Genomic DNA, 212,820 nt, shown 5'->3' with positions numbered 1-212,820 from the left:
TTTGGGAGTACTAAGTCAAAATATGTAAAGAACGTCACACAAAATTATGTTCTTTGCTTTAGGGAAAGCAAATTTTGTGAGATTCTTTGCTTTAGGGAAAAAGGCTACCTGTGAGGTGTCAGGGAGCCATGAAATGCTCTGCTTTAGGATGTGCCCTTTGCCTGTGAAGTCTTGGCAGTTTGTGACTCTGGATCTATCATACATTGTAGAGGAGAGACAGTAGGACAGTGGAGGATTTTTTTTTTCCTTACTACAAAGCCAGAGTCTGTCTTGAGATTGTCTTGAGCCAAAGGAATTGTAGACAACATGAATGATTAACTGTCTTGTTTTCAGAATACTATTCTGTCTTTTTCTTCCTTCCTTTTCTTCTTTTGTCACCCACAATGTTATTGGGTATTTCAGGGAGTTTTGAAAAGCCATGAAAAGGTAAACCTTAAACAATTTTTATAAAATCTTTTTCTTGAAGGAATGCAATTCATCAGTTGCATTTCTCTCTGTAGAACAGTCTCTCATTAGACGTACACAGATGATGCAGAACTTCAGAAGCCCCTCATTTGACATACACAGATGATACAGAACTTCAGAAGCCCCTCACTTGTGCATGTGGTTTGATGAGCCTCTCTGTGATCTACTCCTTAATATGGGCACTTTGAAATCTCTATACCTTGTACTGAAATTTGCTCAAAGGATAGGCGAAAATGCACTATGTAATGGAGTACCCAGTCCTCGTTCTGAGATACGCCCCAGTCAATCTTTTGTTAGTATTTGGCAGTCTGGTGGTCAGTTCCTCAAGGGTCTCTGTCTCTGATTGAGGACGTTCTTCAAGTCCAAGAGGCTGTCTCTGCAGGTAGGCAGAGAATTGATTTTTCCTCACTGCAGAAAAGCATACAGCACGCATTGCTATGAACTTCTTGATCATAGGAGTGAAAATAGCATTCTTTTCTCTGGGATATCAGATTTAACCCAGGTGGGTGAGACACAGTAGAAATGCACATTCCCATTGTGTTTAAGGAAGCCAGACACTATTCCAAATGCCAAGAAGTCTCGGCATAAAACCGTATCAGAAAGAGGATGTGTGAACAGGGCAAGCTGCTTGCTTTGGATGCCTCATCCACTGCTACTACTTTTGTTAAACTAATCAGAGAAAACCAGTGTAAAATGAAAGAAAATTAAAGCAGTGCTTGGGCACTGGACAGGTGGAAACTTTCCTGGCCTGTAGATCTGTTTCTGATACTCACTGCAAATACACACAGATATTCTTCAAATACAATATGCATCATCTGTATGGATGTTCAGGACCCTGACTGACAGCCATTAATGAGAGGTGAAGACTTAATGTGATTTTTCTCTGGCAGAAATCAGATGCATCCCTTTAAAATGTCTGGAAACTGCTTGTCCTGACTGATACGCAATCACCAACATGAGACACTCAGTGGGATTATAATCTTTCTTAAAGATGATCAGCATTACCTCCTAAAGAGCTACTGAAAGTGCTCTTTGTCTAGGGAGCTGGCAGATGAACTACTCTTGGACTAGAAGAGTTTTGGGGAATGCTAATTCAGAGAGAATCTGCAGGCATATGTGGTTGTGATGAATTGGGAAAGGATCCATCTAAATTGAGGGGATGCTTTTGATATGATTGGCGATCTGCAGCATTCCCAATGTTGTCCAAAGGTTTTCTAGAGCAGCATCCAAGAACTTTGTCCCATGGCTGCCTTTGGGAAGAGAATGTGCTTGGGCAGCCCTAAATTTGGTGCAGTGCTTTGAACTTGAGATCAGAAAACAATTTTGATTACAAGTTGTTCATAATTGAAAAATTATGTGGAAGTGGTATTCTAATGCTAGAATTCTCTTTGTAGGCTGTATAGAGGTTCACAGCTTAAGAGTTTAGTTCTGTTCATGGTAGTGTAGAAGTTCCAGATACATGGATTTCTCCAACATGAATACAACAGTGTCAGCTGCAGGATTCACCTGAGAGAGTGTCGGTCAGGGGCTGCCTGCTGGACCATCTGGATTATGTGACATGAAATGCAAAAACTCTGAAATAACTTGATAGTTAAAGCTGTTGAGCAACAAAAATGTTCTTGAAATGAGATTTTAGTATTATTCTGAGGTATGTTTTAATTTTCATGTTTTGTGCCCTTATATAAAATGTAATATTACTGCATAACATAGAGGCCTATTCATTTCTCACAGAACTGTTTACCATTGAAGAAGGTGTTTATCCAATAATTGTTCCTCATTTTTAGATATTTTCAACAGGTTTGTTAGTGAAGTTGCACATATCCATCTTTCACCACTTTTTATGCACAGAGATCTTGGAAATGAACTTAACAAAAGGAAGAACAGTGCTTTGAAAAGAGAATATTGTGCATAAGCAGGTTATTTCTAGAAAACAGAACTATGGCTTCTGAAGAAAATATGAAACCATAAATATTTATACAAAAGTGCATGAAGTAAAGAAATTAATGTAAGACAATATAAGCAAGACATGTTCTTTGATCACAGCTGTAATGTTTATTTTTCATTGCCAAACAATGTGTGACACTTACTTTTGATTGCATGTGCTGTTGGAATAATGCCTAGCATAAATCATGTGTAATGTTTTGGGGGCTCAAAAAGAGACCAAAGAGGCCATGCACATTTCTTTTGATACTAAAAGCAAGGACATGAGCCCAGGACTGCTGTGACTGGAGGGAGCCTGCTATGTGCTACATTAGCAAATTGAATTGCAGGATCATCACCTTTGTAAAAAGCCTGAAATACTAAACTGTGGGTTGGCTTTGAAGGCAAGAACTGACAAATGCAAAGTATGCATTGATGACAAGAAGCACCTCTTCCTAGCTTAAAGAATTCTGTACAGTGTTCCTTTAAGCTGTGCTGAATTTGCTTTAAAAACAGTAATAAATCTTATTGCTTAGGTCAAATGTTACATCTGTTGTGCATTTATATGGGAAGAATAATATTTCTTAAAAACTGTAACATGCCACCTACCAAGAAGCCAAATCTCATTTTATAGCTGCTTTTCATACAGCCATAAAACTTCTTTGCAAAAACACGTGATAATTAATTTTAAACAAATGTGTGTGTTATCCAGAGTTAATATGTGCATTTGTGTAGCAGTGTGTTTGTTAATCTCTGACTCGTGAAGGCAGCTGTTCACTTCCACTCATTGGCTGTGAAAGAACATAACTGATGGTTGACACAGACCACCTGAGCACAATTCTCAAAATATCAAACTAGTGAAGATATTCATCTGCACCAGAGCTTCGGCCAGTCTGCTGTGCATGGAATTCATAAAGAAGGCACTGTTACCAGCCTTCTGGAGGACAAGAAATGAATTTTCCAGGCTGCAACTGCAAGCCTGGTATTCATACCAGTGGAGTATTTCTCTGGTGGTGAGTTGCTGAAATAGCCTGTTTGTTAAATTGCATTGGTTGGTAATGCTTGCCTTTTACTGTATGGGCCACTTCTGTATGTCCTCCACAGTCTGTCTCTCTGAAAGCTGTGCTTTTAGTGGTCTGTGTTTTTGAACTAGGGAGGCTGAATTAGTGTAGTTTGCCCAAAGCCATAGCAACGTGTTGCAGCTGGCATGAGAAATTAAAATTCTGGCTCTGTAGAAGTGCCTGGGAGTTTTGCTATTGGCTCTAACGGAGCTAGGATTTTACCCATGCAATTTGCTAGGTCCTGGTATTTGGATTACTGCTGATACCTTCCACAGAAGATCTGCCAGAACGTACTTAATTTATGAAATTGCTCAGCAACAGCGAGTTCCACTACTGAACTGCAATTTTAATCTGTCTAGCAGTGACACTGTTTAATTGTATTTTGTGTGGGTTGCTTGGTATGACATGGTCTCCTGGAGAAAAAATGGTTCTCAGCAAGGTGATGAATGATATCCCAGTTGCTAATTCCCCTTGAGGCTTTGAGGTGAACGTGATGGATTGGAAGCAGAACTCCAGATGACTGGCGGTATCATCTGTGCCATGTGTGAGGGTGCAGGTTGGGAAGCCCTGTGCAGGTATTAACAAACATCCTGGATTGGTTGTGAGGTTGTAGGTTGTGATTGCCACTTCTAACAGGCTTTAAATAGTGTATGTGTTACCCAAGTAAATATTTGGCTCCTGTGCTGCCTCCTGCCCTCTGACACTGGACTAGAATCTTTGGACTAGAATCACATTCTTAACCTGAATTCTAACTCCCAGTCTCTTAAAATGGTAACTTGTTTCATTTGGTCCCCAGCAAAGGTGAAATAGGATCAGTGTTTGCTTTCTCTTGTTGCCAGGTATGTTAAATGAACAATTTAAATAATTTAATTACCCGTTTGATTAAATTACTTGGACTTTATCCAATGTCATGCAGTTTCCTGCTGATTTTTTTTTTTTTTTTCTGGCAGAGCTCAAACTACATGGTATTGTGTCCACATCAGGAAAACTCTCCATAGTCACATAAATAAGATTCTGAGCAAAATACAGAGTATGGAAAGGACATATCAGTATATGAATAATGGATTTCTCCTTTTTTATTAAATGCATTGGCCTTCTATCTCTCAGCACCTTTTAGAGCAGAATGTGCAACTACAACAACTAAGGGTGCCTTAAGCAGTTTCTATTTAATAGAAATACTACATACTATCCTTTTTACACAACATACCTTGCCTGCCCTGAGAGGTTCTTGTGCAAAGTGTGGTAATGGGGCCAAATGTCTGCACCTTTGTGTAGGGATTTGAGCACAGCCATGGGGCTGGCACTGGGCTCTCAGCAGCAGTTATGGCTGTGCTCTGCAAAAGTTGTGTCCTCATGGGGAGAGCACACCCTGTATCTCATGTTCCTCCTGCCATGAGGATCTTCCTTGGAGGATGCAGGGGGTTAAACAAAATTGCAAGGAGAATAATCGGAGAACACCACAGTGCATCTGACTGTACACTGAGCTGAACTGGTTATCACCATCCTTTTGCTATGTATAGACCACTCAGAAATGTGTCAGCATGAGGTGAGATTAAACAAAGACATGGAGTCTAGTGTGGCAAGGATCATAATTCTGCCAAAAAAGAATCAACTCAGGGTAAACAGCATTATTAGCTCAATTTCTATTAGTGTTTTGAAGAAAAACTGACAAGGATCTGTCTGCACCATTGTGATGGAAGGAAAAGAAAAAGCCAGCCTGGCCAAGAGAGAATCCATGCACAAGAAATACCCTAAACATTGATTTCACTGGAACAGCAAGCGTGGAAATTACTGCGAAGAAGACTGACTGTTCCAGATGTTCAGTTACAGAATATTTATCCCAATGCATTGTTAATCAAAAGGTTTACTGATTACATGAAGGTAGATCTAAGGTAAAGAGTTGCAGGTACATTCCTATTGTGCTCCTCTGATCTGTAAGTACTTTGGAACCTGGAGCTGTCTGAGCCACCAGGCTGGAGGCTCTAAAGGAATTTTCCTGGCTGCCAAGGGTTGTTCTGTCGGTGAGAGAAAATTCTGCATAGTCTCAGATTGTCTTCATTATTGTGATTCCTTCTTCCTAAGTCTGGTGAAGGCTGAAGGCTCATTTGATCTTTTGTTTAATGGGATTTTCTATTGGTGATTGATATTCTTCTAATAAAATACACAAACCACTGTCACTGTGTGGCTGAAGTCGCAGCTGGTTTTGGTTGCAAATCATTCCTGGTTTCCTGTCTGAGAAGGAGTGCTTGTGTTAGTCTCTGCTCTGATGAAGCTTTGTTACCCTCTAGTTTGTTTGTTCTGTAGCTTCACAATGCGGTGATCTTCCAGAGCATCAGGATGTTGTCTTAGATCTTCAGCTTCTGCTTTTTGTAAACACAGAAGTTTGCTCACTTCATTGTGATTCTGGATTCTGCTGTCCTCTTCTCACATGTGCCCCTCTTTGGGGTTTGTGACTGTGATCTGCTGAATTAGGAAGAACTGTGGTGTGGTGCTAGATTTTTCTTTCAATAGATGTTCCCATAAAGCATGGATAATGAGATTCTCTTACTGTTCCCTTTCTTTAGATACAGTTTCACGTAAAATGTTTTCAAATAGATTTTGTGCAATTTTTTTTTCACTGTTTCAGGACCAAAGTGCTGAATCAAGGCCCAAATCCTTAAATGATGAAATTCTGTAACTGTATTGCAGGTTGAAGAAGATACAGAAAACATGAGGCAAACACATCCAAGATTAACTATGACAAGAAAAAGAGAGTATTGCTTTCCTTATAAACTGTACATACTTAGTATTTATCTTAGTATTTATATTTTGAATATCTCCATTTTTTTGCTTTGTTCCAGTTTTGGGCAGGGGAAGATTTAATCTGCTTCTGCTTTTTATTTGTCTATGGAGCTGTAGTTGACTTTTAATTCTGGATTTTACTTTATGACAGTATTGCTGCAGGAAAATATAGCACCAGCTACTTAATGTCAAAGGATGTGTGCTAGTTTATTTTGTTGCCATTTTTGTGGCTTTCATCCAAGGTCACTTGTGTCATGAGACACCTGAGTCCAAGATTTATTCTGCTGCAGGAGATTGCCTAGCAGTACGCTAACAGTTCATAATCGAAAGAATTTTTGAAGCTATATTAAAGCACAGGGAAGTATTTTATTCTTCTCTGAATGGTTCCTGTTTCACAACAAAACTTTGTGCAATAACATTTTCTTACTTTTTTAAAAATATCCCCCTTTTGGTTGAGGAAAAAATAGAGGGCAAAAATCAGCAACTGTGGACCTTTGAAGATCTACAGATGAGCAGGATATGGCATGCTAATAGGTAGATAAGGAAAAAAATAAGCACGCTACCTAATTTTAGGCACCTAATTTAGATTAGGAGGCTTATCTTGTTAGGTTTTTGTTAGGAGGGTGAGAGATAGCCAGAGTTCTCCTCCTAAGGCATCAGATGCTCAAAGTCATCATCTGGCAAAGCCTGCTTCCTTCTCATAAAGCAAGCTCAGGGAGATGTGCCATCCATGTTGGGTGGGGGATTCTGCTAATGTGAGTGCACCCCCGGTGGGTTTATTTTGAAGGGAAAGATGTGAGCTTGCGGACCCCAAGTTGGGCAACTCCCGAGAGACTCCCCTGGCAGGGGAGACCCTCCTGGAGCAGTTCTGTGTCAGGAACGAGAGACACATTGGACTTTTTCAGTCTTCAGTTTCTCTTTATTGTTATCTTATTAAAACTTCAGCACACTGTCTACACCAGACTCTGCATGCAAGAAAAACAGCACAAAAATAGCTAACAATCTTTTGTTACAAAGCTTTTTAAGTTTAATTAAACCCTAAGCTACTTAATTAAGAAGTGGCACTTAAATTATTTTCTTTTTTAATTTAATAACTGACCTCTAAAAACTTATAATGTAGATTTTTCTTCTCAATTATAACACTACCTAAACTTAAAAAGAAGAAGAAAAAAAAAAAAAAGAAGAAAAAAACTCAAAACAACACTTTATATCTTCTATTTTAAACTCATTTATAACATATTAAAAATCTTAAAACTTAAGTTTCTCACTCATATGATATACTACACTACTTTTTATAATTTTTATAAACTATTTCACACTTTTTTAGTTTTTAGTTTACTTTGGAACTTTAGAAGTTTTTTCTATAAATGAAGGTCAAAGTTAGAGTTCCCCTGGGGGTCAAAACACCCCAAGGCAGACAGAGAAATATTCTCAGTGCCCTAAGTTTCTACAGAAAGAGAAACACTCATGAGGTTTATAACCTATAGTAATTAGAGAAGAAAAGTCTCCACATTTTGTTTGCTGGTTATGTGCAAGTGAATAGTCAGTTTTGCTGATGTTTGTGCATAAGAGAGATTCTGAAACATGACTAATTTGATGCATATGCTTTGTCTTGCCATGATAAATTAGAACCTTTCCATACCCAGGAGCTGAGCTGTAGCTCTTCTTGATTTAAAGTATGTTATGCTGCCTTAATTGCACCATTTATCACAACTTTCTGGTGCTTTTTAATTTTGCTTTTTACTGTGGATTCTCTAACCCAAGTAAATGATGCTACAGCATTCAGGAAACTTGGAGGGCATTCAAGGCAGCACGTCATCAGCTCTCTGAAAGATATTCTATGAACACCAAAGTTGTAGGACCTTGAAAAAAGGCCATTGGCTTGAAGAGCTTGGAAATCTGTGGGACAGAAGCACCTAAAGGTATGTAGGGTTCTGATTCTGAGTTACTGAAGGTGTTGTGCCCCTGGGCCAATGGTGTCCAGATCTGTCTTTTAGAATTAGGGGAAAACCCTAAAGAAAGGAAACAGAGCCCTTGAAGGAGTATGTTACAGAGCTGCATTTTCTACTGATTTCTATTACTCTCCTTCCTTGAAGACTTAGAACCAGAACTTAGTTCAGGTTAGAAGGGAGCTTAGGAGATTCCTAGTCAACCTGCTGCCCAAAGCACAGCCAGCTCAGAGATCAGAGAAGATGGCTCAGAATTTTATCCAGCCTGTCTTTCTGTAGGATGGGCAGGGGAAATTCGAGGGTAACAGAATAGCTTGGTTGGCCTGTGTGGGCAGAGATAATTAGGAGGGCAGGTGCTTGACTTGTTCAAATGTGATAATGGCAATAATCTTCAATGAAGTGGCTCTGCTTCCAGCAGAGCATAATTAGCCTTTGCATTTGAAAGGAAATGATCAGGAAAAGCAATAAGCATTAGGCAGGAGTCCCACTACCATGTAGTTTCTAACTCTGGAAACCACAGCTTGCTTCAAGGAGTGTTGGCTTCAATTGCAAGGGTATGTCACTTCCTCAGAGCAGGCCAAAAGCTGAAGCATGAACTGCAGAGTTCTGTGGCATCACAAACTATAGAGCTGTGGGGGAAGGGAAGGTGTAAAGGGAGAACCCACATGAGAAACCAGTGGCTGTTTGGACTGCCAAGTGTCAGCAGGTGTCTGGTACGTTCTACTTGCTGAGGAAAGTAGGAGGCTTATTGTTCACAGGAGAAAAGAAGTATCTCTCTGACAAAAGATCTAAGCATGGGAGAACCAGATGGATGGAGGGACCTCCGAGGTTTCAAGGAGATGGGTTGTGACCCCCATGTTCTTTCCTAAGAAGACAGAGCATATTGGTGAAGGAGAAAAGGCAAGACAGGGAAATACTGGCTTTTGAGGGTTGTGAAAGGCACTTAGTGGCATTTACTTTGTGCTACTGTCAGGGAAAGCATAGGCACATTCCTGACCCTGAAACTGCTCAAAATGTAGCATAAAGATGCACAGGCAACACAACTGTGGTCTCCAGTTTCGCTATCAGACTTCACTTCTTCGCAATGATCCCTCTGTGAGAGGTGCAGGTACATACTGAATATACTTTTATAATTGGTGTAAAGTTTATTTGTACAATGTATTGCCTCTCTGTGGATGTACTGAAAAGCTAGATAGGAGACACCGGGCGGTGGGAGGGTCTAGATAACAATGTGGCATTGAGGAAGAGGGGATGCATAGATATGGGCAAGTTTAGGGAGGGACGGAGGGAGAGGGAAGGTGAGTGCGGGCAGCGCGAGAGCGGCTGTGCCGCTGTCCGCGGTGCTGAGCGCTCCCCACCGGGGCTGCCTCTGCTGTCTTCTTCCATCGTCTAAAAAAGATGGGCTGCTCTATAATCTTCCTGCCTATAACATCTCTGTGTCATTTTGCAAATGGTGTGGCCCGCTGGAAACCAGGGATTTTCACCGTGGCAGGTAACTCTGAATATCTCCACCACGTTTCCTCTTTCCTCACAGAAAGCTGCTATTATGGAAATAACTGTCTGCTAAGCTGAGCACAGTGGGGAGTTCTCAGGAAGATGATTCTTCTGAACATGCCTGTGAAATGCTGCTGAAAATGGCTACACCAAAGCAAGGAGCAACTCCTCTCATACCATCCCAGCACATCAACTGACAGAGTTGCAAAACCTGAATCCTTAAAATCCTGACTGAATTGATGTAGCTTAGCTTTTGTATGCTCTTGATTACAATACTTGATTGCCTAGAACTGCTCACAGTACCTAAAAATATCTGATATATTCAAACTATCAGCAACACATCCAGCATATAGTACTGAGTGCCACCCACTGGCTTGAAATATTTTTTTCACCATGTGCCTGACTTGCTGCAGGAGCCAAAAAGCAGGAGACAGACAGTTAGGAATGACATTGAAAGGAAGAGTCTCCCTCATTATTTAACATGCTGAATTTGTTTAGAGTTCAAAATTTTGTAGTACTAAAAGCTCTTTGTGAGGTGTGATTGTTTAAATGGGTTCTCTGATGGTGTTGAAGTGCTGCTTTGAGTCCAGCAGTTCTATAGGTTTTATTACGTATTTCTGTCATGATGCTCCATGTTGGGCTCAGCTGTACCATTCTATAGGTGAGTAGCATTTAGAGATTTAAACTTTTTAGAATATGATAGATTTGTTTTTCACTTGAATGTGTCCTTGGATTTCTTCTGACAGAGTATGTATGGCTGTCAGGCTTACAATCTCAACACCCAGCATCACCTTGGTTTCCTAGGCCAACTGAGCATCCAAGGAAGGAGTATGTGAAAGCAGAAGATCCTAGATCTCTAAACACATGCTTTTTGATGCTGTAACTTCTATCAGTCATCCCTTTTGGCACCTTTCTGAAAAGCCACTGTTAGTAGTCTAGGACACTTTTCCCTTCTGTTCTTACGTTTATCTTGCATTGGGTCCTGTTTCAGTTTAATTCAGGGAATGACAGAATGCCTTTATTCAGAACAGCAAAGCCTTGGCTGTAAGAGTCACAATGTTGATTTGCAGCTTTATATAATAGCTTTATTTCTGTGTGTGTTGTTCCTTGCACTTGCAGGAAGGACATGATGTTTCATCTACAACAATATTACTTTCAACATAAGGACTGTCCTCAGGAGTATTGTTAGCATGGGATGTTTTTGTGTTATATATTAGATTTCATGTGATTCTAGAAATCTCTGCTTCATTTTTCCCACGTGTTCAAGTAATGGCTGTACAAGGGAGGCTACTCATCTTGCCTGTGTCAAGCAAGAACTCATTTCAGCAATTGATGTGCCATCACCCAGTCTTTGCCTGCAGGACTCTGTTCTGCATAGAGAGAGTCAACCGTAGAGGAAAAGCTGCAAGAGTGGAGTACAACCATTTATAAACCTGTGACAAAATGAAAAACATGTTTCCCATTAAAAGCTGAGCCTGAGGATGACTAATGTATAATTTTTTCATCCTGTGATCTTCAAGAATGATGTACATGTGATTTTTTGGGTTTTTAATAGTGATCCTGTTAGGAAGATCAGGTTAGGCAGATCTCAGCTAGATATCAAGATGTCAATTTTTCAGTCCCAAATGGCTAAATTTCTTATTAGGTTTGATTGCATGAGATGATAGGCACATATTTATTTTCTCTTTTCTTTGCAGTATTCAAAGCCTTGTTGATGGTGGTTGCAGGAAGATACCTGATACCTTCAGACACCACAATGTTTAAATGAAGTAAGATATGATTGTCTGGCAAGCATATTCTGTCGAGTGGAAGAGAGCTTTGTTAAAGCAGAGCAATATCTGTTATGTCTCGGTTATGAAATACCAGTTTTCTGACCTGATTATTCATATGGAGATTTTAGAGAGACACGATGGTCTCAACGTATCACTCCTTTTCCAGAGCTATTCACCACCTAATTTCACTGGTCTCTGTTGTGCCTAGACTGCAGGGAAACATTTTATGTGCTTTTTCTTCCTTGCAAAGCAGGAAATTGCCAATTGTGCATTATCAAAGGAATGAGAGTTTAATAGAGAGCTCTCTCTGTGCTTCACTGTGGTACAGTTATGCAGTAAATTTGCCAATCGCTTCTGCTGCCCAACAGAATCCACACCCTAAGGCTGTGTACAAAATGTTCTATTTTTAGAGAACATGTCTAGGTGATATCTCTGTGATCTTCAGAGCCAACAGATTAGCTGTGGCAATGTGTTCATCCTAACGCACAAGGGCAAGACCTTCCTAATGTAGTTGGCCCTGCCTGGAGCAGAACATTGGCCTAGATGACCTGCAGACCTCCTTTTCAGCCTCAAATTATTCCAGGATTCCAATAAAGTTCCCTGAGTATGTAGCCAGAATCAAAGGTGCTTTGTAGAAGCAGTGCTGGAGCCATTGCTGCTGCAGCTGCCCTTGGGCAGAAGTTTGTCTCCAAGTTCTGTGGTATTCACATACCCTCTGAACAGAGAAAGACTTAGGATTTCTCAGGATTTCTCCTGAGAGAAGCTGTGAGAGAAGCAGGGAAAAGAGAATCAAAACCATTCTTATATCAATTGCTGCTCCTGTGTTTGTGTTCATGTGTTATGGGGATTGTTTACCCAAGGTGATTAATTGGACACTGGTGATGATGTTTTGGATTGATTGACCAATTAGGTCACAGCTGTGTTGGGACGCTTGGGGAGAGAGTCACAGGTTTTTCTAGTTTTCCTAGTTAGTGATAGTTCTTGATAGTGTAATATAGGGTAATATAGTTATAGTATAATAAAGTAATTGATTAGCCTTCTGAAATCATTGGAGTTCTGTGCCTCATTCTTCCCATGTCGGAGACCCCAGCACCAATACAATTGCTGCCTTCCTTTCTTCTGAGGAGCATGGAGGCACTCAAGAGAGACAGTTTTTGGGGACTGTGGTGTGGTGTACAGGGATTGTGCAGTCTGAGCACTCCAGCACACTGCAGTCCTGACATGCCTCTGCCTCCCTGCATCCCATGCTTGGTTCACTGCTTGCTCCCATGGATGTGGCTGGATGGCTGCTTTTCTGCAGGACTTACTCTGAAGAAGAATCCATGCAGCGCAACAGAGCCCCGTTGGGCACCCCTGGTGTTTTGTGAAAGGCTCAGGTATCTCCAGGTATGAAAAGCTAATGCCACCTGTCCCCCCACCCCGTGTTCCGTTGCTCTTCTCCATGAGTGGGTTTTCCCTGGGTTCCTCACAGGGTTGCTGGTTGCACAAGCCAGCACCAATTAATTCAGGGGCCAGCCCTGCATCTTTACTGGGATGCAGGTTTCACATGCCCCCTTCAACTGCTTTCAAACAAGATAAATCACACAAGACTTTAACCTTTATTTCCTACAAATTGTCTTTTTCAGTGCTGTATGCCATGAACCATCCCTATAAACAGGCAGGAGCTGAAAGAACCAGAGTTGCTTTGAGTTATACGAAAGCCCATTTTGAGCCCAAATAGTGACATTTATAGAGGCAGGTGGCTTGTTGAATAGTATGCCCAACTGCAAGCCATGATTCTAAATGTCAGTCTGGGAATGCCATAAATCCTATCCAAAATGTGCTCAGGTTGTTTTACATTTCAGCATGTTAGCCCAAAACTCCTCAGACAAGAAAAGAATAAGCAGCATGGGTGGCATAATTGTTACTTTTTTAGATCCCAAACATATGCTTTTAGCAATCAGGACCTCATAAATTTTCCCTCAATGCTTGTCAGTGTTGCTTAGGTTTCCAGCTAGGGGCTTTGAACTCTGCTGGCCCTTCTCCAGAGCTATCATCTTGCTTGCACTAATGTCTGCAGTTTTGGGGGTCTAGTGAAAAGCTCTTGAGGAAAAAACCCACAGCTTTTACTGGTGAAAGACAGAACTTGACAGGTAGGACTGAGACTTGTTCCCATTTTAAATGGGCCTTCCTTTATTTATCATCCTCTCCGTTCTACTCCCACCCCTGCCTCAAGCTGGGGCTGCCCTACAGTTTGGTCCTTTTATGTTCAGTCTTTGGCAGCCTGTGCTGCTCCTGTACTCCTTTCCTCTACAAGTTTCCAACCAAGCTGGGATTTGGGAATCCTGCTCAGCCCCCCAGGAGGATCTGTGTGAGCAGTGTCACCAGATTTCAAGGTTGTTTGCTTCAGTGGCCCATTCTGACCTGCAGATAAGCCTCTGTGAAGCCTGCTGGAAGCAGGTTGCTGCAGGGCTTGTAGGAATTCTTCTCAGGGAAAAAGGTTTGAATTTGTTTTGATTTCTATGAATTCTTTGTGGTTTTTGCAACATTTTAAATTTTGGGGGGTGGGCTCGGTGTTGTGTTTTTTGGGGGGGTTTATTTTTTTAACCTCCCATGTATTGCCCACTATTCAAAGCCTTTTAACTGGTGTCTCCTGTGAGCTGGGCTCTGATGTGCTCTCAGCAGTGCCTTTAGAGGTATCTTTTACTTATTTGGGGTGTGTCTGATGACAGAGGAGAGGGGGCATGAGTGGGACATGGGGTTGTTTGCAGAACCCTAAACGCGTTCCTTCTGAAATCTTTCTTCCTCCTTCTGCTGAAATCAGATTTCAGCTTGATAAGTCCAACACTGTAGCAGACCCACCACAGGGATTTATGTCATCTTTGCAGAGGAAGAAAAATTGCAGGAAGAATGATTTGGTGCTGCAGCTTTCTGTGTGGTAAATTTAAGGTACTCAATTTACACTATTATAACTCTTCAAAATGATCAAAGAAAAACACCTCTGAGGCTCAAACTCTGCTTACTTCTTGAGCGCTAAGATTAACCTTTTGTGAAATCTTCATGTTAAACCTACCTGCAGTTTGGCAGAAGTTTAGGGAGGAGAGAATGAAATGGTCTGGAAAGATGATCATGATGTAAGATAATGTTCTCAAACAAAATGGCCTCATTCTTTTATTTCTATTTTTCTATCCTGTCTTCCACAGAGCACTTTTTGGCTATCAAATAATATTTATTTAGATCTTTCTTTTGTGTGACCAAGACATTATCAGACAGTTCCTGGCTTTTTACTGCTTGATTCTGCAACCTTAATATTTTTTTAACATTGATTTGTGTATAAATTCATACACTTTGTTTTAGGAGCAAATTGAAAAAAAACCAGCTTTCCCAGCATATGGAACCATATGTACCCTCACAGGGGCCAGCAAAATGGCTGAGCTATTTTGACCATCTAGCAGAGACCTCCACTTGAGATAAGAATGTGCAGCCAGAGCACTGAAAAGTTGTTTTCTCTGGCAGGGTGGTCTGCAGCCCATGTCTGTCAGTGGCTATAGTGAGTGGTCAGCAGCTCACCTGAAAGAGAAGTGTTAAACACCAAATTAAATGTGTGTTAAAGACGGAGTATCCTCTTTGAAGAAGAGAGGGTGTGCTGTGGGTTTGCTGTGAACCACTGGGCTGCAAGGTTTAGGAACTGCTGGTTTTTGTGGTCAACTGATAGAAGGTGGGTCACCTTCTTCGCTAGGGATTTCTTCTGATCAATTCTCCAGAGCTCTTCTGGAGAGCAAGAGCTTTGATTTGATTCCAGTTGCTGTGGAAGAGTGGATCCACAGACATCCCTCCTGTCTCAGCTCCTGTCCATGACTCTGTTTCTGGTGAAGGTAGTCACCTCCCTCTACCTGCACTGTCTAGGTGCTGTCACCAAGAGAGAGGCCCCACCTGTGCATGCTGCTGGTTTATCTTATGCCACCGTGACCCCCAGAAGCAAAGAATTAAAAAAAATCCTTGCTTGGTCCTCGGTTCTGCTTTAAATTGGTGCTGGGCTGTTAGATCTTGTAACTCCAGAGGCCTGATCCAGCCTAAATTTTACTATTTCTTTGTTGTCTAAAGATTGCTCATGTACCAAGTATGTGAGTTCTGCAGGATTTTCTGAATTTCCTTAGAGATGAACAGCTGAAACTAATGTAGCTCTGCCTAAGCAAAGACAATAGAAGGGATTTTTGGGCAGTGCTAACCAGGGCATTGCTGGTAGTTATTTATTTTAAAAAAACAGAACAACAAAACCCAACAAACAAACAAAACCAACCAAACAAAAAATCCCACCAAACCAAATCCACAGGCAAACAAAAAAAACCACACAACCACACAACCTTAACTTAGGGCAGTTTTCTCACTCCCCTCTTCTGTCCGCCTCCAAAGTCTGCTGGTTGTCCATATTGCCCAGCTGCCAGCTCTGGCCTCCTGAGCTCAGCAGCCTCTGTTCACTGCAGCCTGCAGACCAAACACGAGTGCTTGTGTCCCAGAAGGCTTTCAGCACTGATCACTCCTTGTAAACGGTGCTAAAAACACCCTCTGGGGGTTTGCTCTGCGATGATGCCTTGTGTGAACACAGATCTCCTCTCCACACGTGGGTAACTGAGGGCCTGGTGTACAGAAACAGCTGAGTGTGAACTGCTGGGTTTGGGCACATCTCTTTTGGATTGTGGACAGATTTCCAAGGCAGCAGCACATCCACTCCTGGGATACAGCTCAGTGCTTCCTTTCAGTGTTTGAAAGCCTTGCTTTGGAGTTTCAGAACTTCTAAATAAGGCAGGCAGAGCTTTTCTTAATATTATTGAAACACTGTGGTTTTCCCTAAATTCATCCTTCAAATGGCTGGGCTAATTTTGCTGGAACTCTCTGAAAAATATTTAGCCTTAGGCGAGCATATTACAGGGAATATTTCTGCCTGAACACTGAATGTTTGACAGTTGCAAGCAACTGAAATCAGGGTCTTGTGAAAGGGAGTAGGAGGCAGATTTAACTGTTTCATCTGTGCCAGGTGTCTGCCTATACTAACATTTCTGGTTGGATGCATAAGTAATATGTGCAAGTCCATAATATATCCTTTCATTTTAGGAACCAGATTTATTCTGGTAAAACACATCTAAGTCTGTGGAATTACCAGATCATAAACCTTGCATAACATTGGAAAATCAGGCTCTATGGATGTGCTCTGTGTGTGGTATGAATCCATTTGCAATGTATATATAAATAAGATTTGTGGTGAAATGAAAAAAACAAGATGCTTGTATATCATCTAGGAATGAGCCCTATGTTATGCTTAATATTTTCCAGAGACAGATGTGGTGACAGACTTATCAGAAACACTGGCTGAAATGAAGCTGTTGGTCCAAACATCCTCATCATCCTTTATCCTAAAGCCAAAGCAAAAATGAGATGTCCCAGTGGGTGTGGGCCATGGTAACATTACTTTTTATCATTACTATTATTATTATATTCAGATGTTGGTTGTGTTTACAATTACAGTGCTGGCAGATGGACTCTATTAGAACTGCCAAATCTGATCATCTAGCCCCAAATCTGATCATATTACTGAGAACACAGTCTGGGATTTTACAGGGGCCACAGACAAATTGGCTCCTTCTTCCTCACCAGCTCATCTTGCCATGTCTATTTCAGAGTGAGGCACATCTATTTTATTGAGCCTCTGCCACTTGCTCTGGATCCTTCTGGGTGGCTCTGGGGCAGAGACCAAGCAAAGTCAGTGGGTTTGCAATCTGGAGAGAGCAACACATGGGTGTCCTTATGGATTTGGCAGGTAAGCGAGCTCAGGTTCACTGTGCACAAAAGATGAACAAGGGCTTGCTTTCCCATTTTGGCATTCTCTTTTTTTTGGTTTTTTTAACAAAAGGAGATGTGGAGCTGAGAAGAAGAAATGCCTGACAAGCCAAAGTAGGTAATTTCTCTGTGGTCAGGCTGATTATTTTTCTGTCTCAGGAACAACAAGCCAACAGCACTTGCACGGTGTACTTTTCATTCAAAGAGTAAAGCAGCTAAACTGTGACCAAAAAAATCCTTCAGGCAGGCCTAGCTGCCAGCACTTCAGTGAGTTTCCACTACACAGACTCTGTTCCCTGGGTTTGATGGCCCACTGAGTGAAAATGGAGAAATGAGAAGGTTAGCTTGCCCTCTGGAGGGAAAGAAATGCTCTTTGGAAAGCAAGGTAGATGCTGTGATTATATGCAAACAAGGAAGAGCCAAGGAAGCAGGAACCCCAAGGAAAATGGGTGCTAAAGGATTATTCTGATGAAACACTGTAGGGTAAATAGTGGAGCAAAACTACTCAATCCTGACTCCAGCAGAAGGCCTATTTTCTACTGAAGGAATGACTTCCTACAACTGAATATTAAAGACTCCCAAAAGTCAGCAGAAACCTTCTAGTCCTGCTCATTAAATCTCAGGACAGGAGCTCATGGGGCTTTGTGACATCAGCCATTCTCCTGTCCCACAAAATAGAGATTCCAAAACCTCCCCATTTACCTGACAGGGTACTGCAAGGGCATTGGAGTCAGTCAGCCCAGCCCTAATTTAGGGAAGGGGATTTCTCATATCCCACCTGACTGCCAAAAACTTGGTCACTGAAGTGGTCTGTGGCAGCATCTCTTTTCTTTAGGCTGGCAAAGGCTGTTGCAAATGGAGGTCCTCTAAAGGAGAAGGTTCATTTTGATGAAGATGAAACTTACGGTCATGGTTTTCCTTGGAGAAAACTCCTTGCACACAACCTGGGATTTCAAGGAAATTGAAATTGCTTTTTTATTAGCAAAATTATTCATTGCATCCTACCCTGCATTGCACAGTGCTTCTGGCATGAGGAGCCTTGGAGAGGGCTGCAGACTCAGCAGGGAACACTCTCAGGAGCAGGCAGCCAAAAGCAGCTTCTCCTCACAGCAGAGAGATGCCATGGGAGACAGGAATCTGCTGAATCCTGAAATTGGTGGGAGACAGATGTCAGGAGCCTGTTTCTTGCAGAGATGAGATCTACCTTGGGTGGGTGCAAAGGGTTTCTGACACACAGTTTGCAGGGTATCCCAGATTCCTGAACACCACAACTGGTTGTCCCTGCCATTTGTAGAGGCCAGGTACCCAGTGGAGCTGATGCAGTGCTGCCAGTTCTCTCACAGCAGCAAAACCCTGGATCCAAGGAGCCTACTCTATTCTGAGCTCAGGAAAAACTGTGAACTTGCTTTGAAAGTGGTGGGATTTTCCTGATCTATTCAGCTCAACAGCTGTGAGAGTGAGAAGGCCGGGCAGGTGGACTGAGGAGGGTGATCCAAGCTGCTGCCCATCAAGGTGATTTCTGTCTGCTCAATAAAGCTGTCAACCTTCAGGTGCGTGGGTCCTTGCAGTTGCTCTTCCTGCCTTCCGGGCCTCAACACTGGAAGCTGCATGTTTTCTCTTAGAGCTGGTAAGATTCTTCTAATTTTCTTTGGATTTTTCTAAGCCTATGCTCAACTCTTTCCAATGGATTTAATAATTGATTTGTATTGATTTCCTGCATGGTGTTTCAACATAATGTGAGAGACAATCCAAATGGGCTGAATCGAAACAACTGCTGTGTGTGCAAGGGAAAGGTGTAGATAGAGCTGAGAGCTCTCTTGTGGAGAGAAGCCACTTTCTCCTTTGCCCTAAGCAATAGGTATTCAGGTTTTGCGTAACTAAGAATGCAGCATTATCTTCTCCTTAATTCTTGCTTGTTGTTACTTAGCTGTTGTCTTTTTATTTGCATGAATAAGCAGCCCTGAAGAGGAAATATAACTGTTTAGTGTTTTCCTTTTTTTTACCCATGGACAAATGCAGGAGAGCTCTGCTTAGATGTTATTTTAAGCAACTCATTTTTGCTGCCTGACCTATGTGACTTAGTTAAGGTCACAGGAAAGTGCATCTTTTTTCCCCAGACTGCATGATGTGCTTCACGCTTTGGGCTATGCTAATAATTTTGACTTCTGGGAGAGAATGTAGAGATAAAAAGGCACCTTAATTCTACTAGTCCTTGCTAAAGCTTCTCAGAGGAATTCTCTAAGCTTCCTCTGTAAACTGCATCATCCTTTGGTTTCATCTTGAAAAGTAAGGGCATCAACTACCCTGTGAAGGACAGCAGCACAGGCTGTTTTCCAGCAGAAGGATGACTATAACAGAGCTGTCAGTCCTGCTCTTTCTGAGTTTATACAGTACTATTAAGCTGGCTATCATCTCTCCCATGACGTTGCTTCCAGTTATTTTGTATGTTGGGAGTACTCTACGCTGGAGGGCAAGGTTGCTGTCATTCAGGGGGACATGAACAAACTGGAGAAATTGGATGACAGAGGCATGAAATTTAAGAAGGCAAAGTCCTGGAGCTGTGAAATAATAACCTCATGCAACAGTGCAAGCTGGGGACTGGTTGGCTGGCAATCAGCTTAAACTAAAAGCACTTGGAAGTCTTGATGGACATGAAGCTGAACATGAGTCAAAAATGGGCCATTTCAACAAGGAGAGCCAACCACACCAGACACGAGGTGCAACAATGCCAGCACAGCTGACAGGTCAGGGCAGGAACTGTTAAGAACTGAGATGTGAGACCACACCTGGTGTAATGCATCTGGTTCTGGCTCCTAAAAAGTATTGATAAAAGCATTGATAAACTGGAGTAATGTTAGTGAGTGGCCTCTAACATGGTCAGTAGGCAGGAGTTCCAAGGTTCAAGGAAGGCTGAGAGAGATGGGTTTGTTCAGCTTTAAGAAGAGAAGAATGAGGTGGGACCTTATGGTTACCTTGAGCTACATAATGGGGGCTGCAGAGACACCAGAGCTGCTGAGAGGTGCCTGGAGAGAAAGGACAAAAGGCACCAGGCAAAACTTGTAGCAGGGGAAATTCCTATTGTGCCTGAGGAAAAAGTTTTTCACCTGGAGATGCAGAGGTGCCCAGAGAGGCTGGAGGCCCTGAATATTATCAAAAATTGACTCTGCAAGACCCTGAGAAAATGTTGAAGGTAATCCTGCTTTTAATGGAATGGTTGGACTGTTTTCCCTATTATTCTATGTTGCCCTTTTTTTTTTTTTTGTGTCCCTGTATTCTTCTCCTAGTGTATGAGATTTCTATATCAGACTATTTAGTTATTCAAGATACAGCTGTTCATGGTCTCTCTTACAAAAGAAATACGTGTGCCCTACAACTTTTGCAGCATAGATATAGACCTAAGCCTGTGAACACCTGGGTATGTCTTGGGGCTGTGCATTGTGTCTCACCCTGCCCTCACTGAATGCAAGTGCTGTGTTCAGAGAGGTTGGCTCTATCGCTTTTAATATTTATATTTAATTAATGTCATTAGGGATTTCTTACAGATTAAAAAGTTATTTCTTCACAGAAATGAGTGATTTCAAACATGACCTCTTGCTTTATATTGAATGGCTGCTTCTTAGATATACATTTCATAGGTGGTGTGCTAATTTTGCCTTGTAACCATACTTACCATTTGATTCCCAAAATTTATTTTGGGGGAAAAAATACCCTTGTATAGCTCCAGTTCCCTCACTAGTGGTTCCCACTCTTTTACTTGTCTCCCAGTCCCTGGAATAGTAGACAGGACTGTGGTACATGTCTACTGAGAAGATCAGAAGCAGCTGGAAAGGAGTGGGGCTGTGGAACTTCTCTGGCCGGTTCCCTGTGAACCCCTGTGCCCCACCATGTGCCCCTGCCCTGCTGCAGAACCCTCTCATCACCTCACCCACCCCAAACATCAGATCATTCACTTGTCTGGCCCTGGTACAAGCAAAAGAGCAAAGCCCTGTGGTGAGGGTTGGTGTAGATGGCTGGAGGAGAGGTGGGAGCGCCTTCAAACTACCAGGAAAGGAGAAGCCGATGGATTCTTTCCCAGCTGGGCATCAGCAGGCAGGTTACTGTTTCACAGCTCTCCTCGGTATCAGACAATCTGTCATTTGCAAAGGCAATTAAAAAGAGCACCACAAGAGCCTGCTCAGCTGAGCAGAGGGAGGAGAGCGCAGGCTCTGTGAGATGGTTGTGACCAGGAGCTGTCACAGGTGCTGGCATCAGTCCCGAGTGATATCAGTGGAAGAGCTGCACAGAGGTGCCTATGGAACAACAGGCTGCTTATCTCATTTGCACCCCATCCTTGCTGAGCTGTGAGAAAGGTCACACTCCTCACTGCTGCATTAGGCTTCCTTCAGACCCTGCCCAGTGACTGCCAGTGGATATGGAAGGAAAAAAAAGAAATGAAACCTAAAGCGGGCCTTGGAAAGAAGGGGAATGCAGGCACAGCATGTTACTGCACAGAGAATGCAATGTTTGCCAAATACATCCTGTTCCTTTTCCACTAGCAGATAAACCACAGGGGAAACAAGCCTTTGCTGTTGCTGTCAGCTGATGAGGTTGTTCCTTTAGTTCCCTCTGAGAAGTCTGGGGCTGGAGTTCCTGGAGTCCCTTCTTGCTTGTATTGCCTTGTGTTGCCAGGGGTGTTACAGTGGCTGTAAGCTTCCTTCATTTGCATTTCCCCCTAAAAACAACAAGGCTAGTGACAAGGAGATGAAGGAGAGAGGGAAAAAGATTTCAGCTTGGTCACTTCTGCTTCCTTAGTAGTGGTGGGAAAATTTTTTAGGAGGAAGTCAAGCAACTTGGGGTTCTTGAGGGCAAAGCTTCATGAAGTCCTTCAGACTGATGGTACGCTCTGCTACTCTTTTGCGGAGCAAGAACATTTGAACACAAACGCCGGCCCTTTTCCCTGTGAGACAAAACTCGCCACCCCAGGTTCCCGATGTCAGTTTGCAGGGTGTGCTTGGGACTGTCATGGCAGCACAAGTTTGAGGTGGGTGCAGGTTGGGTCTGGGACACATCCTTCGCCGTTCGGATTTTTTGGAGGTGGCCGCCCACTCAGGGCCACAGGTCCCTGTTTTCACCCTAGCAACTCTATACTATCTCACTCCACTGCTTGGTGTATCTTGAATATGCCTCTTCTAATAAATGGGAAAAAAAGAAATTAATTTTCTCTCAGAATCTAGATGATACATTGGCCAGTGCCTCCTTCAGCAAAGCCACTGTTATGTGCAAATACTGAGATTTTTATTTCTCTGTAGTCTGATATAATACATTTTTACTTCACAATAATGCAGCACAGCAGTTGAATTTTCATTTCCAGTGTAAATAGTTCCTGCCTTATATTACCAGATTACGTGAAACTCTGACACATCTCCAAAGCTCACCTCCTCTTTTGAGTATTTTGATGTTCCCTAACAAAGCCTGAGGAAGATCTCATTCTAATGGAAATTCATTCAAGGCAAAAGTGTTTTAGACATGTATTTGTTTCTTTGGGCTGCATTCGAGCACCAAGGGTAGAGTAAAGCTGGGAGCAGGATTGAGCCCCCACATCCTCAAGTCTCTGAAATGTTTGCAACCAAATTGCAGTACTGATCTGTGTATTTTAACTGGGTCACTGAGTGAGAGCTGTTTGAATGCTTCATGCTCTGCATCTTCCAAGTAATTGCAGTTTAAGGATTCATTTTAATGTTAATTTTCCCACTTAGACATTTGAAGCTGAGCTTGGAGTTATGCAAAAAAGAGGCACATCTCGATCTGTTTTGAATCTGAAATTAACTGAGTGTCAGTATAAAACCAACCCCACATTATAACTTTACACATTAAAACTCTTTACATTGTGCTTTTGAGGTGGCAAATGACAAAGTTTTCACTTTTAAAAATTATTCTGTCTTATAAAAAGAAATGGATAAGTTCTTTTAAGAACGATAGGACAAGATGTTCCCTCACACAGTCATGTCTCAAGATCTGGTTGTTTCAAAGCAAGGACTGAATGTTTACACTGCTTCATCTGACCCACATCCCATCCAGCTTGTCTGTTCTTTTTTTTTTCTTCTTTGTAATTATTTTTGCATCTTTTTCCAAAACATGGCTGAGTCCTGTCACCCCCAGACATTAGAATTGACAGAACCTTTAGGAAAAGGAAAACCAAGAGAAGCTTTGTGATGATTGATTGAGATTTAAAGCTGAGGGATGGGGGCTTCTGGCTACTTCTCCAGACTGCACCCTAAAGCCAAAAGGAGTGTGATTATGTGGCTCAGGGCATCCTCCCCATGTTCTGGCTGTGTAAAAGGGGAATTACAGCTACGAGGAACTTCAGCAAACCAAACCTCTTCACTTCCTTCTCACAGCAATCAGCACAGATGTATCAGGGCCTCTGGTTCCCCTCTCTATGCATCTCTGAGGGCAATGCAGCTCCAGAATGCACTTCCTTGTAGGGTCTGGCAAAGCTCTTTCACTTAGATGGGGGTGGTGATTACTCTGCTGGCTTCGCTGTAAGGCTGAGCTGATCGTGTGTAAACTCTTGAAGGGAGAACAGCCACTTCCCCAAAAGAAGGGGTTTGTTATGTAAGGAAGAGCTTTTGCCAGCTGGGCACTGGGAAAGAAGCAGCTTCAGATGCACTTGGCATGCTGGTGGAATGGCTCTTGAGGCAGTGGAACAGCCTTAGTGAGCACAACTATCAGGAGTGAGTTTCAGTGGTCACTGATGGCAAAAAGTGGCTGGAGGCACAAGTGGGATTGTTGGGATGGACAGAATGAGGAGAAGCTCTGAAGATAAAGAAAAAGCAGCTGAATTAGATTAGGGCTTCAAAGCAAATGGCACTCTTTGAATGACCAGAAAAAGAAAAGCAGCTTCAGAAGCAAGACAAAATGATAGCTGGACAGTAAAGAAGGCCAGTAAGTGAATGATACAGATTTTATTGCAGAAATATGCAGCAAAAGAATGTAATTATAGTCATGATTTATTAAAATGAGCTGGGAAGCGTCCCAGTTTAAAGAAGCTTTTTATAGAGGAGTCAGCCCACATATTGCCTATCCAATTAACAAGAGAGATTTGTGGACATAGGATGTGGGAACTGGCAGCCAGAGGGTGAATGGAAGTGTGTCTATAAATCACATTTTGACAAGCGAGGGAGAAGGACTGGCTCATCACAAGCACTCTGCTCTCTCTGTCTCTTTTTTTTTTACCAATCCAGAACTGAAGTGTTTGTCCCTTCAAACAGCTGTCCTGCCTTTGCTTCTTTTGATGCTGTGAAGTTCATCAATATTCATCAGAGCTGGGGAGAGAGAGAGATAGAGGGAGACTAATTTTCAGCAAAAGCAGCTGAATGACACACTGGCAACAAAGCCAGATCCTTTGCCTTTTGGGGTCTCCCACCCTGGACACTTACTGTGCCACTACAGTGCTGCTGGCAGGAGGAGGTCTGCCAAGGATTCAGATGTGATGCCCACACTAATCCTACCAGCTCCCAGTGAGAGCACAGGAAAATCTAAGCAATCTTGCTAGGTGATGGGCAGAAGCTTCAAAGGATGTGCTGTTGTGTCTAGCCTGTTGGCCAAAGAAAGCCTTCACAATTCTTTAGAGAACTTGTCAACTACTTAGGTTGTGTTTTTTTTTTTTTTTTAATCAATTATTATGGTTATTTTGTTTTTAAGTAGAAATTAAGTTTTTAAACGTGTGAACTTATCCGAAGTTCTGGTCTGAGCAGGCCAATTCATGTTTATCTTGCTCTATGAAGTGGCTTCCTGGCCATCAAAGATGACAAAGCATCTGCACTTGTTTCAGGATTTGCCAATGTTGTTTACATGTTATGTGCACAGCTCTGTATTGGGATGAGAGTGTAAAAGGAGCTCAGAGCCTGTTTCAAAAGCATCACTGTCACTCAGGGCAATGGCAGTTGTTACAGATCTGCAGAGATTCGTCACCCTGGGAAGAGAAGCCATGGGAAGTGTTGGGCAGACGCCTTGCAAGACAAGCAGCAGAGACCAAGCCAGCTCTGAAACTGGGGCTGCACCATTCAGTGCCTTCACTAAGCAGCCATGGTGAGTTCAGGGGCAGCAGGAGATGTGTTTAGCAATGTCAACCCAAGCCCACAAGACTCCTGCTCCTCATGATGGCTTTACTTGCAGTGGTTCCCTTCAGATTTGGGGCTTGGGACCCTGCCTAGACTCTGCTGGTGTCTATGGGTGCTACAGGTGGATGTCTTCTTATTATTCCTTGGGCAATGACAAATAACTTGGCTTTTGCCAGGTCTGGCTGATTTGTGCTGGTTGTGGCAGATCAGAAGTGATTCCAGACTTAGCACATCTGTTCCTTCATGGGTTAACTACTGCTCCCTGCTGAGGAGAGTAAAATCTCACAGCTGAGTTTGAGAGCAAGGGAAACAATTTATTATTTCTTTACTACAAGTAACTTTTTTGTTTGTTTGCTTTCAGGAGGCCCTCTATACCAACCAAATTAAGACATTTCTTCTATACAGTCATTGGCAGTCCAAAAACTGATTTGCTCTTGGAGTTCACAGTGAAATTGCTCTGCCCTCAGGCTGTAGCTAAGTGAGCTCAGGTAGCTGCTATGGGTACTCCAGACTCTGAAGTTTTACATTAGCAACATCTTAAAGGACTATTCATGGAACAACAATATTCTTCTCCACTTGAAAATCTTTTTCAGATGGAGATTTCCATAATTCTGTGTCCATAAATACAGAGAAAGACAGAAACAAAGCCTCAGATGGTTAAGTCCTGTCTGTAACTGTCTGATATTTAGGAATCTCATTTTGTGAAGGACATGCAAAGCTTCTGCTTTTTTTTTTTTTTTTTTTTTTTTTTTTTTTTTTTTTTTTTTTCCTCTGGTCAGATCCATTTGCCACCAATCCAGATTTGCTATGGGTTTGGGATGTAAATATGAAACTGACCCAGCATCATTGAGATTTGCCTGGTTTCATGTCTGAGTTGGATGTGCCTTTGGCAGATGGGCACTTGCAGCTGATCCAAACCCATTCAGAAGCTCAGCAGATGCTTCTCTGAGCCTCTTCTGGTTTTTTAAAATGAAAACTAAGCATAAAATCAGGTACTTTCTGTGCTGTCCTGAATTATGGATTTAATTCTTGTTAAAACACATCTGACACATCTTCTAGTTTATCATTTTCAAACGTGACAGAGTGTAAAACACCAAGTCCTACCTGACAAATGGTGTTGGGACTCCAGGAACTGCTCTTTTTTTCTGAGGCTCTGGTCCAGTTGTCTTGAATTCAATAGCAATTGAATTCAGCTGAAGGGGACTGAATTCAATCAGCAGGGAGTGAGGGCTGTGTGTGCTGCAACACTGCAAATAAAACTGAAATTAGTCATGGACTTTGCAGAAACCTCCTTGCATTATGCAGGAGTTCTAATAAGAAGATCTTAAAAGTTGCTTTTAACATAATTCTTGAGGGAAAAAGAGCCTACATTTTTGAGATTAACTATCAGAGGATGTTTTTGTGAAAAGTTTTTGGAGGAGGCAGACTCCTCCTTTAATTATCTGGTTTGAAAATATCAGCAGGGTTTTTTTTTTTTCTTGTTTTGTTCCCTTTAAAAAAGAAACAAAGAAAAGGCACCTCGAAAATGGTAAAACCATTGCCACCATGCCTGCAGGTGTGCAAAAATTAAGGGAAAATGAGCTGCCACATCCCAGATATTCCACAGGGCGTTTGGACATAATAATGTAGTGATAGGTTTTGCATTTATCAAGACTGATCAACTTAATAGTGAGCTGAAATGCTAAGTGGAGAAAAACCTATTGTTGTCCCAGCTGGCCTGAATCTGGCAGGATTCTTTGTTGTTTGTGGTTTTTATAGTAGAAATTGTTTTCCAGCTTCTACAACTATGGATTCTCTGCAAGCTGAGCTCAGACAAGGAAGGTCGATAGCAGGAAAGGAAACCCATCTGAAGGCAAAAGGTTGGAACCTCTGGCTCACAGCAACTTACAGGAAAGCCACCATTGTTTTGTTTGCAGTGATTTAAGGTGAGCATCTTAGCCCTGTGTGGGATTTCTTGCCTTTGAAATGCATTTTGTTAATTATTGCATCCTAATTTATTTTCTACTGTGGAATAAACCTTGCTGTGGGCAGCAGAGCATGGAAGCACAAGATGGTGCTTTTCAGTGGCAAGACTTTAACTCTGGCACCATTTTATTTTTTTTTTTTTTTTGCAGTGTTAAACCACAGAATCCACAAGGGAGGTGCCATAATAGCAAAATGCTGTTAAAAGTGATGATGTATTTTATAAGGGCTTCAAGTGCCTCTCATAATATTTGCAGATAATCTCAGTTTGCCAATTTGTCAAGTCATTATTCTCCATGATACCCCATGATAACCAAAGAAATTTTAAATCCATTTTTATCAACATTAGTGAGTTCATCACAAATATGTCAAAAAAACAAAACGCAAGCATTAAAATCAGTGTGAAGACAATATATTGTTATTCTAGCATGGCTCGAACCTGCACAACTGCAAATTAAAACGTTCAGGTCTTCACTTTAGAAGCAAAGGGAAATGATCTGCCATTGGACACTACTGTCTACACATATTTTGGTATTTTCTTTCTATGGTTAGTGATCATGAGCATATTTTGTCTGGCATGAGACAATTTCACGTAATCAGGTGCATAAGTGAAAAGTCAGGGTTTGCAATTAGGTGTTCACTCATACCAAACAGGCTGCCTCAAACCAGTATGAGCACATGACTTCAGACCCACAAATGGCAAGCACTGTGCTATCCCTGGAGAGGAGCAAACTAGAAGTTTAAACCTTTTTTCCATGGCCTGGATGCAGACAGACTTCTACAGGCATCTTTCCCCCACATACTGAGCAGGACCCACTTCAGCAGTGCAACAGAAGTTCCTTTAAGGAACCGGTGGAGAAAGATAGGTGGGAATGAAGGAGACCTCTGTGCTGTGCCTTAGAACTTCTGGGTACTGTATTGGTTTGGACAACAGTGATGTTAAGTAGAATTTTTTTGCCTTGCACATTAGCACCGGGGACCTAAAAGAGACCCAGGCCTTCTGCTGGCACATATGTTGGATCAGGTTGTGTGCTCACAGCTTCCTCTTCCCGAGCTGCACTATTACAGCTGGACACTAGAGAGCTCCTTGTACCAAAAACAGCTCAGCAATGCGAGGGGAGGCTCCCTGAGAGGCGCCTTCCAAGCAGTCCCTCCCTTTCTAGAGGAATTTTACTTCGGTTTTACTATTGTGTTAAAAATTAATATTCTCAAGGGAAAGCTGTCTTTGCCAGAGCGATGGCTGCAGCTGTAACTCCACACCTCCTACCCCCACCAAGCCAGATTTTGCAGTTGCAACTTGGAAACTAATTACACAGATAGCAAAAAGTAAATCAAATGCTGCCAGCTTGGAAATTATAATTAAGTTTTCCTTGCAATAACAAACACACTCAATATGTGATTTATTATGTCTATTGCTGTATTAATGATAGTAATAGTCTATGTCATGCACCTATGCAGAGTACATGTTTTCATTTAAATTGCCAGATTACAGTCCCAGATGCAGGATGAATTCTAAGTAGCTCTCTGCAGTCAGTCTGTTGATAACCTTAAGCCTTACAACACACAAGCTATTGCCAAACACTACTCTATTAGCGAGCAATAAAACAGGATGAAGACTGGGTCTACTTTTTTTCATTAGCTGTGTTTGACCTGTCCCCTATGGTTGCCTTTACCCTATCAATCTCTTATTAAAAACCAAAGCAAAATCCCCTATGCTGTCACTGTGAGGGCATATGCATTCCTGCTTTGCAGACTCTGACACAAGCACAGGCTTGCTGCAAGATGCTAGAGAGAAGTAGCAGCCCTATTCTACTCCCATAGGGATTTTGCTCAGGGGTTGATTTGCAGTTAATCTTGTCCTGAGGTCAGCAGCAGGAGGGCACAGGATTTTAGTGGGAACGGCTCAGGATTTTCCCTCCCAAGCAAGACCTGTCTCACTTCCATCTCAAAATCCTGGAACACTAAGACTGGAAAAGTCTGTATGAAAACTACAGAAAGGCTGGGGAAAGCCTTGTTCCAGCCTCTGCTGTGCACTGTGGTTGTGCTTGGCCAGGGCAGAGAAATAGCTGGCACAGCTGGGACCTGTGACAACAGTCCTGTTGAGAGGTTGGTGTCTGTGCTGCTGCTGGCACAGCTGGGAGATCAGGCTGGCACAGCTGGCAGGGTGGTGCCCGAAGTCGAAGGCTTGCTGTTGCAGTTGCTTAGTGACACTTTCAGCTAGATGGACCAATTCATTATGAGTGATAGTGTTCCAGATCCGATTAGGTTACTTGCAGGCAGCCTGACAGGGCAAAAATAGTTATTGCTGCCTTTGCCTGGATGTTGAGGAGGACATTCCGCAGGAATGAGTCAGATCTGATTGGGTTTTTGTAGAAAGCCAAGGAATCAGTTTTGAGTTCTGAGGAAGCTTCTCTTCCAGAACAACTTGACCACGTTAGTGACAGTGAACTGAATTGTGTCGTGATCATCTTGTCACTTGGTTTTCAAAACCAGCATGTGACAATGACTGCTGAAAGATGAAATCTACTGTTTGTTTCTTTCTTCTTTTTAACCACGGTCCTCTGAAAATTTATACATAACTGAAAAAAAAAAAAAAAAAAAAAAAAAAAAAGAGAATTTTCAGAGTAAGGCAGCTCCAAGGAAGGTCAGTGTGGGAGGTGAGAGGTTGCCTTTTGATTCCTCTGAAATGCTCTCTTAGGAACTGGGCTGTGTGAGCCTTGGCCATGCCATTCCACACCCAAAGCCTGACTCCCATACCTGCAAGGCAAGTCCCTAGCACGGCACTTAACAGCTATCTTCCTAAATGACCTTGAGCTACCTGGAGGATTCTCTTCTACTTTTGTGAACCAGAGGGCTCATAATGATAGAAAATGTAACAAAATCCAGCAGCAACACGATGAACTGGAGCTAACAAAATGAAAGGGTGTGGTGAAGTCAGAGCCAGCAGTCTCTTGCAAAACCCCGGTTCAGAAAATTCTGTTTTATTGTTTCCATCCCTGGGAGCTCACATTACACCCCAGCTAAACCTAGCAGGGCCCTGTCATTCATCAGGCGGTTTTATGGCATGGCAGGAGTCTGGAAAATTAGAAGCCAGTTAAACAAATTAAAAAATTTAATGGAATCCTCTGTCTGCATCTTGAAAAAGAAAAAAGGAAATGCCTTGGGATATCTTTTTCTCATAGGGAGGATCATACTGGCCTCCAAAAGGCAACAACATCAAGGTGGCCACTGGAGAGAGAGAAAATCTTGCAAAATTTTATGAAGGAAATGAAAATATGATTCCTGTCAAGTCACCCCTTTTCTCATCAACATCTCATACCATGTGATATTCAGAAAAAGTGAAAACACTAGCTGTGGCTGTGAACTACTTTTCCCCTCTAATTTTATTTTGCTTCAACTGTCCAGAGAGCAAATCTTTTGGGAGGTATCCAAGACCTCAACATCTAAGGAACCCTTTCTAAAATCTAAATATAATAACTCTGCCAATTTAGCTGACACATATGGTTATTTCAGTGACAAAGAACTCTGGGACCATCTAATCCCTCTCTCTCTCAAAAAAAAAAAAAAAAAAAAAACAAACCCAAAAACCAAAAAACAAACAAACAAACAAAAACAAAACAAAAAAAAAAACCACAAAAAAACCCCCCACCCCAGTATAGCTTTATTTATCTCCCCAAAATATTTTGATATGTGGTCTTTGGGAAAATGGCTCATTTTAAATTATTCTTATAAACTGTTAGTGACTGGATGGATGGTGATGATCCATAGGCTATTCCTTTCATCAAGATGTCACCCACTGTCACGTCTGACTAATAAGAGTTTATAAACCAGACGTGAGTATAAGTGGTCTCAGTGACACAAATTCAAACTCAGCAGCTCAGCTTACTGCAGCTTAGCATGGATTAATTTCCCATGGTAGATGCCAGCCACATGCCAAAAAAAGACTAACCCCCATCTTTATGATTTTTGTCTTCTTCACAATTGTCAATCTAAGTACAGAGATAACAAGAAATAGGCCCAAATTACAAAGCACTGGATCTCTGCAGCATTTCTTTGAAGTTTGGCTGTGCCTGAGTTTTCCTTTAGGCTCCTCTCCAGTCCTTTCCCTTATAAAAGTATTCATTTTCTTGTGGTTTTACCCTTTTTACCAATAGGTCTGTTTAAGCAGCAGTGATACAAATGAAATTGGCTCTCAGGTAATTAATTTCTTTCTCTCTGTCTTTTCCCAAGGAAAGACTAAGAGTAAAGAGGTGTAGTGTGGCTTGGCAGAATGGTTTGTTTGCTATTATTATCTTTTTTGTTTATACTTTTTTGTTTATAATGGTTTGTTTGCTATTATCAATTTTTTGTTTATACTTTTTTGTTTATAATGGTTTGTTTGCTATTATCAATTTTTTGCTTATACTTTTTGTTTATAATGGTTTGTTTGCTATTATTATCTTTTTTTTTAATATATACTTTCTCTGCTCTGAGAAGGTGATATTGACGAGAGTCACAAAAATCCTTAGGTCTTGCAGAGAATCACTCATTATTCCTGAAGCAGCTTCCAGAGAAGCTCTGTCTCAGTGTACATGACTTCTAATCTACAAAAGAAAAGGTTGCCTTGTGCCTGAGGAACAGAGCTGTGGCATGCACTTGGCAGTAGTTAAGACATGCTGGGCCATAGAGCATCTCTGGAAGCCTCTGGATAGCACACAGGAAAAACTAAGAAAGACCTAGGATGTGTTAGGGAGGTCAGACAAGCCTGAGATGGGCCCCTGAATTTGATGTGATGTCCCAAGGAAGGGGCAGATGTAATGTTCTAGGAGTGGTCTGCTAGAGGTGACAGAAAATCCTGCAGAGAGGTGTTGCCAAGCAGGTTTAGTAACACTGAGCTTGCTAGATGTGCTCCCAAACTGTGACTTGTTTTTGTTTCTGCGCCTTCCAGGCTCCAAATGCTGTCCTGAAAGCTTCCAGACTCCTATTGAGGGATCCTAGGAGTGTTTCAGCTGAACTGCAGATGGCTTTGGGCTGAAGCCATGGGAAATTTTGTAAGCTCTAAACTAGGCAAAGCTCAGTACCTTGTTTTTTAAAATGTTGAGCAATAGAAACGCAAAGGTTAGAAGTTCTACTGACTGAGAAGAAAACTGGAGTGGAATCAGGCAGAAGAAATTATCTGAAACATTGAAGGGAGTGTGAGTGGGCAGAAGAAAGCAAGTGAGACTCATCTCCTTGGAGAGACTGAAAGGAGGGAGTTCTTCAGTCCCCATCAGCAGGAGGAGCTGGAAACCCTGAGCTCTTAAGTGTGCACTTGTCATAGGGAAAACTGGGGAAAGTCATACACATGTCTCGCTAGAGCATTTCAGGAGAGCCAAGAGTTTGCATTCACTTGGATAAAAGGTGTGTAAGTATTGTTAAAGCATATGGCTCATAATTATTTTCAGTGCCATATTTCTAGCCTCAGAACTGTGCAGTAACTATGTAACAAATCTCAATGTGAGCCAATGGAAGAGGGAAAGGTGATTTTAGCCAAAACAAAACAGGATTTGCACATGCTCTCACACCCTCATCCTGTTCCATCCTGCTCTTCGTCCAGTTCCATCTATGGATTATGATTTATTTTTCTCTCCTTGTCTGAGTGTTTGATGGCTCTAAGCCTGCTTTTTTTCTGCGTCTCATCACTTCTTTAGGGCTTTGGTCTCTAGTCTGTCCTCTGTTTCACTCTGTTTGCAGTTTAGGGAGGTCCTGATAGATGTGCTGGCATCTTGATGCCCCTGGTTTCATCTGCACCTTCCATTCTCACAGCACTTTTACTGATCCTTCTGTTGCTTCCACATCTAAATAATCACTTCCATTCAGAATGGGCTTCATATTTTTATTAAAAATTCCTTGAGTATTACAATATATTTTACCTGTCTGCAGCAGACTCACAAGAGTGCAGATGAGTGCTGAACAGCAGGGATCACTGGGGAGTGATTCTTTTATCCTACTACAAATTTGAGGGTCACTTAGATGCATGGTCTGTGGAAACAATGGAGAAGGAAAAGGGAACACAGAAAAGCTACTCCAATCATTCCCAGCTGCCTCCTTCTCCATCCTGCTTCCTCCTGATGCTGCCCCCCTCAATCACGCTTTCAAATTGTTTCCTCTGAGAAGCTGTATGGGGTTTTACTGCTTTGATTTTTAACTGATTTATTGGTTGGCTGATAATTTCTCAAATGCCTTGGGAACACAGCAGGGACAGAACCAGTCAAAAGCTAACTGGTGGGATAGCTCCCCAGCCAGCAGAGCTGGCTTAGGTTGCTGTGACGGTGCTTGAGGACCTACCTTTGCTTTAACACAGCCAGAGCTGCTCCCTACACCTCAGTGTAAGAGAACCTGCAAGCAGAAGCAGAGCCCAGAGTGAATGCTTGGATTAATTGTTTTATCTGGAGTGTTTGTTCAACATAAACACTAGAAAGTTAAGCTTATTTGAAGTTAATTTATTGCAAAATAAGATTGTAGCTGCTTGTGAAAATAAAATCCAAAGAAGTCACCTGAAAAAAGATGTCATATTCCTTTCGCAGTAGCTTTTATAGAAGCTTTCTCCTTCCTCAAATTACAGTGACTCCATGTGGCTTATTCTACAATATAGATTTTAATATTTGTGCTAAAATTTATTCCAGCTGCTGCTAATAATAGAGATATGAATAATAATATTGCAGAGAGTCTTGACTGGACTTGGTGCAGATTTATTAATTTGTATTTTTTTCCATCCTAAACCCAAATAATAAAAAATGTATGAAAAGAAAGAAAGGTAATTGCAACCACTGGCTTCTACTTCACCATGATGAAATTGAGCTTGCCTGGTAATCAGAGAATAAATGTAGAGATTTCCTGATTTTATCCAACAGTCTGATTTTATCAGACCTTTTGCAGTGAATGCAATTCAATTGAATGTAGGGATGCCAGAAGATCTTTCGTATAAATCATTTACTTTTAGGAGAGAACTGCTGCTGCATTCCAGCTCAGAGATTTACAGAAAACAAAACCAACTGAATCTGAATAGGGAACAGACTCAGGGTCTTTAACCTTTGTTTTTATTTTCACATATGAACTTTCAAGAGACAATTGCACTGGGAACTCTGAAGACTGAGTATAGGGTCAAATTAACTGTTTCAGTACAGTCCAAAATGCCTCCTTTAAAATCAAGTTTATCTTCCAAATCCAATGTCTCCCTACAGGACAGGAGCAATATGAATCCCAACCACCAAATATTGATCAGAGTTTCTTATCCTGCACTTGACCTTAGCAGCTCAGCATCCAACACTACAATCATATGACAATACACATGTGTCCTTGCACACAGCCTTGTGGGAAGCATATGGTGTCTGAGTTACTAATGTCCATTTCTTGGGAAAGCTATCCTTTTAAAACTGCTTCTCTCTAGCAGGATTTTCTTTAAACAGCCTCACACACATTCTGCTTGTATTTGGAAACAATGTTCCAGGAGGAGTGAAAATGTCATCCAGTGCTATGCAATGTAAGTGAAAAAACTGTTGGGTCATATAAGAATCCCTCATTTGCTTATGCAGAGGGTGGCCTATCTTGGGTTTTCCCTTTTTAATTTTTGTGGTTCTGAGTCATTAACTGATTTCCATGAAGTGCATAAAATTCTTGTAATTCTGTCTTGTAGTTAATCAGCAATAAATAGATGACTGTTACAAGTGATAACTCTTATGACTCAAAACCTGTTGCCTGTACTTTTCCCTTACTCTGCTGCAATAAAAAAGATCTGTCAGGCAAGGGCAAGGCTGAGGACTTTCTTTGGCTTTGGGAAACTTCTTCAATGCTTCCAGCAGAGGAAAAGTGCAGATCCATTCTCAGTAAGGAAAGAAAAATGCTTTTGCTCCTCCATCCCCTGTTTCATGGGATTCTTAACACCCAAGTCATGCACACAGAAATGGAAAGTACTGATCTCCTCAGCTTATGGGGGAAGCTGCTGGAGTGGGGAATCTCGTCTGCCTATGCCATAGTCTGCCTCCTCTCAGTAGATGAAGAACCCAATTATTCTCATTATTGGGGCTTGTCCTACCTCCCTATTGTCCCTGATGTTTAAACTGATAGTACATAACCCAAGTCACTCTACCATTTGCTGGTAGAATGTCAAATCATGGATGTTCCCTCTACTGTGGGCGTTCAAAGATTCTGAACAATCCTGCCCATAGACTGAGGCTTAACTCATGTCTCTTCAAAGGCAGAAAATGCATTTGTTGTATGAGCTGAAAAAGAGATTCCCTCTAATCCAGTAACAACTATGGCAAGCTTTTTTTGAGCTTGAAATCTCTCATTTTGCACGAGCATATGAAACAGGTGACAAATGGATGTGAAAATTGGTCACAGAGGATTCTCTGTTACTTGCCATCTGTGTCGGGGGGGGGGGGGGGTGGGGGTGGACGAAATGAGCGTTTATGAGGATCCACCAAGCAGTGCTTACCATGTGATATCTTTTTGTTGATACCCCTTGGTAAATACTGAGGGGCTGGAATTTTCAGGGCTAATATTTAGCACAGTCTGTGACTGCCATAGTGAGAAGGTTTACTAGGGGGTTGTGGGCTGAACTTGAAATACTATATCCTCTTTGAAAAGGATAGGTCATCCTGAGGATATTTGATTTCTTTTTCTCCTAAGGATGACAGGACCAAAGTACTAAGCTCTCATCTCTCGCTTGCTCTGGCTCTTGGCCACAGCTGAAAGTGAAAGCAAAAACATTGGAACTTTCACTGGGCTTTAGGAAGAATTCACCAAAGAGAAACTTTCTGTTGCCTGAATAGACTTAAAAGCAAGTTGGTAACAAGGAAAAAAGGATCGTAATTAGGGTTTTCCCAGCAAATCTCAGTTCAGCCCATCACTGTTGCAGTGCTCCTGGTAACTCCAAAATGCAAATCCTACTTGACTAAACAGAATTATGCCTGCATTGAACTCCTTGGAGGGGTTCAGGCCCACATAGATTGCTCTCTGTCTCTCCAAACTTTTCGAGCTTAAATCCAGCACACTAGATTTAAGATGCCAAACTTGGTTTGTTTTTAACAATATTAACACAATCTGTATCCACTGACGGTTCTACGCATGGCAGATCCAGAGTTTCATCCTGGGGCAACTGAAATGAATTGCAGTAACTGACTACAAGCAGAAATCAATTGGACCAGTTACCAAATGACTTCATTTAAATGTAAAATTATTTGCTCAGACAGCAAGAAACTATTTACATGTGCTACTTTTGAAATTTACCTCTAGCTATGACCATATGGTAATTTAACTTTTAAATTGTATTTACTGCATTCTTATACTTTAATCAGTCAATGCAAAGCTTAACTCTTCAGAACTCTGTGTTTAAGCTTGAAACTCAAAACATTTGCAGTTTCTCTCTGCCTTTGAGCAGTTGCAATTGTCAGATAATAGCAGATCAATCAGTGCTCAACCCTTTGAAGTGTATCTGCTTAAATGTGTCTCCTGTCTTGCATTGGCTGCCGTATGTTTTACTCCAAGTGGAGGCAAAATTTGCCCGTTTTGGAAGTAACGAGCGCTGCTCAATTACCAGAGCAAGGAGTTTTTGAGCATCACACATAAGTAGTTTCAAGGTCTCTAGTTTTAACAGCCATTTGTTAATCTTTTTTATATAGCTAGCACAAAATTTGTGATTCAAATACAAGAAAGCAGGAAAATAGCTGGACTACTTCAACTACACACAATTCCAGAACACAGCTCAGCTTTTCTGAGGAGCTATTTGGCTTCAGATTTCAGAAGCCATGACATGGCTACTTTAGGTAGAGAAAGAACCAAGGCTTGCAGAAGAAGGAAATACTTCTTATTAGATAACATATTTTTGGAAGTGACAAAGCAACTTTGGAGCAAATCATCCCATCTCTGTATTTTCTTTTTTTTCTCTCTCTCTCGTCTCCCTTCGTGTCTATGACTGCATGTATCTGTACAGATCTGACATCCAGAATACAGCACTGTTCAGTATTTCTGCTCTCCGAATTATTTTTGCTGTTACTTTCTTTATAAGTGGACAGGACTTCTAGGAACAGACAACATCTTGAATTCAATCTGTGCTGGTGACTGCTGCACGAAGAGGTAATGTTTCCCTTTGTGGAGAAAGTAGGATATGATGTGTTAGTATTTCAGTGGGTCTTGGTATGAAGAACAGGAGATCTTCCTCACTGGCTGGCTGGAGCATTGCTTTGTCTCTTTCAGATGTTTGCTTGAGGGAAGAAAGGAAAGAACTGGTCTGTCTTGGAAAAGTAAGAATAGATTTTCTTGTCATATAAGGATTTGGCAAATCAGTGTTAACTACATGTTATGCATAACATTTCAATAAGCACATAAGAAACAGTTTAAAAATAAATTGGGGTTTTCTCCATTGCAAAGTCTAGGTCTCAGTGCCAGATAAAAGCCAATGGTCTGTGTAGGTGCCCTCCTAAAGAGTGTGAGGGGAAGGAGTCCTGAGTTGGTCAGGACTGCCATCTCTCTCTTTTCAGTGTTAATGAAGCATGGTGCGTTATGGAAGAGGGCAGAATATTGTAGCTCTGCATGAGAAGCAACGTTATTTATTCCATGTGTGCCTGTTGTACTGTGTGATGTTAGATGGTTGTGTATGATACTGTCAGAATATATTGTCAGGAAATTCCTTGATAGGAAAATTATTTTCTGTCACCTCTTCATCATTTACTGGTTTAGAACGCTGGATTTTTTGTGAGCTTTTCGTAAAGAACTAATTAAGCTGCAGGAGTGGACAGCAGGACTTGTGACACAGCAGGGACATGTCCCACAGCCCTGGATAACAAATGGAGACACCTGTCCCTGCCCCCATGCCAAGCTGTTTGATGTCAGCCCTGGGCCCTGTTTTGTGGCAGGAGCAGGCTGACAGTGGGCTGCCCCCAACCTGTGGTGATGGAGGACAGAAGGCTGCAAGACATTGATGAGAAAGGCTGTGAGGACTCTGATCCCTGGAGGTGAAGGACCAGACATATGGGGGTCTTGTTGGGAGGGTCAACCTGCTAAGGCCCAGCTGGGCTAGAGGATTGCATATTTTGTTCAGCTGAGTAACTTAGAATTTCAAATATGACCTGCAGTCTACTGTAAGGCAATTTCAACCTTTAAATCTTATACATTGTTTTTGCTTTCATCAACATTACAGTCCACTCCTCTCTACACCCCCCAACCACTATTTTATATCAACAAAAAGTCCTGATCCCACCTCCTAGGCACGTGTGCAATAGTGAGGTTTCCAGAGCTGCTGGGTCCTTGTTGGCTTTGGTACTTGAGTGCCTCTGGATACCAGGCTGTTTCTCTTCCTGTGCCCATGCATTGACTTTGGAGTCTAACTTTACGTGCCTAGGCTTTGAAACTTTGATGAAAAGGAAGACCAATACACTATCACAAGTGGTCTCCCATTGCTGATGAAAACTCCATGCGGTCAACTGCCTAAATCTCATCAGCTGCTTAAAGAGAAAGTTTGAATTAATGGCTCTGAATGTGGTGGAGTTTCCTTCTGTCCCGGATATAAACACACTGTCCTAGGCAGAGTTAACTGTTATTTTTAGCTATAACAAAAGTGCATCTGAAAAGCCTGTTCTGTTGCACTTGGAAAATACCAGATGACTCCAAGTGCCAAATTCGCTGGGGGGAAAAAGCATTCCTGGAGTGAGCTTGCCCTGGACAGGCTGCGTGAACTTTCCAAGGCTTCCACTCCCCTCTTTTTCCCACACACTCACAGGCATGCTCACACGCACACACAGGGAGCAGTGTGGAACTGCACAGGCTGCTGCTGAGCCCTGCTCAGTGTATTTTTTTCTCAAGGACAAATTCAAAGTGTGTCCAGTTTGTTCATTCACCTAATTGAATTGAGCTTCTTTGCTAAGCAGTGTTATTGCTTTGTTTGGTTATAAGCAGGTTTCCTTTAAAGGGTAAAACCCCACTACTAGAATCCTTGTTTTTCTGTTTTTTGAAAAATCTATGACCATGTAGTTTTCATAAATGGGTGAATAGATTATCTGACCATGGCCTTTCCTTAAGTTATTGAGGCTTATCACTAACACAAGAAAGATCATCCGTGGGAGGGTATGGACACATTGCAGCTCTCAAATGATTTTGGAATAAAGACAGTTAATGGACCAGAGCAGAGAAAACAAGTTCTGTGGCACCAAAAAGCCTTTTCCTCCAGCAGGACACAGCGGGGGACTGTTTGGCACAGCCGACGCCGCAGCGTAGAGGACATGGCCCAGCACTGATGCCGTGGAGCAGCGTGGATGCGGTGCAGCAGCATCGATACCGGATCAGCATGCACGCTGTGGATGCTGTGGAGCAGCGTGGGTGCCGTGGAGCCGGGATGTCGCCGCTGGCCAGATGAGCACGGTCCACAGAGGAGCTGCGGAGGGGGCCGCCCGCGGGGGTCGGAGGAGGCCCTGGCCCCAGGTGGCAGGACAGCCCTGCACCCGTCTCCTGAGAGAGCAGGGACAGCGGCGACTCGAGCGCCGCAGCGGGACTCCGCTCCCCGCCCCGCAGCGCTCTCCGCCCGCGGGCGGCACGGCTTCGCGTGGCTGCCGCCGTGCCGGGTCCCCTCCGCGCTGTGCGGCGGGGCCACGGCGGGCAGAGCCCACCGCGCCGACGGGCTGAGGAGGTGGCGGCGGTGTGACAGCGCGGCAAGGAGCATGCGTGCAGAAGGGGGCGCGGGGGGGGAGGAGGAGGAGGAAGAGGAGGAGAAGGGATGGCGCGGGGAGGCGGCCGCTGTTTATTTGCAGCCGGGCGGGCTGCGCCTCGGCAGAGCGCGAGTGGCCGGCGGCGGTCCCGCTGCCCGCCCCGCACCATGCGGGCGCCGCTGCCTCCCCGCGCCGCGGCGGCGGCGGAGCCGGGGCAGCCAGCGCGGCGCCCCGCGCCATGGTGACGGGCTCGGCGCGGGGCTCCCGCAGCCGGGACCGAGCCGCGCCGGCCCCCTGCCCGTCGGCGGGCGGGCGGCGCGGCGGGGCGGCGGCGGCGGCGGTGCTGGCGGGGCTGTGCGCCCTCTGCTACGGCAACTCCCTGCGGGGCGAGTTCGTGCACGACGACGTCTGGGCCATCGTGAACAACCCCGACGTGCGGGCGGCCGCCCCCGTGTCCGCCGCCTTCGCCAACGACTTCTGGGGCAAGCGCATGGCCGAGAACACCAGCCACAAGTCCTACCGGCCCCTCTGCGTCCTCACCTTCAAGTGAGTGTCGGCGCCGCGGCGGGGCGGGCGGGGGCTCTCCCTCCGCACGGACCCTCTCCCGGCTCCGTGTCCGGGCGGACGGGGGCGGTCGGCCCCGGGTGGGGGTCAGGGGGAGCCCCCCGGTCCCGCGCCCTCGGCTTCGTGATTCAGCATTTCTGCCCGGAATCTGCGGGACGGGGGGCCGGCGGGGGCTCAGCCGCCGGCGCGGTCCTGCGGCCCGGCCCGGGACAAGTTTGCTGGACGAGGGAAGCGATGAGGCGACGCTCCGGAGGAGTCCGCCGCTCTCCCGGCAAGTGCCTCTCTTTCCCGGCCGTTTGGGAGCAGGTGGCGCCTCTTCCCCGGGCTGCAGGAGGGATGAAAGGGAAAACGGAGCGTTTCAGGAAGCGCTTTTGGCTGGGGAAGGTGCTCACATGAATTCCTCGTGAGTTCTTCCTGTGCTTTATCTCGAGTACCTTTTCTCCGCAATTGAGTGATCGTGCCAGAAACTTCCCGCGTTGTGTTTTGAAACAGACCCGTAGTTACCGCTCCCTTTGTTCTTAGCGCTAAGCGGAGGGGTCAGCCCCGCGGGTACCGCGCCGTTCCGTGCATCCCTCCTGCCAGCCTCCCTTGTCAGTCACAGAGTTGCAGCCTCCCTGCTTCAGATGTTCCTTCCCTGTGTACCGGGCAAAGTTGTTGAGGAGGAGTTTCCGTTTTACAGGAATAAAGGGAAGTTGAGCGGCAGTAAAGTGACAGCTACCTTTGCTAATCCTAGAAAGAAAACTTTCGCTGGCCTCTCTCCCCCAGGAGAAGAATTTGTGGCAAATCAGCTCAGTTACAATCCTTACAGTTTGTCATTCTCTCCATTAGCTTATTCTCTGTTTAATTTATTCTGATGGAACATTAACGATGATGAATACTTAGCTCATTTTAGCATTTAGAAATGATACATGTGTTTGCAGAGAGCTGTGCTGAAGAGCTGATGGCTGAAAGATGCCTAGTGCTCGGTGATCGGTAGATGCTCATTACAAACTGCGGCAGGTGTTGGGAATAAAGGGTATGGGCATTGGCAAGTCTGACAGGGGGATGTGTTACCGGTTCCTGGTTCACTCTGCTGATGGAGTAACTCATTAGCACACAGGATATATAAATAGAATTTCATGAATACGTGGAAATTGAGTGTTTCTGTGAAGTAGGAGCAGTTTTGGGAAATGGAACATCCCTTTGGCATTCCCACAGAGCATTTGCTGCTCTTTAGTTGTAAAGGTGGACTTGGAGCTAAGAGGCATCAGTATTGGCTGTCTGGGCACAGGCTGGCGTGCTCCTCATAAAGGAAAGCTGAGTAGCACAGACCCTTGTAAACTGGATTTTTTAGAACAGGTTTGGTACCTTCTCCTTGAAGGGCGTTTCAGCACATTTCTGTAAAGAGCGAGGTGGGAGTAGGTAGTTGCAGGCAGAGCTGGCTTTGCGCACACAGAGTGCCTTCTCCATCGTGTGTCCAACTAAATTCTTGTAGTTTGGGGATCCATGTAATTATTCCATTCCTCCATCAATACAGCTGGGGGTAATTGGAGGGAAGAGTGAATGTGTGTGTATCACCACTGACCTCATTGCATGCAATATTAGCGCTGGAGTGCTGGAATTGGCCCCCTAGATCAGGTTGCAGGATTGAGGTTGTGATGCTAATGAGCAAAAGGAACTTAAACTTTAATAACAAAATTAAAACGAAATCTTCTAGTTCCCATTTGTATGTATTTGAACTGGTTTTGCCTTTGCTATTTAAAGGGGTGTGTGTCAAAAAAGGATGAAGTGCTGTCTCTGCCTAGTCTTTTCTGGAAGGGAAGTGACACTAATTTTGTGAACAAGATTTAATCCTCTATGCTTATAATAAGCATACAGCCAAGACATTGGGTCAAAGGCAGAGAGTCATTTGTTCACCACTTGGCATTGCATTTGGAATAGGGAAGGAATCGTTTATCTTCCCTGGTTGCGGAGGGAGATTATATCCACTGTGTCCCAATTATCCTTCCAGCCTTCCAGTTTCCACATTCTTCCCATTTCATTTCTACCAGTAGGATGTCAGAGGAAGATGTTGAGAACTGGGTGGAGTGAATCCTTAGTGAAACCCAGTGCTTCCCAGGAAGCCTTGAGCAGCTTTTGCCAAGCAGTGCTGAACCTCTGAACCTATGGCTGAGCTGTGCTCTGCCTGCCTGAGGCATCCGCCCCTGCCTTGCCCAGCAGGAGGTTGCTGCTTGCTCTCTTGTCTTCCTGCAGAAGGCAAAAAGGATTTACCCTGATTCTTGTAAAAAGCTCAGCAGAAACTGATAGGTAACAGAATGGAAATGAATGTTGCTAATACTTTTCTTAGAATTTACTCCACCCACTTAAGATACTCGAGAAAATTGTGTGATGTGTGCAGGAAGGAGGGAAGAGAGGACCAAAGTATTCTGGTATCTTTATTCTTTATAGATTTGCTTGTTTTATTTATCTTGTTGTTGTGCTAATTTGGTCAAATCCAAGGCATTTCAATATCAGCATGAATCTTTGTATCAGCCTAGTGGCTCTACTTCTCTTGCATGAAACTTTCATCTGTAAAGGCTTGTTTTGCATCTTGCTGTATTAAGATTAAAGAATCTGGGAGAGCTCCAAACTGCCTGTACAGAACAGATGTGAAGGGTGGGCTGAAATTTACATCTACAGATTCATCAATCTACTGAAACTTTGTCTCAGTCTCTTTTCTGCCTTTTGTGGCTGTGAAAGTAAGAGGCAGGACTCAAAATGCCCTGTGGACTTCTCATTAGGCTGAACATATCCTACATATAAGCTACATATTCCTGAAATGATCTCAATTAAAAAAATTTATCACCCATCTGTCAGAAAAATCTAAAGCAGACATTGCTGAAATTGTGTAACAGTAGTTCAGTGTCTCTGATGAATTGGAAATCGTAAGTGACAGTCCTCATTCCCATAGACTAATGCTCTGGAGCCAAACAGTGAAAAGAGCTCAAGTATTTGACATTATTCACACTGGATCTGACAGTATGAATGATCAGAGGAAAAAAACAGTGGCCCACTGGAACCATTAAGCAAAGCTTAAAATAGTCACAGAATTGCTGCACTGTTTTCTGTGGGTTAACATCAGAAGGGAAAAAAAAAGCCTTCATATGGACTGTTGAATTAAATAATGTTTGCTTTGTATCTTTGACCTTCTCTTACCTTTTCTCTTGACTTCTGTAAAATGTTGAATGAGTTGGTTCAGAAGCATTCCTATTACATACGGATAGCTGTTAGGTGACAGGTCTAGCAAAACTCCTCATCTACACAGGAGCTGAGATGGTAGGCAGTGTTTTTTTCTTAGTCCTTCAGAAAAACTTACTTCATGCTCTCTTCTCCAGTTGCTGTCACTTAGAGGTATTTACCTGCAGGTGTTTTCTTCTCTAAGAAGTGATTCAATATACTTATTTCTAAAGAAGGTAACTTTTTGGACTCAGAAGATACTATTTTTCAGTGTCTTCCCTATAAAATGTTAAAATGAAAGGTAGAAAAAAAGAGAACTGCCAGTTCTGTAATTCAATCAGGATTTTATATTTAAACTGAGTGCTGTCTTACACCTTGCCTCCACTAACAGAAGTTCACTGAATCATTTATTCCCTCAGTAGCACTTCAGTTTCTCCTTGTTTCCAGTGGTTTTGCAGAAATGTTTCTGAGCTGCTGAAGCAGAAGGTGCAATCCTCAATGCTGTCTCCCTTCCTCTTTCTGTCTGCCAAATCCCCATTTAGATAGATTCTCCAACCCAGAAACAAAGAGGTGATGAAGATTAGGTGTAGTCAGCAGCACAGTGAAGGTACACAGTGATAGAAAATGGTGAGAACGAAGCCTTTCAACTCCCCTGTATGCCAAGATTTAAAGACATTTAATCAGATATGAGCCTTCTGGTTTGCAGGTGGCTGAGAAGTGAAGGCCCTTTGTGCTCAGCCTCATTGGTGGTGCCAAGGCAGGTGTTGGTGAGGGATGTCTCAAGGAACAGCTCACCAGGGACAGAAGAAAAAGGTGGTGACAAGTCTAGGGCACATGGCTGTGACAAAGACTTGGGAGGATGGCATGGCAGGGAAGCACAGCAGATACCTGGTCTTCCTCAAAGGAAGTGGGAGTGACTGTTCACTGGGAATGTGCTTGGCTCTATGAGAAGGGTGTCAGAGTGTCCACTCCAGCTGCTGCTTGTGGCCTAGGAGAAGAGGAGCTGGAGGGGGGAATAAGATGCAAAAGGGAATTTGAAAAGACAAGAAATGACACAATTTGTGCAGAGAGCCATCCTACTGGTACTCTAGCTGGACAAAAAAATAGGGAAAAAGATAAATTGAAAAGTCTGGGCTGTGTTCAGTGCTGACTGCAGAATGGTTAACCTTCCAGGTCTGCCCACCAAGGCTGCTAGCCAGCGATGGCTTGGGTATGTACCTGCCTAGGAAGTAAATAGGGCCCTTCAGCAGCGGCTCAGTATTCTGGGTTGGCATCGAGAGCCTCATGTGAGGCTCCAGTGGCTTTGGATCAAAGTCTTAAGTGAATATGAGCTTGTGTTTGATGTAAATACATAGCCAAAGAGAGAACTGATTCTATAACTCATTGTCAGCCTTCTGATATATCAGGTTGTTTACAGCTGATCCTTCTGTTTTTTCAGCTGTATCAGTGGCATAAGTTTCAAGGACAGGGAGCTTAAGAGAACCAAAACAACCTAGGGAAGGAAAAAAGACCTTACATTTTCTTTGTTATTGATTTAATGCTATATTACAGCTTGACAGCGCAGGGTAATATAGTGGAGCTATAATGTGTCAGGTTAAATACACAATGCACAAGTATTTTCTTCACTCTGAGCATCACAATGTTTAAGATTGTGTCAGAATTTCTCTTGTACAGCTTAGTCTACTATTTCTACTCATGCTGTGGCAGTCACTCTCCACACTGCTACTGATACCTGCCGTGAAATTGATGTAGTTCTGGTGGAGCCACACTGGATGAGGTGGACTTGGTGAAGAAAAGCAGATGCTTTTGTAAAGACTGGTTTTGTTGTAGCTGGAATATACAGACATGTCTCTAAGCACATAATATTTTCTTTTGACCCAGAGCAGAATGCCTTGCTGTGATTTTAGGTGTCTTTCAAAGCTTGGTGCCTCAAAGCTTAGGTTTTTTTCCCCCAGTTGCAGGTGCACAAGAAGTCTCCCTCACAAATGTAATTTCTGTAGCAGGTGTCTGATGTTTATGGTCATAAGTTTGGGCTGTGTTTCTCTGGGGTTGGTTGCACTCCCTGGAAAGGGGACAGGACTCCTGTAGAAGGTGAGGGGAAGCTACCTGCCCAGGGATAGGGAGTACAGACCTGCCTGGGGTCCATGCTTTCATGCTGCTTGCAGCCAAGTCCAGAGGTGAAGTTTTGTCCAGTAGGAAAAGTGTGTACAAAGCATGTAGGAGTCTACCTTCACATTTTCTAAACCCTGAATAAAATTTGCCTGTCTCTTGAATTTTCAGCCCTTTATGAGAGAAAGAGTTCTCTAATTCTCCTGAACGACTTGGATGAGGTGAATGCAGTCCCACTTATCTTTGCTGCTTGCTTCGGTGATGTCGTGTCTCTATTTAACACCTACCAATTCCTGGAGATTTTCTCTCATCAGGCATTCTGTTCCTCTTGCACCAGTGTCACCATTAATTTTCTTTGGCCTCTTTTACCTAAAAGTCTCAGCTTTCGACCAGCCTTCTTACCCACAGGAGCATCCTTGTCAATACTCTTTAGAGTCCATGAAAATAAAGTACTCTGGCTGCTGCTGGTTAGCTAAAGGCATTTTTCTGCATTTTCTCACTCTGTTTCTGACTGCTTTCCTGGGCTTTCTCTTTGTCTCACAGACTTAAAGAAAGAAAGGGAAAAGAGAAAAAGCTGTTCTCTTTTGACTCACTGTATCTTTTTTTGCCTTTTTTCCTTGCTTCTTTGTAAGTTAGAATGGCATTTCCTTCATGGTCTTCAGCTTATTTCAAACTTACTTCATATTTGGTGAAGAACTGTTACATTCAGTTTGAAATACTGTGTTTAGGACTAATAACTTTATACAAGATTTTGGTTACTATTGCTTTCTCTTCTTGATGAGTGACTGTCCTAGCTTGGTTTTTGATCGCATCTCATCTCTTTCTCTCTCCCCACACTGATGGATGGCTGCTGAAGAGTTTCATGAGATGTTCATTTCCTCAGTTCTTGCTGGGGTGCTACGTAAGAATATTTTTTAAGACAAACTGCATTTTGTTCACTATCTAGATAAAATGACACCTGGTTTGTAATTTTGTTTCTTGCCGTCATCTGGATTTTTTTCTTCTCTAGTTTTCCAAGGCCACTAGTGGAGGCAAACCTAATGTTATGTGAATGGTGCTCTTGTTATTTGTAACACAGGAATGGTCATCAAACCACACTTGCTGTGGTTTTACCAGAAAATTCTGCCCTGGCACTTTTGCCACCTTCAAGGTGCTGTGCTGCTTTTTCCCAGTCTAATTGTGATTGGTTTTTTCTTTCCCTGCCCCTGCTGGAAAGCAATAACCTGCTCTGAATGCCTGCACTTAACTAGTGCTCTTGTAAGTGATGACTTCTGTGTTCTGAGGCAATTGCTGTAGCTTGGGAATTGATACGCCTCTGTCTTGTCACCCATCGCAGTTATAGCAAATCAAGGACCAAACCATTTAAGCCCTGTTGTCCATTTAATTCTTAGGTGTTGTACTGTACGGTGGAAAGATTAGCAGCACAAATCAGCACGAAGTGCTCTTGCACTTTGTGGTGGAAACTGGCCATTGCAGGAACACCACTGCAAAGGGGCTTGTTTTCTATTTACTGCTACAGGTTTTTCATTAATCTTTGAGCTGTTTCCACATACAGCCTTAACCATTATCGCCACTGATGCAGCTGCGCCTCTTTTGGAGTGCAAATGCTCATTTTCCTGGCACGAAGTACATGCATCTGTGGAGTTTATAAGGAGATTCCACCATGCACTGAAAGTGGGTATTACTTTGCATAAAGTTTGCCATATTTAACACACAATTTGAACGGGAAAAGATCATCACAGGAAACTTAATCCATCCTCATGTATTAAATTAATTTATATAAATCTGCATGTGAGCCTTCCTTATAAAAACTGTGGGGGTTTTATGTGGTATGGGATGCTCTGAGACTTTCCATTAAGTGTTACTTGCTATAACAAATTACCATTATTATCCTGTGCATTTCTATTTCATAACGTGTTGTGTTTCATTGTTAGTCTTTCGAAAATAATAAAACAGGTTAAACTAAACAAGAGCTGCCCAGGGATAATAACAAAGTCTATAAAAAGAGAAACTCTCCAATTATGGTTTACAATATTATTAAATCATAAGAGGTCTTAAAAAAGCTTGAATGAGTCTTCATGTGTGAAAGTAGATGAAAAGCACTGTAATAGAGCTGGGGTGGGGGTGCTGGTGATTATATACCCTAAGTGGGTATATATGGAATTTGTCTGTGAGCCTGTGCTCCTGAAACATAAACCCCTCTGATTCTGAGTCTGTGAGGATGAAGCCACAGGGTCCCACTCCATTTCCAGGCCCTCTCTGTGGGGAATTGCTTACCCAGAATTGATGTGTCCTTGATAACTTCTCTGGAGAACGTCTGAGGGTACTGATGGAGGTTACTTTTAAGAGATAGAATGATTTGCTTTCTTCTGGAGGGCTGTTGTACAGCCTCTACTCAGTGAACCTTCAGCAGAAGGTTGCTGCCTGTGGAAGTCTCTCTTTCTGGGAGTGAAGCTGTGTAATTCCTTTTCCAAGAGTGGACGGTGGAAGAATGGTAGAAAAACTGCTGCATGTGGCAAAGCAAGCTATACTATTCCGCTGTTCCTGGAAAACATCCATCAGCCTTAACAAAATCAATCTTATTTTGGTGTACCTTCTGCATGGGTGTGTATTTTGGGCAGTGCTCTGCCTTGGGTGTGACAGGCTGAGCCACACCTGGGCACAAAACCAGTGTTGAGTCTTGGCTTGAATACCTGTTTCAGTGCAGCCTGTCTGCCCTGGTGGGACATGTGATCAATGCTGAGATTTCTGTAATCAGTTTTTTGTTTTGGTGGTGGTTGAGATGCTGCTGGTCAGCTCTATTAGACCTGTCAATGTCACCTAGTATTGAGAGACTGCACTTTGGTGTATGTGCTCTTCTCCTCCTTTCCCTGGGTCCTCTGAGTGCCTTTGCATTTGAACTGCCATTTGCCATTTTTGTAGGAGCTTTAGCAGAATCTTTGCTTCCAGGGACTCTTCCAGCAGAGATGTTAAAACACTAAAAACTCTTCTCCAAGTGTTTTGTGGGTGGCTCCTGTGAGGATTGACCTCCATGTCTGAGATGGCTGTATCTCCTCTTTCAAGGGTCTCTACATGATACAGTTTTCCCCATTTGTGGGGCAGGGTAAGTATGGAAACACAAGGAGAGCACCACCCTCACCTCCCTTCAGTGTAGTACAGTTTTTGCTTGCCAGAACTTCTGTTTATGAACATTATGTTGGGGAAAGACCACTTCTTCCTTAATTTTGAGATTCATATCTCTGTTTTACTTCCTTTGTTTACTGAACGGTCTACTGTGTATAATTGATGCATGCTGCTGGCAGTAAACAAGACTGACTCTCTCTGTTAGGGTATTAAAGATTAAGAGGAGAGAAGTAATTTTTTATTTACCCATCCCCTTCTTGGCTCCCTTGGCCAGAAGTTCCTGCACAGTTCCCCTGCAGTGGAGCAAATTTGGCATTCCATAGTAGGCTGCCTTTTTTCCCCCATGGCTGTGTGAGCTGGGCAGCTTTGCAGAGTTCTTGTGACTTGGATTAGAGCTGTTTGAAGACCCAGATTTGCTCACCCGTTTGGCATACAATAAATTTAACCACTGTTAATGTTTCAACATTGTTCTGCTGGAATTGTTTCAGGATGAAAGAATGTTTCCTTCATTGCCTTGTGGCCTAATTTCTTATGACAAAGAGCTTTAGCAGCAAAAAGCACTGGTGTGAATGTAGCACCTGCACATGCTCACGTTTAGTGTTCATGGACCACCAAAGATGGTATTTAAAACATACTTGCAGTCTGATTTTGCTGTTTATACCTCAATAGCGTGGTATTATGTTTGTATTTTGTTTTGCTGTTTTTTTTTTTTTATATATATAAAGAACACACGGGGGAACAGCCAAGCTGTGAGGCTGATGCTTTTACAGAGCTGTTCTCAATAATTTACATCGGGTAACTCACAGCTTACAAGCCTCATTGACTTGATGTTCACCCTAAGAAGGGGTGTGAAGGACTCACCCCACCTTTGGGATAGGGGACCTGATGGGGATAGGAGGATCCATTACCTATAAAGTTCTGCCTCTGCTGCCAGCAGACCTGTTTTTGCAGGAAAGTGATCAGGCATGATCCGTGGAGGCTGATGATAGATTTTTCCAGAGTATTGTCAGATGTCACGGGTTTAGTGCTTGGTTCTCACAACTTGGCCAACTAAATGAGAATTTCTCCCCTTTTGGTGCATGAGTTCATATCACCTGATATCCTGAGCACTTGTTCTCACCTGCCTGCATCTGCTTTCTCCAGAAATCGGGTTCCCAGATCGCACTTTGGCATTTGAGGGGGAGCGATGGACTATGCTCCAGCTGATTTACGGCCAGAAATGATTCATTTGTTACAAGAATATCTCCTGCAGAGGGTCCCTGTCATTGTGCACATCTGCAGGTGTCTTGGAGTGGACTGTGGCTCCATTAGGGGCAGGGTGGCCCCGTGGTGCCCCTTGCTCCCTTCAGCCCTGTGCTGAAAACAAGATTCTGGCCTGGGGGTTCTCTCTGCTGCAGTGTATTTGCAGCTGAAGCTCTGGCTGGGTGTCTGTTACTGCCATTTGTTGTGGTTTGTCATTCAGTGCTGTTAGAAATAAGGGAAAGTGATGGCTGTTGCTGCCCTGAAGTGGCTCGCAGGAGGAATGAGATAAAAAAATAAAAAACCTCCAAACTCTTCGTGTATTCTTGAATTACACAGACTGATGTCTTGTCAAAATGTAACTGCATCAGCCCATACTTCAAAGGGAAAGGTCAAGTCATGCCAAAATCTCACTTTTTCACAAACTCTCTGGGTTTCATCTGTTGCCTCCACAAACACTCCTGTAGGAGTACAGCAGGAATGCACAAGTAAGACTCTTGGTCTGGTAAAATTGGATTGGCCTGGAAAATTCAACCCAGGACAGCTAGCACTTCATTGCTTATGAATAAGAAATGTAGAGAGTTATTTATTAAAAAAAAAAAAAAAAAAAGTTGTCTGGCTCTCACAGACCCCTTCACACCTCCTCTGTTTCACAAAAACACCTAAGGTGTTTTTTTATAGTAGCAACAGCTCAGTGGCCTTGCTGTTGCGTCATGCTTGTTATGGGAGACCTGGAGTCTCTTAGTAACAACAGGAAAGATTATTGACCCTATAGCATATTTATAACTGCATGGATAATATTTAGATTGAGTCTTCTTTTCACTGGTTAGCTTGTAGTTCGTTTAAAAAAAATATCCTTCAACATTAATTAGATGTTTTTCCAGATTCCTTGTTCATATATGGAGTCTTGCCTAGATAGGCACCATGTGTATGTGTGTATATTTGTGCAGATACATATATAAATTTGTCCAAATGTACAGATGCTGTTAATACTTAAGAGAATTATCTTCAACTGTAGGTGAGGCAAGGCTTGTCAGTGCTGTTAAGCAAGCTGGCTGTAAAAAACAGTGACCAGAAGAATGTGTTAATATATGCTGTCAAACAAATGTCATAACAGCTTGTTACACTTTATTTTTTTTATGATCGACACAAATAATGAACCCTAATTGTCTCACTCAGTCTAGGGTGATGTTAGCTGACTTAGCTTTGCCATCAATGTCCTTGTAAAAATGATGCAAGCTACTAGACAAGCTTCTTTATGCCAGTAAAGCATTTAAATAAAGGCTTAACCTTCAGTGTGTGACACTGTTTTGAAAGTTAAATGGGAATAAATGCCTCTGTTATGCTAAGCAGATGCTCCAGCACCTTACCAAGTCCTTGTCTTGGCTGTTCCTGGGCAAAAGAATCTATTCTAGAGCAGAAAATAACTACCCATATTGTAAAGCTGCCACGTGGCCAACAGAACCACAGAAGGTGCCAATAGGGAAATAGGACAAGGGCCATGATGTTGGCTGGGGTGATTTGCTGCTTAGGAAGCACAGGCGTGGTCTCACTGCAGTGAACTCTGCTGGGAGGGCGCAGGACTCTCTGTCAAAAAGGTTGCCAAACACAGCTACGTAATATAAATATTGGGGAAATGGTTTCTCTTTAATCAAATAAACCAGAAGTTTAGAGTGATTTGCAGTAATTAGTTTAATAGCACTAACATTAGATGACTGCAAATGGGACAAAAGGCATAATTTAGAGTATTTGAAAGATGTCTTGCTATTAGAAGATCTCTCAAATCTAGCAATTGTTTTGTTTTGTTTCCTTACAGGTTAAACATATTGCTGGCTGGCATGAACCCCTTCTATTTCCATGCAGTGAATGTAATTTTACACTGTCTGGTGACTCTTGTGCTGATGTACACTTGTGACAAAGCTGTGTTCAAGGACTGTCGACTTGCTTTTGTCACGGCGCTCTTCTTTGCTGTGCATCCCATTCACACTGAGGCTGTAAGTATGTGCCACCAAACCTAAAAATAAATAAATTCTTCAAAATTTTAATATTTTTAAAGGAAACCTCTGAGTCACACAGAATGTTGTACTTGTGAGTTTTTTTGCTGTGGGGGAGCAAAGGTGAGAACGTGCTCTATTTAAAATAATTTGTCGGAGTCATTAAGAAAAAAGTGTATTGATACCTCCAGTCTTTGTGCTCTGGAACTGAATTCTAAATGATAGTCCTAATCAGCCATGCTGGGAATAAATGGACAGTCAGGAGTTTTCTGAAACTAAAGACCTCAGCGAGGCTGTACTCTCCTGCTGGGATATTGTTGCATGCCTTCAGTCATCTCCTATAGCCATCAATTTTAGGGAGGAAAAGTGAAGGTAGCATTACTGTGTATTCAGGAGGAGCTCTCTCAGAGGTGATGTGACCCATGGATTAATTTATATTTATTTCAATTAAAAGCTAGGAGAATCACCTTCAGAAAAAAGTTGTTTACAAACACCAGCATAAGTTTACAGAATAACAGCTCATATTGGAAATCTTTCTGTTTGTTATAAGGAAACTTTTAAAGATATAATCATTCCAAAACTGCAGTCGGTTAGCACTAGGAGACACTTCTATAGCTAAAAGGAGTCTTGCTGTCTTGGAGAGGGAAAGGTAATGTGCAGCTCTCCACACTGTAAAAAAGAAATGCTCTCATTAGCTGAGATACCACTGACATCACACTGCTTTCATTCCAAGCCTTTGTAAATGGGGGAGGGAAACAGCTCCTGTGGCTGAGAACTTTTGTGGAGAGATTACCTTAATAACAAAAAGCCATAAGCTTTGGAGTTACTCCCTGTGCTGTGTTGTGTGAACTAATCAGCTAGGCTCCTTTTGATAATACAGCTTTATATTTTAAGGGAGGTTTTAGATGAGGCACTCTTGGAATTTATTTTTTGTCTGGATCAGAACTTTAAAAGGTTAAAATAAATGCCAGAGCTCTGAATATAACTTAATTATGTAATCTCAAAAGGGACAAAATTTCAAAGGGCCTTTTATTTGCTTTATGGGTGATTTTTAGATCATTATGAAATAGGATATTGAAATAACTGTAACAATGAGTGTTTATCTGTTCTTCTTCAGTATTCCCTTTTTTACAAAAAAATTTTGTTCATTAATCTGTAGGAAAAAAACTCTTGCAAACTCAGATTGTTCAGGAGGAATAAATTCTTTAAGTTCTATTCTATCCCTTTTTGGTGATAAAGTTCATTCAAATGTTACTTACATAGTAAGTAATTTTCTTTAACAAATTTCAGTACTGGGAGTTGGATGCATTTCTTATCTAAGCCTTATGCAAAATTAAAACAAATCCTTAAAATTGGCATATTCTATATAACTTAATTAATATTTTATTAATTAAGGAATGACTTTACTGTTGGCTTCCTCATTTGTTTTGCTAAGCTAGAAATGCAGCAGACAAAACTGTGCATACCGTACACTGTCCAAGTAACATTTTGGTATGCCGAGGGAGGATAACACTGAAAGATCAAAAGTTTAAAATAGTAGCAGTGAGCATGGATTGTTGAGGCAGTCGTGGAGTGTTTTTTACATTTTTAGATGTGTTTTTACACCTGTGTGTCTCCTTTCCTTTCAGGTAACAGGTATAGTAGGCAGAGCAGATGTCCTCGCCTGTCTACTCTTTCTGTTGGCTTTTCTCTCCTATAATAGGTATGTGGTAACATCATGAGATTCTTTAGTCTGAGGAGGGGACCAGGGGCAGCTGTCAGTGTTTAATGGTTGTTGGCAGAGGTGCTTCCCGCAGCTCTGCTGTATGGAAGTGTCCTGGCCCCTGCTTGCAGCTATGGTGATGCTTATGAGAAAAAAACCTGTTAAACCAGGAGTCAACATTGACAATCCCTCTTCCTCTGGCATTACAGCTGACCACACAGCAGAGGAGGGCTCGTAAAAATTGTAAAGAAATGTTTTCAATGGAAGGCAAATTGTCTATATATAGAGTGAAGAGCAGACAGACACATGCTTGCCTTCAAATGCATGCTGTGACTGTGGGACTCTGGAACACCTGGTCTGAGAGAGTTAAGGAGTGTGTCTAGACCATTAGTCATCCTTTTCAGGTGAAAACTTGGCACTGCTTGCTGCTCTGTGTTCTAAAACCGCAACTGAACAAGTATAGATACAGAAATAGCTTACTTAGATGGGGTTTCTGCACCTTTTGCATTAGTTGCAGTTTGAAATAACATTGTTTGCATTCAGAAATAGCACCATGTCATCACAGCCACAGGGAAAAACTGCTGATACCCCTCCGGGGCTGTCTGCTACAAACCCACAATGCTGTTTTCTTCAGAAGGTTTCAAAGGTGTGAAACACAGTGACCCCACAGGAATCTGCCTGTTTGATTTCAGTTCTTTCCTGCCTTCTCCCCTGTGACAGGGGCTTGCTGCCCAGTCTGTTAATGATTAGGACACATCTCTGACTCAGGGGAGTGTGGGTGGGATGGAGGAATTTTTGCTTGCCTAATGCTTTTGGTCCCAGAAGGAGAATTAAGCATGTGTGTTCCACATGACAGAAAGCAGGTGTTTTCCTGCCTTCTCTGTACTTACTCTGCCTTCCTCTGACTGTTTCAAGTCTATTTTATTTTTCTGCTTGTCTTTGTTTCACCTCTTGTGCACCAAGACCTTGAGCAGCTCCCCAATTTGCGTGTTCCCTTCCTGTCCCGTGGCTCAGCCTTTTCTCATTTTAGATTGTTCATGTCTTGACATGTTCGTGTCAGCCATCTTAAGGCATTAAGGAAAAGTGTCTCAGTGTTTGTGTGTCTGTAGTAAACATGAAAATAACAGAGATGTTAAGATACTTTATGTCAATTCTGTTTTTCAGGAGTGTGGATCAGCTTTATGTTGGGGAACATTTCCCTCCCACTGCCTCCCCATTCTTTTTGCTGCTTAGTTTATTCCTTGGGACGTGTGCAATGCTGGTGAAGGAAACTGGAGTCACTGTGTTTGGTGTGTGCTTGGTTTATGACTTCTTTTCCCTCTCCTACAATGGACTCAAATTGTAAGTAACTTGTTATGCTCATGGTTTTCAGATGTTTTCACCTGTTAGTCTAAAATATGTATTATTATGGTGTACAGCACTGGGGGGAAATGGACTTGCCCTGCTGATTTAGATGGATGGCACACATCGACAAATTTGGAGGGACCCACAATTGCATTCTTTGTTTTGTGGTGGTGTGTTTTTTTTTTTTTTTTTTTTTTTTTAATTTTTTGTTACGCTCTTGCTACCTGGGTAAATCGACCAGATGTGAAGAACTGATTCCTAAAATGCTGAATTCACCCTGGCAAGACTAACATTTATTTTTTGTGTGGGAGTTCTGACTGAAGCATCAACATCTTAAAGTTTCTCTGGCTTAACTCCTTCCATTCACAATATCTGCTTGATTATTCCATCACATTGCCATGGGTTTAGAAATACTGTATGAAGTTTAGTAGTAAAACCAGGTTTGATGTTTTTTCTGTCCTTTCAGAATGGAAAAAGAGGGAAAATACCAATCCAATTCTGGTTGGAATAACTAGCAGCTCTCAGAAGTCACTGGAGAAAAATTAAATACTTTGAAGTTTGTACCCCTCACCCACTTAGTGTCACAAATAACTGTGCTCTTTTCCATCTCCATTCAAAGTCAGAAGTCTTGTTTTATTAGAATACTTTTATGTTAACCATTATATATGGTTTTTATCAGTTTCTCTCCCAAAACATCCCTGGTGCAGACCTGTGAGTGAGTGTAAGAGCTCACTGCTCCTGAGAATCGGAGTTCTCACTCCTCATATCATTTCTTGTGTTTCCACTGGTGCTGCCCCACCAGCTCTGTAACCTGTCACACCCTACATGAGCTTGTGTGTATCTGGGTTATAAAAAGGACACTGAATTTGTGTTTCTGCAGTGAATTAAATGAACAGAGCTGGCACAAGGCAAGAGCAGCAACTGCAGGGAGGAGAAGGGGGACTCTCAGGAGCATCCTGGCTTCCCTTCCTTTGTGTCCCTTGCCCTAATGGGGACAGGCCACGTTTCAGGCCTGCCCTCTGGCAGCACTAGCAATCGGCAGGCAGGTACAATGGATCGGCAGGGGATTCCTCCTCTTTTCACTGGATAAGTAGTTCTTAATGGTGTGACTGGTGGGCAAGTAGCCAGGGAGATTTCTGGGGGCTGACAGCCAACTTGCTTGTTAACACTTGCATTTACACCCTGACAGGCGTGCTTCAGGAGCTGCCTAGCTAAAGGGAACACGACTGTTAATTAACTGGAGGAAAATCTGTGCCTTCCTCCTCCCTCCTTTCCTCAGTCTCTCTCTTCCCATAGGCCCACATTCCAGGGGGCCTGTTCAAGATATTTCTCTTGTTTCAGTGGCGGCCAGTTGCCCAGATGTGGCACTATTTAGCTTGTAGGAATTAAGCTCTTTAGTCCAGATGCGCTGTATTTTTGAATCTCCTTTGGCTGCATTTATTGTGCATTTATTGTGTGTTTATCTCTTTGTGATGCTCAAGATTTTATGACTGCATTTGACTTTAAGGGGCAGCAGAAAACAAACAGCCTTCTATGTGCTGCTGAAAACTCATCTGCTCCTTCTTCCAACCTGTCCAGATTGGTTTTCTGTTTAAAAGTGGTGGAATGTCATTTGTTTTCTGGAGCAAAAAATTAGGAGTGACACCACAGTGCTTCCCATCTTAACAGAGGTCCAGAGAACAGCTTGGTACAGGAATGCTCATCTTCTGTTGCTGTCAAGTCTCTAGGTCTAGTTAGGAAGTAATAAATACTGTCCTCTCAGCACACAAAGGCTTTTTTTGTCTGTTGTAGTTTGATACCATGTTGTGCCGATTTCATAGCATTCAACCTTTTGATAAGTAAAAGTGCAAAGAACACAAGTCCTGACATCCTTTTCTTTCCCCTTTCCCTACTTTTCCTCCCTTTTCTCAGGAGAAATGGGGGCATTCACCAGAGGACCGCCCGGCCGCCTGTGTCCTCTCCGTGCAGCGCGCCGCAGGTGCCGCTGTCCGGCCGGGAGAACGGGAAGCAACGCTTTGGCCACCGCGGCGCCTGGAGCTCCTGCCACCCGCCAGCACCCGAGGAGCAGCCCAGCGGGGGCCTGCGCGTGCCTAGCAGGGCCATCTGGGCCATTTGCAGGTGCTGCTGCCCGCTCCTGCTCCGTTTGTTTTTATCCTGAAATTGCTGTAGTTTTCCTTGTGCTGTTGGAGAGGGAAGGCAGGAGAAGGTGGAAGGAGGGAGAAAGGAGGAGAGTATCTGAGGACACGTTAGTGTTTTTGTTTTCTTTAATCCTTGTATTTGTCTCTATTTTCCCTGATGGATAGTATCATAGAATTGTTCAAGTTGGAAAAGACCTTTAAGATTATCAAGTCCAACCATTACCTCAGCACTGCCAAGCCGGCTACTAAACCATGTCCCACATCTACACATATTTTAAATAACTTCAGTGATGGTGACTCCACTGCTTCCCTGGGCAGTCTGTTGGCGACCCTTTCAGTGAAGAAAATGTTCCTAATATCCAATTTAAAACTTTCTTGGCACATCTTGAGGCCATTTTCTCTTGTCCTGTTGCTTGCTGCTAGGGAGAGACTGATGCCCACAACAGGGGCCAGGAGGTTATCAATATAAAAAACATCTTCTGTCTTGTTCCATCATCTTGTTCCTTGTTTCTTTTACTCCTGTTGCTTCTTTCTTCCTACTGCTCCTTTCTCCCCTCCTTTGCTTTGTACTTTTTCCAGACACCCTCCCTCTGCCCCTGCTTTTGGGAACATCCCTTTCTTACACAATGGGAAAGCCTCTCGTTTCCCAGCCTCTTCAAGAGAGGCTGCAGAAGCTGTATTGGAGAGCCCATGCACGTGGGATGGCTTCAGAGTGAGCTCCTCCACGCTGCCAATTGGCATTTGCTTTTTGGCGGCTGCCTCTTCAAGTGTTGTGAAGGATTTCTGCTCATGGCAAATCAAGCCCTGCATGTACATAGCTGCTTTCTGTTTGAAAAGGGGCTCTCATGCTGGTGTAAGCTGCTCAGCTGCTCTCTTCTCAAGTGACTGACTGTGTACGACACACTTGCAACGACTTGCTGTGTGAGAGTTAGCTGTGGGATGCCCAAAGTGGAGCTGGCTTGGTCCCAGTGGCTGAGAGGGAAGCGTGCCTGTGAGAGTTGTGCTGTTGACATATTATATGATATGAAGCAGGAAGAACTCAAGACAATTTCTCTATTAAAATATATTCTGTAGTAAAAAAAAAAAGGAAATCCTTGCTGTAGAAGAAAAAAGAAAGAAAAGATGAAGTTGCTGTTGAATCTGTAAGATTAATTATGCAATTTTTCCTTGTAATTCACATTTGTCTGACTTGTGTAGGTCTTTTTGTATGGCAAAAGGATGGGGTGAAAAAACTTCAAATATTTCAGAAGCTCCAAAATTGGTGGACAGATTTGGCACAGTGAGATAGCTTCAGTTATCTTATTTAGTCTACCAGATTACTAATTGTAAGGTTTTAATTAGAATGAAGTAGTAGTGCACTGATCTGTACTTTTAAGTACTTGTAATGTGATCAAGTAGGTTTCTATTTAATAATAATTTATTATACCTCTTCTTACTAGAGCTAACTGAAAAATGCAGGAAGATGTAATGGAGGAATTAAGGGAATTGGTCTAATTAGCAGTAACTGGTGCTAGTTATGTAAATTCTTGGTGCAGAGATATTTTTATTCATTATTGTCACTTGCTCTTATATTCAGCTATCCAGTGAATATGTGGGTTGCAGTCCCAGTTGCCTTTAGGAGTTAGGAATGAGTTAGTCTGGAGGAAGTTGTAGGTTTTATCACCACAATTTATTGCAATTTTAGGGAATGCTGGCATATGCTACTGAGATGAGGTAACTAGAATCTCTTGTGGGTTTGATCCATCTCCCTGAGTTTTAAAACCTGAAAGAGGCATGTGAGTGTCTGTGCCTTTCCATGTGATATAAATGGGGAAGGACAGACAGGAACTTTCATGTCAGGCTTGTACTTGTGTTTGGGGTAAGGCCTCAGTGCTTTCACTCTGGTGTGGTATGTGTCCTGTTGAAAATCACTATCAGTGGCAATCATCACTTATTCTCTTTTTTTGTGGTTTGTTGAAGCCACTGAAAACTGGAATGTATTTTTTTACCTTTTTTTCTTTTTTTAAATGGTTTTGGTTATGCCATGTCCTATGTGCCTCACACTCTGTGTTGCTAGATGTGGTCCAGCCCATGAACACCTCCAAGCCACCTAATCACTCTGAAGGTTTTGAGCTGTATAAATAGCTGGGGCCTGCAGTCTAAGCTTCTTGAAAAATAAGACTCCGCAATAGCTTGCATACTTTTGAAACTGAAATTTCTGTTTCTCTTTGGTGTCCTAGAAGCTCATTTTTATTGTCTGCTGGTGGTGAGACTCCTTCCTTGGAGGAGACCATAGACTGTAATTAATGCTGCTATTTTCCATGTATATGAATGGCTTAATGAGGTTTTGTTGTGGGTTATTTTTATTTATGTATTTTATTTTAATTTTTTTGTCAGGTTGCAGAAGAAGCAGGTGTACCTGGAACTGTGCCCAACAGCATCACTCTATCTCTGTGTTGTGTGTGTAAAAGAGAGTGTGGGAGCTCACTACTCATTAGCATTGTGGGAACCAGGCCCAAAACCTCATTGATCCAAAATCCAATGAAATCCTAAAGGTTGTAGCAGGGATAAATGTGATCTGATGACTAAACTGGCAGCGCTGTTGTTTCCTCTTATAGTGGCAAGAGAAAGAAGGTGGAAATGCTCTGCAGAATGTGGTGCATTCCAGGGATGTCTGCGCTGGCCCTAACTTCGACAGACTGTGAGGAAAAATATGTTGAGGTCGTAACATTTCTTCCCTGAGTCCCTGTGCAGCGTGCGTGGTCAGCGGTTGAGCTGAAACAGATGCTGTCCTTCAGCATGAAGGAAGAGCACAGGGAGAGGTGGAGGGAAGGTGCTGGCACACACAGTGTGGGACTATGAAGCAATTGCTTGGATTTTCCTCACTGGCTGCTTCTATTTCCAATCCTTGTGTATGTAGCAATGATTTTTAATTTTTTTTTTCTTTTTTGACTAATATGATAGTATAGCACATTTCTGCTTAAACATGGAATTACTATTCAAAAAGCAGAAGTCAACTGAATTTCTGTTCCTTCCCCATGCCACACAGTGCAATGCTACATTCTAGATTTGTAACTGATATAGACAGAACAGTGTGACCACTTTCCCAGATGTGGGCTTTCATGTGTGCAAACTTCACATTTTCTTGAATTTGTTAGAGAGTGTTTGATAAGAAAGTGTGGGTATGAAACTGCCTGGGTTATAAAATTGCGAGGAAAACACTTTCTGTTAGATGGGGTACAACTTTCTTAAATTTTGGTAAGTTGTTCCTAGTTGCACTTATGCACCCTGGAGGTCAGTGGTGGTCGCTTTCATATGCAAAGCACAGCAGCAAAAAGCAAAGTGTGTCTCTGAGAAAAGCAGCAGGGAGGTAACTACTCTTTGTTTTATGTTTGACTAAAATAAGGCAGGAAACCTGGATACTTGTCTCTGGCCTGAAAGTTCCTTACTGTACAACAGCAAAATAGCAAGGAAGTGTTAAAGGGCATTGCAAACACCAGTGCAAAAGCTGATGGAGAAATTCCAGGGCAGCTTGGGATTGTCTGGGTATGGGAATAAATCACACAGACTCCATTTCCTTCATGGTGGAAAAAAGCCCCCTGTTTATTCACATAACTCCTTTTTATATAGTTTTACAGACCTCGTGTGTGACTCCAGTTGGTTAGTAATTTTCTTGCCAATTACTTATTGGTTAGTAACAAGTTGTCACCCTGTATTAATTAGTCACTCAAACCCTCCGTGTGTACGTGCAGAAAAAGTTGTTTGTGAGAGATAGTTTTCATTTTTCTATCTAACGGTGTAAAAACAGTTTATACAGGTGCAAGTTGTTTTTCACCCAGGAATAGATCGTTATGCTAACGAACTGCTCAGATCAGGATTGCTTTCGCAGGGGAACTTGCAAAATGCTAGCCTTGACAAGGTCAGCCATTGATTTTAGGAGAGCAGGCTTACTTTTATGAAGCCTTTCTTTATGATTTTTCTACCTTACTGCAACATCTGTGAGCCTAGCAGTCAAAATGCTTTTCTTCTTTAGGAAAAGCAAATTGAGTAATCTGGTACATTAAGCAATAGAGACAGCCTAGGCTTTTTCCTTCCTCTCTCACTGGTCATGTCCTCAGGGTTGCAAGATTTTACAAATAAAGGATAAAGCTCCAAGTCTGTGATGCTCTGAGCAAAGGTTGGTATGAATTGCCTCTGTGTGAAAGCAGAGAAGAAGTGTTGCACTGTCACTGGCTATAGGCTGATTTTTTTTTTTCCTTAATTGATATTTAAAATTTAATTGAGAATAGGACAACAAAAGTTTGCTCCAAAAGGCAAGTAGGGTCCTGAGTCCCAAGGCCTGGGGAAGAACAGTGTGTGGTAGATTAGGTAAGTGTCATTGCTATCCTGGGATCCGTGGGATGCTGCTTCTATGGTGTTGCAAGTTTTTTTAATTCTAACAAGTTTGCTAAGGCTCTGCTAATTTTGCTATTTAGTAAGCTGAAGTTATGAATGAAGTTTGGCTGCCTCTGGGGAGGTGGATTGCAGAGGTGGATTTGGCCTGTGGTTTATTCTTCTCTGAACTCAGTTCTTAAGATGGTTTTTCCATTGTCAGTCTGAGCAATAGCTCTCTCTACTGCTGTGTCTGTACAGTCTGTGTAGGAAATATTGAGTGACTCTTTCTGAAGGCCATGAATTCCCCTGCAGTCAGTGACAATATTTATTGTCATGCACAGATGATACCTGAGGCCACCAGAAAGCTCTGCTAGAGAGAGTCTAGAAACATGTGAGATGTGGCTGCCCCCATGCTTACAGCCTTGGATGCAGCCAAGGATTTACATGCTCTGGCCTGCAACTGGATTCCAGAGAACCCTTGTGTAATCTTGGGAAAATAATTACATCTCTCTATTCCCATGGCATGTGCTGGAAGATGAGGCACATTACTATGCATGCTGCTTTTCTACTTCCATTTGTGTGATGTACTGGTTGTCTTCCATCCCCCTCCCAAAAGAGACAAAGCCAAGGATTCTCTCTTAGGCATACTTCTGCCGTTATGTGTCTTAATTTTTGAAATCTTCGAGTGCTGTTTCAGTAAAGTAACTGAACTCATTGCTTGCAGAGTGATGTTTAGTTAAGAACAGCACTGCTTTGCTATGGTGATGACTAAGGTTGCACGCATGCAGAAAAAGACTTGTTTAGACCTCATTGTGCTGCAAAAATATGCACTAGCCAGATAAGAAAGATCTGCTTTAATTTTGGCCTCCTTGTGTGTTTTTATTGTGACAGTCTTTAATTACACTATCACATAGCTTTTTCTTTTTTTCACAATCCTTGCTCAATTCATTGTCCAGAATGGATGGTGCTCACATAATTCGATATTTTGTTTCTTCCTGGTCCAGAACATTGCCCCATGCCCTATTTACTTCATATTATTCAAGTCCTGCTCTGAGACAGATTTACACTTCTCAGTAATTCCTCTGTGTACAGACTCCCAAGTGCTGGTATTTCCTTGCAGTTTGTTACTTAGGTCTGTAATCTTCCAAAGTACTTTTGGCATAGTTTCTGGATGTGTAACTTCCTTACTATTCAGAACAAGTAAAGTGAATAGCCAGAAATTTTGTAGTGGGGAACCACATGGATGTTAAGAGTTGGATTCACCTTTGTATTTACTTCATGGATATCTGCTGGCGGAGCAAGCAGACTGGTGGCAGCAGTAGACTGTGCTCTATAGGAGTCAGTCTTGAGAGATGGGGGACCTTTTCCCTTAGCTATTTTGCAGACAGAGGAGGCATAATGGTATGATGTTCCCTTCCAGACTTGGAGAGGAATGAACCCAGCCCAGCATGTGCAGCTTCTTCTGGCAGCCCTTTTCTTCCTCTCTCCCTGGTTAGTTGCCCTGCCTCACCTGCTGCAGCCTGCTCATCTCTTCTCATTTGCTTTTCTTTAGTCATTTAATTGCTTCCAGTCTTTGGTCCTCAGGCTTTGCCTTTTGGGTCTTGTTGCTGTCCTCAAGAGCTACTGTGTTAGTCTCACTCCCAGGGTCCCTCCTGTACTCCTGTCCCCTAAGTCCTTGCCAAGCCAATTCAAGGGCCCCAGTATGTGTCCTTTTACTGCCTGTTGCATCCTCCATGTGCTCCCCACTCCTCCCATCTTTCCAGTTCAATCTTCTGCCATGGTAGCTCTGCCCAGCATGGGGGCAAGGTCCCTCTGGATTCTTTCAGCTTTCAGCACTCACTGTCTTCTCTTTCTCTTCGCTTTCTCTTCGCTTTCTCTTCGCTTCCTCTCCTCTCCTCTCCTCTCCTCTCCTCTCCTCTCCTCTCCTCTCCTCTCCTCTCCTCTCCTCTCCTCTCCTCTCCTCTCCTCTCCTCTCCTCTCCTCTCCTCTCCTCTCCTCTCCTCTCCTCTCCTCTCCTCTCCTCTCCTCTCCTCTCCTCTCCTCTCCTCTCCTCTCCTCTCCTCTCCTCTCCTCTCCTCTCCTCTCCTCTCCTCTCCTCTCCTCTCCTCTCCTCTCCTCTCCTCTCCATGGGTTTCTGCTCTATGGGCTGCAAACCCCAGTTTCTTTTTGACCTCATCTCTCCAGCTTTGGGGGTCCAGCTCTCCTCTGCCCTATAGCTATCTTGGGAGTTTTCCCTGTGCTGCCTTTGAGGAGAAGGGAGCATAGAGAGCCAGGTAGAAGCCAGGAGCCTGCTCTGCTCTGGCCTTGGGGTGGCATGGAGCCACAGTTGATCTCACTCTTGGCTTCCCTGTGGCTGGAAAAGTAGGCACTTGTGCATACAGTTATTTGACTAGAAGAGGGTTGGTTTTAAATTCGACAGCCTTTGTTGGATCCTGTTTCAGCCACTGTTCTGGATAGCACTTTTCTTGCAGTACAGAAAAACACCTCTTGCCCTCTTTTTAAGGACTTCCTAGAAGGAAGAGGAAAGTAAATAATTTCTCCTGGACTATTTATATGTGGCAGTACCAAGAGGCCCTGTTTATTTCAGTAAGCAGCAAATAAATGCTTTGCCTTCATGTACATTGAATGTCAGAAAAAAGGGACAAGACTGAGTCTGATGTTACTTTTCTTAGCTGATGATGACTTAACAAGTTCTAGCTTGTTCTTTTTTTTTTTTTTTTTCTTCTCTAGATAAGATTATTTATTCTTCTAAAGATTCTTTAGACTTTGATTTAGTTCATGAAAATCCATTTTTGTGGAAACTGTGCCTGGGACAAAGACTGGTGCTGCGCAAAACAGAATCAGGAGGAAAAGTTAATGACTGGTTTTGGGTTTCTTTTTTCCCCATATTCTGAAAGATGCTAATATTTTATTCATTCGTGTGCAGAGGGAGAAGGTTTTTCTCTCTCATTAATGGGAATTGCATTTAAGCCCTGCAGTTGCAGTCACTTCATTGTACGTCAGCCTCTTCTGTTCTCTGTGTTGCTAATTGGAAATCCCCAATTTGTAGGTGCAGTCTGTGTGTCCCAGAGCTGACTCACAGGAGTCTCTGTTCATTCCCTTTGCTTCACAGGACTGCCTTTCTATTCACAGTTCATGGCAGTCTCATTAAACCAGTGTTTGAAGTAGCAGTGTGCCCATGTCCATTGGCTTTCTCTGAAAGCCCTGTAAACCACTGTCAAAGAATTAACAGTGGCTGAGAAATAGGAACAAACCCTAATGGCTTGCAAGGTCATTTTCCTTGCAGTAAATCTGGGTTAGTTTGGCACAGAACAGTATTTCAGTCACCCAGGGAAAAAAAAAAAAAAAAACCCAACCACAACACCTGAAGATGGATGATATCGAGATTATTGCAGGTATTTCCCTGGTTAGCAAATCTAATTGAGCAATTTCTCTCTTACACGTGGACTTCCAGGCACTTTTTTTGTTGTCTTTTTGGAAACTTTTAGGCTGTTCTCAGGAGTAAACGACTCAGCTGTAACTACCTACCTCATTAATGACTGATGCTTTCCAAGCTAGTCCATGTTTCCTCTGAACCTGGTAATCACAGCATATATTAAGGGAGGGACAGCAGATTCTCAGAACTAAGTTACTTGGCTTTAAGTATTCACGGGCTGATACAAGCAATCATTTGCTCAAAACCACAAGGACACCAATCTCATCAAGTGCAACTTCAGGTGGATGATTTTGATTGTGTGATAAGGGTTACTTTGATTTTTTTTTTAATATGAAGTAGCTGTTGAGATTTAATATTTGGTTTAGGAAGTCTAAGAAAAAAAATCTGCTAGCATGTGTAAAGCTTCTCCCATCCTTCCTGTTTGCTTTCCAAGATGAACAGATTCTTCCCTGACTAGAAACTTAATCTTCAATTTAATCTAGAGTATTAAATCCTCTTTCACATTTCTAATGCAGTTATCCCAATATTCTTTTCCATCAAGTGCATTAGAAACCTTGATCTTCTACTTGGCTTGGAAATGCTGGAACACACTTTTCTCTCTTGATCTTTGAAATGCAGATTTTCTGTTTCTATTCTTTTAAGCAATTTCCAGAATGTGAATATCCAGGAAACTGCAGTGCAGAAGGGACTCTTGTAAAATGCATTCCACGTTCCAAACATCCGTGTTAAAATTCAGATATTGGCCAAAGTAAGCCGTGAAAGGCGAGGTTTGTGCTTGGGCTGTTGGAATGCTGCTGTTGAGTGTGTGCTTTCCAGGTCTGATGGGTCTCACAGCATCTGGAGACACCCTGTTTTGCCTTAGGAGTTCTCATTGCCTGCCACAACTGATCATGGAGTGGTTTAAATGATAATCTTCTACTGGAATATGCTGTGGTGGTTGTTTTGATTTCTTTTTTTTTTCCACCTCCTTTCTAAAAGTTAGGTTCTGTTGTCTTAAGAAAGTATTATTCTTTTGCTATGTGGGTAATGCAGCTGTTCCCTGTGTTTAAAGCTTTGGTTGGCAGCATGTTTGCTGTAGATCCTCTGCTGGGGGCTGAAGTCTGCTCAAATCTCTCCTTTTGTGACCTGTGAAATCCCTCGGTTTTGCAAATCAGCTCTGGTGTAAGGAGATATTAAACATAAAGTTATTACTTTGAAACTAACTATGGTTGCACTTTGGTTGTGCTAGTATAAAAAGTATGGGATAAAGTACTGTTCCATTTAATCTGTGAAAGATGTCAGTAAACCCTCTGGGTGTTCTTCCAAAGAGGAAAATTAGCAGGAAAATCTTGACAAGAAACTTTTCCACTGATTGTTCACAGTAAAATTCAGGGAAAGAGTAATTATCAGTTAGATGTGGAAGGGAGATGGAACATTACCTTTATATCCTTCCCATAAAACACAGCTTTATCCCCTCATACACCACTGTGACACATACAGTTCCTTCAAGACCATGCTAGGAATTTCTGCAGAGACCAAGCTGGTGTAAAATGATGGCCTTGGGTTCTCTTGGGAATATTTTGGTATTAGCTGATTTAATTGCATTTACCATAATCTCTGCCTAATCTCATGACAGCAGCTTCTATCACTGCAGCTGTGAATTATCTGTAAAAGTTGAAAGCAGAGATATATATTTTTTTTTGTTTTCTGGTAGCAAACTCAATTAATTTGTTGTTGTTCTCCCTCTTGTCTCCTGTTTTCTCCACTGTTAATTATGTCAAACATTCATTTCAGCAGATGAGTTGCTTACAATACAAATGTTTTTGGTAAAAGCATCGGGAATTTTCATTTTAGAAAGCTGTCACCTGGTCTGTGGTCTAAATGGCTGCTAATGCTGGTCTTTCCAATCAGTCTGTTATGATCAGCATTCATTTGCTGATCTTGGCTGGCACACTGTGGATTCACTGTCATGATCCTGCCTGTGGTCCTGAATGGTATCTCCATCCTGGAATTACTCACTATGGAAAATGAAATTCCTTCATTCATTATCCATAGGAGCTTTTAGAGATGATGGACAGCTTTCCAGCCAGAAGGCATTTGTTCATGCATTTGGTCTAGTGCTTTGCATTAATATAAATAGAGGAATTTTTGCATGAGATTTCTTCAAGGGAAAAAAAAACCCAACAAAGAATTCCTTTTATTTTAAGTTAGGATTTTTCTGTTGAACTCCTATTAGTATATTGAACATAATAGAAGAACACACCATATCAAACCAGGGATCCATCTAGCTCTGTGTTCTGACCGTGGTCATTACTGGAGGCTTACAGAGAAGAGAAGAATGGGAATGGGGCCAGGGCAGGGTTATCTTTCCTTACTGTGGCTGCTGAACATGTGCCAGGCATTGATTTAGAGTCCATGGATCTGGATGCTGTATCTAGAGTACTGTGTTTAAGACTCTCCATGGACCTGTCCTCTGTGGAGTTGCCTAATTTCCTTTTTAGAGCCCTTCTCTCCTCCGAGTTTGAGTCTTGTCATGGTGAGTTCTGTGATTTTAATTACACGCCATATAAAGGAATCTTTTTGTTTGCTTGAAACCTGATAATTTCATTGGGAGCCCTTTGACTTTGTGCGATAAGAAGTAGAAAGAATTTTGTTGGTTCCCTTCCTCAGGCCCTTCATAATTTTGTAGTATCTCTGTGTGTACTCCCTTCCCAGGGTGGAGAGCCCTGTTCTGTTGACTCTCTCCTCACGCAGACACCATTCCATGTGTCTGATGAGCCTTATTACCCTTTCCTGTACCTCTTTGATCTCTATTAGACCCTTTGGGAAATGGGCAGAGGAAGGGAAGGTCTCAGAATATCATGCAGTACTCCAGATGCTGGGACTTGGATTTTTATTCATTGTATTATTACTTCTGTTTTTCACAAGCTGCATTTTTTTTTTTTTTTGGTGCTGATTTATGGCATCACTTCTTTCTTTATTGTTTATTCTTTTGTTTTGATTGGAGTCTGTTTAGGTAATATGTACAGTAAAAATCAGAATGGAAAAATCTGCGTATATTTTATTACTATGTTTTCTATTGTGTGTACTGGCTTTGGCTGCATCTGCCTGGCCTGTTCCCCATTACAAGGGAAAGGCTGGAGTGAGATGCTGAACTAAGCTGAGATGAGCCAGGCTGATTTTGGGGCCAGAGATTACACCATCGAAGTTTGCAGTTGCTGTATCTGGGTCTCAGTTACCTAGATGTGGGTTTACAGTATATCCTTCTCTTCTTAACTGCTCTTTGGGGATCAGTAATATCTCAAAGAAACCTTGGGCAAGGCTTGTGGGCTGAGCAGAAGGGCAGAATCCCCTCGTGTCCATGCTCTATCACTCAGGGAGAAGCATTACCTCTCTAAACCAAAGGGCAGAAAGTTTGAGCATTTGCCCAAATTCACAAACATAAAATCTGACATAAAGCAGAGACTTAATCCAGGATTTCCAAAATCTTAAGCAGATCTACCTCAACGGAAGTCTTCCTCCCAGTAAATTGACAATTTCTTTCTTAAAATTTGCTGAAAATATGTACAGAGCCCCCTATCATCCTCTGCTTTCCTCGAAGCTGAAAGCTTCAGCATTTGTTGCTTTTGAGTACTAAGATCTAGACAGTGCAAGCAATGAGAGCTGCTGTCCCATGGCTTTCATGTCACTATTTGTTGTATTATTTACTTTGATCTGATTTAGCCTCTTGACTCCATCAAAAGCGCCTTTCAATGTGAATTAATTAAGAGAACTGTATTTTCTTCTTTCAATTGCCTTTAAAAGAGAAATGCTCCTAGGTGGCATTAAGGTAGGAGAGAAGTGGGTTTTTTGTCTTCACAAGCTGTGCTTTTGTCATGAACCAAAGGCTTTCTCTGCCTTCCCTTACACTTTGGGAGTCTGGTGTTTTTATGGATTGAAGGTGCTTTTTTCTGGAAGTTTGGAAATGCCAGAACCAAATGAGACTGCCTCAGTGGCCTACCAGCCCAAATGAGCAGCTTTCTCATAGGAAGATGACTTTAATATTGCAGCAGAACACTCAGTTAATTATGAGGTGTGAATAAGAAATATGTTTCACAGTGCCTTGGCAATTTTCTGAGTTCACTGATCCGTAAACAAGATTATTCCCTAATAGTCCTTCATCTCTGCCATTATTGCACAAGGATATTCAACTTGAAATTAAATTAAAAATGATCATCGTTAAAGTTAGTTGAGCCATGGCTAATCTTTTGAGAATGTTTCCAGGATTAACTATTTTAAATTTGCTCAGTTACTTGGGAAAGAGAAAAATTTTTTGTTGTTCTTCCTGTGCCGTTTTTATAAAGACCACACTGTAGCAACCCTCTGCTGAGAAATATGTGAATTAGACCAGTTTTTCTTTCTATATTTCTTTTCAAAGTCCTTGTCAGCTGATGTTTTAGGGAGGAAGTGCTTCTTCAAGGTACATGGTGTTTTTTTTGCAGTTCTTTCAGCTTTTGCTAACCCAAGAGCAAGGGACTGAATTTGATTCCTGACTGCCAGCTGTCCAGCCCAGTTCTGTCTGTGGCCCTCAGCCTGTTTGTATGGGATGGAAATGACACAGGCTATTGTTGTAGAAATATCACACAGTTTGTGATCTCTCTGGGTTATGCAGAGCTGTGACTCCTTGAAGTAATTTTTACCATTACTTGAGCATCATTGTAGATTTTTAAGGTCAAGAGGGACCATTTATGATCATCTAATCTGAAATAGAGCATGGTGCAAGAGACAGAGCTCCATGTAAGAATTACTGCAGGAAGCCTGCATTTCTCTGTGAGCTGTGTCACACATCTGTCAACAGCCCTGACTTTAAAGACTTGATGTGAGGGAGTACTTGAAGTAATCCTTAGGTGAATGGTTGCAGCAGTATGCTGTTCTCACTGTTAAAAAAGTCCCTATTTCTGGTTTGATCCATCTAATTTCAGCTGCCAAGCACTGCATCTCATTATGTCTTTTTCCAGTAGATCAAACAGGGCTCTCCTTGCTGACAGTTTTGCAGTCTGTGATTGTTGTTTTATTACTCTTCCAGATAGAAGGCTGGGTTTCCTCTGGGTACATCTATTCAGCAGTTGCTGTTGTGATGCAGTTTATGTATTTGGGTTGGAACAAGTCTCACATTAGATAGTTTGGTCCTGCTAATAATATGTCTGCACTGGCATGGAGATCAGAGTGGGTGAAGCAAGCTTTCTAAGCATTTGCCAATCTTTGTTTTGTTTGTTTTTAAATTTATTTTCACTTTGGATGTCATGCTAAACTCTTGGAAAGCAGTAAAACACAGTTATGTTTTGCAGTGCAAAACTGACATATTGTAAAAGCTTTGCTGAGAAAAACCAACTAGATTAGAGTAAAATGAGCGTATCTTTGATAATAAATCCCTGTGGAGCAAGAACAAGCTCTTCCCGTGTGCTTGTTGTGTTTTTAGCACAAAAGTGCTTCAATCTTAATTGGAAAATTAGTCATATGAGGAGGTGCACTTAACTTGCATCTGCACACACAGATGACATTTGGATGGTGTGCTGCTCCTGATCTTAGCGCTGCCGCGCATCAGCAATTGCAAGTGCTCCAAGTTTGGAGCTGACATTTTGTCTGGAAGGGCTGTGAGCCAACACATGGTCTTTGAAATGCTACACTGAGCCCCTGCTCACAGTGGTAAAGTTGGAGAAAATGGAGTGGAGAAAATTTGGAATGATCATCCCTTTTAACACAAGATTATCCCTCACAATGTGGTTCCTAGCAGGTTTTACATTGAATTTACTTTTAGGAACCAGAAAATAGATAAATTTTATTTATATATTTCATACCCAACATGTTTTACAATCAGGAAGCATAATTTCAGAGGGGAAAAATGCCTTCTGCTGAGTTGCTGGCAGCCTTACCTAGAGTGTGTAGGAACCTGTCAAGAAAGCAGGGCTGTCAGGTGTTGACCTACACAGATGATGCCTCATTTGTGAGATTCAGTTAGATTAAAGTGCAAAGTAATATGAATAATTTGGCTTCAGGTTCAGTGTTTAAGAATGCATAAGACCAGAATATTTGCATTGTGCCTTTATACCTGCTGAGACTGTGACCCAGCTGTCAGACTACTCTGTGGTTATGATTATCTTTTACATAACAACTTTTCATATTCTCGTATTTGATTTTTTTTAAGCATCTGTCATTACCTCTCCAGAAACCCCTTACAAATTAGAGGTGCACCTTGCATAACTGAAGAGCAATTACTGTTCCATTACCAAATAATGAAGTGCACACTTGTATGAAAAGAAAGATGACTCAAGATTTGATAAAGTTCAGTAAGATTCTTAAGATAATTTCTGGAAGTGTTTTCTGCCTTCAAAGCTTATGTTTTAGTAGGTGGCAGATCTTATATCTAGTATCTTACTTAAAAAAGTATTAAGCAAGAAAAAACATATGTGAGAGCTTGAAAAGGGAAGCTGTTTTCATATCAAACTCAAGGCAGATGTTTTGACAAAAGATGCCTCCTTCTCATGGGAAGACATGAGAGTTTGTGATTCTGCTACTGACTTAGTGTGGTGATTCAGTGTGTTCTTGTCCCCCTGGTAATCCTGTCAGGACATGAAGGAAGCTTCGGGGAAGGCAGGAGTCCTGGGAACACAGTATGGTGTGGTCATCCCCCAGGTTATGTTTGAAGACAACTTTAGCTTTCCTAGAATCATTAAGGTTGAAAAGGACCTTAATGATTCTAGGAAAGCTAAAGGACCTCAAGGTCATGGAGTCCAGCCATTAATCCAGTACCACCATGTTCACCACTAAACTATAGCCCCAAAGTGTTTCTGAACGCTTCCTGGGTAGCCTGTTCCAATGCCTGACCACACTTTCAGTGAAGAAATTTTTCCTAATATTCAATCTAAACCTTCTGTGGCACAACTTGAGGGCATTTCCTGTTGTCTTATCACTTGTTGCCTGGGAGAAGAGACTGACCCCCAGCTCAATACAACCTGCTTTCAGCACTGCAGGGCTTCTTGTGACCCAAGAGCAGGACCCAGCACTTGGATTTGTTTAATCTCACACAGTTGGCCTCAGCCCATTGATCCATCCTGTTCTGATCCTTCCTCCATCGTGGTTCAACACTCCCTCCTAGCTTGGTATTGTCTGTAAACTGATGGAGGGAGCACTCAATCCCCTTGTCCAGATCATTGATAAAGATATTAAACAGAGCTGGCCCCAGTGCTGAGCCCTGGGAACACCACCAGTGACCAGTCCCCAGCTGGATGTAACTCCATTCACCACCACTCTCTGGGCCTGGCCATCAGCCACATTTTTACCCACAAACACTGCACCTGTCCAGACCATATAGGCTGCCAGTATCTCCAGAGAAATGCTCTGGGGAGACAGTGTCAAAGGATTTAGCAAAGCTTTTTCAACTGGATAATGTTGCAGGGCTCTTGAGGGAGTCCAGATGGTGCCCCCAGGGCCAGCTTTTGAGATGTGGGATTCCCTGTGTAATCACTTGCAGGGTAATGCTCTCTGCCAGTTATGAATTTTCTTCTCTTGGACACCCCAAACGTTGAGGTACTTAAGCAGGAAATTATTCTGAACGTTTAGGTCCTTACATTTAATGCTTTTTTGAGTAGAGCTTAGTGTGATGATCACAATCTGCTAATCCCTCTAGCAGAGTCCCCCAGTAAGTGGGACACATAATCATGATGATTACTGGGTCAGTGCTAGCAGAACAGCTGGTGTAGATTGCTGGAGTGCTGTTCGTGTTCAGCACAGATGAGGTTTCCACATCTCCAGTATCCTCATGATAAGGCTTGCAGGCTTAGGGAACGGGATGGTTGGCTGTGCAGATCTCACCACCTCGCTGAACCTCCCTCTGGAGATTCTTCTCACTTTCTTAAACTAGGCTTGGTGAATTTTAGATGATTGGTTTTTAAGGCCTTTCCCAATCGGTTAATGCTAGTTTTCTTGGACCGCTTCTCTGATGGGACTTGCTGTGGCTTTAGCAAGAAGGGAGATATACTCTCTGATTCAGTAAAAGAAAAAAAGCCCCAAACCTATGGATACCAATACAGTCCAGAAGATAATCTGCAAATGGTCGCTGTTGTCAAAGGAACATCAGGTGGTAAGGGACTATTTGGCTTATCAGACATAGAACCTCTTATCATGCACAGCCAGTTATGTAATTCCTTTAACAGACTAGCTCAGTGCTGTGTGTGTCCAGTTGGATTGTCTCCAAGGCTCCCCTTGGAAGGCTATTTGTCTGACAAGCTTGCCTGGAAAGCTTTCCTTTCCTTGCCTAAAAGTCTCAATAGCCAATTTTTGCCCACTTAATCCTTATGTTTGTGCATCTCTTTTATCCTCCTTCCTTTTCCTGCCTGCATGTTAATGTGTGGGCGCACAGAACTAGAGAGACGGTCGAGGTACAAAACTGGGGTTAAAATCTGAGAATCCAGCAACAACTCTTTATTTTGTAAGTGTTTCTGGAGAGGGGACACAGGATTGCCATTTCTTGTTACTAAATAACATACTAACCTTCTCACTGGCTTTGTCTAGGCAGGTTTTGTGCAGTGATGGTGGCTGATACTCTCCAGAGAACTTGCCTTTGCTTTTGCCAAAGAGAAGTGTATGTTTGGAGTACATATTTTCATTTTTATTTATGTCCTTTGGTCAAGTGCCATGAGAATCTCAGCAGTTTCAGAAACTTAAGCTTTTCATTCAGACTTGCAACCGTTTTGAGAAAGCACAGAACAAAAAACATCAACTGCAAATATGAGGAATGAAAAAAATGCCATCAGGATTCCCACCAGATATGTTTAAGGTAATTTTATAGGTGAGTGAAGCACTAGAGAGAGCCTCCTGCTTCATCTTTGTAACTGGCATGCAGGAAAAGTAAAGTTGAACTATTTTTGTATAGTGGCTCGTGCTTATGCCTTGTTGTACACTAGTGTACAACACTAATGAGATGAGAACTGAAACTTAAAACTGGACCAAAATGTAAATATCAACACTTTCCCCACATGTTAGTGAAGGAACTTGCTGCTTCTTATTTTTTTCTGGACTCCCAGAGGCTTTAGTTCTCATTGTGTCAGGCCTTTTGGAGACCCCAGTTTCCTTTCCATGAGTGTGTTGGATAGGTTTCCTTTGCTATGCCAATGGGGTGCTGCTTGTTATGTCTGAAAAATTGTTAAAATTATTTAGCCTGTAAGTCAATAACATAATCATGGTTTAGGAAAGGGATCACCATCTTTCCCTGCCTGGTAGTGTGCTTCTGAGTCCCAGAGGGTTGTCTTCCCAGGGAGAGACATCTGCCTATTCTTCTGTCTTTCTATCCACAAAGTCCCATAGAATGATTGCCTGTTACTGGACAAGAGTGATTTGCTCCTTTTTGGCTGGACAGTGAAGGGGATGCTAAATCTCCAGGGGAAGATTTAGGTGGAAGCAAGGTGTGCTTCTTTCATCTCTGTCCCCCTTGGAAGATGTGTAGACACAGTCATGCTCAGGCTTGGCCCAGCCCCAAGGCTGACTGCCTTTTCTTCAGCCATGAGGTGAAGCTCATGGGGTCTTTCCTTGGCTGCAGCTGGCCTCCATGGACACGTGAGACAATGCAGCAGCTGCTGTTGGATGGGCTGGAGTTCAGGTTGCTGCAGGGTGGGAAGTCCTCTGTGGGCTGGGTTGTTCTGTCCCTCAGCTGCTGAGCATCAGCTTCAGGCTCTCCAGCTCTGACTAGGAGGCACCCATCACTCAGCAATGGTACCAGCTCCTTTCAAGCTAAAGGAAAAAAAGCCAGAGAGGAAATAACTTGGAGCTGCATATATTAGTGGTCTGAAGTGTTTCTGGATCAGAGGAGACAAAATAAACTTTCTGCATGAGCTTGGATGTGTGGTGCTCAGCTCCCTCCCCATGCTCTGACAGCAGAGTGATATGAAGGCATTTGACACCTTCCAGTATTGGCATCAGGAAGAGACTCCGTCGTCTTGACACCTCCCAGCAGTTGGGTAAGTAATTTCCTGAGAGCAGAGGAAGGAATGTTGTCCTTCCCTCTCTCTGGCAGGCTTTGGGAGGTGAATTCCTTTGTTTTGGAAACAAATTTGATCTGAAAGCATTCTTTAACAAAAATAGACTTTGTGGTACAGTCTCTTGACTGATGTGAAGACTGAACACTTCTGTTGCAATGAGGAGCCTTTGGTGTCAGGCAGTAGATGACTTCATGCATGGATGCCACACTATCTGCTCTAACAGCCATGGTGTCAGATATGTACTGAGGTCCAAAGAGCTGAAAATGCACAAGTGTGAGGGGTTACAGATTTCTTCTTTACTCTTCTGGTGTTCTAGTTCAGTAAAATGTATTATATGGAGCTATTTATGTTAAACAGAACCCAAACAGCTCTGCTCCCCAGTTTCACCTGCTTTATTGCTCCTTCCTGCCCACATGCTGTTCTTGCTCTGGGTGGCTGAAATGGATAGAACCTTTGCTTAGGATGTGTGCCAGCCTCCTAGATAATCACAGTGTTTCCTGACCTGCTGCTTTCAGGAAAGCATTTGTGTTCTGCTGAACTCACAGCTTTGCAGATTGTCTTTTCTGCCTGCAGCAGTATTGAGCAGTCACCAAGAACCTGCTTTTTGGGGTTTTCTTTAAGGGAAATAAGAACTACAAAAGCAGCAAGTTATGTGAATGAGCCCCTTTATTTTCCTTTCTATCTCTGCCATGGTGGTAAGGACGTATTAAGGGCTTTCCTAACCTTAGTTTGCTTTGATGGAATGGTGCTGGTGAATTATGAAGTAATGAATGTGTAAAATTCGGTAGAAATGGAATTGTCCCTTTAGTTCTACTTTTCTTTTGTCCACAAATTTGTTAAGCAAGTGGTTGTGTATTTATGGATTAGGTACCATCTTCCCAGAAGACACAAAGAAATTAATACATACAGACCACGTTGCAAATTGCATTTAAATAGCTATTGCCTTATTTTGCCACACTTGAGTGGGAAATCATGCTGCAGAGAGGAATAATGGCTGCGTGATAAATCTCAAAAGAAGTGCAGATGAGACATCCTTGTAATGAGAGATGATAATTAGCAACTGCTTTGTTTGGCATGGTGTGGATGCTGTATTTGGATGCAGCAATTGTGTAGGTGTGGTGAGAAAGAAGAGGAGGGCCAGGAGAAAGGAAACTGACTCTTGAATCACTATTTTCAATCTCAGCCAACTTAATGTTGTGTAATAGGAGCACAGTCTAGCAAAAGCACTGCCAAGAGATAAACTGCTGGGTTTTACTCTTCTTCCTGCACTTCTCTGGCCTCCCAGCATCCCCTCTGCTGTTCTCTGCAGCACAACTTTCTCTCTGAGGCAGTTGGTATGTTGTCAAATCTTTTTGTCTCTTTTTTTTGGTGGTGAAGTTTTCCTTGCTGTGAAATAAAAGATCATGCCTTACTCCCTTCTTCTTGCTGTGTGAGTTTTAATTAATGTTTTTGCAAAGTGTGTTAAGATCCTTGAATAGCAGTGTGGTTTTGGCAGTGCTTCAGTCTCCTGGAGAAAAGTGTGTGCCTTGGAGTCTAGGGAAAAAAAAAATCTAACAGGTTTTTAGGTTTAGAAAAAGAGAGGTAAAAAGCCCAAACTTGGTGGAATAAAACCCCCTGTTTTTCTTTAACTCACATAATCTTAAACTGTAGTCTGATAAAAGCATATTTTTTTTTTTTTTTTAGTAAGTGGAGTTGGGTGTCTTTCTTCCTGAAGGTGGGAATCATCCCTATTGAAATCTTGGGAACAATGTTCATTTTGCACTAGTTTATTTCCAGAACACTGTTTCCTTACACAGCCTTCCCATTCTCTATTCTCATGATAGAAATTAAAAGGAAACTTTGAAATGTGTCAGCTGTTCTCTTAAACGATAGAGCACATCCCTTTTTTAAGCAGTTGAAGGAATGGAAACCACAAAACCTTCTGGATTGCTTTCAGTCCAGAGTAGGGTAAAGATGCTGAGTGTGTCCTATATAAACCATGCCAGATAAGGCTGACTGGGAAAACCCTTTTTCCCCAGTCTCCATTAGGAATGCTTTGAAGCAGGTCTCTGTTTCAGGTTGTTACCACAGTGCTGAGATGTAAACTGGCAGCAGGACAAAACTGGTGAAGAGGTCACCCACTTCTCAGTGTTGACCCAAATGTAAGAAAGGTGTTTGGAGTGTTTGGGGATTTTTTTGGCATGGTTAACTTGCTTACAAAATACTCTTGGGGATTCCAGTGTTAGGAATGTTAGGAGTCACATCTGTGGTTCCTCTAAAATGGTTAGCTTCATCATGGGAACAGTTCTGCATTTTCCACATGCTTGCTTTTAAATGTGTCCATGAAGCAGCTTGAGGACATCTGGGAGGATGGATAAACTGGTGCTTCTGGAAATTGCAGGGAAGCCATTTGGGATGAAAAGCTGCTTGTTACAAAATGTTTACTTGCTGGTGAAGGTGTGTTGTAGCAAGCACACACACTAGCTCCTTCTTTAGAGAGTGCAAGGAATTTTGTGTCCTGTATCCTCCCATTTAATTTCCAGTGATGGTGATGTTGCCATTTTTTTGTGCCAGGCAGTGCTATGGATTGTTTGATTTAATCCACTCCGCCATTCTGGAGGTGAAATCCTTGAAATTTCTGATGGGAAGTGTGACCATGGTCTATATGTTCCTGGAGAACCCTTGGATAGGTAGTGTGGTAGACTGTGGGCTGGACAGTTTGCCTACATACACAGAGACAGAGGTGACACTTACCAAAATTTGTGTCTGAGGAAAAGCCCAGCAGTGCAGCTCATGCTGAACTTGGCAGTGATTGAGGGGAAGATGCTCCTTAGGGATTCAGCAGCTGTGGGGCAGCCAGGTGCTCCTCCTCAGACCTGAGGTGTGTGGTCCCCAATAGCCTGCCTGAGTGCTGCATCTCGGGAACTGTTTGGTCCCTGGGTTTTGGCTGAAGCAGATGGCTGAGGTGGGATTGACACAGGCAAGCTGCAGGCCATAAATCAAGTATCTCCACCTTGTTTTTCCAGAGCTGCCAAAGTGCTGTAAGACAGGCTGGCACTTTGGATTCTGGATAAACTCTCCTCTGGCCTTCTCATTATTGATTTTAAACATGTGTTGCCATATCAACGTTATTTGTAGTCATCTTTTTTTTTTCCCTGTCTGTCTATGTGCTGGTATTGTGAGACGATAGAAGCTTTTTCCTTTTATGAATCTCTGTCTTTGACTGACCCACAGAGCCGCAAAGGGAAAGCTAACCCTGTGCTTTTTGAGGCTCAGCAAGATATTTTTCCATCAAAGCTGGCATCAGTTGCTGTGAACTCAAAGGCAGGTGTGCCAAAAAGGTGAAAGTATCTTGGACTCTTGTGCACAAGAAATACCAGATCCAAAAGGTATTTTCTCCAGTAGTTACTCTAATTATTTTTGTGAAGCCTGAGCTGCATCTGGACAGTGTGGGTTTGGGAGAACTGTGTCCACAGGAGATGAGCTCTCTGTTGCTGATGGGGAGAAAGAGGGTCTCCAGAGTATGACTCAGAGGGGAGGATGGCTCTGCATCCTCCCCATGCACTGATTGAAAAGGGTGCATGGAGTGCCCGTTTCCCTTGACTGAAGTCAGCCTTTCTGAATACCCCCTGTGCTGCCACTTTTCTTGCCGGGGTTTCAAACAGCTTTCACCAGGATTTTAGTGTGTGGCTTGGGGTGCTTTGTTTTGTGAGAGTAGATTGATCTGTCAGATTCCCACTGAGCGCTGTCTGAGGCAGAGCAGAGAGGGCAGGAGAGGGAACATCCCCTCCTGGGTGGGGTTGATGATCCTGAGCAGTGATGTGCTCACACGAGTGCTGTAAATCCTGAATGCTGGGTTGGTCAGCGCCAGGAATGCTGGCAGGACACGGATGGATAGCAGCTGGTGGGATTGTCTCATTCTTCATCAAGTGCTGGCTCTCTACCAAGTTGTTCTGAAAAATAATCATAAAGAAGGGGAAAGAAGTTATGGTTCCTGCTGTGAAGTCAACAAGAGCTAGCTGTTGACAGAAGTGAGAATGGAATGGGGTCTGTAGGGTTTTGACTTCCTTTACCATAACTTGCTGGATGCTGATATTATTTTTATCAGATCTGGCCTTGCAGAGTCAGGAAGACAAATCAGCAAGAGAGAAAGAGAAGTTGAAATAAATGAGGTGTCTGGCAGGTTTGATTTTTAAAGTGAGCTTGTGTGCAACTGGGAGATGGTTGGTGGAGGTGAGGGGTGTGATACGGCACAGCACAGTTCCTGTCCTGCAGATGTTACTGAGGGGCAGACACAGGATCCTGATCACGTTTGCATCAGGTCCAACCCCACAGTTGGCCATCAGCGTCACCCTCTGCCCAGGGACAGGCACAGGTACAGAGGGCAAGGAACCAAAGCAGAGGGTAGCCTGCTTACCCTGGAGGAGGGAGGGAACATGAGCTAGCTCCTGCTGACTCCCAGCAGGGTGAAAAGTAATTTATTAGATTCATCCCAATGAAAAAAAACCAACCTGGGCATCCTAGAAGTCTTTGCTTAAATGACAAGGGTTTTTAGCCCTAACCATCTGCAACATGCCGCCACCACCACCCCCTCCCCAAAATGGAAAGGGAAAAGAAAAAGAAATAATTTCTTAGTGAACAACATGTTTTGTTTCTATTTTGGACGTTGTCTAATTAAGCGATATGGAAAAAGAGCTAGATTCAGTAACAGTCACACTTCTCCCAGGGGTGGAATAGAAAAAAGAAACTGTTAAGATGTTCCTTCTTGTTCCCACCAGCCTGGCTTGCTGAAGGCTGGTCAATGCAACTCCATGTATTTTTCTTGTGGAGCTTACAGAAGTGCAGTTTGGGCTGGCAAAAGTATTGCAAATCTGGCTTGAAATTAAAAAAAAGTTTCAACTGAAGCAAACACTTCTTTCCTCTCCAGACATTTTAGATATATTACTGCTACCATGCAAAGCTATCAGTATGGCACATATAATAGCTAAGCTTGTGTAATAAAACAGGAAAACGAAGTGAAGGAGGCAAAGAATCAGCTCCTGTTCTCTTTGGGAATTTATGGGAATTGCTGGTATTTCCCTCAGCAGCAAAAGTTACTTTTTGAGCCGGGGCAGAGTGGGGTCAGTTCAGCACTCTCCTGGAGAAATACAAATTTATACCTGAGCATTTGCCTGCTGTGGTCAGTGGAGCTCAGAGTGGTCAGGGAGCTGTGCTGCTCTCTGGTCCCTCTCTTTATTTTGCTAATTTGTGTAAGGTATTCCTTAATCCATATTTGCAAATGGATGCAGTAGCCTCCTTTCTCCCTCTGTATTCTTCCTTCCTCCCCTTCCCTACCATCTCTACATTAAATGCTTGAGAATAAACTGGTAACTCTGCTTCATGGGGTACCTACAGCACTCATGGCTGACCTTCAGTTTTCCTTTTTTTTTCCCCTTTCAATACGTTTGTAAGGAATCCAAATAATTTAAACCAGCTGGAAGATCCCTGAACTGCTACAGTTCTATAATGTTCTATAATCATTTCCCTCCCAGCTTATAAAACTGGCTCTCTGTAGTTTACTGCCAAGCCCTTTCATTGCAGAGTGAAATAATAAAGGTCTCTGAGGACTGTGTGCTTCTCAACTCTCTGAGAGATCGATGGGATCAATTTGCCTCTGTGTGTTTCAATGTCTCTGTCCTAATTCTGGAGACAGCTGCTCTGCTGTGCTGTCAGGTGGCTGTTTGCAAAGGGAGGGGCTCCTGGATCTGCTCAGGGCTCTAAAACAAGATCATTAGAGTTTAAAAACCTCAATAACCAAAAAAAGGGAGTAGGGCTTTATTGCTCTGTAAGAGGTACTGCTGAGTTGGGCAGAGCTGTTCCTTGTCCCTGAGGTGAGCAGCCCATGGGCTAATGCAGCACGTATGGTTTGGGCAAGAGTTTAAACTCACGCAGACGATTTATAGTGATTTTTGTAATGTGAGTTTTATTAAATTGCCTGAAGCACAGTATGTTCATCAAGGCTTTGCCTTGTTTCACTCCATCCATCTTGTAAAACCCGTTTCTTTCTGGCCCTTGTGAGAAGTGCCCTTTTGTGTCTTCTCCATCGTAGCCCTGAGCTATCAATTGGAGGAAGCGAAACCGAAGCAGGCAAAATAGCTCTGCTCAAGCAGAGTGCACTTGGGTGAGCTGGTGCTTTCTGGAGTAAGTTTTGACAGGCAGCAGCCACTTAGGTAAACTCCACTCCACTGCTTCTCTGTTCCTCAGAAAACACTGCAGCAACCTCCTGCCCTGAGACATGTTTTGTAAAAGTGCCCTTTTGCCTGAGCATAAATAATACATACATGTGTAACCTGAAAGTTTTTTCAATGACATACAAACAACAGTCTGTATTGACACTTCCCAAATTTTAATGATGTTTAAAAAACCTTACCTTTGTTTTTACTCCCCAGTTCAGCTTCCCATGATTTGTTTTTGTCTGGCTTGTAGGTATATTGGATCCTTTACTTGTTTAATTGCATTTTAACCACAGGAGTGTATGTGATTGGCGCTTGGAATAAGTCTTTATTTCTCTAGGAATGTGTGTGGAATAGCAACTCTGATGGCTGCGTTATGGGTGTTACATTTAATCAATAACTCAAAACCAGAAATAACAGCAGCTCTCTGTCTTTCTTGGTTGGCAATTTTATCCATGCTGGCTGGTACTTTTCACTTAGTTATTCAGAAAGGGCTACTTTCTGTGTTTAATGATAGGATCAAACACATGCAGTGCAAATATTAAAGGAGAACAAGAAGAGAAAAAGAATCTCTTAGTTTCATGCAAATTCCTGTTTCCTGTGAGTAAATCAAACAAGAGTCTCTGGAGTGGTTTCGTTTCAGCATTGGAAGGTAACAAGCCTTGAACAGAGTTCCCAATGTGTTTTCCCTCTAGCCAGGTGGGTGATGTGCTTCTAGCAAGGGGGTGCCTGGAGCAGAGGCTCTCAGCCAGGTGGGAAGATGTTCTTACTCACTGTCAGCTCCAGCCCATCCTGCAAAATGTTGAGGGTGTGTTACAGGCTGTGACCAAATCCCCAAGGCAGAAGCTGCTTGGATTTTTGGCTGAGTGCAATATTCCATAAACTTTCGTGAGAAACTGTGCAGGAACTTTCAGGCTTGCCAGGCTTTTAAATCTCAGAATTTAAGCCCACTTCTGTGGAAATGGAGACTACAAAATCATGTTGTTTTCTTGCTACTGCTTTTTTTTTGGAACTTGCCAATGCAGTTCAAAGTGAATATATCTTAGTGACTTAAAGAAGACTGGAACGTTTGTGGTTTTATTTTTCTGGCAATAGATGAGACTGAATCGTGGTCAAAATAGGATAAAATGTAATTATTTTTTATAATTCTGCCAAGTTTCAGAATTATTTTTTTATACATGTGCTTTTTGGCTTTGACCATTTATTATCTGTTTAGATGAGATATAAAGAATAGCTTTGCAGAGGAGATCCATTTAAAGTAAGTGACTAATCTTTACTGGCTATTGCAGATTTTAATTTTTATTTTTCACAGATGAACCCTATCATAACTGAACCACAAATGTAAGTGATGAAAGAACCAGTCCATTTTTAATTTGAAGAATTTAAGGATTTGTAGATGTTTGTATGGAAAAGCAACAGAGATAAAAGTCGTTGGAAGTACAGTGTTTGGTATTTCATGCCAACAGTAATAGCACAGGCACCATTTGCTTACAGGGCTGCTGACAAAAGAAGTAATTGGCTGCCAATGTTTGAATTGTTTTCTTTCAGATTCTCTCTGTGTTGCAGAATAACTTTGGCATTGAGTTGCATTTGATTGCAAACATCAAAAAGTTTCTCTGAAGGGATATCAACTCTGAAGAATGTTATTTGGATTCTTCACTATATTGCTAACAGACTCGTGTCATTTGTGTTTAAAAAGAACAAGCTATTTTTGAGGATGTTAAAAATACCAGACTTTTTCCTAAGAGAAAAGAGTGAGGAAGGTTGGAGTTTTTTACCATGTATTTTGTATTTAGAGATGGCTTTGGCATATTTACAGATTGCTTTATTTAATCTGACAGAAGCAAAGGGACAGGGTAGAGAAAATGTCAGATTAGGAGTTTTCTGGAAAGGAAATACCTTCCTCCTGAAGTATTTAGGACTGACATGCAGTAAGCTGTGTTTAAAGTAGCTGAAGGATTGGAAAAGTTTTTGGAAAAGGGACCAATTTCCCCATACACATTTGTTTTACTGTCCTGAAGGTCCTCTTCCCCCATCAAAGCAGTTTGATGACTGCTCCTCTTTTCATCCTGATATCTCAAAGTCACGGATTCAAATTGTGAATGCTTGATTTTTTCCCCCCTCCTCAATTAAGTGCAAAATATGGATTTAAATTGCATTTTATATGTAGTTTCAGATTACAAGTAAAATATGTAGGAATTTAAAAAAAATCCAAACAAGTAGGTTTTGAAATAAAGCAATACTCTTCAGGCTGCATTTCCCAGTGGTTCAGGTGATCTTCTCCCTGCATTTCTTTGCAAATTGTGCCCATATTCCCTTCTGAAACCAGACTTTCACTTACCCCTTCTACTTGATTTACCAGAAATGCTCACAGCTAAAATATGATGTGCCTCTCCAAGCATGTCCAAAAGGTTTCCTTGGGGGATGACCCGACCCTAAATGATGACTTATAAAATATAATTCAGTTGAGCAAAGATATTTAAGAAAAAAACCCGACAACCCACAACTGAGCATTTGCCTTGATTGAGAGCAGCTTTGCCTGTAAAAGTTTTCTTTCTTCCCTTCCTTCCTCAGGTCAAGCTCTGTACCAATAAAATGTTTTAAATTCCTTAAAAAGTTGTTTCAGGTTTGGGATTGGGACCAGCTGACTCTTACCTACCCCTATGCTTCTCATCAGTGCCTATCCCATTTTTAGGGATGATGCATGGAGTAGAAAGGAGATCATCAAAACCAGTGACAGTCTCACAGGCATTGATTTCTGTGCCCTTTCTCTGCGTTTTTTTGTTTGTTTGTTAGTTGTTTTTCTTTTTAAAGTTTGCTTATTGGCATCCTTGTCAAAGACAATAGCAAAAAGTTAGCTCCTTAATTCCCTAACTGGACATATTTAATGTTAAAGCTACCATGGCTCCTGCTGTAAATTGACAGCTAGCTGGACCAGTGTGTGTTTAGTGACATGAAACCCTTTACAGAGAGCATCAAAGCAAGGCAGCAGGCTTCCACATCTTTTATGGCTTGTTTGTAAATTTTTACTGGGACACTTGATACCCAGGGGCACCTCAATAATTTACACTCAGGATAACTGAGCCTTGTGCATGAGAGGAGGATAACCTCCTCCTTTCTTCCCATAAAAGCTGTCAGGTGAGATAGTTTTTTGTGATTAGGGAGTGTTTTAGATACCGTGCAGACCTTGTGCTCCCTGCCTGTGTCAGCAGCCCCTTTCCCAAGCCTGGCCATGCAGAATGAGTGTGGTGCATGGATGTGGTGCTGTAGTTTGGGAGTGGCTGTATTCCAGTGCTGCCAGACCTTCCCTGTGCAGCCACAAAGGCAGCAGTCAGTCTCTTGGAGTCCTCCATGGTTTTGGGTTCATCTGCTCCTGCTAGGCTGGTTCAGGGAAAGCGCAGCTGCTTTTGCAAGTGGAGCTGCTCTGGGGAAAGTAGGGGTTTTCCTGCTTCCTGTGCTTCAGTGCAGTTCCTGAGTGCTCACTGGGGACAGCAGTGAATGGAGCTCCAGTGGTAGCAGATTTTTTTGGATACTGCCACTGGATCTCTGACAGCAGCAAAGGTCTGAATATTGCCATATATATTTTCCTGACTCATCTTTTTTCCCCTCCATTTCCTCTTTGTGCCTCCCTTCCTTTCTTGTCCTTTTATCCCCTCTCTTCCTTATAACACATACTCACATAGCCTCTTCTCCAGACACGTGTTTTCAGCCCTCTGCAGTCCAAGCAAATGGTCTCCAGGCCAGATACAGCCATTGCAGGAGAGAGTCTCCTACCTCAATGGCTCTGCAGGAGCAATGCAAGGAGAGTCTGCTGCTGCTCCTTCTAGAAGGTGTTTGGTAGGGCTGGAGAGCCTGGGGAATTGCTACAGGTCTCTAGTGAGCATCGCAAATAGAGATCTTTTCCCATGGCTTGTCACATGCCCAGAAACAGTCAGTTGTGACTGAAATCAAAACCAGCAGCATCTCTGCAGTCCCTCTACAACAAATCCTTGCTCCAAACTGGAACCACTGAGTTTTCCCAATAAAGTGGTTTCAGAACTTTGTCAACATGGGCAAATCTCTCCAGTTGTTTTTTTCAGGAAAAGCCAAACTGTTTTACTTCATACTTTCAAGGAAGAAAACAGTTTCAGCTTAACATAAACTCCTGGAAGAGAAAATTTTCAGCCTGAATGAATAAAGCTTGTCAGAAGCACAAGCAGCTGTAAATAGGGATTTGTAGCTCAGTGTGGGGAGCAGCCAAGGCTGCTATCAGTGCTGCTTATAGTGCAGTTACTTGAAATATGTCTATAGGAGCCCTTCACTGGGCTAGGACAGGGAAAAATGAACCTATGCCTTAGGTGTGTGTAATGCAGAGGAAATAAAATGGCTGAAAATAAAAGCTTGAAATTGCAGGCTTGGTGCTTTGGTTTCCTGAGATCTGGTGGCCATACTTTGATGAGGTTTTATTTTTCCTGCTAGCCCTCCTTCACTGTGTCTCCTCCTCACATGGATGGAATGTCTGGTATGAGGAGAAACCCTTTTTCATGTTCTTGGTCATATCTTTGATCTGTTAAGTGCATTTTGCTACTTTCCTTTTTTCTCTTTCTATTCCTGATCCCTTACTATGCCTCTCTCTCCTCCTCTCCTTGTTCCTTCCAGTTTTCTTCCTCTACTTTCATCCCACACAGAATGATGTACTGCCCAAGAGAATAAGGAAAAGCTTTGAGTAGGATCAACTTCTCTGCTGTGTGTGCCCTGGCCTTGCTTTCCCCAAAAAGCCAATAAACAGTGAGAATTCCAAATACCGTCACAATTGAAAATGTACACAAAGAATACATTACTTTATCAGTGAAAATGAATTAAAACACTTGTGACTTTCATAAAACCCCTCCATAGCTCCCAAAAGAGCCTGTAAAACTGCTCCTGTTTGTGTGTGTTTATGCATCTAGGTCTGCGTGGGTAGTGGTAGCTGGGGTTTAAGGCTCTCCAGGGAGATAAGGAGCAAGGATGCCACACACATGCTGTGGGCAAGGTCAAGACTACTCATAAAGAAGGAAGCAGGAGGGCTTTTCTTCTCCCTTGCAAAACCTGCAGCTATAGCTGGTATTTTATTTCCCTGAATTGACAAGTACTTTAAGCAGGTTAAATATCCAGACGTGGTAGAATAAATTGATTTTTTTTTCATTCAATTCTTTTAACTCCATGATGGATTTTTTATTCTTGTTTTCTCCCTTGGATATTGCATACACACGCTTTCTCTTCAAGGGCTGTCCTCAAGGAGGACTATAGGCTGAGCTAGGTGGAAAAGATACTTCTCCAATAAAAGATGCAGCTATCTGAACAGATGATAAGGATGTCCTGTTTAAGTAGGAAAGGTAAGGTGGTCTCTATAGACAAGAATGTAGCTCCTGTAAAACTTGCTTATTCTCAGCAGGGAAGTCTGTCAAACTGATTTAGGATTAAGTGTGCATCTATCAATGACCTAAAGCTTTGACATGCACTTAAAATAGCCCCTTCTAAGGGCTATTTAAAAATGTTCTTGATTAGAGGTGTCTTACTGTTATCAATAATTAGGAATAAGAAAACAGCCTTGCTTTTTTATTCATCCTTCCAATATCTTCCTGTAGTATTAGGGGTTTGAAAGTGCTAGTTCAAAACTCTGGCAGTTGCTGGGAGCTGGATCTGTTTCCTAAGAAGAATATAAATAAGAGCAATGATCCTCTCAGAGTGACCTGGCCAAAACAATCTCTTGATATACCAACACTTGTTCTGCTGCATACTTACATTGGTCATTTAGACATTACTGATGGAGAGTCCATCACAGATCTTAATTGTTTATTTGCTTCCCTTGAGAAAGCCTTCAAAGAGAGCACAGAGCAAGCTCACGTTTTATGCCAAAGCTGAGTCAGCTGCAGTGTGGGATAAACCTGTTTCCAATAGTGGGTCTGCAATAGCTCACAGAGCCATGGCAATGAACAGCAGCTGAGGAGCTGCCTCACACTGTTGTGTAAGCTCGAGGTGCCTCCAATGGCACAGGCAAATTAAAAAAGCTGCCTGCTTCTTAGAGAAGTTTGTTTTGATTAACCCAGAGTCCATCTGGTACCAGCAAAGTGTATGTTCCTATAAACTGCACCATATTGAATTTTACTGGGCCACCTACCCTGCTGTCTTCAATTATAAAACCTTGGAGTGCCCTGATGATGTAACTGATTCCAGGATGAGCTGCGCTTTTCAGGAAGCTGGGGCTGCCAAATATCTGTCTTGGCCTCTGCTCGAACTGCACAAGAGAAGTCCCTGCATTATTAAGCTTTTCTTGGATTTATTGTTTGTTGTGATTCTGGTTACTTTGGGAAGTATTCCTGAAAGGCTTTTAAAAGAGAGCAAGCAGGCAATTACATGCTGGGTTGTTTTGTGGGAAAGCTGGCACGAAGTGGAACCTCTGCCCAAATGGGCTTTTTTTGCACTTGTTTAGGGAACCTGATGATCTGCGTTTTCTCCTCTAATTTTGTAATTTTTTTAGGAAGATCTGGAAGACCCACGCCTTGAAATGTTCACATACTTAGGAGGTAGCATATTGCTGTGTGGTGCTGCCATCAGCATGCTTTCCCTATATCCCACACCCGCTCTCATGTGGGAATGAATGCGTGTGTGTGTTTTGGCATGGTTTTTGCACACAATTGTGCTGGTTGGGGTGGAGCCAGGTGATAGGGAGTAGTTCCCATGAACAGAGGGATGTTTGGCAACCTGAAGTGGTTGGCAAATGTGTGGAAATGTGACCTGTAAATGACTTTTTACAAGACAGCTGTTAAAAAGGGGTATAAAGCAGTTTAACTGTTAGAATAGTAATTTCTTTGCTTCTCCTAGCTAAAGACAAAATTAAGAGCTTTGCCTGGTCTTAAGGTTGCCTGAGTGTGAAGTTCAGTGTAACCTTAGATATGTTTGCAAGCTGAGATTTTACATTGAAAAAGCGGCTGCAATTTTACATGTAGAAAGCTACTGCATTTTCCATGCTGTGTGTCACTGACATTTAGCAAACTTCCTCATCCAGGTCCCATTTGCAGTTCATTTGGTTTTAATACACAAACTGTATGGTGTTCTTCCACCTGCACCAGATGTGAGATGTTTTACTAGCTACCTTCCCTGACACAATTAGTAGCCCAGTAAGGTCCTCTGGAAAGCCACATGGTTCTTCTAAAGCTTTGAGGCATTGAGTGTGACCTGTCCATTTGACCTGCCACTCCCACAGGTCAATCTAGTGGGTGGAGAGGAGGCTTGCTGAACACTGAACCATGTTACCTTTTGTGGTTTCCAGACAGACTTCAGGACAGCAGCTTTCTCAAAATGGAAAAGTTTCACTTTTTAATTGAACTGTTTACCTGACCACAGGTGGCTTCTCTGGAGGAGAGCATTACATAGCCTGGAGATGATGGCCACATCACAAGTTTTGGGTCACTGGTGCAAGGTGATGCTGCTTCTCAAGGATGAAGTTGGCAGACTTCTTGGCACTGATAAAAGTGCTCCTCTGTCTATAGCTGAAGCCTTGGAGAAAGAGCTGAACTGTTCTAGTTGATCTTTTCCCAGAATAATTTTACCTAAATAAAATGTTTGTAATGGAAAATTCTTGCCTAACGTGTTGCAGAGAGTTAAGAGTGAGTGAAAACAGGTTCTTGAAAAGAGTCAGTGTGATGAATAGAGGGCTCTCCTCTCTCCACACATAAAAATGTAAACAAAGTGCAACCAAACACTTCCTGCTGCAAAACACAAGGGGGTTGAGTTTCATAAAAGGTTCCAGTAGGGGACAAAAGCCTGGGGTTTGGTCCAAATGCTGTTAAAGTCATTGAGAGGCTTCCCCTTTGGTTCCGGTGGGCTTTGGAGCCGGGCCATGGTGAGCACTTGAAGGCCAATCTGACCTTTCATGGGGAGACAAAGCTGAAGGCTTAGTTTCATCTCCCTTGTACTTGCTGCAGCCTGATTAAAATCAGTGGGAACTCCAGAAACTTTGCACTTCGAGGCGTTCAGCCCGTGTAGACTAGCCTGACATTTAAGTCAGGTTTGGTGCTTAAATGTCAACATTTCACAGTAAGTAGACTCCAAGGACTGAAAGTTGTCTGGTTTGCTTTATGCTGTGTGGTTTAGTTCCTTAGTTTTAGGCATGGCACTTAGGGAAAGTTTTCCGAAGTGCAGATCTTTTGTACAGAGCATCCAGATGTACTTCTTTCATCTTGGTAAATGCTGCCTCTATTTCTTGCTGGCTTTGCCCTGGTGCTTTTTTTTCTGCAGTATAATCTTTTCTTCATCTTGTCATGGTGACCAGGCTTGCAAACTTCTTACTATAGAAAATTTGAGCAAAACCCCAGGTATTAAAGACTCTTGGCTGCATTAGGGAGTGCTTCAGTCTTGTTTTTTCAAAGACTTGAAGGGTGGAAGCCATCAGGTGATAGACTGCCTTAAGGAATTTGGAGAGGAAATAAGACATGTTTTATGGGCTCCATGTTTACAGGAAAAACATATGAGGATTTCATGCTTGGAAAGGTAGCTTGCTTGAAGGTGTTGCAATTCAAACTGCAGTTTTTGTAAATCATTTAAGTAGAGTATCCTGATACTGACTGTGGGTTATACAGAAGAATGTGCAAAGGTTTTCCTTCTGAATTTATTTTGTTGCTTGATTTATAACTTCTTAAAATAAGTTGACATTTTTTTCAATAGTTTTTTACTACTACATGCTTAAAATATTCCTGTTGTCTCTTCTGTATTTCTTTTTGTCATTGCTTTATTACAGTGATGGAGCATCTGTAAGGTTCAATAGAAACAGATTTATCATGAAATTAATGCCATGGATATGGCACTATTTGTTATATTAAGAAAGTTCCTTATACTTTGGCAAGTGCTTCTACTTTATATTAAAATAAATGCATAGTTTTGGCTCCAAATACAGTTTCATTTTACTCATTGAGAAACAGGAATGTTATGAACATTCCTACAACAGTATGCCACATGTATGTTTTTCTCTGTGCAATTAATTATCATAGCACTTTGTCAGCAGACTTGTAATGAAACTTAAGCGTGCAGAATATGCTCCCAAAAAATGCTTAGAATCAGTTCTGCTAGATAGTTATTCTCCTCTCTAGAGACTGAGCAGAGAGCTGAGAACAAGCAGTTTTTGCATTTTAATAATGGTCTAAAATTGAATCGCTCTGTTTGGGTGACCTTTAAAAAATATGTCTCCGTGTAGTCTTCTGGGAGTCTGAAGACAGCAATTTCACTGAGACACACCTGGGATTTTTCTGAGGATTAAGGGGTTAATTGAAGATGTATAAAAACAAACAAACAAAAAACAAACCAACAAACACACCAAAACCAGATTTTGGTGGCAAAAATGTGATGTATTATAGTGTGTATTACTTGAACTAACCTCAGTATTTTACTTATGTGGAAAGACCATTGAAGAGTAGGAGTGATGTCATTATTATTGCATGTAGGGTGGTTAAATCAATGTACACATTTTTCTCCACTTGAAAAATGAGTTAGTGCTCCAAAGTACTTCAACAAACTTTTTTTTCTTTGTATTTCAGCTACCTGACTGCAAATAACAACCAGAATTTCTTGTATACTGCAAGGCCTTTTTTGAAGAGAGCTGCTTTGGTGATAAGCTACGTAAGTATGAATGGACTTGACCATGTATTTTTGTGTATTTGATGAGAATAACAATGCATAGTAGTATCCCAAAAGACTCAGAAAGCTCAGGTGGTAGATCTTAATACAAAGTTAGGCTTGGGAATTAGTCTAGAAAACTTCAACTGTGCAGAAACAAGGATATTACTGTGTTTCCACTTTAAGCCTTTTGATTGATAGTGGTTGCCCTTGCAACCATATAATCATCTGCAGGTATTTCCTGCCCTAAATACATGGGACTCTGTGGCACTGGGCTGCCTTATCAGTGACATGCTGTTAATGCCAGTGCAGGTAAGAGTCATAAGAAAAACTGCTGTTCGATGTGCTCCACATGGGACTCAAGATGTTGCAGAGGAGAAAACAAGCACTTCCATTGGAATGTTCTGGGTGTGCAGCTCCCTGTGCTGCTCCAGGAGCCAGATCCCCTTGCTTGTCCTTTGACAAGTGGTTACCAGAAAGGTGAAGGAGTGGCAGCTTGCAGAATTCCTTCCAGGAATTAGGATTATGCAGCATGAGAAGCACAGATGGAGCTTGTCCTTACACCTACGCCAGCGTGGATAAATGATAAGGACTTCTAAGACATCACCCATGATTTTCTTCTCTGCATTTAGGTAGAGGTCAGTAGCAAAATCCTGCAGTCTACACTGCAGTAGAGTGACAGATTTGTCCTTGAGAATGCTGCCCTTGTGGTGGGTACTGAGATGTGTCAGTAATGCAGACACGGAAGAGGGACACACAGTCACAGTGTGCTCTGTGCTGAGGGTTGGCAGGTTTGTCACCCTGTGTAAGGTGGCAAACTTGAATTTTGCCTAAACTGCTGAGCTGACTTGCTTTGCACAGCATGGAGAGCTATCCCAGCACAACATTTGCTGGAGGCCTTATCTCTTCTTAATAGTGCATTGCTAACTGAGGTGTTCTTCTTTGAAGGTGATCCTCGTGTTGTATTTCCGCCTCTGGATAATGGGAGGTTCCATGCCAATGTTTTCAGAGCAGGACAATCCAGCCTCATTCTCACCATATTTACTGACGAGGTATGATGACAGCAGTCAAGCAAAAGTTTTCAAAAGTGTGGTCTTGATGTTACATTTTCCTATACTAAAATTGTTTGCAGATGACAATGAAAAAAACTTGTTGTGTTGCCTTAACTTAATTCTTGGTATTACTCTGTCTGGAATAGAAAGCAACCCGAACTGTTTGAACCCCAAAGCACATTGCAGGTCCTGTAGGGTTCTATTACAGGTGCTTTCTTACTGAAAAATGTGTGCTTATTTTTATTCAAAGCCCAAAGAATATAGTTTAGTTGCCTGAGCACAGGACTGGAAAGCCCAGTAACTAAGGCATGATCCTACATCTTAAAACTGGCTGCTCCTGAGATGTAGGATGGAAGCATACAGAGTTTTGGCTTCAGCTGAAGTTTGTATAAAAAGGGGGTGACCATGCTTCTTGGTGTAATATCAATGACTGAACAGTGAATGTGGATGGGCCACGAGTCTTTGCTCTGTTTAGCTACTGAAAGACACTTTGGAGCCTTCTAGAGGAATTTCCTGATGTCTCAAATGAAAATGGGAGTAGTCTTCCTATGTGTCAGTTCTGGCCTTCCTGGCTCCTCGTTCCACCAGTGAAATTGCAGCTGAGACACAGCTTAAGATCAAGCAATCCTTATTCAACATCTGCTGCAGAATTAGACTGGATCTCATTTGGGGAACCTTTATGATAACGTGGCAACAGCTCCTATTACCATCAAGGCTAAAAGTGCTTCCAGGAAGCACATTGTCTTGTTTGGAAAGCTCTGACGTTTGTTTCTAGTGGAGTTATTAATACCAGACTCAGTGCAGCACAGCAGAAGGATTTGCTGCTGTCCCTTTTTGATATGTTTATGCTGAGATGGGGGTCACCAGGTCACAAATGATCCTGGCCTAATTTCAGTTACCTCTTCTGTGCTGCATGTGTTCTTTTGCGTGTTTGTCTCTTTGCCTCTTTTAAAGACAGAGGAGGGTTTTCTAAACCCAAAAGCCAAGTCATTCTCGGGGTATGAAACAGTGACTATTTTTACCACTGGCACTGCGGATTTTATTAACAGCCTTAGGAAAAACAAGTCAGAGTGCTGCTGGCTGAGGTCCTCCCTTGGCCCCAGCAGCAGACCCGGCTTCACCTGCAGTCCAGCAACACCTACCTACTCCAAAGCTAATTAAGGAAATCCATTCCAGTAAAAAGCAGTATTACTGTTCTGAAGGGATTCTAAAACCCTTTAATTATCCCTGTTCTTCCATTTCTACTGAGCTTGGTCTTAATCCTCATTTTAGCCAATTTACTCAGAAGGCTTTATCCTCCATTCAGGAAACCCATGCCTTCAACAGGTCTCAGTGTCAGTCCTGAGGTGCACTGAGACCCAGTGATCATCTCTGAACTGACAGCCCACGATGCACCCTCTGACCCTTGTATTAGCAACAAACCTTTCCTTCCTCCTCTGTCAGACTCAAACTGTAACTCTCATCTGAGACTTTATCTTGCTGTGGTCAAAGCTGAAGCTATTGCTGCCCAACTGGCATTGTGCCAGTCATCCCAAGTGCAGGACTGGGATGTCAGGTGGAGCTGGCAAGGTTCAAGTGGCATAAGGTGTGGTTTCCAGGAAGGTCAAGGAAATGGTTCTGCCCTTCTACTCTGCTCTTGCGAGGCCCCTCCTGGCACTCTGCATCCAGCTCTGGGGTACTTAGCACAGGAAATACATGGACCTGTTGGAATGAGTCCAGAGGAGGGCTGCAGTTTTTGTTGATGGTCCAACTTCAGAGAAGCTCCTAAGCAGGGTGTGTTCCTCAGCTGTGGACAGCTACAGTACCAGCAGCATGTGAAGAGCTGGTGTGGGAAGCTTTTAACAAGGTTTTGAAGGAAGTAATTAGGAAACGGCACTGAAGCCAAGATGTTAACTGCAAGTTGGGTTGAGTTGGGGAGAAGGCAGTGGAAGAGCTAAGTTTGGTGTCGAGACCAGAAACTAAAAGAAAGATCAGTTTTGGGTAGTGCTCTCGAAGTGATTAGTAACATTGTTACTGTAGTTGAAGCAAGGGTTAGTCTCAGGCAGTGGGCAAGTTGTTTTGTAACTCTGAAGATTATTTAGGTCACAAATGGGAGTTTTCTGTTCGCAGAGAGCTGTCTTTATTTGAGCTGGAAATGTGGTTTTTGTGCATGTCTCGCCAGGGTAAATGTTATGATTTTCAACAGAGTTGAAAATTATTCTAAGACTTGACCAGCTCTGTGGGACTAGAAGGAAGGCTGATAACAGTGGAATAAAAAAAAGAAAAACAGTAGTTTGGAAATGGCGTGGCAGCCTTTGTGAAATTCATGAAGTTAGATGTGGAGCTGGGGTCTGGGCTGACACAGGATGAACCCAATGGAGCACTGTAACTTTGGCAGGGTTTATTGGGGCCACCATTGGGGGTAGGTGTCAGAGGGTTGAAAAAGCAGTGACTTGTGAGGTCAGAATCTGTGATCCCTTAGAGGTGGTACAGGATAGAGCGCAGGACTGGGGGTGTGAGGGGTCTGTGCATCCATGACTGTGGGGAGGAGGGGGGCATGTAGAACTTTGGGTGTATCAAAGGGATCTAAGAGGAGGCAGGTTCCAAGCAAGCCAAGGAAGTGACATGCAACAGGTAGCTGAGCTGGGAGCTCTTCCTGCAGGACACCAGGAGTGTCCTGCAGGAAGAGTGTTTATGCAGGCTCAAAGAGAGATTTGCCAAGTTGAAATAAGAAATCCAGGCTACTAAATATGCAGAGACCACATCCAACTCACAAACTCCAACTCATCCAACAAGTCATTATCATCTTATATGCTTTACTTGGCATGGATTTCTGGTCACTGCTGGATGGACCTTTGATGTGGCTCAGTTTGACCCTAGAAAATACCCATGTGTTCTGCGTAACTTGTCTCCAATCTCGGACAACACAAATGTATAAATTGAAGTAGACAGATAATTATTTATTTCACAATTGAAGGGCATAATATGCTGGAATAATGACAGTTTTTCAATCTTTAAAAAGACTGGAAAGTGCAGCATGCTCACTAAATTACTATTGTTAAAATTACAAGAGATATTCCCAAATACCTCAAAGCTTAGTGGCATAAATGAGAGCCACATTTCCATGGCCTTCAATGTGTTGCTTGGCAAAGGTGATCTGAGAAGATGAGATGTGTGTGTCATTGCCTTTCTGAGTGGAGGCAGAAATGAAGGTGTTGGGAATCCTGCTATTCCTAAGCCCTGCCATGAAAACCTGTCCATCCAGGCTGTTGTGCACTGCAGGATGTACTGTCTCCAGTGGCCTTACCTTAAAGAACACTTTGATCTCAAAATCTGCTATGAGTAGGCAATATTTGAGATAGAAGAACTGATCCCAAACCTCTGTTTGAACATTCTTGCTTGTATCAGACAGAATTTGAGGGAGAATGCAGCTAGAAAGGTTTTGAGGCCTACCCAGCTTTATATAAACAATGTACCAGAAGTGCAGCTTCAAAGTTAGGAGGGTGTTGAGTGGAGGACTGACATGCTTGAGACGTTTTGCACAATGTTCTTTTCTTCTACCCTTCTTGAGGGGAAAGAAGCAGGAGGCCTCTGTATAAACAGATTTTATTACCAGTACTGTGGCAAGTACTGTGCACAAATTCATTGTGCAGCACGTCTCAAGCTGTGTGAAACAGATTAAATCTTACCTGTAATTTCTAATTAAAAGTCTGTTTTTTAAAAAACTATGTCTTTGGGAGTCAAGTTATATTAATTTCTGTTGGCATTTGCCTTGTGATCTCTGGTGGCTGATCACCCTGGGCGTGAAGCAGGTTATTTGTGGTGCTTCCTTAAATAGTTAATGCATTTCTACTTGGACTGCCTTGAGATAACATTGTCCTGTGGTTGAACTTCTCTCTCTGTAAGCTGGCTTTCTGTGTTGCTTTGCTGTTTCAATCAGGTAAATGAGAATTCAGTGCTGCAGAAAGCTGAAGAAGTGCTTATACATAAAAACTGGCACATAATCCTTTTCACAGGGATTTATGACTGTTTTCTGAGCAATGCATTTAATCATCCCAGTTGTAACTTCAAAGGGAATGAACTACTGAGAGGGAAACCATGGACCTGTACTGGGAAAATGGGTCCCTGTGCCAGCCAGTTCTGCCAAGGAAATAGAAGTCAAGTATAGCAACTACTTTGACATGGTGTTTTCATGGACCTTAGGCTAGAAAATAGCATTAAAATAGACCCCTGTGACATATCAGCTCTTAGTCAGCCAGGCTTGCACACGCTGCCTGGGTGGTGAGGTTCTGCCTGGTTTGTCAGTGCTTTCTGTCATGTGCTCAAAGGTGTTTAAGTTCAGCCCTACGTGTAATATCTGCAGGCATCCAGCAGTCAGGCGTCACTTCTAACAAAAGGGAGAACAGCAATGTTGGTAAAAAATTGCTCTCATGCCTACCCAGGGGCCATACAGCCCATACATTAAGTGTAAACTGTTGTTTTTACTCCAGTGGGTGTTGGGAGTTGGGGGAAGGCCTGGCTGGAAGATGGTGTTCCAAAGGAAAGGCCACCCTGCAGAGAAGGTGGTGCTCCCAGAGCCACAGGAAGGATTTCAGCATCTCTCTTATCCAAGTATTCTTGGTGTGATGAGCAGACCCTGGTAGTGCTGCTCTGGGATTTGGTAGGCATTTCAATGGGCCGTGGTGCTCGCTGCAAGTGCTGGTTACACAGCAAGCCTTCCCTGCCAGAGTCTGCATCTGGAGTAGAGAGTCTGCAGCCTAAGCAGACTCCATTGACTCCTACAGGCCATGTATTTTGCTTTCCAAAATACTTCCACACAGAAGGGGTAGAGAGTGGCCAGTCTCCTGAGACAAAGCAGTGTGCCCAGAACATCCCTTTGGCTCCCACCAGCATTGGGTGGGTAATGCTCTGGGATACAATGAGCCATTTTCAGGAACATTGTCTCAGCAGGTTTATGAGGTCTGGTTTTTAATTTCTTGAGGATCTCAGTGGCTGTCCACAGAACCCTCCATCTGCTGCTGCCTCAGTGATCCTCTTCATAAGCAGTTGCCCACTGCTGGGCACTGCTGGTGAATTTGGGCTGCGCGACTCTGGAACGTGCTGCTGTCAGTGAGGAGCTGAGGGTCAGGTGTGATCACAAGGGATGTCCTCACCCGCAGCACACGGGGGTTTGCAGGGGGAAAACGCTGCGAGGTCAATCCCAGGTTTTCCAGCACTGAGATTCTGACAGGAGGCTTGGGTTTCACTGGAAACTCACGGACTCTTTGAAAGTCTTCTAGATAATTCGGTATTTTTCAGATTCTTAGCCACAGAGTTGAAACAACTGAGAGAGAGCCATTAACCAGAGTAAAGCTCTTCAGGCTGTGTAGCTATAGAAGACAACATGTCTGCTTTTCCCCATGTCCCTGGTGCACACAAGCCCACCTTCCAGAGGAGTTACCTCGCTATTCATCAAGTTTCAGCTCTCTGTTTATCCCTATCTGTCTTTCCTACTCCTGTCCTCTACTGATTGGCAGCTCTTTTCCCTAAATGCAAAAGGTTTGACAAAAGGGAATACACAGATACTTTTCTAGTTACAAGTATTTGCTGTCTAATACTCGCATTTGGACGTTAAATGGAATTTGTCTGTCTGCTGCTTATTTGTGTAGTTTACTCCACTATCTCTGAACGAGCTGGACAGACAGAGTGGGATTTTTTTTCTTCTAAGGCTCTGAAAAGAAAATGTTTAGGCTGACAATATACAGAGCAGAAAAATAAACTTGTGTGGGAAGGTATGACTGGACTGAGAGTTCCCTAGGGGGAGTGTAAATATTACAGTTTGAAGACAATATCCGAAATACCACCACCTGGTTATAATTGCAGCCACATGTGTCCTAGGAGGGCATTATTGTGAACTGACTTGTCAAACACACTTGGGTTTAGGGCTTTGCAAGAGGATGAAGAGAGCCTTGAGCTGAAATCAGTTCAGCTGTTAATACAAATGAGAAGCTCTTTTCCCTAATAAAAAAGCTCTTCTTACCTTTATAGTGAACTGAAACCTCCCTGAGTGCCTGGCAGTGTGCAGGTAGTGTCAGAAGAGCATAACCACAGGTTCTGTGACTTCTGAAAGGGCAAAAATGGTATTCCTGCTTCTGTTTAAGATCCCCACTTTTTCCCCCCCAAAAAAAGAAAGATCCTCCCCTTCTTTTTTCCCCAAGTACTAATTAAGTGCACTTACTACCTGCCTTCTAGACAGGTCCATTTTTCCCCAATCAGGAGAATGGTTTGCCTTTGCTTTGCTAAAATCCCCAGTGCTGGAAGATGTTTCACTTGCAGGTGGGTACCCTGCTGGGTCTTTGTGGGTAGGGTTGTCTGCCAGGAATGGGATGGGTTGGCCCAGAACTGGGTGGCTGGTAGGTTGCAGCACAGTATGCTGAAAAAACAGAAAAATTAGGATCACTGCCCCCACTTTTCCATGCAACTTTGGTGGGATAGAGCTTTGTGGTCAGAGCTTTGTGATCACTCTTGTAGCACAGTTTTAGAAAGAAATCTATTATCTCAGTCCCTGGGTAATGTGGGGAGAAAGCTTAAACTGCTCCAAAATCAGAAAAGACTGGAAATGCCTCATAAATTTCTATACATCTTGTATTTTTTTTTTACCTAGTCTCTCATTCCTTGTGCTCTGATTGCCTGGGTTTGGCACAGCTGAGATGAGGGCTTTTCCAAGCTCGTTGGTCTCTATTACAGCAATGAGTAACGCACAACACAAAATCCTCAAGTATTTTCCTGTCATATTGTTATGGCTTTGAGTGGTACCCTTTGCATTCATTTTTGCAACAGAAACAATCAGTTTAGATAGTTGTTTTCTGCAACAAGTTCTAGATATTAGTCATCTTGTATTTATCTCAAAGCATGCAACAGAACATTGAAACTAAAAAAAATTAAAACTAAACAAACTGGATTGCCATGACAACGCTGGCTACCTACAGGAGGAACTGTGTTTTTCTGAGCATGTGAGAAATGATCAGAATTGAAAAGAACACTTGATACCCACTGAAATGTGGATTTCCATGTTCAATTTGCAAATAAAAAATTTGCTGCGATGCAAATGCTGTTACCTGGCCCGGGGGAAAACTGTTTGCCAGTTAAGAGGCAGAATCATCCAGTCACCTCACCAGTCTGATTTTCATAGAATTAACTGACAGAGTGGGAGATGCTACAGGCAGGAATTTTTCTCCCTTGGAATTCCAGCAGACACCAGAAGCAATATCAAGAAGATCATTAATTTAAAATGTAATTCACTCAGTCAACTAATTATAAGAAAATAGTCTTGTTGCCATTTGCGGGTAGGCTGCTGAAATGTAATTAGCTCCTGGAGTGATTTCAGAATCTTCAAGTCTTTTCAAAATTTGCAAGTTAGTTCCTTGAGGTGCTAGCTTTGGTAAGAGGTTTCTTCCAAACTTTCTTCTGTGTTCAGCTTTCTGCTTAGGCTTGTGCTACGAGAGCCACATAGATGTGAAGGAATATCATATGCTTTTGAGAGCCATAAATAAAAAGCAGCACTGGATTGTCAGTAACTATTATTAGCATCTTGTTATTTTTCTGTTCCTAGTACAAGAATAGCGATAGTTTATAAGTACTTTATTTTATGCAGCCATCCATCATGTTCAAGGACAGGTTACCAATGCTGAAGGCATATCCAAACTTTTGCTTGACTCAGAGCCCGCTGAAGGCTTTGTTGCTGCTTACAAATGCCTCCAAAAGTCAGGCAGTGCCTCCGTGGATCTCGGGTACCGTGACTGCTAATGTCACATGCACGTTCAGAGAGGGAGCTTGGGCTCAGCCGGGAGATGTGGCCAAGGGTTCTCCAGGAGGGTGTCTGCAGAGGCCAGCCAACTGACTGTACACAGGTGGTGATGGTTGTCACATGATTTAAAATGTTTCACTGCTGTTGGAAGAGAGTATTTAAAGACTAATTATTGCCATAGTGGAATGGAGTAATTGTTTTCCTTTGGGAGCAGCAAGCTGTGAACGTGGCTCCCAAGAAGACTGAAACCTCACAAGCACTTGGAAATAGACACTTGTTTACAAACCTGTCCTGATCAGTCAGTGGCCTGCAATTGTCTTCCCGTCTTCAACAGCAGCTTGTCCTACCTTTCCAGCAGAAATGCATTAACTCACAGTGATCTGGCTACTCTGAATACCTCTGAAATTAGGTGGACTTAATTTGTTATGGCAGCAAACCGTTTATTTATTCTGTGCTGTGTAAGGATCTATCAGCTCCTGCCTTATCAGTGAAGATGCAGAAAAGCAGCTAGTCTGTCCTTAACTGCAGTGCTGCAGTTTGCAAAGATCCCAAATGTCATCTTGTTCCTTCCTACCCAGCAGCCCATGGTTTGCATACTAACGTCTATGAATATTGTGATGCTTATTGAAAATGTTAATATGCCAGGGGATAAAAGGACACTCCCTCCAAAAACTGGACTCTCCTTAAAGCATCAAGTGCAAAACCAACTCAGTGCTTCTGGAAATCCTGTCAAATATACATACTTGTAGTAACAATATCATATGCCATGACATTATTCAGATTCATCTAAATAGGCATTCTTTTGTTTTAACAACAAAGCCAGAAATGGATCTCAGTTTGGCTGTGAAGTAAGTAGCTGTAAATAAATACTGGCAGCCGTCTCTGAGCTGATGTGTTGAGGGTGATGGAGAAGTTTGTTTTATTGTGGCTGAGCAGAGGTGGGTCAGGCCACACATAATGGCACAAGTGAGTGTCTTGGTCTGATTAAGTCTCACAAGATTTTGTGTTGCTGTGTTTCTCTGTAATGTGCACCAGAAGGGTTGGTGACTAGAAAGCACATTTGTTTCTTTAGAAAGAACGAACAATCAACATTTTAAGAATTGTTTGAGCAAAATTAGGTTATATTTTTGAGGGATCCTCTCTTAAATAGGGACTGGCTTTTAAATCGCTGCCTCTGTTCAGAGAAGATGGATTTTCTTTCTTTCCCTCTTCTTTAGTACCTCAGGGTGGGGAAGGTAAGGAAAGTGCAGGGGATGGGAAGAGAAGTGTATCAAATGGCTGAAAATCTTAAAAATGTGGGAATATTCCGCTTCTCAGAATTGAGAGTTTAGAAAGATGTGTGGGAAAATGAGGATGTGCCTCTGTGACTGTTTACAGTGAAACATTCCAGCTCAGTAAGCCTCCTTGCTTTTGGGTCACTGTGCTGCTGGAGATGTTTGTTTTTTGGATGAGAAGAGAAACTGATATCCTCACTTTGTAGTTATTTAAATATATTTTCACAGAAATTTAGGGCCCAACACCCATCTGGGAACTTCCTCCCCAGAGTCACGCTTAGCTTCAGTGTCTTATCATTCTACCACAAATCTAATGTTGTCAGTGCTGTTTTAAGGGGCTGCATTTTGACCACAAAGGGCCATGTTTGTAAGTGGCAAGTGAGACAATGCTCTGTCTACATGCCTTGACATTTCTGCTGTCCTTTGTTACCATTCTAATAAACCTGCAAGGTACCATGGCAACTGGGTGTGATAACAGCTGCTGAAGCAGCTCAGATGGAAGAAATCCTATGCAGGATAGAATGCAATTTTTTCCTTTTTTTATTTGCCATTTTCGGTGTTGTGTACAATGTGGACTGTTCCATTTGCAAGCAAAGGATGGGTTTGTCTCTTTGAAGGCTGTCACAATTTGACTTGGTTGACTTCACGATTACTGGAATAATCAATCTGCAGTCTCTTGTACTTAGAACTGTTTAACTTTAGATGCACTTTTTGGTGAGTCGATGCCAAGAAGGAAAAGCCTGGGGCAGAGAGGGATTTTAGTTTGATTTGGTTTTTTTCTTGTTTTCTTTAACCCAGTGGCACACATACTGTTCTTTTTCAGTCATTTGAAAGGCCTGCATACTTTCTCAGAGGACAGCACACTCCCTATTTCCATTCCCCATTAATTTCCTCTCTGTTGAGAATAACAATTATTGAGGATTATAACAATTTGAAATCCCTACTTCCCCATCACTTCTCTGGCACATCTCATGCAATCTGGCCCCAACCCTAAGAAACTGCAATAGGTTCAGCTAAGAATCACTCTGCCCCTCCTTTCTTCAGTATTTCTCCCTGTTCCTTAATTTACAAAGAGAAAAGAGAGAAGGGTCTGACTTTAATTTCTCCATGTTGTGCAGATAGAAGAAATCCTAAATTGTAAGTTAAACCCAGCTAAAGGGATATTTTGTATTGCAGCAGTGATGCAGTGAAGTGTGTAAAAGTTCAATATATATGTATGTACGTGTGTAGTTATTAATTTATTGTTTAAACTGGCAGAAAGTCACTTCAAAAATCTAACATTCAAATGGGATTTGAAGTTCTGTTAGTTTTCCAAAGGCTGGTGCATAGAAACCATGTAAATATTACTGATTTTATGTTATTTCTTCAAATGACCTGTGAAGTGCCCCTCACCTATGGTAGCATCTCTGTTGACAGAGAGGTGTGATGCTGCCTGTTGGTGCAGTGTTGTTGATTAGTTGTTTTTTTGTTGCTTCCTCCTCCCGTGTGGTATGTGGTAAATGCCAAAGGAAGATGTTTCCTGTGCTGGCAGTCATTCCATGTATTGCATTACTTGTTTTCATTGCAGGTTTTTAACTTATTCCTACCTTCTGGCCTTCAATGCGTGGCTGCTGCTGGCACCGATCACGCTGTGCTACGACTGGCAGGTCGGCAGCATCCCTTTGGTCGAGTCCATCTGGGATGTGAGGAACTTAGCCACGGTGTTCTTGGTGCTGGTGATGACATTACTCAGCCTACACTGCATTGCTTCATTCAAGGTAACATCAAGAGCCGTGCAACACAACATAAAAAGAAAATAAATTTTAAAAAATCTTTTGTTTCGTAGTCTTCAGATGAAACGGTTGGTAAGCGCATATTTTCCTCTGGAATGCATTGGAGTGAGGTGAAAAATCATTTCAGTAATAACTAATGCAGGCAAGCTCAACTGATGAAAATGTCTCTCTAGTTGAATGTCTCAGTCTTTAATTGGTCTGATTTGAGGGCAGAACTTGGCCTGGACTCCTGCATTCAATTATTGTTAATGATCCAAACCCCACTGAAGTTGTTAAGCATCTCTGCCTCTCCCATAGTCATTAAGCTTTTTGTCACTTACTTCAAACAGGACTGGGAACTGTCATCTGCTGAGCCTTTTGAAAATAAAATCAATTCCTCTATTTGCACTTTTGCTATGCTTCTAAAACCTAAACACTGGATATATCTCGATGAGATTTTTTTTTCAGCAGAGTAATGGAATGTGGGAAATTGGAAATGGCCTGGAAATTGTTCTTTAGTGTAAATGATACAGTTGGTAAGCCATACTTTCCAATTCAGCATTTCAGAGGTACCATTAATCATATTGCAGAAATGAAAGTGAGGTTGTATAAGCCTTGTCAGAAGTCAGATACTCACTTCCATGGAAGGTTTTTTTTTTTGTGGATCATAGGGAGTTACAAGCTGTTTCTCTTTCAGTTGAGTTGTGGAAGGACAGGTGTCAGTAGTCACTTTGGAAATAGTACAGAAGTTTCTCTTCCTTAAATGTATGTATGGCTGAAAAGCATAGTTGAAGGGTGTCAGGTTTTCAATACCTGTGTTATGCTAAAATGTGCAGGTCATGTACATTTTCAGTCTACCCTGGCAGTCTTCCCTGTGCTCCTGATAAGAGACAGAAAATGAACCAAAACAGTTTGAGACTGCAGGGTTACTAATTTGGATAATGCATTCACAGATGCGGTATAGGAAATATGGGAAAACACCCTATTAGACATTCACTAGTTCTACCTGCAGGTTGTACATCATCTCATATTCATCTTGCCTTCATTACTCACTGCTAGAGATATTCAGAACTGTTTGTATTAGACATAATCCTCTTCTCAGGAAGGTTAATGATAAAATTCTCATTAGCCCAGTACTGAAGACTTCTGAAAAATCTTATTCCATATTCATTGAAGTTTTGTTTGCTTTTTATTTCTTCTCCTGCTGTCAGAACTATATATAGGATTAATATTGTTGGTTTTCTTTGAAAAGATTTTATCATATTTTTATTACTTTTAAAAAAAAACAATTCAGTCTGGATTTATGAATACCACCGTTTGATTTGAAACTTCAAGTTGTAATTTTTTGGTAAGAAATTCAGTTTTGCTCTTGACCACTGTTAATGTTAAACAAGATGAATTTTGCTCTTTGGGCACTTACTTACTAGATGCTTTGAAATTCATCATAAAGATTCCTTTGTGTTTATCCTTGAAAACCTCAAACACTGAATGAGTTGGATCTGTAGTGATCTGCTTTTGTATCCAATCCAGTACAACTAGAAACATCTTGACAAAGTGCTCTCCTGAGCACTTGCAGCCTCCAACAAACCTACTGTGAGCATGGGACTGGTGATGGTTCCTGTGGATCAACATGGACATGTTTCCCTCAGCCCTTGGTATAGAATCACAAAAGGGTTTGGATGGAAGGGACCTTAAAGACCATCCAGTTCCAACCTCCCTGCCATGGCCAGGGCCACCTTGCACTAGACCAGGTGGCTCAGAACCCCATCCAACCTGGCCTTGAACACTTTGAGGGATGGCGCATATGTATGTATATAATTAGAAGTATAATTGGAAATATTTTGCTTTTCAAGAAATTCTACATTTCTGAAGCTATTTTCTGCTTTATTTTTAACAACTCCTGCAGTCTCTGAATTGTGATACTGCCATTCAGTAGTATGAAGATGGTTGTATTGGGCTGAGTAGTACGAATTATCGAGGAAAGCAAACAGGAAGCAGCACTTTTCCTGGAAATAAATGATGCCATTTGACTTCAAACAATCCCTTTTATAACAGGAAGAGGGAAGTTCAGGGCACAAGAACTGCAGGCACAATTCATTGTATTAGGGTCTTAGGAAAACATCTTCCCAAATGCAGCAGCAGTGGCCTTTTATTGGGCATTGCCTCCCCCAGGAAGGACCATACTTCAGTCGAAGCCCAGACAAGCTATTACTCAGTGTTTTACAGCTTAGAGGCAGCACAAGATATATCAGTTGATTTCTCACATTTTGTAAAGTGTAAGATGTTCTACTTTCTTTTTGAAGCAAACAGAATAGTCTTAGCAGCCATTTTTCTCTCCTTTTTCATTGCAAGGTCTAACCTGGAAGAGGTAGCTTGCAATTTCCTAAGGAATGATTGTAGAGTGCAGTCTGTGTGCCTCTCTCTTTTAGAGTGTAGGTGTGCAGGGGTAAGAGAGAATGAAACCTCATATTCATTCTCAGTGGCACCATCGTGTTCCTTTCTGCAGCATGAAGAATGGAAAAGCTAGAAATTGTTTTGACAGCAGTGAAGACATTGGTCCAGTGAACACTGAACTGATTTTCAGTGGCAAGAGGTGATGTGTGTGTATCCACAACACAAACTCACAGGAGACTCACAGAATGTTTTGTGTGGACTGTAATTGGAGAATGCATGGGTTGGATTTCTGCCTTTGTTGTAGTTGAATTTTAAACAGGGATAATTTGTTGACGTTTGTGATTAGGGTAATAACTCTGTTGGGCATGTATGTGTGGTGCTGATAAAGGACATCTAAGGCACAAAGCTTTCTTGTTTCATTTTGTGAACATTGTTATACCTCAGAAAGGGAAGAAACAGTGGAAGATTTCTACCCGTGGGTGCTTTCCTTGGAATTGTCTGTTACTAGATGGGGATTTAGTGATGAAAACTGCAGAAACAAGAGAAAGCAGCTCTCCAGTTTATTTGGAGAGAGAAGCCTCCCTTCTCATCCTGCTTGTACATCTTCACTGTTGTCCGCCTCTTTACTTAATGAGGAGGTCACTTTAAAAATGGCTTTGTTAACTGTGTATAATGTCCATTCTCTGGGTTGCTTCTCCTGTGTAATGTGAATCCCTCTCACTTACCAGCTGGAGAGCTCCCTGTGAGCAGCTCCCCAAGTAGGACTTGTTCTGCTCAACTCTGTGCAGTGCACGTCCTCGCACAGGCTTCAAGCACTGTGCTGGGGACGTGACAAAGGCTGGGGGTTCTATTGAAAATGCCTGCATCCTGGAGGAATTTTAATAGTTGGGAAAAGAGGATGACATTTATTTATTGTTCATTGTTAAAGATAGCCTTGGCTGTGAGGAATGGATGTGGTGTGACTTCTGGATGGATTACAAAGTTACGAGGAAATGGATGAGGCATTCTCTCAGTGGATGTCAAGCATGCCAGTCACAAGGTCAGAAAAATAATCTGGTGCTTCAGAAGGCCACTGGGGTACCCAAGGGCCCATGGCACTGCCTTTCTTTGCTGGAAGATACAGGGAGCACCTGGTGAACTGGAGGGAGGACAGTTCTTGGCATTATCATCAGGACGACAGTTATTTCTTTGACATGTCATAATAATTCAGTGAGCATGAAAGGAAGACCCTTCAGATGTTGGAAGCGCCACTCTGCATGGCATTTTTAGGTCGCTGCCTAATTAGCAGCTTGCCCCATAGTTTTAGCTGTGAGCGTATGTGTACAGAGCACATGATGGATAGGATTCCATTTTCTCTGTGGTACCTGACATATGGAGGGCTGATAGTGGGAAAACTCATGTGTGTAATGGGCTAATTCAGCGGGGTGATCTGGAAAACTAACTTGAAGCAGTGGCTTTTGCACCTAGGCAGTCTGGGGGAGTGTATTGCACCTCATACTGACAGCCCTCACGCATTTGTACTCGTGACCAGCATTGTAAAGGGATCTTCTGGTGGTTCACTGCACCTTCTGCTCGTTCAGCTGGAGCACATAATGATGTGCAGCTGTTTGCTCATGTCCGAGGAGGGAATGCTACTAACATATCACATCAATTAAAAAAAGAATACATCTAGTGTGCTGTATAAGTTTTTTAAAGAACGTGCTTGGCTGTTCTGTGTGAGGTGGCTACATATGGTACAGGAAATTGTGATGCTTTTCAGATTATATTCATGGCATGTGACTGACATATGTATTATCCTGATCTTTCATATGCTACAGTTGGTTTTTTTTCTTATTTCAGATCTAATTTTAAAGGTGATGTTGCCTCTTTGAATTTCCCTGCATGGTGCTTCTTAGCCACGACAGGGCATTTTATACCATATTGTGATTACTTTATTTCGTGCTGTAATTGGCATCATATTGCCGTTTATCTGGTGGATTATATGTATGGATAGCATCTGAGCATATTCTTCAGTGACTTTCAGACTGAATTTCTTGGCTGACAACGTTCAGTACCATCCAGGAGAGGAATGCATTTGCATCTTCTCTTTGTGTGCATGTTTCTGTTGTTTTTGCTAGCACTCATTATGTGTATTTTGTCATGCTATTTACTTTACCCTGCACTCATGAGACCTTTGCCTCGTTTCCCAGGTTTGGCATTTCATTAATAAATCACAGCTTATGGACCTTTCTGGGGAGCAATTGCCTTTTATAATATTCTACAGCAATACTAGCATAGTTAGAAAGTATGCCTAGCAAAATTTATATGCCACAACACTTCCAGAACAATACCTGCTTCAAAGGCACAGCAAGGTGAATAAGACTATTTATTGATGGAGTCTATCTGATGAGCTGGAAACCATAGTCATTTCCATAAAAGGTCCATTTAAAATAAATCCTGCTTTCATTTTCCTGAGGGCCACTTGAATTCCTTCCACATAGAGAGAAGGTCAGGACTGATGTTCTTAATCCTTTGCAGTGATTTTTTTCTGTGCTGCTTCTGTTGTTAATATTTGCTGCAGGGAGAGAGCAATAAGCCAGAAAGACTCTGTTCAGTGAAATCTGGAGGAAGAGGGGAGCCCCTTGCAGGCACCCCGAGCTCGCCGGCCGCATTTCTGCTCTGTCAAGTGCTGCAACCGCATCAGCTGCGAGTGGTTCCTGGTGGGGCTGGGAGGAGCAGGGAAGCCTTCCCAGGGAGCTCGCTGTGCCAGCTGACAGACCTAAGCTAAAGGGAAAAGCTGCCTTAGTCTGTGACTGCTGCTTTGGATTAAAAAGCAACCACAAGAACTGTCAAAATACCTTGTGCATCAGATTTTCTTTTGCTCAGTAGATGTTTGAAAATAACAGGTTTGGAGCGTGGTACTGTGAGTAAATATAACCACAGCTTGAAGTAGTTCTGATTTGGCTCACTATATGAATATATTCAGCATCTCACCAAATGGGCTCTTACTGCCTGCAGCGTGGTGTAGGTAATTATCACGGGGGCAGGTAGGTCTGCCATTTTCAACATACTGAGGCTGAATTACTCCTTTTATTCTGCCATTTTCTTCTTCTGATTTGAGTTAGTATCTCAAGGCCTACTCAGAGATGAAAGATTTTGAAATGGCACAGTAGTAGGGGTGAGCAGGAGAGTGCAGGTGAAATGAGGAGCAAGAAATTTACAGCTGGGAGAGGTAATAATTGTTCATTGTGGCTACTTGGCCTTCGTTAAACATTGAGGTGCTAAGCTATTGTGTGGGGTTTTTTTGTGTTAGGCTCTTCTTGTTCCATGTTACCCTCTCAAGAGCAAATTTACCATGAACCGAGTTGCTTTTCCAAAGATTGTGCTTTTATGTACTGCAAATTTGTGCATTGAATTTTAGCTGTTTTGTTTTTTTTTGTTTTCCCCACCTAGTCAGGCAGCCTGCAGTCACAAAATGAAAGGGAAGAGGGAAAAGCAACCACAAGGTGAAAAGGATTATTCTAATTCCTGGAGCAATTTGTTGATTTTCCTATTTCCTTTTGGAATGTTCCACTTCCCTTTCAAAGATTTGTGTGCTTCTTCATCCTGCTCAAATTGGCTTGTCAAGTGGAATTAGAGGTTGCAGAGATTAAGGATTGGGAAAATGAGCTTATATCTTAAGGGAATTTCAGAAACCTGTGTGAGAAAGACCATAAACACACAGCTGAATGGATGGGTAGCTGACTTCTACAGGGAAAAAGAAAATAGCAGATATTAAAATTTTACTCTTAAGATGCTAATATAAAATATGAAATATTATGGGATATATTTCTGTGGCCTGTTACGGGAATGGGAAAGGACTGCTTTCTGCTTTAATTCCATAACTGAAAGTCAGATTTCCAGAGGTGTTGGGCACCCGCAATTCTCATGCAGGTAAAGTTTTTAGGCATTTTCAGCATTTCTGAAAACCGTGCTGTTTTGCCTAGTACAGACCAGCACTTCCTTCCTTCTGGAAACAGAGAGGGAATGATCTTGTTAGGGTGGTCTGAGACATGTGCTGAGGAATTCTCTTCAGATAATCCTGGGTGAGGAAGCCAGTGCTCCTTTCCAGGGTTTTGGTTTCAGATTCTGACTGTATGTTTCAGTTTCTGGTGTATGTTTGCCTGTGCACTAGCACCTGAAGAGGTGCTGCTGCTGGTGAACTGGAAAGTAGTTTCTGTTGTTGCCAAATACTTGAAATAGTGTCAGTGTGTCAGGTAGTTAATAAACAGTCAGCAGTGATTATCAAAATAGCATTAGAAATCCATGGCTATTTCTATCAAAACTAGATGATCACCAAGAAAAATTTAGTTATTTTAGGAAATGAGTGAGTTACTAAGCCTGGCATTCAACTAGCTGATGCTACTGAAGATGCTGATTTTTAATTTTTTTTTTTTTAATGAGATGAGAAAATAAAACTCCTATAAAGTGTAGTGATTACAGAATTTGTGGCTCTTTTTCTAGGAGCAAGTGATTAAGACAGGTGTCTGAGCCAGTTTTGAAGGTGGTAAGTTACCTTTTGCTTACCAAATGCTTGAGTTTTTCGGACCATCTGTTGACACCGGACTGTTGGCATCATTCACTTGGAAGCAGTGGCACAAGCAGCAGAGTGAAATAACCACAGCTCCACAGTGCCCTCCTGTTTGGTCATAGTAGATAAAGATGTGTGTGTCCCTTCCAGATTTCTGCTGGTGACCTGAAGGAGAGCATGCTGATAGTGCATGGAGCATGGTACAGCTCTGCCATGGCACATCTGTGTGTGCACCAGGTGGGACTTGGAAACACCCAGAGTTCCTGTGAGCTTTAGAACCAGAGAGATTTTTTTTTTTTTTTTCCTTTGAAGGAATCAATCCCTAGGGTTAATTCCTGATTAGCTTAATGCTTTCTTTTTATCACCTTATGCTTGAATGGAGAGTGAAATTGACATGCTTCTACACCAACCCTTTTATTGTGGAAAGTGCAAGAGTGGGTGTTTGCAGATGCTGACCTCTTGCCAGGTGAGGTGCTGCCAGTGGCTTGATGGAGGCTGGTGAGGAGTCACATTGCTGAGCCACTTGTACCTTCATGAGAGAGTGCTACAGCAGGAATAGATGAAGCAGTGTTGTGTGCAAATGGATGTTAGGAATAAGCTGAAGGGTTTAATCAAGGGTTTGTACAAGTGGATGTTAGGAATAAACTGAAGAAATGTCATCCTCTGTCTGTGGTCTGCAGAGAGTCATGCAGCTTCTCTGAGTCTCTGTGTCTCTTTTGATGGATAATGCACTTACCTCCTAGGCCTGGAAGCATTTGAAAATGTGAATAGCAATCATTGCTTTTATGCAGCTGTGCACTACCAACCTTCCTGGATGCAGCTTTTCTGCACATGCAGTCAGGTGTTCCAAGCAGAACATCTCACTGCCTGCAATGGGCCATCCAGAGCTCCCTGTCACAGGGATTGAAGCCTTTGGTAGGATGGAGGTCTTTACTCCATGGAGCTGTTGAATCTAAAGGGTGGAGAGGTGACACTTGTCTCAGTCTCAAAAAATACTGTTAGAGGAAGGAACGAAACCCATTTGATTGCCTTTCCATCAAACAGGCAAGCACGTATAAACACTTTCAGAAACATTCCGAGGTAGAACAGAATGGAATTTGCTTGGATTTGTTTGCCCAGCTGCTGTCTTCCCTGAGGTGCAGCTTAGTCCAGCCAGGAGAAATGCTGTCCTCACAGCTCTGCTTTTCAGTGCCTCAGCCCTTGGAGGTGCCAGGTGATGTGAATATCAGTCCTGTCAGCACAGTGCAGACTTCATGGATCTGGCACCTCAGACCATGCTTCCCCCAGGGGAAAAGTAAGGAATTGGTGGTGGGCTTATGCAAGCCCATAGTTATGGCAGTTATGTTGAAGTGACCTGTGCACCTCCTGCACTCACACTTAGAGGGCTCTGCCTTGTAGAAGACTTGTGCTTTAGTGGTAGGCAGCAAATACTTATTTATGGCTCAGGAATATGTGTTACATGTAAAATGGAAAGACCTCTTCAGTTGTAAATTCTAGAGTTTCTTCTTTTTCCCCCAAATTGCTAAGGAAGTAATTTTTGAGATTTATTGCTGTATTGATCATGTTTGACCTTGGAGTGATTCTTTGATATTCTGTTTGAGACAGTGGGACACTTTTTTTTTGCATTGCCCTTGGGAGAAATAGTTTTCTTTAGTTCTTTGATAAGTCAGTGAAAAGAAAGTTAGAAAGCTCTTTTTTTAAATCAGTTTTTGGTTTGGTTTGTTGTTTTATTGGTGGGTTTTTTTTGTTACAGTATAATGAAGGCCTAATTGTAATGAGTTAGATGTGAATTTCAGAACTCCTCCCTCCCACCAAGCTATTTACTATAAAAATGCTATTTTGATTTGAAATTGGTTTGTCTTTGACAAGAGAAATCGTTCTAAAGTTAATTCAAATGTGTTTGTTGATTCCCCCCCCCACCAGAGACTACAGTGACAGAAAGACAAGCTTTGTATTTCCAAAAGAAAGAACTGTCTTTAAGAGAAAAGGAATTGTCTCTCTGAATGCAGTGATCTATAATTTCTAATCCTAGCTATTTTATTTTAAGGAGAAAGGAAGACAAACAAAATTGCCTATTACTCTTTAAAAGCTTTTACTACTGCTCTGGGCACCTGGAAGATTCTGATTCTGACACCTTTACCTCAGCTATCTCAAGTGGGATCATATGACCCAAGTAGCTAAACCAAATAAATGGTCCTAATATTTCTTTTTTTTTTTCTTTGCCAGGAAAATGTAACAGCTTATGTATAGGTTGGATTTATTTTATTTAGAAAAACACGTGGAGGGAATTTCCTATGGCTTGTGTTGCATGGGAGATGCTGCTGCCCTCTGTTCCTGCAGCCCCACAAGTGGCTCACAGGCACGACCACACGTAGCACAAAACCAGCTGAAGCCTGGCCTTCAAGGACCAGCTCTTTCCAAAAGCCTTTGCCTTAATGGAATGCTTAAAAAAGGGGACTGTCAGGTAATTTTTTTTTCAGAAATAAGGAGCACCATGGAGGGTTCTGCTGCTCCATGAGGCTGGTTTGTGTGTGCTGGGTTCCAATCTCTGAGCCCTGCCCAAGGGACTGAGTTGGCAGCTCTCAGTGGCATTAGCACAGAGTTATGACTTGTTATGGGGAGAAAAAGGGCATGCAGAACCATTTGATCATTTAGCTGAGCAAATTCCCACATTTTCCTCTTTGCCAGTTGATGTACAAGTTTTATTTGTCTTTCTCTAGCATTCAGTTTCCTTTGCTTATCTGCAATGCTGCAGCCTTAAATAACACCATGTCCTTCCTAGAGATGTTTAACTAGAGATTGTTTTCCCAATTATTGATTTAATGATCAACAGCTGGAGAAATATTTGATAGCTGGTTTGTTTGAAAGCAAGTGTGTATATTGGGGACGGAGAATGTTGTATTTGCTACCAGTACACTCCCTTAGGCCCAACATACCTTGTTGTGCCTCATGGACCTTAGGGTCGAACCCCTGGGGTACAGTGGTAGCAGAAGATGGGCACCATAATCAGGTCAGACAAAGTGGGAAGGGAGAGTCAAATGGCAGGAGAAAAATGGAGTATATTTCCAGATCTGGGTGGGGAGGGAAGTTGAAGTTGAGCTAGAACTGGTAGTTTTGATTCAGAGTTGAGAAGAAATTTTTAATCCTTTTTTTTTCCTATTCAGTTTTCTGTCATAATTACCAGGCACCTCTGCTCATCATCTTTATGGATTGATGTCTCCTTCAGCTCTGAGAATAATGTGCTTTAGATGCTGTTGTGACTGCATGTAGGCACTAGTAACTGTGAATCCAAGATACTGAAAAAGTGGATAATAGGAGTACTATAGATAACTGTGGTGCTATTTAAAACACATATTGATAAAGAAGTTCGGAGATGTGAATTCTACTCCTCTCTCTGCCTCATGATTCCTCTTTCAGCCAGGAGAAATCCTTGCACTTTCTTGTGATCCTGTGGTTCAGCTCCTCTAAAGTGACATCAGAACCTCCTGACTTGTACCCTTGCTTTTGGTACCCACAGAAAAGACCCATTGTCTTTCCCATAGAATAGGATGAATATATTTCAGTAGTAGAACTCCAGAATTTCAGCCACTGTCTAGACCAGTGCTAACTGCTGTTTCAGTCTGTGCAAAAGCAAGGCAGTTTGTACTGCTTGGCCCCTCATCATTGATTGGGCTCCATTTCTCTACTCAAAAATCTTATTCAACATTTCTAAATGTAGCTCCCTCTGGCAAAGAGAAGTCAATTTGCTCTCCAAAACTGAGAAATTGTCCACAACAATTAGAAAGTTCTGCAACCATTAAGTGATTCTGGTTGCATTTGTTTCTGAGCATGACAAAGCTTCTCAGGATGACTGCAGACAGTGAGAAGCAGTATCCGAGCCAGGAGAGCACAGGTGTCTGCCTGGGTGATTGAACAGGCCTAAAGCTACACTTCTATCCTGGTGTCATTCTTTGAGAAGCAAGAGCTGATTTACCCTCTTGGGGTGGAGCTAAACCTGAAACTCAGCTTGCTCAGGAAACTTGGGTCTCTCCATGGCAGGATGAGTGGCCACTGCATCCCCGACACTTGTGTTGGCCCCACGAATCACAGTTGGTTTGAATTGCATGTGGTAATTCCATTCCTCCTCAAAGAGTCGGCTAACATTAAAGTGAGTACAAGTGGAGGGCATTAACTGAGCTCAAGTGAAAAACATTAATTTTAGCATACAGCACGTCTCAGATTTCTGACTCTGTATGAGTATGGAGACCTTGTGTGCGAAAGTATAATTTCAAGTGCAGATATTTTCCTTGAAAGAGATAAAATGACTGCATTAATGTGTCACTTGGGGCTAGTTTTCATTACACAAAATGTGACTGATTGAACAGCTTTTTCTCTGTTATAAACATTTAGGATTGAACGCAGCAGTCTGTGTGTATGTGATATACATTTGTGTATTTACATACAGTCACACTGTCATAGACATGCTAATGTATACATTCACACTACTCTATACTTACATATTACCAATATGGGTTATATCTTAGAGGTGATAGCTGTGCCTTGCATGTGGTAGAGCTGACCTTGGAAAAGATACCAAGGGTAATAATACACACAGTGGGTAGTGTTTGTACACTTTCTGGGCATATTAGATGCACCAGGAGTGCATAAATATCTAAGATTAGCGTCTTGTAAAATTTTCTTTTAAATGCAGAAACATGCCAAATGTTAATAAGTTGCTTTTTTTATGACCCTCAAAAAAGTTAGAGGTGAAACAAGTTGATTTTTTTAGTTGATATTGTTTAATTTTGTATTATTGCAGAAACTGGAACACAAAGAAGTTTTGGTTGGCTTGTTGTTCCTGGTTTTCCCATTCATCCCAGCCAGCAACCTCTTCTTCAGGGTGGGATTTGTGGTTGCAGAGCGAGTCCTTTACATGCCGAGGTAACTATTGCAATTGAATTTTTTTTTTGCTAATGAGACCACCATCTCATTTTCTGAAAGCAGGCATGATTGCTTCTTCCCTTTTAAGTACTTCAAACGTTATATTGCGAGTCAGTGTGTTCTCTGCCTGGGAGTTTTGGCGTTACAGCGTGAGAGATTTTATAGTCAGCTGAGAGCAGATTGCTTGGCAGGAGCAAAGCTACTCAAAATCCTTGCTTTTCTTTTTAAACACAGGGTTTTTTTGTGTGCTTGACACAGCTTAATACAGAGATGAGGTGTTGTTTCTTGAGGATTGTCCTCCAAGGCTCTTTTTCTTGGTAGCATTATCAAATCAAATTCCTCAATGATTTTATCTTAAAGACAGCAGCTGGAAAGTTAGCCTGTCATGTTTTTATTAGATTCTTGTTCAGCTTTCCCACTCCATTAGGTGGTCAGTAAATAAAAAGGAGACTTTTCTGTCTTAAAAAGGCTCCTGGATTCAGTTGTGGGATATGCACATGGGCTCCTGCCTGTGAGCTATTGATTGCATACACGCATAAGAGTGGAGATTTGCACTTATTGAACAGGAGGAGGAAAATCCAACCACTTCTCTATCCCTCAGCCAGTGCTGTGGAATTCCCCTCAGCTTGCAGCCTCTAACAATTGTCACTTCAGTTGTCTAGGTGCTTCCAATTGCATTTATGCAGGGACAGCTTTGAGGTGTTACTTGTGACATGTCCATAGTGTCTACACCAGAGGCTGCAGTGGCAGTCAGCGGCCATTCATCCAGGATGCACCAGACCATTGCCCATTTGACAGAAACACAGGGTGGTTGAGGCTGGAAAGGACCTAGGGAGGTTGTCTGGTCCTAATCCCCTGGGCAAGCAGAGCCAGTTGCCTGAGACCAGGTACAAACACCTTTTGAATATGTCCAAAGAGGGAGATTCCACAACATCTCTGGGAAACTTGTGCCAGTATAGTTTGTTCCATGCATGAGCATAAGTGAATGCTGTGTCTTGGATGCTGCAAGTTAGAAATCCCAATTCTTCCCTTGGTGCAGGGGGCCAGCCACTGTTACATCTCATGGGAACTTCCATTGCAGAGCTGATGACAAAAGAGAAGTCCTCAGTTTCACCCTGGGTTACTTTGTGACAACTGAAACAGAAGCTTTATTCCACAAAACATTTAAATTCTATTCCTCAGGAATTGTGCATCCAAACATCCTAAGAAAAATACTTACAGATATATATTCTGATTGTTACTGGTGTAGGCACTGTGACAGAAAGGCTGCTCATCATTGTAAACCTCAGGCTGTGGAGGAGCTATTGCATGTGTTATGAGGCCCTTATGCAGTTGGGCTCTGTATTCCTGTGCCTCTGTACACAGACATGCATTTTAGGTCAAATTCTGCTGACTTTGTTCACATCACTAGCCCTGCCTTTGTTAGCTGAGGGTACACCTGAAAGTGGAGTGAGTGAAAGATGTCTCTCCGAGTTATTTTGCAAATGATACCCTCAACTAATGGATCCTGCATCATTTCAAATTAACTTGGAAATCAGATTGCTTTAAATTCATGTAACAGAAAATGAGGAAACACATGAAAGAGCAAAGCTATTAAGGAAACAGTCAGCTGAACACAGGGCTGTGTTGAGTGGTTGCATTTCTGAATCTCAAAAGAACAACTGCAGAAAATACTTCAGCTGTCAGCAGTTCCTCGTCCTCCTCCAGATGAGGCTGCTGATATAATGAGAGGAGGGGCAATGAAGAAGAAAAAGGGGTATGTTTGCACAGGGAAAATTAATCAGCGTTAACATGTGTGCATATAGTTTGTATAATGCTTTTCATCTCCCTGAGGGCTTATGACCTACAAAGTAGGTGATTGATAGTTGCTACCTTTTTTTTTTTTTTTTTTTTTTTTTTTTCAATTAGAGAGACTTGAGGTAGAGGGATTAAATGGTTACTCTGGAGTAAGTCTGTGTCAGAGTGCCTGGATCTCATATTTGGCTCAGATCACTCGTGTCCAGCTTTGCAAAATTTGGTTTTTGCTCTTAGCCCAGGCTGGCAGGTAGCTGGCATGAAAAGGGAAGGCAAACCGTGGCAGTGCATGGTAAAGGTGGGGACTTCCTTGCCAGATGATCTGGAGAGAGCTGAGCATCTCTTGCATCCTCCAGGTCCAAAATTGCAGGGGTGGTGAGGGGGACTGCTGCTAACATTCATGACTATGGCAACACAAAAACAATGTGAATTTGTTTTGTTTTGCTTTTTCCCTTGGGAGAATGGCAATTTAGTAAGGATGGCTTTAGGAAGTACTCGTGTTCTTTATTTAGAGCAGCCTGTAGCAGTTTTCTCAAGTTGCATCTTGAAAAGGGGTTTTCCTATCCTTTGCCCTTCGGTCTCTAAAACTCAGTTAGCAGTCAGAGGTTGCCATGCAGTTTTATTTAGACAAAAGTCCTCAAAGAGATTCAGAGGATTTGGTGATCTATGTTTTTGGGCTTATGCTGGAAGGCACTTTTCTCTCTCTGTTTCAAGGAATAGCCTTTTATTGATACTTATGGATGTGGCACTTGCATATTTATGGATGGGACAGTGGTGTATGTGTGTCACAGCCTGAAGTCCTAGTTCAGTGGTGCTCAGTAGGTACCTGGGGAAGATGTCAAGCATTTTCTTTTCAATAAAAGTTAAATAAGGACCCAAGGATTTGTGTAAAAGTTATTATAAATAGAAAGAAGAAAGAAATAAGCCTTTTGTTCAATGTCTAATTATATGGCTGGGCCTTGCTTTTTGGGGATTGATGGGTATTTGGAACAATTCCTCTTCTGTCTGCAGCCCTGCCTCAGGGGAGAAGCACACAAACGATGTCAAAATGGTTGAATGTTTTCTTTAATTGTGTTCAGCTAAACAGAAATATTTGGAGAAAATATTTCTTGTATTTATTTTTCATTTGAAGGTTACAAGCACTTACTTGTTTAAATTAGGATTTTCTAATAATAGTATTACTTTGGCTTGAAAAATTTCATTGGAAAACAATTTATTGTCTTTTAACTTTTAATTTTGCTTGTTTGTTTGTTTTTTTCTTGTGTGTAAGATGGGAGAACTTGTTTTCAGAAGGGTGTGAAATATCTAGGCAGTGATGAACAGGATACAACTCTCTAGACCAGTTTTCCAAAGTGACAATCAGTGAAAGAATTAAATGGCTTTTCCCCTCTTCAAAATATCAATGCAAACGCTGCTCAGAACCCTACAGACAGTATAATTGTTTGGAAATGCAGAACAACTGAGTGCAGGCAATTGTTCTGAGTCCTGAGCAATTTGTAGTCCCGAAGGAGCAGCAGCTCTTCCTCTGTGTAACCCTTTAGTGTGCAGAAACAGGAGCAGCAATGCAAACTCTTGGGCTATCCAGGAGCTACCTGCTCTACTGACATTCCCACAGAGCTGGGCTTGCCCTCACCTCATGGGATCAGACCTCTCCTACCAGAGCAATTTCTGTGCTTTCCTCATCTTTCGCTGCTACCCTGATAACTGTGGCTCCTGGCTGAGCTGTTGTTTTGTAGCTGGACAACTTCAGCTGTTTTCACACCCTCATATAAACCAGCAAATCAACCAAAACATCGCTCCGTGGGTTATTTCCAATTTGCTGAAAGCAATAGGCAATCCAGTGGTAGCTGCCCCATTTTTATGGCCGCTCGTTTGTGCTGGATATTGCAGTGAGTGGGTTGCAGGGTGCACTGCACAGCCAATTACAGGTTGCTGTCAGGTTTTTTTGCCAGCTCCTCACTATATCAGGAGTTGATGTTGCAACCCTAATTGACAATACTAGGAGAGGAGATCACTGCTGTATACAGGATGGCATATGCTTCACCATCTATCTTAAAATATGCAAGAAAGCCAGCATCCAGGAAAAAGCACACTTGTATTTTTCAAGAAATTAACACAGCATGGTAAAGTTTTCCTCATGCCGTAGCAAAGCAGGGACTGTATGAATTTTTGCCTTTGCATAGAGCATGTTTTTAATCCTTTGTGCTAATGCATTTTTTCCAGTTAGTGTAAACCCAAACATTATTAACTTATGCAATTAGAGGGGGGGAAAAGGAACATGGTACATGGTGGAATCATCTGTAACTTTTATGAACCTGATAATTTCTGAGCAGAAGTGCCCAGTGCTTACAAGGCAGCCACTTGGGGATGGGACTTACTGGTGCTTCTCTTCTGGGAGCATGTTATGTACTCCACATTATCTTCATTTTCCTAAAGACCAGTTGTGCAATGGGGTTCCAGTTTCTGTGCCACTCCTTTCCTTATTGTAATTTGAATCTACAAGTTCACCGGGAGCTGAATTTTTGTTTGCCTTTCCAAATTTTTTCAGTATTAGATCAGATTCTGTAAAGGATCTTCTGATTTACGGAAGAAGCTTCTCTTTTCATTGGGAGTCAAACACTGGCCCAGCGAAGCCAGCAGTGAAAGTCTCATTGGCTCTGTGGAGCCAGTTTATCTTCTCCCTGATCTCAATTCAGTGACACAATTAAGCATTTTGCCAGTTTTCAAGTTAAGTCCACAAGTCATTTGGGATTTGTATATGGTATCCAAATTACACCTGTTCCATTTACTTGAAGCAGACATGATTTCATTGCCTGCTCTGTTGCTGCTGTTCTTGCCGGGGCTGTGGGGCAGCCAAAGTTCAAAAGAAGTGAACTGGATTATATTCCCTGTAATTCAGGTGCAGACCTGAGGGCACTGGGAGTGAAATGGGAGACCATTATGTGATGGTAATAGGCCAGAGTGCAGCCCCAGCTGAGTCCCTTTTTTCTGTGAGGGGTGCCTGTCCCCGCTGCAGGGTGTCAGTTTGAGCAGCACTCTGTAAAAATGGCTCGTGGCTGGAGGCGAGGTGGTTGGGACTTCAGCTGAGGCAAGTGACCCCAGTGCTGCTTCCCTATCTGTGAAACAGGGATAATAACTCCACTCTACCCTTCAGAAGGGGGCAGAGAGAGTTCTCATTAATAAATGAGAAATAACTCCTTGGAGGAAGGCTAAATGCTATGAGCAGCTACCTTTCAGATGCATGTCTGAACTTCAGCTCCTACCTTTGGAGGCTTGCCCCGTCCCTATCAAATACTTCAAGGAGAAATCGAAGCAGCCAACCTCTGTTAATGCAGGCCAGAAATGCTGAGATGCCAGTGCTATATATTTTGGCAAAAGGCAGTAAAGATGTAGAAATAAAAACTGAAATGATTCTGCAAAGCTGAAAAAGATGAGCTCATGGCATGTTTGGTCTAGGCTGCTGTATTGTGTTATTTTAACTAAATTTAAAACACGCTTTTGAGAAATGTGTTGTGTTTTGGGCATGTACAGGAAAAAGCTATATTTTTGTGGAGTTATGGGCATTAATGGCTATAGTGGACAGATTTCTGGTTTTGTAGTGATAAAGTAACGTAAAAGAAAACCTTCAGATGCATATATTCTGCTCTTGAAAATAATAGAGATAGCTAAAGACATTGGCTTTAAAAATAATAAGTTAATGTCATCTTGTGAAAGTAATCTACTTGGCCATGTTGATTAGAAGTGGAATTCTTATTTACAAGGTAATACACTGGCTTTGAGATGATGCCTTGTGAAATTTAATTGACAATGTTTTTACATGGAGTTTTTGGAGACTTGTGATGGAACTGTATGGGAAATTATTTCCTATTATGGTATTTCAGAAGTTACGACAGTATTTAAATTAAAACTGTAGCATACAGACCCATCTCCACTGAAGTATATAAGATCTAGGGAAATTTCTGTGGAATCCTCATGGAATTATATCAGATTTTTCATTTATAAAATGTTTTCTTTCCAAAATTCATATAGTAATTAGAAACCTGAAAAGTTTCTGTATTACCTGTAAATATTTCAGATAGAAATCTGTTGGATGTGAAATCTTGGACTCAAACACTCTAATGAAGGGGGTTTGTTTATCACATGACTTTTTGGAAGGAAGGGGAACTGTGTCCAAATGTTAAACAGCTATTCAAGGGTTAGTGAAATCATTAATTTCTAGTCCATATTTTTCTCTAATAAGAAAAAGTTCTGCATTTTCTCTAATTGCATCACATTCTGCCTACAGGATCACATTGCTAGTGGAGGTAAATAATTTTGATTACTTAGCTGATCATGTCTAAGTATCTTTAACACAGGCCTACATAGTTTTTAATTTAGAGCCAGTGACAGTCTTAGCACTAACTCATAAGGTACCTTTCCAAGTTAGATATATTCTTCCAGTGTTTATAGTTTGCTATGTCTTTGTATTATGACCTGCAGACTTTATTCCAGGAAAACCCTGCTTAATTCCAGTGAAAATTTGGTATTTTATTCTGCAGGCTCAATATAAGTTAAGTATATTGCTGGTTCTTGGTTGCCACACTGATACTTCTAGTGACCAAGAAAATGTATATCAATTCCATGTCAGCCTTACTTAGAGACAGGCAATTTAAACAATGCTTTTCCCATTGTTCCCAAAACTCAGTGAATGCTGCTGGCTTATTCTGTGGCACAGGGACACACCCCACATCCTCCTTGTCTTTGGACATTTAGTCCAAAACATGACTGTTAAACAGATTTTCCCCTTCTAGTACCATATGGTTGAGCAAGTTTTGATACTCATATCATCCTGTGAAAAATACCTTGTTGTAGTTCACCCAAAACTTTTTGCCAAGGTGTGCTGACTGTAGTGAAACCTTAGACAAAAATATTAGAAACAAAAGACTTCTCCAACCCAAGATGAAGTTTATAGTCAGAGGAGATGGACAACAAAAAGGCTGGAGAGAGCAGCCCAGAACTGCCCCTTTAGTCTCTGGATCTTTTGGGTGACCCAGAAAATGTGGTTGTTTTTTTTTTTTTTTATCTAAGACTGGGCTTGAAGGTCTTTTCCAACCTTAATGTTTCTATGATTTTATGACCCAAGCACAACCTAGCATGCACATACAAGTACACTCTATTTCCAGATGGAAACATTCTTTTTCAAAGGTCAGTTTTCATTCTGGCCCAAACAGCTCCAACCTTGGAAAACTTGACATTTTTCATAAAGCAACATCTTTGCTACTCTGCCAGCATAGCTCATCACTAGAGCTGTGTGCCTGAGAGTGCATTTTGGGGCAGAAAGAACCACCACTAGGCTTATTTTTGCCAGTGCTCCTTTCCACATGTGACTGCTGTAGTGAGGCAGGAGCAGCCCCCAGGGCGTGCCAATCGTGCTTTTTGCAATCAATTACTCTCCATTAGGGAAGTGTGAGCAGAGCCGATGAGTTTAGGGATGAACTGTCTTTTCCCCTGCAGCAACAGCCCTGCCTGCAAGCTGCATTTCAGCTGGCTTGGCCTCTTCCTCTCAGTGTCTTTCCTCTGCTCACGCTGCAGAGCTGGAGTAGCTAGGACTAGGAGCATGTAAAGTGTGTTGTGCCAGGTAATATATGTGTGGTGCTGAGGCTCAGAAGCTTGTGGGGAGCTATAAAAGTGAGAGAATCCGAATGTTTGCTTTCAGTATTTGGACCTGGCAGCAGTGCTCGCTTCTCTCTGAAGGGCAGCAGCGGAGCATCATACATTTAGTCATGAACACAAGGGTTAAACTTGCCTCAGAGCAGCTTGGAAGAGAGGGTTGATTTTTATGGAGGGTAAGGGAGTCATCTTAAATAAGTGCTGGAAATCAAGAAGGAGTTTTGCAGCCCAGAAAGAGCCTCCTGGGTGAAATGTGGAAGCCAAGTGCATTTTCTGGTCTCAGTATACTTTTGATATAATCCCTTTTGTTGCATTAGCAGCCCCTGAATATGGCAGTGGTTCTTCCATGCTTCCACAGACTGCTTATAGGCAACTCTTTCCCAAACTGATATGTATGCATGGATGCATCTGGATTCTTATCTAGGCTGAGCTCTGACATCTGGAGTAACTGCTTTGATGAAATTGGTAGATTTACTCCAAGTTTACATTCGTGTAGTTGAGATTAAATCAGTTTTAAAAAAAACCCAAACAACTAGTTCACAAAATTACCATTAAAAAGTGTGAGGAAAGCATCTTTTCTGCATAGTTTCTCCCACCCTTTTTAAGCTCCTTTTTACAGCCCTACCTGGGTGAGTTAGAAGAGGCTGGAACTGCAGCTGCTGGTGTCCAGGCTGGTTCTCTCAGAACTTAGGTTCTCAGCCTGCTCTGACCATGCACTGTGCAAAGCCACAACTTGGAAAATGCAGTAGAAAGCATGACTAGAACATGCCTTGCTCTTCAGGAGTTTTCCACAGCATCAGGTCTTCAAGCAATTTCTGAAGGAGGTAAAATGGTTTCTGATGCAGGCAGATTCCTATAGCAGAGCATCCTCATCATCCAGGGCATGCGGCTTTGATTAAATGCCATCACCACAAGAGCCAAATGCAGTGAAACTGTTCCTGACTTTTACTAAAAAGGGACAAACGTGATCCACAGAGAGCGGAGCTGTGTGCAAGCATCATCAGTAACAGCCTCACCTAATGGCCAAAGGAAAGGTTGAATTTGCAATCTAATTACCCAAGATGTGTTTGCAAATATTAAATATATGGTGTTTTGGCTCTAGCTTTAATAGGGCAATACATATAGAGCACAGTGGGAAATAAGATCTATATGCCACCGCATTCCCATCTGCTTGTGCCTCCTATCACTTTGCTTCCTTACAGGTGGAACAATATTAACAAGCCACGGAAATGATAGACAAAAATGTGTCATTACCCAGCTCTCTGTGTGCAGTCTGCCAGAATCACATGGCAGTAGCACAGACGGTTTCCCTGCCGGGCTGCCTGGCCCTCGGCCCTCGCTGTGATTCAGGGCATGCCTAAAGTGCCACTTTAATACTGCAGGAGTCTGAAACTGTGAGGAATCATGAAACCATTGGCTTGTTGGGCCATTTGCCCAACTTTTCTGCTGCATCATGGAATTCCTGAAGTTACAGGTTCTCCTGTAATGCATTCTCATTGTGAGCCCACATGAAATCTACTACCATGTGGACTTGGTGGGCTGTTTCTCAGGACCCCAGGGACCAAGGTGGCATGGACTTCTCACTGCTGTAGTAGGCTGTTGCTTATCCTACAAAAGCCAAAAAAAAAAAAAAAAAAAAAAAAAAAAAAAAAAAAAAAGAAAAGAAAAGAAATAAAGCCTAGCAGTTTTACAATAATCCAGTGGAAAAGTGGAAAATGGTCTTAGCAAAGTGGTTTGGGGATTGTGCTTGTTTCCCACTGTTTTGGTTTTGCTACAAAGTATTTCAGAAAAGTGCTTGTGTGGCAATCCTTCAGGAGAAATGGTTCCCTCCCTAGGAAATGTTAGAGTTAACTAAGAAAGCAAATAATCCCCAAACCTGAAACCCTGCAGCCTCAATGCATATGCAGTTACTACTGAGTTGTCTGGAATGTAGTACTTAAGGGTAAGTTTTTCAAGGGGCAAACAAATCTTTGATGAAAGGTCATTTTGAGACATGTTCTTTTTTTTTTTTTTTCCTTTGTGTGTGAGTAAAACCTGATTTCCTGTTTGAGCCAGTGGTAAGATTTGATATGGAGTCAAGTCCCCCATCACTCTGAGAAGAAAAGCAAATCTATTTGAAATGTTCTCTGTGTTTGTAGGCAGTGGCAGGGTCACAGCAGAATTAACCACATAGGAGGCATTACCTGGCAAGTTACCTTCATCATCCAAATGCAGCCTCACTTGCACAGGCTCTTTCCACCAGGGTACAACTGCTTGGGCTGCTGCTGACTTGATAAAAGAGCAGCTTCAAAGGGCTCCTCTGAAGCCTGGTGAGGTCGGGATCAAGGGAAGAGGGATGAACTTGCATCTGGGGATGAATCTGTGGTGGGGTGAAGGGGGCTCTCCAGGTCCAGTGACTGTCAGGGCAGGTTGCTGCTGCAGCAGCTCCATCTTTGTGAATTTGGTACTTCACTGGTTCAAAATGTCATGGTCACCGTAATAAAGTTAATTTATGTACTGGGACTGTTGAGTCTAGCGTGAAACAAATGAAGTAAGGTATGACAGATTATGTGGTTTTGGAGCTGGGAAACAATGGTAATATAATTATGTGTTTTTGCTTTAATACATTGGTGTGGATGCTCTGTTTTGTTTAGATCAGATCACGGGATCTGGAGGAGGTGTAGTGTGATACTGGCTGTGCCTCAGACTCAGTACTGCTGCTAAGGCAGAAATTCCCAACAGCCGGGACAGGATTTGACATAAATACCAAGACATTGACGTTTGCATTTTTTGTTTTCTGGATGCATTCACGATTCTGTAGGAAGGGTCTGTTCTTGAATACGTGAAGGTATAGGGAAATTACTTTGAAAATGACCTTGTGCTAAAGCAATTAAATAATATTTATTTCAGATAATTAATTCCAAGGGAAGGATAAAATTGAGGAAAGGCAAAATAACAGTGAAAACAGTCTGCAGACTTTGGAGGCATTTCTTGTTGGAAAGGGAGGGATTATTACTGAGATTAGCTTTTCAGAAGTTTTAAAATAGGGTTCAATAACTGTAAAGGCTGGATTGTTTGGTATCAATATCTCTATAGTTCTAAATGTTTGCATGCAGTTAATGTAGGTGCAATAAATATATATCTGCAAAAGAGTTAATGAAAAAACAGCACAACAAGAAATGGGTTATAGCAAAGTGCAAGCATAATTGAGAGACATAAATATATAGGTAACCATAAATATATATGTAACCACTTCTGAAGAATGGGAGAACTCAAAAACAGCAGTGAAAGAGTTCTGAATGCTCAGCAGATCTGATGCTGTCTCTGGATTTTCCCCATATGTCTATGCTTCTCTCAGTGTTCTACAGGGCACCTGTATTGTGCCAGAGACAATGCAGTGGTGCTAATCAGTATGTGCAACAAAGGCAGGGTGATTCCTCAGTGACAGGAAGAATTCTTGTCCTTCTCCATCCTTGGGAAGCCTAAGCAATAGCAATGTTTCCAGCTCTCCAGCAGGGCAGAGAAACCATGCCAAGAAGCACACACAGATCTCCTCAAGTATGGAGAATTTTCCTATTTCTGATTTCTACATTGTCGTTCACCATATTGTGTGCCTGCCTGCAAGGTCACCTCTGACAGGGGAATTTTGTTCTTAGATTTTCTTACCTCATAGCATTCTCACTGGGAAGTTGCTCAAACATCTCTGTACAGACCAGGAAAGCCTGTAAACCTCTGTCCAGAGTGTGGGCAGGTGCAATGATCTCTCTGCCTCCATCCTGCCTGCTTTTGAATGTGGATTCAGCTGGGGTTCAAGGTGTGCCAGTGTTTGGGAAGGGCTATGCTTTTGTCCCTGTTTATTGATCATCCCTAATTCAAGAGCCTTCTGCTCCCTTATTTCATCAAGGAGAGCTGCCTGGACTAAAATAGGTTTTAAGTCTAACACTAAATCAGGTGCTAAGTAGCCTGAAGAGTTCTAGATAAGCTAATGAAATTTGTTGAGCAATAGAAATTTAAATTCCTTGTGAAAAATTACAAGTAGAATTAGCAATTACCAAGTACAGCAACCAAAAGCACTGAATTTCCAACTCAGATGGACATCATTGGAGGAATTAACATAACCCTTGAATTAAGGTAAATAATTACTGAATAGATGTAAATTTATTCAGGAGTAAGACTTCACTTCAAATTTGGCTTGTGAAAATGCCACAGGTAGTTAGTTATTCATGGAGAGCCATGGAAGTGCTGGGGGCTGGAGATGACTGTGTGCCAGTTCATGGGAGGGCAGCAAGGAATATCTGCCAACACATCTCAGCTCTTCTGGGCTGGCCTTGATGTAGGAGTGCAAGACCCAGACAGGCACTTCTGCCTTTTGGTGGTCTCTTTCACCTGCTCCTGCGGCAGCATTGGCTACAGCACTGGCTCTCCTGCCTCAGCTTCACGATTTGTAAACTGGAGTTAATAGCAGCCACCACTGGGTTTGTTTGGAGACTTCCCCCTGTTAAAATGCCTGTCATTTCCACACTGCTCCAGTTGTGCTCAGTATTACTGTTATTACGTGGTGCTTTCCTAGCTTGCTGCTCAGAAAAGCAACTGCCTTCTGTGGCTGGTGTAAGCTACCATTATGCTGGGTTTATATTATGTATGCAACTGTACTTTTGGCATCCAGGTCTATCATTTAGGTTAATTTGGAAATCGTGTAGTGACTTGAGGAAAACTGCTGTTGAATTGAAGTTTGTTAGCCCAGAAAATATCATTAGGCCAAAAATCCCCTGTAATTGTGTAATAAATGCAATAGTGGATGGTCTTGCATATAAACCAGACACTTGAAATATAACTTTAGGTAAATTTTGCCTTTTTTTTTTTTTTTCCCACAGTATGGGGTACTGCATCCTTTTTGTCCACGGTCTAAAAAAGCTGTCTACGTGGCTAAATAAATGGAGAATTACTGTTCCGACCCTCTTTGCTTTGCTGCTGCTGCTCTTCTCTTGGAAGACTGTGAAACAGAATGAAATCTGGCTTTCACGAGAATCCCTTTTCAGGTAGGAGTGACCACAGGAGAGTACTTGCATTTTTTATATTGTTTAAAGTAGGTTTGTTACATGGAACAAACTTTTTCTTAGAAAAAGTTGTGCTCTTGATGCGTTGATCTAATTAACACTTTTATTATCATAAAATAACACTTTTGGTTGTCTGATAACTGTGCAAAAGCTGGTTTCAGCAGTTTATATGCTGATGGACAAACTTTGGTTCTGACAATCACATTGTTAAGACATGCTGTTTTTAAATAATTTTGATTCTGTAAATTTAATGATAGTGTTACGCTTTCGTTTCTAAAGACATAGCAAAAGTTTTTTGCAACACTCCGGAATGCCATAGTAACGCTACTGTATATATTGAAATTTCTTTAGCAATGTTCTAATGACAAAAATAAAATGCCACAAAGTGCCAAACTTAATGTACCATATTTCATTTTATTTGATTATTCTTTGCCAAATGGCTCTGTTAACAACCTCATTTATGTATTTTCTTGCATTGAAACAGACTGTTTCATTTTGTGTTTTGCTAGAAAATGTATTGCGTTTGCCTCCAGCTGCTTTCAGCAGTTGTCTAATTGTGAAGTAATTGCAGAAACACAGGTGATCCGCACACGGGTTGAGCTTTATTTCCTAACTTATTGGCCAGAGCAAAGTTTAATTTATGCAGCACTAAAAGTATGAAATTGTTTTTTATGTGTACCCTTTGGTCTTCAGCAAACACTACTGAAGTGGTTGGAGCTCTCTTAGTGGGGTGTTCTGGTTTGAAAGCAAAACCAGTGAGAGACTCCAAGTCAGAAATACGATTTATTGGGAAAAAGGAAAAAAAGACAAAAATACATGCAATGATACAAAAGGAAGACCACTGACAAAGTCAGAATACAACCTGACACCCCTTTGGCCAGCGTGCTGGTAGCAGTCCAAAGTGGAGTGGCTGCAGTCCTCCTGGAGTGGCAGATGTGGTTGCTGTGTCTTCTTGGAAACCTGTGGAAAGGCTGCCTTTCTGTCTAGAAATTCCTGGATTTATCCAGGTGGGAATGCCTAGCTTCTCCCCCCTGTGGAGCATCTCACAATGGGCTGATGTTATTCTGAGTCACAAGGTGTGTTCTTAATCACCTGTTAAACAGAACTGGCTCTTGGAGAGTGTTATCTCTGAGTCATGGGGCAAGACATTGATGGGCCTATTAACAGGAGATAAGGAAAACTGTCCAGATGCAACTGCTACTCGGATGGTAATAGGAAACATCTTGGTGCTCAGTCTTGGACATGGGGCTATTTTTTAAAAAATCTGGAACTGGGATTTCTTCCCTTTGCATGATTCACGGAATATTCTGAGTTGGAAGGGACCCACAAGGACCATCGAGTCCGGCTCTTAAGTGAATGGCCCATAGAGGGATGGGATCAAACCCACAACCTCGGCACTATTAACAGCACGCTCTGACCCACTGAGCTAATCTCAGCTGTGCCTCATGGCTCCCTCAAACACTGTTTGCTGTTCAAGCAATGGTGACTGGCCTGGACTCACATAGCAATCCCCGTGGGACACACCTCCAGTCCAAACCTGGCCACTTGGAGGACAGTAGGAGGGTTTCCAAGTTGGACCACTCTCTTACTGAAGGGGAGGTGGGAATATGACAATTCCATGTGCAGATTTTCAGGCATCATATGCTGTTGTGCACAGCTGTGGTCACCCATGTTTAAGAACGATGAAGTCAGACTGTAGCAGGTGACAGGAGGATGTTTCCTTCTACTAAGGAGCATTCTAGGGACAACATGGAGTGCTACGGGGTCTGTGGCAGAAGAGAGGGATAAGGTAATGTCTGCTTAGTTGGATACACATGGAGTTCTATCCTTCCAGCCTCCATTCAGAGCAGGGTGACTATTTACTGCCAGTTCCAGTTCTGAGGTCATGCCATTGCTGCAGTGCAGCTCTGTGCTGGAGCTAACACATCTTTACCTCCAGGGAGGGACTTGGGGTAGCCAGGGCAGTACTCAGGGCTCGGTGCCTTAGCTTGAGCTGTGTCCCTCTTCAGCTCAGGAGTTTTGGGGATAGTACCAGGAGAGAGGTCTGCCCCGGGCTTTTGAAGGGATGGCAGAACTTTTAAATTCCTGCTGGTCATATTGTGGCCTGCCCCTGAGAGCAATCAGCAGCAGCTGCTGAAAAAAAGCACTGTAAGAACAGGGCCAGCAACAATAATGCTTCTCTCTAGTTCTTTCCTAGCTTGCAGTAATCTGCAGTTTAAAGACTTCCTGAGTCAGGAGTTACTTGCTATTTTTGCTTTTAACAGCCACTGATGGACTTTTCTTCCATAATATCTTTGACTGCTTTTTCAAATCTATTTATAGTTTTGGCTTCTACAGCATCCTGTGCGCTGGGCTCTGTTGTTAAATTACAGAGTGTGCACACTAAGATTTCCCTCTGCGTGCTGGGAGCCTTCTGCCTGATTATCTGGTTTGGTGTCCCCTAGTTCTGGTGTGCTGAATGAGTTGTGAGTAGCTACAGCTTGTCACTTAGGATAAGGCACTTCCATGCCTTGAACCCCCATGCCTTCACCTGTCTCCTTTTCATGCTGAAGTTAGCTGGTCTTGTACTCCTCTCACATGGAAGCTGTTGTGCATTTCTGATTCCTCTTGTCGGTCTTCTCTGGATGCTTTCATACTCCAAACCGTCCTTCTGAGAAAGAGGTCAGAATCACCTTTCAAGAGGTATGTACAGCACAGTAACATAGGGCTGCTTTCTAGTTTTTGTTCTCTTCTCCTACTAATTCCTAATTTTCTGCTTGCCTTTTATGACCTCTCCTAAGCAGTGATTGATAATTTCACAGCACTCTCAATGCAAATTCCATGACACCTACTGTGACTGGAAGTACCAGGTTTTTAGACATGAATCTGTGTGCAGATTTATGCCGATTTAGAGTGTGTGTGTACACACTCTTCGATGCTTGTGTCTGTACCAACACTGCGTTTCTTGTGCCATCTTTTTTCCCCTGTCTTCAATACTGTGAGATCCTTCTGCAACAAAATTTAGTTAATTCTTCCAGTGTGATTCACACTGGTGTCATCAGCAAACTTGTCCCCTCCCTGTTTTCTCCCCTTTCAAGATCTTTTGTGAACACCTGAAGTAGTTCAGGTGCCATTGCATGTCTCCTGGGAACCCTGCTTGTACTCTTCTCCAGCTGTAAAAGCTGTTCACATATTCATGCTCTTTGCTTGCTGTCTTTCAGCTAAGTATTCATGAGAGGATCCTTCCCCTCTTACTCCATGGTGCCTTGAAGAAATTGGAAGTCTTTAGTGAGGGATTTTATATTAAAAAAAACCTTTTGAACATTTAAGTGCTCAACATTGTTGTATGTGATTTTGATTGACTGGGCTATATTTGGATATTTATAAAGGCTTTCCATAGTTTCAATAGCGTGTATGTACCTGTTGAGTCTATAAAACACCAGTAGAACTTCCCAGCTAACTTCTTTCTGCAGTATGCAAGGCTAATTATTTGTTGGACTGTAGTTATCCAGAAATGTGCTAGAATTACGATTTATTATGGTTTTCCCCAAATTACCTGAAGTGAAAATTACACTTTCTGGTCTGTTTCCCCCTCAAGATCCCTTCCCTGGAGCCAAATGAAGTAATGTTCATCAACTTCCATTCCCGTAGTGCCAGTCTCATTTAAATTATAGGCTACCTACCGCAGCTAATAGCTGCCTGTTTGATTTCCTTTGGATGCATTCTCCCAGGCCCAACGGATTCATAACTGTTCTGGGTGTTGATTTGTTTTAAAGCCTTTTTTACTGCCACTTCAGTCAGAGACAGTGCTTGGGTCTTGCCCTGTGAGGAAAGGCTCCTGTGTGGCAACTCCTTTGGTTTCCCTGTAGCAAGCACTGGTGCAGAGGATCCATTTAGCTTTTCTGCTGTGGTCTTCTCTTCTTTAAGCACTACTTTTAGACCTCCATCATCTGTTTGCCTTAGGGGATCTTTGGCAGGTTTCCTCTATCTGATGTATTCCATTATTAGCTTTGATAGCTTTAGCAAGTTTTTCTTTAAATCTCTTTTGGTCTGCCTAATTATGGTTTATGTTTAACTGGTTGACGTTTATGCTATTTTCCTTTTTCCTTCTGTAGCTGTTCCTTTTTAAATAATGGCTTTAATTTCTCATAGCTGTGTTCACTATGCTGTTTACCCTTATTGGCCTTTTTGTTGTCCTTTTAAGATCTTCTTTGATAGGTGTTACACATCTCTCACAAGTCTGTAATGTGGTAGGACCCTCCTTGTTGATGGGAAGGAAATGCAAAAGAAGAATAGTATAGCAAGAAGATAATGTCATTCCAGGTGTGAGAGATCTTCCCTGTAGGGAAGAAAGAGGAGGCTGGTGAGGAGAGGAGGGAGAAGTGGATGGAAGTATGTGAAACAACAATAAATTTTAATGGACAGAACTCCTGTTCTGGAGGATACAGCGCAAATCTATAGATGTGGGAAAGGAGACATAATCAACCTACTTGGTATTCTCTGTGTGTTGAATTTTTTTTAGGAAGTGTGCGCTGGGAGAATCTTTTCTCACGATCCTGGTTCCTCATTCTTCTTTCTCCAGTTGCTGCTTTAATTAATTACTGCTTCTTCCCTCCTCTTAGTATTTTTTTTTCCTTTCACCTCTACTTTTTGCTCCTCCATTTGCTTGTTTCTGCAGGATTGATCTTGATTCCCTTGGCTTTAACAGACCTGTTCTGTTAAATACGCTTTTTCTATGCTGGTCCGGGAGATGTTTGTATACTCAGTGTGTTCCTAGCTTTGTGCTTGTACCCCATTCCATCCCTTTCTTAAAACTTTTGACACCATTTTGACATTGTGTGACACTGTTGCTATCTCTGGGCCATTGTGGCCACTCAGTCTTGAGGCATATTATTCCAAGACATCTCTAGAAGCCCCAAGCAATTTGTCTTACTGTGATGGCAGGTGATCAGGGAGGACTTACCTGTTAATTATTTAAGGAATTACCCTCTAGAGTGAATGCACAGGCCAGAAGGTCAGACTCCAACTGTGGTCAGCGTTAATGTCCAAAGCCACGGAGAGGGAGGGGGGAGCTGTGGGCTGATCTCTGCATTGTCTGTACTGACCTTTCCAAGACTTGTCAAGCTGCCATGTTTCCTGTTGCTCCTGGAAAGCGTCCGCACGCGCTGCCCATGTTTGTGACAGTGCCTGGAAACCCAGTTGTAACCAGCAAAGGAACTGTACAAAAATGATGCTTTCTTAGTCAGCAGCTCCCCTTCCCAAGACAGGTCTGCTGACTTCAGGAATTTGCAAAAACTGCTCCAGTCCCAAAAGTGGCATTTACTGCTGTGTTATTTTGTTAATTCTGAAAGCTGGCTCAGATGAAGAGAGTAAGTCCCATTGCATTTTGGGCAGTTTAATATAGCCCAGCACAGATATCTGTGAAATCGGTACAAGGGTAGGAGGCCAAGGAAGATGGTTGTTTGTGTCATCCAGAGAATAATTTGCTGTAGAGAATCTTTGTTGATGATAATGATTCCCAAAGCAGAAGAGACACCATCAGTTTCTCAGGGTTCCTGCTGAGGCAGGAGTGGTCTCATGTTCTTCTAACTGAGCACTTTTCATATGGATATCACAGAAAATCAATGAAGCCTCAGCCCTGCACCCTGTCACCTTGTAGAGCAGAACACAAACTTAGGAACACAAGAAAGAGGATCACAGGGCTTTTTTCCCAGCCGAAGTGGAATTTGGATGATGCTGGTATTTGAGGTTGGAAAATACCAGTGGCATTTAATTTCTCTGATTTATGGCTAATAGGCTTTTTGTTCTTCCCTGGGGAGGAAGTGTTACGTAAAAAGGTTTGCCTGTTGTTTATTTTCCATTTATGTTGCTTACTGCTGTCGTAGAAATCAGAAGGGAAGGAAATTCTCTGGAGAAGTGACGTCCAATGTCAGTGAGCTTGTTTCTGGCTGGAGCCAGATTGGTGCCGTAGGTTTTCAGAAGGGCATGTGTGTGACAGGCTGGGGAACAGGGAAATAGGAGTTTGGAAATGCACATTGGAAAATTATATTGAAATTGTGAGAGGGAGCTTGTGGGAAGCAGAAATGGAAAAACATTGTGTTCTGCTTTGTTATTTTTACTCCACCCTTTCCTTCTTGGCTTTCACTGTGGACGAGTGAAATTGTTTCCTCTGTCAACGAGCAAACAGCGTTCTTGACTGGTCAGGAGTCAGTTGGCAGGAGTGTTAACTCCTAAACTCTCCTGAAAATTCCCCTCTGCATCCAGTGCCATGTTTGCTGCCTCCCCCAGCGCAGAGGCTCCAAGCAGCTTCAGTCATTGCTACGTGCGTTTGCAGAATGAAACATTCCCCCTCCCTGCCCCTGTGAGGAGAATAAATAGGTCAGTGTGATGCAGAAGAGAGCATCTGAAGAACCCAAACCCACTTCTGCCTTTTCTATGTCACCCCTGCCACCAGCAGAAGCACATAGATACAAGAAGCTTTATTAGTGATATTCTAATAAATGGGACCAGCGGAATTAGTGATAAATTCTACTTAAAGGAAAACACTCCAGAATTAAAATATTTAAAAGTATGTATCTTGCTGTTAAAACTGTATCTCATTAGAACTGAAGTGCTGGTGCATGTGTAATGTACTCCTCACTGTTAGCTCAGTCTGCTCTGTTTCGGCAGAGGCTGTAGCAGAGCAGCTCCTTGCACGTAGCTCTGAGAGAGCAGCACTTCTGAGTGCCATGTCTCTGCCTGCAACACTGATGCGGGTGTAATGAAACCCTGTCTGTATAAGAATTAATATTCCAGTAATGCCCAGAGGTTGTAAGTGTGTAGTTAATAGCTCCCAAGGCCAATGGAAATTAACACAGCCACAGCAGTCACACATTACTTGCTGCTGGTGCAGTATATCTTTGTGAAAACTAATATAGAAAATCATTCTCTTAAGAATAGCATCAATTAACTGATTTAATTCAGCGATTAGTCACAAAATGTCTTATTCCTGTAGTGCTCCCAATAAGTAATTTGGAAATACCTGATGATTAGGAAGCCAAATGCAGGGTGTACTTTTAATTTTAGAAGGCAAACCATGGCTGTGTTGAGCTGAACTCTGCATGGCAGTTGTGGGCGAAGCTTTGGAAGCTGTCACAAGTAGGTGTTAGTGATGCTGGATGCCACTGGCTGCAGATAACCAAAAGGATACCATATTTGCCTCTGTAATTTTTCAGTGCTGTTCTGCAGTGAAATCCCCCTCAAAGGGTTTCTGCAGCTCTGGGGACATTTTCCCATGCAAGAGGGTGTGCACCCCACAGCAGGGGCTGCCTGTGACCCTGTCTCATTATTAACTTCCATGCTAACCAAAGTTAAATGTGAGAGGCAGACAAAGCAAAGCAACAAGACTTGGGAATTTTTTAGTCCTTGCTTTTCCTACCTGAGGTAGCAGGGTTGGAGATGCTGGGAGTAGAAAAGAGAGCAGCTGGCAGGAATCTGCTTGTGAGCAAGAAACAGCACTTTGTCTGCTTTTACATGAACAGATTCATCCATCCTTATTTCCCGTTACCTCAGAGAGCCCCTATTTATGTGCTGGAAAGGATTCCCCCATTAAATGGAGCACTGACTTCTCTGGATTCTTGCGGGGGAAATGTTTCCGTGGTGTTATGTGCTCCTGTGATTTCTTTCTCTGTTTAACCTTGAAATGGCATTTCCTCTGGCTGTGCAAGGTGTACTTTGCTTTCTGTGCTCTCAATTAAGTGAATAAGCATATGCTTGCTTTTGTCTTTGTGCCCTCATTATTAATTCCAAATGTTGAGTTCAGTCTACATGTGGCAGGGGAGAGGGATGGGGTGGCTGTGCAGCCAGATATCCTCAGTCATGTATTATAATGCCAAAGTGTTATTTTGCCACCTGAGGGTGAGAGTCCCCATTAGCCCTCACCTCCTCGGCACACTCTGCTCAGCCTTAAACAGTGAACATGTGCTGGTACTTGGAGTATGCCATGCATTCCATCTAGTGGCTGATGCACATGGAAAATTTTGATACACTCTTTCTGGTATCTGCCAGGTTTAAATCAAGGTTTTCATAAGATGCTTCATGACACTCAGATTTAAGCAGGGACCCTGTTTTTAGAAATTACTACATGCTTTCCTTCTAAATATTAACTATTTAGGTTTTGGTCTTTCAATGTAGCAAGTCAGATTTTAGAATACAGCAGCATCTGGCCACAGGGAGTGTTGAAGTGTTGCTGCTGGAAGTGCCTGCAGTGGCAGCGACCAGGATGAGCTGAATTGCTGCCACACATTGATGTCTGCCCGGGGCGCTTGGCGCGTGGGACAAGCTGGGAGTTACAACATGAGCTGTGTTGGCACGAATGCACAGGAGGTGACGAGGTGCTCGGATTACGAGCAAGCTTTTCAGGAGAAGGGACGGACTGTGAGAAGAAGGTGCACCCAGGGGAAGGTGGGGTAACTTGGCTGCTAACAGTGTCCTGCTTCTGTTCCTCTTCACAGCTCAGGAGTGAAGACCCTGCCCCACAATGCCAAGGTGCACTACAACTATGCCAATTTTCTGAAAGACCAGGGCCGCAACGTTGAAGCAATCTACCACTACAAAACTGCTCTTAAGTAAGTCCCTCAGGGGCCTGGTGGGGCCCCTGCTGTTAACCTGTCTCTTTCCTGACAGGCATGGGGCAAGTTGGCTGCTCCTCGTCCCTGGCTCCTTGGGAGCAGCTTGGCTTTGGGAGCCTGGGAAAATTCCCTGGCTCGGTGTTTGTGTGTCATGAAATGAGGTAGCCTGGCTTCCCTCCAGCTCCACACGTGTGTGTGTGTGTGCGCGTGCACTTCAGTATATGAGATGGAAATGTTACCATAGCTACACATTGAGTGATGAGGTGTCATTTACGCAGCTGAATGTATGCTGGTAAGCAGGAGGTAGTTGTCCTAAATGCATTTTCAGGTTTCTGACCCATTTATCTTTGTAAATTGTTAATGGTGCGTGCCTGGAAAATGTCAGTGCTGTAGCCATCTGAAGTGCAGTAACAATAATGGTACTTACTACTTGTGTTGAGGCTTCTGTCCACAGAGCTTTGCATGAATGCTAAACTAATTGATCCTGAAAATGCTCCTGTGCAGTAACAGGGCAAATATCATTGCTGAGGTTCTGTGCAGGGGGAAGCTGAAGCAGCAAGATTAATTGCCTTGCTTGACTGAATGGTAAATCAGGGCACAGGGCTGGGCTGTAATATGGGACACGTCCTGTGGTATTTGTGGAGGACCCTCCCTTCACACACAGATGGGATCATTCCATGTGAGCAGCTTCCCTCCACTTGTTGCTCCTGCCACTGCTGTTCATGCAGCTCAGCTGCTCCCCAGGCAGTGCTCAGTGCACCAAGCAGCTCACCCTAGATCCCCAAACCTCTCCCCTGTGGTTCTTGTGACCTGGGAGAAAGGACAAACCCCTTTGGGGAATGAATGCAAGGAAAAGGGGCTGGGGGGATGGTGTGGTGGCAAGGGAATGCAAGCATGGAGTGCACAGATAGTGTTTTCAGGAATAGAAGCATGTTGGGGAAGGACAGGCAAGGTGAAGAGTGGCTCTGATGGACAGCAAGGGCCGAGCTCAGCTCAATAGGGTATGCCAGGAGGTGGAAAAATGTTCTTTCCTGACTTGTGATGTGACAGAAAACTCCAGAAATTGCATGTATGTTTTGTCTTTTGGCCAGCTGACAGGGTTATGATAAAAGCTCTCCAAGGCTCCTAACCCACCCAGGCTGACCTATTGGGACAGGAGTTCATTGTCACTGAGGAGGGACTGAACCTAGGTGAAGGTGATTTTTAGCTTTTCTGAGCAACATCCTGTTCTGTTTTGCCATGCTGGGCATTTAGGAAGTAATTTAGAAAAACCTTCTATTTTTTTTAAGTTTCCAGCAATGGAAAATCCAGCACAACCACCATTAAACTGTACTGAAGGTTAATTACATTGGCTGTTGAAAATGTCCTCCCTTATTTTTAGACTGATTCATTTAACGCCAGCTTCCAGTCATTGAATTTGTTTACACCTTTCAATGCCACACTGAAGATCCCATTACCAAAAGTCTGTTTTCCACAGAGTGATCAACTCCTCCCTTAACCTGCTGCTTGATAGGTGCTGATTTTTTCAGCATCACAAGGTTTTGCAGTTTTCCAGTTGTTCCTGTATCTAGTCTCTGAACTTCTTCCAAGTTACCAGTAAAGCCCATTGCAAGTTAAAAAGAAGAGGGACTGACAAAAATTATCCAAGCCCTGTGGTGGAGTGCAGAGAGTAATGTAACTGCTCCTACCAACATTGCCTCTGCTTGTGTAAATGGAATTTGCAGACAAAAGATCTTCTCTAACTCAGCAGCACCCATTTATTGTAATTATAATGCTGTTTTCTGCTCTGCAGTATTTCAATTATGAAAGAGTCTGTTTTGAGAACTGATTGCAAACATTTTCTCAACTGTATTATAGAGCACTGTTTATGCTGATAGTGTTTATAGAGTATCTGAAGCCTTCTTGGGGCTTGGAGCCCCACACAGAAGCCGTGCTCTTCTCTAGGTGCTTGGTGTCTCATGGCACTGGTGCTAGCACTCAACTTGCTTCAGTAATTCCAGCATTAGCTGGCAGTATGGAAAAGTGAAACTCACCTTGCACATTTTCTTTTTGACCCAAAAGTACAGGCTGGTAGTTGGAAGTCTCCATCATTGGGAATCTGCACTACTTGTTCTTGTCACATTGTATCTCTGCACTTACATTTTCCTTATATTTACTCCTTCTTCCTGCCTCTGGCACAGGGAAATTATCTGGGGTCTGTGAAATAAGCAATAGAACAGTGTAAGTAAAACGTGCACTATGTTCTTCTGTTGAGAATTTCATTCTGTAATGTCTGTGTTTTCCCCTCAGACAGTCAGACCCTTTCTGCAGTGCCTAGGGTTGTGTGTGGGCCCTGCAGCCTCTGTTAGCAGGGTGCCTGCAGTGATGGCTGTGTTGAAGCAGGGAGAAACTGCTGGGTGTGGGACTGGCAGCCTCAGGTGGATATGGTGGCAGAGCATACCCAGGTATCACAGAAAACAGCTGCTATGTCTGAGCTGTTTACTCATCCTCACAGACACCAGCTCCTCACAGACTGCTCTGATTGTAGACCAATCTCCATAATTAGAGAGAAGGAAGTAGTAGCTGTAATATCCTGAGCAGAATTTGATGTTCAGGGTATTTTTGGCCACTGGCTTGACCTGGAAAGATGAATTACCACTCTGTAAATTTCCATGTCAGGGAGTAGGCAGACCAGCAGCTGAGGTATTTGCGCAGCAGGCTTTCATGATTTCCCACAGGTACCCCTCACTGAGTGCCTGCTCTCCCAGTGAGTGTGGGTGGATCCATCCTCCCCTGGTTACAGAAAACCCAAGCTTCTCAGGAGGCTTCACAATGCAGTGGCAGCACAGCCAAGAGTACAGAAGATAAAAATATTGTTTCTGCCTAGCGCTCAGTGAGCAGATCAATAGGGAATTAATAAGGAAATGGAGTCGATAAGGACATGGCTTGCTGCCTGGGAGCTCCTGGGAGATAGGGAAGGAGAGCTGCACTGCCTCACTGGGTGATGGCTCATTGACTATTCCAGCTTTGTGCCAAATGACAGTGCAGTTCTGCCTGATCTCTGGTGAATGAGTTTAATTGTTTAGTAAAGAAAAAGTGATCTTGTCAGTCTGCACGCTGCTGCTTGAACTGTGAGCAATTTGCCAATCCACCAACTCCACCAACGTAAGGAGGTGCTTCCATGCACTCCTGCTCTGCCAGAAGTGCTGGTTGCCACGTGTCTGCCCAGCAGAGCAACACGTTGCTCCTGGGAAGTTGTAACTGTGGGAAAGGATGCTGAAATGCACACAAGTCACCTAGTAAAATACTAGTAATTGATACTAAATCCTGGGAAAGTTGATCCCCAATGCTTTAACTGCTCCCTTTCCTGCTTTCAGAGGCAAATGGGATTCTCTGCTGGCAAATGTTGGTGTACCTCTGTTAGCTTCAGGGCAGAAAAGTGGTGGAGGAGAATAATGTGTTTTCTCTGACAGTGGAACTGCAGGGCAGGTTTCCAAGGCAAACTTGGCAATCAGTCCGAACAACCACCATTGCAGGTGGCCCATCAGAAAACTCATTCCTCAGCCCAGCCCAGAGACCAGTGACACAACACCCTCACCTAGCCAGACTTGGGTAATTAGTGCAATCTAATTATGTTCTTCAAGAGTGGGGGAAATGAACACTTGAAATGAAATGAAAAAAATGGGGAACGACATTTGAATTGGAGATGGGGAGAATGAAAAGGAACAAAACTTCTTTATATGAAGGAAAAGCTCTTCCTATATGTAGTTCCTAAAAGGGGAATGGAAATGGAGCTCTTCCGTTACCCTTAAAACAGCCCCGAAAAACAGCTGGCATTCAGCAATTGTGGAGTGGGTTATAAACCTTTCAGCTTACCTACAGTCAAACAAGAAAAACACACTGCTGGATTAAACTGCTTCACTGGTTTGCCTGACATATGGTAGCGACCCCAGGAGATCCTTGGGGTTTTTCCTTCAGAAAGTAAAGGTCGGAAACAGTCCATCTGAGATGTGAGTTGACCGTGGCTATTCTGAAAGCTGGCCTTACTTTCTTGCTGCTGCTTCTGCTGCAGATTTGTGGCTGTTATTAGGAATTCTGGAGAACTTCTACTCCTGGAGATCAAACCGTGCTGATCTTATCTCAAATCTATCTCACCACTTGTCTCCCATTTGTGAGTGAGAATATGAGGTTGTACAACCTCACTCAAATATGAAGAACAACTCTGATGTGCTAATGAAGGTATTTTTGCTGTTGTTTGTAGTTACCAAGCTTTTGTCCTGCTTCTCCCCAGACTTGTGTGCTTGATGTTACTGTTTGAGAGTGTTACATTGCCTTTCAGCAATGCACATGGGCTGACATGCGGAGAGAAAAACAGCAGAGCCTTAAAACCCAATTGGTGAACATTCATTATCAATTAAATCAATCTCATTTTAACAATGGAGAGGAGAAAAATAATTCACCTTACCTCCTACAATTGCACTCATTCAACATTTTGATTCCCAAAGCAGTTCTTACCATCCCTCTCTGTGTTTGTTTCCAGGGCAGTGCTTCCCATGGAGGGCAGATCATCAACGTGAGCATCAGCGGGTGGGGCTGAAAGAGGTTGCTGAGTTCCTTGCTGGAGTTGGGTGGATACACATGCTAATAAGTAGTTCTTTGCTACCCAAGCTGCATTTCTGTGTCTGGAAAAACGTCATAATCTAAAAATTCATGTTTGCCTTCTGGATGTTAAAACATAGCTGACAGTACAGAGTCCTGCAGGAGGTGTCCACCTCATGTAATGTGATACTGTGGATTTGTTTACATAAATGCCCTGGTGTGTGTACCTGAGAGTGCACACACTTCTGCAGCGTTACTTCTGTGTGTGTGCACATCCATCAGCAGGTTCCTAGCCACAAGTTCCCCTTGGACTTTCCCTGCCAAAGGCTGCTGACCAAACAGAGCGGGAAGGGGACCAGCCTGCCGTACAGGAACCCTCATTCCCCCTTGTGGCATCTTCTGTAGGTAGGAGCCTCTGGACAGCAAGTAGGAGCTCTTGGACTGGTTTTCTTTGCAGTTCAGGGAGCTGTTCTGCTGTTCAGCTGTGAGAGAAGAGCAGAGAGTAGGCCAGGAGGTAGGGAAACCAGTATGGAAACACTTGGTGCTGCAACTTGTGTGGTCTGGCTCTTGCAGAGCTTGCAAGTAATGCATCTTAGGGCATTGCTTACAGCCTGGAAATGGGGAATGCTGGTTTGTGGCATCAGTAAGGATCATGAAATCATGGTTAGTACTCAAACACAGGCTAGATGGAGAAGGGAAAACAGTGTAAGCAGCTTATCTGTATCCCTCATTTGAGGGAGCAGAATTGGTTCATAGCATCACTGGATGCTGGGTAGAAAAGAAAAGAAAAAAAAAAAAACAAGGCTGTTCTTTTAACTCACTACATTTTAGAAATAAAGCCCTAATGCTGTAAGGGAGACTCAGGTTTCTTCCTAAGATTTCCCACATACCTTCCTGCTGGGTTTTTATATATCTTAAATCAACAGTATCTGGGGTTGTTTAAATTCAGTTAAATTGCACTCTCCATGCAGTAAAAAAAACAGTGTTCTTACAGCCCTTTATGTGTGTGTGTCAATGTATTTGCCTTGAAAATGCCTCTCGGTGTGGACTGCAGGTGGCCTTGGATACCATCTGTGATTTATTTCTGGGAAGAATTAAAATACCAGCACCATTTGTTAGCCTGTTTTTACAGTGAGTAAAAATGTGCAGTGCTGCTTTGCTATGGTTGCTTTTGCTCCTGAAACCATGAGTGCCCTTCTGACATTCTGATATTTCTTAGGTCAGGCCTTTGGAGCAAGCCTGGAACATCTTCATAGAGATTTCATGTAATGCTCTGTGTTAGTGGATGTCACGGGCTGGAGGTGGAGCATGTCCAGGCAGTTGGGAATATCTTTGTGTGGTGCTCTGATTTGAGCTTTGACAGTGGCCTAAAGGAGTATTGTGTAGGTATGTGGTGGCTGTCTTGAAGCTGGACAGAATTGTTGAGTGTTTTAATGGTAATTGATGGCTGAAAGGGCTGCCTTATAATTTGAATCAGAGACTTAATGGCCTTTACAACACATTGCATGGGACAATGGCCAAATTACTTCAGCCAGTGTAATTTATTCTTGAACCTGATCTCTATAAAGCAGTAATCCCTGCCTCTTTTGAGGGCTGCTCCAGCTCTGCTCAGTTTTTCTGCTTTTTAGTGACAAAATAGCAATCAATGCACAGGCTTTTATATACTTCAAAACAGAACTGGTATAAGTGCAGCCATGAGTCCTGATGCAGAGACAGTGTGTGTGCATTTAGAGCCATAGGAGCTGGGTGTGCCTGCTGGGATGGACAGATGGATGTGCCAGCCCTGGACACTGATGGTTACAGTGTCCAGTGGTGGGGTCCCTTCCTACACCGTGGTGTCATCTTATGGGTGCAGGATCTTCTATGCTGCCCTTCAAAGACTTGCTGGCTTTTCAAACACATTATCTTCAAGATAAGCCCCCATCATCTCTGAGGATGACAACTCCATAGCCTTCCTCAGAACTGCATCAAAGCTCTGCCTTCTTCAGTATTGGAGACCAATAAAAAAAATCTGGAGTGAAAAATGCTCCCCTAATGAAAACAGTTTTCTTATTGGGACAAGGCATCTATTTTGCTTTTCCTGTGGGGTACACAGAGAGAAACTTATGGTGTATTTTGCACTTTTTCAAGTCTACCTTTCACTTTTGGCTAATGATAACCTCAGATCCAAGAGCTGGTTACTCATTCCCACAGGCACTGCTTTTTTCTTAGCCTGCTGTCCTTGTTTTGATGAAAACTGTGCAATATGAGGCTGTACAGCTTCCCCTGGCACCTGGGAGCCTCAGGAGATGACAGGCATGATTTCACCCCCATCTGCTTCGGTGAGAGTATGTTGTTATTGTATCCCCTCATGCCACCTTTGATTGAAGGGCTCACTTGCTGGTCTCTTGCTTGCTGTGGGATCCCTCAAGATTCTGTGGGCTCTATGGAGGTGCCTGCATTGTTCACACTGTCTATAAGTCAGGCAAGTTGTCTTTTCCTGGGCTTTGGGAGTGTTGAAATTTCTGGGATTTTCAGGACTTGCGTGGATCCTGCATAAATTCTTTATGTGAGAGAATAAGCAGACAGCTCTGTGAGATGACCTCGTGTTGCCTCGTCACTTCAGGAAACATGCAAGTTTAGCAGGAAAGATTTTATTTATTTCTATTTAGCGGTGGTATTGTTTGACTTAAAATCCTGTTTTTTCTCGTCAACTCTAACTCTCAGGCTTCTACCCCTGCCCAAGTTTGAAAATCTAATGAAAATTTATAAATTCTAATATTGCTTAGTGTGCTACTGGTTGGTTATTTGAATGGCATGCTTTTGGATATTGCTGTAGGTTGGGGGTATTTTTTCCTTAGTGGATATCAAGCTCAAAGAATTCACGAGGCTTTTGTCAGTGTACAGATTAAATCTGTTCAGCTTCTCTATGTTTTTTTTTTTTTTTTTTTTTTTCCCATTTCTGTCCTGGAGAGGTTTCTCTCAATATCAGGGTGCTCTGCAATTCAGCCTGGGAGGCTGACCATGCTAAGAGGGTTTCCTGGTGGCAGGGCACCTGTAGGCTGCTCTTCCTCGCTGATGGGCAGGGGGAGAAGCTGATGCCTCAGGTTTTAGCTTTTATATTTTTCAGATTCTGCACTGCTTTAGTGTGAGCTTCATATTAGGGAATAGTAAGCTCTCTTCACAGAGTAGGTAGACAAAACAATTCCTTCTCTAGCTGGGCATCAAGGACAAATGATCCAAATTTCAGGCCCAAGAGCATAAACAATGGTGGACTGAAGAGAGAAAAACAAGAAGGATGGGACCTCATAACCTACAGCTGTAACTGGACAATTAACTCCAATATGCAAATGGACCAGAACTTACAAAAGTGAGACACCTCAGGACCGGTCGTCCATTTTGTGACCATTTTGGTTCATCTTGGGTGTAGCCCTGGCTGGGCTCTTGTGCTGCCCAAGGTGTATCCACTGAGGCCTTCTAATAAATACCTACTTTATTCTTTAACTCTGTCTAGTCTCTGTTCTAGGTCAGCCTTCACAAGGCATCAAAGCCATAAAGCCAGGACCTTACTTCCTTCCACGGATCCCTGGCTGTGATTCAGCACTTGCTATTTATACCAAGTCAGCCTCTGGAGATCCCAGGTTAGATCAAGATCCTGCTGTAGGCACTGCTGATAGGGCATGACCCCACACTGACTTCTTGAGCAGAACTTCCCTCAGGAGCTGAGCTGGTCCATGCAACCAGACCCACAGCTATCCTCAGGGATGCCCTTTGAGCCCCCAGCACCAGGCTGGGATGGGATCACTCCCTATCTTATCCCTGGCATTGTGTCAGGACCCCCTGGCAGCTGAATGTGTGGAAATGGGCGTGATGTAATAACCCAGCTCCGGGCTGTGCTGTGTACAGCCGGGAGTCTTGCTGCTCTGTCATGCTTTCACTGAAACAGATTATGCCTGAGGCTTTCAAAGGAACCTAAAAGCATTAGATCTCTCACTTGCCTGACTTTCAACAGGATTTCCAGGTGCTTTTTTAAATACAAAAAATACCAGCCTGCCACAAACTTTCTGCCAAGCTGAAGGGTGTTACCTTTGAGGAAATACTGATGCAACTACTAGAACTCTTCAAGAAAAAAAACGGCTGCTGCTTGATATTGCAGGATCACCTCTCCTTCCTTGAAAGAAATTAAAATGTTGCAAATTGAAATTTTTTTGAGGAAGACACAAGATCTGCCATCCACATCTCCACAACATGTAGAGCAGCTCTTGAAATAAGGTGCCACACCATCATGAGGCCATGACCTGAGTTGTAGCCAGTGCAAAATTGTTCCCAGAAGGATGACTGGTCTCAGAATTACATCAAATCGTGTTTTAATTCAACCTGACATAGAGCTTTATTGAGAACTTACATAAATACATGAAAATGAGTGTGATGTAATATTAAAATTGGAAAATTGGCTTGAAATAGTATGCTGGAGTAAAAATGGGCAGTATTAAAACTTGGCACAGATAGAAACGTTATTCATATAACATTCTTACTTTAGTTGGCAAAACAATGCCAATAATTACAGTATATATTGGAATGGGCAAAATGTGCCTTAAAAGCAAGTTGCCATGCTGCCAGCAAGTAATTGGGCCTGGGTAATTAAGGCCTAAGTCCCTGTGCTTAATGTGGCTGCAGGAAGCCCCATGGACGCTTTGTGGTAGGGCTGGACAGGCACCAGGAGAGCCAAGACTGGCTGTCAGGGAAGTGTCCTCTTGTATGGAGGGGGAGTGATGAGAGGTCTGGCCCAGGGCTCTTCAGGATCTCCTCTCCTCTTGCCACAGAGAGGTAACACAGCCTGTTCTGTCAGGGCAGCACAGGGAGGTGACTTATCACTAGTCCTTGTGAGTGCTAAGTTTAAATAAATTGTTTCATCAAAAGATGCGTTAACAAAACCCAGGCACACTAGATCTCTCCAACTGAATAATTTATGTTTTTATTCTTTTTCACTTATTTTAATTTATAGAGGAAGTTAATATGCTTGGACTCCCTTTGAATATTATGCAAGATGATGCAGGCAGGTTTTTTTCTTTCTGCTGCTGCTGCCATGGCATGGCTGTTGGGTTAATGATGACCAGAGTTGCTTCCAAGTTTTATAATGGTTATAAGAACTCATGTTGTAAGTTGCTGGGAATGTCCTTTCAACAGGCTTATTGTCAGCCTTTGGAGAGTGATGAAGGGCTGGGGGCATCAGGAAGAGTCACCCTCATGTGACATCTCAGGGCTGTCCCAGCTCTGAGAAGTATCTCTGGGCTGCTTTCAATAACCCCTTTTATCATGCAGTCATTGTTGGGGGCTGCCCAGATGCCTGAAAGATGACATTACAGCTTTTTCCATGCTGTCCATGGTAGTTTTCCAGGCTAATTTCATGCTAGTCTGGCTGCATCCCCTGCTGCTTGCTATCCACACAGCAGTGGCTGTACAAAAACCACATAATGGTCTTAAGAGCAAGTGGATAGTTGTCACAGTAATGCCTTCCTCCCCCTGAGTACCCCTGGCACCAGACCAGGCAGGACTGTGAGCAGAGCTTTTCAGTTGTTTAAGTGGTCGCTCTCAATCTGAATTAAAAGAATTAAAATTCCTGGTGGATCATAGGTTGCAGTCATGACAACAAATTTCATCCCTTTCTCTTCTCTCTGTAATTGTCTTGTAAGTCATGTTTGTCTTCATATGGAGCCAAACAAAGCCCTTCAAAAAATTTTTTTTAAACCCTAATGTTTCAGGTAATAGTGGCATTAAATTAAAAAGCAGAATAAATGGTCATCAGCGTTTTGATGACTGTAAATATTTTATACCTGGTTTTGTCTTGGGAAACTGGAAATCTCTTGACTGTGCAAGTCAGTAGGGCTTTTGTTTGGTATTAGAGGGAATTTTGCTAACCTAAAAGAAGTGGGGATAATTACTTACAGGAGTTCTTGTGCAGTGTATACCTGTAATAGTTAAAGGGAAGGCTGCTGAAATTTATTCTGACAGTTGCAGATACAGCATTGGAGAAACCATTTGAATTATTCATTCTACAACAAGGAAACAACCCACTTGTCTTCTCTTTAGAAATGAAATCTCTATCTGCTTTAAAATATACTTTTATGGGTTGCTTTCCCATAATTTTGCTATTTCAAGACCTCTATTATAATTATCCTTGAATATAGATTTTTAAAGAAAATTATTCTGATTTATAAAGGAAAGGATAAACTGATTTCTTACATGAACTGCTACTTGTAGAATAAGTTTAATGAAATTCAGCTTTCTTTCATAAATAATGCAGCACTTGCATTTGATTAGGTGAAGCCTAGAGGAATTTCTACCTAATCAGATGCATAGCAAGAAGGATATTGCCTGCAGACTGTTACCATTATCAGTGGTGGTGGCAAGGAAAATACAGCCCTATATATGTCCAGATAGAAAGCTTTGTTTCTTAAGCGAAGTTGCAAAACAAGCTAGATATGTTCCAACAGTTGATCTCTCAGTGTCTTCAGAGTGATGGTTTATAAAACAAAGTCTAGATTCTGAGTATTGTCATTATTGTGGCATGAAGAGACTCCAGGTTAATTGGAGACCTTCCTGCCTTGGTATGTGTTTCTAACCCTTCTAAGAAGTAAATACATTCTTCATGTGAATGAAGAATGGGGAAGAGACAATGTTTGCATTAGAGAACTTACAATCAAAATAAGTTAAAGCTGAATATCAGGATTCGCTGAGATCAATTCCAGAAGTCTTGATAAACAGCACAAATCTCCTGATCACTTCAAAACAGAAGTACATGTGTCTCCCTCCATTACAACAACAAATCACCTGCAGCGAAAGCAAACAAGTTTGGTGTATCTGCAAGTCTTGCAGAACCATTTTGAAAGTTCTTGAGTAAATGATGCTTTGTTTGGTAACTTGTGGTCAAGTTTTATGCTCCTGCATAAATCCTGCCACAAGACCCTTCTGCTGTGTTTTTATTCCCAGGGAACTGTTATTAACAGCAGTGGGTGTGCCTGAACAAAGGGTAGTTTAAATAGGGCTGCTAGTCCTTTATTCAACATCCATATTAATAAATAAAAAAATGATCTGGTCCACATTCTCTATCCCTGAGGTCATCTGGCGTAAATGAACCTGGAAGTATTCAGTAAATGTTTGTATCCTCTGAGAGACAGTGGCCAAATCCAAGCTGGCTTTTGGGACCAAACCCTGATCTGGGCTCAGGCCTGGACCACTCCTGGGAACTATTTGAGGGTGGTGTGAAAGCACCACCATAAACAGAAAGAGGACATGCTTAGATGGGATTTTAGGAAGAAATTCTTTACTGCGAGAATGTTGAGGCACTGGAACACATTGTTCATAGAAGTTGTGGATGCCCCATTCCTGAAAGTGTCCCAGGCCTCGTTGGATGGGGCTTTGAATAACCTGGTCTAGTAGAAGGATGGGCATTGCCCATAGTGGATGGGCATTGGAACAGATGGTCTTTAAGGTCCTTCACATCCCAAAACATTCAGTGATTCAATGATTCTGTAACAGCATGGATGGATGGTCATGAGCTCAGACTCTGGCTCTGGTTACCTTACCAGAGGTAATGCTCTCTTAGGCTTGGTTGTTCTGCTGAACTCAGTTGAGTGGCAGCTTGCTCTACCACCATAACGAAGTAATATTCCAGATGAAATATCTGGAGAGAAATAAAAGAGCTGAACCCTAGCAGCAAAGTCCAATACCACCACCTTATCTCACTGTGGTCAGAATTCCTCATAACTTTTGTTCAGACATGTAAAATTGCAGATCTCATAAGTTCTTCAGGCCAGATGCTAAGCAGGTAATTTGTGCTTGTTGAGGTTCTGGGTTTTCACTTAGATTTCTTGAAAAGGGCAATGAGATGTAATGAATAAATGTAAAACACAAGAAATAGAGCCCAGGATACATGGGAGATGTGTTTGTGTCCTATGATTTGCTGTTGAGAGGTTTTAGCACTGAGCTCAGAAGTGTATTTATGGAGCTGCTGGTCAGAACTATGCAATTTAAAGGTGAAATCCATTCCCTTTTTTAATCTTGAGTTTTCATTCCACTCCACATTGGTGCAAGCAAATCTTCTGGGCCTAAAATGCCATAGGGGCACTAAAGGCCAAGAACAGAATTAATTTCTGAAAGTTTGACAGAAAAACCATCAGGTTTAGGGCTGTTAAATGTTAATATGTTTCTGACTTTCCCAAGAATTGTCTGAAATCCTTTTGCCCACTCGTAACTCAAGTGACTTCATGTCAAATATTGGAGCTGTTTTATGTGTGAGTACTGACAGAAGTAGTGCACACTTTTATCATAGTCATCTGGTAAAAAAGGCTGAAAAATTTAACTCCCAGACATTTTCTTGGTCCAAAACAATGTCAAAATCCCTTGGAGGAAATAGGAAACAAGACTGAGCCTGTGGTCATTTGCTCTAAGATGTTCTTTGTTTAAGATTCTGGTTAAGGTATCACAGAGCTTCATCCCAAGTGCTGAAGAGCAAGCCAGCTTGGCCCTTCCCATTCCTCCCCTGCTGTTGCTCTGGAAAGCATTTCTCCCAGCCTGCTTCACCTGGGGACACTTAGACTAGATGACAAATGGATTTCAGTGCCAAGGTCAAGACTCGACACTACACCCTCATCATCATCTTTTCTTTTACTGGTGCTTCTCCAAGCACAGGAAGCCTCTCACACTTCAAAATGCATCAGGCTCACTGGGGAGGTTCAGTGATGGAAAGTGATGCTGTTTCTGTGTTAACTGCAGCTCTCACCACAAATTCCCTACTCTTTGCTCCTCTGTGACAAGTTCAGCTAGGGGTCTCTTCACAAGTCACTTGAGCAGTGAATGCAGCTGGTGGGGGTGAGTGTGGACACTGGGCAATGCCACCTGAGGGCTTGCAGCAGAAGTGGTGACCTCTGAGAGATGGGATGCTCACCTGTGTGGGAGGGATGTTGGCACTCCGTAGTCATTATTTGCTATGAGTGACGGTCACTACATTTGTCTTTTGTTTTTATAACAGGCCAGTTTTTAAAAAAACACATGACTACATCCCTGAACAATTTCTCCTCAAATGTGGGGCTTTGCAGTCCTTGTTTGCTAGGTGAGAAAAGGACTTTGGGCTTTTCTCTTAATGGTAGGAAACATCCTGATTTTGTTAGTGGCGCATGCCCATTTATCCCAGAGTTCCCTTGAATGCTTCCAGTTTCACCCCCAAATAAGACCTTGCCAAAATAATTTATTGAGCTGTGGAGTGAAAATGTGACTGATACAAATGTTGCAGCAGTGTATAAAATGCTAAATTATTCATGGTACTTAAGCACAGAAAATCCTAGGGCTGAACTGACATAGTGAAAAACTGCAGGCAAAAAAACCCCACAAACCACCATGAAAAGTCTTGGATTAAAAACAATTGCAAACTTTAGTCAGGCTATACTATAGAGTCTTAATCCCTTCTACCTTTAAATGCCCCTTCTCATGCTGTACCCTGTGCTTTCATAGGCATCTACTTTTAATGTCATTTTCCACATCCCTTTCCCATTATCAGGGACCTGAGGCAAAGAACTGTCAGATGACTTGGCCTCAGAACTTCTCACACAGCTGGTCTCCAGGGACCTCTGTGGGCATCTGTCAAAAATTTATTTCTTTATCATAATGACCCTCAGTTTTCACCTACCTATCACACAAAGGGCCCTGGATACTTATATTGAGCCCTGGATCACTTCCACCTCTGGAGTTTTCTGGTGAAAGACCTACAAACTGAAATATTAATGTAGGAGCATAACTTTGAGAATTTAAACTGCTGAATGGACCATGACCTGCTGACTAATTCGTGGAGAATTTTAACAGAGATGCATTGGGCTCAGTAATGTAATCTTGTAACTGAAACAGGCAGATGTGAAGATCAACAGGTCAGATAAAAGGAGAGCTGTACTGAACCAAATGTTACAAGAAGCTTAGAGAATTCATACTGTTAAGCAGTCTGGTTCGAGATTATTTTACCATTTTGCTTGGTCCTGAAAGCATTATTCAACAGCTGATTCCATGTTTCCTTTTGCACTTTTTTATCAATTTTATTGTGAAAAAAAAAGAAAAACCCAACAAATAATTTTAAACAGTGTATTCTGTGTATATCAAAACATATTTCCATTGGAAACATTTTTTGACAAGGCATTTCTTGCTTGTTGCAAAAGCATTTTGAATAAAAACATTCTGGCTGCTTTTGTCACTATGCCTTTTGCTTGAAGGGTACGATAGGTTTTCAGTTTGTTCCATTTTGAACATTTGTTTCCAAATGTTCCATTTTGCCCTGGAGATATATAGGAGCTATAGGAGAAGATCTGATTTGCAATCTCTTTGTGAATTGAAAGGGGTCCTCAGGATCCCACCTGAACTTCAGCAAATTAAGGGAAAACAGGGTTTTTTGGCTGACATTCTTCCCTTTATTGAGTGCCGAACAGCATTGGTGGCAGAGTCAGTGATATCAGCTTTATTTGTCAATTAATGAGCATCTATAACTTGATATTTCGTTTTTGCCAGGCTGTACCCTCGTCACGCAAGTGCTCTCAACAACCTGGGGACGTTGACCAAAGATGTGGTGGAGGCCAAGGCCTACTACAGACGGGCCCTTCAGCTCAACCCTCAGCACAATCGAGCTCTCTTCAACCTTGGCAACCTGCTCAAGTAAGTTGAGTGCAGGTGTGGCACCAAGAAAATTCACATTGCCCCTACACACATCACCAAAGTAGTTGTTTTCTGCCAGCTAGTGAAGCAATGGTGTCATTTCTTGGTGTCATCCAAAAGTGCTGGCACAAAGGTGAGGCTTACTTTGGATATCCCTGTGCATTGTGCCACATTACTCCAGGTGCTGTTCACGAGTGTGTTCCAGCTGTAGGAAATTCATTTGTTCCGAAACAGGCATCAGAAATGAGTTGCCCATACCCAGCTAGGCACCTGAGATCCCCATCCTGGTGGAGATGTGTGAACATTTCCAGAAGAGGAAGCTGTATTGTTCAAATCAAAGGTAGGCATCAGATGCCGAGCTAATAAATAACACATATCAAAAAAATCCCTCTCTTCAAGTTCCCACTTCCCCTCATTAGCTGTATGGGAAGTTGTTGTGTAGTTTAGGCATAAGCACCTTGTGCTGCGATGCTCAGAGCAGCAGAGTTCATTCCCTTGCAGAGCAGGTAGGTCTGGATTTGAGGGGAAGGCTGGTTTACATCCCTGGATGGTTAAAAACAAGTTGATGAGCTCATTATTTCACTCGTTCTTTAGAGTGTCAGCCTTTAGCAAGGAGAATAGCAGACAATCATAATCATGCAAATTAATTTGACTAACCACATCTAAAGACTAAACTTAGATCTGTACAAGAAGCCAGTATGATAAGATCTGCAAAGGGTTCAATTAAAAAAAGTAAAATATCTCTGTTTAGCACCAGCACAAAGGTCCTTGGTTTTGTGAGGATATTGCGGTGTATTTGCTGACAGAACTGCATAAACTACAGCAGTAAAAGTACATTTTTTCTGATATGAACTGCCCTTATTTTGCTGATAATAGGTCTTGGTAAATCTTTTAGAGCAGACAGTGCTGGTTAAATTGTGACAGGCTTAGTGTGAGACTGGTTTTAAAGTGGCACTGTGTCATTAAAATTTCGTCTTTCTGGTTCTGAAATGTAACTTTGTGAGAGTGTGGATTTGTATAAAGGATGTTAAGTGGGCTGCTGAGTTCTACCTGGTCTGTTTAGAAGCACAGAAATTATCAGAATATTGTTACAAGTAAACCTATTGGTTTGAGGTTAGAATATGGGAAATGAATAATCTTAAATAAAAAGTAGGGAAGTGCTTTACTGGAAATACAAGGAAGGAAAGTGTTACAGTCTTGTTACAAGAGAAGAGAAAAGTCTTTGTATTATTCATCAAATTTGGCTGATTGAAATTAATTTTAGGTGGCAATGGTGTTTAAAAAGACATTGTCTTTTAAATCCATCATATGTACCTTAGTTATTATTCTCTGTTATGTTTTGGGTTTTTCTTAAATATAAAATATTAATACAAAAGGATCTAAGCCAGAAGAAGCACCGGGACATTCCATGTCAATTATGCTTAAATCTGCCCTGTCAAAGGGCTTTTATGACCCAGCAGATGGATAAAAACTGGACTTTTTGCACTGTTAAAAGCACAAAGGAAACATGTGAGGAAAATGTCTTAGAAATGCTGTTTGTTTTCTGTGCAATATGTCATGGTTTTCACATTGTGATACTTATGATATTGTTTGTCCTGTTGGATTGTATGTGCTCTGCATCCTTCTGTGGTGCCACATTTTGCAGTATGTTAAATGTGTGTCATGCTTGTGCTAAACTTGTCAAAAGCAAACACTAAGGATCTTCTGCCCTTTTCCCACATCCATTTGCTCCCATTTTCTAAACTTCCTTTGGGCTTCCAAAATAATGTAGTACATCTGGATACAGCAGTAGTATTCATTGTATTGGAAGCTTTAAAAAACCTGCCAAAAATAGTTGGAGTTCACAGTGCAGGAATTAGCACATATATAAAGCAGGTCCTGTATGGGCAGATCCTATATGAGTGTCTCCCCTAAAACAGGATCCCAAACCCTCTGGCCAGCACCTTTCCTAGATGATCCAGCAGCTTAGCAAAGAACATCAGCCATGCTGGAGCATGAGATAACTTGTAAGATGACCAGACAGGTCAGAGCAAGGCAGAGATTTCATGTTTCCCCTTCCTACAACGATGTCTTTATTTGTATTTTCTACCTGTGTCTACAATTATCCTTTCATATATATATATAAAAATGTGCATATATATGGCAGCCAGTATTCTGCAGACACTAAATGCTAGTATAATATGGGTAATAAATGAAATAAGATTGAAATCTGCAGAATATGACAGACAGATATTACTTTCTGGCTGTGTTATGAGACATTATGAAGAGTGTTTTGATTTTTAAACATATGTCAGAGAGAAGTTAAATGGTCAAGCAATAAAAGCATTTTCTGTCCTCTTCACAAAGGCTTCAGAGCATGAAGCAGATCAGGAAGAGACAGATGTGCAACACTTAAGGCATGTCCAGTAACAGCACTACTGGTACTGGGACATGGAATGAAATTGATTGGCATGGGGAACTCCCAGTTGAATTCTGCTGAGTTCCTTGTACCCATCCCTGCTCATAGTGTGCAAATCTGAAGGCAGGTACTAGATTTCATCTGCTCTGCAGTACTGAGAGAAAGGAAGTCCGGGATTTTGGAAGGATGGGTTTGTCATTCCCATGTGGGAATCTGCCTTTCATTATTCCATGCAAATAAGCTATTTAAGCATCCATTGCTTGTGATTTAAACTTGAGTAAAACTGGTTTGAGGACACAGGGTGGAAATTTGTAAGTTATTTTCTGTGGAAGTTGTAGATGAAAAATGATGTTTCCATTTTCTGTTTGCACATAAAGAAGACAGCTATGTGCCAGAAGATGAATGTTCTCAGGAAGTATTGCAGGGTAATGGCTGAATAAGCCTCTGGTTTTGTTTACATATGCTAAAATAAAGTTGTATGTCATCATTTTCATGCCTAATATAAATACTGGAGAGCAGATAATTAAACAATGCCAACAGATATCTTACTTAAAATAGACCTAAAAGATGGTCTACCTAAAAGTAAGAAATCTCACTGCTTTCATGGTCTGTGTGGTCAGTGACACAGAGCAGCCTGATGCTGCTTTCTTGTGTTTTGAGTATTTGACCCCTCTGTATAAATTCAGGTTCGTTGAGATACAGATAAATATTGTTCAGAATGCCTCATGAATTTATAGGCTGTGGGTATTTCTGTAAAGAGACAAGAAATAATATATTATGAACATTTGAAATAAATATCAATCTCAGCTTTCTGTTGCAGGAAGAATGGACAAGACCTTCTTATTTGTGGTATGGTATCAATCCACACCTAAAGCACTGCAATATCCAGTACACTGTTCCTTATGAAAAAAGACCTCACATGCTTTGAGAGTGTTATGGCCTCATTTTCAAGGGGGAAATGAAATGCCTAGAAACAATCTCCACTGAATCTTGAGTTTGCTTAAAGGATTGATTTTCTTCTAGATGTGGAGAAACGTACAATGTGTCCCGAGCGTTTGTTGTTGTGATTTAGTCCCAGTTGAGCAAACCCATTTATTCAGAAGAGGAAGGACTGTCTGCCCTCTCTGATACAGGCTTCTGGATATGAGTGTGCTGACCCAGGCTTGTAGAACTGTCTGGAGATGCTGAAAAACATCAGATAGAAATTACATGTATTGAGATTTAAAACCTTTTAGTTAGTGAAACGTTCCTTCCTTTCCTTCAGAAGCAAACTGAGCGGTGATGTTCAGTGATACTGCATCCTGAATGGTTTCTGCAGGATACTCTGTGTCTCATTAAGTAGTGCAATTATCCCTCAGTATCACAATGCACATTGGAGACTCTGGTTAAACCCCCCCCCCCCAAACTCTGGCAGTCTAATTTTTGCAGTAGATTGAAAAAATAACTTAGGTTATTATTATAACCTAGCGTTTCCTAGCATTTCTAGAGATCATTTGGAGATCAGGCTAGCTGCTCAGAGCAAGTCTGATTGGATCAGATTGTTCAGGGCTGTGTCCAGCTGAATCTTGGATCCCTCCAAGGACAGAGATGCCACAATCTCTCTGTGTGACCCGTTCCAGTGTTTGACCACCCTTGTGGTGAAAAATGCTTTTCCTGATATCTAATCAGGATGTCCCATGTTCCTACTCTGGCATCTGTTGCCTCTTGTCCTGTCATTGTGCACCTCTACAAGAGTTTGGCTCTGGCTTTTCTGTATCCTTGTAAAAATTTGTTCAGAACAGTTGTGGAGCCTTTGTTGATTTCTGTGTTTCTGGCTTTAATACAGTCTAAATAACTTCACAAAATAAAAGATGAAAGTTACGAAGTCGTTTAGAGCACTAATTCCCAGGTTGTTCTTTGTTGCACATGAAATTTTCTCCAGTGCTAACAGCCCTGTGCATTGCCAGACTTTGCCAGGGTGGTTTAACCTGGTGCTTCTCCAACTTGCAAAAATATGGGAGAGATGCTCTCAGTGGAAAGAGCTGTTCTTTGGTCTCAGCTTGAGCATGCTGATTGTAGAGGCAAGGCTGTGAGCTCAGGTGGGAGAGGGAATCAAGAGAGGGCATTATAAAACAGGGTGATTTGGGTAAAAAGTTAGAATAAGTGGTCACAGATTGCTCCTGTCAGTTGAATTTTTTATTCTCTCTATCACAGTGAAGACATACATTACCTAACTATTCCTGCTCCAGATCCCCAGTTTATGGTAAATTAGTGTATTGGACTGCTCTTTCAATGCTTTGTACTCTCCCAAATTGCAGGACATTTTTATATGAGATGGCCTTGATCTTGCAAAGTGTTGGCCTTGAGCCAGGAAAGCACTTCAACCAGTAATTAATTTTCAACTTGCATGCATAAAAGTTAAGTACACATTTAAGTGCTTGGCCAGAGCACTTGGTATCTTGCAGGCCTAAGCCTTCTGAGAAACTACTGGATCTGCTTTTTTTAATGTAATCCAGTCTGTCACATAAAAAGATGCTATAATCTTTCCCTCTTTACCTCTACTTTCAGGAGACAAACATTGTTATTGGATCAAATGGAGAAAAAAAAAAGAGGCCATTTTGGAATAAATGAGTAATTAAGAGGGCTGCCCCATGTTCAGAGTGAATGCTTGTGGTTAATGGGGACTTTTACTGCTGTTGAGTGGATCACTTAATCCTTTTATTTCTGTAGCGGGCATTTCCTACATTTTCCGTCAAACATCAATACCTTTATTAAGCAGTCATCTGGTTTTGATTTATAGAAATGTGTCATGAAACTCCAGCCGAGGGATCCTAAAGTTTTATAAATTGACAAGCTAGCTAGACTTTAATTAGTGTAGGAGAAAAGTGGTTCTTTATTTGTTTTTGCTTCATTCGTGTAATTTATATGGAACACCACTGGAAGAAGAAAAAGGCTAGCACAACTGGTTTTACTTAGCTTAATGCACAGACAAAATATTCTTCCAGTTACACAACTAGAAAGGGAAAAAAATCTGCAAAGCTACATATATTATCAGCTGAAATTTGCACCTTATAAACAAGATCTGGTTACTTGACCATGCCACTCAGATGAAATCTAAGGCCAAAGCAGCAAAGTGTTCACATATTTTCTGTTTCCCCAGAGCCCTTTGTTTCTTTTTCTAAGCCCTCCTATTCGTATTCTTTGTACACCCAGCACAAGGAAAATGTTGTTTCAGCCCAGCTAAACATCCTTAGATGTTTGTTCAGGAAACCTTCTCATTTTTCAAAAGGGGAGAAATTGTAGCTCAAATAAATAAACATTCCAAGATTTTTTTTTAGGGAAACCTTTTCCATTTTCCATAGCATTAAATGCAGAGCAATGTTGGGAAAAAAACTAGCTCATCAGTACAGCCACCTCTCAGCTATCTCTGTTCATAATCCTTAGGATCTGAAGGACAGAACTCCTCCAGCCTAATGATCAACTTGCTAAGGAATTATTTAGAGATCCCAGGCAGATTTAACTTGGAGATATTTTAATTTCAAAATATTGGAGTTGCAAGTGGATCTGTATGGGCACTTGTCTAGGAACATGCAGAAGACTCTTCAAGGTTTTAGTTAAGGAAATGAAGGGTTACAGTGTCTCCAGCCTACTGAAGTGAGAGGGAACGTCCTGTTCCCAGATCACAGTGCCTCCATCCTCTCGGTGCTCTCCCTTCAGATACTTAAACTGTATGAATTCATTAACGCCTCTGTCCTCCCAGCTGCTGGAGACTGAGGAAATGCTGGGTGCTCACAATGTGGAGAGGAGGCGTGAATGAATCATTTAGTCTTTGTTGAAAAGGGCGAGCTGGGCACTTCCACTCTCTTTAAAGCAGTTAATCAGTGGGATAACCTAAACATGTGCTTACAGGAATATTCCTTTCTGGTTTTTTTTCCCTCCTTCCTGCAGGTCCCAAGGGAAGAAGGAGGAAGCTGTAATCTTGCTTCGGGACTCCATTAAGTACGGCCCAGAGTTTGCAGATGCTTACTCAAGCCTCGCCTCACTGTTGGCTGAACAGGTAACAGGGATAGCTTGGGTCCTCTGCCTTGGTGTGCATGCACTGCTGCCACAGCCCCAGCATCTCCTGCACCTCCCACCCTTGCCTCACTCGCAGCTGGTGGCAGGCATGGTTCCACGCTGTCTGCACAGAGCTCTCAGGCTGCTCTACAGATGGCTTTTCCAGGATGGGAGGCAACTCATACACAGTGAATAATTACACCCACATGGTGTGGCTCTGAATTAAATCACTGCTGAAGTTGTGAGTAAATCCCCTCCCTGCCTCTGTGGAGAAGTCTTAATCCATCGCACCTTGGATGTTGTGACAGCAGGAGAGGCGAGCGCTTCCCCTCATACACACGCCTACACAGATAACCTTGAGATTGCATAATAAATCATTCCAGAGCTGGGGATTGTCAGGCACCAGGCGGCCTCTGCAGCCCAGATTCTGCCCCTTGCACACACACACACACACACACACACACACACACAGGGTACAGCCCCTGATTACCATAGGAGATGATCACGAGCAGGGAAGTGGGAAGGCTCCCTGGCTTTATGTTGCTCTTAATGAGTGGCTGTTCAATATTTTATTTAACTTCGTTGTTCAGGTGCCTCCAGGCCTTATTTGCTGTGCGTGGCCCGGGCTGCGCTCTGGAGGCAGGATTACTCATTTCCTCTCAGGCCTGTTCCCCACGCTCATTACTCAGGCTCTCCCTACTTGCTGTAGTTAGATAATTTATTTCTACAATGTCCCTGTGAGGTGAAATATTGTCCCCACAGAGGAAAAGAGAACTTGAGGCACAAAATCCTTGGGTTCAGAAGGAGCCATGAGGTGTGAGTGCCCATGCTGTAACACTGAGCTCTCCTTCCCTCCACACCTGCAGCAGCAGATGAGGGATGCTGTGCTTTGTGCTGTGGTCCCACTCTGGGGCTGTGGGGGTGGATGACAAGGTCCCTGTAACTGCACAGCTCCAGCACGCCTCTGCAGATCTTTTGAAAACTGATTTTTTGTTTTCTCCTTCAGTTTTCAGATCTAATTGTTCCATAGCATGGGGTGCTGAAGCTTTCTTAAAAGGTTGCTGAGTATAAATACAGACAAAGCAAAATGGTATCTTTTGCTGTTCTCCATTATTCTGGTTAGTGAAATCTTCTCTATGTAAGGGAAGGGGACGAATTTCAGCAAAACTATAGGCAGAGGTCTTGTTTAATCTTCTTTAAGGATGTAGCCACTGTGCAAAACTCACCTATGATGTATATGAATTACTGAAAGATGTTCTATTTTATTTTCCCTTTTAAGAGAATTTCAAATATTATCAATATTATCTGCAGAGATCTCAAAATATAGTATATGAATTTAAAGATGAGCCTTGTTGAATGGTAGCTCTGCTTTGAATAAGCCCATCAATGAAGAGTCTCCTGCAAGTATAGGAAATGAGTCCTCTGCAGTATTACCTGGTTTTAATATTAATTGAAATTATTAATTAGAATGATCGATTGCAAGGTCAGCAGAGCAATAAAACCACTATAGAGTCCTGAGACCTTCTGCCCAAAGCAAATGCCATTAGGAAGTCCAGCAATAATTCATCTCTCTTATATATGGATTGTTCATCCTCTTGTGACTTGAGTAAGTGGTAGGCAAAAAAGATAATACAGTTTTCTCAGAAAACAGTGATTTTTCTGCAGACTTTTAACGCTTTCTCATGTTCAGCCACAGCAGATGCCTACCTGATTGTGTACCTCCTGCCTCACACATTCATCCTAGTGACCACAGCAGGGTCTGTCCTACAATACCTGCTGCTGCTCATGGCTGGGAGCTGCAGAATCACACCCTCCAGGGTTAGAGGCAGAAGTTTTGGCATCTTCAGCCCAAAGGATGATGACAGGAGCTCATTTTTTCAGTTTTGGGTTTTCCTCTTTGTCTGAGCAATAGAAGTATTTTTGTATCTCCTTGTGGCCCAGAACCTGTGTGACAGCTGTAAGGGTATCTGTGAGGCCAGGCAGTTACAGGATGGCATCACAGTGGAGCTCTGGGGAAGGCACCATTGGGTCCCTCTTGCTGGGATGTGATAGGAAGGGATGTGGAAGAAGTGCCATGTTAAAATAACTTGCATGAGGTGACCGTGCCCATGACAACTTCTGCTTCTCCAACTTTGCTCCAAGGCTAAAAGGGAAATGTATGGACAGAGTGAAGTAGTGCTAGGATTGCTTTGGTCAGTCCTGCACAACATGTCCCCCCATATTAAAGAGGATGAATCTGAAATAGGTTCCTTCCCTTCTATGCCTGTAAAAAGTGCTGCTAAGAGGAATGTTTCAGATGCCAGGGAATTAACCTGTAACTTGATGTAATTGCCCTTTTCTCTCCTTGATAGTTGATTCTGAAGCCAGAGCTGACAAAAAACCACTGCTGTATTGTATAGAACAGTTGGGCTTGTTTGTGAATTTTATAAATGCTTGCCCTTCTGGCTGCTTTTTCTGCTTGGAATTGTAACTCAGTTGCAATGTATTGCAGTTTTCCTTGATTTCTGTGATCACTGCAGTGGTGCTGGTAACAGAAATCAAACGTTTTTGCTGCCTGTTTTCACAACATTCTAACAATGGTTTCCCACAGTTTCCCATCTTCCCAGCTTCAGTTTCATCCATCATTTTGTGCTACTTGGTGGCTCTTTTCAGGCCCTAGCTTCAACTAATTCTGTGTGTGTATTTTTCTTAGAAAAAGAAAATTTTTAACCCACTTAGCTGCAGAGGAGAGCCTACTCAGGCATAACCAAACTGAAAAACTGAGCCTTATGAAAAACATACCCTGGAGTTCAATGGAAAGATTCTCATATGCATAATTTTTTTAATATCATAAAAATCTCATACATTTTTTATGCCAGTCTTCTGAGTTTTGTGAGGTTGATGAATGTTTCATGAAGGTCTGGGAGTGGCATTATTAAGTGTTAATGAGAATCAAGCCTTGATGAACTTAGAGCTCTATTTCTGCTAAGAAGAGGAGAGGCTGTGAGGAGAGAAAGCTCTGGCAGGAATAGCAGGTTCCACCCTTGCCACTTTTTGACTGTGCTTAATGCAAACACTTTGTTAGACTGGGCAATGAGCCTGAGGCCTGCAGGGTCAGGATGTTAGGTGCCAAAAAAGCAATGCAACCACCATAAAAGTGCTAGAAGAGCTCAATATCGGTGAATGTTTTGACATGCAACACTCTAATCCAGTTTAGCACAGCCCTTCCTTGCCTTAAAAATTTGGTTTATGATCAGTAAATAAAATAAGCTGACATACGTGCATACAAAGCTGCATTCATTGGCTGAAAATTAAAAGCAGAGGAAAAAAAAGTAAGACATAAATCTTGGAAAATATGCACAAAAAATTGCTCTTCAATTTAGTCAATTCTGATGATCACTACACTTTTCCTGACTCTGCAAGATAATGTTGTCAAATTCACATCAATTTATCCAAAACTTCCAAAGTTAAGCACTTCTTAAAAATGTGTTTCTGTGCTTTATTACACACTTATCTTTTTTGCTGGCTGACCTTTATCATGTAAATGTGAAGGGACTTAACTGTGGCAAGCTGTGTGATTCTGCGATCAAGTCATCCTCTTTCAGTGCAATTTATTCCAGCTCTCCGGTTCTGAAATAGGAGGTGAGAAAAGAGTCCTCACATTAAGCAGCTGTGGAGCAAAAGCTGCTGTCAGGTACAGATTTTAAATCCAGGGAAAGCCCAGGGGGCTCAGCCATTTGCAGGCTCTGAGGAGAGTCCATAGCTGGGAGTGGACCAACCTCTTCAGTGTGGATTCAGTCCCAGGCGTGGGAGCTCCAGGCCTTCCTCAGTGAAGAGCCACTTGGCTGATTTTGCTTTCTTGTGAGGCTGTGGAGTTTGTTGCTGTAGGGCTGTGCTGCTCAGTGGAAGGGGAAGAATTGAGAGAAGCATCCTTGGTGCTGGAGGCTTGCCTGACACCCCTCTGCACTGTGCTTGTCTCTTCTGTTCACAGCCTCCTTCCACAAACACAGCCCACAGCCAGGCTCTGGGAGTAGGGGGGAAGGAAGGCACTCATGCTGGTGAGCATGCAGGCAGTTGGCACACATGGTCTGACTGGAGGGAAGTGGAAACCTTTTTAAGTTGCTCTTAGGAGAAACCTGATGGTTGTTTCAGGACCAGGCTGCCCATAGGTCAGGCTAGACAGAACCCAGCCAGTAGGATGCTGTCTGTAGGCAGGGTCTTCCCAAGAAAAAGATCTATATTTTCTAGAAATGTTCAGCATCAGCAAAGCTCCCTGAAATCTATGCAAAATGAGAGCTCAGTGCACGTGAGGAATCAGCACGGTGGCATGTCCCATCAGTCCCAGTGAACTCCACCTCACACACTGACAGCTCCTGGTTTTTATCCGAATCTGTCAGATTTCCCTGCTCTTTCAGGGAGCCTTTTCCAGCTCCATCTTTTTCCAGCTTCCTTTATCCCCCTGCACTTGCTCCCTAGCCATCACACACAGCAGGCTTTCATTCCTTGTATTTTCCTCACTGCTTAAGGAAAGAACAGCAGAGCTCCAGAGGGGAAAAGTTAGCCAGTGAGATGCTCATTAAACAAATAAATTAGAACACATCCACTCCCAGATGACAGATATTTCTTGCTGTGTTTTTCCTGGCTGTGCATGTGCCCAGCTGGGGGCTCACTGGCATTGCACAGGCACCACCTTTTCCAGGTGTTCCACAGGTAGCAAAGGCATGGGAGAAAGCTGTCTGAACTGCTCTGGGATACCAGATGGCAGCTATAGTACATCCATGCCATGGGGTAAAATTTTGGCCTCTTGGAAGGTGGGGTGGGTGTGGACTCCCCAAGCTTCCTGTGCAGCGAGGGAGCTGTCACAGAGTGCAGGTGTGCAGCAAATGGTGCTGACAACCTTTCTGCCATGGCTAAGAAATCTCCTTCTCTTTCAAGGAACGGCTTAAGGAAGCTGAGGAGGTCTATAAGGCTGGCATAGAGAATTGTCCAGAGAGCTCCGATTTGCACAACAACTACGGTGTTTTCCTGGTTGATACCGGTAAGTGAGAGGGAGCACAGGATTTTTCCCTCTCTGCCTTCTTTGCTTTGATTTATTTTATTCAGCAGTACACATCTAAAAGAGTGTCAAAAGCTTCCAAGGCAATAGATGTGCCTCCATGGTAGCTTGGAAATAAATATCCCTGTGCTGCTGAGAGGGCACAGCGCTCTGGAATTGGTAATCAGTGCAGGCACTGTGCAGCAGGAGCATTCAGCCCTGCTGCTCCCTTCAGTGTTTCTCACCATCTTCACACAGGCAGTTGCCCTCTTCAGTGTGTGCTGGGCAGCACCCTGACAGTACTGCCTTTTTTCCAGCAGGGCATGGCCACATCAAATCAAATCACAGGCACACAAATGGATCATTATGGTCTCTGGAGCATGTGCAGCCCTACTTTGTGACAAAGCAGCTCTTTGACTGTAAGGCTTGAGTGTCACGACTTTACAAAGAACATGGCTTTTAAACCACAATCATCTGTGAAAACAAAACCTTATACACTGGGGTGAATTGATTTTTGAGGAGCTCTGTAATGGCATCTTTTATTTTCTGGGCTCCTAGTTCCCATCCAAATTCCTTGGCACTTTCTGGCATTCACATAATAACAACAGAACGTCACTTTAATTGCCACCTTTTGTTGACAGCTTTATAAGCAAGGCTAAGTTTGACGAATTACTAGTGGAAAAGGACTGTTGTCTGTGGTTCCTCCAGAATAGTGCCAAGACTCAGTGACGAAATAGTATAGGCTTGAAGTGTGTGTTTGCCACCCCTTCTTTCCCCATCACATGTGCCCAGCTCCAGTGGTGCTTGGGAAGAAGGGATGATGGTCCCTCAGTCTGCAACTGGCTCTTCTGCCTCTGAGCTGACACTTGGCCATCACCCCTCTGTAGTACCAGTGTGAAACAAATACAAAACCAGAATCAGTAGTCATAATCAAAAGAGGCATTGTGACATTAGCAAAAGAGGTTCAGGTTCTGAATTTGGGCCCTGGCAAAATTCAAGCTTGCGAATAATAAAAATTCCTGAGTAATTTCCCTCTGATGTTGTATTCATCTTTGCTTGCCAGCCCAGATAAACTGTACTATTCCTGCCAAAATTTGTGGTTCAAATGTAGTGCAGAGCACTTTCTGGTTTTTGCACTTTTGTGCTCTGCCAAAGTCAAAACTATCATTTCCTGGTTTACTCCTATGCTTCCCTACAGACAAACAACTGGAAAAAATCCCACCGACTCTTGACACTTGGGGCATGATGTGTCAATAACCCTCCTAGAGACATGACAAAGCGTGAAGGAAGTGGCTGTTCGTGAACCTGTCACCGGCTGCGCTCTGCGCCAGCGGCACAGGGAGATGCTGTGAAGCACCACGCCAATTAACCTGCAGAGTTCTGTGCAGCAAACGTCCAGCAAGTGTTGGCTCTGGGGAGACACAACTCCAGACAGCTCTGCAGTGGTCACAGACACTGAGTGTGTCTCCCTTAACGATGCACATTATCCCTGTGTGCTGAGCAGGAGAGGCGCTGCCTGGTTGAGGGACCTGAGTGCGTGCCCAGCTGCTTCCCAGGATGTTTTGTAGATATAATTTTCAAAAACATCTGCCTGCTCAGTGGTGGGGAAAGATCGAGGCTGCTGCTGGATGTTTTGAAAAAGTCATACCTTGAACAACATGTCCTCAGCCTTAGGTGAATCTTCAACACGTCTAAACCTCTCCACAGATGTTCCTCTTCACTCCTATAATGGAGCTGTTGAGATGTCTCTGTGTATATTTTAAGTTGCATAGATGGTCTCAGAAAAATTAAACTTGATCTGTGAAGCTATGAAAACAAAATTCCCACAGCAGCATGTTCAGTGCCCTACATGCACTGGCTGTTTTTGAGATTTGTTTTCCAACTTGAAATTGAATTAAGTACATTGTGAAGTGAATCAGTTTAAAAAAATGCCAACAGTGAAAAGCTTTGTTGGTGGACAAAGCTCTTTGAGTATTGGTTTTCATCAGGAGATTATCTGGTCTGGAGTTTGCAAACCGATTAAATGAGCCCTGGGATTAAAAATGCAATATTTGCATTGCTGAAATGCTGGAACTTTATACTTTTACCATTATTTAGCTAAATAAAAATACATTATTAAAAGTAGAACTTTATGCATTGGGGTAGTGCTCTTGCACCTCTCTTTTTGCTTGTATTTTGTTGTGGTGCTCGGTGATGTCACGGGCTGCAGGACCTTGCACATTTTCACACAGCGAAGCAGTGCCACCCAATGGCTCCTGTGCAGCACAGAGATGCTGCCTCCGTGCTCCAAAATAACCACCTGGCCACCTCTGCTCTGGGATTTATTGCCCAGAGTGGGAATTAGCTGGTCCCGGGCAGCTACTCCCAGTCCCATTGAGCAGTACACAGAAACTGAGCTGGAGCTCAGAGCAACACAGCGGAGGAGGAGGGGATAATCTCTCTTTGGAGAGGGCTGAAACTATTTGCAGTTCTGGTGGTGTTGTGGGGAATACTGGGGGGCTTGTTCTTCATTCCTCATTGCCCATTTCTCCAGTGGGCCAGGGTGAAAGGATGCTCCACCAGGAGATGGCACATGTGCTCCAGCCCCTTCTCTGAGGTGGGCTCTGTCCTTAGCACAGGGGTTGTGTCCTCACTGCTGCATGATCAAGGGGGTGCTTTCAGTCAGGAGTCATCTTGTTGTGACTGTATCCTCAACTTGCAAGAAAACCACCTCTAGAAAATCTATTTCTCAGGATTGTCTCTGAATATTGTGGACTAAATCTTAGTTTGGACAGCAATTTCTCTTATGCTTAGATTCAAAATGCTGAGGCAGGGTTTCTTTCTCAAAATGTTTCCATGGTGTCCTGGTTTAGGGCAAATTTGGGAGAAAACCTCCAAAGGGGTTCCTCTAGAAAACAGATTTAAGTGGCCCCTTTCCCAATTGGTTCGAGAAAAGATTTCCTTGGAGAAAAGTGGAAAAAAATGTTTATTTAACAGGAAAAGCACTCACCAGCACAAAAAATGAACAATATTAAACAATAAAACCTCTTGCTGCTCCAAAAGAGATGACAAACTCAGAAAGTTCCCTTTGTGGGCTGTAGCTTGGCTCACCCAGTCTGTTATCAGTCCCTCTGGTGCTGGAAATGCCGTGGCTCAGGCCTGGCCTGGTGGCCACAGGTGTGAGCGGCTGGTGCTCTTCTGGGTGCTCAGTCCAGAGCAGGTTTGAACAGTTCCAATAAAAAGGAAAACCACATTCCAGGGAAGTTCTTTGCCTCAGCTAGCTGAAAGCTAACTAAAAAGCAAAGGACAGCTCTGTCCTGCCATCTGCAGACAACACAGTCTGCAAGAGGGATGCGGGTGAGCAAGTGCAGCTTCTGATAACAAACTCTGCACTTCTTCTCTCCCCTCTTCACTCTCGGAAGGTCTTAAAGGTGCAAAACTTATTTCTGGGCTAAACAGATGAATGGGGATAATAGAAGCATCATAAAGTCACCCCAGGACACAGGTGTCGAGCAATAGAAGAAAGAAAGCTAGAACATTACCACGTGCTGAGTTTGAGACGGGTTTTTTCTGATGCACAGGTTGGTTTTTTTTTTTTTTTTTTTTTTGCTTAATGGCTGTTTGCCTCTCCAGGGTCTCCCGAGAGAGCCATGTCCCACTACAGGCAGGCCATCCTCCTGAGCCCCACTCACCACGTGGCCATGGTGAATTTGGGCAGGCTTCACCGCTCACTGGGGCAGAACAAAGAGGCTGAAGTGTGGTACAAGAGGTGAGGATTTGGGGTGGGAGACAGAGGGTTTCCTCCTGTCCCTGAATGGCTTGCTTCTGCTCAAGAGTTTCTGTTATGCGGATCTATCAGTGCATGCGTGGGGTTTCCTCCCTTCACCCTCCATCTCTTTGAAACTAGATTTGGCTATTTTTGGGGAGTGCTTGGAAAGGCAGCATGGGCTCAGGCAGTGTTGATTTCCCTGGACTATTCCCAAGCCCCCAGGATGGACACTGCTGCTTTTGGCTGGGGGATGCTCTGATGATAAATTTGGAGGTTTCTCGGTGGCAGGAGCAGACTGTATTACCACAACTCCCACCCTGCTTGAAGGTGGTCCGTGGTTGCTGCACCAGGAACAGCCATAAGTGCTGCACAGCTCAGCACCAAACCCTTGGCACCTTTAGGAACTCTGGCCCTTCCCAGCAGTGTTTCAGCAGTCAGGCTCTGACTCCAGGTATGCAGCAGGATGGATTGGGAATACTTTTGCCTTCTTTTTGGCATATAGATTTGTGCTTGCATTCCCCAAGTTTCATCACTGTCAACCATCCCCACCCCTGCTGCAGGCTCATGAGCACTTTGGAGGTGGCTCCTGCTCCTTCTCCTTCTCAGGTGGCTAGCGGGATTTCTGCTGTGGGCACATTCCTCTCTCCCCAGGACATGAAATCTGTGCTTCCCAGGCTGGGATGGTGCAGAGCATCATCCCCACACATTCTCCATCCCCGCACAAGCCCACCTCACTCTTCCCCTTTGCTCCTCCCACGACCTTGAAACTTGCCTTTTTCCCAACGTCCAGGGCACTGAAGGTATCGCGGAAGGCTGAGATCCTGTCCCCGCTGGGGGCTCTGTATTACAACACGGGGCGATACGAGGAGGCCCTGCAGGTTTACAGGGAAGCGGCAGCGCTGCAGCCTTCCAACAAGGACATCCGACTGGCACTGGTGAGCAAGGGCCAGGGCAGGGCAGCAGCAGCCACTGGGTGCAGCCCAGCCTGTGCCAGAGGGCTGAGCTGGTCGAGAGCGTAACACTTGGTAACGCGGCTCTGTTACAGGCTCAGGTTTTGGCGATGATGGGGCGAACGAAGGAAGCCGAGAAGATGACAAACCATATCCTTAATGAGGATGTGGAGTGCCTGGAGTGCTACCGCCTTCTGTCAGCCATCTACAGCAAGCAGGAGCTCTATGCCAAGGTACCGTGGTGTGGGATACCCTTGGCCCAAGGGCTCACACACAGAGCTCAGGTTGAATTTTACACTCTGTCTGGGGACATGTCATGTGCCTCAGCACACATTCAGTAGATTATTTCTTCACTAAAACCTTCACTTTATCTACATACTAAGACTGAAGCTAAGCAGGGTGGTTTTCTTATCACTTACACCTCCTGCTGCTGTCAGCCCCAGTGCCCATCAGCCCCAGGCATTTAAAAATACCATTTGCCTGTGTGTTAATGATGTAGGGCAAACAAGGGATGGAGGAAGCTGGTTCTTATGCTGGTAGTCCATAGTGGTGAGGAAAGAATGAGAAGTGGGAAGGCACTGAATGGAAGGTACACAATGTCCTCTTGCTTCTTCACAGGCACTTGAAGCTATAGAAAAAGCGCTTCAGCTAAAACCAAAGGATCCAAAAGTCATATCAGAGCTCTTTTTCACTAAAGGAAACCAGCTAAGAGAACAGAATCTCCTTGACAAGGCTTTCGAGGTACGACTGCTCTAAGACTTACTGGTGGTTTTATGGGCTAAAAGATAGAGTTTGCTCATTGTGTGTGAAACTCCCTGGTGCATACACCCTGGCTGTTTGCCTTAGGAGCTCAGAGTCCATCACTGGTACAGAGAAAGCTAGGAGGCAGCTAACTTTACCAGACTTAATTGCAACTTTTTTCCTCATTCCTGTATGGAAATAGCGCTCCCTGCTCTGAGAGGTTGGTGTTAAGTACAGAATTGTGGTGGGATTCACCTTTGCTCCATCCAGCCCCTCTTGCTGTCAGTGACCAGCTCCAGGTGGCTCACCTGGAAGCTTGGGGACCTATGAGAGTTCACCATGTTGTTATATCTCACCTCAGATGCCAATAACTGAGAGGTTGGCTCATCCTGTGAAGAAGGATGATTGCTAGCTCAGAAATTCCTCTCATGTTAGCATTAATAATAGTACAGAAGCAACCTGGTCTACTGGAAGGTGTCACTGCCTGTAGGAGGGGAGCTGGAAGTAGATAATATTTAAAGTCACTCCCAACCCAAACCATTCCATTATCCTCTGATTCAGAAAATATTATTTGGATTGCTCTGAATATTCTCAATATCCCTATGGATGAGGATGCTTAATCCTGATTTGAAAATCCTTTCCTGTTGTGACAATGTAAAAACAGTACTGTTTGACAGACTCCAGAAGGTCCTAATTTCTTCTTCTCCCACACTCAGCATCAGTGGGGAAGGAAAGCACTGCCCTCAGGTCCTTGTGAAACCACGCAAGTGGCTGTACCAGAGTCTGCTGCCAGCTCCAAATTAAAGCCTTGCAGATAAAGAGCAATGCCTTGTAGCTGACAGGCATTGTACTTGGCACTGCCTAAGGAAATGACCTTGATGTGCGGGGGGCAGGGACAGGGTTGCAAGTGTGGCTTCTCTCAGAAAGCAGGAAAAGCGCACATTGGCAGGGAAAAACTGTGAGATGAACTGAGCCATGGAGCAGTACATTCTATGTCTCTTCTACAAAGAAACTGAAATTCACTTAGTGTGTTGTATATGAGAGGAATTTGAATTACATTCTGAATGGCTTCAGGAGAAGAAACTGTGTTTCTCTTTCCCCTCCAGTAACTGGTTTTGTTTGAAGAGTAAGACTCGTAACCTAGAAATGTTTCATGTTTCTGTAGAGCTATAAACGGGCTGTGGAGCTCAACCCAGACCAAGCACAGGCCTGGATGAATATGGGAGGCATCGAGCACATCAAGGTATGACAGTTTTGGTTTTCCTTAAGCTGCCAGGTGCAGACACTACTACACTGAACAAAAAAGCTAAATTGGTTTCAGACTACCAGGAGTTGCACGTTTGTGAACAGCAAGCCCCTTGACATATTTTATCCAAAAAGGAGGAGAGTCTCTTCACCCCAGCTAGAGTTCCCAACCAGGTTGCTTGGTAAAGCAAATCTCATATTTTTAGAGTGCAGGCTGCAAGGAGCCACCTGCTCCTCTCAAAAGCTTTCCTGCTTCAGTTGTTGACCTACCTTAGAAAAATGTCACCGTTAGTTGACTTTTAAGGTTCTTCTCTACCTAATTAATTTAATAAAGATGTCTAATGCAGAATACTGGCATGAAATTATGGAAATAGACAGCCTACCCTGTGGTTCCTTATTCTTTTGAATACTTTAGCATATCATTATGATTTGGGTCTTAAGGAGTCACATTGTGTGATGTCCTTAAGCTATCCTATTGCTGAGTAAAATTAACTCTTCTGGTGCAACATAACAGAAAAATGTAAATCTATTTCTTGCTGTGTGGGTTTCATCAAATTTAGGTTAACAGCACTTGGTGATCTATTTCATAAAGAAGAAGTATTTTTGAAACCAAACAATATCAGGGGTTTTAAACTCTTGACAGAGTATCTTGTTTTTCACTTTATCCAAACTTTCTGTGTGGAATGTGAATGAGACCCGCCACTCATTTTCTTTGCAGGGGAGCTACATCACTGCCCGTGACTACTATGAGAAAGCCTTACAGCTCGTTCCAAACAGCAAGCTGCTGAAGGAGAATCTGGCCAAACTGGATCGCTTGGAGAAACGGTTTCAAGAAGTCCAGGAGAAAGACCAAACATAGTAATCAAGTCACCAGCAGAAGGACACTCATGCCCCTTGGAGAAGAGTGTGGTGGAAGCCTGTTGCTCAAAGTGATGTTGAAAGAACTTTGATAGGGCTCAGAAGTATGGAAGGCAAACTTTGAATGCATGCTTAGGTTCAATCAAAGTTACAGGAGACACTCGGGTCCTGTGGGACATGCTGGAGCATGAATGAAAACCTTCCTTTAATCAAGATTTACGTCTAGGCTGAACCCATTTTAGTCACACCGGGAGTGTGGGTGGGACATGTACCTTCAATATCTTGGTTGTCACTAGGGAAACCATGGAGACAAAGCACTCATCCATTGCAGCAGGGGTGAAGTAGCACCTCCTGTTCCTCCACACAGGCTCACCTCATCCATGTAGAGCACCACTGATGGGCTTCATTGTAAGTGCTGCAGACAGGAAAGATGGTCATAATGGTCACATATAAAAGGTTCCAAGGGGTTAATGCTGAGAAAATGATGGTCACTTTTACAGTTCTAAATGGGACTTGAAAATTATTCTAAAGAAAGGGGAAACTATTTAAATATCACCCTGAAAGGATGATTCTACAAGTAGGACAGATGATCCTTTGAGGGAAAACCTAGCCTGAATGTTTTATTCATTAGACAATAATTTTGTAGTAATTCAGGTTCATGATGTCACTTTTGTCAAATATCATATGGCTTTATCCTTTGCCCTCTCCCTCCAGGCCAAATAATTATTACTCTGAAAAAAATTGAAGCATCCAAAGGCAATGGGAAGCTCTAGGATTACTTGTCCTCCTGCTCAGTCCCCAGTATGGAGAACAAACAACCTATCTAATCAATAGAAGAGGTAAAGTAAAGCCACAGGGAGATCAGGGAACATTTCCTAGCCTGGAAAGGTACGAAGGAGGCTCTTTTATGGGTGTGCAGGGACAAAGCCCATTTATCGTGGTGACAACACTGACAAAATTCTTGGTCAAAGTGTTCTCACCACTCCCCTAAGAGATACAGAAAATGACCTATAGCTGATCAGTCATAAATCTATATTTTTAAATACTGATGTGGGAAAACAAATTCTCTTCAGAACTGGGGCTTTTATTTTTGAGCTTTATTTATTTAACTTATAATAATCAAATAATTAATATATTTTCTCTGTTGTATATGAATTGGGCAATATCCTTCACAGCTGGCCACATGGTTGGGCATTGTGACTCATATTGTCTGAAGTTAGAAAAAGGGAGTACCAATGAGGCATGCTGGAATAATTCCCTCTCATGATTCTAAGGCAAGTGGCTGCAGAGCACATTGGACCACACTGACCCTGCAATAGCAGCCCATAGAGCCCAATAGAGCTTCTGCTCCTTCCATCAGGGTTTGCACCAGTTCCCAGGGAGCTTTAGTGGGATCTGCTTCCTGCCTTTGGGTTTGGACATCAGGGTGGGTCATCATTTTGCTCCTCTTGCAGCACTAAACTGCTAAAAAAGTTGTTTTGTTTGAGCTTGACTGTGGCCAGCAGCCCAGGGTTTGGCATTATTAGTACAGTTCAGTTAGGTGTACAATGCCCTAAAACACATCTGTCAGGAAAAGCCTGTGTGGCAGGCATCCCTGTGGTGTCAATTTAGCTGGCCATGGCACCTCAACACGCTCCAGATTCCCTCAGTGGGATGGTTCAGCCATGTGCTGGAGGTTTTGCTGGTTCCATTTGAAAAGCCTGGTGTCTTGCTGCAGGTGGTGGTCAGGTTACTGACGAATTATTGATGTGATTCCAACTGTGTTTGGAGCTCACATGGAGTCCAGGTACAGTTGTCTGCCCTGCCAGGGTTTATGGACCTGCCAGAGCCATGGCTGTGCACCCACTGAGACCAGGCTGGACTGGTCCCCACTGGCCAAGGAGACCAGCTGCAGCTGGGCAGAAGTGAAAGACTGCTGGGGGGAAGAGGTGGCACTACGAGTGTTTGGGCTCTCTCCCTCCAAACCAGCTTCCAGGGGAGCACTGGGATCAGAATAAGCAAGTTTCTTCACTGTTGAGTTTTCTGCTCCCAGCCCAAGCAGCCTACTTTACTTCATGGGGCCAGGGGCAGGTTTGAGCTCCTGGGGCTGGATCAGCACCCCTCTCTTGTTTCTCCACATGACTGTTGTGGCTGTGGACTGGCTGAACTGACATTTCTGCAGGTCCCCAGGGCAGGTGCTTTGCTGGCTGCTATGCACGCAGAAGATCTGCACACCCCTGGGCTCCCAGGATGGCCTGGAGGAGGTGACATCATGCCAGCACAGTCACATGGGATGGGGCCACCAAAGCTTACCACCAAATGGCCTCTGACAGCAATCAGCTCCCCAGCATGCATTGCAAGGTCATAGATGGTTCCTTGTTGGGATATTCAGAGGTACCTGAAACAGAAAGCTCTCTGCCTGTCCCCAAGGTGAGCCTGTCTTTGGGACAGCTTCCCAAAGGCCTGTGTGCCCAGGCTGGCTGTGGTGCAGTGAATTTGGGGGCTGACAGAGCAGTGTTTGGTGCAGCCCTGACAGTGGTACTGTGCAAAGCCCCGCAGGGAGGAGGCATCTGCTGAGTGCTCCAGCAGCCAGCTGAAGGTCGGGGGGTAGCATGGGGGGACATGTGCCTCCTTTAAAAGTGTGTATCAACTATAAACTTTGCCTCAAAAGATATATTAAATAAATACTATATATTATACAGGCCTCATTGCAGTTTGTGGCTTTAAATAGTGGCCAGTGAAACATATTTTTTCAAATACAGAAGTTGTATTTTTTATAGCAATGCTTTGTGAGGGGGAAGACTTAGTTTTATGTTTTTAACTTCAGCATAAATCTTAGTTTGTCTTTCCTGAGAGACCTGGTAGAAATTACTGTCTTCTGCTTGTCCTAAAACCTGATCAAAGCCATCCTGACCTCCTAAAACTCGTCTATGTGTAGAAGTGTAATACAGCTTTGGATGCCCCCCTCCCAGATCCCAGAGAAGGATTGATTACCATTTGTACAACACTGTCTTACTTGCAGAAAATGGAGAAAGATGAGACCATGCCCCGGTAAGGGAGGTGGTTTGGTTGGAAGGCAAGGCATATCCACTTGCCTGAATTAGGCTGATAACATATGCAGGGATTTTAATGCCAGTTGAAGCAGTTTACATTTCTGTGCCAAGAGGCCGGCTCTCCACGTTTTGGAGCTGGGTTTATGGTAGTTCTGGAGAGAGAAGAGATCAATAATGAACCCCACATTCCTGAACCAACACTTTATACCCCATCAATGCAGGATGACAGTCTGCAAACTGTCATCAGATTTGGAGAATGGCTCAGACCATGGGCTACCAAAGCAATTAAACCCCTGTGAGCTGAGTCTGTCCTGTTGGCACCCATGCTGAAGCCCTGTGTTTGTTCAGGGCATCAATCATGTCAAAGGTTTATTGCAGGCAAAGAAGAACGGAGTATGATATGAGATGGGTTACCTCCACCAAAATGGAATGCTATTGTGCAAGATAAATTGAGCAACTTACCTTTTGGTAACTTTATATTATCTTTATTAATCATAGGAAATGTTCTCTTCCTCTAGCATTGCACAGCTTCTAAAATAAAGAGTTATAAATACATTGTTTTCTGCCAGTTACAGTGCTCAGCATAGTTAGCAGAGATTGCAGATTAATAAATGACTGAGTATCTGTCTGGTGGGGGAGAGTTCATGCTCTCTGCAAGTTGCATTGGCTAAACCTCAGTGCTCACTAATTTTAAAGCAGAGAATTAATGGAAAGCTGGTTAGACAGGACTCTCATGTACTCACTGTGCATTTTAATCCTAAATGAGAAACATAATAATTGTGTTGCTTTTTCCTTTCCCCATGGATCATATTTGCAGCTGATGGATTTTATTGCTTATTTAAATTCCAGCATCCTTTGCTTCCATCTCTTTTCTGTCCCCCAGGATAAATGATGCAGTGGGGGGTATTTTCTTTCTCTCATGGACTCCTTGGTCTAGATTTTCCTACAAATGTGCAGGCAATTTGTTTTGGCCAAACAGTAAGTGAATGCAGCAGTGCAAATTGCCTTCATTCCAGAGATCTTGAGAAGGACAGGGGGCTGGGCATGCATGCATGGAGGTAGAAAGAAGTATAAGTCCAAAAAATTCAAAATAAAGAGCCTAACTTGCAGGGGAGGCTGGATGCCCCTAAAAGGATCTAAAACTGTGAAAGCTTCTCCACAGTTACAGAAACCAGGCCAGATATGGTGTACAATGTTTGGTGAAAGAAGACAATTGTCAGTCTAATTTATTAATTAAGCAATTTAGAATATTGTTATATGGTCCTTTGCCCCACTTGTCCTCCAGCTCATTGAAACAGCTGGTGTATGCTTAAGTCTCCTCAATCTTTATGTGATTAAATTGACCAAGTGCTCAATTTCTATCTTTCATATATGCAATTATGCACAATCTTGGGGAAAAATTAGCCCTTAGAGGGCTTTTCCCCAACCTTCAGTCTATTGCAGCAATTTCAAAATGCACCATTTTGCTTTCATGTACATTTAAGCCCAGCAGCAAAAGAGAAAAAAAAAAAAAAAAAAAAGAAAAAGAAAAAAAAACAGCGCTTGGCATTCACTGGTGTTTTAATGTGGCAAAGTTGCTTCAGGTAACCTTGATAACTTTGTGCAAAAGTTCATTGCCATGTTTGTACTGACTTGCTAAGAATTTTTTCTTCTGGAAAATACCCCCAGTGGTATCCTCTGTAAAAGTTACAACTGTAACACAACTGTATTACTGTAGAAATCTCTGCCTGAAGCGGATGTTATGCTGCGTGTTCCTCTCATGCAGAAGTTGTTTGCATTGCCTGTTGTTCATATGGTTCTTATTTCTGTATCTAATTTTTTAAAATTAGCTGTGCATATCTTTTTAAGAAAGAAAAAAACCAACCAAACAAAAACAAAACCACAAAAAAAACACCCCGTGGATTAGAAATATTTTAAAAATAAAGTCACTCTTAGCAGCAGCTGGATGTATGTCATTGATGCAGGAATTTGCAAAGTCTTTGCTTTTTTCACGGTGGGATTTATGGCTAGATTTCACATCAAGGAGTTATGCTTGAAGTCTTTGCAGAAGAAAATGTATGTAAATGTCTATTTTATATAAAAAGTAAGAAAAGTAGGTGCTGTGCCTGGTTTTGTTCTTTTTCTTTTGGACCAGCCATGAACAAGTTCTTCTGGAGGTGGAAGGGCTGAAATTTCTTACTCCACTTGACTTATTTTTTATTTTACGTCCCCTGATTTCCAGGTTATTGGTCCTGTAGGAGGAACTCTACAGCATATGTGTTTGAGTCTGGGCATATAAAAATACTGGAGCAGGCATTTTTTGGAGCCTGAGCATGAGAAAAGATGTGGGCTGGTGCTCACACAGTCTTGATGATTGGACGTGTTATACTGACATAAGCTCTTCATATCAGTCTTTATGCCTCTGTCAGGAATGTGTCAAACAAATCCACAGAGTGCAAAGAGAAAAAAAAACTGAGATTAAAAAGAAACTAATTTTGTTGTAAATCCCTTCTTCCTGGTACACATTCCTAGATGCTTCTGCATGCTTCCAGGGTTTGAGTTCACGTGGGATAGCAATGATGATAAATACCTACTGAAAATGGACTGAAAGAGAATCAAAAGCCCTGAGCACATGCCATAGTGTTTCCTGCCATTCTGGTGAGTCCATAATGCTCTGTAGCATGAAGAGGAATTGCACGCTCTGAAGTCAGGCTGCACACCCTGAAGTTCCCAACAACAGGTCCCAACAACAAAGCTTTAACCCAGTGCCCACCTAGGTCCTCTGCAAGGCCTGAGGCACCTCAGGTCTGGTGGCAATGATGAGGGGAGGACATAAGATCCTGCTGCTGCCCATGGAAACGGGCACTAAACTACAAACAGGTGAGACAGGGTGTGAGTGCCCCCAAACCCACCTGTGCTGTAGCCCTGCAGCCTCAGCTGCTCACCCTGATTGACACCATAGCCATTAAAAGGGTTCATTTGCTGAGTTGTTCCTCTTGTGAGAGGTGGAGCATAGCCTGGCTCCAGCACTGGTTACTTTTCCTGAGCTGTGGTGGGAGCAGGACTCCTCTCTGCTCGTGTGCCGCCTTCTTCTATGTGGTGAGTCCTGTGCGTGAGGTGTGCCTCAGTGTGGGGGCTATGGCGGTGAGCATTGGTGTCACCTGCTCTTTTGAGGTACCAAAAAGGTGAAAGTAGCCAGTCAGTATCACAAGATATGCCAGGGTGTATTTGGTGTATTTGTCTTGATGAGTGATTTTTAGGCTGCCTTTGCTGTAGCTGGGTGGGGACTGGGAGCCTCTCGTACCCTCTCTGTGCAGGTGCTGCTCACCACAGCCTTCCTTGGCTGCTGAGGTCAGTGACCCATTCCCTCTGCAGGCTGCCCAGCTGCCATGTGGTCCCTTGGCTGTGCAAGCAAGACAAATAGCTTGGTCCTGCTGAGTGTGTGAACTGGTCTCCCTGGGGCACCAGGTCAAACCCTTCTTGCAGATCCCCCTGCAGTGGCTAATGTATTCATAACTCCCTGTCTGTCCTGTTCTACACCCAGTGGAAAACTTATGTCTTCTAGGTAAGAGAGGCCAATAAGCACTAGATAGGTTGTGAGGTGGTTCAAGCCAGGCAGGAGAATGATGATCAGAGTAACTTGCTCCTGGTAATGAAGCCAGTGCTAAAAACAGATGTCCTGCTGAGGCAAGTAATAGGCTAACCAGCTAATTGCAGTTCCTTCCACCCTGCTCCAGTATGGTGCTGGTCCTTCTGCTGCTGCTAATATTATTTCTCTCACCACCTAAGGGAATGGTATTTTCCCCATCATTGACCACCTTGATAAGGTTTGCTTATTTTCTGCTTCTGCTAGACTTCTGCTATAGCAGTAATCACCACAGTCTCTTGTTGGAAAAGCCAGTCAGCACCAAGGACTAGGGAGAATTTGGTCCAGTGGCTTAGAAAATCGTGCCTGGGCTTTGCAGTGGTTGAGTGCTTTGAGACCAGAGAGAGAGGTTGGTCCGAACAGGGCAGCAGGTAGCTGAGCCCCTCTACAGCCTGGAATGCTGCAGGAGTTGTGCAAGGATCCCCACAACCTTGTGGGGTGAGTCCCTCTGGTTACTGCTGAGGTCAAAGAGTGTTTGATGGTCTGGGTAGCAGAGGAAGATGTGGGCTCCTCGGTGCTCTGCTGCTCTCATAAGGTGGTATGAGACACTGGTGAGGTTTCTAATGCCTGCCAACCTTCATCAAACAGCATCACCTCCAAGCCTACACAGGGGGCATCAGCTCCAAAGTTAGGAAGGGCTGGAGTGGTGTCACTTTGGATCCAAGTGAATTATTCCAGGTTCTCACCCAAGCAAACAGAGTGTGAGTACCTCGTAAATCATGAGCATTGCATTGCTTATGTTTGTGTGGCTGGGAACAGATGTCTTATCCCAGCCCTGGCTTGGGAGAGGCAGGGGACCCCTCCTCTAGGCATGAGAAACACATCAGACAGGAGTGCTTAAAGAGTGATTTTCAGCTGGTGCAGACACAGGCCAGCTGAAAGGAGTTGAGGAAGAGCTGCTGCCCTCTTCTCAGCAGGGGAGCCAGAGGCCTGATACAACCCCTGTCCCCCAGCCTGGAGAAGCAAACCTCTAGCTGGTGAGAGAAATTGCAATTCTCTTTTTCCTTTGTGTCCCAAGTGTTGGAGATCTCTTCTGCTCTGTGATCCTGGTGGTGATGGTTGTGTTCTGGGCTGGCTCAGAGGAGCAGCACGCCCTTGCTCTCCCACCCAGCACGGGGTCTGCCAGGCCTGTCACTGTGTGCGTCACTCCCTGCTGGGTGAGGACTGGAGGCATTTTCCCTAGAAAACATAGTTTTATCTCCAACTGCACAGTTCAGTGAAGCATCAAAGCCTTCATCAGAGCCAGCTGTCCCCAAGTCAAACTGTCCCCATGCTCCCTGCCCACATTGCTAAGGGACAGCTGGTGCCAAAAGCGATGGAAGAAAGCTGTGTCTCCTTGGGGTGTAGTCCAGAGCAAAGCCGAGCCTGAGGGCTGGGCCAGCTCCCTTCAGGGACATCTTTCATGGTGACTTCACTGGCACAAGTTAAGTACTCCAGGGCACTTCAGGCATGGAAGCTTTTAAGAATAAACTTGGAGCAGTCTGGTACTGCAATATGTCATTACAACCTGCTGCACATCTTACTTAATTTTGTTAGTCCCAGGCACAATGCATTAAGAATAATTAGGCTACTGGATGAAATCTAAATTTGTTTGGTGTTGTTTTTTTTTTTGTTGTTTTTTTTTTTTTTTTTTTTTTTTTTTTTTGTGTTTTTTTTTTTTTTTTTTGTGCACACACATGATGAAAGTACCTGACAGGAGAGCTCAGCTTTGCACATATCAGCTTCTTCTACAGAATTGCAATTTCTCTGCATTTTCATTGATCTCCATGGAATTACCTTCAGCTTGGAGCACAAGCTGGAGTGTCTTGGTTGAGGCAAATGTGGGCAAAAGCTTCTGAGAGGTTCCTCTAGAAAACAGAGTAAAGGGGCCTCTCTCTCAATTGCTTTGGGAAAAGATTTCCTTGGAGAAAAGTGGAAAATCTGTTTATTTAATAGACAAAGCATTCACCAGCACAGAAAAATGAACAATATTAAACAGTAAAACCTCTTGGTGCTCTAAAAGAGATGGCAAACTCAGAAAGTCTCCTTTGTAGACATTCTGCTTTTTGTCTCTATATTGTTAGTTTCCTGATAAAACTAATAGATAGTTGAACTGTATAAACACATTTATTACATGTACATATATACAGAGTATACAGTTATATATAGATAATGCTATAGAATATTTAGTGCTAGATAATGCTTAGAATATTTAGTCATTTTTTCGTAATTAGATTTTTGGAGGTATATGTTTTGTTGGGCTTTTTTTGTATCATTTATTTTGTGTAACTTGGTTTTTGAATAAAGATAACTTTATGAATGGGTTTTTGTGTGTTTGAGGTAGAACTGATTTAAGTTGGTTTTTTAATACATTTTTGATATGTGTTAATGGGATTTAGTTTTTGTTTATTGTATGTAGGGGTTTAGATTGGGTAGGGTTTGGTTGATGGAACTTTGGGTGTTAATTAAGTAGGTGTTAGATGCTGTTTTTAATTTTTGAAAGATTTATTTTTATTGAATATTTTACAGTGGTTTTGAATAGTTGATTGTATTTTTTTTGTTTGCAGTTGGTGTGTGGTAGGGGATATGGCACACTTATTTAAAGTTATGTTTTTCCTTTAGGTGTCGATAAGGTTGTTTTTGAAATTAGTTTTATTGTTTGATTGAAATTTTAAGGCCATTATGTTTTTAAAGGATTTGTTTTTGCAGGTTCATGATGGTGTTATGGGGTGTAGTGTGTGGTCCAGGGGAGGTTTTGAATTATTTTGTGGTGATTTTTATTCTTGTGAGTATGGAATGTTTGTTTTGGTGTGATTGGGGTGATGCAATGGAATTAATTAGTCAGGCTTTTTAATATTTCTATTTAGATTATTGTTTATTATAGGGGTTTGAATTGTTTGGTTTGTTTGATGGCAGTATATGTTTGATAGTTATGGGTAATTTGGGAAATATTGTTTAGGGTTAGATTTATCTTTTGGTTTTGTGCTTAGTTAAATGGAGCATTTTTATTTTGGTGATCTGAGGTATCATGGGCCTACTATGCTAGGAATAATTTTTTTGTGTTCTTATTGAAGTTTATTTTTGATGCTTTTTTGGTAGTTTGATTTATTTGTTTGTTATTTAGGTGTTTTTTATTGGTTTTATTTTTGGGGCTATGGGTTTTTATATGGTGGATTTTTATAGGTAGTTTTTTTGTTATGGTAGTAATATTTCTTTGCTTTTTAGTAATTTAATTTTTTTATGTTGTTAATTAGCTTTTTAAAGCTATTTTTATAGAGTACTGGTTATTATTTATGAATTAGTGTAGAGGTAGAGTTTTGGCTTTTTTTAGTTATGTTTAGGGTTATTTGAATGGTTTTAATTTAGTGAGTTGGCTTAATTTTTCTTTTAGTAGTTTTTGTAGCTTGTTGTGTTGGACTTTATATGGCTGTTTTTTACTTTTATTTTTATAATGTGACAAGAAGTTTAATAGAAAAAGTGTAATGTGTTTTTTTTGTTGGTAGTTGTTCGTATGGTGGAGATTTTTTTAGCATATGTTATTTGCTTCTGGTTTTTTTTTTGTTTATGAGAATGAAGTTTTTATTTTTAGGCTAATTTGTAATTATTTGAAAAATTTTCAGTTGATTTAGTTTTTAATATGGGTGTGAGGGTGATTGATGTATGTGGTATTAGTGGTGTGGTGGGCAGAGGGAATTTTGAATATTTACTATTGGCAGTTGGGCTGTCAGGAGGAGTTGTGTTTTAGTGCTGATTATTTTTGAGGTGGTTTGGACTTTCTTATAGGTTCTTAAATTCTTTTTGCTGGAGTGTAGTTGGTTTTAGGTATTTTGTAATTTTGATTTTTAAAATTGTTGTGGCTGATTTTGAGGTTTTTTGGGTGTTTTTTTGTTAAAGGTTTTAGGCTAGATGATGGTTTTTTGGATGTAGAGTGAGTTTTTTCTATTTGGTTTGGGTTTGATTTGGTTCAGGGCTATTGTAGGAGAGGTTTTTTGTTTGATTTGGGTGAAGGTTTGTTGTTGTTTAGGGATTTATTGGAAAGTGGGTTTTTTGTGGGTGATTAGGTAGAGAGAGTCTATAATGTGGTTATATTTAGGAATGTGTCTTTTTTAAAAGTTTATGGTGTTTTGGAAAGTTTGTGTTTTTCTTTGTTGCTTGTTGGAGATACTGTGATTTTGACGATATTGATATTATGGATATCGAATGTTGACAATATTTAATGCTGTTTATTTTGTCATTTACTTTTAGGAACTGTTTTTTTTTTTTTTGAGCACATTTTTTAATTTTCTTTTTTTTTGATGGTGAAATTGGCTTTTAGGAGATTTTAGCTGATTTTGTTTAAACACTTTTCTTGTTTTTTTTTTAATATAATGATGTTATTAATGTATTGTAGATGTTTTGGAGCTTTATTTTTTTAGTGTAGTTTGGATTTATGGTAGATGGTAAGACTGGTTTTATTTTTGGCGTAGTTGGTTTTAGGTTCATTGCAACTTTTTTATGTAAAATTAAAATGAGGCTTGCATTTTATTATTAAAGGAATGGAGAAAAATATATTGGCAATGTTAACAGTGGTGTATTATTTTGTTGTTTTGGACTTTAGTTTGTACTGGAGTTTTAATGTGTTTGGTATAGTAGTATTCAATGGTCGTATTATTTTATTTAAGGTATGATAGTTTATGGTTAATTTTAATTTTTAAAAATATTTGTGTTTAAATTAAATGGGGTTGTTGAAGGTGACTGAGTTTTGTTGATTATTCTTTGGTTTTTCAGTTATGGATTTGTGGTTGGGGATTATGGTGTTATGGCCTTATTGAGTTAGGAACACTGGTGGTTTTTTGTTAATTAAAGTTTATTGTAGATACAATTATGGTATTTTGAGTTGTATTGGTGGTGGTGTATTGTTGAGGTGGTAATTGTTATTTGTTGTGTTTTTATTTTTAGGAGTTTTATTGTAGATGGGTTTTTTGATAGTTTAGGTAAGGTGTTTAATGTTTTTTGGCTTTAGAGTTGTTATTTTAAATGTCTATTTGAGTTTTCCTGGGTTTTTGAAATACTTCTTTTGGAGGAAGTTCATGTTTAAAATGTATGGAGTTTTGGGTTTGTTATAAGAGGGTGTTTTTTCTACTTTCTTGGGCCACGCTTTGGGTGCCAAAAATTTTACTCGTCTTGGTTTAGGGTAAATTTGGAGTAGTCTGGTGATGTCATTACAATCTGCTGGGGATACAGGCATCATAAAATCACTGCAGGACATGGAGCCAGGAAAGCTGTGGCACCTGGAATTTGTCTCATTAATTCCCTACCTGCCAGAAGAACCTGAGGTGCAATGCATTTGAGCATGTGGGGTCTTGTCTCACTGAAAAACATTATTTTTTCATGTCTTCTACATAGCCTGAAGAGTTGTGTGTGTGTGGAGTTTGTCCCACTGACTGGGAGAGCCCAGAGGATCCTCTGCAGCTGAGATTTGTTTTTGGCAGGATTGAAGCCTGGAGGGTGGCCCTGGCAGGTCTGTGCTGCTGTATGCTGCCTTCCTCTCTGGGAAAGGGGAGGAGAGGCAGACCCCATCTCTTTTTCATCCTCGAGTCATTGAATGCTGGTCACTCAGGAGAGGAAAGTCCTTTTTGCACAACTTTCCAAGTCTGGTCCAGGCTGTGGATATCTCCATGCTACCGTGGTTCTTCTAAGTGTCTCAGCCACTCATTATAAATGGATTTGTGTTTAAAAGACCCTGCTCACTAAGCAGGCATGCAGAGAAGCATTTCTGAGGCAGGAGGAGACACAGTGCTGCTTCCTGGCAACTGTCCCATCACTTTTAGGAGTCACATTGGCTTCTGTACTTTAAATGCAAGACCAGCTTCACAAGCCTTGCTAAAGACTTTTTAATGGGCAGGGACAATGATATAAGGGGCCTCTTTGCCAGCCCTTTTATAACCCATTATATTGTAATTGCAGACCAGTCATCTTCACATCTGTTTCTTGCTCAACTTGAGCGTCCTTTTTGAGAACTAATGTTAAATAATGAGAAAGTAGCTATGGTATAAATATTCCAATGTGCAAGAATAGCCTTCCTTGTTTCTCTGTTCCATGCAAAATTAGTCAGTGCTTTTACTCTTCACTGTTCTGCTGTCAGTGCTGTTGCTGTGTTCCTGTTACTGAAGCATTTGCATTGCCAGGCAGGCCTGGTGTCAGACTTTGCTGGGAAGCATGGCAACTTTCCATTTCCAGTAAACAGCCTCCCGGGATTAAGGCTGAACTGTGCCATTACTGGGTCTGTTACTTATGGCTGGAAGTGATTAGAAAATGAAAGTAAGGTTTTCCCTGAGTGGGAAAAAGAAAAATCTTAATTGACTCGAAAGCATTGAAGCAAAGGCTCATGCTGAACCCTTGATACCTTGATTCAAAATGCTTGAGGCCACACTTCAGGGGCAGACAGCCACAGTAAAGTGTGTGCCTGCCAGCCTGCCTGGACTTGCCATCTCCAGAGGCTGCATGGGTGAAATAGCATGGTGGTAATTCTATAATTCAACAATAATTCAGCAGCTGGACTTTTTTTGTTCCACCCTGCACTAGAGCACTTGCTGCATCCCTAGAGTATTGTAAATGCCTTTGCTAAAGATGGGATCTACTGTTCATTGGATAACTGCCCTGATAGTGGGTCTGTCTACTAAATTGCAAAAAGAAATGCTGAATGGAAACCCTGCTGGAGCTGATTGCACTGAGTTTAACTGTGACATTATATTGCTTATAAAATATGCAAAAAAACTGTAATGGCCACATGCTTGTCTAGTGTTAATTTGAATTACTTGTAGCTGCCTAAAATCACCATAAAGCTTGTGGATGTAGGCCTCTGCTTATCTCCTTAAATGCACCAGTAACAAAATTAGGAGCATTTATGGGGTCAAAACCACTTGGAAATCAGTTCCCATTGCTTTTAAGGCTTCTCACGTGTCTTTTAGGATCCCAGACTGCAGGTAATCAAACCTGAGCTTGATGTTTCAAAGTCAAAAAATGGCATGGAGGGTCTGGGAGTGCCAAGGTGAAGCATAAACTATCCTTTTCTCTCAACTGTGCTGGCAGCAATGCAATCTGCTGGCATCTCTCCTGGCAGCTCTGTGCTTCCCAGGTACAAATGGTGGCTTGATGGATAGCAGATGAAACAAGAAATATATTTATCCATTTGAAAGAACATCCAGCTTTTGCAGCTGGAGGTCAGGGAATCCTCTGCATTGCTGCTAATGTGAAACCAGCCTGGCTGAAAGCCCTGTTACTGAAAGCCAGCCCCAGATCCCAGGGCAGGACCACACTTCAGGGTTGCAAACTCGGTGTCCCCAGTCATGCCTTTAATTCTTATTGAGGTAGCATAGTTGGTTTAATTCTTGTCCTAGGCTTTGATTAATTGTCCCAGAAGTTTATCCCTCGGGGTCTGTGCTCTGGCTCTGCCTGTGCTGCTTTGTGACATTCCTGTGTCCTTGTGCTCCCCTCTTACAAGGGAGCTGATTCCTTCTCTGGTAGCTGCTGGAAGGCCACTGGTTTCCCCATGGCCATAGCCCCGGGCTGTTAGCTAGCCATGGCTACAAGAGTGTTGTCCACCAAGAAGCAAACTGAATTATCTCCTGCTTCCAGTACTTCTGCAGGCAAAGGCAAAGCCTACGGAGCCAACTTCAGGGTCTCGGATTTAAGGAGGTGGCACAAGTCTCTAACTGCCTAATCTTTTCAAAGGCATTCCTCTGTCTTCTAGAGCTAGGAAGGGTTACAGCCAACTGGCCATGACTGCCTGTGTCCATCAGATGGCAGATCAGCCAACACAGAGTAACAGTCTGTCAATGCCATGTCCTAAAACACTGGCTGAGATGGTGATAGCCTTACAGTTTGGCCATAATGGCAGGAGCAAGGACCAGAGGGGGGGTCCTACTTCAGGGCTCAGACATCCTGGTGAGCAGTGTGAGGAGGGCTGCCTGTGTGTTGTGCTCTGTGGTTAAATAGGGTTCTGTCTCTAGGCATGGACTAGGCTGGGCAGCTTCTGTGGAAGCCACAGGGATCCCTGCTTAGCTCCCCTGGAGGCTGGGCACTGCCAGTGCCCCATCAAAGCTTCCGGGGGGAACTGTGATCCGTTTTTCTCCCGATATCAAGGAAAAGCAAACCAATATGACTCTGGATTGAACTGAGCTGAATCTTGAGTTTTGCGTGACCTGCACGAGTCCTTTGATCTGGTCAGTGCTGGTCTTTGGGGAGAAACATATAAAGAGTTTCTCACAAGCACTGAGTCATTCCAAGGAGAGTGATAGAAGCAGTCCAGTCTCCTTGTCTCTGCTAGGCTTTTCCACCTCTTTTGTCCTCTTCCCAAGTATCCTTCTGCTTACATGAACATTCAGTTTTCCTAATCTCTGCTTCTCAAATTGGCATGTATATAGCCTCAATTTGGCATATATATATTCAACTACATGTGACTAACTTCAGTTTGTATTTTCATTATATAAATGCCCACATGTAACTGTGATGTTTTGGGAAGGAAATTATTGGAATAGTATGACTTGAAGGAAGATGGTGCCTGTAAATCAGACACGTCCCTGGAAGCATGTTATTCATGCATTCTTTTGTGCACCCTTTCCTCTCCAGGGGATGGGGTTCAGCCCATCTGCCTTACCCAGAGAGATGAAAACTTCTCGGCTGGGACACTGTGTGTGCCAGTGCTGGGGCGAGGTGTCTGAGGGTGAGTCAGATGGCAGGGACACCTGGTCACAGCCACAGGAACAGAGAGCAATGGATCCAGCAAAGGAGATTTTTCACAAACAGAAATGCAAGAGGAGGTGACTCCCACCAAATGCAATATTCAAGTACCCTTTGGCTCATCAGGTCTCCTCCGCTTGTCAGAGGACCAGCCCCTGCAGGGATGTGCAGATCAGCATTTTTCTGCATCTGGGGACCTTGGAGTGCATCAGGGACGCTTGGGCTTTGCTGCTGTGAATATTCATGTGTGCATATTGGAGCCTGTCAGGAGCAGAGCCATCCTTACAGAGTGGGGCACTGCTCCTGTCCTGCAGGAGGTGGAGCTGCCTCTCATCCCCAGCCAGATCTGAGTGGCAGGGACCCGCTCCCAGTGCAGGGCTCTGTGGTGTGCAGTGACAGCTCTCCTGCCCTGGCTCCTCTGGGCATCAGGTTTGTCCTGTCCACTTGCAAACCTCCTCCTCTCCTGGGGAGAGAGGGGAGCAACAGCACTGAGAATGCTGTCAGCACTTTGCTGAGCAAGGGCCTTACAAGGAGCTTCAGGATAATGATGGCAGGAGCAGCCTTTTACAGATAGGAATGTGGATGTGAGCAGGACACTGGTGCGTGGTTGGCTCTTCCCAGACCTGCCCTGGGCATTTCTAACAGCAGCACCTCCATCTCTGCAGGTGCCACCACCTTTGCTGAAACCAGGGAGGACCTTCACTGGTCAGACTCCAGGCAGTGAGCAAGGGAACCTGGCACAGGCAATGCTACCAGGAGGCTGGAAAGAAGGCAGTTCTCACCTCCTCCTTGATGTCCCCTTGCACACACTCAAGCCTTTTGGTACCTTTTCTCAGACAGTCCCACTGGGCAATGGGCTGCAGTAGAGGAGTTTGCTCAGTGCCAAACTCTTCTCTGTTGCTCCTAACAACATGAGCAGGTCCAGACTTGCCCTGCCCTAGGGTAGGCTGCTGGTCAGGATGTCACTTGTCTCCTAGGATGTACTTGCATGAATGGTTTTTCTCAACCAAGCAATAGCTTGAGAACCTCCCTGCTCTCTGGTATATTCATACCTTGAATGAATATTCTCAAATCAGAGCTGCAGCTGATGTTGGCAAAATGGCTTTCAATTTTACATTCTTCATGGAAAAAAAGGGGTTTGTGTATGGGGAAGGGCAGGCTGCCAAACTAAAAGTCAGATCTGTGGAGTTTAGGTAAAATAGTAACAGCTGAATGAACAGGGATGGTACCAGGTTCCCATGACTGGGAGAAGCAAGCAAGGTTGTGTTGGCTTCTGTGGAAAAGCTGGCATGTCATGGAACAGCATCAAAGGTTGGGGCTGCTGGAACAGGGATAAATGCCACCTTTCCCACCCAGTGGCATTTGGACAGGGTTACTCTGGAGGCCCCTTTGTTTGTCAGAGGACTGGTGGCACGTGAGCACTGGTGCATCGGCGTCAGTTGTGCCAGAGGATGGGATACTCTTGTGAGAGGCACCATGGCCCAGAGCTCACCACGCATCTTCTCACAGGTGGCTGCATTTGTGGCTTCCTTGCCCAGCACATGGCAGGTATGAGTATTGGGAGGTTTTTTCCTCTGTTTAGCACTACAGGGATCCAAATCGCCCTGCTATTGCTGCCTTCCTACTCTCCACCCACAGCAGTTCTGTTCAATTTCCAGACACTGAATCAGCAGGAAGGTATATTACATTTTAATCTGGGATGGCAAACCCAAAGGTTTAAACATATGAGTCCCCCTTCAGAAACCATGTTATAATAGCAAGTCTGACCCTTGCATCCCTTAAAGGAGAAGCAGAAGGCCCCTCAAGCTGCCCTTTTTCTGTCTGAATGCAGCCCTTCCAGTTTGGCAAGGTGTCCCTTGAGTGCTGCATATCAGCCCTGCTCTCTTAAAAGTGAGCTTTGAAAGCTTGCCAGCTAGAAATCTGAACTGCTGTTGTGCTCCTGAAGCAGTGTGCAGGACTGATCAGGGGTTATCTCCTCATCAAATACAACTTTGAACATGAAAGGGAAGAGGGGCATGATATTAAGTGCTGCAGCTCTTGTGGCTTATTGGAAGAGCCTTTTATAGCTGGGCACAGGTTTAGTGACTCCCCACTGGCCACTTGTATTTTTCTGTACCGATAATTACAAGTTATTAAAGAGATGGTGTTATTTCTGTCATAGCCATCAAAGCTGAGGTGTTGGTATTAACTAATACCCAACCTATTATGGCTTTCCTAGGGATCCTTAATGATTATGCTTTCAAAGGGGCACTATCTGCAGCCAGGAAAGTGCCTCTTAATTGGGAGCAGGGACTGCAAGGAGCAGAGGCCATGTAGCTACGAAGTGGGTGTTATCCTTTGCAAAGCAGAGCTATCGGGGCTGCATGCACCAAATGCCCATAGGGGAGGGAGGGAAGGCTGATGTACAAGTGGCACTTCATTAAAAATGAGCTTGGAGTAGCCATGTTATATATTAGGAAGCTGAATGAATATGAGCCCATTGTGGGACAACTCCTGAAAGTTTTGGGATTTTTAAGTAAGGCTTTAGGAAGGAAATTCCATATTCTCCTCTGATGTGTCTCTCAGCTGTGTGTTAAGCCCTTTGTGTTTGAAATAGCTGCAGTATCTTAGCCTGTGCCTTGGCCAGTTGTGCCTGTACTGCAATACCTCACATGACCTTTTTCCCTCCCTGGCTGCTGTGCCAAGCCCTCTCCCTGCACCAGCAGAGTGAGGTTCCCAAGGCATCCTGCTCTTTGGAGAAGGTGAACTCATTCTGTACCTCCTGGCTGTGGAGCATAACGTCCCTCACAGCAGGTGGCTGCAGTTTGGCTGTAATAGCCAAACACTGAATTTTTCTCAGGCACCCCCGAAGTGTTTCCCAGGGCTCGGAAGCCCCAGTCAGCACCAGACCTGGCACCATTCTCAACAGTGCCTGGGTGACAGTGGCTGTGTGTTCCTGCAGTGCAGATCCCCAGTTCTGCTTGCTGGGCAGGATGATGCTGTGTGGGAAGGCAGTAAGACACAAAGTCTGTTTGTAATACAGATTCTGTACAAGCCATGCTGCAGCTGGAAGTCTATTGTACCATTTATCCTTTGGTCTGGGTGTATCAGTGTCAGCTCACACAAAGCTGTGTGAGCTTCAGCTCCTACAGGACACAGGGGAATGAGATGGACAGGGCTGGAGGTGTCAGTCACACAGCACAAAGCTATTGCTGCTGGAAGGAAGCATAAAGTCCCCACAAGTGCTGAGCAAATTCATGACAGCCCTCTGCTGCTGGCAGCTCCCTCCCCAGCTGGCTTATGCCAAGGGGGAAGATGATAAAATTTACCAGGTGGAGCCAGTACCATCAGTTATCAGCTTCTGTTGTGTGACATTCCCACCCTGTGGTGGGACTGACAGGGCCAAGCTGAGCCATGCAGAAACCTGCCTTTACCATTGCTTGCTTCTAGCATGTGCACCTGTACTGTGCTAGGGGACAAAATCACCTCAAGACTCTTCACTGAATTATGTGTAGAGTACCAGCTGGAATGTGACCCTGAATACGTGCCCCTCTATTTGAATGGAAGAGAGCTAATCAGTAAGTCTGGGTGCCTTGGAGGTGTGAGGGTTTCTGGGTATGATTTCATGTAATTCTTTATCATGAAAAAGAGCAAATCTGTCTGGCCCTTGAAAGCATTTTGTGTTTTCCAGTTTGAATCTAAAGAGCTAGAGAAAATGCCCAAATGCAGCAGGGCAGCTGGAACTGAGTGTCATGTTCGTATTTGTGCTGGCATTTAGTCGAGTGTGATGGGTGTCTCAAAATGATTTTCAACTGTGCATAATTATGTGCCCTTGTCTGCCTTGTCTCCCAATGTATGTTGTACTCCTACAGACCCTGGGTAGCAGCAGAAATGGAGGGCTTAGCCTTGCTTAGCTGGCTATGTCTAGAGCAGCTTGTCATGTGTTAGCATAGCCAGAAATGTGCTGGAGACACAGCTCAAAGGCTGGGTCTGGGTTCAAATTTGGCACAACAAGCACACAGGTTCCTGGGTAACTGCAGATGAGACAAGGAAATGTGGCCTGTTGTCCCTCTGAAGTGGTAATAAATGTTTCCTGTGCATACCAACTGTCCCTGCACTTTAACTCAGTAATGCTGATGTGTTGGTAATAATGTTGATTCTTAGTCATGCAATTCATCCTTTGGGAATATTTTGTTGTTCATATGGTTGGACTTTTGGACGAAGTCCCATCTCATCAATTTCTTTGTACTGCCTCTAAATATTTTACAGGTAATGAAAGTCAAATAGTCTCTCCTCTTGATCTGAGACAAGAGCTTCCCTATAGGATCTAGCCTGGTGAACCACTGGGAGATCTGTCTGGATAAATGTATGTTTAGCCCACCCTTAAACTAACTTCTTGTCCCCCTTGGGTAAGTCTTGCAGGGCTGCCTTCCCAGCCCCTCTGCCAGCAGATTTGGACCAGAACACAATTTGTTTCTGATGGAAGAAATGCTGGCTGTGTCTGTAGTTCACCTTCATGGCCATCCATAAGGACTGTGAAGCAAGTGACCCTGTGTCATGATCCACTAGTACAAGCGGGAGTCGTGATGGTTCATTTTACTGATCTCAGAGTACAAAAACAACAGAGAGGGGATTTTCAATATCAATCAAAACAAATGCACATTTTATTGAGTTCCCACAGCAAATGCGATAGAAGGATTAGGAAGGAGGTAAAGGATAGAGAGGGAAAGGGGGATATAGCTACCAACAGAGAGACCAAATCCTCTTGGTCCAGCCAATAGATCTGTCTTGACATGTTGGGGAGAATCTCAAAGTCTCTGGTTAACTCAGGGGTCTTTTATAGTATGTCAAGGGAGCAGGTACAGGACAGTGGAGAATAAGTCCGTTGAGAACAAGTACAGACAGTCCAGTTCCAAACAGGACAAACGAGTCCCAGCAGTGAGCAGCACCCATTGTTTTGGGACTGGTAACCATGGGAAACCAGTCTTGGTCCGGCAAACACATCTGCAGGTAACACTTGGCAGACATCCCGCTTCAGTCAGGCCAGCGCCCCTGGGTTAGAATTTTAAGGGTCTCAGTTTCAGTCCTTGTGGGGGGCTTCAATCTCTGCCCTTGATGGTGGTCATGAGGCAGATGAGGGATCTTCCGTGGGGGATCACCAAAGTTCTCTAAAGCGAGTGGCATCTGGCCAAGAGGTGGGGAAATTCATGGGCTGTTGTGATGAGCAGGGATTGTGGAGCAGGTGTAAGTGTACAGAGCAAGCCGCTGATTGCCAGGCCCTGCTCGAAGCAGTGTACTGTGGTGTGGCGGCACAGCAAACACACCTGCAAACAATCCCTTGGCAAGCATCCACCTCAGCCAGGCCAGAACTCCAGTCAGGGTCTTCAAGAGTCTTAGTCTCTGTCCTTGTGATGGTCATGAGGCAGATGAGAGAAACTTCAGACCATCTCTTACACCACTCAGTGACTCATAATTGTCTTCAAGAGAGTTCCATCAGCAGAATTCCGTAATATCATTGCAAAGTCTTCAGGATTTGTCCACATTGGTAGCATATCCCAGAAAACAGAGAACAGTACATCAGAGAGAGAGGAAAAGAAGGAAAAGAAAAATAGGAAAAAGGAAATAGGAAACAATAAACAAATACAATCAATATTAATTTCAAGTAATCAAAACAAATCACAAAAGTCAAAAATAAATTTCACAAGATTACAAAAAAAATATTTCAAAACACACATCCAAATTTTATAATCTATTTATAATCTATAATTATGGCTTACTCATATAGCTCTCCTTGTGTCAATAGCCTTGGGGATGTACACAGGGGAGAGGACATTGGGCCGGTTGTGTGCATTAATTATAGATATCAATTGTGTTAACTGTTTCATCATTCTCCAATTCATAATGAATAAGATTGCTGATAAAACAAAACCAATCAAAACTAAAATCAGAAGGACAATGATGGGATGACACAATTTGTTCAGGACACTTGTGGCAGTAGGGGACCACCCAAAAAGAGTATCCCACCGCCTGTGTTCGGCATCTTTTCTTACCCTTTCCATAACATGATGTATTTCTTTCACATTGTGATGAACAGTTACCAGGATTTTCTGTCTGTTTTTCTTGATATTTTCCAAAATTTTGATAAAATCCTGATGAAGCAACAATTGCTTTACCAAAGTAAGGTTCATCCCAAGGGTGGTAGGCAATAGTTTGTGAATCAGTGTGTAATTGGATTGTAAAAGGTGATGAGAGGTAACTGGGGCTTCATAAGAAAAATCCCACCCTGCAATTTCAAGTTACAAACACAAAAATGTGAATGATTTTTAGTATTCACTACTACACTTTCTACAAATACAACATCACAAGCAGTTCTAAAGCATGCACACCCATTGCCTATATATATAAGGACTGTTTCAGAAGTCTCGTTAGGATGTATATCAAAGTGACAGATATTTTGTTCTGTGTCCAGACAAATATCTTGAGCTATAATTGCATTACTTTCATAGATGAACCCTTGTTGTTCCCGGGTAATACAAGGTTCTAAATTAACAGTTTGCCATTTCTCACCAATTTGATGGGCCCATTCTCTATGCTTGGAAGGATAGAGAATAGCTCCATCATAATTCAATCCTAATGCAATGATAGGAAATATCAAATGCACTGAGGCATTTCGTATGGTTAACACAAAAGCTGTGGCTGTGTTTGTAATGGGGTTGTAAGTAAAATTCACTAAGTTCCAACAGGATTGGAATTCTCTTTCAAAATCAGTGACACTGTCCCAAATTATTTTCCAAATTCCAGTAGGAAAAATGCCTTCTTCACCTTCTCTTATAACTGAGGCAGCAACTGACTGCATCCACAACTGTGCCTGGATACAGCTGAGAGCCAAAGAAACGTTGTTTTGTGTAGCACCAAGTGCATCAATTACCAATTTGTGGTCATTCATATTTATCTTTTCCCAGTTTGGTAATATGTTTGATAGCAACCACTGATATGTTCCCAAAGCCAATAAGGACGACTGCAGTGGTTGTTGTAATTTGGTCAAATCTCTAGTTGTGGCAGTCAATTTATTTATTAATACTTCTGAATCAATACTATTTAGAATTCCCAATCCTGTTCCCACAACACCTGTTATGTCTCTTAGTGTCTGTCTTTTAGAAGGGTTCCGCTGTTGCAACCAGGTCGTCCAACCCTCAAAGGAAGTTTGCAAAAAAGGTGAACAAGCTCACTGAATTTCTGAGACATTATTTTGCATCAGCAATTTGACTTGTTTAAGAGACCATGCTGGACTGAACAATATTTGTTGTTGACCTGTTTTCCTGATTATATATGGTCTAATTAAAAAAATTCTTGGGCTAGGTACAAACTGTAACAGGTTAGGCTATAGCATTTACTTTAAACTTGAAAGAAAGCCCTTCAGTATTTTTGGACCAAAGACAAACCACTTCTATGGTTTGTGTTAATGTAAAATTGTGCCAACAATCCTGTATGCTTGGGTGCGTACAAACCTTTTCATGCTTATTTGTCTGATTTGTCAAAACACTGATTGAGGTTGCCTTTCTATGGGTAGTTCCGTTAATCATTCGGCATCTTATACTAATTTTTTCCCCTGCTATCCCTTGAAGCTGCCAGGCTTTTTGTTTTTCCCATTCCTGCCTAGTGTATATCTGATTTTCATGCATAACAACAGTTGATAGGTTTAAATCTTTCACATTTCCCATGGATCCGGTAAAATGAACAAAAGCCTGGGACCAAGGCCATTCAGTATCATATTGACTAAGAGTGCTCTCAGTCCCTTCTGCCCTTTGGGGTGTGACTACTGTACTCAATGTGGGTTTTGTTATAGCATTTATCTTAAATTTGTAAACTAGGCCTTTTAAACCTAATGGATCCATCAAGTTATTTTGCCAACGGCATGTGACATAAGTTGGTTTGGCTAAAGTAAAACTATACCAGCAATCAGTTAATTCATTTTCACAATCCTTTGTAATTGCAACATTGTTGGTTCTGGGGCCTAAAGTGTAGTTACCAACATACTCCTGACGACAGCACAAAACAATGGGAATTTGTTTGGCACACTGCCACTTCTTTGTAGGACACAGTTCTTCTGTAGGGATGTGCAAATAGTTTTTCCCATCTGGTTCTAAAAAATTTCCAGCAATTGTAATGGAGGAAGCTTTCTCATAAAGAGATCCTTCCACTTTTCTGCATGCTACCACAATTATTTCACCAATTGTTCCAGTTAGGGTTCTAATCCAATCCTTCCCATCCCATCCCCATTCACCTGGATGGTATATCTCAGAGTCATGCCGCACTACAGTCGCTAGGTTTGGGTGACGATCCCTGGGGTATGATCCTAGAACGTTAGTGTACTTGATGGTAGCTTCAGACCACGACCACTCGGCTGGTTTCTGGCCATGGGGTTGTGGTAGGATGCAGAAAAGTATCACCAGTTTTATCATGGTTTAGGTGGCCTTCTTGTCCCTCGGGGTTCTTCTGTAAAAGTAAACAGAATCCTGCCACCAAGAGGCAGAAAAAATTAGAATGATGGAATTATTCAGCATGTATTTATCCGATGCTCTTTCCCTAGAGCATCGGAGGCTACCCATGCATATTTATTCAGAGGGGTTTTTAGCACTAGTGGTACTTCCCCTACAGTAGGGAGGTCCACCAAACATGTTGTCCAGGGTAATGTGCTGGATTCTTTAAATCATCTGGTCCCCATAGTGAGGGAATTATGCTTGGAGCTGTCAGGCAAAAAGCAGTGATTTTGGGACACCCATTTACCCCCGGTCTGTCATTCACACCTTTCACAGCTTCCCATAACCGAACATCCCAATTTCCCTCCTGTGGTTTCAAAAGTTGTTTCAAAAGACCATTGGTCCTTTCTACAATCCTGTTAGCTTGAGGGTAGTAAGGGGTGTGAAAAGTCCATTTAATCCCTTCACTTTTTGCCCAATCCTGTACAACTTTGGCAATAAAGTGAGACCCATTATCAGACTGAATTTCCTGTGGTTTTGGGAAAATTCCAACCATCCCTGCAATGCTTTAACAGTATTGTCTCCTGTAGCCCTTTTAAAAGCATCGGCCTGAACCAACCCAGATATAATCTCTACTCCTACCAGCACAAAGTGTTTCCCTCCTGACTTCTTAAAGGGGCCGATATAATCTACCTGCCACATGTCCCATAAGCCTTTACCCTTTCTTAAATGCAGAGGGTCATCTTCCAGAGGGTGTCTTTCTAGTTGTCTGTGACATTGCTCACAGCCTGATATGCGTGTTTTACACATTTCTCTGGTGACAGGCCAACCTGAAGCAAGAGCTTCTTTGTACAAATCTTTTGCACCTGTATGTTTTCTTTTTACATGTAACCATTCTAACAAGTGCTTCCAATCCTCTATAATTTGATCCTTTTTTACAGGACTTAGTCTTGCTAACTCATCAATTTTATTATTCCACTCTCCTGCTGGGTTTCCATCTGTCTGGTGAGAGGCTACCCACCCTACAGCAAAATTCCCTTGACTTGCAATATTTAAAATTTCTTGCCACTTTTCCTTTTGCCATACTGGAATTCTGTTAACTTGCCAATCATTTTGCTGCCAAGAAGGAAGCCACTCAGTACATCCTTTATACACAACATAGGAGTCAGCGTAGATACAGACAAGAGAGGTATTCTGTACCTCACGTTGGAAAACACTCCAAACAGCTATCAGCTCCCCAACCTGAGCGCTGCCTTCTCCCTTAGTAATAATTTGTTCACCAGAGGAAATGTGGAGGGCTGCTGTCCTGTATTTCCACACCTTCCCCTCTCGTTTAGCAGAAGCATCAGTGAAACAAGAATTTGCTGATTGTTTGGGGGAGAAAGGAGGGGCTACTTTAATTACAGAGGCAGGTTTGTCATGGCTGCTACCCAAGCTCTCAGTTTCTTGTATTGCTAAATTTTTTACAGCTCCTTCTGTTATTGAGAAAATGTTACAGTAATGTTCAATGTGAGTATACTGCTTTCTAACTGAGGCCTGTGCTTGATGAGCTGTTGCTTCAAAAATCAGCAATTGAAATGCTTCCTCCTGAGGAGGAGTCCAATCCCATTTCACCCTTTTCCTCAGCAAGTTATAAAGTGGCCTGGCAATTATTGAAAAATCTGGAATGTGTTTTCTCCAGAACACTAATAATCCTAGAGCTTGCTGGAGATCTTTCCTGGATTCAGGCATTTTAATCTGATGTAAAGAATTTAGGGTATCAGGTGGAATATATGTCATACCTACTTTCCACCAAATTCCCAAAAACTTCACTTCCTGAGAAGGCTTTTGAATTTTCTTGGAGGGAATTTGCAAATCAAGGCTTTCTAAATGGGAGATTATTTTTTGTTGGGTATCTCCCACTACTTCTATTTCATCTCCTCCCGCAAGGATATCACCAATGTATTGATAAACAGCTACATTGTCAGGTTTGGGTATCTTTTCTAATTCTTGGGCTAAAGCATGGTGGGCCAAAGTGAGGGAGGGTTTGTAAGCTTGGGGAAGCCTAGTGAAAGTGTATTGCTGTCCTTCCCACGTGAAGGCAAAAAGGTCCATATCTTCTGGCTGTATAGGTATCATAAAAATCATGTCTTTGACATCTATAGTTGCCATGATTGAGTGAGCCTTTTCTTGAATTGATGTTATTAACTCAGCTAAATTTGGGACTGCTGCTGTAAGAGGGTCTGTGTTGGCATTCAGCCTGTGAAAGTCTACTGTCAACCTCCACTTCCCGTTGGGTTTTTGAACTGGCCACACTGGCGAGTTGTAAGGAGAATGGTATTAACTATTACTCCTTGGTCTCGCAAGTCCTGTATAACTGGTTTGATGCACTCTTTGGCACCAGAAGGAAGAGGGTGTTGTTTTACATTAGTAATTTTGCTAAATGGTAGGGAGGGTGCATCTTGGAGCAAAAGTGATTCTGGAAGGCCTTGAATTAAAAGGGTCATCAGTTCAGGCTTCACAGGTAATTACATCAGGGATTCAAAACCAGGAGTCAATCTCTTTTCATTAATCATTTGCAGGCAGGTGGCTTTGTGGATGCTTTCTAAAAGTTGGTCAGGGGTACTAACTATATCTAAAGGGTCTCCTCTTTCCAAAGGATTAATTCCCCCAGCCCAGAAAGCTGTGCGCTGTGTCAGGGACCATGTGTCACGCTTATCCTGTTATTAAGAAAACTCCATGTCCCCCACACCCACTGGCCTCCTGCTCAGTTAATTGAATTTGATCTCCACCAGTGAGGGACACTCGGAAGGCATATTCTGTCTCCGATTCTTGTGGAAGCCGCCCATATTCTTTGCTTAGCTTAGCCAATTTGGTAGCATTGTATGGTATTTGTTTAGTTGTGATATGTGGTCCAAAATCTTCATCATTAATATAATTATATTCTGTTTTAACCGGGAGTCTCAAATGAGGGCAGCAGCTTTCCCCACAATTTTTTATTACTTCAAGTTCCTTATGGGGATAAATCTGATTAATGTGAAGAGTTTCTTTTTCTTCTGCCTCTGTTGAGGAATCGGCATTCTGTGAATTCTTAAAATATTAATCTCTCAAGGCAGCCCGTAATAAATTATTTTTATTTCTTTCTTCATCTAATTGTTTTTGCAAAATTTCCACTAAGTTTTGAAGAGAATCTATAATTTTTTTTCCTCACTTTGCTTAAAATGACTTTCTATAGCTGCTGTAAGACAAGTTCCCAAAACTGAGCAGACAATAGTATTATTTATGCCTAGTTTAAATTTTGTTTCATGTTGTAAAGAGCATACTCTATCAATAACATTTTCCAAATTAAACCAGTTACTTTGTGCCCATTCTTCTCCTCCCAGAGAAGGTTTAGCATTGTGTTTAGCTAGAAAAAGCATAAAATTCAGCTTTACCTTTTGCACTGGGGTTTTCAGTCATTTTGTGATGGGACCAGAAAACCACTACAGGGAGGTATAGACTTAAGTTACACACAACCACACAGCTTTCGTTGTGTCTCCCTTCACTTCCCTGTGTGGGTGAAGAGACCGAAGCTGCTTGGGAGGTACTCCTTCAATAAAAATCTCTGGTTGTCTCTTCACTACCCCAAGCAGTCAAAATTCATACACACAACAGATAGAATACAAAACAGTCATACCTTTTGCACTAAGAGATCCTTGGTGAATTTCTGAAGGCAGAGCCTTGAAACGAGTGTGGGTGCTTTTTCACCCAGGTGTGTGCAGTTTGCAGGAAATTTGAGACACCCCTCTTTCTTCCTAGACACCACTCACCCTTTTCGGGGGGGTCAGGCTAGCTGCGGCTGGAGCGAAATGTCCTTCCCCTGTTACAGACTACACACAACCCTGAAAACTCCTCTGTCTAGCAGAAATTCTGTCCGTGACGCCAATTTAAATGTCATGGTCTGCTAGTACAAGTGGGAGTCGTGATGGTTTGTTTTACCGATCTCAGAGTGCAAAAAACACAGAGGGGATTTTCAATATCAATCAAAACAAATGCACATTTTATTGAGTGCCCACAGCAAATGCGATAGAAGGATTAGGAAGGAGATAAAGGATAAGAGAGGGAGAGAGAAAGTGGCAGGTGAATAGCTACCAACAGAGAGATGAAATCCTCTTGGTCCAGTCAATAGATGTCTTGACACGTTGGGGAGAATCTCAAAGTCTCTGGTTAACTCAGGGGTCTTTTATAGTATGTCAAGGGAGCAGGTACAGGACAGTGGAGAATAAGTCCGTTGAGAACAAGTACAGACAGTCCAGTTCCAAACAGGACAAACGAGTCCCAGCAGTGAGCAGCACCCATTGTTTTGGGACTGGTAACCATGGGAAACCAGTCTTGGTCCAGCAAACACATCTGCAGGTAACACTTGGCAGACATCCTGCTTCAGTCAGGCCAGCGCCCCTGGGTTAGAATTTTAAGGGTCTCAGTTTCAGTCTTTGCGGGGGGCTTCAATCTCCGCCCTTGATGGTGGTCATGAGGCAGATGAGGGATCTTCCGTGGGGGATCACCAAAGTTCTCTAAAGCAAGTGGTATCTGGCCAAGAGGTGGGGAAATTCATGGGCTGTTGTGATGAGCAGGGATTGTGGAGCAGGTGTAAGTGTACAGAGCAAGCCGCTGATTGCCAGGCCCTGCTCGAAGCAGTGTACTGTGGTGTGGCGGCACAGCAAACACACCTGCAAACAATCCCTTGGCAAGCATCCACCTCAGCCAGGCCAGAACTCCAGTCAGGGTCTTCAAGAGTCTTAGTCTCTGTCCTTGTGATGGTCGTGAGGCAGATGAGGGAAACTTCAGACCGTCTCTTACACTCTGTTGATGCTGTAGAAACTCTCTTCCTCTCCTTCCTGACTCCCTTAAAATAGCAACTGTCCTTAGTGTGCCTAGTGTCCTTAAAAATCAAGTTGTAGATTTGTGTTTATTACAAGTACCATGTGTTATGTTGACTTCTGTGCTGTCTGAGTTTTTCAGGCTCGGGCTGTGGCAGTGTCACAGTGTTAGTGGAAGAGGGGAGGATTGAAACTGCTAATTAGCCTGGCTTGCATCCCAGGGGCATGAAATGCCACTGGGTCATTGAAGGTCCAGCAGAGTATGTTGTAAAGGTAATAAAAGGAGAAGCTGCACTTAAGCCTCTGTGCTAAGAGCTGTTCAGGGGAGCAATTCAATAAAATCCTGCCGGAAACATCTGTGATGCACAAGAGTATAAATTGTAAGGTTTCCAGGTCACTGATTCTTTGCAGGGCATATTTTGTCCATTAGACATCACCTTCGAACCCATGTTTGGAGGGGCCGTGACTGTTGTAAGTGCTTGAACCCTGTAGCCACCAGGCTCATCTCAGGACAGCTTTTCCTGGAAGTCCAGCACAGGTCTGAGGGTAAAGGGAAGGTAGAGAGCATGTTGCAAACAATAGAATCAGCCTTTTTTCTCACAGCAGTGTCAACCCTCCCACAAACTGCTGCTTATTCCATACCAAAGTGCCTGTTTCTCACTGTGCATGGGCTGTCTGATACCACTCCCCAGTCCTTTTCATTCTTATTGACTGTTGCATCAAGCAATATAGCCTGTGTACAGCAAGAACCCACCAAACTCAGGGTGAGTCCTGTTGCTATTTACATTGTTCCACACAGGAACATGTTTCCTGCCCTGCTGGGAGAAAACAGGGGTAGAAAACAGTGTGTCTTGGTTCTGTCTAGAGTTAATTTGCTTCCTAATACAGTGCTGTGTTTTGGATTTAGTGTGAGTATAGCACTGATAACACAATGATGCTTTAGTTGTTGCTAAGTAGTGTTTACCTTGAGTCAAGAACTCTTCAGTGCTCTCCCAGTGAGGAGAGGCACCAGAAGCTGGGAGGGAGCGTGGCCAGGGCAGCTGACCTGAACTGGCCAAAGGGATATTCCATACCATGGAATATTAAGCCAAATATATAAACTGGGGGGAGCTAGCTGGGAGCTGCTGACCACTGCTGAGTGACAGAATGAGCATTGGACAGTGGTAAGAAATTGCATTGTGCATCATATGTCTGTGTTGGGGTTTATTCCTCTCTCTCTTTTTACTGTCTCCACTTCAATTACAATTATTATTATATTTTTTTTGTTTCAACTGTTATTATCCCAGACCCATAGATTTTTCTGTTATTTTTCCCCAATTCCCTCCCTCATCTGGGGAGAGGTGGTGGTGTGTGAGTGGCTGTGTGCTGCTTAATTGCCTACTTTGGTTAAACTAGCACACCGTGTTAAACCTAGGGATGCTTGAGGATATGGAGACCTTTGCTTAGGTTTGCTGCTGCTCTGTTGCTGTGAGAACCTGCAGTCAGGATTAAAGCCAAAATCAAGGAATGAAAAATCACACACTTCCCATGCCTGGAGGAAAAGCTCTTGGAAGGGCAGTCCATAGAGAGCACTGATCTTTCAGAAGTACAAGGCATTGAGTGCTGCAGTGAAGATGACAGCTAAAATGCCTTAGGACAAAGCTTAGGCCAGCATCATCCCCTGCAGACTTGTCTGTAGCCCTGCTACAGGAAGGAGCAGTCAGACCAAGACTGCCAACAGACTGTTTCAATGCAAAATGTGACACACTCACCAAGGGAAGCCTTGCCAAATTCTTCCAAAATCTAGCTTTCCCCCAGCCCACATTTAAGAAGTTTAAGTGTTTCAGTCTTGAGAATCCCCTCTTTCTTTTCCACTTTGCAGCTGCAGTTTGAAGACTTTGCTGTGGAACAGCCTGGGCTGCATTTATGATGCAGTTACTATTTCTTGTGAGGAAGAAGCAAACCAGCTATGTGAACACTAATTGTTTCAGACTTTAATTAAAAATCCTGTAGAAACAGGCGTGTTTTATCACCAAAATATGCTGTGTGGTACCGTGATACTCTGTACCCTTGGAGGGATTTCTGCAGCAGCCTTGAGGCTTTGTCCTTTTGTCTTGCCCTTCATGATGGCCGGGTGCACCATGGGCACAGGAGATCCCACATCCTGAATCAAGGTCTTGCTTTCCCATACAGACCCTGCTGCCATTGCAGGGCTGGCTGTGGGACCATGGTTAATGTTCTGCTGCAGAGCCAGTGAGTGCACAAGTGTGTGCTGCTGGATCTGGCTTTTGGCTTTGCTCTCTCCCAGGAGACTGCCAGAGAACCTTGCTCTACGTGCCACTGAAACAGACAAATGTTCAAAGAAAGGCAGAGTGAAAGGATGGTTGGTGGTGGGTGTTTAATCCTACTGAAATGGATTCTTAATTGAAGTAGTTCTGTTGAAAATTCATTAATGAAAAAATTGCTGATCTGAGGCATCTTTTTCCCACACTTTCAGAAGGAAATATTTTTTAATTTCTCACTTTAAATCTGCTTCAGTTCTATCAATATGAAAATTTTCAGTGAAAGAAATGTTACTCACTTTTTTCTTTTTTTTTTTTTTTTCTTTTCTATATTTCCAGATTTTCTTCCTAGTTGGATGAAAAGAAAGCATGTGGTAATAGCCTGTCTTTTTTCAAAAAACAGATTCCAGGCACCACACTCACTTTTACAGAGCTTGGTATTTATTCTTGAGGTGAAAAGCAATCTTATGCTCAGAAGTGAAGATACTTGGTTTGAATTCTGATTACCTTTTTACAGACCTGTATGTTAACCAGAAACCAGAGTAGAGTGATCAGGGGTTGGTGCTCTTTCCTTTTTACCAAATAAGCTGGATAAGAGGCCTTGGGTCTGCTGTTGACAAGTGATCTTTGGCAAAGGGATCTATTTTTCCCCTTTTTCTATTTTTCATTTGGTCCATGTGAATCTGTTTTGTGGTGTTAATTTAGTTGCATGTGTTTACCAAGTGCTGCATAAGTATTAGCACTACAGTTGCAAAAAGAAATCTGGTTTCCATTGGAAAGGACTATTTAAGTGGGGGGAACAAGGCTGACATTTTTGGATCTGGAATCTTTCATGGGAGAGCTTTCAGCATCCTGGAACATTTCCCTTGATGCTTTCCAGCACAGTTTTGCCATCAGAAATTCAGATTCCTACAGGAAAGCTCGTCTGGAATAAAGTGCAATCTTCCTATCCAGCTGCAGTTACAGGACTTTCAGATGTTATGCAAACTGAATGCTCTCAATAGAGAGGAAAGTCTGGCAGCTGCTCTCTGGTCCTTAACCTGGACACGCATTCTTTTCCAGAGAGACTTTGCTTGTGATGGTGACAAATTCAATTCTCAAGTGTGGTTTGTTGGGTTGGAGTTCTGTTTTGTGCAGTGAGGGGCATTCACACTGTGTGTTGAAGAATACTTGTAATGACTCTATAAAAAAATCAGGATTGATTTTAGGTACATGGGACATAACCATGGTAGATTAATCCTGGCTGCTCTTGCTTTCTAATCAGAAGGTTGCCAAGTCTTTATGGTTTGGGATTTTTTAGAAACCTAAATTAGCTAAAGCCACAGGTGCTTACAGGATGGCATTTCTCATCTGAAAAATACAGTTTCTTGTGCATTCCTGCAGGTAATCTCTGTGGATCCTCAGCTTCCAAACCAGTGCTGAATTCAGGGACTAGAATGCTGGTAACATTTTCAAAGTGATAGGGAGAACAGCTTCAGAGAATTTAGAGCCTGGCTTGCTTTTGTTCATTTGTTAGTAGAGAGATGCTTGCTGTGTCTGATAATTTCCACATCATCTGCAGCTATTCTTCGAAACCTGAGCTGCTTTTTCTGGCTAATCTTGCTGTATTATGTCAAGGTAACTTTAAAACAGTATAGTTACTTGTAGCAGAGCTCCCTTTGCTGAATAAGGGAGGTGAATCTAGTGCTTTTTTTCTTACTCTTGCTGAGAAATGACTAACATCTGCTACCTGAAACAAATAGTCTTGTTAATTCTGTCAGTCTGTTATGTCCTTTGAAAAACCTCACAAAAGAAGGTTGATCCTGGGGACCAGTTTACTATTGTTGCTTCCTACTTTCATAAGTGTGTGCCAGCTGCTGCTGGAGATGAGTACCTTTTGCCTTCCAGAGTGGGGACTTTGTTTGAGGGGACAAGCCAGAGCTATAGACCAAAGTCAGAGCTAACTCTTACTTCCTTCCTCTTACAGAGGAGCAGGAAGAGAAGGTTCAGGATTAACTGCAGCAAGTTTGCATCTGCAGGATGTCCTCTTAGGTAAAGAAATTAAATTCAGCTCAGTTGATTTGGTCTGAGGCTCTATAACTTATAAGAGGATTATGCACTGAGGCATTTGTTTTCTGACCTCAAGTCCCCTCCTGTGCACTTGTGTGAATGAATGGTGATTCATAGGCGCTCCATCACTCAAATCCATACTTGTGGTACATCCTCTCCATTCTGGTTGCCTGTGCTTCCTACTGGAAGCAGGGACACAGGGTGGAATGTGGGAGAGATCCTCTTTCAGTACCTGAGCCTCACTAGCCCCCTGAAGGAGTTTCTCCTTAGGATTCAGGTTTTCATTCACTGATTTTTTTCCTACCCTCACTATTTCCAGACAGAGCAGACAAATTTTCTCTCTCATGTTTGGCCTTGCTGCATCCATGGTGTGAGGTTATCCAGGAAAACAAGAAATTTGCCTGTGAAGGTATGGAGAGATTTCTGGCTCTTTTGCAGACACCCATGTTTTTTTCCCCAGTTACTCCCCAGTGACTGTTCAGACACGTTAGTGGGACTGAGGAGGCTGTCCTCACTGCTACCCTGAAGCTGCTTAGAGATTGCCAGTGTGACAGGGCTGTCATCAACCTGCCCCGTGTTTGGATGTGGGTGTGCTGTCCCCCACACATGCTGTGCTCTCCCCTGCTTCTCCAGGCTGGGGGCACAGCTATAAATTGTATTCACACCTTTTTGTCATCTGCAAAAGCTTTCTTCTGCCCTTTCTCCAAGAACGCTGATTTTTGAGATGGGAAGAGATTGGTTTTCCTTGTAGGAGATCCATTAAAGTTAATTGGACTCTCTGCTATCAGAGCCAGAACTGATGCAACGCAGTTGTCACTGTGAGAAGCTCCTGCTCAGCAGTCCTGGGAATAAGTGATCAATTAGAGAAGAGCCAGAAGGGATGTGTGACTGCTGAATTAGGAAGCTCTGTGGCTGACTGTAAGTAACTCCAATATGTTTGATTTCATCATACATCAATATCATCATATCAATATGTTTGATTTCATCATACAGGTCCAATAAACCCTTGCACTGGACTGTGACAGCCCGAGACCATTGTAGAGCTCTAAAAGAGTCAACAGAACAGGTAAAACCCAAGCAATACCATCAAAAGTGCTGACTTGGGTGTATTTGATCCTATAATATTTCTCAAAATAGATCTCTATGTGCAGATAAAAGTGTTGGTAGCAAGGCAAAATGACTGGCAAGTAGCCAGGTTGAAGAATGAGAACTGAAGTCCAGTAACTCTGGTTTCATTCAGCTAACTTGCAGTGTAGGAAGTATGTTTTATACCTGGTCCTTACTACTGGCAGTAAAGAGTCTTAAAATCTAATAGAGATGGCTGTGTACCCTCAACATCTTACTCCTTTAGTGCCAAGCAGTATACCTGTCTATAAAAACCTTGCTGACTCATTCTTCCTAAGGGGGAAGAGGAAGAAATGCATGTGAGAAAGAAGCTCAAGTGGCTCACACTAGGCTTCTGCAAAACCTTAGTGGCTTGTGTTTGCACAGTGAAGCCTTCACTTTAGTCTCAGAAGGTTCATATAATCTGTCCCAGTAATCTTCTCAACTGACTGGAGAGGTAGGGATTTTTTTTTCCAGGTCCTTGCACTTTTTTAAAATTTCTTTTCATGACCTCTTTGGAGGTTAGTCATAATCTGTGGGGTTGTTTTCCCCTCTTCCTCTACAAGTATCTGTTCAGGCTGCACTTAAAAGGCAGCTTGTTCCTCTCTGCCCTGGTCACAGATGAGACAGGTGAAGACCACTGGGGTGCATCCCCACTTAGGCATGCTAAGCTCTGACTTCAACGTTTCCCTTGATGCTGCTGAAATTACATTTCTCTCAGAAGTACTTTATTCTTCTGCCCAGACTTAACCTCAAATTTATTTCCCAGCCAGATGGGAGCTGGGCTAGGTAGTTGCAGCAGATATGAGCACCTGTACCTGAGACTGAAGTCTGTGAGAGAAATCCCTGCTTCAGCTACCCTGGAGGGATCGCTGCCAGGATCCTTTGTGCTGGCTTTGTTTCTGTGGGAAACTAGGACTCCTGTCAGGGGAAGAAATATTAGAGGTGAATACTCTTGAAAATGTCTGCATATGGATGTCTGTGGGTCACTTAGGGTAAAGGACTGGAAAGGACTTGCACTTCCCAAGGCCCATCTATGATCCCAGTGGAACACTTCCCATTGTCACGTGCTTGGAACTCTTTTTCACGGCACTCTTTTGTCAAGGTGAACTATGACTTGTATTGTTTTTATAAAATTCTTGTAGCACTGTTGAAGAACTGACTGATCTTCCCAAAATCACAAGGCAAGCAGTAAGAACAGCTGAGTAAATAAAAGGCCAAGTAATTCTGACTGAGGCGTTGCCAAGCTAAAATTCAAGTTCCGCTCAATATTGCAATCTTATGGTGGACTAATAAATTATGTGTAACACTAAAGAGCACACTTCAATCATATTTTGTTTCAGTCTGTGCTCAGTCCTCATTCAATGATAACCAAGCCTTTAAATCAGTCTCTTCACTGAATGTGGGAAATGAATTTGTAGAGAATTTTAAAAGTTTAATAGAAAGTTTATATAGTATGTGTTTGTGTGTAAATTTTGAGATAAGAAATGTTGATTTAGAAATATTATAAAATAAGATAGATATTGTTAAGAGAGAAATAGGATTAAAAATAAAAGATGGTTTTGTAAATAAGATTAAATATTTTAAGAATTAGAATTATGAAAGATATAGTGTAGTAAGACTTATAACAGGTAATTTTAGATAATTAATTTTAAAGTATTTTAGTATAATATGGTTATAGAAATACAAATATTTCTATGGTGAGGTTTCTTGTATTTTTGATGTTGAAATTTTTAGTCTAGTATTTTGAACTTCAGCGATGACTCTGTCTTGAGTCTGTTCTATTTTTTTCTGAGTTGGTGTTGCAATGAGTAAGTTATCTATTTAGTGTAAAATTCTTGACTGGGTGTTTTTGTTGAGTTGGAGACAAAGCTTTTGTTACAAAATTTTAATAAATAGGTGAGTTTTTAATCTCTAGTGTTAAAATTGTCTAGTGATATCTTTGTAGTGGTTCTCTTTAATTGATGGTTGGAATTGAGGAGTGTCGTCGATTGTAATGCTCCGTGTTATGGCATAATCCAACAGTTCAGGCTGCTGCTGAGTGGCACCAGTAGCTCTATTCCCAGTTCCTGCAGGAGGGCTTTTCTGGGCATATAGGATGCCAACAGTTCTCTTCTTACCTACAGCAGTGCAGAGGCCAAATGAGATCACTGACTCCTCTCTCGGTTCCTAGGATGGTTCTGGTGGCTCTTTGGTTTGCAACATTGGAGATGGACCATTTACCCTTGACAGCGTTGTCAGATGGGGTGGTGGTGGTGCCAGCCCAAAGAAACCAGGGGTCTGTTCAAGGGTGAGGATTTTCCTGGACTGGATGGGACTGCTGAAGAAAGCTGAGTTGTCTTTGTCTGGGATGAGTCCTGGACATAATGCCTGTGTATAAAATATCCAAAGTGCATTGGGATTTTGTCTGGTAGGCTTCTTAAGGAAACTTAAGATGAAGGAAAAGAAAATCCAGGTGATTTCCTCCAGCAAGTCTCCACTTCCTCCTTTTCCTCATAACTTCCCCCTAAACAAAGCTTAATTGAAATTAGAATGTGAGTTTCAGAAGCATCAGATTTGTGTTTTACACTTCTGACTCTCAAATTGAGTATAATCTTTGGACAGATACTTTTCTCAGTAAAGGGCTGCTGCTTGTGGAAATGCCTCCCAGCCCCACGCTTTGATGGGCAGGAGAGTTTGGGAAAATGCTCTAAGCTGAACTTGTACATTTATGTATCTAGATATAATTAGCACCACATTCAGAATTCTGCAGGATAAATTTTGCCAGAGAAAGAGTAGCATTTGCTAGTGAATAAGCACTGATTGCACAAAAGTGATGGCATCTTATAAAAAGAAGAGGCCCCTGTTCTTAAACTGGAGGGTTCTCATACAGAGAACTGGGGGGGGGAGGGGGAGGAACCTGTTTAAAGTATTCCATGTGAACCCAGCATTGGCATACTGCTTTCCTGCACCAGCTCTCTCTCTTCTTCCCTAAAAGTTTCTTTCCTTCTGAGCTTACTCAGATCAGGGGGAATTTGGCTTTATGGTTTCATTGGCAACTGGAAAAATCCACCACTTTATCTTGTGTAATCTGATGGGATTTGAGAGATTTCAGAAATGTTCTAGATGTAGCTCCAAGTATCTTTTTTTTACGTGTTAAATAAATTAATTAGTCATTCTAGAGAAATGTTTCTCTTTGGCTTGAAGTAGCTGCACTAAGAAACTGCTGATGCAAAACCTTTTTATTCCACAGGTTGATCCCTCTTCCTCTCCCGCATGTGCGTACATACAGCCAGCTATGTTAATGAATAGGTGTGATTGTCCCTTGTCATTTCTTAAGAGGAAAAACCTAATCCTGGACAGAGTGTTTGTGTTTCTGCCCATCCTACATTTTATCCTATTGCTGCCAGCAGAAAATGGAAGATTTCTGCTGATAGGAATAAATTTCATCTTTTTTTTCCCTGCATGCTGAATAAAATATGGTGCAGTTAGGAGCAGGAAATTAAAGTATGTATTAAAGAAAAGAGCATGCTGTGGATCCATTCTCAGATCAGATGAACACTTGAACTCCCCTGCTTTGTGCTGCAGTTGCCTTTCTCCCTTGTGGCATCTTCCTCAGTCCCACACTGACCTAACAGAAGTGTTAGAAAGATGCTGACTGAGGGAGAATGTTCTCCTAAGCTAAAACCAATCACCAAAACAAGTCATCATTTGTGTGGTAGCCAGGTCATCCCCACAGATAGGCTGGGAGCTGGCTGGCCATCCCCCTGGATCTGACACAACTGGCTGCTGGCCACTGGCTCTGAAGGCAGTAGTGGCTCTCTGGCCAGGTGCTTGATGCAGGGAGTTGCTCAGCTCTGTAGTGTAAATCTTTCCCAAAGGTGGAGGCTGTGGCAGTGCACACAGCTCTCACATAGGCCTTCATACAAAAGTTTCAAAGCCCTGAGGGTTCTTTGAGTGAGATACTGACTCGAAGTTTCAGGATACAGGTACCTGGCTCCTTTATCTGACCTTTATAGGATTGTCTTCCTATAAAGTAGAAGTAGAGGAGCAGGGATCCATTACCACTGGTGCTGCAGATTTCTTGTGCACTTGGGTATGTTGCTTAATCTGCTCTCTCTCTCTCCCCCTTGCCATCCTTGAAATAAGGCATTGCTTTTTTTATCTTCCATGGTTTGGACTGAATCTCTTATACATATATTTTGCTTAAACAGAGCTGTGGTTTTGGATGAGACACTGTCAGCTTGCTGCTGCATCTAAAACCCAGCAAACAGCCCTATCCTACTAATGTGCCTCCTCCTGCCTGTTAAGCATCTAAATGTTTCCCCAAATCCTATCCTGTGTACGAGGAAGGATGATGAAAAGGCTGAAGTAGCCCTGGGTTCCTGGCTGATATGACCTTTGGCAACAAACTGGCAACTGCAGTTGCCCAGGATTTAAAAAGCAATCTGTTCAGGAGGGACATGCTATCGGCGCTGCTCACAGCCTCGTGCAGCAGCCAGCTGGTTAGCAGCCTGTGCTTTCCTCCTCTTCCTACTGGCATCCATGCTGGTGCTCCACAACATCACACCACCAAGATAAAAATAGCCCCCCCAAAGTGGTAAGCAACAGGAGGTGGGGATAATTTCCCTCCACAGGGAAGTGCAGCACAGCCACCAGCTGTGGGGACATCATTGGCAGCTTGAGGGCTGGTTAGCAAAGGCTGGAACCATGCAAAAGGCTCTTGCTCACCCTGAAGCAGGCTTGTTTCCTGCTCATCTCTGGACGAGCTCAAAGCTATGGCAAGCTCAGTAACCTGAATGCAAAAACAGCTATTAAAATGAACCTAGAGATGAGCCCTGTGGCTCAGCCTGTTGGGCTTTATCATCTTCCAGACTGCAGCACACACACTACACTGGTGTTCCCTGCTGTCCCCTGCTGCTAGCACAGGGACCACATCCTCCAGAAGTGCTGGGTGTGTGCAGGAGCCCTTCTGTAAAACTGTGTGATTGACTCATTGCTTTTAACCTAGAGTGTGGTGGAAGAGCTTTGGATTTTTTTGAAGCCAACCTGAGTCACAGGCACCTTCCCTGTGACTCAACTGGGCTGAGCTCTCTTCCACAGAGGGTTTAGGCTCGTGCCTCTTCTCCGTGTGCTCCCTCTCACATGCGCTGCTGTGCAGAGCTGTTCACACCACAGCCCCTTCCTCAGGAGGCAAATGTTCTTCACCTCCCTTCTGCACTGGAAGGGTTTCTCCCCAGCAGGAGGGCTCAGCCCTTCCCTCCCTGCAGGGATCTGTGCAGGTGCACAGAGACACAACATGGTGTCAGCATCCCATCTGAGCAGAGAGCTCGTAAAACCTTGGTGTGGGAGGGAGCACACACACACACAGAATTTCAGTTGCGCTGCGGAGGGTATGACTTAAAAAATTGCTGCCTTGGGAGGCACACAACCCTATTATGCTTGGTACTAAAGGGACACACAGTTCTCATTAGTGATCTTGTTTTCTCTCCTCCTTCTCTGTTATAACCACTCAGATGCTTCCAAATATTTCCCTGTTGATTTGGTCTCTTATTTAACAAGTGCTGAATCTGGATGCACAGTGTGTACATGAATCTATAGGCTAGACCTGCTGTCCTGTGTTTCTGGAGAATCAGGGACTTCATAGACAAAAGTATAATATTTCATAACTCTTCTCAAGAGGTGGTCACAAGGTTAATTAAAAAAAAAAAACCCAAACATTTCTTCCTCAGTAGTGAGTGAGTATTTGAGATTGGTAGGTCTTTTAGCCCAGGTATGTGATCAGCCTGGTACCTGTTTATCTCTTTTCCAGGCATTGATTTAAAACACAGCTCGGAGCAAATTTGCAAGCAAATCTGCTTTCCTCTAAGGCCCAGCAGCTCACCCCTTTGTGCTCCTATCCTGTGTCTCTGCCTGGGTTTCCAAGGTTAGGGCAGCAGGGCTGCTGTGTGATCATGTACTCTTCAGGAGCTCCTGCAGGCTTGTACCAGCTTGAATGCTGAACCTAAGAAATGATCCAACTGTTCAGAAGGAGTTTTAAATATTTATATATATAGAGAGAGAGATGCCACATGTAGGTTAAGCTTTCTATCATTTTTTCCTTTCCAGTAAATAACTGTGCTCTTGCTAGTGATTTCAGGATCTTCAGGCTTCCACCAAGTCCAGTAATACTGGGGCAGGGGAGGAATAGGTTTAAAAAATAAGAAAAGAAAACTAAATATTGGAAACCCATTTCTCAGTAACTTTATTGACCTGCTAGGCTCTCTTCAATCACGGGCAGGACTGCTAGGTTTTGTGGAAAGCTCTTACTGTCTTGTCTTAATGCTTTTATCACTGAAGTGCGCATTTATCCACAGAATGGGCATCAGAAGTGAAGCTGGAAGAGCCCCAGGGATGTATATCTACTCCTTTCTCATCACATTATGGGGGAAGCACAGAGTGCTCTTGGATACTCTGACTGTCTCTGAAGGGCATGGCAAAGTAAAGTATCCCTCAGTAACATCATCGCTGAACTGCCAAGAGGAGTTTCTTGGGATTTATGAAGAGAGTCAGAGAGGAAGAAAAGTTCCAGGTAACAACAAACAATCCAGCTGAGGTCATTCAGTCCTAGAAATTTCCCACTTTCACTTGGGCCAGTTTCAGAAAGCTCCAGTTGCAGGGCTCTGATGTGCTGGCAGCCTGACGTTAAGCTGCAGAGCTCAGGCTGTAAGCTTGGCTGAAGACCTTAATCCCTGTGTCAGTGTGCTGCATTGATCCAGCAGGAGAACAGCCCTCTTGGGGCCTCAGAGAACAGTGGAAGGGACTACAGAGAAGTGAGCTGCGATGTTTGGGCATCCTCTTAGGGACGCTTGTCCACTTAAGTGACCTGTGACTTGCTGTATTGTCAGCTTCATGTTCACAGGTGAGCCCCCATCCTCCATATCCTCTGAGACAGTGATGGTATGTGATTTGCCTCTTGGAGGTGGAATGGATGACACTGAGGGGTCTGGGTGTGAATCTTTATGCCGAAAAATGTATCACCTTCCATGCAGAAGGTTTTCTTTTCCTCACCTTGACCCTGATGAGGGGCAGTCCCATCACTGAGACAGCAGTCTAGATAAACACAATTCACAAATTAAAAGAAACCTAAATTAAAAAGAAAATGGGAACTTTAATGCTGTTTACAAGCAAGTTAAAGTTTCTGGAGGCCTCTCTATCTGCATGTGTACAGGATGTTGTGCAGTTAAGTGAAATCTCTTTGGAAATGCAGTGAGACAGGGAGCAGGAGCACATTGAGGTAATTCCATTTTAAAATACATTGAGGAAACACTTTTTGTTTCCTGTTTTAAAGGGTCTGTACACGGTGTAGGGGAAAAGAGGAAGGGGGAAAAGTGCTGTATCAAGCAGCAACTTGGAAACAAAAGGAATTAACTGGAACTTGTTGGCACAAAAGGTAAATGGGGAAGGAGGGAGTAATAGGAGAGGAGTGGGAAAAATTCAAACTTGATCTTGCAGAGATTTTATTTGGTATGCTGAAGGTGTTCCTTCTCCCAGCATCTCCTCACACAATTTCACCATGGGTTTTTTCCTTCCCTTCCCTCATCCCGCTTTATTCTGCCTCTGTGTGGGTTCAGTATATTGTGTTTGCAGATGTTATGCAGAAGAACTTCATCTCTGTAGGTATCCACACTGATCTGCTGGAGAAATCCATCACCAGCCTTTTGTGGGGTACTGCAGGTGAATTTTAGTTTGTGTTTCTCCAAATCTTTCCAAAATTAAGCGATGCCTCTGGAGAGAGTTTTTGGATAGTATCTATTTGGTGTAGACCCTCATCCTGTTAACATCACAGCAGTGGTGATGGCTACTGCTCTAGAGAAGAGGCCCTATTTCACTTCTGAATGGATGTGGTGGAGGGCTATGTGCATGTTCATCGTAGCTCTCAGATATGGGGAAGAAGCTGTTTTCTCCCTGACACTTGGACCAGAACACTCTTTTGTTACCAACTGCAGCAGCAATGCTTCCTGCTGAAGACTATTAGGGTAATGGAACATGCTAGGAATATTATTTTCATCAAGAAAACACCCACCACCCACCAAATCTACAGCATGTCAGTTAACTCCAAGTTGGGAGTGGAAGGATAGAGGAGATGCTAAGGAGCTCTTGGAGCACTGCACAACTGTCTTCTTCCAATAGCTTATTTGTAAAAAGATACAAAAAAATCCAAAAGTAAATCTATTACAGCTGAGAATAGCAGTTGAGCTATCATAACTATTTACATGCAGTACAGAGGAAAATACTATCAGGAATGGGGCCATCAGTCAACGTTTTGCCTGAATAGGAGTCTCACAGACTCCAGCACAGAGACTTGCTGCTATGTAATAGCATTTGTTATGGCTGGCAGTTTTTCAAGACTGGTTATATTAAAGTAGATTTCAATGCCTATTTATGTGCCAACATATTGAAACAGCCTGTTTTCTCCTTTTCCCCGCCCCCACCTCCTTCTCTAGAGCTGGTGAATAACAGAAGTTTGTGGGTGCCTGTCTAAACTAAATTACTTTTACCCAGGAGCTAAAACATAGAATTAGGCTTTAGTGTCAGAATGAGCTAGAACTTTAGGATGATGTTGTGACAGGGGAGAAAGAGGCTGGGAAATTCTAAGAGTCAGAAAGTAACCAGAAAACAATTTAGTGTGCATAACAAGGGAAGTACCTACCAGTGGAGGTGCAGTAAGGGCAAAATGCTGAAGCTTAAAACAAGGCTAAAGTGAATTTGATTTTTGTAGGATTATAATGAAC

General features: G+C 42.7%; 1 protein-coding gene and 1 long non-coding RNA gene across 2 annotated transcripts; both read left to right on the top strand.

The window, feature by feature from the left end:
- Positions 1-8,811: 8,811 nt before the first annotated feature.
- On the top strand, positions 8,812-9,910 carry LOC128807824 (uncharacterized). Its single transcript, XR_008437291.1, has 2 exons — positions 8,812-8,889; positions 9,711-9,910. It is a non-coding gene; the product is annotated as an uncharacterized LOC128807824 (long non-coding RNA).
- Positions 9,911-40,217: 30,307 nt separating this feature from the next.
- TMTC1 (transmembrane O-mannosyltransferase targeting cadherins 1) lies at positions 40,218-175,126 on the top strand. The gene is made up of 20 exons (XM_053978431.1): positions 40,218-40,525; positions 52,026-52,203; positions 53,832-53,905; positions 55,070-55,246; positions 57,161-57,367; positions 90,911-90,992; positions 91,938-92,041; positions 102,648-102,837; positions 114,573-114,694; positions 126,991-127,155; positions 135,645-135,758; positions 150,867-151,010; positions 157,336-157,444; positions 162,358-162,460; positions 166,070-166,205; positions 166,996-167,140; positions 167,251-167,388; positions 167,774-167,896; positions 169,062-169,139; positions 169,860-175,126. Exons 1-20 carry the CDS (start codon positions 40,218-40,220, stop codon positions 169,998-170,000), a joined length of 2,838 nt encoding a protein of 945 aa, XP_053834406.1. The 3' UTR covers positions 170,001-175,126.
- Positions 175,127-212,820: the final 37,694 nt, after the last annotated feature.

The sequence above is a fragment of the Vidua macroura genome, chromosome 5, assembly GCF_024509145.1.
Source record: "Vidua macroura isolate BioBank_ID:100142 chromosome 5, ASM2450914v1, whole genome shotgun sequence".
Taxonomy (NCBI): domain Eukaryota; kingdom Metazoa; phylum Chordata; class Aves; order Passeriformes; family Viduidae; genus Vidua; species Vidua macroura.
This window is presented reverse-complemented; position numbering and strand designations above follow the sequence as displayed.

Excerpts from the sequence above, each read along its gene's own strand:
- TMTC1 (XM_053978431.1), top strand. The coding sequence starts at position 40,218 with ATGGTGACGGGCTCGGCGCGGGGCTCCCGCAGCCGGGACCGAGCCGCG. Across the intron at positions 92,042-102,647 it reads TCACCATATTTACTGACGAG|GTTTTTAACTTATTCCTACC; the intron begins GTATGATGACAG and ends TTTTCATTGCAG. Across the intron at positions 151,011-157,335 it reads AACCTTGGCAACCTGCTCAA|GTCCCAAGGGAAGAAGGAGG; the intron begins GTAAGTTGAGTG and ends TCCTTCCTGCAG.